We start from the raw sequence: 288,358 nt of genomic DNA, 5'->3' as shown, positions 1-288,358 counted from the left end.
CTTAATTATCAAAAATATTTCTTGGAAGTTAGAGAAGTAGGAAATAGAATGCAGGGAAAAAGATCTTTTGTGAAATGAGTCAGAGACAATTAGGGTCCTATATACACCATCACCAGTTCAGAGCACCAAAATATTTCTGCTAAATGTTTCCAAATTTGAATTTCAAGAAACCAGAAGGAGAGCATGAGTCATTGAGATGCCCTGCTCCAAAATTCCCTCATGTTTTAAGTACTACAAAATTCAGTTTGCTAAACTCAGAAGAGAACAAAAACATCTAATTTCTTACAAGCATTTTCTAGTGAGAATAGGGGGCATTGTAACTGTTCGATTCATCTGTTATATGTGTCACTTGCAACTATACCAGAGATCCCATGCATAATGAGGGCATTTCAAATTAATAATAATAATAATGATGACGATAATAATAATAATGTAAATGAAGTTTCTTTTCCAATCAGATAAGAAAGTTACAAGAGACTATTACTCCCACTCTAACAATAACATCAAAAAGCCAGATAAGCTACAAAAGTCATAGTTTTTAAACTCATTGAAGAGTTGAGGACACAATGAAACTTCAATGAACTAATGTCCAGAAAGTGCCAAGTTCTTCATAGAAGAGAAAAGAACAAAGGTGCTGAGGAAGAATGACATGGGGTGGAGTGTGGGAGGGGCATAAGTAGACATTAGATACAGATTTAAAGTGTTAGCAGTCACTTGTAAGCTGGCACTGCAGATTGGAATTAGAACTCCACCCACAGACCAAATCTGCACCTACCCGCCAATTCTTGCTCAAGTGTAAGGAGTAATACGCTAAAAGCAGTGGGGAGTGGTGTCAAAGAATGAGAGCTAAGAAACAGCCCCACTGACATGTACAAGGGCTCAACTGAGTACAAATCTCCCTATGGGGGGGAGATATTCCACAGTTCTAAAAGCTTACAGCTCAGCTTTGAAGCACAAGCAGATCTCTGGAGTCTTGGCAGTGCTCTGATCTCAAGCCTAGCAGAAGGAAAAGTCCTGATTCCATCCTCAAAACGTTTGAAGAGAGTGGGAAACAAAAATAAGCTAATGTTGAAATAAGTCAAACCCAGCTTAACTAGATCATATAGACTCGGTCCCTGCTCTAGTGGCCTTATTTAAAAGTGTCCCTTTCTAAAAGCAAATATTATTTACTTCAGTTCCTTCTTTCTTTTATACAAAATATGTGGCAAACAATGAAAGGTTATAAGACAACAAAAAAAGCAAAATATATGACCAATGGACAAGAGAGGAAATAGTGAATAGAAGTAGATCTAGAGAGAGCTCAAATGTTAGAGTTATCAAACCGGGAATTTAAAATGACCATGATTTTTTTAAAAAGTTAAAGAATACAGTTAAAATGGTGGATAAATAAGTATGAAGAAATGTTAAGTTTCAGCAAAGACATAAGAGATCTAAATAGTTATATGTCAAAATTATGGTAAAAAATGGACTTAATAGACTGGACACAGCAGAGGGCAGTATCAATATTGAAAGCAGATCAATAAAAAGCTTCCTAACAGAAACAAAGAGGAAAAAAAAAAGTAAAAATAGGAATTAAATAGGAATTAAAAAGAACAGAATATCTAAAATATGAGGGATAGTATCAAACAGTGTAATACATATGTAATTAGGCTGCCCAAAAAAGATGAAAGAATGGTGCAAACTACTCAAAGAGATAATGGCTGTTAATTTTTCAAAACTGATGAAAAAAAATCAAACTATGCATTCAAGGGACTCTGTGAATTATAAGCACGATACATACCAAAATCCAAAATAAAACTCGAGGCACATCATAATCAAATTTGTCTTTGAAAACCATAGACAAAGGGCATGTCTTAAAGCATCTAGAGAACAAGGACACCATAAAGGCAAAAAATGCCCCTGAGTTTCTCCTCTCATCTCATACTATACTTCCAGAACACTTCTGGGGACCAAATGGGGGAGGTGTTCCCCACACCAAGCAATTCTGTGACATGAGCTGGATGTCCTACAATTTCCTTCAGTTCTGACACTGTCCACCTGGGGTTATCATCAGATCTCACAGGTTAAGGTCTCAGTCCTGCAAAACTGAACCCTCACCTCCACTTCAGACATCAATCTCAAATCCAGGTAATCACCTCTGCTTTTGACCAACTGGTCATAAATTTCACATTCTCAAAACTTACTAGATTATCAGTTTATTATAAAAGGATATAACTCAGGAACAGCCAGATGGAAGAGATGTATAGGGCAAGGTATGGTGGAAAGGGTATGGAGCTTCCAAATCTCTGGGCACATCACCCTCCCAACACTGGCATGTGTTCACCAACCTGGAAATTCTCCAAACCCTTTCCTTTGGGTTTTTATGGAAGCTTCATTACCCAAGCGTAATTGATCAAATCATTGGCTGCTGGTGATTAAGTCACTCTCAAACCTCTCTCCTCTCCCTGGAGGTCAGGAGGGGAGCTGAAAGTTCCAACCCTCTAATCACATGGTTGGTTCCTCCTGGCAACAACTCCCCATCCTTAGGGGCTTTCCAAAGGTCACCTCATTAGCATAAACTCAGGAGTGGTTGAAAGAGCCTTGTTAGGAATAACAAAAGATACCTTAATCACTCGTGTTCTTATCACTTAGAAAATTCCAAGGGTTTTAGTTTTAGGAGCTCTGTGCCAGGAATGACGATGAAGACCAAATACATATTTCTTATTACAAATCGCAGTATCACAGACACAGAGTAGAATAATAATATGAATAATAGTTGACTTCTCAGCACAAACAATGGCAGCTAGAAGAAAAGGAAATAACATCTATAAGGTGCTGGGGGGAGGGGCAGTACTGTGAACTCAGAATTAGATATACAGCTAAAATATCCATCAAAATTGAAGGCAAAATAAACATATTCTCAGGCAGACAAAAGCTGACAGTAGCGCAGCAGTCCCTTTCTAGTATAAGTGTGATACCAGATAGAATTCTGAAACACAGGGGAAAATAAAGAGCATAAAAGAAAGTATGTTTGTGAAAATAAAAAGTGTTTTAAATTTATATACATATAAATGTAAAATTTATACAAATGCATATGGTATATCTTTATATTTATTTCTGAATTTATTTAAAAGAATATGGGTTGCATAAAACACAAATTAAAACAATGTATCATGGGGCTGTGGAATAAATAACAATATTAAACAAAAAGAGTACAAAGGGTAGAAGGCGGGTAAAGGAAATTTTATTGATGTAAGGTAAATGAAGCAATACAATAACACATAATGTGTGCTATAGCAAAGTGTGCCAATTTAGTGATACCTAGTGTAATGTCTAGAAAAAACATGTAAAATAATACAAAGACTTATATATAGCTAAAAATAAATGCATGAGATAAAATGGAATACTAAAAAATATACAATGTACCCAAAATAAGGCAGTAAACAGGAAACAGAAAACAAAATTAAGATGATATATTTAACTCACCAATAATTACATTAATTGTAGTGAACTACCTATAAACAGAGTATCAAGCTAGATAAAAAATTCAAAACCAAACTCTATGATGTTTAAAAGAAACACACCTTGAAAACAAAGACACAAGTAGGTTAAAAGTGAAAGGGTGGGAAAATATACGATGCTAATACTAAGCATGAGAAAGGTGAAGTGACTATATTAATGTAAATAGATTTCACGAAAAAGAGTAAGACTAAAATAGATAAATTTCATAATGGTAAAATGATCATTTCAGTAGGTACATAAAAAGTATTTGACCAAATTTTCCACATCTTCATGAAAAAACTTTCAATGAACTAAGAATGGAAGAAAACTTCCTCAAGTCAGTAAAGTGCATCTCTTTAAAAAATCTACAGTTACCATCATAATTAATGATTAAATATTGTATATTTTTCTCCTAAGTTTGGGAATAAGGCAAGGATATCCACTTTCATCACTTCTAGTAAACAATGACTGGAGTACCTAGTCAATAATTAGGCAAGAAAAAAAAATAAAAGGCACAAAGATTAGAAAACTTATTACTTGTAGATGATATGATTATGTACATAGAAAACTATATGGAATCTACAAAAATAAAATCTACTAGAACTAATAAATGAATTCAGCAAAGTTGCAGTTTACAAGGTCAATATGCAAAGATCTATTTTTTTAATGCTAGCAAAGAAAATAGATTTAATTTAATTTAGAAAATTCAATTTTAATAGCATCAATAAACATTAAATAATCTGGGAATCAATTTAATAAAAGATGTGTAAAACATCTAGGATAAAATTGCAAAGCTTTGCTAAAAGAAAGTAAAGAACACCCAAATAAATGGAAAGATATGCCATGTTTGTGCACTGTAAGACAATGTTTTTAAGATAGCAATTCTCCCCAAATTGATCTAACAATTCAACAAGATCTCATATCATGATTATAGCAGGATTTGGTTTAAAAATTGACAAGCTGATTCTAAAAATATATGTGGAAATGCAATGACTCTAAATATAGTCACAACAATCTTGGGAAAAAGATACAAATTTGGAGAACTTACACTACCTGACTTCAAGACTCACTAATGAACTGCAATAATCTAGAGAGTGTGGATGTTTTATCAGCATAAGAACAGACAAACAGATCAATGGAACAGAATAGAGAGTCGAGACATAGACCTACAAATATAGAATGAAATGATGTTCCATCAAGGTGCCAGGTCAATGGAATGAGAAAAGGAAAGTCAATAAAAAGATGAGAAACCCAGTTTTCTTAAATGGAGAGAAGGCTTGAACAGATATTTTAAAAATGAGTTAAATACATAGCCAATAAGTACATGTAAAAGCACTCCAAACCCCAACAGAATGCCATTTTACAGCTTTCACAATGGCTAAATTAAAAACAAAACAAAACAAAAAAACAACATCATTAAATGTTGTCAAATATGGGGAGAAACTGGAACTCACATTCTTTGTTAATGGGTACATAAAATGATACCATCATTTTGGGGAACTGTTTTGCACTTTTTATAATATATATATACCCTATGATCCAGAAATTTCACTCCTAAAGTATTAGCTAAGAGAAATAAAACTATATGACCACGAAAATATTTCTGTAAGAATTATGATAGCCACCTTGCTCATAAATGGCCAAAAACTGGAAACAAACCAACAGGAGAATGATTAAACAAACACTGGTGTAGTCATAATGAAATACTACTCAGAAATAAAAAATAATATACTACTGATACATATAACAACATGGATGAATCTTAAAATCATATTGGGCAAAAGAAGACAGACACAGAAGAGTACACATTGAATATGTGCATTTATAAGAAATGCCAGAAGGCAAAACTAACTATAGGTAATGACATCAGAAAATGGCTGACCAGGAAAAGGAGGATGGGACTAGAGTTGACTGGGAAAATGCATTTGGAAATTTTCTATAAGTGATGAAAATGTTCTATACTTAGAGTGGTGGTTACAGTGGTGAACCCAATTGTCAAAATAGTCGAGCCAAACAATTAAGATATGTGCATTTGATTGTACAATAATTATACAACAATAGAAAAAAGAAAAATAAATAAATAAAAAATTGTTTCTCTGGAAAGATTACTGTTATTAGTGGTAACTATAATTCTTGTAGAAGAAAGAGAAAGTAAAATGACCACTGAATAAAAGGCTTTCAATTAGAATATCCTAAAACTGTCTTTGATTGCTGTTTGCTTGCACCCCAACTGTTTTCACATTCTTATCTCCAGTACTACAATAAAATAAAAAATAGGCTCAGCAAACATGGAATTAGTGAATGTTCTATCATTCCTAGTGGCTGAAACACATTATTTATTCAATAAATACTTAGAAAGGGCATTTATCCTAAAATTAGGAAGTATCAGCCCCACACTAAAACAGTGGGGTAAAAGGTAGTTTCAGCTCTCTGAAAGTTTTAAAACCACATACTTGCCAGTATTCAAATACTTAACTTCCACTTTTTCCATTATGTCCATTTGCTTTTTCATCATATATTTTATATAATGACTCTTTGCAAAACATGCAAACATAATTCTTCTTTGAGTATCAATTTCTGTTGATTTCTTAGAAAACAAAAGGAGAAAACACACAGAGTAGCAATCCAATACATTCTTTATTGGCCCTGTCAACAGACATACAGACACTCATGCACTTGTGACTGAACAGCACTCCCTCATGGCTGGTAAATTATCCCTTCTCACCTATGGTTAATCTTTGGAAGAGTAATTTGTGAAGCAGTGAGGGAAGAAGGAAAAGCCTTTATACCCAGCTGGCAAGTGGAAAGAACTCTGCTGTCTTCACATTCAATAAATAACTTCTTGATTATTTGAAAATTATCTATATAGTACTACCCACCGGAAATCTGCTCCAACTTAATCTTATTTTCCACTTTGAACAGAAATTTAGATATCTCAGCTATTGAAACAGGAATGGCACATCTATTCCCTTCCCATGCTTACAGAAGACATCAGTATCAATCACCATGCTCTATCCTTCTGAGCCAGGTATGGCCTCAGAATCTTTCTTACCACAGCACCTGAGACAGCCACTACCATTATAGTGAGATGAAACTACTTGCCATCCTTGTTCTGAATTTCCATTAGTATGACCTTGCTTGATCCAGATTCTATAGCTATAAAATGAGGAGAGTAATATTTATGATTTAAATCAAGGAGTCAGGAGTGCAGTACTAAAACCATCATGGCATCTTCTAGCTTCAAATGAAACAGAGACCATGTGAGTTAAAATGAATTACTATTTGTTATGCTTTTTTAGTGCATTTGGTGAAATACGCTGAAAGTGCACAGTGATACATTATTATTTTCAAAAAAGTGTTTTAACTTGCCTACCTCTAGCAAACTGGAAAAAGACATGCAAGTTTCCTAAAATGATACATAAAAGTGAGATTTCAAACAGCTGTAGTCAAATCAAAACAAATATCCTTGTTTATGACATCAAAGAATTCTGTTTTTTAAATAATTACTTCTTAAGCACTATTTCTTCCTTGGAGTAGACCTAATATGTCCACCTCAAATTCACCATGTTAATGTGTATTGCTAATATAGGAAACTCAACTTTTAGAACAAAAATTCTTATTTGTGTAGCTGGCTAATCATCTTTAATCTAATTCCTTGTTATTTTGAAACCCAAATTCTTTTTTCTCCAAGGTGACCAATTTACTAGATTGTAAGAGTCCTCTGGTCTTCTCAACTAGAAACAATCCTTGTTGCACACCAGTTATTGATACCAATAACTGTTAAATAAAAATGCAGTAGTTGTGTAGATAAGGTGGAAAAGTCAAATGAGAGTGATATAGAGTCAAAGAAAGCAATAGTCAGAGAAGGGAAGAATATATCTGCCATTTATATACTTTAAAAAATTGTTGGGCTTCCCTGGTGGCGCAGTGGTTGAGAGTCCGCCTGCCGATGCAGGGGACACGGGTTCGTGCCCTGGTCCGGGAAGATCCCACATGCCGCAGAGCGGCTGGGGCCGTGAGCCATGGCCGCTGAGCCTGCGCATCTGGAGTCTGTGCTCAGAAATGGGAGAGGCCAAAACAGTGAGAGGCCCGCGTACCACAAAAAAAAAAAAAAAAAAAAAAATTATTGCATTGAACATCCAGGCAAGAGACTGAAGACATTCCCTTCTTTGGTTCTCTAAAAATATTAACAAAAGTTTTTGTCAGCTGAAAATAAACAACCAATAAGATTTTAGCTATAGAATCCAAAATTTAAGACACTGTAATATATTAAGATTAGAGAAATGAATATTTCTAGACTTCTCTTACGGCACTCACTACAAACTGAATTCTTAGCACAATTAATTCAAATCAAATATACCTTTTTTAATTTTTGATAGCCTGGTATTTTCTGCAAAATTGCTAAATTTATAACAAATACACTAAAAATCAAATTTATTTAAAATGTATGAGACTTTAAACTCTGCTAATTTTGGCAGACTAAGTCATATATTAAGAAGCTGATTTATAAAAACTATCAACAGTGAGTTGGTACCTTTTATTAAGGATTCATCAACTGACTTTAGAAGTCCTCAACCTCTCCCTTTAATTTGGGTTTTCCTGGCTCATCAACATCAGTATTCTCCTCTGGGCACAGGGACTATATTTTCTAGCCTCCCTGTAGTAAGGCTGGGTCAACGTGTCCATCTGTGACCTATTTTCTCCCAGATCCTTCAGCCCTTTCCCTTATCAGCTCTGCATTTCAGGGCACTGACCCCTGCAGCCTGACTTTCCCAGGCTTGCAGTAGTAGCTTGAAGCTGGATTTGGCAAATGAGAGGTACTGGAGGAATATCAGGGCGTAGGAGGAAGGGAAAGACGTGCATGGCTCCAGCTCCCACACGACAGTGCCACCGTGATTTCAGCTTCCCAAAAGCAACATGATGTAGAATCTGGTAACACTGCCTCCTCCAACGAGAGGGGCTAACAGTTTCCTGTTATTGCTAATCCCTGAGGTTAGTTTAGTGTCCCTTGTTTGGCTACTCAGCTTTGTTATCATCTGTGTAATTTTCTGCATTAAATTTCTTGTAACAAATTCTTTATTTTAGATCCTTAAAGTAGTTTCTTTCTATCTGATGGGGCTCTGACTGCTAACACTATGTTTCTGAGTTCTGATCAAGGTAATATGTGCAGAAATGATGAGTGACGTTTCCACTAGAACTTCTCATGTGTGATCCTCACTCCTTTTTCCTTTCCCCTACTGTATAGAAATGACTGGCAGGACTTAGAAGACATGAGTCCTCAGCCCACTGGCATACATTGTATTTTGACAAGAGCAAGGAATTAAACAATTATTAGGTCTCTGAGCTTTCAGGGTGAATCTACTGCAATATCTAGCATTTACCTTAACTAATACAGGTACCTTTTTGCTTTTCCCACACCCTGTGATTCTTGGGTCTCTATACTCACACATGGAATTATGATTTTCATATTTCCTAATATGCAAAATTAGAGTTTAATAATATTTACCAGGTAATATAATTTTTGGATTAATTCTCAGTAACTCTCTCCAGAAAAAGTTATTAAAAAGGTGAAGTTAGACTTTGGTGTATCTCATCTGTTCTTTAAGGTGAATCCTCCAAACTTTTGTGAACCGACCTCATGTTAACATAGCTATCTTATTGTCTTTTAAAATATGCTGACTTAAACAAAATAAAAAATTATGTTTTCTCATATATGGATAAGCAAAGATAGTCCAATGCTAGTAGGATGACTCAGGGGCATTAGGGATTTTTTTTTTCTTCTAATTTTGCATTCTTGTTTCTTTTGTCCTTGGATTTATTGTCAAAGATGGTTCCCCACCATATCCACACTCCAAACTCAGGGAGGTGGGAAAGCAAGAAGAATGTAAGTATAGAGAAGTGGAGGAAGTTCTTTTTATTCTAGATGCGCAAGCCAGAAATTGCATATATAACTTCTGTTTGCATCACTTGGGCAGAACCTAGTCACGTTGTCATAGCTGTAAGGGAGACTGGAAATGTGTTCAGCCAAAAACCACTGTTCCTTTGGAAAGGGGTAATGTACAGGAGGACTGGAGGGGTGAAACAGCTGCTGCTTCTACCATAGAGGCCTGAAAACCAAACTAGATCAGACTGTTAAAAGGTTCTATATAAACATCAAGAAGAAAGTGATTCCCTATAACAAATACTACATTAAGGAAGCTGACGATCTTAATGAAAGACTTTACTGAAAGAGCATACACATTTTAATATCATATTTCATTGACTTTAAAAAGCCATCAATTAAATGATTATTAGATGCACCACTATCTTATAACCACTAAGAAAATTTCCTATTAAACTATGCCACAATGCTTTCTTATTATTTAGAATTTTTATTTTATACTTATTGTATTAATTTTTCAAGTTTTATTTATATATGCATTTTAGCACATATCCACTGCTGTTTCCCATCTTTCTACGTACACAATAACTCTTTGTATTATTGCTGAATCATAATGTACTCTTCCTGATGATATTTTAAATGGCAATTAAACTCAATGTGTGTAGTACTAACAATGTGAATCATTCAATTGAAATGATGATATTATGAGCAACTGTGATCAAGTTTTCATATAAGTAGGCAATTACCACTAGATCACTGACCACTGCCTGGCCAACAATAATTATAAGGTGCATCCCAAACTTAGAAGTGTTCAAATGTTAAAAACAAAAAGTTCATCTTCAAATGAATGAAATACAGTAATTATAATACATTATATGTACTCTCCCACTGTCCCTCTTCCCACCTCCACCATGTGTGTTAGCTATGTTTCTTTCTGAGCAACACAGGTTTTGTGAAGTAGGAGCACACCATCTTCTTTTAAAAGATTAAATTTCACTTTTGTTTTATGGTGTATATTTACATAATTTTGATTTTATATATGTTGGCTATTGTTTCTGTTTTTAGATACCACCTATAAGCATAGCAAGGAAGACTGATATACAGTGATGGAACAGAAGGTGAGTAATAATACCCTTGACAACAAAAATATAAAGATGTAGTAATAGGCAATTGAGAATTGGAGAGAACATGGAAAGATGAAGGAATATATAAGGGCACTACTTCCCTAAGTTTACAGTCTCAAAATGCAAGCAGTGCTGTCTAACATTGGCAGATGATAAAGACTAAGATGGTAAATGAATCTTTAAATTTAATAAGACCTAAAAGGAAAATCACGACTAGCAGAAATATACAGATGGAGCAAAGGGAGAAGAGAAAGTGCAGACCAACTGAACTGAATTCTTCATCTTTAATGGTGGGGAATCAACAGATACAGTCTATTCTTTCTAGCAATTAGGTGAAGAAAGAGAAAAAAGGAGCTATTCATTTTCATCATATAACCTCTATCATTTTGGATTTTTTTTAAACTTTTTAATTTCAATAATTACATTTTAAAAGTTCTTTTTCTTTCTTTTTTAAGAATAACTGAAAGTTTTTAACAATTTTTGTACACAAATTTTGTACACTTTATCTGATAATTCCAATCACTGAAGTCCTTGAAGGTCTACATATTGATGTTCCTTCCACATCAAGTTGCTTATTGCCTTTTGTTTGCTATTGGTTTTATTTTCTTTGTGAGTTCATATTTTTTTAATCTAACTCTTTGGAAGGATTATCCTAAAGGCTTGAATTGGGTAAACTTCTCAGGGGCACTATTGTTCTGGAGCCTCATGAGTCCCATTTAAGGATTTTTTCTGGTCTCCTGTCTTGCAGTGAAACCCAGTCTTGGTCTCCTAGTGCCAGAAACAAGTCGATATTTATCTTAGGGGAAGATTTCCATGCATAGGTTTTAGTTTATTTTGTCCTTAGAAGTATCTCTTATTTTCTGTGATGTTAGTGATTCAAGTAGTACATTAAAAAATGTATATTTTAGCTTGAATATTGTTGTATTATTGTGGGAGAGTCCTTCATAGTTTTCAGTCAGCTGTGCTAGTAGAGGTAGAAGAACATAAAATTCTTTAATGATTTATTAGGTATCTCTTACTGTGTAACAACTTATCCCAAAACTGGGTGGCTTGAAACAACAAACACTTCTTAGCTCACAGTTTCTGTGGGTCAAGAATTCAACATGGGATCGGGATGTTAGCTGGGTGTCTCTGGCTCAGGGTCTCTCACAAGGCTGCCATCAAGGTGATGGCTGGAGCTTCAGTTATTTCAAGGCTGGGCTGGAGGATGATATGCTTCCAAGCTCACTCACTCACTGAGGCCTCTGTTGGCTGGTAGCCTAGGTCATCAGTCCCTTGCCCCATGGGCTTCTCCACAACCTGACAGCAGGCTTCCCTCAGAGCAAACCAGAGATGGAGCAAGCAAGGATGGGATGGAAGCCACAATCTCTTTGTAACCTAATCTCAGAAGTGGCATGCTATTACATAGGTCATAGTCTACTCTTTAGAAGAGAGTCATTAAATTTAGCCCACACTCAAAGGAGGGGGTTACACAAGGAATAGAAGGCAGAAGTCATTGGGGGCTATTTTATAAGCTGCCTACCACAATTACAAAAGTATATAAGTTTTAACAGAGAAATTTGGATTTATATAAATAATTTACCACTATTATTGACATATCTTTCCTTGAGTCCTTATTACTATGTTACTCGACTGAACTGCCCTCCACGAACCTCTTCTACCTATTTTATGTGTACGCCTTTAAACTACCTTTCCTGCTTACATGATATTTTCATCATGCAATTCCTCTTCCATAAAGCTTTCTTTAGCTCTTTATTTCTAACCTTTCTTCTGTTCCCCTGATCTATCCTACTTGATCAACCTTATTTCCTCTCCCCTGCTAGGAAACAATTTGTCCTTTAACTGGTTTATTCCTTGCCACTTCCTTATCTTTATTCAAGTTATTTTACATGCTTAGCTTTCCCTGTTTCTAGCCTCCTAACAAATAGTCTCATAATCCTTCAAGATATGGTTTGTTCCATCTCTTCTATCTACGCCTTCTCTTCTTCCAAGCCCATAGAGTGACATTTTATTACCTATATCAGTCATTTGACAGTTAAGCACATACTATTTTGTGGCAGCTCTTATCTGAATATTGCTTTCAACTCCCACTGATATTTAATGTAAATATAATATTTCTTCAGCTAGATTATTAGTACCTCAAAAGCAGGAATTGGTTTTACAGAATACTTACACCAGCCAAAGTGTACCTAGCATATAGATGTCAATCAAAAAACCATCTGAAACATTAACTTATACAGAAATAAATGAAAACTTTCACCTTTAAATCTACTTTTAACCTACAGCCATCTGAAGTCTAACCTACCCAATGTATTAATGAATCTTTTTTTGTATTCCAACAAAATAAAACTTTTTTCGGGTACTCAAATGTATGAAAAATTGGTATCCCAACAAAAAACATCAATTAAAATCAGAAATGAATAAGAATCAGTGATGACTGACTTTCAAAGTTTACATGGAATTATAAAGAAGTTTTAGGAAAATCAAATTTAATGATCAACCTTTACAATCTTAGTTTTCAAAACTGTGAGTGCCTAATTTTCTAAGTGCAGACACCCCTAAAGATGTGAGGGGGAAAATGAGTGGGCTAGTCATAAAAGACATGGAACATGAGTAGGAAAATAACCATAGCAGGGTCCTAAATGATTAAATAACCTTAAAAATGAAAAACAAAATTTAATCCTATTTCCACTCATGAAACAAAAATCCGGTTAAAATGTTGGTAGTCAAGTCCTCTTTGTGGCATAGTAAGACAGCATCACAGCCTCACTGAGGCCTGGGCAGCGAGCGGATGTTTTCCCTATTACCTTGCTGTAGGATGACCTAATGCAAGGCAATAGACAAGAAAATGATAGGTTAGCCATACTCCAACTTGAAAGATGACTTTTGAAGAGATCTTCACTCTAAGTCCAGAAAACTTTCAATCTTATTTCTGTTACAAATTATGCTTGAACAAGTCACAGCAGGACACCCAGGCTCTCAAGTGCTTTAAGAAAACAGAGGAACAGCACAATGAGGAAAACTAAAATTTTCTCTTTCTAAACACAATTTAGTTTTGAAAAAAAGGAAAACCTTACTAGGTTACAATGTGTTAAGTGAGGTGTCCAAGGGCAGAGAATGGCTCATGGCAAGGCTAAGAATAAAACATGGGTTTTACACCCTAGAAAACATTTTTTTTAAATAAAAATAAAAAACCTATGTGTAATTGAAAAAGTTTTCTTACAAATTTGTGTTTCACAGAAAAGTTCCTCTTCTCTCTCTGCCTCTGTCTCTCTCTTACTCTCCCTCTTTCAATTTGAGGTCAGCACTTGCTAAAATGTTATTACTCTTGGGATATAGAGGCCTTAAATATAGAGAGCAGAAAGGAGAAATGAAAGAGGGGAGAATTAAATGAAGTTAACATTTATAATTTTTGCTATAGTTGGACTATACTAATAAGCATTTATTTTTAAAATAAATTGTCATGTAGTACAAAGAGCATAAGTTCTAGATCAAACAATCTGAGTTCAAATGACTGTACTGCCCTATGAGACCTGAGTCTCACTTAGTTTGAGCTTCAGGGTCCTTATCTGTAATTTAGGTTACTGCCCAGCCCAAGAGAGATAATTGTGTGTAAAAATCCTTTGTAAACTCTAAAGCTTACATAAATATTAAGTCATGTTTGGCTCCCAAGATTTTACATTTTTGCTCCTAATGCATGAAAGGATAGAAGCTAGCTCTAGGCAAAACTGTCAGATAGACCACATTTGATTTCATGGCTCCTCCATTTTCCATGTTTCACCCTCTTCATTATTTCTCACCCATGTCTGCTGCTAACGGTGGAAATACAATTGCCTCTCCCCTTCTATTACTTTCTTCCTTTTCCACACTCAACCAAGATTAGAAGAAGGTCCATACCTGTATGTACACACACACACACACACACACACACACATATACACACATATACATATATGTGAATATATGTGTATATATATATCCCTGTAGTATAGCCATAGAGGGAGGAAGTCTTATGGAAGAAGTAAGATCTTCCTCCCTACTGGTAGCAGTTTACCAGTGGGCTCCCCAAAACAGTGTCCCCTTTGCATATTCCAGAAAATTTGCTGCTATGATGCAGATAGTGGACCATGTGAAACAGAAGACATATCCCAGTAAAAAAGGAGTTTGGGGAAAAATTAAAACTTTTTGCAGCCCTACTCATGGAATAAGATATCAATCACTGGCACATGCCTTTCATTTACTTTCTATTTTGTTTTTAGAAACAGCTTAAAGATAATTTCTGGGCACATGGCTATATTTGTAGGGCTCTAACTGACCTTAATGAAGTTCAACACTAGAACCACTAAGGTATTTATGAAATAAGGTTACTCAATATGAACAGTATCCTTTTTTTTTTTTTTTTTTTTGCGGTACGTGGGCCTCTCACTGTTGTGGCCTCTCCCGTTGCGGAGCATAGGCTCCGGACGCGCAGGCTCAGCAGCCACGGCTCACGGGCCCAGCCGCTCCGCGGCATGTGGGATCTTCCCAGACCAGGGCACGAACCCGTGTCCTCTGCATCGGCAGGCGGACCCTCAACCACTGCGCCACCAGGGAAGACCAACAGTATCCATTTTTAAAGATGGAACTCCAGGTGGTATTAAATAGCAATTTGAATTAAAATATACTTCAGCCAGATTTACATTTATAGGCTGAATGAGTGCCAAGGTATATTTTCACTTTTTTGTCTGGGAGACATTTTAAATGTATGAAAAGTGCTGCAATATGCAGAAAAACTAAGTGAAACAATAAAAAGCAGCCCACCATAATCCGAGTGACTTGTTCTGGTGATGTAAGCAACTGTAGAGTCTCTAGTATTTTTCTGATTACCATTTTAAAATGCATTTTAATAAGAATAATTACAGGGGTTTCCCTGGTGGCGCAGCGGTTGAGAGTTCGCCTGCCGATGCAGGGGACACGGGTTTGTGTCCCGGTCCGGGAAGATCCCACATGCCACGGAGTGGCTAAGCCTGTGAGCCATGGCCGCTGAGCCTGCGCGTCCAGAGCCTGTGCTCAGCAACAGGAGAGGCCACAACAGTGAGAGGCCCACGTACCGCAAAAAAAAAAAAAAAAAAAAAGAATAATTACATACTCCAAGGTAGACTTCTATACTATTATTGTTCCAAGAAATTTGATAGCATTATGTATATAGACTTTAGAGGATCCAGGGGTTTCTCCCCATCTCATATGTATTATTTCCAAAACCACTTGATTCTAACCTGGAATATGCATAATTTTGACATCAGTGAAAACTGCTTCAGAGGTTGATTGCTATTAATTTCATACATTTTAATACTGTCAGTGTGTTATTCATGTACCATATGTAACGCTATTTTTGCCCAACTGTATATTTATGCTAATAAGTAAAGTTCATCAATGATAAGAGACTTTACAAATGACATAGGAACTATTAACATTTTTTTGCTGACTTCAACAATTATTACCTAGCAATTTTAAAATCAATTTCCTATTGCTTGTAATATGTGCCCCTTAGTTAGGAAACTGCTACATCTATATCCTCCTAAAATATGTTTATGTACAAAAAATTCTTATTGACATTATGGCAATTTTCATTTTCATGTAATATTCCATCATTTTTCTACAATAATGTAGTATTTCAACATGGCTGAGACAATTTGTAATTAACTTACTTCTAGTTTTACCACTTTCATAAGAAAGTCTTGGCAAGCACCTGTCTTTGCAAATCAAAATTCCTATGTGGGCCTTTTATTTGAAGATGTAAAGTTCTTCTCCATGTCCTTCAATCCTTATCTCTTCACTTGAAGATGGGAAGTTCCTCATCTCATTGTTCCTCAGTTCTGCTGCTCTGGCCAGGAGCCTTTTGCCATTCGGCACACTGCCTGGCACACCCCAGCCTTAAATAAATTTCACTGCCTGCTTTCTCAGCCTCTACATCAATGCTTCTGAGCTCTGATGGAGAAAATCACACAGTGGCTCAGATCGATTCCAATTTATGGCCTCCACATTCACTGGGCACTCACAACTGCCTGGCAAACCCTCTGTGTTACTGTAGTCACCCTCTCTCCCAACCTCAAATTAGCAATTTCAAACATCCGCCCCCCTCCTCAAACCTTCTACCTCATCTCCTGATTTGTCATTCTCATCACAGGACTCTTCTTCCCATCCAGAGCCTTTAGATCCTCCCTACTGCTGAACTCTCCCTCTCCCAAGCCTGGCTGGCCCCATGTGTGTCCTGTACCCTAGATGTCTGGCTTCCTCAGAGAACTTTGCCCTCACACTCAGGGCCTCTCCCTCCTGCTTTTGCAGCATCCCTCTTCTGCTTATGGCCTCCTTCCCACTAGCCTTGACCTTCCCAAGTGTTACCTGCATTAAAATAAACGTTCCTGGGCTTCCCTGGTGGCGCAGTGGTTAGGAGTTCGCCTGCCGATACAGGGGACACGGGTTCGTGCCCCAGTCCGGGAAGATCCCACATGCCACGGAGCGGCTGGGCCCGTGAGCCATGGCCACTAAGCCTGCGCGTCGGGAGCCTGTGCTCCGCAACGGGAGAGGCCACGACAGTGAGAGGCCCGTGTATCACAAGATAAATAAATAAATTAATTAAATAAATAGATAGATAGATAGATAGATAAATAAATAAATGAATAAACGTTCTTGATCTCTCCTATACTAGTTACTCCATTTACTCTCCTCCCATTCATTGCCCAATTCCTAACATCTCACCCCATCCCCAAGCTACCAAAACTGCCCCTGCCAAGCCGCCAATGATCTCTTCTCACTGATCCAATATATGCTTTTTAATCCTACTCTGATTTGATCTTTGCAGTCTCTGTGATACTTTTTATTTTTCTTTCCTAAAATTCTTCCTTTGTGCATCTTCTATGATACTACACTCTGGATTTTCCTTGTCCAGTATTCAATGCTCTTTCTAGCTCTCCAGTAGAGATGTTCTGCCTATCCTTTTCAGGCAGGTTATCAAGGCTCCACCCTCAGCCTGCTTCTTTTGTTATGTTAAATACAGTCCTTTGATGATTTAATCTACTTCTGTAGACTAACTTACCGCTTATAGGCTGATAACTTCCAGAATTATAGCCCAGCTTTCTTTGCTGAAACTCAGACCCATATATATAACTACTCATTAGATATTTCCACTGAGACGTGCAATAGAGTCCTAAAATTCATATGTTCAAAGCATAACTGGTCAGGGACAGGTTGTCTGTTGCAAATCCGTCTACCCTCTCCTGGTTCTCTGTGAATTTCTCTGGCTTAGTAAATGGCACCTCAAACTCCCAGTTTCTTAAGCCAGAAACATATGTAAGTATGCACGTATAAATTGAGTTTTATATATATATATATATATGTATATATCTACACACAGACATACACACACATGTGTATACATTTTTTATGATATCATTTCACTTTAAACATAAAATCCATGCAATTCTTCCTTCTCCATATACCTTGATTCTGTCAGTTTCTCTCTAAGCCCACTGCTGCTTGCCTAATTCACACCATCATCATGCCCGGGTTAGTGCTGGTGGGAAGGAAGCCGTAAGCAGAAGAGGGATGCTACAAAAGCAGGAGGGAGAGGGCCTGAGTGTGAGGGCAAGTTCTCTGAGGAGGCCAGACGTCTGGGGTCCAGGACCCAGGTGGGGCCAGCCAGGCTTGGGAGGAGGAACAACTCAGCAATAAAGATCTAAATGTTGTCTCTCTCTGAATGAGAGGAGAGGTCTTGTGTTGAGAAGGACAAATCAGGAGATGAGGTAGGAGGTGTGAGGAGAGGGAGGATGTTTGAAATTGCCAATTTGGGACTGGGAGAGAGGGCACCTAAGGAAATCCTCTGTAGACTACCGTTATAGCTTCCAACTCGTCTCTCTGCCTCCCGTGTGGTCCTTCCTACATACCGCACACTGCAGCCAGACTGTTTAAAACACAGACCTCCTTTTTAAATACTTCAATCCCTTTCCATAATCCTCAGGGATTTCTAACCTGAGCATGACATGAAGACCATCACAGCCTTGGGACTCCCCAGGACATCCAGAGGTTAAGACTCTGTGCTTCCACTGCAGGGGGCACTGGTTTGATCCCTGGTTGGGAAACTAAGATGCCACGTGGCGGGTCAAAAAAAAAAAAAAAAATTCAAAATCACTGTCTTGTCCCTCCTCAGCCCTGCACCTCATCCCTTGTCACTGCCAGTTCCTTCACCCACCATCCCAATCCAACTGAATTCTTTGAAATGCCCCACAAGAGTAATGTTCTCTTTCCTCTCAAGCCTTAGCACATGTCTGTACCTCTGTCTAGAATGCCTGGATCTCCCTACTCAGCCTGCCCTCTTCCTCTGTGTAGTTCCTCTTCCTGTTTCCCCAGTCTTTCTTCGGAGGTTATCACCTGCAGAAAACCCTTCTGCTACACTCCCTGCCATAGGTTAGGTGCCCTCAGAGTGGTTCCTCAGTACCCTGTGCTTTAGCCCTTTATTGGCATGCATACTGCATCATGATTTTCTCTTATTTTTTATCCAACTAGCATCACAGCAAGGCCAGAGTAAGTATTATGTAAACAGTTTTGAATGCATGAAAAATTAAGTCACCCTATAGCAGGTATTTGTTGTACAAGTGTTTATACCTTATCCATGATTAATTTCCCAAACAAATATGGAAGAGAAGGCACAATTTGTGTTTTCCTTAGCTGAATAAGTACATTCATTTTAAAACAGAAAGTTGAAACATGATAATCTCTCAGCAGGCGGGAGAGACAGAGTATATATTATATGAAACCTGGATGTGGTTTAAGACTGCTGAACTCAGGCAGGTCAGAAGCTGGACCTCTCTTATTTGCCATCAGTAATAAGGCCTATCAACCAGTGAATTGATGGCAGAAATGTCAGCAGTCACAATAGCTAATGTGTGGCTCATATTATCTTAGCTCATAGGCTCTAGCTACTAAATATACAATAGGTTAATAAAAGAGAGCAGTACAATAATCTTCCACATGACCATCATTTTTCACAAGCAGCTGAAGATTAAGAAAATACAGCACAGCCCACTAGTTAAATGTTACACTTACTTAACACGTACTAAAATTTTCAACTCTTCTAAGTTTTCTTTCTCCATCTTAATATACAAGCTACAAAGGTATTCAACTCAATTCCTAAGCCAGACACAATTTTAGTATTTTCTGCTTTAAGTAAAAAGTCTAATAGCTTTTCTTTCATCCTCTCTTCTTCTGGTAACAGACTTTTCCTATCTATCACTCCATGTAGAGTCTTTAGGTCTATTCAGGGATTAGCCTGGCAACTTCTTATGTCAGTACTAAAATGTCACACAGTTGTTTTTTTAAATTTTATTATAGAAGTGGTATTACAACCTGGGCAAAAAAGAAAAGAAATAATGACACCTTCCCCATCCCATGCTGCATAGGTATCAAACAACTACCTGGCTTCTGTCTTTACAAACTAATGTTCTATTTTTTGCTGTAACGCCCTACTTGTCCAGTCTAACTTGTTGAGACAGGATAAGTTGTTATTTACTGTTATGCAGAGTTGCCAGTCAGAATACAGGACACAAAGTTAAATTTGAATTTCAGATAAACAATGAATAATTTTAAATGTAATATCCCATGCAATATTTCTATTATACTAAAAATTATTCATTAATCAATGAAATTAAATTTTAACTGGACATCCTCTAATTTTATTTGCTAAATCTAGAGAGCCTAGCTGTGAGGGCTGAAGCCAGGAAGAGATCATTTCAAAAATCACTTTCTATTTCCTAGCCAGCCACATCCCACCCACCCTTCCCACCATCTCATCTCCTTACCTGAAAAGCCTCACCATAAAAGTTACCAACTCAGAGGTGCAACAGGAAAGGGCTTAGCTATTCAGGTCCAGATCCAAGCCCGACCTCCTCATTTTCCATTGAGGAAACAGGGGTTCAGAGTTCAGTGGCTTGAACAAGGACACACAGTAATGGGCTAGTGGAGCTGGAAGGGGTCCCATTTTTCTGTTGTTATTGTTGTTGTTATTAGTTAAAAGCCTTGCATTCTAAAGGTCTTAGACTGTGGGGGGGGGGGAAGCAGAGTCATTTTCTTCAGAATGCCACTAACAAAGATAGATAAACTTGGTTGGGTGGGAGATGGTTATGTCCTCTCTTAGAAAGCAGAAAGGTCACATAAATATCCTCTTAATTGAATTGCATGCAGTATAATGCTCAGCAAACCAGTGGTTAAACCAGGAATAAGAATATGTATATGGAGGTGTAGCAAGAGGACACAGAAAAGAGTTAGCACTAGAGGTGTCTACATGTCCAAGGAGGCAGAAAAGCCCCTGGGGACCCTGATGGTTTCTCCTCAGGACTGTACAAGAGCCTTTATAAACTAGTGATGGGCTTGAGTGGCACAACTGATACTTATCAATGTAAAGGCACATCAGAAAACAATCAACATAAAATGATACATGTACATCTGAACATACTCAACTTACTTATGCTTAGAGACAACTGCCTTTGTGGGTCCAAGTCTGGGCCTGGTCTTCTCATGAACTTTCACTCTACGCCCCCACAGATAAAACATCCATCTATATGGCATCTCTTGTGTGTTCTTGAGGTGTACTATAATTTTAATACTGTAAACTCTCAGACATATGATTCTCAAGATCATACCCAGGCTCCTGAAGGACGCAGCCGTCAAAGAAATCAACGGAAATAACACTCCGAGCAGAGAAAGGCCTCATAATACGTGAAGCTCAGAGCCTGTCTGCTGTCTGTCTTGAAAGTGAGCTAAGTGGGAATTTAGCATATGCTTTGGAACAAGAAGGAATAACAGGTTTACATTGTGCTGATGGCTGGAGTGATGTGCTACAGTCAGGCACAAGGGAAAGGCAGTGTACATGATCAGAGGGATCCAGTGACTATGTAAACCACACAGAAAAACTGGCTTGGAACTAGCCAACCAAGCAAAAAGAAGACCTTGTCTACTAATAAATGCAATTCATAAAACTTAAAGAAGACAGAGAGAAATGGATCAGGTGCAAAAGCCATAGAGACATCTAGGACTGAAAAAACTCAGATTGTGCCTGTAAAGACAGATATAGACAGGGTACTGGAGCCAGCCCTGGCCAGCCTCTGGGGGCCAATTGTGTACTTCTCTTCCCAGTGCCTCATGTTGGTAGTTTGAAAGTGGCCATGGTAGGAATATTTATATATGGAAATTGACAAATGCTACTAATCAGTGTTTGTTTGTTTGTTTTGCTTTCCTGAGAGCCAGTTTACATGCACAGCACTGCCCACTATCTAAAACCCAGTAGAAGAAACATGACAGGAATGGTATAGCACCAACAAGCCCAGGATGCCTTCAAAGAAGATGGCCTGGGGCCAAAGGATGTGTTCATTGAGGCAGAAGAGGCAGGCCCAGAAATAGAATTGGAAAGAAAAGTCTGGTATAATTTCCCCAGATTTAAAAGTCCTACCTATTTGAATCTAATTCAGAATAGAAATTTAAGCAATTTATCTCAAATTACGTTGAGGTAGAGAAAAGAGAACATGTAAATTTTACATAATATTTAGAAATCAATGCTCTGTAAATATGCACATTTTTATTTTTATTTTGTTTGCTTCCTGAATTTTCTTTAAAAAAAATTTCAAATCCTGTGTTTGCTGTCCAATAAGGAGTACTGTTTCTAAACCTTAGTCTTAATAATCCCAAATGATGTTGCTGGAGCCAGGGCAGGGAGTGGGACAGAGATACCAAAATGGCAAGAAGTATGTAAAGTTAAACTTTGCCCACTTCCAAACAGAAACTAATAGCTATTTGACCAAGCAGAGCTATACCTGGAATTTGCAAAGCTGCCTCCAGAGGGTCCAGAGGGCCCACACACACCAGTAAAATCCCCAAATATATGAACAGGGATTCAGTTGGCATCCTCAGGGGTAGCACCTGAATTTGCTCAACAATATCAAAATTGCCCATTAATTTGCTTTTCCTGTAACTTCAAGACAAGGACAAACCTCAGACAATCTGTGTTTGTATGGGCAAGCAGATCATCACTTTTACACTTAAGCAGGAGATAATTGCTAAGCCTATTCCAAAGAACAGAAAAGAAGCACATTTCTTATATTTTCTGTACCAAAAGTTTTGCCAATCTTGATACAGAATTTTAAAAACAACTCTGATTATGAAATTACCCAGTATGTGCAAGAGACAGCATTCATCTCTTTTGCTCTGATGAGAAATTATTTTACTTACTACTGCAAATATAATTGTCAGTTTATAAAGAATATGTAAAATAATGACTAGGGATACTATCAAAACTAAGTACAAGTATATGGTATACTGTGTGTGTGTGTATGTTGGGTTTTCTACTTTGAGCTCATGTAAAAACCTTCTTGATGTTTCTTTTTAAAAACTCATACTTAAAAAATCATTATTCAAGAAAATCTTCATTAAAAAAATATATATATGTATTTACTGTTTTAGAGCAGGAAAATTATCATAGTAATCAATCAATTCGAAGCCTAGATGCTACAAATGAGGAAACTCCGCTAGTTTGTTAATGGAAGAGCTCAAGTCCAATCTTCTGGCTCTGAAACCAGTGTTCTTTCTATGACTATGATACACTGCTTCCCTGAAAAGGAATAACTTAATAACTACTGACTGAGGGGTATAAAATATTAAAGTATGCGGTGTATTTAACCATTCAGGTGGAGTGAGGGCAAAGCAGGTTAACCAAAAGCAAAATATTATGAAGCCTGGATAATCCTACCTTCAGCAACCCAAGAGAGCCTCAGCTGGTGGCTTCAGTTAGGGCCATCTGCAATCTCAAATCCTTCCTCCTAACTTCGTGGTGAATGACTTTGACCAAGTAACCACAATGGGTAATTGCAAGACAAGAAGGCCTCTAAAATGGCTTCTACTGTAAAATGCTCATTGCTAAGTGCATGGTCACTTTCTTATCCACATGAGTACTTTCCTATGTGCTGGCTTGCCAGGTAACTGCTGTTACAGAATCTGCATTGCAATTGCCTGGTATTTGTAAGAAATGTCCAACTCTCTTTTGACACATGAAAAGTCTTTATATACACCCACAGAGAGTGCTTTGACTGTATTTCTGCAGGAACAAAGTTGCTTTACATTTATGTTTTTGGGAACAATGAATGGCACTGATGCATCAAATTTTTGTATCAATTGTTTTGACAGCTAAAAGCAAAGTTCAGAATGAGGTTTCTAGTCCCCCATCACTTATTCTATTTCTAGTTTACACTGACCTATGCTTGAAAAGCACTTGTTATTACAAAAATTAAATAAATATTGAGAAATTGCTGATGATGCAGGTGTGGATCAGTAGAATTCCAAGGGATGGCATTCAAGTGATAATGGATGTGGATGGTGCCCCCTCTGGGGTTGTGCTAGGTACAACCTGCATGGCCATGCAGAGTGGCATCATCTCCGTGGGGGCTCATTTTCCTGTAATTATGAGTATAAGAGGTGATCTCATGTGTTTCACACTCTTCAGCAACTACTACCTCCTCAGCCCAGTAATGCAAACTCCCCCCCCACCGAGTCTCAAATTCACAGATACCATACCCAATAGAACCTCAACTACTTGATCTGCGATGACAAAGGGAAAACTTTCAGCTTCAAACTATCAGAGGTAGAGGATCTAAGCGGGAATGTACAGGTTCAAATGCCCATCCAGCAACCTGAGCAAGACACCTATGGACTCAACCTCACTCTCTTCAGCGGTAAAGTGACAGTAGTGAAACTCGACTTTCCTCACTTTCTTACTGCAATGAGGTAATGAAATTGAAATCATCCATCACAATCCTGTCATCTACAGGAAGGGGCAGGGGATTCAACAGATATTAAAGAACCCTGAAGGAATTCCTATGATAGTCCTGAGATTTAGGCCAATCGTTGATTTAAGGACCACAATTCATTCAGTTAACCTAAGGGACTCAAGCACAACAGCTGCTTAATCATGGAGAAACCGACGCCAAAACTTGAGGAGACTGGGGAAAAAATGTATAAATAAATCGTAATAAGAAAAATATAAATTAATAATAAACATGTGTAATCAACCTCACCTGCAATCAAAGGAGTACAAATGTAAACATCAAGGAGAAAACATTTCTCACTTATCAAATTAACAAATCTTAAAAAATATTGGGGAAGTTGAAACAAGATACTGCTCCACACCACTAGCAAGACTATACATTGGCATCATTTTTTAGTAAAGCAATATGACATCAGGATACTAAGCTATTAAAAAGTTAGTGCTCTTAACAAAAAGAATAAAATACCTAGGAATAAACCTACCTAGGGAGACAAAAGACCTGTATGCAGGAAACTATAAGACACTGATGAAAGAAATTAAAGACGATACCAACAGATGGAGAGATATACCATGTTCTTGGACTGGAAGAATCAACATTGTGAAAATGACTATACTACCCAAGGCAATCTACAGATTCAATGCAATCCCTATCAAATTACCAATGGCATTTTTTACGGAACTAGAACAAATCATCTTAAAATTTGTATGGAAACAAAAAAGACCCCAAATAGCCAAAGCAGTCCTGAGGGAAAAAAACGGAGCTGGAGGAATCAGACTCCCTGACTTCAGACTATACTACAAAGCTACAGTAATCAAGACACTATTGTACTGGCACAAAAACAGAAACATAGATCAATGGAACAAGATAGAAAGCCCAGAGATAAACCCACACACCGATGGTCAACTAATCTATGACAAAGGAGGCAAAGATATACAATGGAGAAAAGACAGTCTCTTCAATAAGTGGTGCTGGGAAAACTGGACAGCTACATGTAAAAGAATGAAATTAGAACACTCTCTAACACCAAACACAAAAATAAACTCAGAATGGATTAGAGACCTAAATATAAGACCGGACACTATAAAACTCTTAGAGGAAAACATAGGAATAACACTCTTTGACATAAATCACAGCAAGATCTATTTTGATCCACCTCCTAGAGTAATGGAAATAGAAATAAACAAATGGGACCTAATGAAACTTCAAAGCTTTTGCACAACAAAGGAAACCATACACAAGATGAAAAGACAACCCTCAGAATGGGAGAAAATATTTGCAAACGAATCAACGGACAAAGGATTAATCTCCAAAATATATAAACAGCTCATGCAGCTCAATATTAAAGAAACAAACAGCCCAATCCAAAAAAGGGCAGAAGACCTAAATAGACATTTCTCCAAAGAAGACATACAGATGGTCAAGAAGCACATGAAAAGCTGCTCAACATCACTAATTATTACAGAAATGCACATCAAAACTACAATGAGGTATCATCTCACACCAGTTAGAATGGGCATCATCAGAAAATCTACAAACAACAAAGGCTGAAGAGGGTGTGGAGAAAAGGGAACCCTCTTGCACTGTTGGTGGGAATGTAAATTGAAACAGCCACTATGGAGAACAGTATGGAGGTTCCTTAAAGAACTAAAAATAGAATTACCATATGATTTAGCAATCCCACTACTGGGCATATACCCAGAGAAAACCATAATTCAAAAAGACGCATGCACCCCAATGTTCATTGCAGCACTGTTTACAATAGCCAGGTCATGGAAGCAACCTAAATGCCCATCGACAGATGAATGGATAAAGAAGAGGTGGTACATATATAAAATGGAATATTACTCAGCCATAAAAAGGAATGAAATTGAGTCATTTGTTGAGACGTGGATGGATATAGAGACTGTCATACAGAGTGAAGTAAGTCAGAAAGAGAAAAATATCGTATATAACGCATGTATGTGGAACCTAGAAAAATAGTACAGATGAACCGGTTTGCAGGGCAGAAGTTGAGCCACAGATGTAGAGAACAAGCGTATGGACACCAAGGGGTGAAAGCTGCGGGGCGGTGGGGATGGTGGTGTGATGAATTGGGCCATTGGGATTGACATGTATACACTGATGTGTATAAAATTGATGACTAATAAGAACCTACTGTATAAAAAATAAATAAAATTAAATTAAAAAAAAAAAAAGTTAGTGCTCTTTGTCTTAGGAATTCCATTTTTATGAATAATCCTAAAGAAATAACCCAGAGATTTACATTAAACAATATGCAAGAGAATATATATGCTTGGGAGAAATTGCCCTCCCCCGCCAAAAACAAAACCCTGTACTTCCAATAAAATCATGGTACATCCATCCAATAGACTATAAGGCAAAAACTATTTTTTAAAAGGAGAATGTTAAATGACATGCAAAATGACTCTATGCCGTGTCAAGTAAGGAAGGCAGGATATAGACTTGCAATATGTGTAGTTAGTATATGGAGTGTACTTTGTAAAAAATAACTATAATCAATGGCAGTATTGAACAGGAAAACAATGACTGGACTATTTTTTAAAAGTTCAAAAATCGGCAAAACTAAACTATGGTGTTAGAACTGAAGACAGTCATTACCTTTGGGGAATAGAAAAGGGATAGTGATTAGGAGGGTCTTCTGGGGTGCTAAGAATGTCTTATTTCTTTTACTTGGGTGGCAGTTATCCTGGTGGGTTCACTTTGTGATAATTCATTGAACACACTTGCAGTTGACTCATTTTTCTGTACGTGTGCCATACTTCAATACAACTGATACATATAGTATTTGTTAAAGTATAAAGAAAAGCAAGGGAATGTTTGTCATACAATTCATAACATTGCTGAGGAGAAAGATGCAATCCTTATGTATTGATAATATTCTACTTCCTGAAATGTGTGGAAGGTATATGGCTGATCTTTTAATTTTTTTTACTTTTTAATGTATACAACAGAACTTTAACTCCTACGTACGTATACTTTAGAGTACAAAAAAAAGTTTTAAAGTATTTTTCTTTAAAAGAGAAAAGATATACAAAATCTTATAAAGTGTATTTACGTATACCCTACCTGTGCACTTATGTGTGTGTGAAAAAGGCAGAGAAGAAGCATGATCTAATTGTTTATCTATCTGTTCATGGTAAAGAGATTGCAAAGATATACACTAGAATGGTCTCAGTGTTTCTCTTAAGACTACAGGTTATTTTTATTTTATGTACATCTTTTTGTATGTTCCGAAGTATTTTTAACAATCATATTACTTTTAGAATCTGAAAGGAAAAATACAAACTCTTTCTACAATTGAAAAAAAGATCAGGTGCCACGCAGGTATCACGCAGGTGTCACGGGCAGGGAGGGTTTGTGGGTGGGGCCGCGTGCACAGAGGGGGGCCGCGTGCAGAGGGGCGGGGCCTCGCGAATGTGATGTTTCAAACCTGGGCTTCCACGAGCACACAGACCAGCGTGGCCTCGGACTGGGACGTTTGGACTCGGACGTGGCTAGATGCGGCAGCTGGGAGGAATCCGGAGCTTCACTCCGCCCCCGCTGGCCTGAGGCACAACTGCGTAGGTAGGAGGCCATTCAAGTCTGGTCGGTTAAAACTTTTCAATTCCCCTGGCCGGGTGAGAAGGAAGGGGGCCTTCAGGAAGAAGCTCGAGGAAGCTGGAGAAAGTAGGACCTCCTTTCTTCCTTACCACTCGAGGAACGTTGCCTATTGATAACCCTAATAAGTAGCCAAGAAATCATTTCCTGCAGGCAGTTAGAAGACAGGGAGCTCCAAAGTGGCTCCCTGTCCCCTATACGCGGCATCCCCTATCACATTTGATGAGAAAGGAAAGGCCAAGATCCTATTTGGTTCCCGAGTAACAGACTTTTACTTTTTATTTTGTTTTGTCCTAACTTGTATTCCTTCATAAAGTGTATAATATGAGGATATTTACCTCTGGTCAAGCGAAAGATGATCACTATTTCAGAGTCCAGATTTTATTACCACCTGTTTTCTCCCTAACTCATGATATTACTGTGTCTGTAACTCATCACTGAGGAACTGAAGTCGTCCTGTGTCACTGAGTATGGTTTTAGGCAGAGAGACAATCTGACACAATTTTCTCCCCGACAATTGTCAGAGAGACAGTCTCTAAGACACAGACCATTTCTTCATTTGTGTACTCTAACATCATACCTGGCATAAAATGTGTGCTCCGAGATGTTCGATGCATACATCTGACTGAATGAATGACTGAATGAATGGTTGAATGAATGATTATCTTTAAAAGGAATCTGCCATTCAAAGGTGGCTCGGCATGAGCAATGAAAAATTGTATCAAGCTTGTTTAAAGTTTGCTTTGCACATTACTTGTCTATAAAATATTTATAGGTATCAGTAAGAATCTCTGTTTTTGGAACACCAACAGAATATTTACCACTTTTAGTAAGCCACTAGTTTTAAATAAATGCATAAAAACTTATTTGTAATGGTAAATATTTTTGTTTAATCCCCTATGATTACAATGAATGTGCTAATAATGTTATTATACACACCAAAGGGCTGTGGGTCTTTCAGATGTCACCAGTAAGACCTTGGGTGCCATACAGGTGCTCTCTTTTACATATTGTGGGCCAGATGGACTGTTTTCCTCCAAATGAGAAAATAAATTAGGACCCAATTATAACATTTTACAGGTTTTTCCCCCCCTTAATGTGAGACAAGAGCTCAAGGATTTTTGTAAAGGGAAAGGTAAATAAAGGTAGAAGAGAAAAAGAGTGCACTGGAAGCAAGAGATAGGCCAGAATCCTTCTAACCACCTAACTCTGCACACAGCATGTAGTTTTTCTTCATTGTCCTGATCTGAATAAGGAGTGAAATATTGATTCTGATATGGGAGAAAGGGATACGACTGGAGGCAAGACTGTGTTGTGTAGTATTTCAAAGAGGTTTTTAATTTTTAAGTCTCTTTTTCAAGTGCATAGAAACAATGTAAACTGGTGAGTTGTCATGGTGTGTAACACAAGTACATAATCAAGATAGAACTGAGATTTCTTTTATTCCCAAAGTGAAATTTTCACTGAAGTACCTTTTCAACCCTGTTATTATAACCAAATAGCTAAAACCTCCAATCTGGCCATTTTCAAAGATCTTTCCAAAGAGAAATAATTTTAAAGGCCATTCAAGAAAAATAACCTCCATTTTTTTTTCTTTGTCAGAGTTTGGAATGGAAAATAACTACTTGTAACAGTATCTGCCCTAAACTCATAAAGCTGTTCATCTTCTGAGCACTGAAACCAGTAAGCTGGAAATTAATTACAGCTTAAAAGAAAACAACAAATGGACATGAATAATAATCACGATATACAAGACCTTAAAATGGTCTCTAGGCATAAACCCACAGTTCATTCCTTACAGCAGGAGAATTTTTTCTAATTAAGAAACACAATGACTAAAGCCACATCTCGCCACATAGCATTTGACTGCAATTTCTTTTTTTTTTCCTTTTATGTGACATATCAGTTGAAAATAGATGAATAGGTACCCAAACAATGGAAGGCTATGATAACAAAAGCCATACAAACACCATATGCTTATGGGTGTTTAAATCCTTTTATATCAGGGAGCCTGGATTATTGTCTCTCAACTAGTGTAAAATATATTGAGTCATCTTCCTGGAAAGTAACATTCAAGTTGTAACATTCTGCACCCATGAAAAGCCTTGTTGAATTTTTTTCAGGCTGTTAATAAAATATTACAGCAGTCTAGTTTAAAGACAGCTGAAGTAGAGACTATAACTTATCACAGCTCTGGCTAAATTTCAAAATACACATGATGAATGAGCATGAGTGAGGGGTCCAATAGAGCATTTTCCTGTCTAATTTTTTAAAATTGCTGAGCAATAATAACAATACTAAAAATGATGACAATAGTATAACAGCATTTTTCAAGCACTTACTATTACCAGGCAACCTTCTTCTATTACTCTTGTCAAAACTATGAGGCAGATATCATTAACTCATTTTGTAAATGAGGAAACTGAGAACACAATGGCCATTACTGATATCAACATCATTCCAGATTCTCCATACGATGGGAAAAATAAGTGTGATAGCAAAGATTCAGCTTTACCTCTACACTTTAGAAAGCCTTAAGGGGTAAATTTATTTACATACCATATGATGTGGTATACATCTGTATACACCTAGGTATGTCTATTATAAAATGTTGAGGATTCATGTATTTGAACCACTAATATTTCACAAATTTTAGGCAACTTTGAAAGGTAACTGAGCTGATTTTACACAGGATAAGCATTAGAATGTGTCCCTTTAACCTTAATTAGTAGAAGCTGAAGCTGAAGTCACATTGCAGTCTAGAATTGCATGACAAGTGGAAAACTGATATGGTTTTAAGTAGATCATTTAAAAAGAAATGTTTCAGGAAGACTAGTGTTATTATCACTGGCTAGAAATAGAAATTACCAATAGAAATCAGAGCTCTTGGCAATTTCTTTTCATAAATGAATTGGTTGTTCTAGCTAACTATTTACTTAAATAAATGATTTATTAAACTGTAATAGATACATGATAAAACAGTAATTAATTGCTTAAAATTATTATTAATAGATAAATAAAATTTATTAAAGTAAATAATACAATTTATTTTCTTAAGATTTACTTAAGTTGCATGTGTGCCTTTCAAGGGTAAGCATTAATATATGGAATCAAAATTAAGACAGTAGGATTAAATTCCCTTTAACAAAGGAAGAGACCTGTATATAACTGTTTAATCTGTTGTTTTTAAAATGTTCTTGAAAATATAGACTTGAAAATATTGGTCTTGCTTTTCTTCAGGCACCTTTAGTTGTTACTTATTAGGATGATAGTTCCACATGTTAGTTTAAAAGCTATTGGCACTCAACCTGGGTGGTGTTTCTCCACTAGAATAACTTTCCTTAGGAAATTCCAATTCTGGGCGTTCATCTGATTTCACATGCATGAATGCTTCAATGCTCTCCTACCAGTTATCACTTAAGTTCCTATTAGCCAGCATAACTCAAGCAGAAGAATTCAATGCTGTCTTTGAAGATCACCTAACTTATAGTTTGAAAAGACATTGTATTGTCATCCCTCCTTCCAAAAAAAGTGTGCATTTGTTAGAAATCAGCTCAGATTTGTTAAGTTTGAAGGAAGGTATAAAGAGCAAAACTATGACATAGTAACCACTTCACACCTCTGTTCAACAGACATCCGGAAACCTAGGTTGAAGCACAAAAAAAAAAGGAATGCAATAGTCCCATGGCCTCCACAATCAGCTCTCAGCATATATTCCCAAACGTAACTTATCTGTTCTACTTTAGGCAGGTGTGTGTATGTGTGTGTGTGTGTGTGTGTGTGTGTTGAAAGCCCATGGGATCCTACTCAGATGATGAAGATAATGGAGGAAAAACACGCAGAAGGCATCTCAATGTCCTTAGGTACTGGAAGCAAGGCTTAATTAAAGACTCAAAAGTTCAGACCTCACTTAATTCCCTCATCTTTTATATTCACTAATTTAGTTCACAGTGAAGAGAACACCGTGTTAAATATGAGAGCCATTACCAGACTGATGGGCAAGACTTGATATACGTTAAAAATCACAACATTTATTAATGTAAACATTTCAACCTGACTGCGTACAGAATCCCTTCAGATATTGCCCATACATTCATGGGTCAATTCCATGAATACAGAAAAGGAAGTATAATCTGCAGTTCACAGAGACTCCGTCTTCTCATGCAGTTGCCATTTCATCCCATTTTCCTCCCAGAGATTCTGCCTTCCATGGGCCTTCATGTTATTCTGTCTGTTGTCACAGAATTTGTTCAACCAGTACCCACACTACACTGGTCATCTGGCTTTGGTCTTATCTTCCAGTAGTAGGTGACTACCTCTGTTTTCCACTTATCTCTCCCTCTCCCTAGTTCTCAATATTTTTCCTTCTTCCAGATCTTTCATATCTACAATATGCTGTCAAGAATAATGGGACAGAGTTAGGTTATGGGTGGGGAGGGAGATGTAGTTTAAAAATGTCCCTCCAGGATCCTGACTCTTCTCTTCCTCCAGCCTTGAGAACACTGCTTCACTTTGGGACATTCATACCAGGAGATGTTACCCTATGCTGGTATAGATGTTTTAAAGTGAGGGCAGAGGGAAAATGATTCCATTAATTTTAGTAGCAGAATTCATTGAGTGAGCTCTTGAGGCCTCATTTCTTTTAAAGTTGGAAAGTGGGGATGCAGAAAGGGGCTATTTCTACATACCAATCAGAGATAACTCAGTAATGATTTAAAATAGCCTCTTTGGGTAAATATCTTCCTCCTCCCCAAGACGCAGGATAGAGGAAGCTTACTCACCTTCATGGCAACCGAAATGGGAAGAGGCCTTGTGTCAATGCCTTCTCTAGTCCTCCCTGGCCTCTATTGATACATGCTTCTTTCCACCTTTTCCCCAGGACTGAGTGTTGCCTGAAGTACAGCACAGTTGATACTGAGTTCATTGATCTGGTCATCAGGTCATCATATTTACCAGTGAACATATCAAACAGTTGCAGGGAGATTGGGTCATAAAAAAGCAAGCCTGGAGGGATTTTTTTTCCCTTACCATAACTAAACTTTAAAAAATTATGATAATGATAGCAAGCAAATCATTCATGCCCAGTGCAGTTTGTTCAGGCTCTGAAGGGCCTTCAGAAACACAGGCAGAGAATCTCTTTTACTCTACCTACCCTACACACAAGCTAATAATTCCCAAGCCACTCACATGAACTGCATTTCATTTGTTTTGTGTGGTTTTGCCCTCCTGGAGAGTTCTGTAGAAAAACACCTTCTGATTTACTGTCAGATTCTTTCCCTGCCTTATTACTTGTATTCTCAAACAGTGCAGAGATTGTAGGTGAGGGAGGAAAGGGCATGTGTTTGGGAAAGTCTTACCTCTATTGCCTTGAACATATTAGAGATATTTTAAATTCCTAGCTAACTCTTATACCTTAATCACCTATACATGTGTTTCCATTGTCTACTTTTTCTTTTGATTTTTGATTATGTTTTCTTGGGGTGTTTGAGGCATATTTAGTAATTTTGGGTTTTTTTTTTTTGCTGTGTTGGGTCTTCATCGCTGCACAGGGGCTTTCTCCAGTTGCAGCGAGCGGGGGCTACTCTTCATTGCCTTGCGCATGCTTCTCATTGCAGTGGCTTCTCTTGTTGCAGAGCACGAGCTCAAGGCACGTGGGCTTCAGTAGTTGCAGCACGCGGGCTCAGCAGTTGTGGCACGTGGGCCCTAGAGCACAGGCTCAGTAGTCTTGGAGCATGGGCTTAGCTGCTCCACGGCATGTGGGATCTTCCTGGACCAGGGATCGAACCTGTGTCCCCTGCATTGGCAGGCGAATTCTCAACCACTGCGCCACCAGGGAAGTCCAGTAATTTTTTATTAAATGTTGACTATTTTGTATAGGAGATTGTAGAAGATCCAAATGATGTATCCTGCTCTATAATGGATTCATCATTCCCTTCACTAGGCAGACAACACAGTAATTCATCTTAATTTAATCGGGGACTGTTGCATGTTGAGACTGGGTTGCAGGCCTGGAAATGGTCTATCTCTAGTTCACTCTGGTTCTCAAGAGTTTTCAGCTGTAAGTCTCATGTTTCTTTGAGGCCATTTCTCCTGCAGGCCTCACAAGACTGCCAAAACTTTGCATTGCTTTGCAGAGGCTTTCTACTTAGGTCTTTAGCATCCTGCCCCATGTAGCCCCCCAAGTTAGCCTTTTCTCTGGATAGTAAACATCTCTGTGCTTGAAGTTCCCCAGATATCTACCCCAAACCATACTGGTTTCACCCAGTACCTTAAGTAAAATGCTGAGATTCTCAGCCCCCTCCCCATACCAAATTGGCAAACATTGCCCTGATACAAAATGGTAAAAGTCAGCTCATATCCATGAAGAAGTTATACCCTATCCATTTTTCATTGCCTCCTAGTACACTCAAACTGATTACCTGGTATTTAATCCTGCTTTTCTACTTGGTCTCAACAGAAATTCTGGTCTGCTACAAACTACTCTACCCCGATAAGCAGAAGCTAACATGTAACTGAATAGTTTGAATGATATATTTTGGCAGGTTCAAATTATTGAAATAGTAATTTTGAAATATGACTTTTTAAAAAGTTTGATACACATCAAAACTATTTTTTTCCCCAAGAAGTTCTTTGATTTCATGGTTCTCTTTTTCTGAGATCAGTGGGGAAATATTAGTGGATGATTAATATACAACCAGTTTTCAAATATTATTCAACTCTGTAAACCTGTAAGTCTTCATTAAATGTAATTGAAACATGATTGAAAAAATAAAAAATGTATTTCTAAACTATTTTGATATCTTCTCTAGCTTAATTCCAAAATTAATTTCTCTCATAGACAAATGTATTGACTTGTCTATGAGAGAAATTATTTATACTAGAAGAAGTATAATTAATTATACTAGAAAAAGAGTCAAAAGAAATCTTCAAATAATAGTACTAAAAACTATACAAGAAATTAAATTATTATTTTTCTTTACTTATTTTATTTTTCATGGGGGAAGAAGGGGCAGTGTAGTGTGGATGAGAGGAGAGGCCCAGGGGACTCTCTTTGCCCCTTTACCCCCTTTTTATATCCCAAAGGAAAGTAGAGGGAAGCTGCCTCTGCCTTGAAAAGAGGCTATGTGCTTCAAACCTGGGGACATGGGTAAGAGAGGATCTGTGCTTTGGGCAACCTGAGCCAGAAGCAGAGGGGTATTGGGGAGGATACATGATGCTTATTGCTTTGTATGTTTCACTGGGAAGGAGGGCACCACCAACAGTAGCTCACAGATTTGTAAACTGAGCCAACTGGCTTCAAGAGGGGAGCAATGAAGTCAAATTAAATATGAGTCATTTGTGCAAAAATAACAAACAAATATATATAAGATCTAAATAGTTCCATTTGAAAGAATTTCATAATTATCTTTAGTAAAATATCAAACTAAAACTCTTGCAAAGAATCAGGTAAACCCTACTTTTGGCTCAGATATTTATGATGTGAAATGGCTTGGCATGCATAGGAAGGTAGATAAATAGTTCATATTCTAATTCTTCTCTCTCTCCCTCTTTTTCTCTTCTCTGCCAGTTTCCATGGTAAGTGCATATAACACTGTACCATTAATCTGCAGGCAAATCATACAAAAATACCTTATCCTAGTTTCTCAAGTGTTACAACCTAAGTGTCCATCATCCGATGAATGGATAAAGAAGATGTGGCACATATATACAATGGAATATTACTCAGCCATAAAAAGAAACGAAACTGAGCTATCTGTAATGAGGTGGATAGACCTAGAGTCTGTCATACAGAGTGAAGTAAGTCAGAAAGAGAAAGACAAATACCGTATGCTAACACATATATATAGAATTTAAGAAAAAAACTGTCATGAAAAACCTAGGGGTAAAACAGGAATAAAGACACAGACCTACTTGAGAATGGACTTGAGGATATGGGGAGGGGGAAGAGTAAGCTGTGACGGGGTGAGAGAGAGGCATGGACATATATACACTACCAAACGTAAGGTAGATAGCTGGTGGGAAGCAGCTGCATAGCACAGGGAGATCAGCTCGGTGCTTTGTGACTAACTGGAGGGGTGGGATAGGGAGGGTGGGAGGGAGGGAGACGCAAGAGGGAAGGGATATGGGAACAGATGTATATGTATAGCTGATTCACTTTGTTATAAAGCAGAAACTAATACACCATTGTAAAGCAATTATACTCCAATAAAGTTAAACAAATAATAATAAAGTAAAAAAAAAAAGCCTTTTATTCTTCAGCCTCTAAAGGAGAAGACAGTATAGGGTAAGTTAAAAGGCACTGTAAATATACTAGAAAATATTAAAATGAGAATAGTGATAATTCTGTTATACAATATGTTTGGAGATTAGGGGATTTCTATGTTCACTCTCTACCTGTCTCCACCCCACTCCAAAAAAGAGTTTACAGAGATTTATAATGATCTTAGGTGAAAATAAATATCCAGTTCAGCCTCAGGGGAAAATAATTTAGAAGCAGTCTCATATTCATGCCTCAGGTTCTATTTGTGAGGTAAGAGTGGCAAATATTAATTATTCATGCATTACCCATGGTGCACCCATTTTATGGATCATGCACTGTGTGACTGGTTATATATGATAACAGTGAAAATAGATTAGCTATCCCTGTTTGTCTGGATATTCTCATTTTACCAATTGCTCTCCAGGACACAAAATTCCCAGAGAATAAATATCCTGAGATTCAATTTTTATGTAAATATTAGCCGCCAACTTTTGAAATTTAAGAAGAAAAATGATGTATGTGTGCACCTGCGAATGTAAACAAAGCTTCACAATGTAAAGCAAAGCATCATTAAATGTTATTAGTATGCTTTATATATGAATATTATGTTTATAATTTGTTCATGATATAGTATATATACTATATGTAACACCATAATAGCTACCCTTTGTAGAGAACTTATTATATGCCAGATAATGCATTAGTTCCTAACAAATGTTGCTTTGTTAATCCTTCAGTCATCCCTATGAGGAATGAATTGGATGAAAAAACCAAGATCCATCAAAGTAAAATAACTTACTGAAAGTTTCTTCAGCAAAGAAGAAACAGTTAGGATTTGAGCTTATATCTCCTCAACTCTAAAACACAGGTCCTGTCTACTATGCCATTTCAATTCTTGAGCTTGGAGCACCCTCCCAGGCAAGTCAGATAGCAGTCTGAGCTCTTACTCCCAAGCTCCTATGAAGCACAATCCATTTTATTCACCTTTATAATCCCCCAGGAAAGAGCCTAGTATTTTCCCCTAGTAGGAACTCAACAAGTGTTGACCAAATGGATGAATGAATGTCTAACAACAGTCCATCCTTATAAACTTCTTTTTTGGGAAGCTAAGCATATAGACCTTGAAGTATTTCTTTAGCATCAGATAAAGGAAGCATCTACCTACCTATCAGACTGCTTCATCAGTGCCAGCCCAGGTACCAGTTTTACCACAGCAACATGAAATATATAAATGTATTGGCTCAGTGTCAGCATGGTCACCCAACTACCTATATCAGACTCCAATGGAGCAGACTGACCATGGACATACTTAGAGCACCAGTAAAGTAGCATTACCAAGAGAATAATTCTCTAGGAAAACCTAGCATTTAATAACTGTATTGTGTTACATAAGTGAAATCTCATTGATCTTAAGAAATGTGCACTGAAGTAATAAAGGGTAATGAGACATGATACGTGCAACCTAACTCACAAATAACTCTGAAAAAAATAAATAATATAAATATATATATGTGTATGTGTCTCTGTATACCTGTCTACACTACACTACACACACACACACATACACATTACAATTATAAATATGGGCAAAATGTTTAAAATTGGTAAATCGGGTAAAGGGCAATTGAGAGTTCTTGATATTATTCTTACAACTTATCTATAAATTTAAAATTAGTTCCAAAAAGTTAATTAGTTCATTTTATTTCTTTTTTTTAATATCTTTATTGAGTACAACTGCTTTACAGTATTGTGTTACTTTCTGCTGTATAACAAAGTGAATCAGCTATATGTATACATATATCCCCATATCCCCTCCCTTTTGCATCTCCCTCCCACCCTCCCCATCCCACCCCTCTAGGTGTCACAAAGCACTGAGCTGATTTCCCTGTGCTATGCGGCTGCTTCCCACTAGCTATCTATTTTACATTTGCTAGTGTATATATGCCAATGCTACTCTCTCACTTCATCCCAGCTTAGCCTTCCCCCTCCCCGTGTCCTCAAGTCCAATCTCTACGTCTGCATCTTTATTCCTATCCTGCCACTAGGTTCCTCAGAACCTTTTTTTTTATTCTATATATATGTTTTAGCATACAGTATTTGTTTTCCTCTTTCTGACTTACTTCACTCTGTATGACAGACTCTAGGTCCATCCACCTCACTACAAACAACTCAATTTTGTTTCCTTTTATGGCTGAGTAATATTCCATTGTATATATGTGCCACATCTTCTTTATCCATTCATCTGTCAGTGGACACTTCCATGTCCTGGCTACTGTAAATAGTGCTGCAATGAACATTGTGGTACATGACTCTTTTTGAATTATGGTTTTCTCAGGGTATATGCCCAGTAGTGGGACTGCTGGGTCATATGGTAGTTCTATTTTTAGTTTTTTAAGAAACCTCCATACTGTTCTCCATAGTGGCTGTATCAATTTACATTCACACCAACAGTGCAAGAAGGCTCCCTTTCTGCACACCCTCTCCAGCATTTATTGTTTGTAGATTTTTTGATGATGGCCATTCTGACCAGTGTAAAGTGATACCTCACTGTGGTTTGCATTTGCATTTCTCTAATGATTAGTGATGTTGAGCATCCTTTCATGTGCTTCTTGGCCATCTATGTGTCTTCTTTGGAGAAATGTCTATTTAGGTCTTCTGCCCATTTTTGCATTGGGTTGTTTGTTTTTTTGATATTGAGTTGCATGAGCTGCTTGAATGTTTTGCAGATTAATACTTTGTCAGTTGCTTCATTTGCAAATATTTTCTCCCATTCTGAGGGTTTTTTCATCATGTTCATGGTTTCCTTTGCTGTGCAAAAGCTTTTAAGTTGCATTAGGTCCCATTTGTTTATTTTTGTTTTTATTTCCATTTCTCTAGGAGGAGGGTCCAAAAGGATCTTGCTGTGATTTATGTCATAGAGTGTTCTGCCTATGTTTTCCTCTAAGAGTTTGATAGTGTCTGGCCTTACATTTAGGTCTTTAATCCATTTTGAGTTTATTTTTGTGTATGGTGTTAGGAAGTGTTCTAATCTTATTCTTTTACATGTAGCTCTCTAGTTTTCCCAGCACCACTTATTGAAGAGGCTGTCTTTTCTCCATTGTATATCCTTGCCTCCTTTATCAAAGACAAGGTAGCCATAGGTGTGTGGGTTTACCTCTGGGCTTTCTATCCTGTTCCATTGATCTCTATTTGTTTTTGTGCCAGTACCATACTGATGATTACTGTAGCTTTGTAGTATAGTGTGAAGTCTGGGAGCCTGATTCCTCCAGCTCCGTTTTTGTTTCTCAAGATTGCTTTGGCTGTTCAGGGGTCTCTTGTGTTTCCATACAAATTGGGAAAGTTTTTATTCTAGTTCTGTGAAAACTGCCATTGGTAGTTTGATAGGGATTGCACTGAATGTGTAGATTGCTTTGGGTAGTATAGTCATTTTCACAATGTTGATTCTTCCAATCCAAGAACATGGTATATCTCTCCATCTGTTGGTATCATCTTTAACTTCTTTCATCAGTGTCTTATAGTTTTCTGCATAGAGGTCTTCTGTCTCCTTAGGTAGGTTGATTCCTAGGGATTTTATTCTTTTTGTTACAGTGGTAAATGGGAGTGTTTCCTTAATTTCTCTTTCAGATTTTTCATCATTAGTGTATAGGAATGCAAGAGATTCCTGTACATTAATTTTGTATCCTGCTACTTTACCAAATTCATTGATTAGCTCTAGTAGTTTTCTGGTAGCATCTTTAGGATTCTCTATGTATAGTATCATGTCATCTGCAAACAGAGACAGTTTTACTTCTTTTCCGATTTGGATTCCTTTTATTTCTTTTTCTTCTCTTACTGCCATGGCTAAAACTTCCAAAACTATGTTGAATAACAGTGGTGAGAGTGGGCAACCATGTGTTGTTCCCAGTCTTAGAGGAAATAGTTTCAGTGTTTCACCATCGAGAACGATGTTAGCTGTGGGTTTGTCATATATGGCCTTTATTATGCTGAGGTAAGTTCCCTCTATGCCTACTTTCTGGAGAGCTTTTATCATAAATGGGTGTTGAATTTTGTTGAAAGTTTTTCCTGCATCTATTGAGGTTATCCTATGGTTTTTATCCTTCAATTTGTTAATATGGTATATCACATGATTTATTTGCATATATTGAAGAATCCTTGCATTCCTGGGATAAACCCCACTTGCTCATGGTGTATGATACTTTTAATGTACTGTTGGATTCTGTTTGCTAGTATTCTGTTGAGGATTTTTGCATCTATGTTCATCAGTGATACTGGCCTGTAGTTTTCTTTTTTGTGGCATCTTTGTCTAGTGTATTTGTCTGGTATTGGTACCAGGGTGATGATGGCCTTGCAGAATGAGTTTGGGAGTGTTCCTCCCTCTGCTATATGTTGCAAGAGTGGGAGAAGGATAGGTGTTACCTCTTCTCTAAATGTTTGATAGAGTTCACTTGTGAAGCCATCTGGTCCTGGGCTTTTGTTTGTTGGAAGATTTTTTTTTTTTTTTTGTGGTACGCGGGCCTCTCACTGTTGTGGCCTCTCCCGTTGCGGAGCACAGGCTCCGGATGCACAGGCTCAGCGGCCACGGCTCACGGGCCCAGACACTCTGCGGCATGTGGGATCCTCCCGGACCGGGGCACGAACCTGTGTCCCCTGCATCGGCAGGCAGACTCTCAACCACTGCGCCACCGGGGAAGCCCCTGTTGGAAGATTTTTAATCATAGTTTCAATTTCAGTGCTTGTGATTGGTCTGTTTATATTTTCTGTTTCTTCCTGGTTCAGTCTTGGAAGGTTGTACTTTTCTAGGAATTTGTCCATTTCTTCCAGGTTGTTCATTTTATTGGCATATAGTTGTTTGTAGTAATCTCTCATGATCCTTTGTATTTCTACAGTGTCAGTTGTTACTTCTCCTTTTTCATTTCTAATTGTATTGAGTCTTCTTTTTTTCTTGTTGAGTCTGGCTAATGGTTCATTAATTCTGTTTAGCTTCACAAAGAACCAACTTTTTGTTTTACTGATATTTGCTATTGTTTCCTTCATTTCTTTTTCATTTTTTTTTGATCTGATCTTTATGATTTCTTTCCATCTCTTCTTTCTTCTTTCTCCAATTGCTTTAGATGTACGGTTAGGTTGTTTATTTGAGATGTTTCTTATGTCTTGAGGTAGGATTGTATTGCTATAAATTCCCTCTTAGAATGCTTTTGCTGCATCCCATAGGTTTTGGGTCTTCATTTCTTCACTGTCATTTGTTTCTAGATACTTTTTGTTTTCCTCCTTGATTTCTTCAGTGATCTCTTGGTAATTTAGTAGCATATTGTTTAGCCTCCATGGGTTTGTATTTTTTACAGTTTTCTTTCCTGTAATTGATATCTAGTCTCACAGCATTGTGGGTGGAAAAGATACTTGATATGATTTCAATTTTCTTAAATTTGCCAAGCCTTGATTTGTGAGCCAAGATATGATCTATCCTGGAGAATGTTCCATGAGCACTTGAGAAGAAAGTGTATTCTGTTGTTTTTGGATGGACTGTCCAATAAATATCAATCAAGTCCATCTTGTTATATGTGTCATTTAAAACTTGTGTTTCCTTATTTATTTTCATTTTGGATGATCTGTCCATTAGTGAAAGTGGGGTGTTAAAGTGGGGTGTCCCCTATTATTACTGTATTACTGTCGGTTTTCCCTTTTATGGCTCTTAGCATTTGCCTTATGTATTGAGGTACTCCTATGTTGGGTGCATAAATATTTACAACTGTTATATCTTCTTCTTGGATTAACCCCTGTGATCATTATGTAGTGTCCTTCTTTGTCTCTTGTCTTTATTTTAAAGTCTACTTTGTCTGATATGAGTATTGCTACTCCAGCTTTCTTTTGATTTCCATTTGCATGGAATATCTTTTTCCAGTCCCTCACTTTTAGTCTGTATGTGTCCCTAGGTCTGAAGTGGGTCTCATAGACAGCATATATACAGGTCTTGTTTTTGTATCCATTCAGCCAGTCTGTGTCTTTTGGTTAGAGCATTTAATCCATTTACATTTACGGTAATTATCAATATGTATGTTCCTATTACCATTTTCTTAATTGTTTTGGGTTTGTTTTTGTAGGTCTTTTCCTTCTCTTGTGTTTCCTGCCTAGAGAAGTTCCTTTTGCATTTGTTGTAAAGCTGGTTTGGTGGTGCTGAATTCTCTTAACTTTTGCTAGTCTGTAAAGGTTTCAATTTCACCACTGAATGTGAATGAGATCCTTGCTGGGTAGAGTAATCTTGGTTGTAGGTTTTTCCCTTTCATCACTTTATATATGTCCTGCCACTCCCTTCTGGTTGCAGAGTTTCTGCTGAGAGATCAGCTGTTAACCTTATGGGGATTCCCTTGTATGTTATTTGTTGCTTTTCCCTTGCTGCTTTTAATATTTTTTCTTTGTATTTAATTTTTGATTGTTTGATTAATATGTGTCTTGGCATGTTTCTCCTTGGATTTATCCTATATGGGACTGTCTGTGCTTCCTGGACTTGACTATTTCCTTTCCCATGTTAGGGAAGTTTGCAACTATAAGCTCTTTAAATATTTTCTCAGTCCCTTTGTTTTTCTCTTCTTCTTCTGGGACGCCTATAATTTGAATGTTGGTGCATTTAATGTTGTCCCAGAGGTCTCTGAGAGTGTCCTCAATTCCTTTCATTCTTTTTTCTTTATTCTGCTCTGTGGCAGTTATTTCCACTAATTTATCTTCCAGGTCACTTATCCATTCTTCTGCCTCAGTTATTCTCCTATTGATCCCTTCTAGAGCATTTTTAATTTTATTTATTGTGTTGTTCATCATTGTTTCTTTGCTATTTAGTTCTTCTAGGTCCTTGTTCAATGTTTCTTGTATTTTCTCCATTCTATTTCCACGATTTTGGATCATCTTTAGTATCATTACTCTGAATTCTTCTTCAGGTGGATTGCCTATTTCTCCTCATTTATTTGGTCTGGTGCATTTTTACCTTGCCCCTTCATCTGCTGCATATTTCTCTGTCTTCTTATTTTGTTTAACTTACTGTGTTTGGGGTCTCCTTTCTGCAGGCTGCAGGTTTGTAGCTCCTATTGGTTTTGGTGTCTGCCCCCAGTGGGTGAGGGTGGTTCAGTGGGTTGTGTAGGCTTCCTGGTGGAGGGGACTGGTGCCTGTGTTCTGGTGGGTGAGACTGGATCTTGTCCTTCTGGTGGGCATGGCCACATCCGGTGGTGCATTTTGGGGTGTCTGTGAACTTAATATGACTTTAGGCAGCCTCTCTGCTAATGGGTGGGGTTGTGTTCCTGTCTTGTTATTTGTTTGGCATGGGGCATCCAGCACTGGAGCTTGCTGGCTCCAGTGGGTTTGTGGAGCTGTGTCTTAGTTTTGAGATGGAGATCTTTGGGAGACCTCTCGCTGATTGATATTATATGGGGCTGGGAGGTCTCTGGTTGCCCAATGTCCTGGACTCTGCTCTCCCACCTCAGAAGCTCTGGCCTGACACCTGGCTGGAGCACCAAGACCACAGCAGCCACATGGCTGGAAGGAAAGGAAGAAAAAAAAACTGAAAAAAACCCACAATGAACAAGTAGAACCCCAATCCAAATCGTGAAAGCAAAACTAAACAGACAAATCACACAAATAAACATACACACACGGTCATGAAAAGAGAACAAACTAACAACAACAACAAAAAATACGAACTGTCAGCACCCTCGGACAAATGGTAAAAGCAAACCTAAACAGACAAAATCACACAAAGAAACATACACATACACATTCACAAAAAGAAAAAAAAAATCTTTTTAAATATTAAAAAAAATAAAATTAAAAAGAAGAGAGCAACCAAACCAATAAATCCACCAATGATAACAAGCACTAAAAACTAAGATAAATGTAAAAACCAGAAGCAAATTAGATGCAGAAAGCAAACCCTAAGTGTACAGTTGCTCCCAATGTCCACCACCTCAATTTTGGGAACATTCGTTGTCTATTCAGGTATTCCACAGACTCAGCGTTCATTAAGTTGATTGTGGAGAGTTAATCTGCTGCTCCTGAGGATGCGTGAAGAAGTTTCCCTTTCTCTTCTTTGTTTACACAGCTCCTGGGGTTCAGCTTTGGTTTTGGCTTTGCCAAAACCTAAAGGCTCTTCCCTGCCCAGACAGGAGGGTGTTAAACCAGCAGCTGATTAGGGTTCTCTTGCTCAGGCCGGGGAGAGGGAGGGAGAGGTAAAGCAGTCATAATTCGAATGCAGGACGAGCCTGCAGTAGCAGAGGCTGGCATGACATTGCTAAAGCCTGAGGTGTGCTGTGTGTTCCCCCGGGGGAGTTGTTCCGGGATCACGGGAGCCTGGCAGTGGTGGGCTGCACAGGCTCCCTGGAGGGGAGGTGTGGATAGTGACCTGTGCTTGCACACAGGCATCTTGGTGTCAGCAGCGGCAGCATGAGCGTTTCATGCCCATCTCTGGGGTCTGTGCTGATCGCCCATCTCTGGAGCTCGTTTAGGCGGTGCTCTGAATCCCCTCTCCTCACGTGCCCTGAAACAATGGTCTTTTGCCTCTTAGGCAGGTCCAGACCTTTTCCCAGACTCCCTCCTGGCTAGCTGTGGTGCACTAGCCCCCTTCAGGCTGTCTCCACACAGCCAACCCCAGTCCTCTCCCTGGGATCTGAACTCCTTAGCCCAAGCCTCAGCTTCCAGCTCCCACCCACCCCAGGGGGTGGGGGCGAGCAGACAAGGCTCTCAGGCTGGTGAGTGCTGGTCGGCACTGATGCCTCTGTGAGGGAATCTCTCCACTTTGCCCTTTGCCCCTATTGCTGTGTTAGTGCGTGGAAACTTTTCCTCCTTCACAGCTCCCTCCCAGAGATGCAGGTACTGTCCCTATTCTTTTGTCTCTGTTTTTTCTTTTTTCTTTTGCCCTACCCAGGTACATGGAGAGTTTCTTGCCTTTTGGGAAGTCTACGGCCTTCTGCCAGTGTTCAGTAGGTGATCTGTAGGAGTTATTCCACATGTAGATGTGTTTCTGATGTATTTGTGGGGAGGAAGGTGATGTCCACGTCTTACTCCTACACCATCTTGAAGGTCTCAATTGGTTCATTTTAAAGATACATTTCCTACCTCTGGGTAGATATAACTTTAAAACATGTTTGAGAACAGTTAATAATTTAAAGGGTAAATTAAAGGATAAGAAATCTTTGTGGTTACTGTTCGTTAATTGTGTGACTTTCTGCAAACAAAGCACTAAACTGTTCAATATATGTTTCTTCATTTGGAAACTGCAACTGCGATAACCATTTACCTTGTGTATTATGAGAGAAGCAGTGGAGTGAGGTAGAAAGAACTCTGAGAGTTGCAAGATGTGGTTGAAAGCACTGATTCGCTGTGTGACCATGAGCAAGTCATTTCACCTGCATGAGACTCCATTTCTTTATCAGCAAAATAAGGATATTAGATGAGAGTGTATTGGGAAGGCTGTCCATCTCTATCCTTCTACAATTCTGAATTATAGTTTAAGAAATAAAATGTTAAAGTCTAAGAAGTAAGAGCCATATCAACAGAATTAAAGAGATGGCCAAAGTTGGGGGAAAAATTTTTTTTTCTTTATACATCTGTACAGTCTCAGCCTCTTAAGTAAATAGAAACTTGGATTACTTTTATAGAAGGACAGAGCAGTGTTTGCAAAGAAACAGAACTTTCTCTCAGGATGCCAATGAATTTTGCAGGCTGATTGCATTTGTGTTTCAAGAAGAAATGTAGCCAAAGGTCTCTGAAGTACATTGAAACATGACTTGCCCTACCCTCCTATTCCTCCCACACCAAATGAGTTATTGTTTTTACAATGAAATTAGATTAAGGATTTTCGAGAAGTACAGTTGTGTCCTCATGGACCACACTTGTAAAGATAGCAAGTTGTATCATTATGACTTCCCCAAAAAGCTCTGATTTTTCTGATGCTTTTGGCTCTGAATGAGCCACACTTTATGTCAACAAAGAATCAGGGAAATTATTTATTTCTCAACAAAGACTAAAGTAAAAGAGACCAGGATAGGCACATTATAAATATTGTTGAATGAGAGTAGCAAACAATAAAAATAGGAAAAACAAAACAAAACAAAACAAAAGATAGAATAAGGATGCCACAGTGTCTGGAGAAGCATTCCATACTGAAGTCAGTTTGTAAAAAGCTAGCTTATATTTAGGTGACTCCCAACTAAACTGTCTAAGTTTCTGTAATATGGTACAGCAGGAAAAAAGAGGTAATTTTGAATTTTTCAATAAATGTACAATAAAATAAGATACAGTCATCTGTTTGTCCAGTTAAAAAATATTAACTGTGTGCTTACTCTGTGTCTAGTACATTCTGAATATATAGCAGTGAATTAGCATACAAGGTGCATTCTCTCAGGGAGCTTATATTCTGTTGGAAAAAAGGTATATATGAATGAAATATATATATATATATATATATATATATATCTACACACACACACACACACACACATATACATATGGGTAAATATATCTGTGATAAGTGGTATGGTGAGATTTAAAATAGATATATGACTGAAGGTGGTTACTTTAATTCATTAGAGAAGGTTTCTTTAGGAATAGACATTTAAGTTATGATCTGAGTAACATGAAAAACAGTGAAGAGAACACTCTAGACCAACTAGTGCAAAGGCTCCAAGGTGGGAATGAACTTGTTAAATTAGCAGAACAGAATAAAAGCCAGGTGGCTGGAACACAGTAGACAAGGGAGGAAATACATGATGAATTTTCAGAGGGTGTAGGGGTATAAGGGATTTGTATTCTATTCTAGGTGTTGTGGGCAGCCATTTAAAGGTCTAAGCAAGAACATGGTGGGATCTGATTTTCATTTAAAAGGATGACTTGGGCTGCTGTGTGTGAGAAAACAATTGCAATAGTCTAGGCAGGAGATCATGGGGCCTAGAGGGTATCATCATGAATATAGAAAGAGGTGGACCTTTGAAAGAAAGAGTCAGTAGGACCTCAGGATGGATTGGAGTTAAGTAAAGGAAAGGAATCAAAGAAAACTTGTAAAATTCTGTCCTGGCCAATGGATGTGGGGGCATGTACTGGAATGGGGAACACTAGGAAATGGGCAACTTAAGATGAGGTGAGATTTAAGAAACCTGTTTTGGGCTTGTTAGTTTTAAGATGCATATTAGACAATCCAAGTAGAGATGTCACATAAACAGTGGGGTACACAATTTTGAATTTCTGGGAGTATTACATATTACATAAATTATCTTTTTTGATTCTCACATGATTCTCCTGTATCCAATCATTCCCGTTTCCAGAGGAGGAAAATAACATTTAGAGAGGTTGAATAACTTCTCCTAGAGCATACAGTTCATAATTAACAAATCTAGAATTCAAACCTTTCTTGCATCTCCAAACTGGATGTTCTTTCCACAATGTAATACCACAGTGAAGGCACCTTTCTAATGCTCTCTCTGATGCAACACAGCAATTGTTCACAGTGTACCAGGTACAAAGAAGCACAGTTGCTTTGATGCCATTATTGCCATTTGGTGACTTGGTGATCAGCAAATGGTTTGGCAATTTCAAGTTTGAAATACCTGGAATCCACTCAGTGCGTAAGTGTAATGTCTACATTATTTTTTTTCTGAACTTAATGACTTCTGGAATACAACAGGACCATCCTTACACTTGCAACTAAATATCTTATGAAAAACAATTAAATTCTAATGCATTTCTCAACAAATATGGTTCATATACTTGTTAACCATAAATCACCAGTTCATTTTGTTACCATTTTAAAAGGAATCCTACCCAATAAAATAGCAGTAGAATTGAATACCTAGTTACTAGACTTTTAAAAATGTTTTCTAAGGTAGGGAAAGTATAAATCCCAATGAATGATGGTGAAATGCAGAAGAATTTATTATCCTATGGTCCAAAAGCTATGGAATTTGACATCGAATGTCCCAAGTTCAAGTCTTAAGTCTGGTAGATTCTCTTGGTGATCCCTCAAGTTGTTTAACCTCTTGCTTTCCTCATTAGTAAAATAAGGGTAATAATATTTATGCAAAAGAGTTGCTGTGAGAAACAAGTGGAATAGTCCAGTGAGATAACTTTGTACACTGGGAGTACCTGTTGGCTGCTATTATTATTCATATAACACTATACAGTATGTTTTATTTTGTATTTCTTAATAAGCGTCATGAGCCCAATTCACTCTCCCTTCTGATAATGGTGAACTATTCCTTATGGTTACCTGGATAAAAGAGAAGAAAAATCGCCTGTATAGGGATGCCTCTCATTCTTCCTCCTCTCAAAAGCAAATCTCTTAAACTCCATCAGTCCCATGTTCCCACAGAAGTATGTTCATTATTGCTACCATACTACTCACATCAACCATGCACTCATATCAATAACAAATGTGTATTGAGGACCTCCTATGTTCCAGGCTCTGAAGGAACATCAGTATAGAAAAAAGATTGTGATACATTTCTGCCCCGCCAGCAGTTCAGTCTTGTAAGAGAATGTCTCCTCTGAATAAAGTTATTTATCTGTACATCCCTCTCCCCATACTACACCTTTACTCCCAGCTATGAGCTCTAGAATGCCAAGAACGCTGTCTTGGTCATCCTTAGCTTCCTTTATAACACATAGCACAGTACATTTCTCTTGGTAGGTGTCCAATAAATAATTATTGGATCAAAAAAAATCTTGCATAGTGTGTTTTTTAAAATATCAAGGTGTACTAGTGGACTAACAAGCAAGATGCTTTTCCTTATAATGTCTCTCTGGTTACATTTAACAGCAAGTTAAAATTAGATCTTTTTTTTTTTAAGAAACAAAACCATAGCAACTGTGATGTTGAATGTTTCAAAGAGCAAATTTTTAAGGATTCTCTTTTACTGGATTGCCCATGTTTGAGCTGCCTATTTCAATCAAAATGCTAATAAATAATTTGTTTTACTAACAGCCATGTAAACCACTGATTGTATCTATGAAGCAATAGAATCTCCCACATAAAACAGAATGCTTAATGAAATGCTTGTAGAAAAAAATAAATGTGTTGAAAATCCACTGAATAAATTTTTAACGGTTACCCCCTGGAAATGATTGAACATTAACCTCTCCTTGTTTCTAGTACTTGTATTTATTATAAAACTTTCAAGATTGTTCTGTTTCATATCAATATTTGCTGGAGATCTTTTCTTAAGGCATGCCTCTATGAGGAAATCAATCTTACAGTCTTCTAAATGAAAGAATGGGCATTTTTATAGAATGTTATCAGTGAATACTTCTTTGACATACATAATGATTGTCTAATAGTTTTCTCTAAATGTATTTTTATTGAAGTAGTGATTAAAGTGTAACTCAGTGCCTCAGGAACACTGACTAATGTCATGTTAATCAACTTGACAACTAAAAAAAAAAAAAAAAAAAAAAGGAAGGGTTGATAGTTTAAATCTAGTGGTAGATGATTCACTTGAACTATCAAAGAAGAAAATGTACTTTACCCAGGACCAAATTTAAAACAAAACCAAACAAAATCTAGCGAAACACCTCTCACAAAGTTACAAAACCATACCTTTAAAAAAAATCCAATTTTGTTTCTCTTAAAATGTTTAAGTTAGCCTTTGATTCACAGCATCCATATTGATCAACATCTATTGAATGTCTACTCTATGCAAAGCACTGAACTAATGTCAAGATAAATAAAGCACATTTCTACTTTTAGGGAGCTTAGTGGAAGAAATAAGTCATTCATGCATAATTGAAATGTAGAAAATAGGACTATGAATGCCGTCAGTATACTGAGGAGGGAGGGGCGGATAACTTCTGGCTAGGTTTGGACAGGTAGAATGAGGTGAGAACAGGAAGAGGGCAAATTCTTAGCAGACAGACTGAAAATAAGTATCCTTCTGGAAGTAACAAGAAGTTCCCCTTGACTTCAGAGCAGTTTACAGAAGGTGTGCTAAGTAAGTCTGGAAACACACATTGGGCTAGCTGGTGAAAGGCCTTAAATTCCAAATTATTTAAACGGAGTTGTATATTTTTTTTAAAAAGCGGTAAGTGAGCAGTTTCATAACTCTGCTGTAGACATGCAACAATTTTTATAAAGAACAGGCTCTAAATCTGAAGCTGAAGTCACCCTGTTTGGAACAACACTGAAAAATATTGGTTGGGTTTGGCCATGCTTTTTCAGCCTGTACATTTACACCACTTTTTTTTGGACATTAGGATATTTATTCTGGGTTTTTGTGGGGACCTGAATTCTGTGTTTCTTGGACAAATCTGGAATACTTGCCCTTCCAGATGTTTGAAAATGTTACAAATGTTTTTCCTCTGATTGCTCTATATATACAGTGTAAACTTTTTCCCCCTCTATTATTGTTTCTTGTAAAAAAAACTGCACTGAAGAACAAAATTATGATTTCTATAGAGAGGTTTAAGGACTAATGAAGAAATACCCAGAAACCTGTTTCTTAAAAACAATAAAACTTTCTGTCTTGCAAAGTAAAAAGGTGCAAAGTTGGGATGGGGGTGCAGACAACTGACAGGAAGATTGGACTAGGGGAACTTGAAGGAAAAGAGGCAGAGGGAGGGAGGGAGGGAGGTGGAGGGGAAGAGGGAGAGAGAGAGAGAATAAAAAAACAATTACCTTCTACAAGAAGTGGTTGTAAAGATAAGTTTATGTGTTCAAGAGATATGAAATAAATATGAAAGAGAGAGGTAATGCTGCTATAGAAGTTAAAACTGTTACTAACTACAACCAACTACAGATATTCTGACACATTTTAGCTACTGCTGCTTGAAGTAGGGAGAGAGTTTAGAAAAGATACGTGGGAGATACTATGAAAATTTTGAAATAGCTCACCGACATTTCCTGTTTGTATTTTCGAAGCTGATTGTAAGAACAGATATGAATCAGAGATCCTTAAAATCAGATATTTTGAGCTTTAAACAAGTCTCAAGTGCTTCACATCTCTTTTGCAATACAGATAGTATTTGACAAAGAGGGGAACACGAATATAATTTCTATAGTATTCATAAGTATCAAGCTTTATTTGGAACTTAGCCACACTGCAGTACATAAATTTACTAAAAATTTCACATGATGCTTAAAAGAATCATACAATGCATGTGGGGCATTGGAGTTGTGCTACTTCCATTTCTGCATCTCTGCTACTGAAACTTATCAGTATAAATGTATATCTCAAGTGTCCATCCACTGGAGATCTTAATTCAAGGACTGAAGCTAGCTTTTGTCAAACTAAACCATATGCAGCATAAAAGGGCAAACATAAGATAGAGTTATGGTAGACAGTTTTTTCCTCACCACCCTGAGTAGGCACACTAGTGGTCCAAAAGATATATTGGATGCCAGCAATGAATCCAAGAGAGGAAAAGATAACAGGACCTTTCCTGAAGTAAAGCTGTAGTAATGGGTCTCATGATGACCAGTCATGGCTATCTCCTTCAATATTGAGCATAACACAGACTGGCAAAATTTTTAATCTTTAAGGTGTCTTCCCCCCCATAGACACAAAACTCTAATACATCATTATAAATCACTGGGGAAATATTTTTCTAGTATTCAACTTTTGCGAATTAACATCCAAGACAGCTGTTATTCAAATTATTTGGAATGCGATCTTTCATATGAGATAATTTGGATCATCATAGTAGATGTTTCGATACGTCCACGTTTGACCTAAACCTTTTTCTGATGACACAAGTACAGTGGTGGGGAGGAGGAAAGTGCCTCAAAAGTTAGAGTCATACATACAGTTTTGTATCTTCCTGTACTTTCCTTAAGAATTACTGTTTCAAAGTTCAGGGTCTTTTTTTTTTTTTTTTTAGATGCTGGGGGTAGGAGTTTATTAATTAATTTCTTTATCTTTGCTGTGGTGGGTCTTCGTTTCTGTGCGAGGACTTTCTCTAGTTGTGGCAAGCGGGGGTCACTCTTCATCGCGGTGCGCGGGCCTCTCACTATCGCGGCCTCTCTTGTTGCAGAGCACAAGCTCCAGACGCGCAGGCTCAGTAGTTGTGGCTCACGGGCCTAGTTACTCCGCGGCATGTGGGAATCTCCCAGACCAGGGCTCGAACCCGTGTCCCCTGCATCAGCAGGCAGATTCTCAACCACTGCGCCACCAGGGAAGCCCCCAGGGTCTTTTTAAGGTTTTCTGGGGCAAACCAGTCTTTCAAGCAAACAAATGAAAATAATCAACAACATTAACAAAATCATAAGATTTGACAAGCTAGTCAAGACTTTATCTTGAGTCAGGCACTGTCCCTGTAGTAGATGAAAAGAAGCAAGAATGTTAGCTTTTATCTCATTATTATCTTATTGTAATACTCAGCCTTTCTTTCTTGCATTTTCTCTTTTCTTTGTGTTCTGATGTGAGTTTCCTATTAGCTATCCTAAAGAACAGCATGCTTTAGAGGAAGTACCCCAGACTAGGAGTTAGTGAGTAGAAGTCCCAGGGAGGAAATAGCAATCCAGGTTCTGCTAATGACCAACAGTGTGACTTTGACAAGCAAATTACCCTCTTTATTCCTTAGTTTCTTTGAAAAATGTGGTCCTTACTCCTATTTATCCTACAGAGTTGTTTCCAGGACAGGATATGATAGGTGAAAGAGTCTTAGAAATAGGAACCAAACTGACTACGTCATTATTAGGTCTTAACACATTTTATATTTTGAAACTAATCTAGAAGCAGAAACCTTTGAGTCAAAAGACTGTTAGTTATATTTTTTGAACATAAGTGATTTAGGAAAACGCCTCATCTTCATATAATACAATATTGATACCATTGCTAAAAAATATGAATAGAGTAGACTGAAGATGAATATGTGACTCCATATTTAATGAGAAGGTGAAGGCCACGTTCTTCTGCTTTCAAGTCCGTTCTGCATAATAGTTACCTTTAAAGCTGTTTAAACTTGAGATTCCCATTCCTAATAGAAGAAACAGATTGAGGAAACATTGTGCTCAAAACATTTCTGGAAGCCTTTCAGAGAGGAAGCAGCTGTGGTTTCTTTAGACTCGCAAGTCTATTATGCAGGTTAACAGTATATTTTATAATGAGTTCTAGACCACCTGCCTTCCTGAGGAAATTAATATTGAGATAGATTTTTTTTTTTGGTCCTTTTTTGTCCTCAGTGGCTATGCATAAGCTCTTCCTATTCAATGAGTTTGGGCACCCCATAAAAATGTTCATTCAGCGTTGTTCAGCTATAGATGGTTATTTTTTAAAGACATTGTCTAAATGTGTTTTCAACAAATTCTTGGTGAATTCTGAGACTGAAACATATACTTCTCTAGTAAAACAGTCAGCAGATGATGTACATACAGTTTTACTTTAAAGTCACAAATACCTATAATGAATTAAACAGTGTTTTCAGTGAATTTGACTATAGTCTGACTAAATTAAAGCCACTGGAATTTCAAAATTTTGTTGTAATTGTCGTCTTCTCACCCCTACAGGTGTTTCAGGGGAAAATCAATGGATTCAGGAAGCAGTAGGAGTTTGGAGAATACAGTAAATAGGGTCTATCCTGATCAACTTGTTCCAAAGATAAACACAAGCAACAAAATGTCCACCTTAGCAAACCCACCCAGCATCCTGGAAATGCCACAAGAGATTAAGGAAAGCTGTGGAGATAAACAGGTAGAAATCACAGCTAAGAAAATAAAAATAGCAAACAGCATCAAAGAAAAACAAAGCAATGATTTAGAGAAAGTGGCCTTTAAACGGAAGGCAGAAGGTGAAGAAAACCCAGCTGGAAAGAAAGAGGCAAAGGTAATAGAACTTGACAGCCCATTGATCACCATGCCTCTGCCTCGCATCCCCTTAAAGAATATCATGGATGTGGAGGTGAAGTTGGTCTACGTTGATGAAGAGGATGTGAGCTATGAGTTTGTAGAGTCCTACAAGTCCACTGGGAATCGGCCAACATGCCAAGCTGCTGAAATAGTAGTAGACCATTTCCGTGTACCTAATTTCAGCTTTCTGCCTCGGATTGACAAATGGCTTCAGGTAGCCTTAAAGGGTGCCAGCTCTTGCTACAGAAAAAAGAAATACGCCGTGGCAGCAGGACAGTTCAGAACAGCATTGGAGGTATGGGAATAAAAAAAAACGTAGATTGGTGATGGGAAGCTGTGAAAGGGAAAGTTGTGATTACATTGAGCAGCTCTGATTATACTGTAATGAACAGTGATCATGGGGTGAAAATATTGAATGATATCAAGACTATGCAGTTCTCAGTTTACATAAATAAGATGTGCCTGTAAATTAATATGCTTGTGTGCACTTGACATACAGAAATCACCCCAAAAGCACATCTCATGCATTTTCTCTAACAAACTCTGCAGTGGGTAACATATTAAAATGCAGTTGGTTTTGTAATTTAGATGTATACCTATAAAAACCATAAAGTTTTAGTACAGTGGTGATGGGTAGAGTATAGATTCTCTAGAAATAGGCAGTTAATGAATATACAAATTGTCCCCTTTTGATATGTAGTCTTCATGATTAAACATAACCATCTTACTTTTTAGCATGAGCTGATAATTTATGTATAATACTGATTAAAAACAAAAAAACACCATTTTACCTTACCATCAAACTTCACTTCCCTTCCCATTCTACTGAGCTTTACGAATAATTATTTTTCTCTCTGCAAGCAGGTAAGTTGGTCAATATCTTGGCATAAAGAAATAGCCCATGGGCTAAAATAAATGTGAGAATCACCAATAAAACACAAAAAAGGTCATGGGAAAAACTGCACCATCTCATGACCCACTGAACTTATAAAAGGACCAAAGTGTGTAACTAGAACTCCCATTGGCTTGGCAACATTCGTGACTGCATATTTAATTAACTACAAAAAAAATTTCAAGGCATTTTATATATGCCTGGTGGCCACTGGAGATTTAAAAAATGAGTTAACACAAGGTGCCTCCCTCTAACAATTGGTGAGGGAGAGAAAGCAGTAAACAGTTAAATAGAGATGGCATAAAGGAGTGACTGATCCACCATGGAACCTGGGGCATGGGCAGGAGTGTGAGATGTTTGTGATGGATATTTAAAAAGTATTATTTACACTGTTACTCGCAGGTTAAAAATGACCACATCTACAATGAATTATTAATGGACAATACTAGACAATGGTGCCCCTAAATATTTTAAAAGAAATTCTAGGCACAAAAAAAGGAAGCCCAAAGAGACATGAAGTGGTGAGACAGTGCACAAACAGATGCATCTATAAATATTTCTGTCCTTATAAAGGGCCATTTACACAAAGGCAAACAGTGATGCACTATGTAAACTTCTGAACTATGTAAAAAGTGCCCCCAAATTAAGTTATCCACAAACCACTGAGAACCCTCTGCTGTTCTTTGAGCTAATGACCAGAAGCCACTGACTGGGAAAAGGAAGCTAAGTAAAGACTCTAGGAAGAACCGTGGGCACTTCTGCTAGGACTATTTTCAGCTGAAATTTGGTGGTGGTGGGGGGGTATGCAGGGCTAAAGGTGTAATTTTATAGATAAAGGAAAAAAATCATTTTGGCAATGGGGAGAAAAAGGCATAAAATAAGAAAGAACATAAAATTCAAGGTAAGCCTATGTAGAAGTAAAAGATATTTTCAGTAACTGGAAGAAAATATCCGCTTTTCCCATAAAACCCAGTGTTCAAAATTGTAAAATTTGAATCAGGTTTTAATGACCCCAAGATGTGCAACTGTACTGGAAAATGCTTGTGTTCTGACTCTGCTGTGCACATACTCTCTCTCTCCCATTCCCTCTCCCTCTCTCCCTCTCTCTCTCCCTCTCTCTCTCTCTCTCTCTCTCTCTGTCTCCCTGCCTCCTCCCCCTCCCTCAAGGGTTTTTAGGAAAGTGTTGGATGCTGACACTAACTACTGGTAATTAACAAAAGTAATTATTTTGAGACCAAAACTTAGCTTAGACATCTGGCCTAGCTTTTGTCTAATTACCTTGGGAGTTAACTTTTGAAATCTTACCTAGAATGTCTCTTAATAAACCAAAGTCACTGGGAATAGAAAAGATTTTTAACCTCTTTAGCTCTTTCCTCTCCTGAATTTAACTTCTCTTGAATTTAACTTCTTCAATACTACGTGTTCTCAGGTATTACTTAAAGCATCTCTTGCTTTTCCTTAGGTCTTAACATGACTGAGTAAGATAGGATGGATGACAGAGACCAAGGCATAATGATAAGGATCACACCTGAAAGACAAATGCATCAATGAATATTTCAGTGTGTAAAGTTAGGATTAGATTTGGCTGCAAGTGACAGAAACCCAAAATACCTGTGTCTAAAGCGAGAGAAGTCTTTGTTTGTTTGTTTGTTTTCATATAAATGTTAGGTAGTCAAGCACCGGTATGGTATGATCATCAGGTACCAGATTCTATTTTGTTCCTCAAGATGTGACTGTGACCTCTTAATCCAAAATGCCAGCTCCTGTTGGTGTCATCACGCCCACCTTCTAACCAGCCATAAGAGGGCAAAAGGAAGGAGTCACCCTGCGTCCTTCCGAGCACACTTGATGGGAAGTTGCACACACCATTTCCATTTCTCTTTTTTTCATTGACCCGAATTTGGTCATGTGACTGTACAAAGCTACAAGGGAGGCTGAAAAATACGGTCTTTATTCCCGATGGCCCTAACATTCATGGTCACTAATATTCTAGCTGTACTTTCATGGAGAAAGGAATAATTATTAATAAAGTAAAGACCTATAGGAAAACTTAAAGGTCTGGGAATGTGCTAATCGTATTTTTCTTATTCCTATTACTGAAGAAGAAGGGGAGAATGGGTATGGCTATTGAAGGATAACTAGCAACTCTCCCATGGAGTGATTATTACATGGGAGGCATTGTGAGGCATATAAAATCTTGGCAGCTGAGTGGTACAGAGTCAACTGTAGAAATATACAGGAGACTGGTTGTGGTTAAAGGTAAGACCGCAAAAAAAAGAAACAGAAAGTAAAAACTGGGGAAAGGGCCTAGAAATTTGTGAATATTTATTAACAGACACAATTTCCAACTTATCTAATCAACGCATTAGAATGTTCTGCTTATACATTAGTTTCCCTGTGCTCTTGACAAAGTATTAACTCCTTTTGTTTTTATAACATGGTCACAAACTAGACAGGTAAATTTCTGATTTTATAAATGAAAAAGATAAAAATGATATGCAGTGATTCAGAAGATAACAGTTTAGCTTCCAAAAAGCAGTCAACTTTAATCTTTTAGGATTTTAGAACACAGGAGGCATTTACTTAAATGTGCTTGATGAAATAATTTATTTTTCTGTGCTTCCTTTTTACTATATAAAGTTGAACCAGTTAAGTAGGTTAGATTAATCCTTAGCTCTGTGACTAACTCATCAATCTTTGTTAAAATCAGTCATCAGACTTCCCTGGTGGCGCAGTGGTTAAGAATCCGCCTGCCAGTGCAGGGGACACGGGTTCGAGCCCTGGTCCAGGAAGATCCCACATGCCGTAGAGCAAGTAAGCCCGTGTGCCACAACTACTGAGTCTGCGCTCTAGAACCCACAAGCCACAACTACTGAGCCTGCGTGCCACAACTACTGAAGGCCGCATGCCTAGAGCCCATGCTCTGCAATAAGAGAAGCCCACGCACCACAACGAAGAGTAGCCCCCGCTCGCCGCAACTAGAGAAAGCCTGCGTGCAGCAATGAAGACCCAACGCAGCCAAAATAAATTAATTAATTTTTTAAAAAATCAGTCATCACTTGCTCTTATGTTTGAAATCACAGCGGAAATCATACCAGATGGGCAAAAGGTACAAATGCAAGATAAAAACCATAAATTCATATTAAATCACAGTTCTATGCCTAGGTGCTATTACCTATAATTTTTAAAGAATAACTATATAAATTCAAATAGTAGGGATTAAAATTAAAATAGTAGGGATTCTATAAAAAATAAATAAATACATATAAGACATTGGCCTCATGGGCCAATGAGGCATATTAGGCAATACACACTATTTCCAATAAATTGCTTGGCTGTCAACAAAAAGTAAGAAGAGATTAATTAATAAACTTTCTAGCTGTACTTTCATGGGGAAAAGAATAATTATTAATAAAGTAAAGACCTATAGGAAAACTTAAAGTCTGGGAATGTACTAATGGTATTTTTCTTGTCATTTATAAGTTAGCAAAGGTTCTAATAATTTTGTGGCATGCAACCTAAACCATACCGTAATTTCAGCCTTATTTATAGGATCTTAGTAATTGAGAGGATTCCACCTTTTGAATTAGAACAGATCTATACCCACCCTTTAAGATTCACAGCTTCAAACAATCCCACTGAACCAGCCAAAGAAGACAGACCACAACTTATCCCTCACCAAATGGAACTTTCAATTATTCCAATTTCATCATGTAGGAACCCCTTGAGGGTTCCACCTTGAGGTGCTAATATTTTTCTTTTTAAATATCTTGGCACTCCAGTCACTGACCTGTGAAGTTAGAGTAATAACTCACATTTATGGAGCTCTTCCTATGTGTCAGGTACTGTATTTTACATTCTAGGAATATTTACGTTCAATATTCCATTTCACTTTCACAATAAAAATGTGAGATGGGACTACTATTCTTCTGTTGCTAATGAGAAAACTAAGGGATAGATAGGTTAAGTAACTTGCTCAAAGATCAACAGCTAGCAGTGGTAGTAACAGGAGTAGTGGAACCAAGGTAATCTGGTTCAGAGCTCACCACCTTAACCACTATGCCTTTGCTATCTAAGTGAGAGTTTGTTGGAATTACAGAAATTTGGACTGTGCCAGACCTGCAGAATCAGGATCTGCGTTTTAACAGATCCCAAATGATCCTGGTACATACAGGAGTTTGAGGAGCATTTCACTGTGTGAGATGCTGACACTGGACAAATTTGCCCTCCAATTAAACTGTGCAGTTTGGTCCCCAATGGAAAATGCTCTCTGCCCCTTGCTAATTTCATAGGAAAGAACTTCCTTTTAAGCAATTTTTTCATAACAATTGTTCAGAATTGGGGGATTTCAAGAACCGTAAAACTCTTGTTAAAAGTTGGAGGGGGAAGGGCTTCCCTCGTGGCGCAGTGGTTGAGAGTCCGCCTGCCGATGCAGGGGACATGGGTTCGTGCCCCGGTCCAGGAAGATCCCACATGCCGCGGAGCGGCTGGGCCCGTGAGCCATGGCCACTGAGCTTGCGCGTCCAGAGCCTGTGCTCCGCAACGGGAGGGGCCACGACAGTGAGAGGCCCGCATACCGCAAAAAAAAAAAAAAAAAAAAGTTGGAGTGGGGAGAGGATTGACCTTGTATTTGTATTGTACAAGAACATTACAAAAATTACCATCTATTATCATCATTATTTAATTAAAATATGGAGCAGTTGAACACCAAAAAGATAGAAAATAGAAAGGGCATACTCTCAAAAAAGGGCATACTCTCAGAATGAAGGATATTTTTTAAATAGATTATAATTCAACTTTATGAAAAGTTGACTAAATTGTCTTTTTTTTTTCATTGCCCCTTGGATCAGTAAAGTATTGGTCTGAGAACCAGCTTTTGGGAATCACTGTTCTAGAACACATTCCCTTTATGGTAAACATTAGGTATCCAGGACCACTGAACCCGCACCAGGGCCTTCTTCTGCGATTACTTCCAGTGTAATGGAATTTGGTATGAGGCAGGTCCATTTTGGAGCCCATCCAAGGGGGTTTATTTAATGAAGTAGCAAAGATATCTCATTATAGGGCAGCCTCACCTATAATTGCTCTGCTGAGAATAATTCTGTAGCAAATCTCTAGGGCATGAAAATGTGGACATCCCAGAAAGCTTAATTTAAATGGATTCTAACATAGATAGTTCCTAGTCCAACATAATCAGGAAATCAAGAGTTCACCAAATTTGCTGAATGCCTGAGCTGTCTTTTTACACATCTGTGGATTTGCATAGAGATTCAGTATGCATTTCTTAAACTCCTGCTGGGGTCCAGGCCCATTTATTTAGATAATCATCATAACAACCCTCGAAGACAGATATTATCATTCCCATTTCACAGATAAAAAACAAAAACAAACAAAAAACTGATGCTCTAAGAAGTTAAAAAAACTTAAAGTGCCCCAGCTAGTTTGTGGCAGGGCTGAGGTCAAATTCAGGTGCCCTGATTTCACATCTGGAATTCTTTACACTATTGCTTTTCATACTTTAATGTATATAAAAGTTGTATAGGAGTATTGTTAAAAATGCATGGGGTCTGTGGTAGAGCATCCAGATGCCTCATTTCAGATAAGCTCCCAAATGATGTCCATGCCGCTGGTCCAGGGACCACTCTGAATAGCAGAGATGTATGCCACACCACTGGTAGGTTTGCAAACACCTGCCATTGCCCATCTGGCGAATTAGCAGCAAGCACTTCGATGTATCTAGCCCACATAACCCTAGGTGTCCACAAGGATCCAGAGCTCTGATGGACAGAGCACTGAATTTGGAGTCAGATTATCTGTATTGGATACTGCTTCTGGTACCTAACTGCTGTATGACTTTGAGCAACTTTCTGAACCTCTTAGAACACTGTTAAGCAGGAATGGTAAGAACTAATGGCCATACACAAGGTGCTTTCACAAAGGACTGCTTGTTGGGAAACATGATGGACTCTAAATCCATGTTCAAGTTGTCATTGTGTTTCTCAAGTTCCTCATTTCCCTGTACAGTATGTATTTAACTTAAAACTTTAGCACCCCAAAGGATTTTGACCAATTCAGTAGTTTATCATCACTTTAATCCATATCCCTTTTTCCTTTAATTAACATTAAAAATGTATAGTATTCTTTTAATGACATGAAATTCAGTCAAAGCAAGGACCAAAATAATTGTTTTTTACTCTATTCCCCCTTTCAGAAGCAGTGAACTAAATCAAACACTATTTTGAATTCTTAACTGCTTCTCACACACAAAAAAAATACGAGCTTTCACTTAAATGCACAAATTGTTATGCTAGAAGTAGTTCATTTTCTTCTTAGTTGTCACATAAATTGACTCGAACTCTGTATGGTCAGAATTAAACACTTCAGTTTTTATCTTGATTGTTGCCCTCTTTGTTCCATCCAGGGGCACCATAGCTAAGTATTTAATGATAAAAAATATTTTTTAAATGCTGGCAAATTTACATAGCAGGAAAATACAAATCAAATGCTCCTCTCAATCTCAAAAGCAAAAGAACAAAATTAGATATAGCCCTATAATTAAGCACTAATTAAATAAAACTAATCTGTAGAAGAGCAGGATTTGTCACTATAAGAAAAAAGTATGTTAATACCACTAACATCACTGGCTGTTTCAGCCTGACATAGTGCTAGATGCAGGGAATGACACCAATATAAATAAAACTTAGCCCCTGCCCTCAAGAAGTTTTCCCATTGTGGTAGAGTGTGGAGGGAAGAGGTGAGTAGGAGAATTTTTCAATAAATAAGACTATAGTATAATTTGTATCACATTTACAAATGAAAGAAGGATCACATTTCATATAAAAATAATATAAATCTTGTAGATTCTTTTTTTTGTGCTTTTTTGTTTTGTTTTAACATCTTTATTGGAGTATAATTGCTTTACAATGGTGTGTCAGTTTCTGCTTTATAACAAAGTGAATCAGTTATACATATACATATGTCCCCATATCCCCTCCCTCTTGCATCTCCCCCCCCCCACAATCCCACCCCTCTAGGTGGTCACAAAGCACCGACCTGATCTCCCTGTGCTATGTGGCTGCTTCCCACTAGCTATCTATTTTACATTTGGTAGTGTATATATGTCCATGCCACTCTCTCACTTTGTCCTAGCTTACCATTCCCCCTCCCCATATCCTCAAGTCCATTCTCTAGTAGGTCTGCATCTTTATTCCTGTCTTGCCCCTGGGCTCTTCATGACCTTTTTTTTTTTTTTTTTTTTTTAGATTCCATGTATATGGGTTAGCATACGGTATTTGTTTTTCTCTTTCTGACTTACTTCACTCTGTATGACACACTCTAGGTCCATCCACCTCACAACAAATAACTCAATTTCATTTCTTTTTTTTTTTTTTTTTTAAGTTTATTTATTTATTTTTTTAATTAGTTTCTGCTTTATAACAAAGTGAATCAGTCATACATATACATCTGTTCCCACATCCCTTCCCTCATGCATCTCCCTCCCTCCCACCCTCCCCATCCCACCCCTCCAGGCGGTCACAAAGCACCGAGCTGATCTCCCTGTGCTCTGCGGCTGCTTCCCACTATCTATCTACCTTACGTTTGGTAGTGTATACACGTCCATGCCTCTCTTTCGCCTTGTCACAGCCCACCCTTCCCCCTCCCCATATCCTCAAGTCCATTCTCAAGTAGGTCTGCGTCTTCATTCCCGTTTTGCCCCTAGGTTCTTCATGACATTTTTTTTTTAAATTCCGTATATATGTGTTAGCATACGGTATTTGTCTTTCTCTTTCTGACTAACTTCACTCTGTATGACAGACTCTAGGTCTATCCACCTCATTACAAATAGCTCAGTTTCGTTTCTTTTTATGGCTGAGTAATATTCCATTGTATATATGTGCCACATCTTCTTTATCCATTCATCCGATGATGGACACTTAGGTTGTTTCCAGCTCCGGGCTATTGTGAATAGAGCTGCAATGAACATTTTGGTACATGTCTCTTTTTGAATTATGGTTTTCTCAGGGTACATGCCCAGTAGTGGGATTGCTGGGTCATATGGTAGTTCTATTTGTAGTTTTTTAAGGAACCTCCATACCGTTCTCCATAGTGGCTGTACCAATTCACATTCCCACCAGCAGTGCAAGAGTGTTCCCTTTTCTCCACACCCTCTCCAGCATTTATTGTTTGTAGATTTTTTAATGATGGCCATTCTGACCGGTGTAAGATGATATCTCATTGTAGTTCTGGTTTGTATTTCTCTAATGATTAATGATGTTGAGGATTCTTTCATGTATCTGTAGGCAATCTGTATATCTTCTTTGGAGAAATGTCTACTTAGGTCTTTAGATTCTTGCCATAATTACAATCACCTAGGGGAGCTATTAAACATACACACACACACACTCACACACACACACACGGGTGCCCAAACCCACCCTCAGAAAGTTTTATACAATTGTCTGAGGTTCAGACAATGACCATGCTTGGGGTTCTGGTATTTTTAAGTTCCCAGAGCAGCTAAGAACAGTTGAGAACTGCTCACACAGAAGATCCTTCTCCTTTAAAATTACCTACAATAGATGTTAACCCATGTGTGCTTTTTTGAAGGGAATTAAGAGAAGTAATATCTAAACATCCTAAAGCTATTACACAGCATCAAGAAAAATGTGAATGTCACTGTCGTGAAAATGTACTCTTTGGAAATTTACATTTAAAACAATCTTCTCATATTCACTTAAAAAGCAAATTAACTCAATGACTTCTTTTCTATTAACACTAATAAATAGGTTGATGCTAAACACCAGTCAGTGGTTAGTTAGCATGTGTCTCTAAATTCATTCCATTAGTGATGACCTCACAGAAAATGAATTACTAATCTATAGGAAGCCAAGCAAGATCTTTTCAGTAAGCAGGATCATTTTCATAGTTTACGGGTCATCGTTAGGGGTTGGATTCAAATGACAGTTAAACTTAGGGTATTTTTAAATGCAGTTAACTCTGTTTACATTGTTGTAAATCAAAACTCAACCAACTCACTCACTGAAGTCTTACACAACCCTAAACTGTAATTCAATTTGATGATTCCATGTGGAGGTTCACACACATTAAAAAAAAAGATGACTCGTATCCAAATATTGGATAACGTTGCCCAACATTTCTTCCACTATCCAACTTTCTAAATTTCTTGCAAGGCTTCCAAAGCCAGATAAAGTTTAAAACAACAATCCTCTCTCTCTTTCCCCTACCCCTTTCCAGCTTTCATACACAACACAGGGTGATGTTTAAACAGACTCTGCATGTAATGAGCAGATGAGGTCCACTTAAATTTGTTCACAGGAATGTACAATAGAGTAAGGTGTGGTTACTTTTTTGATTCAGATGATCTAGAAGAAAGTTAGGAGAAAACTCTTATTTAATCATCTAGTTTAACACTTCGGTTGCCTCATATGACATTCACTAAAATAGAGAAGACTTTCTTTCCACCTGAGAGATGATTCTGTTTCTATCAGAGAACAGGATGTAGATAGGCAGGGTGTAATAAAAAAGGGGAACCAAATTTTCATTACACTGTCTCAGTATGGTTGCATTATTTTGAATGAATTGGTATGAGTACTGAGAACAATGGATTCATATATACCTGAAGGCTGCCACCAAAATATATTTTATATCCAGAAATAACTTCTGGAGTACTTGCTTTGGTATATGATGATGATTCAAATTATGCTGCTAATCTATGAGCAATTAATCATTGATTTTGTGGGATACGTTTTGCTAAGAAATCAACCACAGATTTTTTTTATTATTTTTTTTTTGCGGTACGCTGGCCTCTCACTGTTGTGGCCTCTCCCGTTGTGGAACACAGACTCCAGACATGCAGGCTCAGCGGCCATGGCTCACAGGCCCAGCCGCTCTGCGGCATGTGGGATCCTCCCGGACCGGGGCACGAACTCGTGTCCCCTGCATCGGCAGGCGGACTCTCAACCACTGCACCACCAGGGAAGCCCCACAAATTATTAAGTGACAACTTTCTCACTACTTTCTGTCAACTTGTTGGGTCATGTTGAGGTAAGATCACATTGTACGACAGGGATTTGGTTCTCAGGGAACTTAGATTCAAGCTTTAGAGAGAAGTTCTATAACTGTAAGGAAATTAGAAATCTATCAAGTGCTCAGTGATGTGCAATGGCCGTGTAGAACAAAGCTTCAGGATAGGAATGTTTGATGGAGTTTGTGATACACATTTATGAGCATGAACTCGGTGGCAGGCACTTTATCTATACTAACACCTCTAATTCTCACAGTAACCCAGTGAGTTGGGAACTATTATTATTATTAAAGATAAAAAGATAAAAATGCATAAAGTACTCACAGAAATGCTGAGAGGATTTGCGGTGAATTTAAAGCTTTGAATGAACCTCAAAAATAAATAAATGGGGGCTTCCCTGGTGGTGCAGTGGTTGAGAGTCCACCTGCTGATGCAAGGGACACGGGTTCGTGCCCCGGTCCGGGAGGATCCCACATGCCACAGAGCGGCTGGGCCCATGAGTCATGGCCACTGAGCCTGTGCGTCCGGAGCCTGTGCTCTGCAACAGGAGAAGCCACAACAGTGAGAGGCCCGCGTACCGCAAAAAATATAAATAAATAAATAAATAAATAAATAAAAACTGAATGGAAAAGCAGGTGGGTAGAGGGGACAGAAAATGAGTGTGATATTGGAGATAAACGTTGCTAACAGGATGGAAAACTTGAGGAAAGATGCATGAAACCTAATAAGGACAGCAAAGAGATGGGCGGGCCAGAGGAAGGCGTTATTGTGAAATAAAGGTGGAGAGATAGAACAAGATGCTGGATGGTCTTAAAAACCAGGCAGAGGAAATCGGAATTGGTATTTAAGGCAATAAGTGGGTTCTTGGATAGGGAAGTAATGATGTGAAAAAAAAAAAGAAGGATTGCTTGAGAATCAGTGAAAAAAATATTGAATAGTTACTACTTTATCAACACTATGCTAGTTACTACTACAGGAGCTACAAGGAATAAGATTTCAATCTTATAGCTCTTTATCCTTTCTTCCGTTACATCTATAATAATATAACTATACTGTTCTTATAGCAGACATTTTATTTGCTATGATCCAAGTGTTGATTTTGGGAGAAAACAGCCAGGGGGATGAAGGTGTGAAGGAACTAGAAAGAGAAAACTCCAGGGTAAAATAGGAATGCATAGAATGTTCCTATGGAAGAAAGTGCAGGGCAGAATAGGGAGAAATAAACCTAGAAGAGCTAGCAGTTTGCCAGGGGGCCATGCATACCTTGTCAAGATCTTGGACATTATTCAGTAAATAACAAGAGGTCTCCCAAAAGCACTACTGTGGGGAATGATGGTGCCAATTACATATTCATTTATTTTTGCTATATCACTCTAGTGTATGTAGAGAACAAAACCAGTGCTCAGTCTCTGGGTTATATCTTACTACTGGGTTATGAAATCAGTTTAATGGATTGTGACCAGCATTATGTTTAACTTATATCAATAGAATAGAAATACAATAGAAAATATCAGAGTTCATGAAATACTGGAAAGTTTTACTCTGTGAAAATTTTGATCCTGTTATATACCCAGGTATATCTATATCTATCCATAAATAGAAATGTACCTAGGAAGAGGAGAAATAAATTAATTGTGCTGTCTATCTAGCTCTGTGTGTGTTTGTGTGTGTGTGTGTTTGTCCCTGTTGTGATGTAAAATGTATTTCTTATCATGGATCTTGGTCAAAAATATTTGAAAGCCACTGGTTTAGAGGCAGATTGAAGAGGGAAAAGACTAGAGGCCATCAGCAGGTTATACCATGACAATCTTGATGAGAAAAGTAAAGGGCAGAACCAGATAAGCAATAGTAAGTATAAAGAGGAGAAACCAAAATAAGGGAGGGAAGAAAGGAAGGGAGGAAAGGAGGGAGGGAGGAATTAAAGAGGGAGGGAGGGAGAAAGGAAAATGTTCACACCTTAGTGGCAGTTGAGAAACAAAGAAGCATTTTCTAAGTATCAAAGTGCCACCAACTCAGGAACCTGAGGTGAGGAAGATGAATGCAATTTTGGATGTATTTTGTGTGAAGGCTGGTGACAAGCTCAGTTGGTGCAGCACATTTGTTGCCTAGAGACAGGTAGGTAGGAAGCACAGAGGAAAGTTTATGACCAAAGATAGACATTTGGAGGAATCATCCATACCTGATGCCACCTGAAGTGTAACAAGAAAGAGAGATGAGGAAAGAATCCTGGAAAACGTGAATAGCTAAGAAAAGATTACCTCTCAGATTAAGAAATAATGAGACAAAAATTAATTAAGAGAGACCTCTAAGAAGTTACTCCTCATGGACTGGAGGCTTTAGGAAAATATCTAGTTACAGAGTTTCTAAAGGTAGCATTTAGAGTGAAAAATAATCTTTGGCCGTCAAAGGTCTATGAAGAGAACAATTTTAATGGATATCACTGCAACTCAACCAGAAAGCAAGAATAGGAGTGGACATGAGCTTAGCAAGCCCGGAGATGAAGTATCTTGGATCTGAAAAGTTAGACTAACCTTGTTCATATGTACCGTATTTAGAACGTGGACTAAAATTAAGCAAGCATAATTTATACCCTGAAATTTCACACAGTGACATGATTAGTCTTTGTACTCATTATATGGTTGAGCATTTGATACAATCTCAGTAATCTCTGTTAAAAGAATAAACCATCATCTGAAACTAATGCCTGATTTCATTGCTTGTAATCAAGGGTGTGCTTCTAAGACACAGCCTTTCTCAATAGAGATAACTGCCAGAAGCAATGGTGAGATTTGGAAAGGGAAGAAGTAGGCACAGTGTCTAAAACATTTACCTCGAATGGAAGATGAGAAATGGAACAGTATTTCAAAGGGAATATAGAGTGAAGGGCTGATTTTTACTTTTTTTTAAGGATATGGACACTGGTCATGATTATATTGAAAGAGCCCTTACAGACAGAGAGAGTAAGGGTAATGAAAAGATGATTGAAGGTGTGAGATCCTCCAAGGAAATGTGAAAGGATGGGGGTCTGGAAACAGATGGAAAGGTTAGGTTTGAACACATGGAAACCTGTTCCCCTGTGATAGGAAGGAAGAGTTTTTATGAGTTGAGGGTAAGTTGAGAGAATTTTTTTATTTTTTAATTGAGTCAGAAGCAGTTGAGGAATTTGAGAAAGACTGGACAGATAGCAGAGAAAAATTAGACAAAGGCTAAATAGGATTAAGGCAGAGGACAGGGATCCCTAAGAAGAGGGGCCATGAATCTACAGTGAGAACGAACTGCAAAGTTATGTGATTTTCTACATTGTGTCTCTGAGCATCCAAAAGTTTTCATTGACTCAGACTTGAGGTTTTGATGAAATGGATGAGAGGGCAGAGCTACTGTGAAGAGGGCAGAGCTACTGTGACTAATGATGAGAGAATGATTACCATGGTGGACTCTAGGTCTGGGCTGGGTAAGAAAGGACAGAACAGAGGGTATGTAGTGGCCCAGGGTCTGACAGTTAAAGAAAAGGCATTTGAGGAGAAGAGAGGGAAAGAGCTGAAAGGCTAGAAGATTTGGTCAAGGAGTAGTACTAGAGTATAAGATTTGAGAGGTTATAAGTTTCATGAGATTGGGCTGCTAAATTAGAAGAGTTCAGAAATTAAAAAAAAAAAAAAAAAAAAAAAAAAAAACCAAGAGGCCAGGATATTAGATGAGTCATCCACAGCTGGATACTGGATATCTGAAGTCACTCAGGATGATGTTGTGACAAAGAGCAAAGAGGAACCATAATCCAGGTGTCAACTCTTAGTAAATGTGGGGAAATAATGAGGAGTTTGTTAGGTGACAGTTAGGGTAGGATAGCCAGATGACACGGTGTTCTGTGATACTGTGCTAAGGAACAGGAAGGACAAAAACCTCCATGTGACAGAGGCTTTAGAGGACAAGGGCTCCTTGGAGGGTCCAGCTTAAATTGAAGAACATGGAAAGAACTTCTTGATAAAGGGTATGCGGTGATTTGTTTACAGTGGGAGGGACCATGACCCTGAGAGTAGATCGGAAAGGAAGGAAGGACAGATTTCAGAGAGAAGCCACAGAGCACAACTGGAATGAGACTTTGGGAATGTCTCGTTCAAAGAGGGGTTGAAACATGCTTGGAGCAGCAAGTATGAATTATCCCTCCCCTCCATTCTGACTGGTCAGTGGTCTAGCCCAGGTGAAGGTAAGTATGTATCCACTTGTGCTCAGTCATAGAAAGCTCAGCAAACCTTAGTCTGAAAGAAGAGAAGAGGAAAGAGGGTTTTCATACCCAGCAAAGTATAAGGATAATTTTCTTCTTTTTGTTACTCATACCTCTCCCATGTCCTTTTTTCCTATGTACAGCACTAATCAAAAAACAGTAAGCATTATTAGAATTACTACAATGATAGATTGCTTTCATAATACATCTTTGAAGTTAATTAGCAAGGTTGTTTTTATATCTTGGCATGTTCATTTATATGTATTGGATTTTTCTCGTTTTTTGATATTTGGAATATTACTGAATAATAGTTTATGACTAGTTTAGGAGGAAACATATCAATACATATAGTGAGAAGCACACCTTTTTAATAAAAGAGTTACCTTAATTTACCTGAGTGCTTAAAAAATTAATTTAAAATATTGATAAGTAAGAATTCTCAGTGGCTTTATTAACATACTGTGTGTTTGTGTGTGTGTGCACTCTGTGCTTTTAGTATACTCTATTTGGGATGTTTCCTAGAGCACTGGCTTTGAGATAGGGTCATAATTATTTGCTGGCATGTAGGATTTAAACACAACAAATAAATTATTTTGAATACCAAGCATAATGGTGAAAAATGAAAACTAATGAAACAGTCAATATTCACACTTTCTGATGCCTTCCTAAGGTGTGAATGTTGAAAGCTGGTAACCTCACACCGGTTGTTTCTTCTGTTTTTATTTTAATCATTTTTTTAACTTTAAAACTTCACTCAGCAATGGACCAAAAAAAAAAAAAATACCAGAAGTAGTTTAAAACAGCTCAGCCCTGATACAAATCTCAAATTAGGAATGAAGGAGATGTCCTACCATTTGTATGGGTTATGGGAGCAGCAATCAAGTATCCACTTAAGCAAAAGAAGTAAGTAAAATATTATGATCTCTAGCACCAGAGACACATGTCATCGTAGAGTATGGGAAGCCACTGCTGGCACCAGGGGACTGGCTCAGCATTTCTGGCTCCCACAAGAGAGTTGTCCTCACAGATACTTTAAAATTGAGTTATTGTATATTTCTCTCCACTTTATCGGCATGAACACTGAGGGTGCATTCTAAAACAGTCCCTACTGCTAAGTAATGGAATTAGGCAGAATTCTTGTCAGAGGAGGTGTCCAGAGAACAGGATCTCACATGTGGTGACGTCCATTTATGGCATCATACAGTTGCTGCCACTGCCACTAGTTAATTTAGGCTAAGGAGGAATATGAAAAAATGAAAATGAACGCCAAAAGGCTTAGCCGAAGCTGGAGAGAGGTATAGGTGGCTGTGATAGGTTTCCGACCTCCACTTAAGTGCATCCTGATGACAGTAACATGCACAGTGCAATTTCAGGTCAATCATCAGCTCACCCCTACACAGCGTGACTATCACAAGTGGGAGGTGTGCCACTCACTGTGTTTGGATTATATATTTTAACTTTCTCACTTATTTTTTGAATAGGTAATATATTCGCATAGTTCAAAATTCAAGAGGTATAAAATAGTATGCAGTGAAAAGTCCCCTTTCTAGCCCTATCCTCCAGCCACCCAATTTCCAAATGGGTAACCACTGTTTATCTTTTAATTTAATAAATACAAGCAATATGGTAGTACATGATATTCTTTCTGCAACTTGATTTTACTTAGAAGTCTTAGAGGCTGTTTTATATCAGCATATATTTCCTCCTCTTTATCATTGCATAATATTCTATTATATGGAAGATATCTATTCCCCATTGATGAACATTTGGATTGTTTCCAGTGTTTTGCTCTTAGAAATAGTGCTGCAATTAATAACCTTGTACGCATGTCATTTTGCACATATGAAGGCATGTCTGCAGGACACATTTCTTAAATTAGAATCCAAGAGTTCGCACATTTGAAATTTTAATAAATATTGCCAAGTTATTTATTCTCCCATCAGCTGTGTATGAGAAGACCTATTTTTCTTTATTCTCACCAAACCAGTGTGTTATCAAATTTTTTAATCTTTTCCAAAACAATAGATTTTTAAAAATCAGTAGAAGATAAATTTCCATTTCTTTTACTGTGTATGAGTTGAGAATCTTTTCCTATGTTTAAGTATCATTTGCATTTGCTTTTCTGTGTATTTCTACTTCTATGCTATAAACCCCAAATTTCTAATGGGTTGTTGGCATTTGTCTAGGAGTGCAATGGTTTTCAATTCAAAACAAGTTTGAAAAGTACCTTTGGGGCAAATGAGTTTCCCCCTATACAATTCTGGTAATTTTTTGCAGAGTAGGAGAAAACGACTTCCCTTTCATTTGTGTTAGGTTATAAACTTGCATTAGAACTCAGTTACCATCCTTTAGGAGTGCCCGTGCTGAACTGATTGGCCATTTCTTACAGAGTGAGGTAAATGTCTCTAAAATGAAGTGCATGCTCATATTTTCAAGAAATGGGATAGTAGTTAAGCAATAACATTTAGAAAAAATATTCTTAGTCTATAAAAGAAAGCTCTTTATTAGTAGCAAGGTTCTTGTATAAAAGCATAATTTCTCTTATTTAGAGACTGTAAAATCTTTGGCACTTTAGGAATTGTGTATTATTTGAGGTTGTAACATTTTAGATTTTGATGTCATTTCTAATGCATAAGTCTAGCATTGTTCTCTCCTAGAAAATCCTTAGAGGAAAAATAAACATGGTAGAGGTTAACAGCTACCTAAATGTAGATTTCACTTGGAATATTCATCTAATAATGTGTTTTATAGGTAGCATATGGTAATGCAGTCATATTAATTCTGGATGAATTTTTCTGTATTAAATTTTGTTGAAAGTGTTACATTTTAATTACTGTCTGGTATAAACCATTGATTTCAGATAGAAAAATAATGTGACTCCTCCTATTACATATTTACTCTAGAACAAGAAACAAAAAGACTGTCAATAATGGCTAAGTCAATAATGATACCCAACTTGGAATTCCCTCTGACTGGCGGGAGTGATTTGATGGAAAGGCTGTTTTTATTCCATGACATCAGTGCTGAACTTTGAGTAGCAACTGCCTCCAGAATTACTGTTCTTAAAAAAATACCTGAAATCCATAGATGGATTACAGATACTTAGGTAGATTTAAAAATTCTCTTTATTCATTCTCCATCTCTAAGATACAAAGGAGAGAAAAAACACTTCCCAGCCAAAAAAAAAAAAAAAAAAACAGTAGTTTTCTATTGTCCTGAAATTGCTTCCATTCAAATACAGGTATAGTCTTAGCTCTGATTTGCTCTGTTGTTTGTGTGCTTAAGTCAGCATTTATTAAGTGGTCAGTGTGTGCCAGCTATTTACTGACTACACCTCTTTCAGTTCTCACAACCACCCAAGGAAGTAGGATTATCATTAGCCCCATTTTGCAGATAAGGAAACTAAGGCTCTGGGAAGTCAAAGAACTTGCTTAAGATCACCCTACCTGTAAGCAGTAGAGTTAGAGTCTGAACTTAGGCCTATGTGATTCCAAACATATAGTAACTATAACCACTACATAATGCTGCCTACTTAGTAGTGGAAGCCACTTTTCAAATAAAATCCTAAATAGAACGATGAGTGATATTCAAAATATTTTATAATCAACATAGCCAAATCACAGCATAATCATAAAAAGGGCACACACTAATGAACAGATGCCTACAACGAACAGCTGAATATGAGCTCAATAAATTTAGACAAAGTGGAAATGTTCTGAGGCGGCTATGGAGGGCCTATGACTCACCTCTGTGGCCTGCCCATCACAGGACGAAGCTCATTCCATGCTCACTTCCCCTTTCAACTCCCACCTCACAGAAACTGGGGTTTGGTAATAATGAAAAAAAAAAAAAAACCTCTCATGAAGCCACATACTGTATTTATTAAAACATGAGCCAACAGAAAAGCTTATATTCCTTTTACTTGTACTCTTTGTAACTAGAGATTAATCCCTTTAAAAAATCTTTTGACTAGACCTAAGTCTAATATTTCTAGTATAATTTCATAGGGAAACCTGTCCTTGTATATTTCAGCTTGGAAATACATATACCTGCTAGGAAATACATGTCTCTCCTTTATGGTCATTTACTGAATGTTCACAACTGTATACTTACAATTCCCCTTTAGCTCAAGATTACTTTCCTTTTTAAAATGTTATGTAGAGAGTATAATGTCCAAGAGGGGATGTGGCTTTTAAACATTTGATTCATTCATTTAAACAGTTACCAGGTAAACTGTACAGTGGGAAACTGGATGTTATTCTTACTGTGAGAAAATCAGACAAGTATTAGAGGGAAGAGTGTAAGACAAGCCTAGTAATCATGAACATTCATGTATTGGAGCCTCAATACATCAGTGATTGAGCCAGTTAGTACCTTAGTTTCTTTTCAGAAAGCACATGTGCTGGCTTACTACACAAAGAAACATAGCTAAAATAAAAGCAAAGGAACACAAGTCAAAAAGGGAATCAAATAGGGAGGGGCAGAGGAAGTAGGATGGGAAACAGGAAACAAAGTAAATCAGAACACCTATTCTGTGCTTACTAGGAGCCAAGGTGAAAAGGGAAAAGGAATTCATTTAGCTAGCTCACATTTACTAATTTTAAGTAATACTAACCCATAGGAAGAGACAGTCTTTTTATTACTACTGAGTTCTAAAAGAAATTTGTTATGTAGGAATCTTTATGAGGAGTATCAATATCTTTTGAGATCATTGATTTGGAAGTATAATTTTAGGAACAAGCAAAAGCAATGGCTCTGTTTTTGTCTCAAAATGCATAACTTCTGAAGGTTTTTACCTTGTGGCATTTGCATGCTTAATATAATCTTAATACTTAGAGTATCATCATATACATATTAACCTCTGGGAAATTTTTATTTTGGATTGCAATGTCAGTCAACAATTTTTTTTTTTTTTTTTTTTTGCTGCACGCGGGCCTCTCACTGTTGTGGCCTCTCCCGTTGCGGAGCACAGGCTCCGGACATGCAGGCTCAGCGGCCATGGCTCACGGGCCTAGCTGCTCCATGGCATGCGGGATCCCCCCGGACCGGGGCACGAACCCGCGTCCCTAGCATTGGCAGGCGGACTCCCAACCACTGCGCCACCAGGGAAGCCCAACAAATTTTTATTATGTGCCTGTTCTAGGTACATTAGGCTCTGGGAATGCAGTCCAAAACAGTCATATTCTCTCCCTTCATGAGGATTCTTGTTCAGAAATAAAAAAGCAATGAAGAAAAATGTGGTGTGTGTTCCAGTGAAGGAAGAATGAGATGCTATGGCATCTGACAGCATCTAAAGCTGTGGTTCCCAGATTTTTTATTTCATGAATGAGTAAAATGTTTTTAAAATGGGGGTCAATATAGGTTGCCAATATTTTATTAGCCAAGAAAAGTCATTTAAAATAGAAAAAAAAAAAGCACTGCGGTGGACCCTTTCACAACATGGTCTTGAACTGTGCAGGTCCACTTGTATGTGAATGTTTTTCACTAAATGAGTACTTCAGTACTGCGAAGTCCATGGGTGGTTGAATCCGCAGACGTGGAACTGAGGATATGGACAGCTGACTGCAAAGTTATATGCGGATTTTTGACTGCGCAGGAGTTGGAGCCTCTGTTGTTCAAGAGTCAACGGTACTGCCTTCTAATAACATCATTTCATTGAAAGGACATTCTAAATTACAAACACAGGGGAGAACATAGTCTTACAATGAAGGGCAGCTTGCCAGGGATGCGGGCCCAGGCGGCCACAGGAAGCCAAGGATACAGCATTACATTTAGTCTTCATGTCTCCATAGGCTCCTCTTGGCTGTGACAGTTTCTCATACTTTCCTCATTTTTCATGACCTCGACAACATTGAGGAGTACTGCCCTATTCTAAAGCCTCAGAGTCTTCTGCTTCAGTTGGCAGAAAAGGAAAGAGACAGTGGACGAGCCACTTTAGCTTCACAGAAACCCCAGCTTAGAGGAGTTGTCCATCCATTTTATTTCTGGTATGGAGCGATGGAGATGACCTCTAGCATGCAGTGCTAAGGCAACATTTCCAATCTGAATATTCCGTTGGTCAGGCTGCTGCAGGCAGCCCGGCTTTAGGAAGACCATCCATGTGGCTGACAGTCTTGGTGCTCCAGCTAGGTGTCAGGCCAGAGCCTCTGAGGTGGGAGAGCCAAGTTCAGGACACTGGTCCACCAGAGACCTCCCAGCTCCACGATATATCACATGGCGAAGGCTCTCGCAGAGATCGCCATCTCAATGCTAAGACCCAGCTCCACTCAACGACCAGCAAGCTACAGGGCTGCACATCCTATGCCAAACAACTAGCAAGACAGGAACACAACCCCACCCATTAGCAGAGAGCCTGCCTAAAATCATAATAAAGTCACAGACACTCCAAAACACACCACCAGACATGGCCCTGCCCACCACAGAGACAAGATCCACCCTCATCCACCAGAACACAGGCACTAGTCCCCTCCACCAGGAAGCCTACACAACCCACTGAACCAACTTTAGCCACTGGGGACAGATACCAAAACAACGGGAACTACGAACCTGCAGCCTGTGAAAAAGAGACCCCCAAACACAGTAAGTTAAGCAAAATGAGAAGACAAAGAAACATACAACAGATGAAGGAGCAAGGTAAAAACCCACCAGCCCTAACAAATGAAGAGGAAGTAGGCAGTCTACCTGAAAAAGATTTCAGAATAATGATAGTAAAGATGATCCAAAATCTTGGGAATAGAATGGAGAAAATAAAAGAAACGTTTAACAAGGACCTAGAAGAACTAAAGAGCAAACAAATAATCATAAACAACACAATAAATGAAATTAAACATTTTCTTGAGGGGATCAATAGCAGAATAACTGAGGCAGAAGAACGGATAAGTGACCTGGAAGATAAAATCGTGGAAATAACTACTGCAGAGGAGAATAAAGAAAAAAGAATGAAAAGAATTCAGGACAGTCTCAGACACCTCTGGGACAACATTAAACACACCAACATTTGAATTATAGGGGTCCCAGAAGAAGAAGAGAAAAAGAAAGGGACTGAGAAAATATTTGAAGAGATTATAGTTGAAAACGTCCCTAATATGGGAAAGGAAATAGTCAATCAAGTCCAGGAAGAACAGAGAGTTCCATATAGGAAAAATCCAAGGAGAAACACACCAACACATATATTAATCAAATGATCAAAAATTAAATACAAAGAAGAAATATTAAGAGCAGCAAGGGAAAAGCAATAAATAACATACAAGGGAATCCCCATAAGGTTAACAGTTGATCTTTCAGCAGAAACTCTGCAAGCCAGCAGAGAGTGGCAGGACATATTGAAGTGATGAAAGAGAAAAACCTACAACAAAGATTGCTCTACCCAGGAAGGATCTCATTCTGATTCGATGGAGAAGTCAAAGCTTTACAGACAAGCAAAAGCTAAGAGAATTCAGCACCACCAAACCAGCTTTACAACAAATGCTAAAGGAACTTCTCTAGGCAGGAAACACAAGAGAAGAAAAAGAGCTACAATAACAAAACCAAAACAATTAAGAAAATGGTAATAGGAACACACATATCGATAACTACCTTAAATGTAAATGGATTAAATGCTCCAACAAAAAGACATAGACTGGCTGAATGGATACAAAAACAAGACCCATATATATGCTGTCTATAAGAGACCCACTTCAGACCTAGGGACACATACAGACTGAAAGTGACAGGATGGAAAAAGATATTCCATGCACATGGAAATCAAAACAAAGCTGGAATAGCAATTCTCATATCACAGAAAATAGATTTTACAATAAAGACTATTACAACAGACAAAGAAGGACACTACACAAAGATCACGGATCAATCCAAGAAGAAGATACAACAATTGTAAATATTTATGCACCCAACATAGGAATACCTAATACATAAGGCAAATGCTAATAGCCATAAAAGGGGAAATTGACAGTAACACAATCATAGTAGGGGACTTTAACACCCCACTTTCAGCAAAGGACAGATCTTCCAAAATGAAAATAAATAAGGAAACACAAGCTTTAAATGATAGACTTGGACTTACAAGTCCAAGTCCAACAAGATGGACTTAACTGATATTTATAGGACACTCCATCCAAAAACAGCAGATTACACTTTCTTCTTAAGTGCTCATGGAACATTTTCCAGGATAGACCATATCTTGGGTCACAAATCAAGCTTGGTAAATTTAAGAATATTGAAATTGTATCAAGTATCTTTTCCGACCACAACACTATAAGACTAGATATCAATTACAGGAAAAAATCTTAAAAAATACAAACACATGGAGGCTAAAGTATACACTATTAAATAACCAAGAGATCACTGAAGAAATCAAAGAGGAAATCAAAACATACCTAGAAACAAATGGCAATGAAAACACGATGACCCAAAACCTATGGGCTGCAGCAAAAGCAGTTCTAAGAGGAAGCAATAGACTCCTACCTCAAGAAACAAGAAACAGCTCAGAAAAACAACCTAACCTTACACCTAAAACAATTAGAGAAAGAAGAACCAAAAAACCCCAAAGTTAGCAGAAGGAAATGAATCATAAAGATCAGATCAGAAGTAAATGAAAAAGAAATGAAGGAAATGGTAGTTAAGATCAATAAAACTAAAAGCTGGTTCTATGAGAAGATAAACAAAATTGATAAGCCACTAGCCAGATTCATCAAGGAAAAAAGGGAGAAGACCCAAATCAACATAATTAGAAATGAAAAAGGAGAAGTAACAACTGACACTGCAAAAATACAAAGGACCATGAGAGATTACTACAAGTAACTAGATACGAAGAAAATGGACAACCATGAGGAAATGGACAAATTCTTAGAAGAGCACAAGCTCCTGATACTGAACCAGGAAGAAATAGAAAATATAAACAGACAAATTTTAAAATTGGTGATTACATATTTAAAAATCTTCCAACAAACAAAAGCCCGGGACCAGATGGCTTCACAGGTGAATTCTATCAAACATTTAGAGAAAACCTAACACCTATCCTTCTCAAACGCTTGCAAAATATAACAGAAGGAGGAACACTCCCAAACTCATTCTACGAGGCCACCATCACTGATACCAAAACCAGAAAAAGATGTCACAATAAAATAAAACTATAGACCAATATCACTGAAGAACATAGATGCAAAATTCCTCAACAAAATTCTAGCAAACAGAATCCAACAGCACAGTAAAGGAATCATACATCATGATCAAGTGAGGTTTATCCCAGGAATGCAAGGATTCTTCACAATACACAAATCAATCAATGTGATAAACCATATTAAAAAATTGAAGAATAAAAATTCAACACCCATTTATGATAAAAACTCTCCAGAAAGTAGGCATAGAGGAAAATTATCTCAAAATAATAAAGGCCATATGTGACAAACCCACAGCCAACAACATTCTCAATGGTGAAAAATTGAAACCATTTTCACCAAGATCAGGAACAAAACGAGGTTGCCCACTCTCACCACAATTATTCAACATAGTTTTGAAAGTTTTAGCCACAGCAATCAGAGAAGAAAAAGAAATAAAAGGCATCCAAGTCGGAAAAGAAGAAGTAAAACCGTCACTGTTTGCACATGACATGATACTATACATAGAGAATCCCAAAGATGCTACCAGAAAACTACTAGAGCTAATCAATGAATTTGGGAAAGTAGCAGCATACAAAATTAATGCACAGAAATCTCTTGCATTCCTATACACTAATGATGAAAAATCTGAAAGAGAAATTAAGCAAACATTCCCATTTACCACTGCAACAAAAAGAATAAAATTACATAGGAATAAACCTACCTAACAAGACAAAAGACCTGTATGCAGAAAACTATAAGACACTGATGAAAGAAATTAAAGATGATACCAACAGATGGAGAGATATACCATGTTCTTGGATTGGAAGAATCAACATTGTGAAAATGACTATACTACCCAAAGCAATCTACACATTCAGTGCAATCCCTATCAAACTACCAATGGCATGTTTCATAGAACTAGAACAAAAACAAACAGATGGAGAGATATACCATGTTCTTGGATTGGAAGAATCAACATTGTGAAAATGACTGTACTACCCAAAGCAATCTACACATTCAGTGCAATCCCTATCAAACTACCAATGGCATGTTTCATAGAACTAGAACAAAAAATTTCACAATTTGTAAGGAAACACAAAAGACCCTGAATAGCCAAAGCAATCTTGGGAAAGAAAAACGGAGCTGGAGGTATCAGGCTCCTTGACTTCAGACTATAGTACAAAGCTACAGTCATAAAGACAGTATGGTATTGACACAAAAACAGAAATACAGATCAATGGAACAGGATAGAAAGCCCAGAGATAAACCCACACACCTGTGGTCACCTTATCTTTGATAAAGGAGGCAGAATATACAATGGAGAAAAGACAGCCTCTTCAATAAGTGGTGCTGGGAAAACTGGACAGCTACATGGAAAAGAATAAGATTAGAACACTTCCTAACACCATACACAAAAATAAGCTCAAAATGGATTAAAGACCTAAATGTAAGGCCAGACACTATCAAACTCTTAGAGGAAAACATAGGCAGAACACTCTATGACATAAATCACAGCAAGATCCTCTTTGACCCACCTCCTAGAGAAATGGAAATAAAAACAAAAGTAGAGTCTTTTGCAAGGAGCCCGCGAGGGGGGTTGGCGCGCGCTAAACGGGAGAAGCACTGGTTTGAGAAAAGCATGGGTCGCAAGTACACATTGGGACCCTGCCATTAATGGAGGGGAAAAGCGGGGAGACGCCAGCAGATTCCATCCTGTAAGCTGGTAGGAAGCCTGAAGGCTTGATGGGATTCCAGTGTGATAGGAGGCAAGGACATGCTTCAGGACCCCGGAGGAAGATGGCGGAAGAGTAAGACGCGGAGATCACCTTCCTCCCCACAGATACATCAGAAATTCATCTACACGTGGAACAACTCCTACAGAACACCTACTGAACGCTGACAGAAGACCTCAGACCCCCCAAAAGGCAAGAAGCTCCCCACATACCTGGGTAGGGCAAAAGAAAAAAAGAATAAACAGAGACAATAGGATAGGGACGGGACCTGCACCAGTGGGAGGGAGCCGTGAAGGGGGGAAGGTTTCTACACACTACAAGCCCCTTCGCGGGCGGAGACTGCAGGTGGCGGAGGGGGAAAGCTTCGGAGTAGCGGAGGAGAGCACAGCAACAGGGGTGCGGAGGGCAAAGCGGAGAGATTCTGGCACAGAGGACCGGTGCCCTCAGGCACACACCAGCCCGAGAGGCTTGTCTGCTCGGCCGCCGTGGCGGGCGGGGCTGGGAGCTGAGGCTCGGGTATCGGCTTTCAGTCGGAGCGCAGGGAGAGGACTGGGGCTGGCGGCAGGAAGAGAGCCTGAAGGAGTTAGTGCACCACGGCTAGCCCGGAGGGAGTCCGGGGAAAGGGTCTGGAGCTGCTGAAGAGGCAAGAGACTTTTTTCCCTTTTGTTTCCTGGTGCGCGAGGAGAGGGCATTAAGAGGGCTGCTTGGGGAAGCGCCGGTGACAGGCACGAGCCGCGGGTAAGGCACGGACCTCGGAGACGGGCGTGGGCCGCCGCCGCCGCCGCCGCCCGCCCGCCGCGGCCCGCCGCCGCCGCCGCCGCCGCCGCCGCCGCGGGGCCTGTGTGCGAGCGCGGGTCACTGTCCGCCCCGCCTTCCGGGGGGCCTGTGCACCCCGCCACTGCTGGGGTCCCCGAGACCCGGGGACGGCTTTCCCGGGAAAGCGCACGGAGCGCCACGGGCTGCTGCAACGTCACGCCGGCCTCTGCCGCCGCAGGCCCGCCCCACACTGCGCGCCCCTCCCTCCCCTCTGCCTGAGTGAGCCAGAGCCCCCGAATCAGCGGCTCCTTTAAACCCGTCCTGTCTGAGCGAAGAACGGACGCCCTCCGGCGACCTACGCGCAGAGGCGGGGCCAGGTCCAAGGCTGAGACCCGGGAGCTGTGAGAGCAGAGGCAGGGAAATCTCTCTGTGCAGCCTCGGAGGCAGCGGATTAAAGCTCCACGGTCCACTTGATGTGCCCTGCGTCTGTGGAGTGCATGAATGGACAGCGAATCATCCCAAATTGAGGAAGTGGACTTTGAGGACAAGATTTAAGACTTTCCCCCCTTTTCCTCTTTTTACAACGAATTATTCCAAATTAAGGAGGTGGACTTAGAGAGCAAGATTTCAGACTTCTCGCCCTTTTCCTCTTTTTACAACGAATTATGCCAAATTGAGGAGGTGGACTTGGAGAGCAAGATTTTTGATTTTTCCCCCTGCTCTCTTTTTGTGAATGTGTATGTGTAATCTTCTGTGTAAGATTCTCTCTGTATAGCTTTGCTTCCACCATATGTCTCAGGGTTCTATCGGTCCGTTTTTTTTTTTTTTTTCAATAATTACTTTCTAATTTTAATAACGCTACTATATTTCATACTTTATTCTATTTTACTTTACCTGCTCTTTCTTTTTTTCCTACTCTCCCTTCCTCCCTCCCTCCCTCCGCTCCTCCTTTCCTTCTTTCTTTTTCTTTCCTCCCTCCCACCCTTCTTCTTTCCACTTTCTTTTTCTTTCCTTCCTCCCTCCCTCCTGTCTTTCTTCCTTTCCTTTCTCCCTCCCTCCCTCCTTTCTTTCCTTCTTTCTTTCCATCCTTCCTCCCTCCCTCCCTCCCTCCTTTCTTTCTTCCTTCCTTTCTTCCTTCCTTTCTTCCCTTCTTCCTTTCTTTCCCTCTCTCTTTCTTTCTTCTACTAATTCTGTCTTTCTACTTTTTCTCCCTGTTACTCTGAGCCGGGTGGATGAAAGGCTCTTGGTGCTGCAGCCAGGAGCCAGTGCTGTGCCTCTGAAGTGGGAGAGCCAACTTCAGGACACGGGTCCACAACAGACCTCCCAGCTCCACATAATATCAAGCAGCAAAAATCTCCCAGAGATCTCCATCCCAACACCAGCACCCAGCTTCAGTCAACGACCAGCAAGCTACAGTGCAGGTCACCCTATGCCAAGCAACTAGCAAGGCAGGAACACAACCCCACCCATTAGCAGAGAGGCTACCTAAAAACATAATAAGGCCATAGGCACCCCAAAACACACCACCAGACGTGGACCTGTCCACCAGAAAGACAAGATCGAGCCTCAACCACCAGAGCACAGGAATTAGTCCCCCCCACCAGGAAGCCTACACAACCTACTGAAACAACCTTAGCCACTGGGGTCAGACACCAAAAACAACGGGAACTACGAATCTGCAGCCGGCAAAAAGGAGACCCCAAACACAGTAACATAAGCAAAATGAGAAGGCAGAAAAACACACAGCAGGTGAAGGAGCAAGATAAACACCTACCAGACCTAACAAATGAAGAGGTAATAGGCAGTCTACCTGAAAAAGAATTCAGAATAATGATAGTAAAGCTGATCCAAGATTCTATTTCCATGATCCATAATCTTGGAAATAGAATAGACAACATGCAAGAAACAGTTAACAAGGACCTAGAAGAACTAAAGATGAATCAAGCATCGATTAAAAACACAATAAATGAAATGAAAAATACTCTAGATGGGATCAATAGCAGAATAACTGAGGCAGAAGAACGGATAAGTGAGGTGGAAGATAAAATAGTGGAAATAACTGATGCAGAGCAAAATAAAGAAAAAAGAATGAAAAGAACAGAGGAGAGTCTCAGAGATCTCTGGGACAACATTAAACGCACCAACATTCGAATTATAGGGGTTCCAGAAGAAGAAGAGAAAAAGAAAGGGACTGAGAAAATATTTGAAGAGATTATAGTTGAAAACTTCCCTAATTTGGGAAAGGAAATAGTTAATCAAGTCCAGGAGGCACAGAGAGTCCCATACAGAATAAATCCAAGGAGAAATACACCAAGACACATATTAATCAAACTGTCAAAAATTAAACACAAAGAAATCATATTAAAAGCAGCAAGGCAAAAACAACAAATAACACACAAGGGAATCCCCATAAGGTTAACAGCTGATCTCTCAGCAGAAACCCTACAAGCCAGAAGGGAGTGGCAGGACATAATTAAAGTGATGAAGGAGAGAAACCTGCAACCTAGATTACTCTACCCAGCAAGGATCTCATTCAGATTTGATGGAGAAATTAAAACCTTTACAGACAAGCAAAAGCTGAGAGAGTTCAGCACCACCAAACCAGCTTTACAACAAATGCTAAAGGAACTTCTCTAGGCAAGAAACACAACAGAAGGAATATACCTACAATAACGAACCCAAAGCAATTAAGGAAATGGGAATAGGAACATACATATCAATAATTACCTTAAATGTAAATGGACTAAATGCTCCCACCAAAAGACACAGAGTGGCTGAATGGATACAAAAACAAGACCCATATATATGCTGTCTACAAGAGACCCACTTCAGACCTAGAGACACATACAGATTGAAAGTAAAGGGATGGAAAAAGATATTCCATGCAAATGGAAATCAAAAGAAAGCTGGAGTAGCAATTCTTATATCAGACAAAATAGACTTTAAAATAAAGACTATTAGAAGAGACAAGGAAGGACACTACATAACGATAAAGGGATCGATCCAAGAAGAAGATATAACAATTGTAAATATTTATGCACCCAACATAGGAGCACCTCAATACATAAGGCAAATACTAACAGCCATAAAAGGGGAAATCGACAGTAACACACTCATAGTAGGGGACTTTAACACCCCACTTTCACCAATGGACAGATCATCCAAAATGAAAATAAATAAGGAAACACAAGCTTTAAATGATACATTAAACGAGATGGACTTAGTTGATATTTATAGGACATTCCATCCAAAAACAACAGAATACACATTTTTCTCAAGTGCTCATGGAACATTCTCCAGGATAGATCATATCTTGGGTCACAAATCAAGCCTCGGTAATTTTAAGAAAATTGAAATTGTATCAAGTATCTTCTCCGACCACAATGCTATGAGACTAGACATCAATTACAGGAAAAGATGTGTAAAAAATACAAACACATGGAGGCTAAACAATACACTACTCAATAACGAAGTGATCACTGAAGAAATCAAAGAGGAAATTAAAAAATACCTAGAAACAAATGACAATGGAGACACGACGACCCAAAACCTATGGGACGCAGCAAAAGCAGTTCTAAGGGGGAAGTTTATAGCAATACAATCCCACCTTAAGAAACAGGAAGCATTTCGAGTAAACAACCTGACCCTGCACCTAAAGCAATTAGAGAAAGAAGAACAAAAATACCCCAAAGCTAGCAGAAGGAAAGAAATCATAAAGATCAGATCAGAAATAAATGAAAAAGAAATGAAGGAAACGATAGCAAAGATCAACCAAACTAAAAGCTGGTTCTTTGAGAAGATAAACAAAATTGACAAACCATTAGCCAGACTCATCAAGAAAAAAAGGGAGAAGACTCAAATCAATAGAATTAGAAATGAAAAAGGAGAAGTAACAACTGACACTGCAGAAATACAAAAGATTATGAGAGATTACTATAAGCAACTCTATTCCAATAAAATGGACAACCTGGAAGAAATGGACACATTCTTAGAAATGCACAACCTGCCAAGACTGACTCAGGAAGAAATAGAAAATATGAATAGACCAATCACAAGCACTGAAATTGAAACTGTGATTAAAAATCTTCCATCAAACAAAAGCCCAGGACCAGATGGCTTCACAGGTGAATTCTATCAAACATTTAGAGAAGAGCTAACACCTATCCTTCTCAAACTCTTCCAAAATATAGCAGAGGGAGGAACACTCCCAAACTCATTCTACGAGGCCGACATCACCTTGATACCAAAACCAGGCAAGGATGTCACAAAGAAAGAAAACTACAGGCCAATATCACTGATGAACATAGATACAAAAATCCTCAACAAAATACTAGCAAACAGAATCCAAGAGCACATTAAAAGGATCATACACCATGATCAAGTGGGGTTTATCCCAGGAATGCAAGGATTCTTCAATATACGCAAATCAATCAATGTAATACACCATATTAACAAGTTGAAGGAGAAAAACCATATGATCATCTCAATAGATGCAGAGAAAGCTTTCGACAAAATTCAACACCCATTTATGATAAAAACCCTGCAGAAAGTAGGTATAGAGGGATCTTTCCTCAACATAATAAAGGCCATATATGACAAACCCACAGCCAACATTGTCCTCAATGGTGAAAAACTGAAACCATTTCCACTAAGATCAGGAACAAGACAAGGCTGCCCACTCTCACCACTCTTATTCAACATAGTTTTGGAAGTTTTAGCCACAGCAATCAGAGAAGAAAAGGAAATAAAAGGAATCCAAATTGGAAAAGAAGAAGTAAAGCTGTCACTGTTTGCAGATGACATGATACTATACATAGAGAATCCTAAAGATGCTACCGAAAAACTACTAGAGCTAATCAATGAATTTGGTAAAGTAGCAGGATATAAAATTAATGTACAGAAATCTCTGGCATTCCTATACACTAATGATGAAAAATCTGAAAATGAAATCAAGAAAACACTCCCATTTACCATCGCAACAAAAAGAATAAACTATCTAGGAATAAACCTACCTAAGGAGACAAAAGACCTGTATGCAGAAAACTATAAGACACTGATGAAAGAAATTAAAGATGATACAAATAGATGGAGAGATATACCATGCTCCTGGATTGGAAGAATCAATATTGTGAAAATGACTCTACTACCGAAAGCAATCTACAGATTCAATGCAATCCCTATCAAACTACCAATGGCATTTTTCACAGAATTAGAACAAAAAATTTCAAAATTTGTTTGGAAAAACAAAAGGCCCCGAATAGCTAAAGCAATCTTGAGAACGAAAAACGGAGCTGGAGGAATCAGGCTCCCTGACTTCAGACTATACTACAAAGCTACAGTAATTAAGACAGTCTGGTACTGGCATAAAAACAGAAAGATAGATCAGTGGATCAGGATAGAAAGCCCAGAGATAAACCCACGCACATATGGCCAACTTATCTTTGATAAAGGAGGCAGGAATGTACAGTGGAGAAAGGACAGCCTCTTCAATAAGTGGTGCTGGGAAAACTGGACAGGGACATGTAAAAGTTTGAGATTAGATCATTCCCTAGCACCATACACAAAAATAAGCTCAAAATGGATTAAAGACTTAAATGTAAGGCCAGAAACTATCAAACTCTTAGAGGAAAACATAGGTAGAACACTCTATGACATAAATCACAGCAAGATCCTTTTGGACCCACCTCCTAGAGAAATGGAAATAAAAACAAAGATAAACAAATGGGACCTAATGAAACTTCAAAGCTTTTGCACAGCAAAGGAAACCATAAAGAAGACCAAAAGACAACCCTCAGAATGGGAGAAAATATTTGCAAATGAAGCAACTGACAAAGGATTAATCTCCAAAATTTATAAACAGCTCATGCAGCTCAATAGCAAAAAAACAGACAACCCAATCCAAAAATGGGCAGAAGACTTAAATAGGCATTTCTCCAAAGAAGATATACAGACTGCCAACAAACACATGAAAGAATGCTCAACATCATTAATCATTAGAGAAATGCAAATCAAAACTACAATGAGATATCATCTCACACCAGTCAGAATGGCCATCATCAAGGAATCTAGAAACAATAAATGCTGGAGAGGGTGTGGAGAAAAGGGAACACTCTTGCACTGCTGGTGGGAATGTGAATTGGTACAGCCACTATGGAGAACGGTATGGAGGTTCCTTAAAAAACTACAAATAGAACTACCATATGACCCAGCAATCCCACTACTGGGCATATACCCTGAGAAAACCATAATTCAAAAAGAGACATGTACCAAAATGTTCATTGCAGCTCTATTCACAATAGCCCGGAGCTGGAAACAACCTAAGTGTCCATCATCGGATGAATGGATAAAGAAGATGTGGCACATATATACAATGGAATATTACTCAGCCATAAAAAGAAACGAAACTGAGCTATTTGTAATGAGGTGGATAGACCTAGAGTCTGTCATACAGAGTGAAGTTAGTCAGAAAGAGAAAGACAAATACCGTATGCTAACAGATATATACGGAATTTAAAAAAAAATGTCATGAAGAACCTAGGGGCAAAACGAGAATAAAGACACAGACCTACTTGAGAATGGACTTGAGGATATGGGGAGGGGGAAGGGTAAGCTGTGACAAAGCGAAAGAGAGGCATGGACATATATACACTACCAAACGTAAGGTAGATAGATAGTGGGAAGCAGCCGCAGAGCACAGGGAGATCAGCTCGGTGCTTTGTGACCGCCTGGAGGGGTGGGATGGGGAGGGTGGGAGGGAGGGAGGGAGATGCATGAGGGAAGGGATGTGGGAACAGATGTATATGTATGACTGATTCACTTTGTTATAAAGCAGAAACTAATTAAAAAAAAAAAAAAGAAATCTAGAAACAATAAATGCTGGAGAGGGTGTGGAGAAAAGGGAACACTCTTGCACTGCTGGTGGGAATGTGAATTGGTACAGCCACTATGGAGAACGGTATGGAGGTTCCTTAAAAAACTACAAATAGAACTACCATATGACCCAGCAATCCCACTACTGGGCATATACCCTGAGAAAACCATAATTCAAAAAGAGACATGTACCAAAATGTTCATTGCAGCTCTATTCACAATAGCCCGGAGCTGGAAACAACCTAAGTGTCCATCATCGGATGAATGGATAAAGAAGATGTGGCACATATATACAATGGAATATTACTCAGCCATAAAAAGAAACGAAACTGAGCTATTTGTAATGAGGTGGATAGACCTAGAGTCTGTCATACAGAGTGAAGTTAGTCAGAAAGAGAAAGACAAATACCGTATGCTAACACATATATACGGAATTTAAAAAAAAAATGTCATGAAGAACCTAGGGGCAAAACGGGAATGAAGACGCAGACCTACTTGAGAATGGACTTGAGGATATGGGGAGGGGGAAGGGTGGGCTGTGACAAGGCGAAAGAGAGGCATGGACGTGTATACACTACCAAACGTAAGGTAGATAGATAGTGGGAAGCAGCCGCAGAGCACAGGGAGATCAGCTCGGTGCTTTGTGACCGCCTGGAGGGGTGGGATGGGGAGGGTGGGAGGGAGGGAGATGCATGAGGGAAGGGATGTGGGAACAGATGTATATGTATGACTGATTCACTTTGTTATAAAGCAGAAACTAATTAAAAAATAAATAAATAAAATTAAAAAAAAAAAAAAAAAAAAAAAAAAAAAAGTAAACAAATGGGACCTAATTAAACTTCAAAGCTTTTGCACAGCAAAGGAATCCATAAGATGAAAAGACAATGCCTCAAATGGGAGAAAATATTTGCAAATGAAGCAACTGACAAAGGATTAATCTCCAAAATTCACAAGCAGCTCATGCAGCTCAATATCAAAAAAACAAACAATCCAATCCAAAAATGGGCAGGAGACCTAAACAGACCTTTCTCCAAAGAAGATATACAGATTGCCAACAAACACATGAAAGGATGCTCAGTATCACTAATCATTAGAGAAATGCATATCAAAACTACAATGAGGTATCACTTCACACCAGTCAGAATGGCCATCATGAAAAAATCTATAAACAATAAATGCTGGAGAGGGTGTGGAGAAAAGGGAGCCCTCTTGCACTGATGGTGGGAATGTAAATGGATACAGCCACTATGGAGAACAGTATGGAGGTTCCTTAGAAAACTAAAAATGGAACTACCATACAACCCAGCAGTCTCACTCCTGGACATATACCCTGAGAAAACCATAATTCAAAAAGAGTCATGTATACAATGTTCACTGCAGCTCTATTTACAATAGCCAGGACATGGAAGCAACCTAAGTGTCCATCGACAGATGAACAGATAAATAAGATGTGGCACATATATACAATGGAATATTACTCAAACATAAAAAGAAACGAAATTGAGTTATTTGTAGTGAGGTGGATGGATCTAGAGTCAGTCATACAGAGTGAAGTAAGTCAGAAAGAGAAAAACAAATACTGTATGCTAACACATATATATGGAATCTTAAAAAAAATGGTTCTGAAGAACCTAGGGGCAGGACAGGAATAAAGACTCAGACATAGAGAATGGACTTGAGGATGCAGGGAGGGGGAAGGGTAAGCTGGGATGAAGTGAGAGAGTGGCATGGACATATATACACTACGAAATGTAAAATAGATAGCTAGTGGGAAACAGCCACATAGCACAGGGAGATCAGCTCCATGCTCTGTGACCACCTAGAGCGTGGGATAGGGAGGGTGGGAGGGAGACGCAAGAGGGAGGAGATATGGGGATATATGTATATGTATAGCTGATTCACTTTGTTATACAGCAGAAACTAACACAACATTGTAAAGCAATTATACTCCATAAAGATGTTTAAAAAAATGAATAATTAAGGGCAGACTTTCACCAAAAATAGGAAATAGACAAAGAGAATTTTCAATCTCACCTTGAGGTATATATAATGTTTTAGCTGCAGAAAAATCAAAACAAAACACGATTTTAATTGTAATTTGTAGAAAGTGCTACAAGAAGCATAGTGCTTTGAAAGGAAGTATCAGGAGTAGCCACTTCAGAAAAGGAGAACGAGGAGCTCTCCTTAGAAAAGGTAGAACATTTCAACTGAGGCCCAAAGGATGAGCATAAGCCAGGCAGGCAAGGAGGAAAAAAACCAAAACATTCCCTGTCAGGAAGGTTTAACACTCTCCCCTCCTTATTTGTGTTTTGTGGTTGCCCTAAAACAGTTCCACCAGCTTAAACACAATTTATTACCTTCATCTCACTGATGAAATGAGACTCACTGACTAAAATTAAGGCCCTGGCAAGAGGACTGCATCTTTCTGGAGGCTCGACAGGAGAGTCCGTTCCCTTGCCTTTTCCCAATTCTAGAGGAGGTTGCCTGCAGTCCTTGGCTCGTGGCCCCTTCCTCCATATCTACAGTGTAGTATCTTCAAATCCCTGCTGACTCTGGCATTGACTCTTCCGCCTCTCTCTTCCACATTCAGAGAACCCTTGCGATTACACTGAGCCCACCCAAATAATCCAGGATGATCTCTGTATCTTGAAGGCAGCCAATTAGCAACCTTCATTCCATCTGTAACCTTAGTTCCTCCTCTCCTTGTTGCATGACATATTCACAGGTTCCAAGGGGTAGGATGTAAACGTCTTTGGGAAGCCTGTGTTCTGCCTACCACACCCTCTGACTCATGGAGAACACAGTATATGCTAAATTGCTTCCTTCTCAACTGCTGGCTTGTGAAGAACTGTGGAGTATGAGATATTACTTTGCTTGCAAGCTAATAGGATGGCTTGCCAGAGTTTGTGGATGGCAGTAGAAGGCATGAGACTCCTGGGTCACAGACAAAGGACTTTATTATTTGTGGCAGAGCAAGCAGCATGAGCATCATCACATTTGCCTCGGCTCCCTTTATCTCCAAGTCCCACAGGAGTGATACAGATGAGGCCTGATGGATACCTACACCCACTATGGACTGTGTTATAGGAGAAGAACCTCAGTTTAGGGAAGCCGGATCATTTATAATGGGCAGTAAGCATGCCTTCCCTTTTTTTCAGAGGGAAACACTACCTCTTTTTTCCAAGGCTGTTCAATATACAAATATCCTTAAGAAGATGATCCAGAACAAAGAGTGTTTACTGCCTCGTTTGCAAGATGTATGAAAAAACTAGAGAACCTGGGAAAATTGTCCACAAATATCCCTACACTGCATCTGCTTTTAATAACCTGGTCTGCAGCTTCTGAAATGCAGGGACTAGTTCTTTGAAAAACATTTTAAAATCAATACATTTTAAGTGAAAAGGTTTTCTCTTTTCAAATATAATTTTTTCAACTTTTTACTTGTTCAAGTCAACCTTTATTTATACATTTGCATTGAAATATTTTTCTAGTGCCTAATACGTTCCTTGTTATCCTTGCCTTATCGTCAGATAATTCTGTATGAAAACATGTTGACTTTTTGGCTAGTTTAATAAACAAATGACTAATGCAAAAAGACAGCTTGACTTCAGTTCATAATGAGGAAATAAATATTAGCAAATTTACTAATGAGGGCCCTGATACAAACAGGTAATTATGAAGAAAACCAGGTGCCAATATGACCTTAATGTGAAATGTCATTCTATGACAAGAGTGACTTGAGAGGGGGCCTTTACTAAGAAGTGGAAGACAAACAGATTCATTCATTTCTACATATTAAATCCAAACCCATTCTGAGAGCAAAAGATGGCTGCAAAGTTAGAGACCCAGTTAAATAAACAAATGATTGTATTTGATGTTAGAAGTATCAACATTCATGAATTTGCTAATGTGTCTATTCCCTCTTTTTCTGGCATTCTTTTAAGTTAAAACTACTGATTAGATAGGTTTCTAGTTTTAAGGGCAAAGAAGGTTACAAGGAAAATCTTGAAGTATCTAATGATAAAAATGAGCTGGATCAGAAGAAAAAGGAAATGAAATACATTTTATCCTATATGTGCAGAAATGATGGTAGTAGATGCATATCAATAAGACATACTCTTTGAGCAAATTTTTCTTCGAAGTGGTAATACATAAGGCAAGTTGTCAGTGTCCTCCTGTCTAGTTGTCCTGAGACCAACACTGTGATATCAGACCAAGGGAAAGATGGCAGCCTTTTTTCCTAAAAGAGAGTTGCTGAGAAGCCACTAGATTATATTTGTATATTATATATTATATATATATTATATTATATATTTATATTATATTTATACTCTACATATATACATATTTATACTCTACATATGTAGTGATTACAATCTTGCCACTCACATTTTATCCTATTAATGGTTCTGAAAAACTGAAATAAATCACCATCCCTACTTTTACCATATCCTTGAGCTTCACTAGTTCATTGCTCTCAGGTTAAAGTCAGCAATTTGTGTACTATACCGACAAAAGAAACACTTACAAATTGCCAAGGAGCACGACAAACGGCAGCAGCTTTCCTTGACAGGTAAAACGCTGTAGCAATTCAGTGGAAGGCATTTAGGAACCACAGTCAGAAAACCTGCATTGGAAATCTGGCTCCTCCCCATCAGACCTCTGTGAGCTCTAAGCCTCAGTTTCCTCATTTGCAAAGAAAGGATGAAAGTGTGACGCCCTGTCTCTGATCTCAGGGTGACATGATGTGGCGTTTGTGGAAGCACCTTAACTCATAAGGGTAAGACTTTTTTTTTTCAATCTGGATTTCATTCTCTTTGTTTTATTTTTGTTTTGGAATTTTCATTGAGGGAGTTCAGCAGCACCTGTTAACAACAGGATTTTTAGTAAACAGTACATTTGAAAAATCAGTAAATAGTACATTTGAAACTATTTAGTAAATAGTTCATTTGAAAAATAGTACATTGAAAAATAGTACATTAGTAAATAGTACATTTGAAAAACAGTACATTTGTAAATTTTTTAATCATTTGAAAAATCACTAAATAGTACATTTGAAAAATAGTATATTTAGTAAATAGTACTATTTACTAAAAATCATTTTCAAATAGTACATTTGAAAAATGTACTAAAAATAGTATATTTTTAGTAAATAGTACATTTAAATCAGTGATTATAATCCACAATTTATGACCTGCTCAAGTCAGAAATCTCCAAGCAGGTCTCACAATCGCACCCACGCCTTAGGGCCTGCTGTGCGGAAAGGGCTGCATGTACTGAGTACAGGAGGAGCAATTTACCGGCATCTTCCCATTCTCTCCTGCCTGGAGTCCCAATCTCTTCCCTGGCGCTCATCAGTGACCCATCGGTGCCTTTCTCACTCCCGACTGCAACACGGCTTACCATGCTATACGCCTGACGGTGACAGTTCCTCATCCTCACATTTCACGTCCTGACACAAACTGCCACCACCATTTCTAAAGGTCCCCTCAAGTCACAGAGACTTTCACAGATACCTCATTTCCTGCAGAAACTAATGGGCCCTATCCTTGTCTCCCCTACGGCTGTCATTGATACAGGCAATCATGCTCTCCGTCTCCTCAGCTGTTAACTCCACGTCCTCCTCTCCCTCCCAGTTCCTTCCTGAAGCTTCCTTTCAGGTACTGATTTCTTCAGCCATCCACAGATAAGAACATTTCAATAGCTAAGCCAAGACAAATTTGCAGCGGCCATCAGATGCTGCCTCCTGCCTCTAAAGGAGAAGAGAATGCTCCGTACAAGATGGGTGTTTTCACAGCCTCTGTCAGTGTTTCCTCTAACTTTTAGTCACAACCTGAAGTGAATTATTACTTTGAAAGCAAGTTCGTCCCTTATATCCAAACCAATTCTCTACCAAGGTAGTTTGAGTCTTATTTCTCCTCTTTGGTCTCCTCTGGAGCACTTGTCTATGATTTGGGCATGAGATAGGGGGAATCTCAAAGTTCAAAAGTCTTCTGGTCCAATTACATATCTACTTTTAAAAATACCATCACCGCCAGTGGGTTGTGCAGGCTGAAGGGAATTTGCTTCATCGCAGGCGATCTGTCCATCCTTGAACAGCTCTGACCAGGAGAAGTGTTTAACTGAGTTCACTGAAATCTGACTTCCTGAGTGTTACATCCTCTGGCTATACTTTCTCCCATCAGGACATCACAGTAGCTTCCATGGTCACTCGCCTGTCTAGTACTATTCATCACTGCTTCTCCAGCATCTAACATAGGCTCCCAAAGCATAGCAGGCTCTTAAGAAACATTTGTTGAATGAATGAATGTTTGTGGCCCTTTCTACAGGACTGCAATTTGTATCTAAGACATTCATGAAATATAATCTTGGTCTTCTTCAGGCTAGAAGTCCTTAGTTTTCAAAAGGAAAAGTTTCAAATTCAAGTTACATTTCCTCTCCTCTGGGCTTTCTCCAGTGTGTCGAAATTTATCTCAGTAAATTATATAAAAATAAAAAATATAAATTACATAAAAAGATAAATTATAGTAAAGATATAAATTACATTTAAATATACATTTTGTGTATATGACTGTATATAATCATGTGTGTGTGAGTATAAAATTCAGTTAATCTACTTTTCTAAATAAAGTTATGTCAATGTATAGAGCATGAGTAAACAAAAACTAATTAAAAGCACTCTCTTAACTGAGAAAAAATATACTTTGGCACTCAAAATCTACTCACACCTAAGTGGTTTTATTTAGTATTATTAAAGTTTTTGTTTTATACAGAGGCTTTGTTATAATAACATTAAACTATTTTTAAAAGAGAAATTTGAACCACAATTCTACCACCCTGCTGCAGCTGTTATCATTCTTCTGTTTCCCCCCATCTTGTTCATATATAAAAATAACTTTGTTATTGTAAATATATGGTATACATTTTGCATTGTACTTTTTTCACTTAAAATTATATTGCACATATTTTTCATATTATCATTAATCTTTATTTTAATTTCATCAGCTTATAGTACTTCATCCATTTGATATACTATAACCATTTCCCAATTAGTCCTGATTTAAAATGTTTCCAGTTTTCTTTCTTATAGAAAATGCTGTTAGGAATATTGCATACATATAGATTTTCTTCCTAAATATCTTGTCAAATTTAAAAATATTCCCTTCTCTCTATTATCATTTGAAAGGATTTTTCAGTTTCTATGCATATGAGTTTTGGTTATATGTATACTATTTATTTCCAGTTTTATATCAATGTAGTTAAAAGCTAAAGCCTGTAAAATTTTCACTTTTAATTTAAATTATTCATTAAGCCCTAAAACATTATAATGTTTATAAATTTCACAGATACACTTTAAAAGACATAGCATAGCCCCTTTTAAAAATGATTAGCATTTTTTTCATTCTAAGAATATTTATAAATACCTAATTGATGCCAGGCACCAGGCTAGGAAACTGTGATGCAAGAATGAACAAGACAGACCCCTGCCCTTATGGAGTTTAAGGTCTAGCAAGAAACAAAGAAGTGAGAATAAACTGTGATAAGTGTTATGATAGGACGGTTCAAGGCGCTACTACTCTTAGACCCAGGCAAAAAGGGCCCTTGGCCTCGGCCCCAGGTTTCAGAGAACCCCACTCTGGCCCTTCCCCAGCCATGCCCCTTCTCACCAGGCAAAGATACAGCAGGCTTCTGTGGGGCATTCTGGATATGCCCATCTGGAGCCCACAACAACCACTAAACCTCCTGTGAATAGCAGAGATGCCAGAATTCCCTGCTCAAAAGGTCCAAACCCACTCCTAGGGCCAGAGCAGACTTCTCTAGAGCCACCTGCTGAATGTGGAGCCTGTGCTTATGTGTCTACCAGTGAACGCGTAAAACACAATGCTTGGGGAAGGTTGTGAACAGGGACTGAATGTGTGGTCTGGGTTGCCCACACACAGGCAGAAGAAGCCCCTGGCAGCTCTGGTCGGAGGCAGGAATGGGAAGGGAAAGAGGAGTGGCCACAGAATGAGGACAAGGGGCTAGGCCACTCCTCCCCAAAGTCATGTTCCAGCACAGAGCTCTGAAGATTCTGAAAATTCTAATTTGAACCCTGTTTTCCAGGTGGTTTTGAGGATATATTTGTCAAGGTAGGAGGATGGAACATATTTCATTTAATGTTTTTTAGCCTGATTGATAGTTTTAAAATATTTAGACATATGGGACGTAAGCCTTCATTTGTATTCTTGCCCCAGGCCTTAACAAATGTTGGGGCAGGCTTGGTACAAGGTACCACGGGGATGCCTAACAGGAGGATCTAACCTTCGATGGGGGTGTCATAGAAGGCCTCTCAGAGTAAACCATGGTTCAGGGGCCTAGGCTCAGCCACATGATATTCCACTTATGTAACCACTACATTTATAGGCTAAAGCTGGAAAAGTCATATGCTCATCTTAATAAATGCCAAAACTGTATTCGATGGAATGCAAGAGACAGTCATGTTCAAATTAACACTTAAAACCCTAGAATAACAACATAGGTAGCATAATAAATGCTTTATCTATATGAAATTAAACACTGACATCACATATAAATGTTAAGTACCAACAGTGTTCCCTTTAAATTTAACCAAAGACAAGATTTCAACTATCACTCAATTCTTTCACATGGATGTTAAATCTCTAGCTCATTCATTTGGGCAGATGTTAATTTCTTTTCCCTTTTCCAATGGTTTAATGAACAGTTCTAAGTGAGAAGAACTGTGCTGTATCATTTACCCCACCACATTTTTAAAGTCCTTTACCTTTTTCTGGTTTGTCGTTGTTGCTAGTCTATATACCCTCTTGAAGGCACGGGTTCCATAAAATTACTACCTGCTTGTTAAAATATACTTTTATTTATTTCAAATTTTCCTCTTTCAAGATTCAGTGGAAGCCTCTATTTTCCTCCTTATGATTTTGTATTTGTTTGGTCAGCCATTGCCTGGAGCTGGTGTTTAGACCAGGAAGCGACTCATTATTCTCCCAAATGGTTCCTGTGTCTCAGCTATTAACCCGTATCAGCTGGAGGCAATGGCATTCCCTCTACCCTCCAGTCTTAACACACAGCCAGGAACTTGGCACAGGAAAAGTGTGGTGGTGGAAGTTCTGGCCTGGCTGGCTACAAGGAGCAAGCGGTTAATTGAACAGAAACAAGTCATATGGCATGTTTAATTTGAGTAAGAATACAGGTCTCTTTTAAAGTTGTTTGCCTGGTCACTGCCAGGCATCTGTTAGCTACTGTGTTTACAGATTCATTCTCTCTGTCTTTCTCTTTCCTGATGTCTCTTTCTCTTGTATTTCTAAACTATAAATTCCCAGATAAGATTTTGATTTTTGATACTTGATAAAGGATTGTTGTTCTTAAACAGTGACTAAAGGAAAGACAAGACATCTTCACGAAGCAGCAGTTTGGGTGTTCCTTTCTGGCTCCTTCTCAAATTTTACAATAGAACACGTGAGAACTGGGATGCTGCCTATTCTCAAAGTGTATTTTCAGAGAAATTATCTCACTCCGAGCTTGTATGAGATACAATTCTCTTCTCCCCTACAATTTAGGACCCATGATAATTTTCTGGACATCAAGCATGTTTATGCAAAACTCTTCTACTTTAACGAGAAGACAGGACTTGAAGATATATGCTTTTGATCATCCCTGCAGGACCATTTTATAAGTTCGTAAATCAGGGAATCCACTCAGGATTTGTCTAGCGACGCCCTGTTTGCTTAAATTCAAAATCTTGGCAAGATCAGAAATTGCCTAAAACTGATTCTCCCATTATTCATCAAGTATAGTTTTGACAACAAAAGTGATCTCCAAGATACTGCTTCCACAAAATAACAAAATTCTTCATGGTGGCGTCCCCATATGTCTCCACTGGGCCTCACTTCCCACCATCCTCATCCTCCTTTCTTCTCCATTCCCATTAACCCCTACAGCCCCGGGTCTCAGTAAGAACCATCAAATGACAAGTGAAGGGCACTGAAGTGGCTTCACCTAGCATTTTGGAGTCTCAACATGAAAAGCCCATTCTTGGTTTCTCCTCCTTGAAGGAGAGGGCTCCATTCACCTCTGCAGTGCGCTTGCCTGCTTTCTGACTCTCCAGCCTTTGCCTAGGCTTTAACTAACTACTTGATCCTCTGAGGAATTTCTTTTCTGACGCCTCCCCTCTGCAGGGTGCTTCAGTGGATTCTGGTAAAAGGAGCCCTGGCCTGAGCCTAAGGGAATCTCTTACCTTAGGGCACTGCCAAAATACAAGGCTTGTGTCCTGTCCCCTCCCAGACTTCTGTTCTAGAAAATCAAGTTGCATACAACCCCACACACCTAATGAATAATGAAAAGAACATTAAAATCACAAATAATTCCATAACTCAACAATGATAAACACTGTTGATATTTTAGGGTATGGTATGGCATGGTATGGTGTGGTGTGGTATGGTATAGAATATGTAATACATGAGACATAATTATACTAAACAATTATTCATTGTGTATATAAAATTCAGTTTTAACTAGGTGTCATGTATTTTTATTTGCTAAATCTGGAAACGCTATTACAGCTCTAATCCCAACAGGCTTGTTTTCCTTCACGTATATCCTGACCAATAATTTCACATTTTCACTAAAATAGTGTTTCAGGAGTAATTTTGCCCAGGACATTGATAACATTTGCTACTCATGCACTGGGTGGAAAAATTGTTTCCTTTATTGGTTAGTAGTATGTTAATGAAGAAAAGGAGAGAGATTTTAGTTTACACTTTTATGTTACTGATTGGGAGTTATAGCTTCAACATGTACTAACTACTTGATCTCTGTATACACCAATTATTTCTGTTGATTCTGAATACTAAGTGATGAAAGAAGACTTTTATTTAAAAGTAAATAAATGATAAAGTTGCCAGACAAATATCATACAAAGAAGAAATAAATTCATGTGGAAAACATATAATAACATCATTGCTTTTTCTTCCCTAATGTATTTTTAAAAATGTGAGAAACACAATTTTTGTAACCTTCTACAAAGGTAAAAAAAATGTTATTTTATCAATGACGGGGTTTCATTTTAGGGACGGAGCTTAGAGATTATTTTATTAATTTAAAATTTGGGGGCTTATTTTAAATGGGAAGTTCATCATGGTTATGTTTTTTTTCTTTTTTACGTTCACCATAATATTATCAATAATGCACTCCTTGAACCTAGAAGTGATTTCAAGTCATAATGAGGACTGCATACAAGATATTTGTGACTTGTCAAGCTCACCAGAAATACAGAGAATTGCACCTGAACTTCTGCCCTATGTATATCAACTCACTGTCGATCTTTTGACAGTATTATATTTCAGACAGTAACTTTATAAATTTGGACACCTAGAGAAATTCTTCAACAAACTAAAACATTTTCAGGCTGACATTAACGATAGACATTTTTAGGTATCACATGTAGTCCAGAAATGCAAAATGGGTTTGTGCTGCAAACTTTTCCAAGTTCTTGTAATTAGTGTGACCATAGTAGATGGAAAATAATGGCAAGATTTCCTTCTTCTCATCTGCAGACCTGTTTCCTTCTATTCATCATCACCAAAGGCTAGCGTGAAAGATAGCCTAAAGGTTGGGCATTGGAGAGTCTGCAGATGCTCAATGGGTATTTTTGGAAAGTGATGTGGCATCAGGGCTCACCAGGACCCTGAAGGAAGATCTGCAATACTAATTCGGGGAAAAGCAGTTCTCATTCATTTGGCTTGTTCTGATATCATTTCTTGGCAGTAAAAAGAGACTAAGGTAATGTGCAAATCTGACAATTGGGAAGTCGATGAGCTAAAGTAGTACTTGATATCATCTCTCCCTTCTGGTCATCTGGCGTCTGTGCTATTTTGAATATTATTTTCAGTGTTGAAATGATTTTACATGGTCAGAATCACTCAGGTACGGTCCACAGTAAATATGATGTGGCAACAATGAAAATCAGAATCAATGCATGTTTCTAGTTGGTTCAGCCTTCAAATATATCTAACCAACTGGTGTGTTTTTATACAAAGAACTCCCCATCCTAAAGATATGTTGCTTTTAACTGTTTTTTTTTTTCCCCTCAATACATTTGTCCTTTTAACTTTGCCATGACTGATAAGGGGCAGATTCCTATAGAAAGATATACACATTTCCTGTCTGAGACCCAGCACTATAGTACCAGCACTGTAGTAGCCAGCATTTAAATAGTACTAGATTATTTTTAAATGCAGTAGTTTAACTATATGTAAAATAAATAACTAATAAGAACCTACTGTATAGCACAGGGAATTCTATTCAATACTCTGTAATGACCTATATGGGAATAGAATCTAAAAAAAGAGTAGATACATGTTTATGTAAAACTAACTCACTTTGCTGTACACCTGAAACTAACACAACATTGTAAATCAACTAGACTCCAATAATAATTTAAATAAATAAATAAAATGCAGTAGTTAAGAGAACACCCTCTGGGCTCTCAGTTATGTGAATTTGAATCCAAGCTTAGTTGTTTACTATGGCTTTGTGACCTTGAGGAAGTTATTTAAACTGCCTACACCTGAATTCATCTATCAAGTGAAAATAATATTGTATCTATCTTATAAGGTAATACAAGTAAAGGGCTTAGCAGAATTCATGGCATATAAAATAAATTTCATTTATTACTATAAGAATATTATTAACAAATATAAGTTACATTATAATATAAGTCACTACAGAAGTGTTATAATTATCACATTTCCTCATGAATTTTCTCCCCTCACAAATGACTAGCTAAAATATTGAGGTAAAAATATACTTTCTCCTTCATACATTTTTCTCCTAGGGGTTCCTGCTATTAGCTAGCATATAGACACAGACAGGAGATGGGAAGTGTTGTCTTTGTGTTAAACCTATATTTCCCAAACAAGGTTAATGGTTAATGGTTCCCCAAGGTTAAAGGTTCCCCACTTCCTATTTGTCTGGGTGAATCTTTCCCTTCCTCTCAGAAATGGAAAACATTTTCACAGAGCCTTTAGGAGACTCTGATGCAAGGGTATTATTGGTGAGAAAGTAATCGTTCCCTTCTTGTGCACTTGGACTGAGAGCCATCAAAGTAAGTTATCACCTGTTCTCACATCCCTTGAAATCCTGATAACTTCTCTAGCAAAAGTACTCTTTTCTGTAATGTCTCACCACCTGCTCTGGGAAACAGCATGCCTGCTTTTACGCTGAAACTTCAGTGGTTGTGCTTTAAATAAAGTTTTATCCTTGTATGGAGGAATGACTTGAGTGTACTATAAAAACTTTTCTCTGCATAGATCCATAAATATTGCTTTAAAGTCCCTTTCAGGAATTCAGATCCTCTTATCATTGCTTTTATGCCTCTTTTTCCCCTAAAATATTTAAACTTGGAGACGATACTATTTTTCCTAAACTCTCACCCTTTCTACCTTTTTTCAACTGAAGTCATGAGAGAGAGATGAAGTCTAATTTGTAACATGAACTATATACTTTGGAATCAGCAAACAAACCTTGTGAACAAAACATTTCAGAAAGAAACATACGAAGACAGGGGAAACACACTGAATTTGAAATGAGAATTATTTTTAGTTTCTTCCTCGGCTATTTATGAACCCTGTGACCTTGGGAAGGTTACTAGATTTCTCTGAATCTCAGTTTTATAACCCACAAAATGGGACTCAGTGGCTGCCTGACCTGCTTCTTAGAGCTTCGGTGAAGAGATAATGTATACAAGGGTTATATAAATTCGAAATCCCCATGCAAATATTTTTAGTAGTACAGGATTAACTGTTCAGCTGCTCTCCAGAAACCCCCTTGAAAAGTTCTGAAGAGTTGCTGCCCTCATAACTGGGGATCATGCACTGCCCTGCCATGTTCGCTACTGCCAGAACATCATACACCACATAATCTTTCTTTTGACATTCGAATATATTGATAAGAGAGGGATTATGCAAAAACATACTGACATTTTACCTGAAAGATAAGTGAATAATTTTCCTTTATCCTATTTTTAAGAGCAAACTCTTAAAAAGTCACAATACTGATTAGTATAATCCCCTCATCTACATAATATAATATATTCTTCAAACTTTTTACTATCCCTGACTGGCTATAAAATCTCAGCTATTTTAAATGATTTTTTTTCAGATTTATAACATTCTATAAAAATTTTAGGTACAAAAAAATATTTTCTCCTGAGCTAAAACTGGCCTAGCCTCATGGGTATTTTTTTAAAAGCTTTATTCTCCATAGCCTAACATCAAGGTGTTAGTTTAAACATGTATTCTGAGAAGGAAAATATCCATTGGTATTGCTAATTTAAGAAAAAAAACAAACTTTATACTAACCAGAATTTTACACCTGATATAACAGTACGGATTAAATGACCCCAGAGCTCCATTCTTTCTGGGCCTAAAAAAAAAAAATCTCTTGACATCCACAAACATTAATTTCTAGTATGCTTTAAATATGCACATAAACGTCTCTGAATGTTTAAAAAGAGAATTTTAAAAGACAGTGAGACATACCTGGATTTGACTAACTTAATAGTAACATGAGTAACATATACATTGAAATAGAGTATACCAGCTCACACCAATAATATAACTACATTGCCTTCTGATCAGATGTGCTAACCCTGCTTCTTCCTCTCCTCAAATTCTTTTTAGAAACATTTATCTCAAAATTGAGGTATTAACCAGATGCCAGCCCCACTTGAACTAAGAAGTAAGGAAGATGGAAGTTGCCTTAGGATAGCATTTCCCAAAATGAATTTCACAAAATTGTAGGCCCTCAAGATGTTCTTTTTAAAAAAATGAGTTTGCTGCAGGAAGGGAATTCTATGGACAAATAAGTTTGTAAAATATTGTATGCCATATCTTCCTCTTAGATATTTGCATGTCTTAGTATACATACATTAGCATGTTAAGTAGTTTTAATAGCTCTAAACTACTAAAACTACTTAACATATCACCTGCTTATTTGATCTGAGAAACGTTTTTGATCTAATAACTCCTTAACTTTCTGTGGAACATACAACCTGTGGTACTGAAAGAAAAGGAAAAAACGAGTGGTAGTAGAGACCCAGACTTTTATCTTGTATCATAAACCATGGGGCACACCTTCACATGAGGGTGAATGGATGAGGAATTTGAAAAAATAATTTAGAATTTAGAGAAGGAAATCTATTTCTCTCCTTGTAGTAGATTAAACTATTGGCTCCAATTCTTCTCTCCCACCCCCACCCAGTCATAGCATTATTCATCCACATCCCACCACAGTCTCAGCCCTTGACATGGGGCTTGGCCATGTGACTTGTTTTGGCCAATGGGATGGGAGTGGACCTGAAATGATTGAGGCTTTAAATGTGCTTGTCCAGTTGTCTTATTCTATTCTACTCCTGCCTTTTCCGTGAGAAGATCATGTCTCAGATAGCTGCTGTTATAAGCCCTAGTTAACCTAGAGTTAACTACCACCTTAGAGCCGAGCCTAGCTGAATACAGCCTAGATTGGCCAACCTTAGCCAACTTGCAGATGTGTGGACAAAAAATAATTGCATATTGTTGTATGCCAGTGAGTTTAGGGGCAGTTTGTTCTACAGTGTTTTCATGGCAATTGCTGAATTATATACTGCTCCATAGGAGTTTGCTCCAAAATAATTAATACTGCTATAAATGTCCATAATAGCTAAAAGAGAACACAGTAATGAAATCAAGTGATGTAACATAGGGCACTGAATTTGTGGATCATTGTTTTATTAATTCCCTTTATTCTTAAATTCTTGAAAATGATGTCCTGTCAAAAGCATAAAATTTTTTGATATCTTATTTCTCTTAGTACGGTTATCCCAACAGTTTTAAAGAAAATATACCCTCCCAGACAGCTCAGCTTTCCCCACATAAACAAAATGAAGTAATGAAAAACATTTAATTGACATGAATATAAATTTTAAAAGAAATACATCTGCAGTTTAATATATTAAAACCAAGGATTCCACAGAAACCCCAACTATTATCAAATGTCCTCAAAATATTAATTTTAGTTTTACTGCTATTCAGCAAAGGGGATGAAGAAGTACATCAAAAACTCTCCTGCCTAAGGAACTAGTCATTCTGACATGACAAACTTTGGCCCAGCAGGCTCCTCACTGCTACCAGCGAGGCCTTCATCCCTGGACCCCAGGCAAAGACCCTGTGTTCTTGAAAAGAACTGTGCTCTTTTTCTCCCCAGAGCACCTCCATTCTCTCTTCTTTTTTTCATTTTTGTGCATCGTCTCTCATCCTTCTTCTCTCCATTTCTACACATTCTAGACTCCTCTGCTTCTAGTCATCCCTCTGTCTATAAAATGGGTGATTGTAGGAATTAAGTGATTCTTGTATGTAAAAGTGCCTTACCTGGTTGCTCAACAAATATTGATCTCTCTCTCTCTTTTCCTGACTATCCTACCTATCCTACCAATTCCTTAATGGTAGTCCAGCGAGCTACAGATAGATAGATAGATAAATACATACATACATACATACACACACAGATATCTGTATCTCACTAGACTACTATATAATCTGTCTCACTGCATACACAAATATGAAAGAAGTAGTCATAAATAATTACTGCATGTATGAATATGAAAGAAGTAGTCATAAATAAGAAACCAGCATGAACGATAACTGTTGGGATTCACATTTGTCCTTCTAGGATTTGACTGTGACTCACATTAACGGCCAGCTGAGGAACACACTCTCTAAAAAAAACAGGATCTAGGTGAGACAGCAGATCTGGATTTGAATCATAGCTTTAGAACTTACTGTCTGGGGCTTCCCTGGTGGCGCAGTGGTTGAGAGTCCGCCTGCCGATGCAGGGGACACGGGTTCATGCCCCGGTCCGGGAAGATCCCACATGCCGCGAAGCGGGTGGGCCCGTGAGCCATGGCCGCTGAGCCTGAGCATCCGGAGCCTGTACTCTGCAACGGGAGAGGCCACAACGTGAGAGGCCCGTGTACCGCAAAAAAAAAAAAAAGAACTTACTGTCTGATAAGTTAGTACCCTCTCTTCAACCCAATTTCCTCACCTGAAAATGGGGAGTAATAATATTTAATAGGATACCATCTATAAAAGATAATATTTAATGGAATACTATATATGAAGAGCTTAGCACAATGCCAAACACACAGCCAGCACTCAATTAATGCTAGCTATTATAATTATTGTACAAGAGCTGAGTTTGTAAGTGATAGTATATTTACTTTATAATATAAATACCTTGAAACAAGCACACTATTAACATTATCCTCATTTTAAAATCACTACCTTTATGAGCTGAAATGCAGAGACAAGAAGGAAGGAAGATTTATTGTATTAATTCATCTCACTCCCACCATGTTTCTAATCTGCTTTACACATCAGATAGCTAGAGTTTAGGGGTATCCCTGAAAAAAAAAAAACTGAAGGTTAATGTGTATCATTTACATGCTTCAGAGCATAAGCAAATTACTGGCTGGTGAGATCAAGGTGAAACACAGTGGAATGAACTCACTATGGCCACGCCTCTATTTTAAGGCTACCTGTAAGGAAAAAAAAAAAAGATTGAAGCATAGCTCTTTTAACAAATAGGAGTAGAAGTGATTAATTACTTTTTACTGCCATTCAACAGTGTGTCACCCAGGGAGCAACCTCATTTCTCCAATTCCGCTATAAATTTAATAGCGGTCACATCTTGGCCTACTTGGCTGAAAAGCATTGCTCCTGAAACCCTGATGGCACTTTTAAGTCCGCTGATGTGTGAACATAATTCTCTGTGTCTCTTAGCTCCACATACTCTGTTTCTCCCAGGGAGACACTTTAGTAGATCTATGTGGCACCATGTGGAAAGTTACAAGGGATAAGCTCTCTGATTCTTTCCTCTTTCATGTAACAAGATGAGAGAAAATGTAAAACCAATGGGTGTTATTCTATGGTGGAGATATTCTTTCCACTCTGTTAAGGGAGTATAAAAAGATATTTATTAAAATTGAAAACTATTAGTTATGAGACCATTGCAGTCTGAACATTTAGTTTGGTATCTAAAAAGGGATTGTAAAGATCCCATTGAAAAATTTGCAGGATAGGATGGTGGTTAGCCATTGTGCCTAAAGCCCAACCCTCTATTTGCAGTAACCCACAGGAAGAAGTTTCTAAAAAGTAGGATGATCGCAAAGTCCTGCCAGACACCAGGTAGAATTTCCAAAAAACAAACCCTCAAGGAAGAACAGATGATGAAAAGTAGATTATCACCTATATCTACTGCATGCCCAACTCAGAGACTCATGTTCAAGGACTCATTTCTGGGGCTCTAAGTGCTATTTCATCCCCTAATTCCAGTATTAGTACTCTCTTTTTGTATCTATGCATAAATGTTAATCCTTTCAACATTTAGGAAATGGAAATGGACAAGCAATGGTTTATTTCACCTTGAGATATGAAGTTAATGAGAAGAAGAGGTGGTGAAAGAAAGAGCAGTGAACTCTGGAGGTTGAACTTTCTTTGGTTTTTGGTTTTTTCTCCTTACAATTGTTCCAGCAAAGAAAGTTCTATATGTAAGTTCTAACAGTACAGAGGTGAGCTGCAAGGAGAACCGAGAAGAAGCTACCAACCCAGTCTCTAGTAAACATTTGGCATGGACCAGGCTCCTGTGCAGTCGGACCTTAAGAAAGATTCTACATCGTGAAAAAAAGAAAAAAAAGGAAGCATTAAACTCAGGTGGAATACTGAAGTCATGTTTTCCAAGAGAAAACCACTGGAAGTTTTCATGAGCAGTTCTACTGAATGTCCAACAGAGGTGTTAGGTACTAAGATTTAAAAAAAAAAAAAAAGAAAATTCGGGAACAGAATAATTTAGGACAATGAGCCTGATATGGAGGAAAGAGGACTTTCCATTTTAAAAAAATCAGTTTTAGCCCCTGTTAACTGGGAAAATCACTAGACTTCTCTTAGCACAAGATTTTTTTTAATTATATAAGTTTCAGGAGGTTATCATTATAATTCAACATCTGTATACTACAAAGTGGTCAACAGCACAAGTCTATTTACCATCCATCACCATGCAGTTGACTTTCTTTACCCACAGGTTTTAATACCTGTCAAATGGGAAGATTTGTTTTATCTACTTTGTGGAGATACTAAACAGTTAGATGTAATTATATACATGAAAATGTCTTAGAAATTTTAAAAATTCATGAGTAATGGAGTCTTTAATATCTTTCCTGTTTTACAGATTGTCCTCTGTACTTCTGATTTGATACTATCACTTATTGATTCTTATTGCTTCTAGTTTAAAATTATGCTGCAATTTAATTTTTGATTTCTTTATAATTTATTTTCTTCAATTTCCTAATCTCACTGTTTCAAAATAACAAATGTATACTACCTTTACAAATTATCTTTTCTATTTTGATTCAAGGGAACATTTTCAGAATTCAGTGCTAGGATGGGGAAAGAAATGCAGAACATGCCAAAACACCAGGCATCCATGACTGATCTCATAGAAATTAACAAGAAAAAGAGTAAGAGTATAAAAGACAAATGGTAAAGGATCTGAGCAGATAATCCATAAATAATGAAATATAAATGACTAACAAATATGCAAAAAAAGGTCTAGTCTTACAAGCTACTAAGAAAAGCAGGTGGTAACATTTTAAAGAATAATAAGAAGCCCACACTTTCTTAAAGAGTTACTGGCAAGAAAGATGGAAGTAAAAGCCATGAATTCTTTTCCTGAGTAAAGCACACAAGCACAAAACACACTTCTATATAAGAAAAACTGAAATAAAAGCCCAGGACCAGATGGCTTCACAGGTGAATTCTATCAAACATTTAGAGAAGAGCTAACACCTCTCCTTCGCAAGCTCTTCTAAAATATAGCAGAGGGAGGAACACTCTCAAACTCATTCTACAAGGCCACCATCACACTGATAGCAATACCAGACAAAGATGTCACAAAAAAACTACAGGCCAGTTTCACTGATGAACACAGATGCAAAATCCTCCACAACATACTAGCAAACAGAATCCAACAGCACATTAAAAGGAACATACACCATGATCAAGTGGGGTTTATCCCAGGAATGCAAGGATTCTTCAATACACGCAAATCAATCAATGTGATACACCATATTAACAAACTGAAGAAGAAAAACCACATGATCATCTCAATAGATGCAGAAAAAAAGCTTTTGACAAAATTCAACACCCATTTATGATAAAAACCCTCCAGAAAGTAGGCACAGAGGGAACTTACCTCAACATAATAAAGGCCATATATAACAAACCCACAGCCAACATCGTTCTCAATGGTGAAACACTGAAACCATTTCCTCTAAGATCAGGAACAAGACAAGGTTGTCCACTCTCACCACTATTATTCAACATAGTATTGGAAGTTTTAGCCACAGCAACCAGAGAAGAAAAAGAAATAAAAGGAATCCAAATCGGAAAAGTAGAAGTAAAACTGTCACTGTTTGCAGATGACATGATACTTTAAATAAAGAATCCTAAAGATGTTACCAGAAAACTATGAGAGCTAATCAATGAATTTGGTAAAATAGTAGGATACAAAAATTAAGCACAGAAATCTCTTGCATTCCTACATACTAATGATGAAAAATCTGAAAGAGAAATTAAGGAAACACTCCCATTTACCATTGCAACAAAAAGAATAAAATATCTAGGAATAACCCTACCTAAGGAGACAAAAGACCTGTATGCAGAAAACTATAAGACACTGATGAAAGAAATTAAAGATGATACAAACAGATGGAGAGATATACCATGTCCTTGGATTGAAAGAATCAACACTGTGAAAATGACTATACTACCCAAAGCAATCTACAGATTTAAAACAATCCCTATCAAACTACCACTGGCATTTTTCACAGAACTAGAACAAAAAATTTCCCAATTTGTATGGAAACACAAAAGACCCCAAATAGCCAAAGCAATCTTGGGAATGAAAAATGGAGCTGGAGGAATCAGGCTCCCGGACTTCACACTATACTACAAAGCTACAGTAATCAAGACAGTATGGTACTGGCAGAAAAACAGAAATATAGATCAGTGGAACAGGATAGAAAGCACAGAAATAAACCCACACACATATGTTCATCTTATCTTTGATAAAGGAGGCAAGAATATACAATGGAGAAAAGACAGCCTCTTCAATAAGTGGTGCTGGGAAAACTGGACAACTACAAGTAAAAGAATGAAATTAGAACACTCTGTAACACCATACACAAAGATAAACACAAAATGGATTAAGGACCTAAATGTAAGGCCAGACACTATAAAACTTGTAGAGGAAAACATAGGCAGAACACTCTATGACATAAATCACAGCAAGATCCTTTTTGACCCACCTCCTAGAGAAATGGAAATAAAAACAAAAATAAACAAATGGGACCTAATGAAACTTCAAAGCTTTGGCACAGCAAAGGAAAACATAAACAAGACGAAACGACAACCCTCAAAATGGAAGAAAATATTTGCAAACGAAGCAACTGACAATGGATTAATGTCCATAATTTACAAGCAGCTCATACAGCTCAATATCGAAAAAACAAACAACCCAATGCAAAAATGGGCAGAAGATATAAATAGACATTTCTCCAAAGAAGATATACAGATTGCCAACAAACACATGAAAGGATGCTTAACATCACTGATCATTAGAGAAAAGCAAATCAAAACTACAATGAGGTATCACCTCACACCAGTCAGAATGGCCATCATCAAAAAATCTACAAACAATAAATGCTGGAGAGGGTGTGGAGAAAAGGAGACCCTCTTGCACTGTTGGTGGGAATGTAAATGGATACAGCCACTATGAAGAACAGTATGGAGGTTCCTTAAAAAACTAAAAATAGAACTACCATTCGACCCAGCAATCCCACTACTGGGCCTATACCCTGAGAAAACCATAATTCAAAAAGAGTCATGTACCACAGTGTTCACTGCAGCTCTATTTACAATAGACAGGACACGGAAGCAACCTAAGTGTCCATCGACAGATGAACAGATAAAGAAGATATTGCACATATATATAATGGAATATTACTGAGCCATAAAAAGAAATGAAATTGAATTACTTGTAGTGAGGTGGATGGATCTAGAGTCAGTCATACAGAGTGAAGGAAGTCAGAAAGAGAAAAACAAATACTGTATGCTAACACATATATATCGAATCTAAAAAAAAAAAAAATGGGGCCTCCCTGGTGGCGCAGTGGTTGAGAGTCCGCCTGCCGATGCAGGGGATACGGGTTCGTGCCCCGGTCTGGGAGGATCCCATATGCCGCGGAGCGGCTGGGCCCGTGAGCCATGGCCGCTGGGCCTGCGCGTCCGGAGCCTGTGCTCCGCAACGGGAGAGGCCACAGCAGTGAGAGGCCCACATACCGCAAAAAAAAAAAAAAAAAAAAAAAAAAAAAAAATGGTTCTGAAGAACCTAGGGGCAGGACAGGAATAAAGACACAGACATAGAGAATGGACTTGAGGACACAGGGAGGGGGAAGTGTAAGCTGGGATGAAGTGAGAGAGTGGCATGGATATATATACACTACAAAATGTGAAATAGATAGCTAGTGGGAAGCAGCCACATAGCACAGGGAGATCCACTCATTGCTTTGTGAACACCTAGAGGGGTGGGATAGGGAGGGTGGGAGGAAGACCCAAGAGGGAGGGGATATGGGGATATATGTATACATATAGGTGATTCACTTGGTTTTACAGCAGAAAGTAACACAACATTGTAAAGCAATTATACTCCAATAAAGATGTTAAAAAAAAGAAAAACTAAAATAAATGAATTAAGTATTAACTAAAGATACTAGTTTTAAAAAAAAATTACAGAGAAACAAAGCAAAAACCCAAAAACCCTTAGGAAAGAAGGGGGGGAAAATAACAAAGCCAACATAAAAACCAAAATCAATGAATTAGGAAGCAGAATAGGAGAATTAATAAATTAATCTAAGAGTGTGTTGCTTTTAAAAAAACAAAATAATCAGAACCCTGCTATTCTAATTAAGAAACAAAGAGAGAAAACAAGACTATACAGTACCAAGAGTGAAAAGGGGAATGACACCACTGGTACAACAGGCATTTAAAATGTTCTAAAAATATAATGTTCTTCACTGTAATGACAGATTTTAGAGTCTGAATGAAACTGGTAATTTTCTAGGAAAATATAAATTAACAAAATTGATACAAAACACTGAAAACCTACACAGTACAATAATCAAATAAGAAAACAAAAGAGGTGAAATGAGCTGGGCTGAAACTTTTTTTAACTATTTATTTCCAAGTGTTCCAGAGTATTGAAAAGACGGGGATCTTTCCAATTTATTTTATATAGCTAGCATAAGCCTGACACCAAAACGTGATGAACATAACTCAAAATAAATTATATATTTGGGAAAAAATCTAATTATATATTTACTAATTGAAAATAAATCAATATGAATTAGAACAGCCCAATTTTAAAATGAATAAAATTCATGAACAGTATACACATACACATGGCCAATAAACATGTGCGGTTGATTTAGTAATCAAATTAAGGTGAGGTGCCTTTGTTACTCATCTGATTAGCAAAGAATAAATAGATTAAAAGATTGCTAATACCTAGTGTGCGTGAGGATATAGAAAAACAAGAACTTAAATACCTTGTTGGTAAAAGTGTAAAACTTTTCTGGAGACCACTTTCATGATGTATATTTTCTAAAATACGTTTTTTGGGTTCTAATATATATGCCTGACTCGTCAATTCAGATATATAAGAGTACATTATAGGGCTTCCCTGGTGGCGCAGTGGTTGAGAGTCCGCCTGCCGATGCAGGGGACACGGGTTCGTGCCCCTATCCCGGAAGATCCCACATGCCGCGGAGCGGCTGGGCCCGCGAGCCATGGCCGCGGAGCCTGTGTGTCCGGAGCCTGTGCTCCGCAACGGGAGAGGCCACAGCAGTGAGAGGCCCGCGTACAGCAAAAAAAAAAAAAAAAAAAAAAAAAAAAGAGTACATTATAACAGATAGAATATGAAAATTTAGAAATGAATCAAATGTGTGGGCAAAGATGTATATACAAGGCTGTTCAATGTACCTTATTTATGACATTAAGAACTTTCAGTGTCTCTGGAGAAATTTCTCACTAGGAAAAACAGTAAATGGGGATCTGGTAAAATTATGCAGCCATTTAAAAAATGGTATAAATCTATATTTATTAATGTCCAAGATACAGTCAAAGAAAGAAACATAATAGTATGGATAATGAATAATATCATTTTCGTAAATGGAAGGATAGATAGATGACAGAGACATGACAGATAGATAGACAGAGAACTAGCTAAGATAGATATATCCACACCAACATCTAATATCTAACACAGTGGTCATTTTTTAATAATAGAATTGTGAATTTTGTTCTCTTTATAATTTCTTAATTATCTAAATTTCTAACAGTTTAGTACAGTTCTTTTCATTATCTGTGTTAAAGAACCAATTCTCTTTGGTGTTGGTTTTGTCCCAATCTGTTGTGGAATGATACTTTATTAAACAGAGTAAAAATAAATTACTAGAAAACAATGAAGTAAAAATATGACATAAAAATACAAAAGCTAGGGCTTCCCTGGTGGCACAGTGGTTGAGAGTCCGCCCGCCGATGCAGGGGACACGGGTTCGTGCCCTGGTCCAGGAAGATCCCACATGCTGTGGAGCAGCTGGGCCCGTGAGCCATGGCCGCTGAGCCTGCGCGTCAGGAGCCTGTGCTCCACAATGGGAGAGGCCACAACAGTGAGAGGCCCGTGTACCACAAAAAAAATAATAATAATACAAAAGCTAATTTTTATTATAATTCAACAAATATAATATTTCTCTATCAAACTACTATGAAAGTTTCTAAATGCTTACTCTGTTTCTGTGCTTATCTCATCATGGATCAGTAGCTCATGAACTGACACTGTAGCACTGGTGTAGTGATTAAACACGCAGACTCTAGGGCCAGACATCTAGGTATGAATCCAAATTACTGTGTAGCCTGAGATGATTACATAACTCTCTGAACTTCAGTTTTCTCATCTGTAAAATGAGTAATGAGTGCTATGCACTGAATGCTTGTCCCCCCCAAATTCATATGTTGAAACTTAATCGTATATGTGATGGTATTTGGAGGTGGGGCCCTTGGGAGGTGATTAGGTTTTGAAGGTGGAGCCCTCATGAAGAGAATTTGTTCCCTTATAAAAGAGACCCAACTGAGCTCTCTGGTCCTCTTTCTGTCATGGGAGGTTACCATGAGAAGTTGACAGTCTGCAACCTGAAAGAGCGCCCTCACCAGAAGTGGACCACACTGCACCCTGATCTTGGACTTCCATGTCTCCAAAACTGTGAGAAGTAAATGTTTATTTTTTAAGCCACCCAGTCTATGGTATTTTGTTATAGCAACCTGAACTGACTAAGACAATGGGCATGAAAACAGTGATTATCAAATGATGTAATAGATGGAGCGCTCTTAGAACACTGCTTGTAACATAATAAGCACTATTTAAATGTTTGCAATTATCATCATTATAAAAAGAAGAAGAGTTAATAGTAGAGTTAATATTAGGAAATAAAGCCAATAATTTAGTAGACAATCTTGAGACACTCTCCCAGAATGCAGTGGTGAAACGAATCAGAAAGCCTAATAGACATGAAGAACAGAGATGGAAATGCAACTTAATTACTTTCTTAGGAAAGAAAACATGGCAGTTGGGATGGGAACAATAATCAAAGATGTAAGTGAAGAAAGCTTCTCTAAGTTAAAACAAAAAACAAAAAACCTGGGTATGGAAACACAAAGACCTTACCTCTTTCCAGGCAAAACAGATGAAAATAGAACACATCTGGATTCATGGTAGCAGTAATTTTGAATTACAAGAAGATAGAAAAATATATCACATGCTTGGGGAAGACAAAGAAATTTCAACACAGGAAGTTCTTTTAAATTATGTCTAGTTTAATCCAAAAAAGTATTATTTTTTTCCTCCTCTGCATGCTAAATATGAGAACATAAATGGAGAACTATGTATTTACGGAGAAACGGTTACGTCTCAAGAAACATACACTCAGCCACATTCCTTTATATGTATAAAGTCAGCAAAAATACATTCTCAGTTATGCATGAGCTCAGAGAAGTTACCATACACATAACCCCTCTTTGGAAAATTACTTGGAAGTGGGGCTTGCAAACTGAAAGATGTTTAAGAAAAAATAAATAATGAAGTCATAATACAAAAGGACCTGCCACCTTCTCCCTGTGAATATCACTAAGTACAACCCTCATCTCATGGCAAATGTCCTTAAATAAGAGACCACAATAATGACAATGTGGAGAAACTGATGCATTCTTTCACAATGGCTGCCAAATAAAACTTCAGAGCAAACTTCATTATGAATTATTACCCTTCATTATAAAAATCAATCTATAATTTGACAAGAAAAAAACCAAGAAAATTATTTCCCTCAGCTATGATTAACCTTCTCATCCCAAATCTCAGTTAAACATGATAATAATTGTGCTAAAACAAAAGGAGGGGGATAAAATGAAAGACACTTAAACCTTAACATGATTATTTTTTAATTAAACTTTACTTTGAGATAACTGTAGATTCTTATGTGGTTGTAGGAAATAATGCAGAGAGATCCCATTTACTCGTTTTGCAGTTTTCTCCCACTGGTAAGCTCTTGCAAGACTAGTACTATCACCAAAATATTAAGATTCAGGCATTCCACCAATCTTAAAATTTCTCCAACTTTACTTGTACTCGTGTGTGTGTGTGTGTGTGTGTGTGTGTGTGTCTTTACTTCTGTGTATCTACCCACCAAAGTCAAAATACCTTACAGTTTACAGTTCTAACACTACAAGGATTCCTTCCTGTTGTCCTTTTATAACCACAACACCCATTCCATCCCTAACCCCGCACAATCATTAACCTGTTCTCTATTCCTATAATTTTGTCATGCAATCATACAGTATATAACCTTTAGGGATGGGTTTTTTTCACTCAGCATAATTCCCTAGAGATTCATTTAAGTTGTTGCATAATCACTCACTCATTCCTTCTTATAGATGAACAATACAGTACAGCTGTACCACCATTTTTTTAATCATTCACCATTGAAGGACATCTAGATTGCTTCCAATTTGGGGCTATTATGAATTAACTTGCTATAAACATTCACGTATGGATTTCTGTGTGAACATAAGTCTTCATTTCTCTGGGATAAGTGCCTAACATGCACGTGTTGAGTTGTACAGTAGTTGCATGTTTAGTTTTTTAAGCACCTGCCATATTGTTTTCTCCACTGGCTGTACCATTTTATTTTCCTGTCAGCATTGTGTGAGTGATCCAACTCCTCACCATTCTCAGATTTTGGTGTTGTCACTATTTTGTATTTTAACCATTCTAATAGGTATGTGGTGATACCTCATTGTAGTTTTTTGTTTTTTTTTTCGGTACGCGGGCCTCTCACTGTTGTGGCCTCTCCCGTTGCAGAGCACAGGCTCTGGACGCACAGACTCAGTGGCCATGGCTCACGGGCCCAGCCGCTCCGTGGCATGTGGGATCTTCCCAGACCGGGGCACGAACCCGTATCCCCTGCATCGGCAGGCGGACTCTCAACCACTGCGCCACCAGCGAAGTCCTCATTATAGATTTTTTTTTTTTTAAGTTTTAAGTAATTTAGACGTTGGGGGTAGGAGTTTATCAATTAATTAATTTATTTTTGCTGTGTTGGGTCTTCGTTTCTGTGCGAGGGCCTTCTCTAGTTGCGGCAAGCGGGGCCACTCTTCATCGCAGTGCACGGGCCTCTTACTATCGCGGCCTCTCTTGTTGCGGAGCACAGGCTCCAGACGCGCAGGCTCAGTAGTTGTGGCTCACGGGCCCCGTTGCTCCGCGGCATGTGGGAACCTCCCAGCCCAGGGCTCGAACCCGTGTCCCCTGCATCAGCAGGCAGACTCTCAACCACTGCGCCACCAGGGAAGCCCCCTCATTGTAGTTTTAATTTACATTTCTCTGATGACTAATGATGTCAAACAATAAACATGTCGAACATCTTTTTATGAGCTTATTTGCCATCTGCATGTCCTCTTCAGTGAAAAATCTGTTCATGTCCTTGCCCACTTTCAAATTGGAGTCTTTTTTTTTTTCTTAACTGTTGAGTTTTGATTCCATTATGGTAGCAAATATACTCTGAATGATTTCAGTATTTTTCAATTTGTTGACGTGTACTTTATTGCCCATGATATGCTCTATATCAGTGACTTTTCCATGGGTGCTTGAGAAAAATATGTGTTCTGTTGTTGTTAGGTGGAGTATTTTACATATATGTCAATTACCATTGGTTGATTGTGTTGCTCAGATCTTTATGATCTTTGCTGATTTTCTTTCTGGTATTTCTATCATTTGCTGAGAGTGGGATATTGAAATATCCAACTATAATTATAACATGAGTATATCTTAATACCTTTTAGATTTTAATTGAAAACATAAAAAGAAACAGAGCATATGAAAAAGAAATGCAAAGATTATATATGATACATAATTTATTATAAAAACATGAAAAGGATGTTAGGAAATACGTAAAAATTAATGGCAATTATACATGGTGATAGGGTTATGGGTAACTTACTCTCCATCTTTAGATTTTTTTGTAATTTCCAAAGCAATATAAAAAGCTTAAAAATTTCTGATTGGATGAATGATATATACTCTTATTTGTAGCTAACTGATAACTCAAATAATGCCACATTGTTCAAGATTTATTGTTCTCTCCTAGACTTTCAGGAATCACTCAAAATTATGTCTCAGGAATATGGTGGGCAAACACTCACCATACAATATTCTAATAAGGGAGAATCTATTAGCAATATCAATCTTATTAATGATGATACTAATTAAAGAAAAATGTGTGGCTGTATTTTTAAGAATGGGACCCATAATGCAATATTTAACCTTGGTTATTTCTGCTATTATTGGGCTTTATATTAGTTTTATCTGTTTTTAAACAAAACTTGAAATTCCTTTTTGCCACAATTTCTGAAAATAGGTTTGATATTTATTTCTTAAAAGAACTTTGAGATACCTTAGAAAAAGGTTTTATAACTCTGAAGTATTGCCATCCTCTTTTCAGAAAACTATCAAATATATTTTGTAAAATATATTTTTTTTATTAAAATTTGATCTGTGATTCTAATTTACTACTGAAATTTCATTTTAATCTACCTTCTCATGAAAACAACAATACACATACGAGTCTTCACTGCACTTTCCCTTAAATATTATGCTTTTAACTTGTCCATGCTTCATTCAAAAATATTTTAGGCTTCTTTTCAAAACAAAAAAACTAACACATAATTTTTGTTTCTTAATTCAAAGTCTTCTCACTGATATACTATATCAGGTAGTTTAAAAGGTTTTATTGCCTTATCTCCATGAGTTATTTCACCAAAAAGGTAAACTGTATAGCTTTAGACAAATATAATTTGAACTAAGTCACCCTTCCTACATTCAAACAAATACATCTCACGTTAAAGTTCTTCATCTTCTAGAGAATTAACTTCTCAGTCTCTACAAATGTCTGCATGAAAATTTTAAAATTCAGCAAAATATCTGGAATGTTCTTTATAATCCTGACACCAGTACTTTGTCTATATTTACTATAATTCTACCTTTAACTTCAACATATTTATAACAATTTGCAAAGCTTATTTCAAAGATGCCCCACTTTGGCAAACAAATAAAGCAACCTTTGATAAAATCAGAAAGTACTCTATCTTAGAGTACTTGACTGATAAACCAAGATCACCACAAATACACATAAGCCTACCCAGCAGGCTGCCTGTTCTCCCATTTTAATGTGAACTGAAAAATTATCCCTGTCTTTCCTTGCTTTCTTATAGTTTGGCTTCATAAAGTATACTCTTTAGTGTGTTAAGATTGATCATTTTATTCCTTTTCTGGCCTTGAATCTCACAGAAGTAGAGAATATTGAAGACATTAGATCAGGCATTTATTCTTCACTTTATCTCAATGTTCATAGACGAAGTCTTTAATATTATTAAATCTGAAGGTCAGCTTCCTCTTACCACGTAGGATCTGAGTGTCCTTGTAGACACTACTCCCTGAATGGCCCACATATTCATCCCACAAAAAGTGTGCCTGAGAAAGGAGACATGCCTGCTCCACCGCAACAGAGAGGGACACAGAGGAGGAAGGGGCAAAGGACACACACACTGTGGGGCTTGTTTGTTTCTCTTTTGTTTCTTTAAGATTTTATGTGAAAAATCCATGAGATGTGAGCATTTAAGACTTGAAAAAAATGCTGATTTAATTTAGAGGATAAAATTAATCAAGAGGTTCTAGAATTTTAATATGATGATATGCTGGCAAATAAAACTACGTAATTTCTACTCATTTTGTTTTCTACTGATTTGGGCTTTATAAAGAGCTATGTCATCCAAAAACCTTTTTATTTTCCCCCTGAAAAACTGTTGCTTTAGGTATCTCTGGGTCCTACAGGATCAGATTGGCCCTACAGGATCAGAGGAGAGGTGCGGTCTCAAGCTGTCATGTTCAAACTATAACACTTTCTCTTAAATGACATTTTAAGGTCTGTTTCCAACTATGTTGACATTCGTGAGGTCAGACTCTCAGGAATAGTTACTAAATCAGTGTTAAATGCTTTGTCTCTTTTATTATCAATTTTATCAGGTAATCTTTATAAAGCAACCAGACAACATTGACTGAGGTCATTTCCTTTGTATCTTCCACAAGAGTCTTTGCTTTTTTTTCCCTCCAAATAATTGAGAACTGTACTCTGAGGATCCTCATAAGAACATGAATAGAATTTGACTCTTTTCTAAGGATAATTTGAGGGGAAAAACTTTTGCATTTGATTGTGAGCATATAGTTGTTCAGGAAAAGGAATAATAGATTACATATCTAAAGAGTTCTTATAATTAGTAAGAAAAAGATTATGGAAATAGGAAAGGAATAGAAAACAGGAATTTACATGGAATTAAAAATAGCCAAAATTTATTTAAAAGACCTATCTAATGCAAATTAAAATGTAAGGGCAGTAATTTTTGTCTGACAATTACTAGTAATTACTCAATAACTATATATTGACTGAATGTATGTATTATAGTAACAAATTTCTCCCATCAAATTGGAAAAGACTTTTAAAAATGATATGAATTCTCAGACTTGACAGGATATCCAGGCAAAAGATAGTAGCACCAGGTAACTACCAATTCAAACTAGGGATGTTAAGCATCTAGATTCACCTTCAGCTCATAGTTGTTGGATAAAATTAAGAAGAGAAATACATTTTTGAACAGAATGTAGTCATTCTCAACCCATTTGCACTTTAAAAAATAATTGACAACAATGTTAATGTAAATGAGGTTGCAAGGCAACCTCAACTTACTCTATAAAAGAAAAATTAGGGGACTTCCCTGGTGGCATAGTGGTTAAGAATTCACCTGCCAATACAGGGGACACAGGTTCGAGCCCTGGTCAGGTAAGATCCCACATGCCCCGGAGCTACCAAGCCCATGCGCAACAGCTACTAAGCCTGTGCTCTAGAGCCCGCGAGCCACAACAGCTGACTGAGCTGGTGTGCTGCAATTACTGAAGCCCGCACGCCTAGAGCCCGTGCTCTGCAACAAAAGAAGCCAACACAATGAGAAGCCCACGCGCCACAGCTAGAGAAAGCCCGTGCGCAGCAACGAAGAACCAACGCAACCAAGAAAATTTAAAAACAGAAAAATTAGTTTAAATAATATCATTTAAATAAAAAGGATTTAGAATACAAGAAATTTTACACTAAGGTATATATAAATAGATATTAACTCCAAATATTACTATCCCTGGTAAGAAAAGCATAGAGGATATAGAAAAGAGCAAAGAAGCAGATTATCTGAATAAGGTCACTAAACAGAGGTGGAGCTTCTCCTCCCCCATCAGCCTTGATTCTAAGACACAGTAGAAAACTCTGAGGGGAAAAATAAAAGTGCCGATCTATCCTTGTCATATTATTGACACTTCTTAATGTTTGGGCTTCTCCTCCCAAAATTAATTATTTTCTTCTTCTACAGTTTATCTGTGGTGCCCAGAAACCACTGACTTCCTGGAATTTTTACTAAGAATTCCACATTCCTGCCATGTTTTTCAGATACTGTGGCCTCCGCCAATAAATTCTAATAAATTTTCACTTCTTTTCTTTCAATAACATCCTAGAGAATATGATTCAGACTCAAATTAATCACTGATCATGTTAATGGCTCCTAGGAGTTTACTTCCGATACCTCTTATTATATTAAATCAACTTGATAGTGTGCTAGATCATTGCTCAGCTGGGTTTTCATAAAAGCACTGATATTTAATATGATTTATATCTGGTTTTCTGCTAATATCTTTGTTTATTGTGTGCTTTATTTTTAAAAGACATTCTTAGCTAATGGCACCCCTTTAAAATATATCATACTTTAAAAATATTTTACAGGAAGCATTTTACAGTAAAATATGTTACTTATATTACAGTCACTTAACAGTGAACAGGAACAATTTATTTAATTTACAATCAAAATGTTAATATTTGACTTGTAGTTTGGAAAAAGTACATGTACATATATATGTCTTGCTTGTTTAAAAGATCAATTATATGTCAAGATTATTAGAAAATTTAAAGCACTGTATTTTTTTTTTAAAGCTTTGCAGCAAAGGAGCAGCTCTGGGAAAACCATTTGAAGCATCTGCTGAAGATGTAGCAAGTGTAACAAGTTTCATTGAGACAAAGCTTGTTACATGCTATCTACGGATGAGGAAACCTGACCTTGCCCTGAATCATGCACACAGGTAAAATGAAGTGTTAATAACTACAAGTAAGTACTATCCATGCAAGCAGAGGGTATTATGTGAGCTTGTATGATTAACTTAGATTCCATTTAAATTTAAAGACAAAACAAAAAACATTTCTCTACTACTCGATTTATGTTAAACTAGGCAATCATAGAGATCACAAAGCGCATCTCAAAACCTAATGGAAGAAAGAGCCATAAATAATTATCCATAAAGCCAGACAAAATAAAAAGGCAGATAACTGTAGTAGCAAATTACAGCAGGAAGAAAGGAGGGAACAAATAAGGTTAAGTAAGGGATGAGAAAGATGAGAAGGGTTTCCAAAATTGCCCAAAATACAGAGAATGGTAGAAGGAAATTCCAACTGTGAAACATGAGTAAAGACTCGAAAGCTTATTGCTTACTTGGAGATAGCATAGCTGATTCAAAGGATGCTATGCAGGGGTGAGTGTGACAGCTGTCCAAAGGTGTAAAACACTTTTTAATCTATGTCCTTAAAGATTTCTTTTATACATTTCTATCCCTCTTCAGAACTCTGTATTAGGTTGTGGCTTCCTAGAATCCTCAGGATTACCCAGCCCTATCTTTGTTTTCTATAAAAATGTCCTGTTTCCTAAAGGCCTTGCTCTTATCATGGGTAATATTCACTTTAATCTACAGCAAAGATAAAGTGATTATGTTATGTCTTTCAAATAACTCTTTTCTTAGAATTATGATGCCTCTTCCCCTCCCTGCCCGGCTTAGAGTGATTGACCTAAATATTTAGTCTTGTTCATTTTCTGATATCACACATCCTGTACTTCTTTTGGATATAAATAATAAAACTAATATCAATGTGAAAACATAATGCCTGCCCTGTTAATAACCACGAGGAAACACAATTATCAATTATATTAATACTCATTACGTGAGCAGGAGATCTGCCAACATGCTAAAAATCATTTACAACTCTACATCCACAATGATGTAAAAGTTCCACCAAAGATTCTTCATGGCTCTAAGGAGACCTCAAGCTTGTAGGCTTAAGCTTGACATCAAGGACAACAAAACCACTTTTAAATTCATAAGATAACCTGCTTGAAAGAAATTTTCTTGCTTTAAGTAAACTGCAGAACCTAAACACAGATTCTCTTTGACAACAAAGAAAATTAGACTCTATAGTTTCTGGAAACACCTTATGCAACCATCATTTTCAAACCCAATATCAGGACATATGGTTATGTCAAAGAATTTCATTCCATTTCAATTTGAAAGGAAAAAGCCACTTGGGTGACTTGTGAGCTCAATGGAAAAAATATTTAAAATTGGGAATAGCCCAGAAAATCTATAGGCATACATAAACAATACTGAATTGAGATGCACTTGAAAGTAATTATTTATCACCTTCTCCACGGTTTTCACTACACATAAAAAGTGCCACCAAAATGGCCGGCACACTAAGGAAACTATCTCCTGGATATTAGAATGGTTTGATGGATTTTCAAGTCATTTTTAATAATGAAAGGATTCTAAATGGTATGGTCATGTCAATATTTAATTCAGTGTTATAAAAATAAGTAATGAACATTAATCAAAATTATACTGTAAGAAACAAGGATGCAAGGATTAGTTTCAAATAGATACACTATTTAGGCTTAGAAACTTTGATTTTAAAATTAAGCATGCTCTTTCAAGGCCTTGAAAATTACTGAAGAGAGGATATATAATGATGAATAGTAAACTAATCTTCCTCATTATGCTAGGATTAACTTTTGTATCCTTTTTATTCTATTGTAAAATAACTTTTGCTTCTTTTTCTAAGTTGAACATTAAGAAATGGAAATCAATAGAGGTTAAACAGTCAATTCATACAATTAATAATGCACCAACTGAAATAAATCATTTTGCTACCCAGCAAAATGTCATATTGAAGAACTGCAGAAGACAGTGCATACGATTCTAGTATTTAAATGTTTTTAAAGATCTCAGATTTTAAAGTAGAGCCTGAAACATAAATATATTTCTCAAAATAAATAAATTAATCAGGATACTCAGTCTATAAATAGCCTACAACCATTATACACCATTATACATTCAGTTATACACTGAATGCAGAATCTTGCTTTTGTATTATTACCACATTGTGATGTTTGATACTAATCATGGATCAAAATTAAAATATTCCCTTTTTGCATTTATTTTCATTTGCTGAAGCATCCTTTCTTTAATTTTATGTAAATGTGAGGTCTACTGCATATCTTTAGGAGATTTGTTAACACAAAAATTAGGTTGAAAACCATCACACAGTTTTGCTTCTGATAAAAAGTAACTTCATATTGTTCTGTCATGTAGAAGACTAAAAGAACCATAACTTTATGGTTTTAGGTTCAACAAAGATACATTTTGAAATTAATTAGGCAAGTGTTGACAGTTAAAATATGATAATAAGTAATACAAAGGCTTTAGAAACAACTGTTAACAAGTTTTTCTTTTCTTTAATAATATATCCAAAGTGGCAAATATGGATATCATTTTTTTTTTACTTCCAGCAAAAGTGATGCCTAGACTCATCAGTCAAACATATCAACTCTGCTCACTTCATCAAACTAGTATTATTGTTTATCAGTGGTGTCTTGAACATTCCTAAGACTGATTTCTAATTACTGCTATCTTATCAAGAATAGAAATCCTGCTATAACTCTTTTCCTATCATATAATTATATGTTTATTTGTATAATTGTAAAGATTCTAATGATGCACATCAACTTTTTTGCATATTTCCCACCTTTATATTGCTGTTGTTTGCTTGTTTTTGCTGCAGAAATTTGATGCCACAAGGTGGCAGGCAAGATGAAGTCTAAAATAGCAAATATGTGGAAATGAGCCTCTTTTCAAAATTGTAATGGTGTCATCTACATTCACTCATTCATTCAACAAATATGGTGAATGCTCACCAAGAGCTTGTGCTAGGCAGTGGGGGTGGCAGTTGTAAACAGGAAATATGTGGTGTTTATGCACATTAGAAGAGGTAGCAAAGTTTAAAAAACAAATACTAATAAATATGAGAAAAAAGAGAGTGTATAAATGCAATGAAGGTAATAACATAATTTCAAGTTGCAGAGGCAGCATTGTATGTTAAATCAGAGCATGGAGTCTGAATCTGACTGCTCAGGGTTTCATTCTGACTCCCCCACTCACCAGTTAGCCTGAGTTTAATTCTCTATAAAATTGGGTTATAATAATACTACCTACTTCACAAATACTATATCACAAGGTTTTGTGAAAATTAAACATAAACCCATAGATTCTTTACTCCACCCATGATAGAGTTACTGGTACTGGGACTGCCTTCTTGATATAAGTATAAAACTGGACAAAATATATGAGACGACTCTGTTTAGGCACTGGAAAATGGTCATAGCAGGACTTTGATCCTTGAGAGAAGGACAGTATACATGGTGAGCCCCACAATTTTCTTAGCTTTTTGCTGGGGTTGTTTTCCTGCCCTTACTCAGGGAGTTGGAGATCACATTAAATGTTAAACTGAAATCTCAATGGGCTGAGGAAGCAGAGATTAGAATACGAGGCTGCCCAAAAAGCTGTAATTTACAGGGCAGGTGACCAAAGGAGAAATAGCTTTGTGAGTGGGTTGGGGTTAGAAGACTGCATGAGGATTTGCTGCAGGTTCTTGGTCAATATAAGAAGTGACACGTCATGTAGCAGACACTGCCTGCTATGGGACTAAGTGCTAAGTGAAAATACCAGAGGACCTGTAGTGATGGGAGATACTGAAGTACCAGTGTGAAGAGACCTCACTGAGTACCTAAGGCATTCAGCTCAAACCCCAGAAAGACCCATGCTTTAAGAGTTAGTACCATGATCCCCAGAATGGACCACTCCTTAGGATTAAACTCAAAGGCAAAACAGACCTGCTTTAATAGAGACTAAAACCATGCATGACAAGAACAAGAGTATTTTCCATTTAATTGCCTGATAGGAAAAATATTCAACAACTTTGCAGGGATGATGTCATAATCTCAATTTCTTACAAAGTTTCATCCAAAATGTCTAGCATAAAACTAAAAATTTCTGTACATTCAAAGAAATAGGGAGATGAGACTCATATTTAAGAAAATAAATAGTCCGTACAATCAGACCCCAAGATGACCCAGATGTTAGAATTGGTAGAAAAAGATTTTAAAGAAGCTACAAAAAATAGATCCAGGGGCTTCCCTGGTGGCGCAGTGGTTGAGAGTCCGCCTGCCGATGCAGGGGACATGGGTTCGTGCCCCAGTCCGGGAAGATCCCACATGCCGTGGGGCGGCTGGGCCTGTGAGCCATGGCCGCTGAGCCTGCGCGTCTGGAGCCTGTGCTCCGCAACGGGAGAGGCCACAGCAGTGAGAGGCCTGCATACCGCAAAAAAAAAAAAAAAAAAAAAAATAGATCCAAGGATCTTGAGGCAAAGATGATCATAATAAGTGAAGAGATGAGAATCTCAACAGAAAAATAGAAACTATAGAAAAAAACCAAATGGAGATTTTAGCATGGATTAATGAAATATCTGAAATAAAAATATACTGATTGACCTTGACATCAGATTGAAGACTTAATACTAAAGAAAGGATTAGTGAACATGAAGACAAATCAGTAGAAGTTACTCCATATGAACACAGAGGAACAAAAGATATTTTTAAAAATTAACCAATGCTTCAGTGACCTATCCTCAGAGACAGTAACAAGCAATCTAGCATACATGTAACTGTCCCAAAGGGAAAAGAAAGAGAGAAAAGGGCATAAAAGTAATTAGTAGAAATTTTCCAAATTTGTTTTTTAAAAAGTAAAATCTAGTTAGCCCCAACTAAAATAAATACAAAGAGAACCACATCTAGAAACAGCATAAGCAAACTTTTGAAAACTCAAGACAGAAAATATTAAAGGCAGATAAAAGAAAACAACATGTTACACACAGGGACAATGATACAAATAACAGGTGACTTTTAATCAGAAATAATGGAGACCAAAATACAATGGAACAGGAAGTTTAAAGTGCTGAAAGAAAAATGATGTCAAACAAGAATTCAACAACAGCAAAAAAATTCTTCAAAATGAGAGTGAGATATAAATACATTTTTAAATAACTAAAGTTAAAAATTAATCTTGAGCAGATCTGCACTTTGAGAAATGATAAATAAGATATTTCAAGCTGAAGTAAATGACAGTAGAGTAAAATTTGGATCTACAAAAGGGAATGAAGAGCATCAGAAATGGTAAATAAGTGAGTAAACATAAAACACTATATTTCTTCTCAAAATTTATTTAAGGATGAATGACTATTTAAGGAAAAAATAGTGTTCTATCATATTATCTAAGGTAAAAATAATAAATAATAAGATTACATAGTTTGATGTGCAATATTTGACTACAATATCACAAAAACCTGTGGGAGGAGGCATAAATGGAATTTTATTACTAAAGTTTTTACATGAGGTAGTACAATATTAACTCTAAGTAGCCTGTGTTAAATTAAAAATGCATGTTATAATCCCTAGAGTAATTATTAAAAGTATTACGAGTATAGCTAGAAAGCCAATTATGGACTTAAAATTATATACTAAAGAATATTTAATTAACTGAAGTCAAGAAAGGAGGAAGAGAAGAACAAATAATGGATGGGACACTGGAAGATAATAGCAAGACAACAGGTTTGAACAAAATCATTAATAATTACATTAAACATACTACACTAATTGACTAAACAATCCAATTATAAGGCAGATGTCATCAGTCTGGATTAAATCACAAGATTCAACTATGTTCTACAAAAAGACACAGTTTGAAAGTAAAAGGAAGGAAAATGATATACCATACAGTAAACATGAAAATCTGTTATTCTGTCAGGCTTGGCTATGTTACTAACAGACAAAGTAGGTCTCAAGAAAAAGAGTATTACCAAGGATAAAAATAAGGCTAAACAAAATTTTGAAAATTTGAAATCTGACAGAGCTTTTTCTCTGACTATAATGCAATTAAATTAGAAATCATTAAGATATCTAGAAAAACCCCTCCAAATACTTGGAAATTAAACAATACACATCTAAATAACCCATCAGTCAAAATATAAGAAAATAAAATAACAAAGGCATGGATTTGAATTTCTGCTTCATCACTTACTAGCTTTGACTTTCACAAGTAACTTAACTTCACTTTGCCTCAGTTTTCTCATCTTTAAATCTAAGTAAACTGGTTAAAATCACTCCTAAATCTTAAAATATATCAGATTTGTATTTTGTTTCAATCCCACCTCAATAACAAATGCAGATTATTTTCAATGGTAATAACAGCAATAAACTCTATATGTGCATAGAGGACACTATTATTTTTAAAATAGCCATTAGATGTGAAAAGATGTTCAACATCCCTACTTATTGGAGAAATGCAAGTCAAAACTACAGTGATATACCACTTACACCAGTCACAATGGCCAACATTAAAAAGTCTACAAATAACAAATGCTGGAGAGGGTGCAGAGAAAAGGGATCCCTCCTACATTCCCATTAGTGGTAATGGGAATGTGCTGCAGTCACTATGGAAAACAATATGGAGGTTCCTCAGAAAACTAAAAATAGAATCACCATATGATGCAACAATCCCCCTCCTAGGCATATATCTGGACAAAACTATAATTCAAAAAAATACATGCAACCCTATGTTCATAGCAGCATTATTCACAATAGCCAAGACATGGAAACAACCTAAATGTCCATCAACAAACGAATGAATAAAGAAGATGTGGTACATATATGCAGTGGAATCCTACTCAGCCATAAAAAAAAGAACAAAATAATGCCATTTGCAGCAACATGGATGCAACTAGAGATTATCATACTAAGTGAAGTAAGTCAGAAAGAGAAAGACAAATACCATATGATATCACTTATATGTGGAAGCTAAAATATGACACAAATGAACTTATCTACAAAACAGAAACAGACTCACAGACATAGAGAACAGACTTGTGGTTGCCAAGGGGAAGGCGAGGTGGGGGAAGGATCAACTGGGAGTTTGGGGTTAGTAGATACAAACTATTACATATAGAATGGATAAACAACAAGGTCTTACTGTATAGCACAGGGAACTATATCCAATAGCCTGGGATAAAGAATAACAGAAAAGAATATTAAAAAAAGAGTGTATATATGTGTATAACTGAATCACTTTGCTATACAGCAGAAATTAACACAACATTGTAAATCAACTATACTTCAATAAAAAATAAGATAAAATAAAATACCCTTTTTGAACCCAAGATATATTCAATAAAGTAGACAATTTGGAATATTCTATGAAAATACAAGTTTGGGGGGCATCATTATTTATAACTTTGAGGATAATTAAAATGCTCAGAGGTGATATAAGCTTAAAGCATTATAGATATTCATGAGTTTTAGAATAAACTGGTTCATAATAGAAGTAACAGAAATTTTAAAAATTTCTTGCAGATCTCATGAAATGAGATATTTTAAATACAACATGCTCCTCTTTACCACAACTGAATGTTCCAAGTTTGGCCAGGAGTGACATCAGAGATATGGCAGAACAGGAGGTTCCCAGCTTGTATCATCCCCTGGCAACAATAACTTGGCAGCCATTCATAGTCAAAAAGTGTCTTTGTGGTAGCTTTGGAATCCAGGTAGGACACTGTGAAACCTCAGGGGGGCCCACGACCAAGGAAGTCTGTTTTAATAAAGCAGGCCCAAACCAAGGGGGATGGCACCCCTATAGTGTCCCTAGCAAGACTCAGAAACTGTTCTGACCCCTGTGGATTTGGCTATAGCCCCATTTGACCTTGGTCCTGCCACCAGCACAAGATGCCAAGGAACCTAGGAGAAGTCATGCCTGCCTATGCCTCAGTAATAAACCCACAGCTTTGGACACTGAAGTAACTCATGATCTGACTCCATCCCCTTTCAGCCACCTTCCATAAGCAGTCCTACCGGCCCAGGGACCTGGCTGGAGACATACTTATTTGCATCCCCAGAGATCCTGAAATGTCCCTGTGACATAGCTCTAGCCCCTCCCCACTGCAGTCAGGGAACAGTTCTACCCACCTAGGGATCTGGTGGGAGACATGACCATCCATGCCTTCTGAGCTATGACTTCAGATCTCATTTCCAGTTGTGTACCCTGAAGCAATCTTGGGCCTCCGTTCCAGCTCCTATCAACCATAGTCCAGAGCCAGCCGGTCTGTCCAGGGACCCACCCAGTGGCCAGTAGAAGCCCTCCCAAGGACTCAAAGAGAGGCATATTTCCACATACCTGATAACAGGACCACTGTCTGCAGACCCAACCGCAGACCCTGAAGTGGAACCTTGTCCCAGCACCAGCCCTACTATTCAAGGTTCTAGAGGCAGTTCTGTCCATCCAGGGACCAAATAGGATCCACACCAGCCCAAGTCCCTGGTAACAGGCTCACCAAACACAGAGCCCAATGTGAACACAGCAACAGCCAAGTAACCTAGCTCTAATCCATCTCAGCTGTAATTCTGTAATTCTGCAGGTAATCCCATCAGCCTGGGAAACCAACAGAAGCCAACACTGGAGCACCTAAATATTTAAGGTAAATATTAACAGACTGAAGGAATAAATAGACAGCAATATAATAATAGTAGGGAACTTCAATACCCCACTCTCAATAATGGATAGATTACCCAGACAGAAAATCAATAAGGAAAAAACAGACTTGAATAACACTATAGACTAAATTGATATAATTAACATATACAGAACATTCCATCCAACAGCACAAGAATACACATTTTTTCCAAGCACACACAGAACATTCTCCAGGATAGATCATATGTTGGCCCACAAAGCAAGTCTTAACAAATTAATGAAGATTGAAATCCTATAAAGTATCCCTTGCCAAACACAATGATATAAAACTAGGAATAATAATAGGAGGAATATTGAAAAATTCAGAAATATATGTAAATTAAACAACATACTCTGGAAAATCAAAAAAAAGAAATCAGAAAATATCTTCAGACAAACAAAAATAAAAACACAACATACCAAAAACTTATGTAATGCAGCAAAAGCAGTTCTAAGAGGGAAATTTATAGCAGTAAACAACTACATTAAGACAAAAGGAAGATGTCAAATAAGCAACGTAACTTTACACCTCAAGGAACTTGAAAAAGAAGAACAAACTAAGCCCAAATTTAGCAGAAGGAAGGAAAGAATAAAGATTAGAGCAAAATGAATGAAAAAGAGACTAGAAAAACAATGTAAAAAATCAACAAAACTAGAAGATGTTTTGAAAAGATAAATAAAATTGACAAAATTTTAGCTAGACTAACCAAAAAAAGAGAGAGGACTCAAAATTATAAATGAACGAGAAGACATTACAGCTTATATCTCAGAAATACAAAGGATCATAGGAGACTACTATGAAATATTATACACCAACAAATTGGATAGCCTATACCTATAAGACATGGACAAATTCCTAGAAACATACAACCTGCCATGAAAAACATCATGAAGAAATAGAAAATCTGAACAGACGAATAATAAGTATGCATTTTGAAGCAGCAATAAAAAGCCCCCCAACAAAGAAAAGACTAGGACCAGATGGCTTCACTAGTGAATTATACCAAACATTTAATTAACACCAGTCCTTCTCAAACTCTTTCAAAAATAGAAGAGGAGGAAATACTTCCAAACTAATTTTACAAGGCCAGCATTACTCTAATTAATACCAAAGACAAATAAGGACACTACAAGAAAGGAAAATTACAGGTCAATATCCTTAATGAACATAGATGCAAAATTCCTGAAGAAAATACTAGCAAAACAAATTCAACTGCACATTGAAAGGATCACACATAATAATCAAGTGAGATTTATTCTTGGGATGCAAGGTTCCCAGGACATACACAAATAAACAAACATGATATATCACCTTAAGAAAATAAAAGATAAAAATTATATGATCATCTGAATAGATGCAGGAAAAAAGCATTTGACAAAATTTAACATTCTTTCATGATAAAAACTCTCAACAAATTAGGTATAAAAGGAATGTACCTCAACATAATAAAGACAACATATGACCATCATACTCAACAGTAAAAAGCTGCAAGTTCTTCCTCTAAGATCAGGAACAAGATAAGGATTCTGACTCTTGCCATTTTTAATTCAACATAGTACTGGAAGTCCTATACAGAGCAATTAGGCAAGAAAAAGAAATAAAAGCCATGTAAATAAGAAAAGAAGAAGCAAAACTGTCTCTATTTTCAGATGATATGATCTTATAAATAAAAAGCCTTAAAGCCTCCACAAAGAAACTGTTAGAACTAATAAGGAATTCAGCAAAGTTGCAGGATACAAAATTAATATACAAAAATTATTTGCATTTCTATACACAACAGTGACTATCCAAAAAAGAAATTAAGAAAACAATCTTATTTACAGTAGCATCAAAAATAATAAATAATACTTAGGAATAAATTTAATTAAGGAGATGAAATACCGGTACACTGAAAACTGTAAGACATTGATGAAAGATGGAAGAAGACACAAATAAATAGAAAGGTATCCTGTATTCATGGACTGGAAGAATAAATATTGTTAAAATTCCATACCACCCAAAGAAATCTATAGATTTAGTGTAGATTTATACACTAAATATAAAAAAGTTCAATGGCATTTTTCAAAGAAGTAGAAAAAAATCAGTCAAAATTCATGTGGAACCACAAAAAAACTGAATAGCCAAAGCAATCTTGAGAAAGAACAGAGCTGAAGGCATCAACTTCCTGACTTCAAACTATACTACAAAGCTATCAAACCATAATGGTACTGGTATATAAACAGGCACACAGACCAATGGAAAAGAATAAAGAGCCCAGAAGTAAATCCACATGTATATGGTCAATGAGTCTAAGACAAGGATGTCAAGAATACAAAATGGGAAAAGGATAGTCTATTTAATAAATGACATTGAAAAAACTGGATATCCACATACAGAAAAATGAAATTAGACCCTTATATTATACCATACACAAAAATCAACTCAAAATGGATTAAAGGCTTAAATTAAGACCTGAAACTATAAAACTCCTAGAAGAAATCATAGGGGAAAATCTCTTTGACATTGATCTTGGCAGTGATGTTTTGGATATGACACCAAAAGCACAGGCAACAAAAGCAAAAATAAACAAGTGGGGCTACGTCAAACTAAAAACTTATGCACAGCAAAGAAAATAACAGAATGAAAAGGCAACCTATGAAATAAAAGAAAATATTTGCAAACCATATATTAGGGGTTGCAAACCATGGCAAGGAGCTAGATATCCAAAATATAGAGGGAAGAGATATGGGGATATATGTATATGTATAGCTGATTCACTTTGTTATAAAGCAGAAACTAACACACCATTGTAAAGCAATTATATTCCAATAAAGATGTTAAAAAATTTAAAATATATATATATATATAAGGAACTCTTACAATTCAATAGCAAAAAAAAAAAATTCCTGATTTTAAAAATGGGCAAAAGATTGGAACAGACATTTTTCCAAAGAAGACATTAAAATGGCCAACAGATATATGAGCATCACTAATCATCAGAGAAATGCATATCAAAACAATGAATTACCACCTCAGACCTGTTACAATGGCTATTATCAAAAAGGCAAGATAACAAGTATTAGTAACGATGCGGAAAAAGTGAACCCTTGTGCACTGCTGATGGGAATGTAAACTGCTATAGCCAAAATGGAAAACAATATGGAGGCTCCTCAAAAAATGTTAAAGGAACTACAATATGATCCAGCAATCCCACTGCTGGACATATAGCCAAAGAAACAAAGTCAGTATCTTGAAAAAACATCTGCACACCCGTGTTCACTACAACATTATTCACAATACCCAAGATGTAAAACAATCTGTCTGTTGACAGACGAATGGATAAAGAAAATGTGAAATAGATACATACACACGCAATATTATTCAGCCATAAAAAAGTAGCGAATCTTGTAATTTGTGACAATATGAATGAACCTGGAGGACATTAAACTAAGTAAAATAAGCCAGACACAGAAAGACAAACACTGTATGATCTCACTTATATGTGGAATCTAAAAAGTCTAACACAGAGAACCAGAGGGTAAAATATTTGTTGCTAGGGCCTGAAGGTGGGAAAAATGTGGAGATATTCGTCAAAGGGCATAAACTTTCAGCACGGTGACTATAGTTAATAATACTATATTGTATACTTGAAATTTGATAAAAAGATGCTGAGAGTTCTCACCACACTGGGGGGGGAAAAAGGTAACTATGTGAGATGTGAGGTGATAGGTGTGTTAAGTGATTGTAGTAGTCATCTCACAATGTATACGTGTATCAAACTATTACATTTTACACCTTGAATACATACAGTTTTTGGCAAGAATGCCTCAATATAACTTAGGGGAAAATTAAAATTAAAATAGCTAAGCTGAAAGAAAAAAAAGTGGCCATTAAATTCAACAAGTCAACAGCATTCGATGAAACAAAACAATTCTCACCATCTTAGGTGAACTTAAAACCACAATACTAATAGTAAAACAAAAGAGGACATTGCTGGAGCCAGTTTCTTGATATGAAAAAAAATGTTTAGGCTACTAAGTATCAGTGTTGATACTGCTTATAGGAGGATAATAATAGGAAACACAAAAGAAAAAGATGTGATCTTACCTGAAATATACAAAACCCTGGGTACCTCACAGTGCTTTGCTTTGAGAAAACATATGGGTGACTATTTTGATGACATTGCCATTCATAAAAAGACATTACATTATCCATGCTGTTTTTCTAAACTCTTAAGGAAAGGGCTTCAGTTTAAATATCCCTGCTCTTCCTAGTCCTATCCTCTGTGATCCCTAAATTACAGGTTGTTTCTTTCAGTTGAATGAAATAAGCATAGTCTGTATGTGTTTGTGTGCCCATGTATGCTTGTATGTTTGCATGAGCTTGCAAGTGTGGAGAAAACAAGGGGAAATCATGGCATGCCATTTTAAGGATATCTGGTTGGACTTTTAGCAAGTAGGCACTTTGCCTCTTTGAGAAGTTAGGCATATTAAAATACTGTGTGAATCATTAGTACATTTATGTCTCTTTCTATTTTACCCCCATAAAAATATATTTACCTATGCAATAAAAAGATGCTTTCACTGAAGATTGTATTAAACACTCCAAGTTTTCCTTTCAGCCCTAAAAAGGAATATAAAACATGCCTGTGTCTTTTGGTTGGAGCATTTAATCCATTTACATTTAAGGTAATTATCGATATGTATGTTCCTATTACCATTTTCTTAATTGTCTTGGGTTTATTATTGTACATCTTTTCCTTCTCTTGTTTTTACTGCCTAGAGACGTTCCTTTAGCATTTGTTGTAAACCTTGTTTGGTGGTGCTCAATTCTCTTAGCTTTTGCTTGTCTGTAAAGGTTTTAATTTCTCTGTCAAATCTGAATGAGGTCCTTGCTGGGCAGAGTAATCTTGGTTGTAGGTTTTTCTCCTTCATCACTTTAAATATGTCCTGCCACTCCCTTCTGGCTTGCAGAGTTTCTGCTGAATGATCAGCTGTTAACCTTATGGGGATTCCCTTATGTGTTACTTGTTGTTCTTCCCTTGCTGCTTTTCATATTTGTTCTTTGTATTTAATTTTTGATAGTTTGATTAATATGTGTCTTGGTGTGTTTCTCCTTGGATTTATCCTGTATGGGACTCTCTGTGCTTCCTGGACTTGATTAACTATTTCCTTACCCATATTAAGGAAGTTTTCAACTACAATCTCTTCAAATATTTTCTAAGTCCCTTTCTTTTTCTCTTCTTCTTCTGGGACCCCTATAATTCGAATGTTGGTGCATTTAATATTGTCCCAGAGGTCTCTGAGACTGTCCTCAATTCTTTTCATTCTTTTTTCTTTATTCTGCTCTGCAGTAGTTATTTCCACTATTTTATCTTCCAGGTCACTTATCCGTTCTTCTGCCTCAGTTATTCTGCTATTGATCCCCTCAAGAAAATGTTTAATGTCATTTATTGTGTTGTTTATGATTGTTTGTTTGCTCTTTAATTCTTCTATGTCCTTGTTAAATGTTTCTTGTATTTTCTCCATTCTATTCCCAAGATTTTGGATCATCTTTACTATCATCATTCTGAAATCTTTTTCAGGTAGACTGCCTACTTCCTCTTCATTTGTTAGGGCTGGTGGGTTTTTACCTTGCTCCTTCATCTGCTGTATGTTTCTTTGTCTTCTCATTTTGCTTAACTTACTGTGTTTGGGGGTCTCTTTTTCACAGGCTGCAGGTTCGTAGTTCCCGTTGTTTTTGGTGTGTGCCCCCAGTGGCTAAGGTTGGTTCAGTGGGTTGTGTAGGCTTCCTGGTGGAGGGGACTGGTGCCTGTGTTCTGGCAGATGAGGCAAGATCTTGTTTTTCTGGTGGGCAGGTCCACAACTGGTGGTGTGTTTTGGGGTGTCTGTGACCTTATTATGATTTTAGGCAGCCTCTCTGCTAATGGGTGGGGTTGTGTTTCTGTCTTGCTAGTTGTTTGGCATAGGGTGTCCAGCACTGTAGCTTGCTGGTCGTTGAGTGGAGCTGGGTCTTGGCATTGAGATGGAGATCTCTGGGAGATTTTCGCCATTTGATATTACATGGAACTGGGAGGTCCCTGGTGGACCAGTGTCCTGAACTTGGCTCTCCCACCTTAGAGGCACAGCCCTGACGCCTGGCTGGAGCACCAAGAGGCTGTCATCCACACGGCTCAGAAGAAAAGGGAGGGAGGAAGAAAGGAAGGAAGGGAGGGAGGGAGGGAGGAAGGAAAGAAGGAAGGAAGGAAGGAAGGAAGGGATAAAATAAAATAAACGTTGTTAAAATAAAAAACAAAATAATTATTAAGGAAAAATTTTTAAGTAATTAAAAAGAAAGAAAGAAGAGAACCAAACCAGAAAACAAATACACGAATGACAACAAGCACTTAAAGTTATCCTAAAAAAAAAAAAAAAAAAAAAAAAAAAAACGGACAGACAGAACCCTAGGACCAATGGTAAAAGCAAAGCTATACAGACAAAAATCACACACAGAAGCATATGCATACACACTCACAGAAAAAGAAAAAGGGGGGGAAATATATATATCTTTGCTCCCAAAGTCCACCTCCTCAATTTGGGGTGATTCTTGCTCTATTCAGGTATTCCACATGCTTGTCTCTGGGGTCCCCGCTGATAGCCACGGCTCATGCCCGTCTCTGGAGCTCCTTTAAGCAGCGCTCTTAATCCCCTCTCCTCGCGCACCAGGAAACAAAGAGGGAAGAAAAAGTCTCTTGCCTCTTCGGCAGTTCAGACCTTTTTCCACATTCCCTCCCAGCTAGCTGTGGCGCACTAGCCCCCTGCAGGCTGTGTTCACACCGCCAACCCCAGTCCTCTCCCCGGAATCCGACTGAAGCCGAGCCTCAGCTCCCAGCCCACGCCCACCCCGGCGGGCGAGCAGACAAGCCTCTCGGGCTGGTGAGTGCCAGTCAGCACCAATCCTCTGTGCGGGAATCTCTCTGCTTTGCCCTCCGCACCCCTGTTGCTGTGCTCTCCTCCGGGGCTCCGAAGCTTCCCCACTCCGCCACCCGCAGTCTCAGCCCGCGAAGGGGCTTCCTAGTGTGTGGAAACCTTTCCTCCTTCACAGCTCCCTCCCACTGGTGCAGGTCCCGTCCCTATACTTTTGTCTCTGTTTTTTCTTTTTTCTTTTGCCCTACCCAGGTACGTGGGGAGTTTCTTGCCTTTGGGGAGGTCTGAGGTCTTCTGCCAGCGTTCAGTAGGTGTTCTGTAGGAGTTGTCCCACGTGTAGATGTATTTCTGATGTATTTGTGGGGAGGAAGGTGATTTCCACGTCTTACTCTTCTGCCATCTTGAAGCTCCTCCTGTTTGTGCAAATCTTAACTTTAAAGTCACCATTGTGTTTTATTTTCAAACACATCACGTGACTAACCTAAAATTTTACAGGATTCTAGAATTCACAAACTTTTTTTCATGAGCACATTTGCTCTAGTTAACAGTGTTCATCAACAAAGTGAAAACTATTTTGATAGTCCTCATGTGGTTGTTTTTAGCCTCCTAATTTGTTGCCTTTATGTGCAAAATGATTTCCACACAAGTCGTTAAAAAATGGACTAGTTTAAGACCAATACTAAAAGGGAGGAATTCTAGGGAAATACAAGCTCCTGGTGAATATTAGATCTCCAAAAAATGTTAGAAATAATTAACTTTGAGGGAAAATGGAGGACTATCCACATTTCCAAATTCAACCAACACCATTTTAAGGGATTAAAGCTTATCCCTACTGATTCTGCTTCCCATAGACTAAAATGTAAAATTGACATTTGGGTCTTATTCTCAAAGCAACTTCCTTCAATGTTTTCTCACACTCTCAGTCCTAAAGGTCTTTCTGGGGATCCTTGGTTGGGGAAGTCACAAAATAGGCCATTACACATAGGGCTACAAGTAGCAAGACAGAAACCTGGAACAGGCCAGTTTCTGTTGGAGAAGGTGAAAAACATAGCCTAGATGCCTACCCCTACTCATTTCACAGCTCTTGCCAGCCTGTGTTTGATATTTAAAATTTTCTCTTTACTTCTTTGGATTCCAGATAGAAATCTCGTGTTGGGTGAGCCTGACTTGCTCTCACTCTCACAGTTTACCTTAAAAGAGCTGACTACCTTACAAATAAAAGTACAACTCTCCTATCCATCTTACTTTTCACAACTGACAAATGTGTATTTCATGGATATGGATATTTTCATGGATATTCCATTAATATTTTATATCATTGACAACAGAGTACTAGCCTCAACAAGCATTTTGCAGATTCTGAGATTGTACTGTTACTGCTGTATTTACCCAAACCCTTTCCATTTCCTCTTTTGTTGCTATAGCAAGAATTCCTCATGTTCATCCTGTGACCTTTCCTGATTTTTCATAGAAGTCTGAAGAGCAGACATATGTTAAGTTACAACTGTTAAAGAAGAGATGACTCTTTAGTGGCATTGCCTATGCTCTGCTCACAGGTCAGAGCTGTGACATATACATTTCTTAAGAATCTTATTCACTGGAGGAAATGCAGAACATGTGTCTTTCCTAGGTCACCTGAGGCAAAATAATTTGGTAATTAGATATACATGGTCTTATGATATTAACAATTATTAAGCTTTTAATAGGAAAGATGACTTTCCCACAGAAGACAGTTAATTTCACAGCAGTATTTGGGATTTTTTAGTGTTTCACAATAAGAGATTAGAAGAAAGAAATCTAATAATATAACTTTACTATGTATTTAACTTCATTCTTTTTGATTTTTTAGACTCTTATTTCCCATAAACTTTCCTTATAGAACCTGTTCAATACATAAAGGCTTTGAGAAAGCAGTTTTTGGTTTTTGCTGAAAGAAAATGAGAATAACATTGATACATCACATATACAGACCCCAAAAAAGAAGGGGGAAAGGTATTTGGTTTTAAGACAGAGGGCAAAAGGATAGTGTGATACAATGCAAATTATTAAACAAGTATGTCCCATCTGCCTCTTCATCTTCTTTCTTGTAGTTAAAGCCTTCACGCAAATTTTACTTATACAGTGGTCCTGAAACTGGTCTTCTGACCCCATTATATTTTTAAACACTATTGAGGATCCCAGAGATTTTTTTTGCTTTATGTAGGTTATATTTAGAAAGGCTTATCATATTAAAAAATAAAATTTTAATTATAAACTTAAAAATATATAGTTACTAATTTAATAACAATAAACCCATTATATGCTAACATAAAATGCCTACTTTTTAAAAAATAAGTATATTTTTAAATGCTCACAGGAGTAGCATTGTTCTACATTTTTGCACATCTCTTTAATATATGGCATCATAAAAGAAAACTGGGTTCTCAGATCTGATTCTGCATTCAATCTGTTGCAGTATGGTTGAACTATATGAAGAAATCCAGTCTGACACAAGATGTATTGTTAGAAAAGGAAAGAGAATGTTAATAGACTTTTCAGATAATCCTGAATATTCTTCTTTGATACTATACCAAGACTTGACAAGCAGTAGTTTCTTAAAAATTAATTGCAATGAGGATTCTGAAATCATATCGATCAATTTGTACTCTGCTTCATTAAAAGCCATTGGTCTTCCTTACACTTTGAATGGGTTGTTTACCCATGCATGAGTTAGTAACATCATACATTGGTTATGTGGGAAATAATGCATCACTTGCAGATTTCTATTATGCAATAGTAAATTTCAAAAAATCCCACATGTTAATATCACCAGTATCATCAGAAAAGTCTTTAAGCATTGGGTGGCTGTCAAGCTCACAGTGACAGATATAAGTTTTCCGAAATTCTAATTTTTGCTTGAAAGCTCAAAATTTTAGCACTGGCAGTAAATACTGTCAGTTGTGTTCCTTTAAGTGACAGGCACACTCATTTCATTTTCAAGAAATGTCTGCCAAATTCCAAGTCTGATAATCATAGTTTGCTAGTTGTTCTTCCAAGTAAAACATGATGTTCCATGGAAACAGCATCTAGGTCAACTCACAGATGCAAACAATGGCATGAGTGCACAAGTGCTTTTCCTCAAGGCAGCCATCATAGCTTGTTATGCTGGACAGAAGGGTTTTCTGCATATGTCCCATCTCATCACACCAAATATTAAAAAGACACATACTCAAGGGTTGAGATATGTAATTTTGGGGGCGGCAAGTGTATACAACGGTGAAGAATACACTCAATTTCTACTACAACCGTTTGCTATCACTGATATGATTCCTGCAAAAGAGCCAGCAGTTTTACCCACCATGGCTTTTGCAACATCAGTGCAAATATCAACACAGTGAAAAAGGAAAATGATATCTTAACATTATTATAAAAATAATAATAATATTGTAACACCCCCCTTGGCAATCTGAAGACTGCACTTTGAGAACCACTATACCAGTTTATAGCACACATACTTAGGATCCTCCCAGCCTTTGTATCACTCATCTTTCTTCAGAATAGTTGCAATGACTGTCTTCTTTAAAAGTGTTTCTAAATGAGGTATTACTTCACACCAGTCAGAATGGCCATCATCAAAAAATCTACAAACAATAAATGCTGGAGAGGGTGTGGAGAAAAGGAGACCCTCTTGCACTGTTGGTGGGAATGTAAATTGATACAGCCACTATGGAGAATAGTATGGAGGTTCCTTAAAAACCTAAAAATTGAACTATCATGTGACCCAGCAATCCCACTACTGGGCATAAACCCTGAGAAAACCATAATTCAAAAAGAGTCATGTACCACAATGTTCATTGCAGCACTATTTACAATAGCCAGGACATGGAACCAACCTAAATGCCCATCGACAGATGAATGGATAAAGAAGATGTGGCACATATATACAATGGAATATTACTCAGCCATAAAAAGAAACAAAATTGAGTTACTTGTAGTGAGGTGGATGGACCTAGAGTCTGTCATACACAGTGAAGCAAGTCGGAAAGAGAAAAACAAATACTGTATGCTAACACATATATATGTGGAATAAAAAAAACAGTGGTTCTGAGGTACCTAGGGGCAGGACAGGAATAAAGATACAGACGTGGAGAATGGACTTGAGGACACGGGGAGGGGGAAGGGTAAAGTGGGACGAAGTGAGAGAGTGGCATGGAAATACATACACTACCAAATGTAAAATAGATCGCTAGTTGGAAGCAGCCACATAGCACAGGGAGATCAGCTCAGTGCTTTGCGACCACCTAGAGAGGTGGGATAATCACGGTGGGAGGGGAGACACAGGAGGGAGAAGATATGGGGATATAGGTATATGTATAGCTGATTCACTTTGTTATACAGCAGAAACTAACACAAAATTGTAAAGCAATTATACGCCAATAAAGATGTTAAAAAAAAGTTTCTATCATGTGCTTGCTTAGTAATCCCTAAAGCCTTAGTAATTTCTTCCATAAAATTAAAAATCTTTTAACGAATGAACAAATCCTTAATAGGATTCTGCCTTCCCCTGAGTAAATTTATTACTTTAGCTAAGCAAATTTACATGGTACTTTTTATTACAGTTTACCATACTCTATCACCAAGTCATTTGGGGGCCACTCTTCCAATTTGGATTTTCTACCTCTCTTCCCTAGATGTGATCACTTCAAAGTGCAGCTCAAGACTCACTTCGTCCTGACGTCTTTCCAAAGTTTGCAGTTTCCTGTCATTTTAGATCCTCTACACAAACCTTCTGGTTTTTTTCCATTGCTTTCATGTGCCCACAACTGTTTCAAGTTTCACTTTATTTACTGTTGGTTATGTGTGTATTTCTATAATTGTTCACAATTGGATTAAGACTTCTTTTGGAGGCTAGTTGCTTAGAACCTAACATAGCTTTTTAAACAAACAAACAAACAAATATATGCTGTTGTATTATATTCACAGAAATGGCAGCACTTTTAAAGATATCTGGAAAATGTATTCTTTCAAAAGTAATGTGAGATGACACCTTTTTTGGCACAGGTCACAACAGGTTGAGACACAGTACTTCCAGCCAAAGAGAACTGGATATCAAGACAGGAGATTTAGTCACCTTTGTCAACAAAGAGTTAATAAACATATTAGAAAACCTCTTTGAATTTCAAAGAGAAACCATTAACATTCTCATTTACAGTATTAGTAATTAGTAGACTTCCCTAACTGGAGTCACTTTGAGTGGTGACTCCACTTATTTGGTCTATAAATAAACATTGTATCCAAAATCGAGAGCCTTTCCCATAATCAAAGTCCATATCCAATTCAAATTCGGCTTTCACTTTGTAAACTATAATACAGTATATAAACTAAGGGTTTGGCTGGAATGGTCACCCTATACATAAATGCAATGCTCGTTGTGGTACATTTCCACTAATTTTGTTAATTCAACAAAGGAAAATCACAGGCAATTGTCACAAGTCCAAATGTTTCATCAAGCATGAGTCCCATTAATATTTATCCTTTGGTATAGGAGCAAAAGGGGGTTTTATCGTAGGTAAAATACTGTTCCTGGAAGACATTTATTAGTCTCCAGATCAAAAACTCATGATGTCAATATGAACAATTTTAATACTTAATACATGAATAGTTTTGATTGTGCTATCAAAAATCCCTCTAATTCTCATATTTTAAAAGAATTAAGCATCCCATTTCATTATCCAGTAAAACGATATAGTAGAATTCACTATAATTTATTTCAGTTCATTTTAAAGATTCTTGAATAATTGCTGGCTGAAGACAGCATGAAAAATAATAGAATGCAGGCAGACATTTATTTCCATACAATGGGTCTACTCAAAATATTAGTTTAAGTATGTATTTACCCTTCTGGCTCTTTTCTTTAGAACCTGTACAGTGTCTGGCACATGGTTTACTCTCAATAATTGTTGCTGAATGAATCATAAGTAATTTCTGGTAGGTTAGAACAGAGGGGAATTTAGTAATTGTACTTTTCAAAGCAATCATTCTAAAATGCAGCCCACCCAAGTAACACAGAGAATAGAAAAAAACACGTGCTATTTGTCATGCTGTTCTTGAACCACCGCCACCACTACTCCAACTCAATATTACACAGACAGATGAACAGGGCTTTACATCTACAACGTTGGTTTCTGAATCTTGATAGCTTTTCTACAAGAGAGTTGATAGCTGGTATTTGGCTCATGAACCCTACAGAAAAGATAATAGGGCCAACACCGTATTCTTTTTTAAGAGAAAACATCAAGAACAAAAACTGAAAATGTCAAAAGATAGGTTCATATATTGTATTACTTAAAGACCGTTTTGTTGGGAGAACTGACCAAGTGATTTACTAACAGCTTTTACTGGACAGTCTTTGGCTTACAATGTAGATGAAAAATAAATGGGAATCCGTTTCATGTTTACTTTATCTAGGCATTTGACAGATGGAGGAAAAAATGGAAAGACACAATTACAGTCTACAAAAATGTGGGGTTTTTTTCAGGTTTTCAAATTATGAAAACTAATTTTGTAGTGGGAATTTTTTTCAAAGGGTCTAGTTATCTATATCTCTACATTGTTTTATTACATAAACTGCCTTTCATTCCTCATCACATCTGCATACAGGTAGGGATTATGAAATTGTGTAAAGCTGACATTCAAATGGCATATAGGTGCAAAAGTCAGTGGAGAGAAGACCTGAGTATATTCAGGTCAAAACACATGTAGATCTCCCAGCGAATCTTAGATAAGATTGGGTTCTCTGGTGGCTCCTGAGGAAGACTGTGTTCAGTCACTCAGTAACATTGCTTTATTCCACAAACATTCATTGAATGCCCATTATGTGTCACGAATTTGCTAGCAGTCTCCAATACAGAGTAAATAACAGAGTGAAAAAACTAAAAGAAATAGAGAGAAAAAGGAATGGTCTCCATTGGCCAAAAAAGGCGTATCATTGCACACTTCTAAAGATCCAATAGGGTGCCGTATTTTTGATGATTATTTGATATGGTAGCTGATGATGTTCATGTTGATGAAGAATATGGAAGACTAAAATGAATATGGAAAAATATGGAAGCCCTAAAAGCTCCTTCTAAAGGTTCCTATTTCTTGGTATTGATGACCCATTAAATCTGTTATTTTATTCCCTTAATCTTCACTCTAGTTTTCTAAACAAGGAAATCTCATTCTCAAATTCTAAAGTAAAATATACTTAAACATTGATCCTAGTCATTATTTAATGTGTATTCACTATTAGCTTTATATAGAGGACATACAATATAACATCTCCCTTCTAACTATATATTTTTCAGAACTGTGACAATATAGCAATTTTTTAAGATATTTATCCTACTGACTCTTGGTCATGTCAAGAAATTAGGTATTTGTTGCTCACTTGAGTAATTCCATAATTCAATATTTTCCACATATAATTAATTGTAATTTGGGGGATAAAACATCAGGGATGATATTCAAGTTACTCCCCTATTTGGCTTCTTCTTTAAATTTGTTTTCTTCTGCTGTGCCATGTACGTTCTGGGATCTCTAGAAATAGTTGAGAATGATTTCTTGTTGTTGTTTCCCTAAAGAGTTAAGTTTGCTTTCATACTTTGGCAAAAACATGCTTTGCCACTAATTTGGCAGAGCTATATGCATTATTTGACAACAATCTACTGTAATTTTCTTATTTCAAAAACCAATGCCTTTAATTCTAATTTTATGCTCTAATACTTCATAAAATAGTTCCATTTCTCCCATGTAAATTAAATTGGGTCATTTCATTGTTCTGTCTTGCTTGTCAATGTAAGATATTTAAAGAGAGTACATGGACTTCTCGATTCTTCTCAATTCGTTAAGGACTGTTATACTTTATTTTGGCTTTTAATTCTAATTATCAATCTTTTGTAGTGAAGCAAGTGACCAAATAAAACACAACCACTAAGATTTCATTGAATCCTTGTGTAGTGACAGCACTATTGCTTAAGTTTCCTTTACATTCCTATTCCTATCACCCACCCAGGAATTCTGGTTACTAGATTGAGATTTGGTACTATACCAACAGTCCATGTGGAAAGAAGTTCTAAGAAGCAACCACATGGAACAATTGTTGATCTTTCTGTAAATCTGTTACTTAGGACACAGATTGTTACATTATAGGACATCTTTGGATAAGGTGATCTTTCCGGTTGTGCTACAAAAAATATTTGAAGTGAGCAACTAGCTTATTTAAAACAAACTCTATGCCCTTCTTTCCATTAGCTACCAGCAAACCTAGAAGAAAACATGTAGGCCATGTCAACCAAACTCTTAGAATGTTGTGACACATCTTTTATGTACTAACGTCATCTAGGTGTCAGCTTAACTTCCCTACATTTAATCTTGCTTTCCTCATTCAGTTATTTTTTTGTTTTATTTTTAATTGTGATGAAACACATGTAATGTAAAATTTACCATCTTATCCATTCTTTAAATGCACATTTATTTTGACTTAACTTCATAAATATTCTATAAGCTGCCTTAAAATCTACCTAAAGCAGAACATAAATAGATAATAAAATAATCACTCATTCTTCAATATTAGATATTCTGAGATTTTTCTACGATACTTTTATTTTTTGGACCTTGTTATGAACTCTTTTTTATTTGTTAATGGTATGAATGTAACAAACACTGCTTGCCTATCTGAACAAAAATTATCTATGTAGGGAGACAATTCTCCTTGGGTTGTAAACAAGGCATTGACTGGCCTTTGCTCTGAACTATCGTTTCAAATAGGACTGTGTGATAAACAACCTTGGAAGAAAAGGCAAGTTTGCTTATAGGCTTGAAAGATGAAGATAGTGTCTCCCTCTAGACCTATAAACAGGCATGCTTATAAAAATCCATTATAAAACATCTGTATTCTCTAAGTTCAGGATTCCTCTCCTATAATGCAACGTACTGAAATATGAAGGCTGCACCTGGACTTCTCTGCATTGCTATCTGGGAATTTCAGCTCAAGGAACCAGTACAACAAAAGACTGATACATTGGCTACTGCTGTTGATATGAGTAAGAAACTGTCCTTTGTCTCTAGCCTTGGAGGTTCAGGTCTTCTACAAGTACCCATGAAACTATGTCATGTTAACTTGTGAGCCTGAAAGTGGGGGGAAACTCAGACCCTTCACAGTGATCAACAATGTATTCTAAGAGATTTTTTGTGAATATCCTTGAAAGTCATTTAGCCTAATCTCCCACTCAGTCAAGAATTTCTTCTACACATCCTGACAGATGGCATTCTAAATATCATTTCAATGATTCCAGTAAACGGAAACTCTTCTCAAAGTCTATTGCATCACTGGTTATTAAGTCCCTCCTTATCTTGAACTGAACCATCTGTAACTCTATAATACTGGGTTTGGCCAGATCTCATCTGTTTTTACATAGAATAATTATTCTATTTTCCACATGGCAGGCCTTTGTATCTGAAAGTACTTACTTAGTCTCCACTAATCTTACTTTACTCTCTAAACATATCAATTTCATTCTATATTCTTCACACACTATGTTCTCTAGATCCACTGGACACTCTAGACACAACCCAAAATGGTGGTGATTCCCACAGATGTGTCTATATAGCTAAAGCAGAATTCAGTGGAAATATCATTTATCATTTGTACAGAATGCCTTTTATTTATTTAACATAAATTTTATGTACAGTTTTTATAGCTCTATCATATTGTCCTATCATGTTTAGCTTGTGATTAGTTAAAATATTCAGATTTTTTCCACATGGCCACACTCAAGCCATGATTATATTTGTAAAACTGATTTTTAGAATCCATAACATAAGATTTTTAACCTGCCCATATCATTTTGAATTTTCCTTCTGTTATCAGTGATATTATTCTTTGTAAGGTAAAATTTATGCCATCTAAAAAATTTATAGGCATCCTTTCAATCTCTTAATCTTAGTCACTAATGGAAATATTATCCACAAAAAGGGCTAAGGACAAGCCATTAAACTTTCATAATAATCTAGACTCTACTTCAATAGTACTGATCAGTTGTTCAACAAGTTATAATCTATTGAATGATGCCATTATCCAGCATAAATATCACCATCTTATTCCACAATGATATCATGCTTTGGGGAAATAAAAATGTTTCATATCCCTGGCATTCTCTAGGTCTACCAACTATTTCTAAAAGAATATGTCAGCATTTCACTAATATATTAAGAAGACTATCATTCAGGAGAATGAGTCACTGCTAGTTTACTTTGCTAATGACTAAGCAAGGTAAAGGAAACTGAACTTAGGCATCTTGGCCTAAATAAGAAATTGCTTCCCTGATCCCTGATCTCATAAAAAGGCTAAAGCCTTAAGCCCCTGAAGTAGTGATAACTAAAGTTCTCACTCACAGATTTCAGGCTTCTGATTGAGATGTAGAAGCAAAACACATCTGTCTCTGGGGCAACGGGTATGAAATTCTCCTGCCTCCATTGCCGCTTTTGGATGTGGTTGGGAAAAGTCTATAATTTTATTGTAGTGATGGTTATAAACTTGTCAAAATGCATCAAACTGTACACTTTAAAAAAGGTGAATACTACTATATGTAGATTATACCTCAATAAAATTGACTTAAATAAAAGTACATTAAAATAAGAAGTTAATTTTCTAAAAATTAGAGAATAAATGTAAAGATGTAAAAAAAGAACATGAAATCAATATTGCCTTTAAAAACAAACTGAATTTTGAAATGGTAATAATCACCATTAAAACTTAGGTCTAGAAAGATCTCCCAAGGAACTTGAGTGAAGTAAAGGTATCTATCTTAATCCTTGACTTTAACATTCTGTTTATCAATTTAATGTTTTTTTTGAATCAGTAATTAATCCAAGTCATCCCTACAAAAAGAAAAGGACAAAGGCCACAATCATGTTGATAGATCCAGAGGATATATGAAAAAAAATTAAGCATTTATTTCTGATAATTGGAAAATAATACTTTTTCTCAAATTAATTCATAATCATAATTATCAGTGAAGTACTAAAGCATCCCTAGATCACCTCACTTATTTAATTCCTTTTAAAAAAATTTTAGCCTATGGAGTAAGAGAAGGAAAAAAAATGTAAATATTGAAAAGCAGTACCAAACTTCATTATTTGCAGATGATGTGAATAAAACTAAATTACTGCAATATTAAAAAACAGAGATACAAAACTAAGTAATTTTAAAATACATATCTAAATGCTAGCAATAAGAAGTTAGGAAGTATAATAGAAAAAATCCCATTCTTATCAGACATACGTGTGGTGCTTCTCAAACTTTACTGTGCATACAAATCACCTGAGGGTCTTGTTAAAATGCAGATTCAGTAGGTTTAGGGATCAAGACTTTACATTTCTAGTGAGCTCCCAGGTGTGTGCGTGCACGCTCACACACACACACGAATATTATCAGGTATAATTCCCATTGATAATTTTTAAACTTTAGAATTAATAAGAAATTTATAAAACCTCTATTTTATTTAACATCTTTATTGGAGTATAATTGCTTTACAATGGCATGTTGGTTTCTGCTTTATAACAAAGTGAATCAGTTATACATATACATATGTTCCCATATCTCTTCCCTCTTGCATCTCCCTCCCTCCCACCCTCCCTATCCCACCGCTCTAGGTGGTCACAAACCACCTAGCTGATCTCCCCGTGCTATGCGACTACTTCCCACTAGCTATCTATTTTACATAAAATCTCTATTTTAAAAAAGGTAAAGGAAGGTTAAAATATTACTGGAAGACATAAAAGAATATTTGAATGAAAGAATGTCAGGTTCCTGGACTGGAAGACAATAGTATAAAAATGTGTGTTCTTCCTAAAGTTGCTTAATGCCTTTAACACCAATGAAAACCACTAAATGTGGGGGGGTTTGCAACTTTAAAAAATTTTTTATAAATAAAAAATTATAAAGTTCATCAAAGAATAAATATGCCATATTAGATCAATATTTTCACCAAGAGATCATTAGGTAGTTCCAGAGATTAATGACAAGAATTAAAGAGCAGAAGCAAGAAGAACTACAATCCTGCAGCCTGTGGAATGAAAACCACATTCACAGAAAGATAGACAAAATGAAAAGGCAGAGAGCTATCTACCACATGAAGGAAAAAGATAAAACCCCAGAAAAATAACTAAATGAAATGGAGCTAGGCAACCTTCCAGGAAAAGAATGCAGAATAATGATAGTGAAGATGATCCAGGACCTTGGAAACATAATGGAGGCAAAGATCAAGGAGATGCAAGAAAGGTTTAACGAAGACCGAGAAGAATTAAAGAACAAACACCAAGAAGAATTAAATAACAAACAGAGATGAACAATACAATAAATGAAATGAAAAATACACTAGAAGGAATCAATAGCAGAATAACTGAGGCAGAAGAACGGAGAAGTGTGCTGAAAGACAGAATGGGGGAATTCACTGCCATGGAACAGAATAAAGAAAAAAGAATGAAAAGAAATGAAGACAGCCTAAGAGACCTCTGGGACAACATTAAACACACCAACATTCCCATTATAGAGGTCCCAGCAGGAGAAGAGAGAAAGGACCTGAGAAAATATTTCAAGAGATTATAGTCAGAAACTTCCTTAACATGGGAAAGGAAATAACCACACAAGTCCAGGAAGCGGAGAGAGTCCCAGGTGGAATAAACCCAAGGAGAAACACATCGAGACACATAGTAATCAAACTGACAAAAATTACAAAGAAAAAATATTGAAAGCAGCAAGGAAAAAACAACAAATAACATACAAGGGAACTCCCATAAGGTTAACAGCTGATTTCTCAGCAGAAACTCTACAAGCCAGAAGGGAGTGGCATGATATATTTAAAGTGATGAAAGTGAAGAACCTACAACCAACATTACTCTACGGGCAAGGATCTCATTCAGATCCTTTGGAAAATCAAAACTTTACAGACAAGCAAAAGCTAAGAGAATTCAGCACCAACAAACCAGCTCTACAACAAATGCTACAGAAACTTCTCTAAGTGGGAAACACAAGAGAAGAAAAGGACCTACAAAAAAAAAAAAAACCCAAAACAATTATGAAAATAGTAACAGGAACATACATATTAATGATTACCTTAATTGTAAATGTATTAAATGCTCCAACCAAAAGACACAGGCTCGCTGAATGGGTACAAAAACAAGACCAATATATATGCTGTCTACAAGAGACCCATTTCAGACCTAGGGACACATAACAGACTGAAAGTGAGGGGATGGAAAAAGATATTCCATTCAAATGGAAATCAAAAGAAAGCTGGAGTAGCCATACTCATATCAGATAAAAGAAACTTTAAAATAAAGACAATTACAAGAGACAAAGAAGGACACCACATAATTATCAAGGGATCAAACCAAGAAGAAGATATAACAATTATAAATATATATGCACCTAACATAGGAGCACCTCAATACATAAGGCAAATGCTAACACCTATAAAGACGGAATCGACAGTAACACAATAATAGTGGGGGGGGGGGCTTCCCTGGTGGCGCAGTGGTTGAGAGTCCTCCTGCCGATGCAGGGGACACAGGTTCGTGCCCCAGTCTGGGAAGATCCCACATGCTGCGGAGCGCCTGGGCCCGTGAGCCATGGCCGCTGAGCCTGCACATCCGGGGCCTGTGCTCCACAACGGGAGAGGCCACAACAGTGAGAGGCCCGCATACCACAAAAATATAATAATAATGATAATAGTGGGGGACTTTAACACCTCACTTACACCAATGGACAGATCATCCAGACAGAAAATTAATAATGCAGAGTGTCATACAGGAAACAATAGCTTTAAATGACACAACAGACCAGATAGATTTAATTGATATTTATAGGACATTCCACCCAAAAACAACAGATTACACTTTGTTCTCAAGTGCACAAAAAACATTCTCCAGAATAGATCACATCTTGGGTCTCAAATCAAGCCTCGGTAAATATAAGAAAACTGAAAGCATATCAAGCATCTTTTACAACCACAACGCTATGAGATTAGAAATCAATTATAGGGGAAAAAAGTGTAAAAAACACATACACATGGAGGCTAAACAATACCTTACTAAATAACCAAGAGATCAATGACAAAATCAAAGAGGATATCAAAAAATACCAGAGACAAATGACAGTGAAAATACGACAATCCAAAACCCATAGGATGCAGCAAAAGCAGTTCTAAGAGGGAAGTTTATAGCAACACAATCCTACCTCAAGAAACAAGAAAAATCTCAAATAAACAATCTAACCTTACACCTGAAGGAACTAGAAAAAGAAGAACAAACAAAACCCAAAGTTAGTAGAAGAAAAGAAATCATAAAGGTCAGAGCAGAGATAAATGAAATAGAAACAAAGAAAACAATAGTAAAGATGAATAAAACTAAAACCTGGTTCTTTGAGAAGATAAACAAAATTGATCAACCTTTTTAGCCAGACTCATCAAGAAAAAGAGGGAGAGGACCCAAACAGTAAAATTAGAAATTAAAAAGGAGAAGTTACAAAGGACACCACAGAAATACAAAGCATCTTAAGAAACTACTACAAGCAATTCTATGCCAATAAAATGGACAAGCTGGAAGAAATGGACAAATTCTTAGAAAGGTATAACCTTCCAAGACTGAACCAGGAAGAAATAGAAAATACGAATAGACCAATCACAAGTAATGAAATTGAAACTGTGATTAAAAATCTCCCAACAGGGCTTCCCTGGTGGCGCAGTGGTTGAGAGTCCGCCTGCCGATGCAGGGGACATGGGTTCGCGCCCAGGTTCGGGAAGATCCCACATGCCGCGGAGCGGCTGGGCCCGTGAGCCATGGCCGCTGAGCCTGCGCATCCGGAGCCTGTGCTCCACAACGGGAGAAGCCACAGAAGTGAGAGGCCCACGTACCGGAAAAAAAAAAAAAAAAAAAAGGTATGTCATTTTAGAAAGCATTGAATAAAACAATAAAAGGATAAAAACTAGGCTTTACAATCAGCACTAGCATTTTCATGCCAAATATATAACTGCGCATATTATAAGCACACAGTGAATGCTGCAATAATTATAAGGGAGCCAAAAGTAATAAACTGCCAAATATAATATCTCATCTCAAATTTCTAAACTTTCTTTTATAGGTAGACTTCCATCTGTCAGGGTAGACTGGGTCCTGGTCTTTTTGGTCCCTCTTCTGAAGCTGTGATTTATGTGGCTTAGTATAGGGTGGTGTTATGGTTTAAGAGAGCCTAGTCTAGTTTAGCAATAGTGATTTCTAAACTCATGTCCTCTAATGTATTTCTTCAGCACCAAAGAAAGGATTTGTAATTACAAGCAATTTTTTAAAAATCTATTCTTTTTAAAAATTACACTGAAACAGTGTTTATCTCATCAACCCTCACTACCCACAAAAATCTCCTCCTCCACCAAGGCCACTTTGATCATTCCTCCTCTCCCTCCTCCCTCTATTGTATTAAACCCTTCTCTCACACTCCTCCTGCCCACCACACCCCATCCTTTTCTTCAGCCTAATCCGTTTTTATCAAAACACATCCGGCAAAGCGAGATTCTTTGGAGAATAGCATAGCAAAACCAAAATACCACATCATGGGCAAAGAGATGTCAAAGACAAGAAATGGTCATTCAGTAAGGATTTTGTCTCATCACATTTGCAGACATTTGCTAAAAATGCATAAGTGAATAAAGATTACAAAGTAAAAGGAAAGATTAACTACAATGTGGAAGAAAAAGTTCTGGTCAGAGTCGGAAGACCCAGGCCCCTAGACAGAGCACTGTTCTTTTCACTCTGATCTAATTTTACAAGATTACTTTTACACGGATAAAATACACAAACATGCTGTATAAACGTACTTTTTCCTGAATTAATATAAAGTATTAGTAGTAGATATTAATAGCTCAGTATGGATGTGGGATAAACTTATGTAATAGACTTTAAATTTCCAATATTTTAATCAGAAATCAACAAAGCAAATGGTCTGTGTTCTTGGGAGATTAACGTATTCATTTGTACAAACTACTAAGCATAGAATGCAGTGAAACTTTACTAACTCAGGCTCCGCTAATTCAGAAATCATAGAGAAGGAGTAAGGTAAAATATGAATTGCTGTAGCTAGAGATAGGAAACATAATAATAAATTGAAGCAACATTGCAACTAACTAGTTTATGATTTTAGAGAGGTCCCTTAGCCTCTCTGGATGCTGTTCATTTGTGTTTAAAGTGAGCTGAATTATTCAGTCAATCCATCTCATCGTCATATAATTCTATGATTCTATGTACATCAGATAGATGCCTCTTTTTTTACTTTATTCTTTCTATAAGCAATGGTTCTGGGAATGGAATTATTCTTGTCTGCATTTTTTTTAGTCTGGAGTTCATGAATAGCCTTAAGGGGTCACATGAATTACCTAAATTTGGGCAACCTTGTTTATGTGCATTTTTCTGGACAGAGATCCATAGCTTTCATCCGATTCTCAAAAAGCTCTGTGAACCTCCCCAAAAGATTAAGAACCACTTACTTCAATAATGAACTAATTCCAAGTGACTCTCAGCAACTTGTAAAAACAGGCTCACAAAAAGATTGCTTAATAATCCTGTGTTGGTTCTGTAACATTTGTATCTTACATCAATAACACAACACTCTATTATGATATAAGCTACACCTTAAACTTTAACTAATGGCTGTTTCCTCATTCAGTGATGAATCATGGTCTATATCTGTCTAGTTCACCTCATTATATCAAATGCCTTGAACAGTGCCTGGTTCTCAGTGAAGCAAGGAAGAGGAATGGCTGCCAGTTTATCTCTGGAGGAAGAGGGCAGCTATGGAGTGATCATCATCTCATCTGAGCTGGAACTGAGACTGCAGAACTCTGAGATAATGAAAAAATCAGCAAGGATAGATAATCTTATCCAAAAGTCAAGCCTTGTAATTTCAATAAAAGAAAATGGAAACCCAAAGTGAACAAGGGTCTTACCAAAAGTGGCAAGTTCAGGACCAGATTCCTTAGCCAATGGTACAGGGCTCCTTCCATTCCACCACATTGTCTAGCTGGGGGAAGACACAGAACCCAATGTGGAGTGCAAATAAACATGTCACTCAAATTCCAGTTCCTTTCTTTTAACTGAAATTCAGCAGCTAACAATCTCCTCCTTCATTATAGGTAGACATACTATAAATATGTCTACCTGTGATCTGTGCCTGATTTATTAATATATAACAAATAAAATAACACCACGTCTTACATGTAATATAAGTTGGATCCAAATTTGTTGCCATTGTTATATCTATAAAAGTTAGCCTGTGTTATAAATAAAATTGCTTTTATCATGCAAACTTAATTTTTCAATAATGCTTGTTTATTTGTCTTAACTGACAGTTACAGGAAGACAAATGATCCATTTACTAGTATCTTTTAAAATATATAGTATGTAAAACTGAATGAATGTTATTTCATTCCTATACACTTCTGGTAACTGACTTTTTTTTTTTAAAGATCAACCAAAATAATGTATTATAGTGTCAGTTTTAACACATTTTCATTACAGCTATAAAAATTTAGAAAAACAATTATATGCAATAAAGAAAAATCTAGAAATCAGCTTAATAACATTTGCATTTCTTTTATGTTTTCAGGAGCATTGTTTTAAACCCAGCCTATTTCCGAAATCATCTTCGTCAGGCAGCAGTGTTTAGATGTCTGGAGAGATATTCAGAAGCTGCCCGGTATGTTTGTTATAACTTTTGTGAAGACTTATTTCGAGTTAAACTAATTTTATTCTCAGCTTCTGGTAATAGCGTAATAGAACTTTCCATTTCTCACATGGAATATGATTTTACCAGAATTATTGTCTTATAAATGTCAAACCAACAATTATTGACTATCTTTTTCTTTAATTAAAGCCACTCTGTGTTCATAGCTCTTAGTAAAATTCAAACTTTCCAGCCATGAGGTCACTGATAATGATGGGAAAACTTCCAGGGAAGATTAGAAATGAGCTTGACCTCTTGCTCTCAAGTCCATTCCTGATCCTGGTTGTAAGGACACAATTTTGTGGCTATCTCTTTCTTGAGTTCTGGAAATAAAATCCAACCCACACAAAAAGGATACCAGCTGCCCATTTCTAGAGAAGACGGCATCAGTTATAACACCAAAGGTTGTTAGAGGTGTCCTAAAGTGTTGTCTCTTGGACCCACAATATGTTTCATAAAAACCTGGTGAAGAAGCCTCTGATATTCTCATCCCCAGAACCTAGACTTAGGCAAAGAATTGCAAGATTTGTGCAACAGCCTCAATGCTACACTCAGAATTCCTTTGCACCTGTGACAACCAATGCTTTTTATTCCTGAGTCAAGATCACCATATCAGACTCCCCTTCTCTTTCATAAATTCTCTCAAAGAATTTTCTTCATCTCTCAATGTATAGGTACATATTGTTTCTTACCCATCCACTTTACCACCCCAGGAATTTGTCAAGGATGTGTGAGTGGTTTCTATACATACTCCAACCATAACTCCTAGGGAGAAAGCCACAGTAATAGGAATGGGGAGCCTAGGTTGCTGGTGGCTACTATCTCTAGAACATTTGCAAATAACACTTTCTTGGAAAATGAAGTTTAAGAAATTTAAATAGATAAGAGAATGATTCCATAAAATTGATACTATGAGTTTGACATGAATTCCATTTTATAAGATGGTCTTAGGAATTACTTGAACTCAATTAAACGATGGATATGGAAGGCAAAATTAATCTCAACTACTCTCACTTTGCAGTCAACCAACCAATATGACACAATATCTATTTACCTGTGTGTTAGTGTCCACTTTTAAAAATTAGAATACGTCTCTATCAATCTCATTTTTACATTCTATTTTTCCTTATACTCTTTTCCTGAATGTTTTATCTTACATTACCCACAAACGACTTCTTCCTACTGTTTTTTTTTTTTTTTAAGTCCTACTTTTCATTTTGTCTACTGAGTTGTCCCTGTGGCTTATTCTCTTCCCACACACACTATGCAAATGAGAGGGAATTTAAGCGATGATAGTAAGCTTCCTTCTGTCCCATGCTTTGTAAAGGTCACAAGCTACAAATGAAGCTAATAAGCTCAGCATAAACAGATACAGTTATCTGTAAAATAGTTTTCTTTAAGAGGTGGTTCACTAATGTGTCTTCTGACTCTAATCAAAAGATAACAGGAGAAAGCTAGATGCAACTTCAGAACTAGATTGTAACTAGTTAAAACTGCTAGTAGTGTGCTGGGTTAGCTTGTACAGACTCTAGAGAGCCCACTGTTAAATATTCAGGAATATTGGGAGAGCCAGTTGTTACCTGTAGGAGAAATTAGCATTGCTGGGAGAATTTACACTATGAAAACTGGCAAATGCTACAAGCCCAGGATTTTGGAGTTTGGGGGAGAGCCAGATACCAGTAGATCATTGACTGTAACTTAATTGTATCAGCCTAACTGCTTGAGTTAAAGTGGTGATAAAAATTCTTTATGGTTCCTAAAATAAATGAATAAACAATGAGAACTTGAAAATTAGGAATTTGTCAGTACTTATCATGTAATATTGGTACTAAATATCCATTTACCTTGACATGTATATCCCTGAAGTGCAATAAGTGTATCTGTGTAATATCATTTGATGAGTAACTTGACAATAATCCTTGAGAAAATTCCTGATAATTGTTGGCTATACTGGTGTGGACTTTCCAACAGAGAAGCAGATACAAGTGTTTTCCATCTTGGTTTCCTTGGCAATTATAATCCTTAATACAGAGTATTAGTCATCCTCTTTTCCCCTCAAGGGAAAGAATACTATGAACCAGGAACACGAATATCTTAGTGTCTCTTAGCTATTTGATTTCTAGTGTAAAACACTAAACACAAATCAATGTGTTAAGCATTCATATTTATCAATCAATTGCTTGGATACTTAGGTAGTTTGGTTCAGGTCTCTTACAAGCACATTATATTAAAACTAATTGAAAAAGCCCACATATCAAGGTTATTTCCTCTAAGAAGCCAATCAGTCATGTTTCTGAGATTGAGAAGCACCTACCAAAGAATGCCATTACCATGTAACTTAGGAAGTCTTAAAACCATGATTCCCAGGGAAGTAGATCATCTTCCATCTGGTCCAAGACAGTGCATTTACAACCAGTCTCTGGAAACTGGGTTATCTAAAATTTTCTGAGCCTAACCAGCTCTACCCAGGAAGGAATTCGTAGAGAACAGTCCAGAAAACATTTCCAGGACAGCTTCACAAAATCCCAGATTCTCAACCAGAGAGGCTATAGGAAATGTGATTGAATAGAGGATATCAGTCAATGGGCGTATTGACTGATTACGACAGGTATTACGACAATGGGCAGGTCCTTTTATTTTATTGGTCAATATCTTTTCAGAAACATCATACCAGAAGAAAGAGCCTGAATATATAAATGGTAGGAAGCTGAATAAAAATAAGGAGATTTAATTTTGATATAAGCTCTGCAGGGATGCTGATCACCCTTGAGAAGACACTTGGCACCAGTTAAATTGATGAAATCACATTTTCATACCATAAATCTCAATTGAGAGTACTGTAACCCCCCCAAGAAACAGCCAACCTTTGAGGCCTTACCTGAAATCGCCAGTAGCCTAGCTCTTTAACATTGTTCTGTTTCCGTGCCTATAAAAGTGTACGTGTTGAAATAAAATGTTCTTGCTCAAATCTGTCCCTCCTCCAATACACACACACACACACACACACACACACACACATTTGGCCTACTTTCATAAGAAAGATGATAAGCCAAGAAACAATATGCAGAGATGTAAAAAAGCATACAAACAAAAGTCAAGACTATCTTATGAAGGAACTAATAACTTGATAATACGAACAGCACAATGTCTTTCATCTCTGTATGCTCACTGACTAGCACAGGCCTTGGCACAAACCAAGTTTGGGGTTTACAAATTAAACTAGCTAGTTTCTGAGTTTGTGATTACTAACCATTTAGCTGCATCAGTAAGGAGATATTACATGAATTTCTTGGTACAACCCTGGTTGAAAAATAAATATAAGAGTGTGCACATAGTAGTAAAGTCATGTGATAGGGTCATGCCTACTACAGTGAAGATTCATGAGGCAAAAAACAGATGACATTGCACTGAATCTTTATTTAAGACCAGTCTGTGTAAGAGGAAGCAAACAGAAGGTAACACTAAGTGAAAAAACACAACAAAGCCTCTTTATCCATCACTAAGGAAGAATTAGTTGTGTGTTTCTACATACGTGAACTAGACCAGGAGACACTAGAACAGGAATAACACATTCAAATGCTTACAAAGCCCACGCATATGGTGTGTGAATTATAAGACAAAAGGGTGTTGTATGAACTACAGAAGACTGGAGCTCACTAACTAGAGTGACTGTACAATTTCTCTCTCAGACTGAACACTGTGAGAGTGAAAGTGGGCACATTTAAGAATTATACTAGGAAAACAGGCATAAACCAGGACTATCATTAGCACACTGGCCATATGGTCACCCTACCCCTGGCCCTTCTGAAGGGAGTAGCCTTATATTCAAGTCCAGCTAATGTTGCTGTATAGAAATATAGGTTCAGTGTTGCAGATTTTTCAAGAAATAGTATAATAATTCAGAGCTTTCCAAGAAATTTCTTGACTTTTAAATGTTGGCAATTACTTCAAGTTTTTCAAACACAGTGTCATCATAAGAAAGCTGAAGTAGTCCCATTCATGAAAATGTAATTCTCTGAAGAATCAATTGGCCAGGTGACCAATTTGCAGAATTCACCAAATTTCAAGTTTACTAGAACCTTATTTTAAGAAATAATCTTACTGACAAATTAATATGAATACATTTTCTTATGTACATATTCCTCATGAATATATTCAGCAAATCTTGTTAATTTTTGAAAATTTTCAGTTTTTAAAATCTAAGGTTATGGAATGATTTATTCTCATAAATATGTTCTTCTTGTGTGTATGATTATTACTCTACTATTCTTGAATATTCTATGACTATTTTCTTCTTATTAACATAATCAAAATTTTAATTTGGAATTTTAACAATTTATACTAATTTCCTTCTCATATTTTAAAAGCCATTTTTTTTGTTTTTAACATTTCATCATTTTTAAGATCCATTCCCCAATTTTTGGAGAGTAAGCAAATTTGCCTGTGTGATCAAATGTATTTTTAACTGTTTATAGCATTTACAACAACTTGTATTTAATGAGGAGATTTTAATAGCATTCTATTTTATCTCCTGAAGCTAGAAAAAGCCAAGATAGGGAAAATGAACAGCGAGCAACACAGCACAAACTGGGCTGTGGATCCCACAGAGGGGAGACTGAAGAACAGAGAGAAACCATAGGCCGCAGAACCCTGGAGCCCTGGCTCCTTCGAATCCATCTGTAGGATTAACACAAATTTTTTAAAGAGTTAAAATAAGCTGTCTTAGTAGATAAGCATATTTATAAATTTAACAAATGGGTCATTTGACAAACTCATCATCTGATGAATTGGTCAGGAGCCCACAGAAGGCTGTGGGCCACATCATCAGATTTGAAGCTGGGAAGTCAAGTCCTCTCTCCAGCTCTAAAGGAATACTGGAGTTTAATTCCTCAACAGTAAAGGCTGAGCTTCCTCCTACCAGCATGAGGATTCCTTCCCACATCAAAGTTTGTGCAAGGGCAGTTGGGGGAAGATTTTAGTCTAAAAACAGCAGTCCACTGTTAGAAAAAGGTGTTACCTTACAGAGTTCAACAGCTTTAGTTTACTATCTACAACAAATCTGGTCTGCTCCATATTTTGAAATAATATTATTTAGTGCCGTGTAATGTATGTAATATTGTGAGAAATAGAGTAAATAATACAATATGTAGTATAAAATTTTTTTAATCTTTGCCCTGCTTAAAGTACTGCACTAAATGACACACTGGATTTCGGAGCTATTGTATATTACATGTGCTTTTCAGGATTAAAAAAACAAATTGGTGAGAGGCCACCGAGTTGCATCTGTCTGCTTGTTAATACACTAAGAATTTTCTCCCTCACAGCTATTTCTCAGCTTTGCCTCTCTCACTCTTGACCCCTGACAGTGCCTTTCAGTTCACTCCTATTTTATCATTTTGGCTACCTGCTATTCCCATCCTCCTTGCCTTTTTTCTTCTTTCATGATGCTTACCTTTTCTGAAAAAAATAAAAGTCCCTTCTTTGTGAGTATCCCCTTGCTTCTGGTCATTAATAAGCCATTCTCCAAGCATCTCATTCATTCTGTAAGACTTTGACTTCCCTTGGTAATTGCCATTGTTTTAACTGATTAGTGGTTACATTTGTTTTTGCTTTATCTTATTTTTGATACACTGAGACAAATTAAAATATTTGAATTTTCAAGAAATCTGCTCTATGGATGAATGTACAATGAAAATCTCAAACAATAAATTCCTTAAAACACAGATTCTTTTAGAAATGAATTGTCAGCTATAGCTAAGGTGTGACACATTAGAGTATCAATGTTTGAGAATTACTTTAAACACTTAAGGTCGGGGCTCTGCATGGGTATCAGGATATTCTAGGGATGTTTCTTTGCCAGGTAGTATGTTACTGTTAAGCCAAATCAAAACACGATATTTCAAGATGCATGAATTCATAGCTACCCTCACTGACAAGCCAAACAGTAGAGGTTAGTAGAGGTGGGAGTAGGTAAGTTTCCTGAGACCCAGCAGGGGATTGGGGGATTTGATTTTGTTCTTGTTTTCTTATGTAAGTTGGTCCTACTGGAAATGGAAAATAATGTATATATAAATCACAATCTGCCAAAAGAAAAGGGTGACCCCAAAATAAACTGAAGTATTTGTTCAGAAATCTGGTAACATAAAGCAGTGGTGTTGCTGTAGATAAGCAGTCACTCAGGGGTGGTAGTACAGTAGCAACAAGGAAGAAACTGTCAGCTTTTTTGGTGTCATGGAACTCTATGATTTTAAATGAGATCATTAGCTATCTTGCAAGGGAGGAGAATATACTGACAGGCAGACTCAAGCCAAGTGATTCTGAAGAGATGATAGTAGCATTGGGAGCTTATTTTAACAGTTCTGATTCAACTGGAAGTGTAAAATCCATCCATTCACCATGCAAGATGCTAAAAATACATCACAGGGTTTTTTGGTTAAAGTTAAGTTCTCATTTATGCCCACAAATAGATTAAATGAAGACTATAGGCTAATTTTTATTCTTAAATTGGCCATCTGCCTGAAGGGCTTTCTTTCTTTTTACTGGAGGCAGTTCACCACTGCGAGAACAGCTTAGGTGTGGTCTGGCATTAGTCAGTCATATGTAACATACAGTTAGTCATGATCATTCCACCACTAAATCGACTTTCCTTTTCCCTACATATGACAAAGCTGCATGAACCCTAAGCACTGTGAAAATGTTGCTTCCTTATGTATAATTTCTAAAACTGACATTAATAAAGAGCTATTTAGTCATTTCACATGACTTAGGTTAAATATAAGACTACAGCACACCCAATTTTTATATGTGTAAGGTGTAGTGTTTGTGATTTCAAGGAAAAAAGTGAACACGAAAATATACTACAGCTTCAAGATTCTAGCCATCTATTAGGTATTAAGGATTTAACATTGCAGATATATAAATGTCTAATTTTACAATAAAACGCTAAATGTAAGGCTATAATGATATCAGATGGCTTAAAAAGTAATTCTGTTGCCTTAAGAAAAGCTTTGGACATGATCCAAGTTATAAGTAAATTACTGCAAGGACACATAATCTTACATAAATATAGAAAAAGATTTTATGTCAGGCTGTTAACAACAACATCTGAAAATCCATCAGAGAAAAATAAACATTGATTTTGTGAATTCTCCATCTTGCTGATGTTTATCATGGTATTTTTGTCCCTTTTCTCTTTTGAATGGTATGCTATGCATTTGCATTACCTTTAAACATTTCTAAAATAATTTAGAAATGCACAATTCTTGGACTGTGTGCACTGTCTGCAAATATTGATCTAGAAAACATGTAGCAGAGTACAGAGAAAGATTTCTCTTTTTTGCTATAGATCCAACCTTGCATCTTTTAAAAAGTGGGTGAAGCAATGAAGATAATGTAAGAGAGAATGCAGAAAAGCCCTAGAGTGTCACGTTTAAAATATGAAGAAATAAAGATCTCTTCCCTCCCTTCTTCCCTTCAATCAGACATCCACCTGATTCCATATTTTCTACAATAACAGACGGTAGAAAACCAATTAAACATTCAAAAGTTTAATCCAAAGGAGCTACAGTTTAACTCAGAGTTCTGTGCTGTTTTCTAATATCTAAGTGCTGCCAAGTGAATCAGAGTATAGTCTGTAAATGTTAAAATTATGATAAATGGATCAAAAGCTCCATGTTTTTAAACTGTAAATTGGAGATAATAATAGCATCTGTGTCACAGAGGTTATTATGAGGATAAATGAGACAATTTATATTGTGCACTTAGCACAGTACTTGGCACATCATAAACTCTCAATAAAAAATGAGCTATTATCATTGTTTCTCTTGTTGTTAACAATTAGAGCTCTTTGAAGATAGCTGAAGCTACCTCAAGAGACAATGAGTTTCTCAACACTGTAACCAGAATTTGTTGAGCAGTCCTTTAGCTGAAGTACTGCACTATGAGAGATGAGCTTGCACCCCAAGACTAGTTGATCCCATCTCACTCTGAGTCAGCATAGCTGTGTTTTTGGAAAGACCACTGTTAACATAGGGGTTGAAGGACAAGATTCTCGCTGCTTTAAGGAGTTAAAAGAGGCAAGATTGTGACTTTAAAAAATTTTTGTGTATGAATGTATTATGAATTTTAGCATCCTGTTTCAGTCTGAGTGATATTCCAATTATTCTTTAAGGGAGTTACAATGTGGAGGTCTCTGGGGTTGGCAGGTGGAACTTTAAATCACACAGAGAAAGAGAAGTGTTCAGTCACCTGGTTTTTATGCCAATTCTCCCGTTTTTCCTTTCCTCATTTCTGTCAAAAATAGCAATACCTTGACAAAAGATTTAGGCTGGAAATAACTAACACTGCCAGAAACTGAAATTCTTCACCCTTCTTTTTAATACCCACATTGGTCCATCACGCTATTTTGCACATAAATTAATTTTGATGCCACTAATTGTGAAAATTGATTATAAGTCAAAAGTTCTGATTTTATATCTGTCTGCTAAAGAGGAATCATCTACACTAGAGAATTACAGTCAAGGCAGAAAGAACTGTGTTCTACTCCCAGGGCTACAAATGACTGGCTATGTGTGACCACGGGCAAGTTAATTAAGTAAGCTCTTTGAGTTTCAATTTCCTCAACCATAAAATGAAGACAATAATACTATCTTACAAAGTAAGCATAAGGATTAAATAAAATAATGAATATAAAACACTAAACTCAGTGCCTGGCACATAATAAGTCCTCAATTAATTATTGCTGTTGCTACTGTTGTTACAAACTTTGAAGAATGAGGTTTAAAATCCTAATACATTCACTCTGAATTAATTCTATTGAGTGAAACTTTGGTATAAACATTATACTACTCAACTACTACCCCAGTTTATCTCCATTTTAGCAGCTGTCATCTATGACCTCCTGCTCTTTGCCAAACTTTATGTCAGATGCTTGTCTTGCATCATCTTTGTTCCTCACAGCTCTCCAAAGAAATTATATTCTGCATTTTTTAGGTGAGAAAACTTAAGCTACAGTTTGAATGACTTGTCAGAGATCACACCACTGATAAGTAGCAAATCTGAAATTCGAGCTTAATCTTATCATCAAATGCCTATTCCTGCACACACACAAAAAAACACACTTGGCATTCTCAGACTTTTTCATATTTGCCATTTGGGTAAGTTTGAAATGGCACTGCCTTATTGTGATACACATTTTCTTTTTTATTATCATTCCTAATGAGCCTGTGCATTTTTAATATTTATTGGTTAATCATGTTTCCTCTTCAGTGATATGTTCATTTGTGTATTTATCTTTTGCTCATTTCTTATTGAATTGTCTTTTTATCATTAAATTTAGGAAGCTTTATATATTCTGTATACTAATAACTTTTGGTAATATGTGTTGCAAGTAATTTTTTCCAACTTATGGCTTGTATAATCATACTCTTCATGATATTTTTGATAAAAAATAAGCCTGAAGATTTAGTTTTAATGTAGTCAAATGTATCAAATTCCTTTATGATTTGCACCATTTGAGTTTTAAGAAATATCCCTCTATTCCAAGCTCATCAAGATAGCCTCCTGTATTGTCTTCAAAAATTTTTAAGTGTTCTCTTTGCCTTTAAAGTTTTGACCCAATGCTAATTGATTTTTATGTATGGTGTGAGGTAGGAATCTATTATCATGTTTTTCCCTCAATGGACATTCAATTATCTTGACATTATCTTACTAAATCCTTTCACTATTGATCTTCAACGTTGATTCTGTCTAGATCAGTTTTACACATATGAATATGCTGATTTCTGGTCTGCATTCTACTGATTCACCTATTTGTCTGTTGCACTGCCAAGACTACACTATCCTACATAGAATGGTTTTATAATATATCTTGATACCTAGTAAAGCAAACCACCCCAACTGATTCTTTTTCAAGAATGTTTTATCTATTATTGGCCTTTTACTCTTCCACCAAAATGGTAGAAAGAGTGAATCTGAATTCCAAACCAGGATAGGGTAACTTCTGGTTAGGAATTCCCAAGGAAGACTTTCTTACTTTTTTTTGTGCTCCACCAGGATTCAAGGTCAAGACTGGCATGCAGTTCCACTATTTTGCTCTGTAAGAGTTTCTCTTAACTCTTTCATGGAAAATGTTATCTCTTAAAGAAACCATTATGCAGATGGTCTTCTATTCAATCTTCACTATGCTTGGACCTCAGGCTATGTCTCCTTTCCCCTATGCACATGTCTTCTTAAAAGACAGCTACTAGACCTGTAAATATTAACCACAAGCAAACCAGCTGTCCCAAAATAGGAGAGACAGAAAAAGAGAATCCTAAGTTACTGGAAGAGAAATCTCTGAGCAGAAACCTCCATGAAAACCAGTGCTAGGACAGGAAAACCTGAACTGTAACTGACAAATTTCTGGAGGCTCAATGTTGAAAACTTTGAGAGGTTAAAAATTTCAGGGTGTGTAGGGGGCTCCAGTCATAGGGAGACCCCTACACTTTTGTGAGTTTTATCTCCAGGTGCTCTACCAGGTCCTCACAGTGAATATGGGAGGAAAATTCCACCATGCTTCCAGCAGAAGGAAGGGAAAAGAAACCATTTTGAAATATGCCAGAGCATTCTGTTCTCTTTAGCAAGTCCTGCCTTCAAGTGAACCTACTTTACCAGAGCCTGACACACCTGGAGGAAGAGAAATACCCAGCTCCAGCTCATTCTAGCCTTCCAAATGAGGAAAGAGGAATACCCAACTCCAGTCCTTTTTTGCCATTGCGTCACACCTAAATGGGGTTACAAACTGGGAAGCACTGGTGAAGTTCACAGTCCAGGAGCACAGGTTCACCTAATGTAAATCATAGACTGAGACCTAATCATAGAACTTCAGAATGCTTCCCCTCCCCCAACACCTCACCACTACATACCAAAAGCCTATTTACTGCAGTTCGTTCTACCTAAGGAACTACCCATACTTCATGTCCCCCTTGTAACAGAAATTTATAATGCATACTAAAAAGCTAAAAGACAGAGTTTGAAGAAACTGAACAAGCATCAGAACCAGAAATGATATGTAGCAGGAATGTTGGAATTATCACAATGGGAACTTTTAAAAATACATAATTAATATACTAAGGGCTTTAAAAAAACAAAACATGTAAGAACAGATGGATAATGTAAGCAGAGAAATGAAAATTCTAAGAAAGAAACAGAAATACTAGAGATCAAAAACAATGCAACAGAAATGAAGAACCTCTTTGATGGGCTCATTAGTAGAGTGCATATGGCTGAATAAAGAATCTCTGAGCTTTGAGGCTATGACAATAAGAATTTCCAAAATAGTACACTGAAAAGCAAAAAGAAAAGGGAATGAAAAAAAAAACAGAATACCTAAGAACTGTGGGAAAACTATAAAAAGTATAACATATATGTAATGGAAATACAAGAAGGAGAAGAAAGGAACAGAAGCAACATTTGAAGCAAAGACTGAGAATTTCCAAATATTATTGTTAGACACCAAAACACAGATCAAGGAGCTTAGAGAACACCAAGCAGGACAAATGCCAAAAACCTACACCTTGGCATATCATTTTCAAATCACAGAAATTCAAAGATAAAGAAAAAATTCTGAAAAGAAGCCACAAGAAAAAAAACTTACAAATAAAGAAGCAAAGATAAGAATTACATCTGACTACTCCTCAGAAACCATGCAAGCAAGAAGGAAGTAGATGAAATATTTAAAGTGTTGAGAGAAAAAAAAACACCAACCTAGAATTCTGTATTTTGCAAAAGTATCCTTCAAAAGTGAAAGAGAGGGGCTTCCCTGGTGGCACAGTGGTTGGGAGTCTGCCTGCCGATGTGGGGGACACGGGTTCGTGCACCGGTCTGGGAGGATCCCGCATGCCGTGGAGCAGCTGGGCCCATGAGCCATGGCCAATGAGCCTGCGCTTCCGGAGCCTGTGCTCTGCGGTAGGAGAGGCCACGACGGTGAAAGGCCCACATACCGCAAAAAAAAAAAAAAAAAAAGTGAAGGAGAAATAAAACTTTCGCAGACAAACAAAAATTTAGATAATCTGTTGCCAGTAGATCTGCTTTGCAAGAAATGTTAAAAAAAAAAAAAGTTCTTCAAAGAGAAGGAAAATGATATGATATAGGTCAGAAACTCAGGTCTATAATACATAAATAAAGGGACAGCATGAGAGAATGAATAAGTGAAGGCAAACTAAAAACATTTAATTTTTTTTACTCTCAAATGAGCTAACTGATAAGCTTATTGAAAATAATAATAGCAACAATATATTCAGTTATGAATGCTTGTGTCTATGTATATAGGCACCTATGCATGCTTACAGATTAGCAAAATGAATGACAACAATGATACAAGGGATGGGAGGGATGAATTAGGAATATTTTGTTATTTTAAGGTATTTACACTATCTGTGGAATGGTATAGTGTACTAGCATATTTGAAAGTGTACTTGGATTAGTTGTAAATATATATTGGAAATTCTAGGGCAACCACTGATGAAAGTAAAAAAAAAAGTATAATTGATATGCTAAAAATGGAAGAAAAAACTGAATCATATAATATGCTCAACCAAGAAGAGAAAAGGCAGAAAAATTGTGGAAGACAAAAATAGGAAAAATGGCAATATAAAACAGTAACAAATATGGTAGATATTAATCCAACTCATTAATAGTCATTTTAAATGTTAACGCTCTAAATATACCAATAAAAGACAGAGATTGTCAGAGTGGATAAAAAATAATACCTAACTATATCCTGTCTACAAGAAACTCAATTTAAATATAAAGACATATACAGATTAAAAGTAAAGGGATAGAGATATACCATGCTAACACCAATCAAAAGAAAGTGGGAGTATCTGTATGAATTTAAATAGAGCAGACTTCAGACCAAGGAAAGTTTTCAGGGATAAAGAGGAACATTACATAATGGTAAATGGATCAATACTTCAAGAATATATGACAATCCTTAACGTGTATGTACCTAACAACATAGGATCAAAATATATGGGACAAAAACTAGAGAAATGCAAAGAGAAATAGATGAACCCACCATTATAGTTGGAGATTTTAAGACCCCTTCATCAGAAATGAAGAGATCCAACAGGCAGAAAATCAGTAAAGACACAGTTGAACTCAACACCACCATCAATCAACTGGACAAAATTGACATCTATAGACTACCTCATCCAACAACAGCATATTATACAGCTTCCTCATTCTCACAGGAAACATTCACCAAAATAGACCACTTTTAGGCCATTAAATACACCTTAACAAATTTGAAAGAACAGAAATCATACAATGTCTGCTCTCAGACCACAGTGGAATTAAACTAGAAAAGAAAAACAGAAACATAGCTGGAAAGTCCTCCAAATACTAGGAGGTTAAACACACTTCTGAAAGACACATGAGTCAAATAAGAAATCTTAAGAGAAATTTTTAAATATTTCCAACTAAAAGAAAATGAAAATACAACTTATCAAAGCATGTATGTGCAGCAAAAGCAGTATTTAGAGTGAAATTTTTAGTCTTGAACACATATATGAAAAGAAGATGGGCTTCCCTGGTGGCACAGTGGTTGAGTCCTCCTGCAAATGCAGGGGACACGGGTTCATGCCCCGGTCCGGGAAGATCCCACATGCCGCGGAGCTGCTAGGCCCGTGAGCCATGGCCTCTGAGCCTGCGCTCCGCAATGGGAGAGGCCACAACAGTGAGAGGCCCACGTACCACAAAAAAAAAAAAAAAAAAAAAAGAAAGGAAAGAATGAGAAAATATCAAAGACTGGAGGACACTAAGGAAACACAACTTAAATGTATTGTGGCATCCTTGATTGGATCCTAGAACAGAAAAAGAGCACGAAGGAAAAAAACTGGTGAAATTTGGAAAAGTCTGTAGTTCAGTTAATAGCAATGTGCCAGTATTAATTTCCTGGTTTTATTCATTGTAATATGGTTATGTAAGTTGTTAAAATTAGAGAAAGCTAGGGGACACTGGGTGGAAGAATATATGTTAACTCTCTGTTCTATTTTTGCAATCTCTCTGTAAATTTTAAATTCTTTCAAAATAAAAAAAAAATTTAAAAACACCTGTTTGTTACGTTTGTTTTCAGTCTGTGTTGTTTAAGAGTATCAGCTGTTCTGAGTAGGGTTTCTCTGATCATCTTATCCACCATAGTCCCAAATTTGAAAGCCAAGACTTAACATTTTAAAGACATATTTATCATCTTTCTCTCCCAGCCTATTTTGGGATATCCTTTGCCTGCTATAATTTAAGAACATGTTCTTTTTCTACATTTTATATCTCCTACAGATCCATCTTAATTTTAGCTTCTGAAGCTTATTCTGCTATTCTTTTATACTTTTCTTTAACTACCTGAATCACAAAATCAGGTGCTAATAACTTCATGAGAATTGGGGTTAGACAATCCGGATCAGCAAGCCAGTATTATCACTTAGAATTGCGTTGGCTTCAGCAAGACCCTTAGCCCCTATGAATGAGGATAATAATAATGCTAGTATCTGGACTCAAGTCTCTAAAAGCTGTTATGAGAACCAACTTTCTCTTTTCCCCCAGGTTCCCTGACATCACAGTCTCTAAATTTTTTCCCATTTCTCTAACTTTTCCTTCCCAATCTCTTACTCCTAAACCCACTGCTTAAAAATCAGTATTTTCAAAGGTTCTATCCCCTTGACTCTTTTTTAAAATTGTGCATTTTCTTTTCCTTGGCCAGTCAATCGCCTCTCCTGGCTTCAACTAATCAATATACTAATGACTCCAAAATTCATGCCTACATTCTCATATCTTGCTCCCAGCTTCCATATTTATATATTCAAGCACCTTCTGGTTATCCCCATTTGGCTGTATTATAAGCATCTCAATCAAAACATGCTCTAAAACTGAACACTTTATTGCTCTCAAAAACTTAACTCTCCAGTATCTTTATTGTTGAACATAAGGGACTGATTAATTAAATAGTGAAAATACCCACAGAATACAATGCAACCATTTTAATTAATGGACAGATAATATTTACTAATGTGGCGAAGATATTCTCAACATATCATTCATTTTTAAAAGCAGGTTAAAAAACAATGTGTGTAGTATGCTTTATTTAAAGAACAAATTTGGACACATCTCTCTCCAGACTAATTACTTCAAATGGTTCTCCATAATCTACAAAATAAACCCTGGCAAAAAATTAACAGTCTCGTAATTAAGACCCTGTTTATCTCTCTAGACCCCTTTACACACATACAAACACACACACACGCACACACTTTTCAATACTAACATAGTACCCAAGCACAGCATGCTGTTTCATGCTTGTGTGAATTTTCATATTCTATCTCAGAAAAGCTTTTCCCTCTTTGGTCACCTCTGAAGCCCTTCTTGGGGCCCACACCCCTGGGAAGGTTTCCTTGTCTCCATTTTCTCCAAATAGGATCAATTATTCTTTTTTCTGTACTATTTCTGTGCCTTCTTTTTACAGCTACTAGTGCATAGTTTATGTCATAACTATTTCCTTAAATGTCAATTTATCTTAAAAGACCACGGGTTTCTTGAAGACGGAGAACTGACCAATTCACCTTTCGTACCTTCACTACCCATCTTCACGACTCAATCACATTAGTCACAGTATAAATATTCGTGGAACTGAAATTAGAATGCATATGAAAGCACATATCACAAATAGAATGATCTGAAATGAAAAATGGTATTATTGCTATTTAAATTCATGCTGTAACAACTGACATTTTAATCAGCATTACAAAGAACAAATTCTTCCAGAGGGCGCTTCTTACCTAGATTAACAAAATCTAGAATCTAATAGTAAAGTAGGTAAGATCCCCTTAGACCAGATGTCTACATATAAAAATACAGAATAAAAGAGAGGCACCATCTTCCAAAACTTTATAAAAGCCAACAAAAAAATTTACTGGGAATAATTTGACCTAGACTCTGTAATGAAAACTTTATGGTTTTTATCTACATCTTACATGACTTGAGTTTCCCCAAGCCTTATCAACTCATGAACACAAATCAAACCATAATAATGGCAGCAACTCAATATACTGGCTTATATCCCCACCTGCATAATATAAGACTTTACTTCTCCCCCAACTTACTTGGGATTCTTACAAACTGATTCACATGCTCTCCAGAAAAAGGATACAGTTGAATAACATGATATGAAGAGGTTAGCATTTAATGTCGTTATCTTCTTAGATACCCCCCCAAAAAAAGAGGTAAAGTCAAATATCCTTCAAAGTCTATTGTCCACTATCATCATGTACGTGGTTTTGCGTATACAACACATATACGAATATGCTCACAAAATATGTAATGTTTATTGTTATGTTCAGTATATAATTCCAAAGAGATAATATATTCAGAAACCATCACTCAAGGATATCTCTGCTTGGAGTACTTCAGCAAATTAATGAAGATTCTCTTTGTTGGCCCTTCTTTTTCATCCTCATCATTCCATCTTCCATAGATGACTTTATCAGTCCATGTAACTCTTCCTTAGCCCTCATTTATCTAAGGTTTTCCTGTAAGGCTTGGAGGACTGCCCACTTGCCAGGCAGATGTTTGATCTCTTTGCCATTGATGAGGGAAACTGTTACATCTTTCTCACATTTTAAAAATAGGTTTCAAACTTGCAATGATTATTGCTGATTTGACTGACTCCATTCCCTGCCTGTGGGCTTAAGCTTATTGAATAAAATGGTGAGCTCACACTGGGCTCTATTTAAATCTTCATCTTTCCTTTTATCTTTTGACCAATATTTTGGAATCCAACTAGGTTAAATGCATGCATAATGTGACCTTGCTATTACTGGGGTTTCATATCAGTCTTGAGTCTCTGGGTTCCTCACCAAGGAACTGGGAACAAGTTCCAACCCCAGGGGCTAAAGGAACTCTCTATCTGCTAGCATAATGTGGATACTTCCTTAGGGATCCCATAACATTCTTTTCCTAGGTTTGTTGTGTTCTAAGTGTAATTGCTCAAAAGAATATCTTTGAGTCATGGGTCTCTAACAATTTACTTCTGTGAAAGATTTTACTTTCCTCAAATAAATTCTGTAAAATCCTGGCCATGGCACTAGGTTCCTAAATCCCTGCCTCTCCTGCACGAATGATTGCATGCATTCAATCAGGGATGCAAGCTCTAACCCTTTGATGGGAAGAGTCCTTTCCTGAAACAGGAAGAGCTGAAATGGATCCCATCTGTACAGGGCCTTGAGACCTCTTGTGTCTCACCTTTTGATCATCCCCAGGTCAGTAGTAGCAGCTCAGAAGTTCATTAACAGGCTTATTATTAAATCTCTTCTACCCAGAATCAAGTGGATTACATGAGTGCAATACAAAGCAGGGTCTCCACTACACTCACTGTGAATATTAGATGCTTATAATTCACACTGAACCACCCTGGCCCTCACTCCTCCCTGCCAACACACCTAGAGCCCCATACCTTCCTTCAATGAATACACTTATTCTCTTAAGGTTTTCATGAAATTTAGAATTTTAAGATGTTCTTGCTACAGTCTACTCTTCTGTGAACTGGTATGATTTGGTTCTCCATGCCCACAGAACTGTTTCCTTCTTTCCTCAAAAACAACTCACATGAAAAAAATACTTGCCAGCTGTTATTGCCTTCTGAAATTATTTATTTTTAAATTTATAAATATGCTACCATTACTTAACGCCTATGGGCACATTTGCAAAAGCAAAAACACAATTTAAAAAATAAGGCAAACTGTGGTTTGGAATAAAAAAAAGAGAGCGTTGTCTCTGCCTATATTAAACCCCCTTCAAGCAAACATCTAAATAAACAGATGGACAGTGTACTGTGCCCCCAGAGAAATGTAAATGCTTCAAATCAATACCATGAACAAGTTCAGGGGTGCAAAAGCTTCTCCTGAAAATGAAAGGGTGATCATCTTGTAAACTTAACATCTGCCATGCTAGAAGCTAACATCTCCCTTCTAAGGTCTTCCATGCATTCTATCCCAAAAGCTCAATAATATAAATACTACTTTAAATGACACATAATAAGTGCTCAATAAACAAATAGTTGTTTGCTTTTAACGTGCAGACCACTTTAATTCCCCACTCTTTTGCTTTCCTTATGCTGTTCGTCATACCTGGAATCTCTCTTTTTTTAAATTTTCCTTCAACCTTGCTGTGTTCTCTTTTTATCTAAGGAACAGTCAATAGAAATTTTACTTTATGTTAATGTAGTTGTTTGTGTGTGTTGAATAATCTACGAAGTAGTGAAAATACATCAATGTTTATTAGCCAGCCTTTCTGATTCCAATCTATAAATTAAAAACTACAAAATGAGCATTTGGAAAGCACCATTTCAGCACAAATCAAGGCTTCTATGGATTACATCTCCTGAAAAATTCTATAAGAAAGTCATACAGCAAGCTGTCTGAGGATAAATACAGGTATCTCTAAGAAAATATATATCCAATAGAAAAAATGCACATGTATATGCATTTTTTCCATAGACTCCTGAGTCAGGGAAAAAGTTAAATCAAATTATAAGAATCTATTGCAGAACATTACTAAGTGAAAGAAGCCAATCTGAAAAGGTTACATACTGTAAGATTCCAAGTATATGACATTCTGGAGAAAGCAAAGCTATGGAGACAGTAAAAGTTCAGTGGCTGCCAGTGGTGGGGGTGAGGGAAGGGATGAACAGGTGGAGCACAAAGGATTTTTAGGGCAGGGAAAATACTCTGTATGATGCTGTAATGATGGAAACGTGTCATTATACATCTGTCCAAACCCATAAAATGTACAATAAGAGTGAACCCTAAGGTAAACTATGGGTTTGGGGTGATTATAATGTATCAGTGTAAGTTCGTCAATTGAGACAAATGTACCAGTCTAGTGGGGAATGTTAATAATGGGGCAGAGGGTATATGGGAAATCTCTGTATCTTCCTCTCAACTTTACTGTGAATCTAAAACTGCTCTAAAAAATAAAGTCTTAAAAAAAAAAAAAAGAATCTATTGCAGACTACTATATAATCAGCTGTGCCTGGAAGAAGGCATAGAACAAGCAGAAAATGAGATTCTTGTCCTTGAATAGCTTACAATTCTACTGGAGAAAAGGTAAACAATTCTCTCTACAGAGTTTTAAATAGGTTCATTGAACCATGGAGGGTGGCCTGCCACAATGCATTCATGCTGTAAAACATTTCCCCTGAGATAACAGGAGATCACATCATTTATCATCTAAATTAGGAAAATTTTGAGAGTGAAAGAGGCCCTATTAATTACCCTAGGACAACAGGCATAGACTAGGACTGTCTTGGGAAAACCCAGGTGTATGTTCACCTTAAGCATGGAGTCAAAAACGTAGGCATGGGCTTCCCTGGTGGCGCAGTGGTTAAGAGTCCGCCTGCCGATGCAGGGGACACGGGTTCAGTCCGGGAAGATCCCACATGCTGCGGAGCGGCTGGGCCTGTGAGCCATGGCCGCTGGGCCTGCGCATATGGAGCCTGTGCTCCACAACGGGAGAGGCCACAACAGTGAGAGACCCACGTACCGCCAAAAAAAAAAAAAAAAAAAAAAACGTAGGCATCACAGTGCTGACCACTCTATCCTGAGGATTCCTCCCAAGCAAACATACTGCTCTCAAGATGTTTATCCATCAAGGCAGTCTAAAGTGTAGAGGAAGATGAAGGACAGGGGACCTAGAAGCAGTGGAGATCACTTTGTTTTTCTATTCTTTTCCTTTTTTTTTTTTAATTGGGGTATAGTTGCTTTACAACGGTGTGTTAGTTTCTGCTGTATAGCGAAGTCAATCAGCTATATGTATACATATATCCCCTCTTTTATGGATTTCCTTCCTGTTTAGGTCACCACAGAGCATTGAGTAGAGTTCCCTGTGCTATACAGTAGGTTCTCATCAGTTGTCTATTTTATACATAGTAGTGTATATATGTCAATCCCAATTTCCCAATTCATCCCACCTCCCTCTTCCCCCTTGGTGTCCATACATTTGTTCTCTACATCTGTGTCTCTATTTCTGCTGTGCAAATAGGTTCATCTGTACCATTTTTCTAGAGTCCATATATAGGCGTTAATATACGATATTTGTTTTTCTCTTTCTGACTTACTTCGCTCTATATGACAGTCTCTAGGTCCATCCACATCTCTGCAAAGGACACAATTTCATTCCTTTTTATGGCTGAGTAATATTCCATTGTATATATGTACCACACATTCTTTATCCATTCCTCTGTCGATGGACATTTAGGTTGCTTCCATGTCCTGGCTATTGTAAATTGTGCTGCAATGACCATTAGGGTGCATGTATCTTTTTGAATTCTGATTTTCTCAGGGTATATGCACAGGAGTCAGATTGCTGTCATGCAGCTCAATATCAAACAAACAAGCAACCCAATCAAAAAAATGGGAGGAAGACCTAAATAGACATTTCTCCAAAGAAGACATACATGGCCAACAAACACATGAAAAGATGCTCAACATCACTAATTATTAGAGAAATGCAAATCAAAACTACAATGAGGTATCACCTCACACTGGTCAGAATGGCCATCATCAAAAAATCTACAAACAGTAGGGCTTCCCTGGTGGTGCAGTGGTTGAGAGTCCGCCTGCCGATGCAGGAGACACGGGTTCATGCCCCGGTCTGGGAAGATCCCACATGCCGCGGAGCGGCTGGGCCCGTGAGCCATGGCCGCTGAGCCTGCGTGTCCGGAGCCTGTGCTCCACAACGGGAGAGGCCACAACAGTGAGAGGCCCGCGTACCGCAAAAAAAAAAAAAAAAAAAAAAAAAAAATCTACAAACAGTAAATGCTGGAGAAGGTATGGCAAAAAGGGAACCCTCCTACACAGTTGGTGGGAATGTAAATTGATACGGCCACTATGGAGAACAGTATGGAGGTTCCTTAAAAATCTATTCTCTTCCTTCTACTGACTGTTTCTCTTTTAAATATCCTAGTTCTTATATATCTCTCATTGCTAGTCATGCACTTTTTGGCCTGGGTGACCTCAACTGTCTGTAAAAGTTGACTGCCCAGCCTGGTCCATACACAAAGAGGATCAAAGAGGATCAGAATCACCAAGACCTGCTCTTTCACCAGGAGGCACATCCAGCTCATTTTCTCTTAGAAGTGGGCTGGATGAGACCATCACACTTTATTTATAATGGGTGAGAGCACTGCACCCACAGTGCCTTTCACAAACCGAGTGGTCAATAGCTTTTGTTTGAATGAATGAGTAGATAAATGAGGTGATAGCTATGCCTAGAGACAGGAGAATAGAGCTTTTCTACCCTCCTCTACCTGCACAGAAATATCCAAAGGAGCAAGCAAATATCCTAGCATGTGTGCCATAGTTTGCTTCCCCAATGCACATTTTTTTCCTGAAGGAATAGATCTCAAAATATTTAATGTAATTCAGCGGAAAATTTGGTTTCACATGTAGAATCCCATTTTAACTTCAACAGCACATATGTGCCTCCCTTCATTTAACAAAATCATTAGCAAATAGTTACTGACCACCTAATATGTGCCAGTCACTGTTCTAGATGCTTGGGGATATGGCAGTGAGCAAATTTTCAAAAGTCTCTGTCCTTATGGATATTTCAACTCATTCACTTGATAATCGTGTAGCCAGTCTCTAGTGAATTCATAATGACGAATGAGATGTGATCTCTGCCCTCCTCAAAACTGTACTATATCAGAGATGCCTTTAAAGAATATCAATAGCTAATTCACAAGGGATAGTTAAAGGGCTCTAAGAAAAGCAGAGTGTTATGACAGGGTGGAAGACAAGAATAAAGAACATTTAAATGCAGTAACGGTTAAAGTAGGCTGCACGAAGAAAGTGACACTCTCATTACACTCTCACAAAACTATACTACCTATATTAGTTATAAGGTTCTGTAAGGTTTTCAAGTGCAAGAAATATGGGGCTTCCCTGGTGGCGCAGTAGTTGGGAGTCCGCCTGCCGATGCAGGGGACGCGGGTTCGTGCCCCGGTCCGGGAAGATCCCACATGCCTAGGAGCGGCTGGGTCCGTGAGCCATGGCCGCTGAGCCTGCGCGTCCAGAGCCTGTGCTCTGCAACGGGAGAGGCCATGGCAGTGAGAGGCCCGCGTACCGCAAAAAAAAAAAAAAAAGAAATAATTTTACTGATAATGAGAAAATCAATACACTTTTGAAGCAGTCTCAATAAGCCAGTTTGGATATAAGCTCCTCAATGAAGCAATGTGTATTTCATTTTCCTAAATACTAGTGTTAGTGTCTGGGCAGAATAATAATTTGCAAATTGAGTGCTTCCCAAGTATCAGGCACTGCTCAATGTGCATTACATATAATGGCGCATTTAAACCTTCTGACAATCCTATGAAGTTGGCAACTGTTATTATCTGCAAGGTAATATGAGGAAACTGAGGCACAAGGAGATTAAGTCACTTGTCCAAAGTTATACAGAGAACAAACGGCAGAGCTGAGATTCAAACAAAGGCAGTCCTGCTCCCACATCTGAGTTCTCAATCCCTGCACTGGATTGCCTCTCCCTTAATCTGATGAAAATAATTTCTTCGAAGTTATCAATGAAGATAATGCCTTCATCTTCAGAAAAGACACAAATGTACAAGACCATTTAATACTGCAACCAAAAGAAGTGACTAATGTGTCATTTTTTGGTACCTTAAGTCATTGAGGGAAACATTTTGGGGACAGGAGATTTTTTGATGCCTCACAAATTATCTACTTATTTTGAGATGTACCGCTGCCTTGAAAAAATTATATGCTTGAATGAAGGAAGGTATTGAGAAAGGCAGAAACTGAATCCTATAGTACTGACCCGAAGCCAGGGGAAGGTGGTTTTCATCGTGGGGGATCTTTGGTGGCCAAAATATAAACAGAATACAGTGGAAGGAAAGAAAAGAGATGCCAGAACAGAGGCATGAACTATTTAAAGGGGTCTAGAAAAGTGCAGAAAGCAAATCTGAACACATCATAATTTTGCCTAATATGCTCGCTGAATACATATCACGCATAAAAATCAGCAAATGCTTTTATGTTACTTGTATAACCTTCTGTTATCTTGGAAGAGTGCGCCAGTCTTCCACCAGTGAGCTGTTAACACTTGGAGAACAGATTCTTTATTGTATCTTGGTGAGGTTTTCACAAATAGGTTTTGTTTTTAGCAGTGGTGTTTTGTTAAGGTGGTTCTTCTATTTGGATTAAATTGAGAATGCTACACATAAAATTGTTTTTAAAGATCCATTCTCCTTGGGTCACAAGTGTCCTGTGTAACAATTTTGACCATAAACAGATGTTCCCCAGGTATAAGCTACCTCTCTCCCAGCTCTACATTCAACTCATTCTGACCTTTCACACCATTCCTATCCTTTCAGTACAGAAACCAAGCTTGCCTGAGTTGGGAGCATCGGATTCAACTTGCGACCCTCACCATCACCACATTCACCCTCTGGTTGACAACACTAATGTTAACAACAATGGTATCAACCTAAAATGTGTAGGTTTCATTTCATAGATTTCAAACCGTTTTACAAATATTATTACTTTTACACGCACACACACACCCCCTTCCAGAATATAGGTATTATTAAAAATCATCTTCATTCTAGAAATGGACCATAGAATGTTAGGAGGAAGACTTGGATTAAGTGACTTGTCCAAGGTCAAGCATGTTCTAAAAGAGTAAGAGGCATGACCCCATGACATGGGTTCAGCCTTCACATAGGACCACACACGCAACGTTCCCCCTTTCCTTTTCTCCCTCACTATTTGGTGCTTAGGTTATTACACCTGAGGGAACCTTTTCTAAGACGAACACACTCTTCCACCACTGGGCAGATTTCTTCTGGCTTGTCTTTTTTGTTTCATTTTGGAGACAAAAATTTATCCTGCTCAAGATCGGTAAGGAAAAATGCTCTTGATAATGTAGTCTCGACTAAGAAATGTTATGAAGTAAAAGACAACCTTAAAAAATTGAAAACCTGTTCCATCAACCTTTTTTTTTTTAATTAAATTTATTTATTTATTTATTTATTTTTGGCTGCGTTGGGTCTTTGTTGCTGCGCGCGGGCTTTCTCTAGTTGCTGCGAGCGGGGGCTGCTCTTCATTGTGGTGTGCGGGCTTCTCGTCGCAGTGGCTTCTCTTGTTGTGGAGCATGGGCTCTAGGCATGGGGGCTTCAATAGTTGTGGCTCACGGGCCCTAGAGCACAGGCTCAGTAGTTGTGGCGCACAGGCTTAGTTGCTCCACGGCATGTGGGATCTTCCCAGACCAGGGCTCAAACCCGTGTCCCCTGCATTGGCAGGCGTATTCTTAACCACTGTGCCACCAGGGAAGTCAACAATTTGGCAAGAAATTAGCATTAAGGAACTCCAACAAAGTCTTGTAAAAGATGCACAAGAAAAGAATGGCATTATGGAAATAGTACATTACCAGAGTTAAGAGGCCAAATTTTGATGACATATCTGTTTCAATTCTGACCCTTTCACTGCTTTTTTGGAAAACTAGTCTCCTCAATTTGAGGAACCTCAGTTTCCTCATTTCACAGCTTGGTTCTAAGAATTAAATGAGATGTAAAAGCAATTACTGTATACATGGTAAGCACTCAAGAAATATTGGTTGCTGTTACAAATAACGATACTATTACTGTTGTTGCGTGTGGTGGTTATCGACTGAGAATCTAGAGACAGGCAATATTTGAAATTCCAGGCTAGTAGGCAGACAGTGAACTTCAAGAAAAACTCTCATCCATTACTGGACAATCTTGCAGGAGCAAGCATGGCTAGAACTCCATAATAACCACATCTGGAATGATAATCAAGGTAGGAACATATTAGTTAGATTTGGTCCGCAAAAGGTAGAGACTTGGTCTTGGGGACAACTTTCAAAGAATTAAGCAATTAGGGCTTCCCTGGTGGCGCAATGGTTGAGAGTCCGCCTGCCGATGCAGGGAAATGGGTTCGTGAAAGATCCCACATGCCGCAGAGCGGCTGGGCCCGTGCGCCATGGCCGCTGAGCCTGCGCGTCCAGAGCCTGTGAGAGAATTGGCTTATGCATTTATGGGGGCTGAGGAGTCCTATGATCTGTAGCTGGCAAGCTGAAGACTCAGGAGAGCCAGGGCTACAGTTGTAGTCTGAGTTTAAAGGCCTAAGAACCCAGAGAGCCAATGATGTACATTCCAACCCAAGTGTGAGTCCAAAGGCAGAAGACCTGTCTCAGCTTGAAGACAATCAGAAAGTGAATTCTCCTTTACTCAGCCTTTTTTGTTCTATTCAGGCCTTCCACAAGTTGGATGAACCACCACCACTCTGGGGAGAGCAATCTGCTTTACTCAGTCTACAGATTTAAATATTAATCTCACCCCCAAACACCCTCACAGAAGCGCCTAGAATAATATTTAATCAAATATCTGGGCACACCATAGCCCAGTCAAGTTGATACTTAAAATTAACCCCACAAGCACCTACTATTTACCAGGTACTGTAAGAGGCACTAGAATGGTAGTTTCCTGTGGTTTAGTCTAGAGCTGCTTCCAGTGTTGATGGAGATGTTGTGTCATTCAACATAGTAGCCACTAGCCACATGTGGCTATTGAGCACTTGAAATGTACCTGTGTACCTGAGAAACTGAATTTTTAATTTTAACTCATTTAGATATAAATAGCCACATATGGCTTAGTGGCTACCATATCAGATAATACAGGTCTAGGGAAAGAGGGTAATAAACAAGTAAACCAACAAGTAATTACACAATGTGAGACTTATGCAGGAAAAGGATAAGGCTCTGGCTGAGGTAGGGCAGAACTTATTTAGATAAAATGGTCAGAGTAGGCCTCACTGAAGACGTTATCAATGTTTAAGCTAAAGCCTAAAGGCCTAACTCTTGAGAAGGAGCAGCCAGATGAATAACTGAGGAAACAGAGTCCAGGCAGGAGGAACCACATGCACAAATGTCCCAAGGTAGGAAACTTCATATTTGCTTTGAGCAACTGAATAAGCCACACTTGACTGGAGGGTGATGGAAAATGTGTTGAAGAGGAAAACAAGAACAGCCTATTACAAGAGTGGGAGGCCACCATAGGAGCTTGGATTTTATTGACGTAATTTACAGTTACATTTTTTAAAGATCATTGTGGCTGACTGCTGCGTGGAAAATATATGAGCCTGCAAAAAGATGCATCGTGTGTGTGTGTGTGTGTGTGTGTGTTTGCTTGAGTGAATTTGCTAGTTCGGCTCTCCTCCCAAACAGAATATAATCTTTTTAATACGAGTGTGTGTTTGTATTCAAAAGGAATATGCACTTTGCCTCAATGTTAATTTTATGTGAAAGTAATGGTATGTATATACATACACTCTTCAGCTATTTTAAGTACAAAAAGAAGGAAACAACCCGTTAAATATGTTGAAAATAAAGAAGAATTCTGGAGTTAAAACTATCCAATAGATACATTTCTAAGAAGTACCTATACCAGTTACATAAATGAAATAGCTGCATACAAACTCCATAAGATTGTCCTTGGACTCGAGAGAGGTCAATTTCTGGTTGTAGAAGAAAGAAAAGGAGGAGGAATTTGAAACAAGTTGAAAAGACAACCATGAAACTGACTAATGTCAAGCAAAGAGGACCCACAGAGAAAGATTAAAGCAATTGGAGTTAATTAATTAACCTAGGGAAGAGAAGATTAATAAATTATTGTGAGGATATGTAAAACTGCTATTCAGAGGATAAAGTCTACTTGGGGTTGCAAGTATCACTGGATAGAAAGCTGAAGCCTTCAGACTAAAACTGCAGAAGATGCTGTTTATGGCTGTGAAACTCTGGAATCAGTGAGGAAAGCAGAGTAATATCCTTCCATGGAGGTCTTTAAAACAAATAGAGGGCTTCCCTGGTGGCGCAGTGGTTGGGAGTCCGCCTGACAATGCAGGGGACGCGGGTTCGTGCCCCAGTCTGGGAAGATCCCACGTGCCGCGGAGCGGCTGGGCCCGTGAGCCATGGCCGCTGAGCCTGCGCATCTGGAGCCTGTGCTCCGCAAAGGGAGAGGCCACAACAGTGAGAGGCCTGCGTACAGCAAAAAAAAAAAAAAAAAAAAAAAAAAAAAAAAACAAATAGATTCTCATCATCAGTCTCATTTGAAAGGTTTAAGTGTGATACTGCCCAAAGGCAAGGTGCTGAACGGAATGACTTTTCAAGGTCCCAGCCAGTCAGCCCAGTGAGACCACGCAGCTGATGGTGTGCTATGATTTTCTTTTGTTTACCCATATCTTACTGTTTTACACCACCATGTGGCCACACTGAGTAGAAATGCTATAAATTTTGAATCTGAACATAGGCCTTGAGAAATGTCAATAATTTTCATACTTTTAGAATTGCACAGTCTGTTTAGACATATTCAATGTGTAAAGTCACCTGGCATGAATATCTTTATATTGTACATAGTGATCCTTTTTCAGTATTAATTCAGAAAACAACACTGATACTTATCGTATAAATAATAACATGTCAAATTATTTTATTGTGTATTTGCTATTTAATAGAAATAGGATTGGATTCACAATAAGCTGAGTTCATGACATAAAAATCTTTTATTTTAGATGCATATATATTTGAAAGCCAGATTCTGACCCTTTTACATTTAACAGATGTATTAAGTAAATGTGACTTCAGAAAAAATGTTTTTAAATGAATTCAAATACAGTATCAAAAGAATGGTAGGGCTTCCCTGGTGGCGCAGTGGTTGAGAGTCCGCCTGCCGATGCAGGGGACACAGGTTCGTGCCCCGGTCCGGGAAGATCCCACATGCCGTGGAGAGGCTGGGCCCGTGAGCCATGGCCGCTGAGCCTGCGCGTCCAGAGCCTGTGCTCCGCAACGGGAGAGGCCACAACAGTGAGAGGCCCGCGTAATGCAAAAAAAAAAAAAAAAGAATGGTAGATTTGCTTGCAGAAAAACAATAATTGTTGACACATTTCTAAAGACATCATGTTAAAAATAATCTTAGGGCTTCCCTGGTGGCGCAGTGGTTAAGAATCCGCCTGCCAGTGCAGGGGACATGGGTTTGACCCCTGGTCCGGGAACATCCCACATGCCATGGAGCAACTAAGCCCGTGCTCCACAACTACTGAGCCTGCGCTCTAGAGCCCACGAGCCACAACTACTGAGCCCACATGCCACAACTACTGAAGCCCACACACCTGGAGCCCGTGCTCCACAACAAGAGAAGCCACCGCAATGAGAAGCCCACGCACCACAACGAAGAGTAGCCCCCGCTTACCGCAACCTGAGAAAAGCCCACACACAGCAACAAAGACCCAACACAGCCAAAAACAATACATAAATAAAATAAAATAATTTTTTAAAAAATAATAATAAACTTAAATCTAACACATTAAGACACTGTGCTTCCTGGTACTTTTCCTCTTTAATTTATGTAATAAATACATCAGCATCCATTAGCATTTATTAAGCTCTCATATGAGCTGAATGTTGCATTGCATTCTACATTGGACAAATTAAATTGACAAAGCCCAGTCTGTCCCTCCATTCCCATGTCACCTCTAGTGCAAAAGCTTTCTGTTAAATACAGACAGTGAGGTAGACCTAGGGCCAGACTGCTTGTGTTACAATCTAACTCTGTAGGCCTCAGGGTTTTTGTAATGAGAATTAAATGTTTTTAGTTTAAATAAATAAGTTAAATAATGCTTCATCATTTAATCAACAAATATTTACTGAGTGACGACTATACTATATAGTGCCAGGCACTATCCTAGGCACTGCAGAGAGAGCAGTGAATCAAACAGACAAAAACCTCTGCCCTCTGGGAGCTTCCATTCCAGTAAAGAGACAGGTAGTAAATATTTTAGGCTTTGTGGGCTATAAGGTCTCTGCCATAATTATTCAACTCTACTACTGCGGCACCAAAGCAGCCATAGGCAAAATGTAAACAACGCACAAGTGAATGAGCATTGCTATGTTGCATTAAAACTTAATTAACAAACCCAAGTGACAGACTAGGTTTGGCCCACAGGCCATGGCTTGCTGACCCCCATAGTAGAGGAAGACAACAATAAACACCACCAAGATGAAAAATAATAAAATAAACACTATGTGGAATGGCGATAAGTACTGTGGAAAAAGCAAAAACAAGCAAGAGTATGGATGGTATTGGAGTGTGTCAGGGTAATCCTTACTGAGAAAATAACACCTGATAAAGACCTGAAGGAGATGAGCAAGAGAGTCAGGGGGTGTCTAGGGAAAGAACATTCTAGACAGGGACTGTCAGGTGCAAAATCCCAGAGGCAATAAAGTACCTCTTCTTTTTGAGGAAAGCAGGTGGACAGTCTGGAGCAAGTAGGAAATAAGATCAGAGAAGTAATATGTGACCAGATGGCATGAGGCTCAACTGCCATTTTAAAGACTGGTTTTCACTCTGAGTGAGACAGAAGACTTTGCAGTTTTAAGCACAGCAGTGACCTACTCTGGTGCACTAATTTTAATGGGATTGTTCTGCCTGCTGTGTTGAGAATAGACGGAGGGAGAAGCAGGGAGTCCAGTTTGGAGTCTGTTGCCATAATCCCGGTAAGACATGATGGACCAGATGGTAATGCTGGAGGTGGTGAGAAGAGGCAGGATTCTGAAATAGGTCAAAGATAACCTGACCAGAATTTTATCTTGGATTGGATGGGAAATGTGAGAGAAAGAGGGGAATCAATGATGACTCCAAAATTTTTTGCCTGAGAAACTGGATAGATGGAGAAGACTACTAGAGCTTGGGGAAGAGGAAAAAAGGAAGATCAGGGTCTCAGGTATGGAAATAAGTTTGAAATACCTATTAGGTATCCAAGTAGAGAGTTGAAAAGGCAGCTTTTGTAAGAGTCTGCAGATCCAAGAAGAGGATTAAACTCAGGGTATAAATGTGCGAGTTGTCAACCAAAGGATGGTGTCTAAAACCATGAAACTGGTGAGATCACCAAGTGATTAAGTACAGAAAGAAAGAGAATGGGTCCAAGCATTGGGCCCTGGGGAGCTCCAAGTTTAGGAGTCCAGAGAGATGAGGAGACAACAGCAAAGGGGACTGAAAAGAGCAACCAGTAAGATCGTAGGGAAATCATAAAGAGCAGAGCTGTGGAAGCCCAGTGGGAAGTAGGTACTGGAAGAGAGAACAATCGCATCAGTTACACCTGAGAGTATGTGTAAAATGAAGACTGAGAATTGAGCCACTGTGTTTACGAGTGTGGAGACCATTAGTAGCACTGACAAGAGCAGTTTCAGTTGAAGTGGGAGGAATAAGTTGTTGGAGTGAGTTTTTTTGAGGGGAGTTTTTGTTCTTTCGTTTGATTGGGTTTTCTTTAAGAGAAAGAATTAAGTTAACTGGAAGGGAAGGGAATCAAGAGAGGTTTGGGGGCTATCTTGTTTTGTTTTAAGATGGTAGAAAGAACAGCATTTTTGTGTGTTAGTAGAAAAGCCCCAGGAAAAAAAGGAGAAATTTAAAGAGAGAGCAAGAGGGAAAGAGAGAAAGAGAAAGAGAATTGCTGGAGCAGTTTCCATGGGTGGGCAAGACAGGATGCGATCTGGTGCAGAACTGTGGGTGGGCTGGATTCACATTCTGCATGTAAAGGGCTTATCATGGTACTCACTCAGCACTTAGTAAATCTCAAAACCCACAGATATTAAACTACTAGAGTCTGCCATACAGAGTGAAGTAAGTCAGAAAGAGAAAAACAAATACCATATGCTAACACATATATATGGAATCTAAAAAAAAAAAAAAATGGTTCTGAAGAACCTAGGGGCAGGACAGGAATAAAGATGCAGACATTGGGGAGGAGGAAGGGTAAGTTGGGATGAAGTGAGAAAGTGGCATGGACATATATACACTACCAAATGTAAAATAGATAGCTAGTGGGAAGCAGCCACATAGCACAGGGAGATCAGCTCGGTGCTTTGTGACCACCTAGAGGGGTGGGATAGGAGGGTGGGAGGGAGACACAAGAGGGAGGAGATATGGAGATATATGTATATGTATAGCTGATTCACTTTGTTATAAAGCAGAAACTAACACAGCATTGTAAAGCAATTATACTCCAATAAAGATGTTAAAAAAAAAAAAGAGGGTTGGCTAATGTGATCTTACAGTTCCAGTGCAGCTACAACATTCAGTAGATTAATGAAAGTAAGCTGAATAGAATAAAGATGATGACAGGAGGACATTTAGAAGCAACAGTGAATCATACTGACTAGCGTCTAGGATATTGGTCTCAAGGTAAACAAAGATACCTGAAGAAAAGTAGGAAGAGTGATAGGTTACTGTTTCCTTTTGACTCATGAGGTGAGTTAGCCAAAACCAGGATCCCACAGGTACTTGACTCCTTGTAGATACGCTGGGTTAATTAATTAATTATCTTTGCCCTTTAAAAATTCAGCATGATGAAAAACCGCTACTCTTGCCTCACAAATATTGCATGGTATACGTAATGTTATTTCCATGCCCTTTTCCTGTTCTTCCACTGATTTTTACACAGATACATAAATGCTAAGCTGTAGGACAGAACCATGGTAGGGAACCAGACAAAGGAACGTGGTTGGTAAAAGTATAACTGCCATTTCCACTGGGAATAAAATGGGGTTGGAGCAACTACAACCTGAATTGTGTTCCTAATATGAACACAGCTCTGTGCCAGGTACTGGAAGAAATACAGTATACTTATGAAAAGTATCCCAGCAAACATGCAGCTCTATGAAACCATATTTTGTTATTTAACACAGGTATCTTTTTATGATTATAATAATTGTGCTTCACTGAGGGCAGGTAGCAAATTTCAATGAATCTTAATTCCTCACTTATTTCAATATAAATTTGGAGATGTGTTCCTTTGGATAAAGACTTGAGCCCCCAGGTGGCATAAAATCATACTTCAGAAAGTAGCAGTTTGGTGGACGTCCCTGATGGTGCAGTGATTAAGAACCCATCTGCCGATGCAGGGGACACAGGTTCAATCCCTGGTCCAGGAAGATCCCACATGCCGCGGAGCAACTAAGCCCGTGTGCCACAACTACTGAGCCTGCGCTCTAGAGCCTGCGAGCCACAGCTACCGAAGGCCACACGCCTAGAGCCCATGCTCCGCAACAAGAGGAGCCACCGCAATGAGAAGCCCGCGCACCGCAACGAGAAGAGTAGCCCTTGCTCCCCGCAACTAGAGAAAGCCGCAACGAAGACCCAATGCAGCCAAAAAATAAATAAATATATTTTTTTAAATCATGCAAATAAATAAAATTTAAAGAAAAAGAAAGCAATTTGACAACACATTATAATAGAAAAAGCAACTTTTGGAAAACATTAATAAAAATGCTAAAACTCCTAATTTTACAGTGGTGAACTCAAAACCAACTCACCAAAAGCTTTACAAATGCAGGAAAGCCCTAGAAGCCCACTGTCGTGACCTACCTTCTCTTCTCTCACAATTGTTCCAATCCAAGTATGGCAATAACTAATATAATAGAAACGATCGACTCAGATTTTGCTTAACTCAAGATACTGTGTCTATGATCCAGGATTATCTTTAACAGTTTTTGCATGTTTCAAAATTGTAAAGTTTCTCTTCTGAACTCTGCTCAGTAATTTTAGTACAATATGTATGTTGTCCCTGAAATATTTGAGGCCTGTGACCAGAATGTATAGAAGCTGGCGTCTGACTATTGATTGACAATTTACTTCAATGCTTGCCACCTGTTGCTCAACCTAATAATCTGTTTATCTTAGAGTTAGGCAAACCATGCCAAATCTGACCCAGCACATGTGTTTAGTAAATAAAGTTTTAATAGAACACAATCGCCCTTATTTTTAACTTATTGTCTACAGCTGCTTCTGAAAGGCAAAGGTGAGTAGTCATGGCCCACAAAGCCTGAAATATTTACTATCTGGCCCTTTATAGAAAGAGGTTGCTCACCCCTGGTTTAACTAATAGCTGGTGTCCTCATTAAGCAATGTTTGCTTGAGCCATATTTACATATCCAATGCTGAGGGAAGGAGGAATCAGAGTGCAGAATCAAGTTATCACATCAGAGGACCCAGCTTGTATGAATACAGTGTGAGCTGTCCTTGGCAGTGAGACTTCACATTCTTCCTTGATTTCTTACAAATCCAATTTATAAAACAGATTTCTATTAGGCGACAGGCATCTACATGTCAAGTAGACTTCCTTTTTAGGTTGTCAGGGGAAGAAAATTTTTACAAGTGTTTCAATCAAAATGCAAATATTTGAAATTTACTTTGCCCCTCTCTAGTCTGATTTTTATAACTTGTTTTCTACCCCGTACATGTTCATGCAATATGAAAACCTCCTAGCTCCCTTTATCTTATCATTAAACTAGGGCTTTGAAAAATATAAAAGGATTTCTGAAAGATAAGTTATTCTTAAATTATTGCCAGTTATTTTGAAATGTCAATGGATAGCTTCTTTCCAATACCACATGTGTAAAAAGAGAAACGCTGAGCTGCGTAATCCTTCAAATGGTGGTATTTTTTCCCATTGTTAACCTTTAGAGTCCTAATTTTTGTCTGTCCTGAGCGAAAATCTAAACATTCTAATTCTTCAGTGGAGTACCATAGTAAATTTATAGCTGCTCTGCCTTAGACAACATATATATTTAGGGAAGGAAAATTTCTAATTCAATTTACAATTATGTCAGGAAACAACACGTATCTGCAGGCAAAGATAAGAAAAACATTCAGGGTAAACAGTGATACGTCTGCTTAAATAAATAAACTTTTGGTACTAGTGATTAGGTACGCAGGATTATTATATGTCTAATTGGCCAACGTGACAATTTGGAATTACTTCCAGTCACATTTAATTGGATTTGGAATCTCTGGAGAAAAGAGAAGCCTAGCAGAGAAACAGCCATAAAAGTAAACTGTTTTTCCAAAGGGTGCTAAGCAATGAAATAATATCCATTGCACAATAGTTTTTAATATGCCCTCAGCTTAATAAAACTAATGCAGTGGTTGTACACACTAGATTCCAAAACTAATTCAATTAAACACAAAGGCTGGGGGAGGGGAGTGTTTGTTAAATTGGAAAATTTTTATTTTCAATTTTAAGGAGACTACTTTAATCAGAGGTGAATAATCTTCAAAGTCTGAGATATGCTTTAGTACCAGTATAATAGTTAGCTATATATGCTATGCTAGGTTTAAAGGTGTTCTAGAGTCTATAAAATATATGTTACTCTATAAATGCTTTGAAGCTTAATAAGAGGTAACCAAAACAAAGCATTCTGTCATAGTCTTTAAATATTCTTTTTTTTTTTTTTTTTTTTTTGGCGGTACGCGGGCCTCTCACTGCTGTGGCCTCTCCTGTTGCGGAGCACAGGCTCCGGACGCGCAGGCTCAGCGGCCATGGCTCACGGGCCCAGCTGCTCCGCGGCATGTGGGATCTTCCCAGACCGGGTCACGAACCCGTGTCCCCTGCATCAGCAGGTGGACTCTCAACCACTGCGCCACCAGGGAAGCCCTAAATATTCTTATACTGTACAAACAGAAAAGCAATGTAGAAGACAAATGGTGTGTTGCTTCTCTTACAGTTTTAGTTTTGGTACCAAAAAAAAAGACCTACTTTCTACATTCTAAAATGTGCCTTATGCTTTGCTTAATATTAGTCTAGTCAAATTTATACATTACAAAATCTTCTTCTTCAGTATTTATATATACAGCCTGTTATAGTTTTCCTTCTGTCCTATAAATTTGTTTTTTTTAAAAATCTGTCCTTGTTCTTAGGAGTGCCATGATTGCTGACTACATGTTCTGGCTCTGTGGAGGAAGTGAACAGTCTATAAGCAAGCTCATCAAACTATACTGGCAGGTAAAAATTGATGTCCCAACTAGGGAGGAGGAGCCCATTTCATTTTTAGAACCAACGTGAAGGATTGGTGCTTAAAAGACTGCTGAAAAAGGTAGCTCTGGGCATATCAATCAGAAGGACACTACTCAGTAGTAATGTATTTATAATGAAGTAGATTTCTGAGACTAATTTTAAGGGCACAATTCAAGGTTGTTAACCCTTGGTCCATACTTCAGTTTTACAACCCAATATAAATTTTAGACATCCCAGGAACTACTTTCCCAGGCGTGCTACTATAATGACATGATCCTTTAAAAAATGAACACTGTATTTTCACAGATTCTTCTTAATCTATGACCTGTAAAAGCAGATGCTAGAAGTACTACCAATTACATAATAAAGGAAAATACAAAGATCCATTGTATTTGTATTTGTGGGGTAACGTAGTATTTGAAACACTTAACCAGTAATAAACTGCAGATCATCTTTTTTTATTTGTTATTCAAAATGGCAGCAAGAAGTCATACCAAAGGTCAATTAGATGTCAAGATGAGAGTCAGAATTTCTTAGAATTATAAAAATTTAGAATTTACTAGTTCAGTCTCCTTCGCAACATACAAATCTGTTCTTATCCTATCCTCTCCCCACAAATTGTCAATGACTTTCTGATGAAATATATTCAAAGTGAAGAGCTCACTTATCCCCAAAAAACAACATCTAATTTGCTAATTATTAAACTGTTTTCCTCATTAAAATAGATTTCTACTCCCTTAAAACTTCCATCAAGTAGTTCCCAGTGAGGCCACATGGACCCAATGGAAACCCCCTTCCAAACGAAATATTTTCAAATATTTGAAAATCCAGTACAGAAGCCAACTCCCTCCTCCAAATCTTCTCATCTCCAAACTGTGTGTGGCCTTCTTTTTCTTTGTATTTCAAGATGGTTTAATGTAATTGAACATGAACCTCTTCAACCAACTAGAATAAGATCTGCTAAAACACTAATATGAAAGTGAGAAATCATTGTCAACAGTCTTCTGATACTTCCTGATTTTTCCCACATTTTCACTATTGTGTCTTGGCCCCTAGTTTTCTGTTTCTATATCACATGTTGTCTTTAGTAAACAATAAAGTATTAGGTTTATCATATAAAATTCTCATTAATTTATATGGTTCTGTCTAAATATTTGGAGCTCAATTTACCTAAAAATAAAGATTTAAATTAGTCCTAATATACTTGACACCTGTAAATTGACCTTAAAGTAGATAAAATTATTATTATTTCAAAAAATTATTCATTTGCTAATAAGTGCAAGACTTTCCTAGGGGAGTCTGGAACATGCAAAATAGTAGTAGTTGCTTATGTATGTAAGTAAATAGTTGTAAAAAAAATTGTTAGATATGAAAAATAAGCAAATAATATCTACTACATAGATATAGTAAAAAGAAAAGGGCTTTTTATTAAAGTATTTCAGAGGCTTTTGAAGAAAGGTGGGAGAGGAGTTGAATCTTGAGGGTTAGATGATATTCAGCAGGCCTGGCAACTACTAGTTCGCAAACGAATGTTTGTTTCAATTTATTCATTCATTAAACAAACATATATTGAGTACCTACTGTTTTATCTAATTGAACTAGGAAAAAATAGATTCAATGTTGGTGCAACCTAAGATAGGTTAAGAGCTTGAAATTTTTGTAAATAAATTTTTGTCTGTTTTCTTTAGCTTTCAAAGAGCTTTAATATCTCTATTTTATTTACCTAAAATAAAATAAAATTTTTTACTAAAAATAATCTCCACTTACAAATACGTGCACGTTTGCTACACAAAAAAGGAATAAAAAGAATACTATTATTTTACTATTCTGCATTAATAAAAGATAACAAAAACCTATTTGCCCTTGTATTCTCTTTTTCTCCTTTAATTTGAAGCAACGTGGTATATTGAAAAACGGTCCTCGTCTGGAAGTCAGATCTGACTCAGTCCAAGTTCTAAGACCAACATCTAACCTAAAACAGGCTAGTCTCTAGAGGTGCTTCAAGTAGAAAATAAGAGGTAACTAGCATAAGACATTTGAGAAGGTCTATTCTTAAAGCCCATCTTAGCTCTAAAACCTCAGGTTTTCAGGTATATCCAAATATGATGTCATACACCTACTGAATGGGAGAAAATATTTGCAAATAATATGACTAATAAGGGGTTAATATCCAAAACGCATAAACAGCTCATACAACTCAACATCAAAAAAACAACCAAACTGATTAAAAAATGGGCAGAAGACCTGAATAGACATTTTTCCAAAGAGGACATGCAGATGGCAAACAGGCACCTGAAAAGATGCTCAACATTGCTAACTATCAGGGAAATGCAAATCAAAACCACAATGAGATATAACCTCGAACCTGTCAGAACAGCCATCATCAAAAAGACCACAAATAGCAAATGTTGGCAAGGATGTGGAGAAAAGAGAACCCTCATACACTGTTGGTGGGAATGTAAATTGGCGAAGCTACTATGGAAAACAGTATGGAGGTTTCTCAAAAACCTAAAAATAGAATTACCAGGGCTTCCCTGGTGGTGCAGTGGTTGAGAGTCCACCTGCCGATGCAGGGGACACGGGTTCGTGCCCCGGTCCGGGAAGATCCCACATGCCGCGGAGCGGCTGGGCCCGTGAGCCATGGCCACTGAGCCTGCACGTCTGGAGCCTGTGCTCCGCAACGGGAGAGGCCACAGCAGTGAGAGGCCCGCATACCGCAAAAAAAAAAAAAAAAATAGAATTACCATATGACCCAGGAATCCCACTCCTGAGTATATATCTGAAAAAAATAAAAACACTAATTTGAAAAGATACATGCACCCCAATGTTCATAGAAGCATTATTCACAATTGCCAAGATATGGAAGCAGACTAAGTGTCCATCAACAGATGAATGGATAAAGAAGATGTGGTATATATATATATATATATATATATACACACACACACACACACACATATATGTATATATACATATGTGGTGTATACACACACACAAAAAAAATGGAATACTACTCAGCCATAAAGAAGAATGAAATTTTGCCATTTGTGACATGGATGGACTTGGAGGGCATTATGCTAAGTGAAATAAGCCAGACAGAGAAAGACAAGTATTTTATGATGTCACTTATATGTGGAATCTTAAAAATACAATAAACTGGTGAAGATAACAAAAAAGAAGCAGACTCAGTGATTACCAGTGGGGAGAGGGAAGAGGGGAGGAGAAATATAGGAGTAGAAGATTAAAAGATACAAACTATTATGTATAAAATAAGCTACAAGGATATATTGTACAACACAGGGAATATAGCCAATATTTTATAATAACTATAAATGGAGTACAAGCTTTAAAATTTTTGAATCACTATATCATGCAACTGTAATTTATATAATATTGTACATCAACTATACTTCAATAAAAAAACAAATATGATGTCACAAATTTAAGGAAATTTGTAACATAATTACAAATGTAATTATGTTATGGAAAAAAGTAACATGATTACAAAACACATCCTGCAGATAACTTCCATAAACAAAACCCCTCTAACCTGCCTCAACATCAGCACACCACACCAGTATCTCAATAGTTATATACTTCCTTCTGCTAGCCACCCTCTCCCCAATCTTAATTCAAATGCATACATCTTCCCCCAAACCTTGCTCTGTTCTAAGTCAAAAGGGGTTTTTGGAACAGTGCCAGAGAGTATGCAGTCCATGCCAACTTTAAAGACAGGGCTGTCCCACTACCCAAACCACCATGGCAATTACACTGTTGAATGTAAGAATGCCCCACACATCACAGACTAGAAATTATGTCTGCATGCACATTTGTAGAGATACATTAAGGCTGAAGAGATAGGGGCTATTTTCCCTACTTTGGTAAGTGGAGAAGTTACTATATATCTGCCTTTCAACCACATAAAATCCCTACCACCCTGGTCAGTTATTCTCTTAGAGATGTTAAACAGGAAATGGAAAATTTCAGAATGTAAAAATTTAAGAACAAATCTACACCTACTTTCACAGATCATTGACTTACAATCTCTTAGATGCAGAAGAACAGACCTTTGCTTTGGTGAGCTCAAGAACACCTTTTAATTGCATTAGGAATACTTTTCATGTCAGCAACTCAGCAAGGAAAAAAGGCATAAAGCTCTACACTATATGACAGCTCATACTGGGATATATCACTTTCATTAAAAGTGTTTGCGCCCGTTATTCTATAATAGTATCACCTCTTCAGAGCTAGAGAGAGTTGGAAATTCCTTCTCACACCGTACCTGCATTCATACTTCTACAACCTGATACTCATCTTCTGTTACCAGCCAGCCTCCTCTTCTCAAACACCCCCAGACCTCATCACAATTCTGAACTAATTAGCAAAATGGGAAGTCCCTAGTCAGGCTGGGAATTAGCCATTTTGAAGCAACGACTCTTGTGTATTTATATATTGTTCCTAAAGTAATAAAATTATACCAAGAACTTTAAACTCTAGTCTACCTCCCAAGCCCTCTGACCCTTAGATCCAAGGATAGATTTAATAGCATCAGGGGCTGAGCTAGATTTAATAGCATCAGGAAATGTAAAAACAAACAAGGCTTCCTCTTCCACTCCTGTTTCCCTCTCCTGTTTTCTCGCCTTCGTTTTCAGCCATGCTCTCAGACACGTGAGTTATCTGGTGTGCAGCTTTATCTCCTGCAATGTGAGGAACAGAGCCAACTCTGGTCTGCATCACTCAGCAAAGTGGAGTGAGAAAAGGCGATAACAGCTACTTTTGTTTCAGAACTCCCATGAAACGAGTATAGAGGAACCCCACTAAACAGGGGCAAGCTGCCTGATCAGTTCATTCCCTACCTTGACTGCTCATTTTAAATTTTCTTTCTTTCTCTCTTTTTCTTTCTTTCTTTCTTTCTATCTTCTTTCTTTCTTTCTTTCTTCCTTCCTTCCTTCCTTCCTTTCCTTCTTTCCCTCACTCTCTCTCTCTCTCTCTCTTTCTTTCTTTCGAGTCATAAACCCCTCTGAGAATCTGATTCAACTGATAAGCATCCACTTAAAAACATACTCATAAACACATAAACAGAAAAAAATGTGCTTATTATTTAGCTCATTGCACTGGAAATTGATCTACACATAGTTAACAAAACAGCATTGACAAGGAATTATGGCTTTCTCACACTTGTGAGAAGGTTGTACACTTTTTCTGGAATAAGAAACTGAAATAACATATTTGACATTGCATCAATGTCAATGTTTCATTTAATGGCAATAAGAGGTAAAATTCTGATTCACAAAGTCTGATAGCAAATGGAGTCAGAGCTCCTGTAGCTCACAATATCTCACATGGGGCATGTGTCAAGAAATACCTAAATTCATATTACATCATTTCCTTTGTCCTCAAGTCAATGAGATTATCGTTGTTAACTTCATATTATCAAGGCTATCTATGTCAGCAATCTGTTTCCATTCTAAAGTCATCTGGACAAAAAATGACCTTCATAAGACATAAGTCATTTGCAGAGTATCTGTAGATTTTTGTCTCTAGAAACTCTCCAGACTTTATCAGTCTCACCTCCAATATTAGAAAATTCAGATTTCTGTCTGACTCCACCAACCTCATTCAGAATAGCAGATCGACCAAAAAAAGTCATCGTTCTTCAGCAGTATCTCTAATAGTAAATTCAGCATTTTGATCAAAAGATGTGCCTCATTTATGTAACTAAGATATGAGCTGTTTTAAAGCTAGTCCTGGAATGAACTTCTCACATCCAATTTGTTCTAAGAAGGGGTTTCTTTTCTCTTAAAAAAAAGTTAAAAGGTTTAACCAAACCAAATATCTCCTAAATCTCTTCTCTGGATTGCCAACACACTTCTCTAACAGGAAAGAATCTCATGGTGTGCTCTTATATCTTGACAAAGATTTACTGAAAAGGCAATGATTTGAGTTCTTGGCTCTGAGGAAGTTGAAGACTTTCACAGCAGTAGAAGAACCTCTTCGGGGATTGTTGGAAGGGCTGTTGACACCAACACGGGCCCATGTAAAAAGCCTGACATGTGGAGCATCTTTCCCTAGTGAAGCAGCAGAGGCTGAGGAAGTGCCAACTTCTCGGGTCCTCCATCTGTGCAGAGAATACCAAGACTTCCCATCCAATTCAAGATGTACTTGGCATTGAAATGTGCACCATCTTAAAGATATCAATGGCCTAAATGGTTTCCAAGGTGGGCTCACCAAAAAGAAATCTTTTTTGGTGTAATTAGTCTACTTTCAAGGGACAAAATCAGCAGCTGGCTGCCCTGAGAGACAAAAGATTTTCCCCAGGCACATGCTTGAGGAAGATGGTGCACAGTTTGTGGTCCCCTACAGCCCTTCCATGGCTTTCAGGGGTTCACAGACCATAGGATAAGGCACTTGCACTACTCCTCCTCTTTCCAACAGCCCTTTTTCACTTTGGTAATGGGCCTAACAGGAGACATTTACTGCTTCCAGCACTCAAAGCAAAAAATAGCACCCAGAATGTTAGTGTCATATAGTGCCTCCTCAGACTGCACTGTAGACATTCAAGCTTGAAACCTTTCCAATCCAGTGTCTCCAGACTCCTCTTAAGTTAGTGGATAGCCTTCTTCTTTACTTTCAAATTGTATTTGTCATTCATACTCATTCAGCACATATTTATCAAGTACTTATTAGTGACCATGTGTTAAGCACTGTGCTATGTGTTGGATATACAGCAGTGAAAGAAAGAGACATCACCCTGTCTTCAAAAGCACATATTCTAGTGCAAATTACTTACCAAGAAAAACAACTGGGACTTAAAGTAGACATCACTTCTTAATCTGTTTTTCTTCCACAATACCGTCAAAGTACCAAAAACCATCATGGTTTGACATGAAACTCAAACCAATAAAATTGAGAATATTTTGGTATAGTTGTTTTGTTTGCAATTTAAAAATTCAGAGCTTTTGTTAATTCAACAACTATTTGTGTGTGTGTGTGTGTGTGTGTGTGTTTTAAGTTCAGAATTGCAGACAACCTTTGTGCTTTAGTTGAGTTTGGGATTCATAGGAATATTTGGAGAAGGTTACAGTTTTCCAAGAGTCTTTTGTCTCATTGGTTTCTGTGCTCACAGGTGTCTTCATGCAAATTCTAAGGTCTTAGCTATTAGCTTCTTCTTTCAAAAGTGGTGATCAAGGTAGCAGCAAGCTAAAGGATTTCTCTGCACTAACCAGAGAATGATGTAGGCTACCTTAACACTGAACAGAAGTTGACCTCTTAGACTTAACTTTACCCTCCAGTTCTTTGTTTTTCTTCTTGATATTGCAAAATCATCCCAATATTAGTCATTTACCTGGTAAAAAGTTATGATATCTTAACCTTAGAATAAAAATAAAATCTTTAATGTGAAATTACAGGCAAAGTAAGGTCAAGGAACCACAAAATTTTTATTATCTTTAACAAAACACCTACATATTCTGGAGAAGAAAAAATGTGTTCTCTCTAAAGATTTCTTCTTGTGAAATTTTTTTCCACAGAAGGAACAAAATAGAAATAACATATGAGCATTTCTCTTAAATGGCCTGTACTTACAGTTTATTTATTTATTTATTTATTTAGCCTGTCAGACAGAGAGTTTATAAAATATTTGGACAAGGCATGTCTGAGTACAATCTAGGGCTTATAGTATTTGTTTTTTTGTTGTTGTTGTTGTTGTTTTATATATATATATTTTGATAAATATATTCAATAAAGCCTTTATTGAATTTGTTACAATATTCCTTCTGTTTTATGTTTTGGTATTTTTGGCCACAAGCCATGTGGGATCTTAGCTCCCCGACCAGGGATCAAACCAGCACCCCCAGCACTGGAAGGTAAAGCCTTAACCATTGGACCACCAGGGAAGTCCCTAGGGCTTACAGTATTTGGATTAGATATAATTTGAGAAACACCAAAGCTACTAACCTAAAAATATTTTCCCTATCAATTGCCATATATTATGCTTAAATTCCCACCATTTGGCATTAAGTCTCTAGTCATCCCCAAGTAATATGAAAAAGAAATTTTATCTAGAAGTGCTTAACTCATTAATGGGTGACCCCTAGACACAGATGTGGGAATTAGTTTGAGACTTTCCTCATTTCTTTGGAAACATGAAAACAGGATGAAGGAACAAGATGCGGAAGGAAAGGTAAGCTCTGATGAGGAAAGGTGACAACGTTCTGGAATATAGGAAATGTAGACTGAGCAGAGAGATCTTATGGAAGCAATGGATATCTGTGCTTCACTCTGTGAAGGAAAGGAAGCAAAAGGAAACAGGCAATATATAGCAGTAGAATGAGGTCAAACCTCAGATTCACAAGATATAACTTCTAGTTCCAATGCTAGGATTCAATTTTGGGTAAATCACTTCATTTCTGTATTAGTCAGCTACTGATACAATAATGCTATATAACAAATCACTCTAAAACTCAGTGACTTATAATAATCATCAGGTTAACTTGGGTTTGACTGATCTAGGCTGGCCTTGGCTGGGCGTGGTTAGGCTTAGCTCTAATCTGCAAAGAGGCCCAAGTGTGATCCACATGTCTCTCATCCTCCTTAGACCAATGGCTACCTGATGTCTGTTCTTCTTATGGCAAAATGCAGGATTCTAAGAGAGAAAGCAAAACCACAGAAGCACATTTCAAGCCTCTGCTCATACCATGCTTGAAACATTCCATTAGCCAAAGAAAAGCATGTGGTCAAGCCCAAGGACGTAGATTCTTCTGCTTACTGCAAAGCCGTGACAAAGCTATTGATATGATATTGTTATAGGGAGGGGGGAAATTGAGACCAGCAATGCAATCTACCACAACTGCTCTAGACTTTAGTTTCTGCTGCTATATGATGAGGAAGCTGGCTTAGGTAAATGGTTCTCAAACACTGGTCCAGCTGCATCAGAGGCACTTGGGAAAACATTTGAAGCATTAGATCCTTAGAGTTGGGTGAGGTCCTGAAAATCATATTTGCCTACTGACCCCCTAATAGGTGATTCTGCTGCATAATCATGTGCTAGATGGTCTCTAAGACCATTTATAATTTTTTTAAGTTAATAACCAACTTAGCCTACCATAGAGTTTATGTAGGGCTTCCCTAGGTGCAAAGGTAGAGTGGCAGATGACCTGCACAGGTGATGCTGCCTACCTGACAATGTAACTGATATAATCCATAAGCCCCAGATTCTTCCCTCCCTCAGTCTTTCCACTATATATAGATGCCTCCAGTAAATGAGGCAAACTGTGCTTCCCATTTTTAAAGATCAACAACTGCTCTCCCCCTCTCACCATGATGTCAGTCAGGTTTTCTTGCCCACCTCCCATCCTGAAAGTAGACTCCTTGGCTGCATCAGGATCCTTTCCCACATTCAGTGTTACATCTGGACAATGGGCACTGCAATATTTTTTAGTCACTTGCCTACAAAGAGATTTGTCCATTAAGCTAGGCAATATTAAAATTCTCATTTTATGAATTCTCCTACTTTTTAGTTAGAAGACAGGCTAAAGAGGAAGTGTCCAAATTGAGATGAGAGGTAAAAGAAAGCTTTTTTCCTAGGTCTTAGATAAATGTAGAAACGAATTTCTCATCTAATTATTCATTCCTGTTTATATATTCTTTAATGATATGTTTCTATGGTTACCAGCGTTGTTAAATGCTGCCTGTGTTTCATTTTGCTTTGATGCTATTTGAGGTAGTATGCCAGTAAAAGAGGTTCACTTTTAAATGAAAGATGTAATTGAGGCATGTATTTGATCCAAGGTTGAGTGTTCCCGTGAAGGAGATAGTGACCGTGACATTACTTTCTGTTTGTATAGTTTTGCATAGTTTTTCTGTTGATGTTCTGTGAGTGTCCCAGGGACTAGGAAGGAAGAAATGAAGTAAGGAAAGAAAGGAAGGAGGAAGACAGGGAGGGAGGGATGGAGGAAGGAGCCTCAACCATACACATATTAAATTCATGCATACATATCAGTACTATATATTTGATGGCATTGATTTGACCAGACTGTCAAGTAGGTAAGGTTGCTTTATACCTGCCCCATCCCTCCCTTCTCCCCACACTGTCCCTCCTCCTCAGTCCCACATGTACATGTGAAGAGGAAAAGCCTTCTTTGAAAACTGAGTCAAACACTCAATTACTTAACCTCAGTGTGAATTCTAGTCAAAGTGCCACCTTTTCAGAGGTTGTCTGCCTTTAAAACCCTAATTCTCACTGAGAAATAAACGGCTTTGTCTCCTGCTAAAACAAGTCAGGCATCCTGATCATACAAGAATGTGGAGACAGGGGCTTCCCTGGTGGCGCAGTGGTTGAGAGTCCGCCTGCCGATGCAGGGGACACGGGTTCGTGCCCCGGTCCAGGAAGATCCCACGTGCCATGGGGGGGCTGGGCCAGTGAGCCATGGCCGCTGAGCCTGTGCGTCCGGAGCCTGTGCTCCGCAACGGGAGAGGCCACAATAGTGAGAGGCCCGCGTACCGCAAAAAAAAAAAGAATGTGTAGTGTAGAGAGAGCCTCAGAATGTGCCCTGCAGGGGGCAGCACACTTCACTTGTACATCAGCCCTATCTATCTGCAAGTTGATAATTCAAGCTCCTTCAAAGAGTGACATCTACCAAGCAAGAAAATTAATCCTCAGCCACTCCCGAAGAAATATTTACTTAGTACTCTTCTTCAGAAATGTGTATGTGTGTGTGTGTGTGTGTGTGTGTGTGTGTGTATCTTTTTCATGGTGCTGGTTTGCTTTTGCAGTAATATCCATAGGTGATTAAACAGAGTCAGCTTTTCCTTTTCTTTTTTTCCCTCCTAAAAAGTTTTTTGGGTGTCTGACAGTTCTTACGGGAGAAAAAAAAAGTAACTTCTAAATTTCTTTTCATTTTCCTTCATTTGAGAATGATGTGGGTTTCAGAGATCTAAGGAAATTTGGGCCTTCTTTTACCTGAACAAATTTAGGTATAACTATTTGAGTCCCAGAAGTCCTGTGGCTATTCTGCTCGGCTGCCATGAGGTTATTTTGTTTATTGATACATAGAGGCTGTGCCTTCCAGTTCAAATTTGTGAACATGTTGACTCCTTCTTTGTTTTTGTTTGCATCCAAAAATCAAAAATTGTTATGAGCAAAACCAAATTTAGAGGGGTTTATGGTTATCTTTCATATTTCCCACAGATACTTATGGGTTATTGATTTACAAGCTTGCTGATAAATTGAGGTCACATTTTTTTTAGCAGTTGGAGATGTGGAATAACTATTCCATGAAATTATGAAATTTTTTAAGCTGTGTTCACCCAGGTATAAGATAATCTGTAAGCTCAAAGCTTTTAACGTTTTTTTTATATTCAGCCATCTTTTTGATGGTATTGCACACCAATTAAAAATAAATTCTCCTCTTTTCTTGAAGTCATATGATTGTATTTTCCTCACGGATTTTTTTTCTAATAGATGTTTATTGGAGTATAATTGCTTCACAATACTGTGTTAGTTTCTGTGGTACAACAAAGTGAACCAGCCAAATGCATACATATATCCCCATATGCCCTCCCTCTTGAGCTTCCCTCCCATCCTCCCTATCCCACCCCTCTAGGTGGTCACAAAGCACCGAGCTGATCTCCCTGTGCTATGCGGCTGCTTCCCACCAGCTATCTACCTTACGTTTGGTAGTGCGTATATGTCGATGCTACTCTCACTTCACCCCAGCTTCCCCCTTCCCCACCGTGTCCTCAAGTCCATTCCCTATATCTACGTCTTTATTCCTGCCCTTCCACTAGGTTCATCAGTACTTTTTTTTTTTTTTTAGATTCCATATATATGTGTTAGCATACGGTATTTGTCTTTCTCTTTCTGACTAACTTCACTCTGTATGACAGTCTCTAGGTCCATCCACCTCACTACAAATAACTCAATTTTGTTTCTTTTTATGGCTGAGTAATATTCCATTGTATATATATGCCACATCTTCTTTATCCACTCATCTGTTGATGGACATTTAGGTTGCTTCCACATCCTGGCTATTGTAAATAGTGCTGCAATGAACACTGGGGTACATGTCTCTTTTTGAATTATGGTTTTCTCAGGGTATAGGCCCAGTAGTGGGATCGCTGGGTCATATGGTAGTTCTATTTCTAGTTTTTTAAGGAACCTCCATACTGTTCTCCACAGTGGTTGTATCAATTTACATTCCCACCAACAGTGCAGGAGGGTTCCTTTTTCACCACACCCTTTCCAGCATTTATTGTTTCTAGATTTTTTGATAATGGCCATTCTGACCGGTGTGAGGTGATTCTCACTGAGGTTTTCTCATCTGTAACGTGAGATAATAATGCTTGTTTTCCAGTGTTGCCTTAACAAATAAACAGAATTTATTTACAGCACTTAGCCAATGTCCAGTGAACACACTTAATTAATAAATGAGTTTTCCAGATTTATCAATGAATTAAACAAAATCTACATAGGTAGAGTGCAAGAGCAGGTTGCTCTCTGGTGACGAGTCAGTTCATACAACCTATGTCTTGTCTTCAAATTAAACATCCTAGGATTCTTTCAACTTCTCTACAATATACACTTTTTTCAAGGGCATCCTTGACTTTTCCACTCAAAGTTGTCTTGCATAGCAGTCCAAGAGATAAAACAAATTCTTGGTAGAAAAAGCAGTACAAGTCTGGGAACCCAGTTCTTGTCCCAATCTTACCATGCTGTGGGTGCCAGCCATCCATATCCTAAGACCACCAGTCAAGAAATACAATCAGGGACTTCCCTGGTGGTCCAGTGGTAAAGAATCCACCTTCCAATGCAGGTGACGTGGGTTCCATCCCTGGTCAGGGAACTAGGTTCCCACATGCCACAGGGCAGCTAAGCCTGCGCGCCATAACTACTGACCTCGCGCACCTCAATGAGAGAGCCCGCATGCTGCAAACTACAGAGCCCATGTGCCCTGGAGCCTGCACGCCACAACTAGAGAAGAGACAACCCGCACGCCACAACTAGAGAGAACCCCATGCGCCACAAGGAAAGATCCCACATACCTCAACGAAGATCCTGCGTGCAGAAGTTAAGACCCGATGCAGCCAAAAAAAATTTTTTTTAATAAATAAATAAGTAAAATATAAAAGAAAAAGAAATACAATCAGAAAACAACATACATACAGTTAGCAAAGGGAATACCTACTTTCAGATAACTAAACAAAGTATAGAGATGAAACACGCAACAACCACAAAAAAAGGGTCCTAACCTGTGTTGGCATTTACCACTGAACACGGGCTAAAGCTTGTTAGTAATACCCAGTTGTGCTTATGAAATAATTACTAGTAGTACAGCTATGTATTCCTGTGATACCTTTTGGTGATTCATTTTAAGTCATCAAGAATAAAAGCTCTGTGGCATCCTAAAGAGTCTGGAGGCTGTTGAAACTCACACTTGTAGCTCTGAGTTTCTATCAGCTAGTGTTTCCCCAATGTGCAAGCAGAAAATTATTCAGGGTCTTTAGAACAAGAATATATTTTATATTCTATTTCCAAATTATATGTGCTTTGCCATTAAATAAGTTAGACCAACCCAAGCACATTATTAACTTCCCCCATCAAGAAGCCTTTCGTTTAATTTTTGTAAATGTTTCTCTTTGAGAGAGGCATGCTAATTGATACATATCCTAAATCTTATGAGCGGCTGGTGGACAAAACAGTCTCATTATGGCCAGTAGGAGTGAAGGATGAATATTCTCTTTTGTGTTAGGATTATTGTTGTGAAGAGGATCTTGACCTGGTTTAGTTTTGATGTGGTCCATTTGTTTCTTTGTTAGCATTAGAGTCAAATTCTCCTTGTCTCTGAAGACAGGAATTAGACAGTCATGAAAAAAGAAAATGGAAACTAATACTTGATCTTATACTTCTAGGAAACAATCTAATTACAAAGATGAAAATTCTTTCAGTGTAAGAGAAAGCATTGGTTCAACGACTTGTATTCTTGTCTTGCTTCCATCTCTAATTTTGTGGCCTCAAGTGAGTCACCAGAACTACCAAGCCTCAGTTTCCTTGATTATAAAGTTAAGTGATTTTAAAATAATATCTTAGGTCCCTTCTATCTCTTTAGTTCCATGCTGAAGGGGCATGGAAATAAAATCCTCCTACAAAATCTAAATGATTAAAAATTAATACAGGGTAAATTTTGGGCATTAAATGCTGAAGTTATTCAGCTAATGGAAGCCTCATATATAATCAAAACCTTAGCCCTAACCCGATTGGCGAGTGAACAGTGGAGTACATACACACACACACACACATACACACACACACACAGTATGTGGTATATATATATGTTTTAAAATTCTATAATACTCTATACACTGCAAAACTAAGGTAAATTAAATACTTTAGAATTTAAAATGGTATTTATTGTGACTGTTTTAAACAGGACAGGTTGCAAAGTACAGAATTCAAAACAGCTATATAAAAATTTGCTTACCTTCATACAAGTAACCTGTCCATAGAATATTTGGTAATTTTCAGAAAATGCAAATAAAATTTTAAATACCTTGATTTACACTGCATGACAATATTTATAACTTTCATATCACTGGGCTAATAAATGCAATGGAAAAGCTGCCAAATATTCCTTTATATTAGAAAAATATGGAACTTACAGTGAAGGTTGTTTAATAAAAGAACTCTCATAAATCCAAGGAAATATTTCAGCATTAAAATGTTGATTATCAAGGCAGGGACAAACAATCAATTATTACATATTTTATTCCGACATATCACTATATTAATAAAATTATCATAAAAATGTCAATCCAGGCTATTTCATAAATGATACTATGAAGAGGTTTATAGGTAAGTCTCAAAGTAAGACACTCTGCTCCTTAGGAAAATCTGCTCTTCAGGTTAAATCTAAATTTCAAGAAAATTGAAATCTTTCTAATTAAATCCATATATATTCAAAGGGATTAAGTTTGAAAAATATTGCTCAAAAATTTTATTTTTCCATTTTCTAGAAAATTCTAGGTATCATTCAAATTTTCATCATTATTAATATAATAACAAAGAGCCATATTAACCACTAAGGGCTAAAGGTTCCCATTCAATCATTTATAGCTTTCAAGTATAGCACTGCTTCCTTTGAATCTAATAATGTCAATTCTGAAGATAAAACAATACAATCATATTTGTCCACTAGGAATACTTACTTAGATGGACTTCTGGAGGATTAAAGGGTAGGGTATATAAAAGCATTTATCACACTGTTATATGGAAAGTTATTTTATCTTAAAGTAGCTTTTCTTTCTTTACTTTTTTTTATAACACATAAGGCTTAGTAGAAAAAAAATGGATTATGAGAGATTCCAATTTTCCTTTATTATTGTATATTAGGGTAGACTAACTACTACAACAAACAACTCCAAAATTTCAGTAACTTAAAACAATAAACGTTGATTTCTCACTCACAGTATAGTCCAATGTGGGTGTTCCTGGTTGGTTCTCCTCCAGTCAGCAACAGGAGAACCCATCCTCCTTCCATCCTGTAGCTCAATCTTCCTCCATATCCTGGGAGTCTTCCTCTCCAGGCAGCTGATAAGGAAAGAAAATAGAAGAGGTTTCTATTCTAGGCAGGGTTTTATGGGCTAAGCCTGGAAAGAGTATCATTCCTGCCTACAAACTGGCCTTCACTCAGCCACATGGCCACACCTAACTGCAAGGGAAACTGCCTAACCACGTGTACAGGATATATATGTGTGAGTGTGTGTGTGTGTGTGTGTGTGTGTGTATATATATATATATACATATATATATATATATATACACACACACACACACTCATATATATATATTATAAAATTGTTCTAAAATTCTGTAGCACTCGCATATACTGCAAAACTAAATTAAATACTTCAGAATTTAAAATTATATTTATTATGACTGTTTTTAAACAGGAGGGTAAAGCCCAGAAGGTAAAAAGATAAGTTTCCAAAGGGAAAGTGAAATATAATATTTGAGACCCTAATTCTAAATTCCATAAAATTAAAAAGCTGTTAATCCTTAGAAAAGTCACTTAATGCCTCTCCAAGTCACTTAAGTCATCTGCAATTCAGTGAATTGAGCTGGAAAATTCCCAAGGTTGCTTCCAGATCTAATCTTGTAAGTAAAGCAATTTACTGCAATTATGGTCAACCCAGATACTGAGAGCATTAAAGGAATAATTTGATAATAATATATAATAATTTTATCACTTTTTCTAATTAGTGATAACAGGAATTCTACTTACTGATTCACCATCATTGGACACATTGTTAAAAGTTACAATTTATCCAAATCCTCCAGCAAAAAGGGGAAAAATTTCATGATCCTGTCATCCTGGAAATGTTTGAGGTTTATGGTTCCTGCAAGATTTATCCTGAGAACTTTGGGTGCTCTTAAAAATTCACCAGGAAGAATCAACCCCCTTGGTTTAGAAGGAGACAAATTTTGTTTCTTTTCTTTTTTGCTAGTCACCTTTTCCCTCTACTTTGCTTTTCCTTTACTCTTAATGGAGTAGCTCTCTCCCCAGTCTCTCCCAGTCTTTCCTGGTTTACAATTATCCTACGCAAGTTGATTTCTGAGGTAGCAAAGGGCTCTTTTTTGCTTAGCTGAAGTATAAGGAGAAATTATTATGTTACTGTTTGTAGAGGAAATGAGCTGCCCACAGACACTCTTGGTTTATGTAACTATAAGCTTTAAAACTTGCTAACATGAGGATAACAATAGAGAGTTAGTAGGACTTGCAAATGTAAACACCTAATTTCAAAGCTCTTTTTTGTGTAGCAGCAAAGAAAGCATAATTAATAGCAATGTACACTTAACAACAGGACACCTGGACTGATTGCTTTCCCCATTCTCTGCACATGTGCAACATTGATTGACACCGGAGAAACTCACACATTGGGAAAGAATGACTCAGTTGCAGAAAATTTTTGTCAAGTTAAAAACTATCATTTGAAATCTGCCTTCATTTTCAGTGAAGCTTACTTTTTTACAAGCTGCAATTTCTCATCTGTTCTCTTTATTTTCAAAGATTTTCAAAAGAAAATCTTTGACTGATAGTAAAAAGTAAATTAAAATTTATATTTTAATATCTATCATTCTTACAAAATATGTTTTTAAAAATATTTAAATTTAAAATCTTCAATTTGCACCTATTAGACTGTTCATGCATCATTAAAAATCTACAAACAACAAATACTGGAGGGGGTGTGGAGGAAAGGGAACCCTCCTACACCACAAGGAAAGCTATTTGGATGTTAGTGTTATGGGCTGGATCATGTCCCCCCGCAAAATTCATATGCTGAAGTCCTAACCAGAGGCTGTAGATTGTGACTGTATTTGCACATAGGGTCTTTAAAGAGGTAATTAAGTTAAAATGAGGTCTCTAAGTGGGATTTAATCAAATATGACTGGTGTTCTTATAAGAAGAGATTAGAATACAGACACACCCAAAGGGAAACCCATGTGAAGACACAGGAGAAGGTACCTGGCCATCTACAAGCCAAGGAGAGAGGCCTAAGAAGAAATCAACCCTGCAGACACCTGGATCTCAGACTTCTACCCTCTGGAACTATGAGAAAATAAACTTCTTTTTTTTTTTTTTTCCTATTTTATTTATTTTATTTATTTTATTACAAATTTAATCAGTTATACATATACATATGTTCCCATATCCCCTCCCTTTTGCGTCTCCCTCCCACCCTCCCTATCCCACCCCTCCAGGCGGTCACAAAGCACTGAGCTGATCTCCCTGTGCTATGTGGCTGCTTCCCACTAGCTATCTACCTTACGTTTGGTAGTGTATATATGTCCATGCCGCTCTTTCGCTTTGTCACAGCTTACCCTTCCCCCTCCCCATATCCTCAAGTCCATTCTCTAGTAGGTCTGTGTCTTTATTCCTGTCTTACCACTATGTTCTTCATGACATTTTTTTTCTTAAATTCCATATATGTGTCAGCATACAGTATTTGTCTTTCTCTTTCTGACTTACTTCACTCTGTATGACAGACTCTAGGTCCATCCACCTTATTACAAATAGCTCAATTTCATTTCTTTTTATGGCTGAGTAATATTCCCTTGTATATATGTGCCACATCTTCTTTATCCATTCATCCGATGATGGACACTTAGGTTGTTTCCATCTCCGGGCTATTGTAAATAGGGCTGCTATGAACATTTTGGTACATGACTCTTTTTGAATTATGGTTTTCTCAGGGTATATGCCCAGTAGTGGGATTGCTGGGTCATATGGTAGTTCTATTTGTAGTTTTTTAAGGGACCTCCATACCGTTCTCCATAGTGGCTGTACCAATTCACATTCCCACCAGCAGTGCAAGAGGGTTCCCTTTTTTCCACACCCTCTCCAGCATTTATTGTTTCTAGATTTTTTGATGATGGCCATTCTGACTGGTGTGAGATGATATCTCATTGTAGTTTTGATTTGCATTTCTCTAATGAGTAAAGATGTTGAGCATCCTTTCATGTGTTTGTTGGCAGTCTGTATATCTTCTGTGGAGAAATGTCTATTTAGCTCTTCTGCCCATTTTTGGATTGGGTTGTTTGTTTTTTTGTTATTGAGCTGCATGAGCTGCTTATAAATTTTGGAGATTAATCCTTTGTCAGTTGCTTCATTTGCAAATATTTTCTCCCATTCTGAGGGTTGTCTTTTGGTCTTGTTTATGGTTTCCTTTGCTGTGCAAAAGCTTTGAAGTTTCATTAGGTCCCATGTGTTTAGAAAATAAACTTCTGTTATTTAAGCCACCCAGTCTGTGAAACTTTGTTAGGACAGCCCTAGCAAACTCATACAGGAACTAACAGCTTACAAAAGGCAGTAAAGTCAGATCAAGACCTTAGAACTGAGGTCTAGAACAGCTCCCTTCTTCAGCACCTCACTCCACACACAGGTACAGCTAGTTACTTTTTTGGTCTGGACAGGCCATCCCAGGATTGGTTCCAGCAGTAAATGTATTCTAGCATATTCCATGTTCCAGCAATGAACAATGAAGCACCAAGCTGGAGAAAACATTCTTCTACTCAATATAAAGGATCTTTACTTTCTTTTGGAGGACCAGAACCTGGTACCTAAACAGCTTGAGTTCTTAACCCACATCTCTGAATTCCAGACCTGCTGCCTGCATTGCCGCTGTTTGCCTTTCATAGTAGCATCCAGGCCTCAGCACCCAGACCTGCTGCACCCTCAGAATCAACTGCTGCATAATCCATGACTACTTCCATCTAAGTGCTGGCTCCGGGTTTGGCATCACAATCATATTCTTTCCCTTCTAGTTCCTCAGACCTGGAAAGGACAGCATTGTGGACATATAAGTTCTTTCCCTCAGCCATTCAGAAATTTGTCCCACACCAAATTTAAATTGTAAATTAAAACTGGAATGCCTTTGAGGACAGATGCTTCTTTAGAGGTCCTTTGACCTGAATAGTTCAGCATTTGTATTGTTTTATTTCAGTGTCTATTCAGAATTCTAATCATAGCCCATAAGAAAGAATGTGACTTTAATACTGGACTTTGCTGGTGTGCTTGAGTGTGCACTAGTTATTTTTCTTTAAATCATAGCCATATGGTAAATTTTCTGCTTTGTTATGGTTCCCTTTTATTGGTGGGCATGCAGTGGGTATTTCTTGGAAATGGCCAATTTTTATTAAAATGTTTCTAGAAGAAATTTTTTTTTAATTATAAATTAAAAAATTGATCATAGGGGCCATTTGAAGTCACTGAGGAATGAAGCAGGCAATCAACATATGAAATTCAGTTTCTCAGTTTAAAATCAACTCCTTATTGCTGCTAATATTAGTCTAAAACTTGTTTACAATATACTATACCAGTAATAATATAAATTGATGTTTGTTAAATGATTTTTCTTTGTCGGAAACTTCGAATCTATTATTTTTCCTTATTGGTTGTTGACAACTTTTAGTTGTCAGGGAAAGAATCATTCCTATAACTAAATATGGACTTTTACAATATTCTTTTATGCTATTTTCAGAAAAATGATATAACTATAGACACTTCTATTTTTTATTCAATGTTCAAGTCTTGTTAGAAAGAAAAGTTGTAGGAAAGGAATAAATTCCTTTTAAAACTTCACATAACTTTCCTTTTGGTCTGTTTCAAATAGTAATGGACCTAGTTAAAGCAGGAAGTTCAGGGTGATGGCAGGCTTTATGAAGAATGGTATCTTGCATGAACAAAGAAAATTTAAAGAAATTCTTAAATAGCTGAATCCATCTCAAGTGGCTCTTGTGATCTGGAGGGAAGGAAAGCTTTGCTAGGAGGACGTTGAGAAAGTTTTCTTCTTTTTTTTTTTTTTTTTTTTCAATTCCAAAAGGCTTTGCCATGTATTGGAGGAAGAAAAATATACAGTTTGTCTAGTTTGTCATGTTATTTATAGACAATACTTAAATCTAGATATTTTAATCAATTTTTTAAAGTAAAATTGCTCATCAGTGTCTGTTCATAAGATAATTATGTTAGACTTAAGAATTTGATTTTTAAGATCAAGTTAAAAATGACACCTCAGAAAATAGGATTTTTATTTTTATCTTAAAGCAAGCTCAGTTTAGAGGTGTCTGTTTACAAACTTTCTTCATTTAATTGGTTTTCTTAATATGAAATAGTATTTCCAGAACTAATTAAAAGTTCATTCTAATGAATATTCAAGACCAAAATATGTTATCTTTGCAGTACAGTATATAGATTTTTAAATCATCCATAAAGGTAATCATATTTTTTTATATTCTTTAAGTCATGTACTGTTATTGAGGCCAAATGGGTTGTTTGCTTTCTCTCAGGCCATGATTGAAGAAGCCATCACCAGGGCGGAATCTTTCTCAGTTATGTACACACCACTTGCAACAGAAATCAGAGCTGATAAAATAGAAAAAGTAAAAGAGGTTTTCATAAAAACTCATCCTGCATATGTGGAATATATCTACACAGGTAAGATTCAATATCTTCAAAGTATCAGCTAACAACTTATTTCCATAAAAAACAAATACAGGCATGTTTCTGATTTTTTGTTGATTATTTCAGTTTTAGGGATTTTTTTTTAATCTGATGAGTTGAAATGGAAAGTTATTTTAAGGTTTTAAGTAGAGCTAGCCCTATAGGTCTACCATAATATTCCTTGTGCCATCATATTTCTTTTTTTAAGATAAGAGGTAAAACCGAGAAACTCTAAGATAATAAAAAATGAAGAATAACCTGTAGTAAAATGTCACCTTTCCCCATATACTTCATCAGTAAACTAGGTGATTATAGTATTTTCCTGAATATGGATGTTTTTTCTCCAATCCCTGCTATTTCTACTTTCCTTCCTCCATCTATCTCACACCTCAAATGTCCCTCTTTTTTTATGTTCTTGGGCCACTGGTATCCAAGTGAGATCTGGATAGCCAGCCAACTGTACACAGAGAACACAACACTAGTGGTGTCCTTTTTTTCTCTTTTTGTCTTTGGAAGCCACTTGCTTTCATTCATTCATTCCAAATACTTTTTACTATCTACCATGTTCCAAGTGTTATTCTGAATTAAGACAAGAATTTTCTTGTACTAAATTGAGCCAATCTCTAATGGAGATGGAGATTTCCAGTTATCTAAGGTACTAAGAGTTGTCAAAAGCTTTTGTTGTTTCTGTTTTACTGTCTTTAAATCACTGAGTCAAAACAATATTAAAGAGTATTTTGTTATTTTCAAAATGAATAAATTAACAATCAGCAATGACTACCATATTAAGCAAAATCTCTAAATACACACATCTAGTATCACATCCTCCTGTTAAGGCCCCTGCATTCCTTTTGTCAGGGTTTTGGGGCCAAGTCACTGATTTATATGATTAATAATATACTCCACTAGTGATCACTTTTAAGGTACCAGGCACTCTACATTCATTATCTCTTGTTACTCCCATAACTTAAGAAGTGAGTAAGATGATTCTCATTTAGAAATGAGAAAACAGCTACCAGAGAAAACAGCTTTTCCAAAGATACACAGCAAATCAGAAAATCAGTGGCAGCAGGCCTTGGATTTGAACCCATATCCTCGCATTGAACTACACTATTTCCATCTGATAGAAGCCGAGATGTGACGGAAGCATTAAATTTAGGTCCTATGGAATCCTTATTTCTTCCACAATGCTTCAAGCTCTTCAGAAGAAATATATTTTAAAAATAAAACTAGGGATGATTAAATAGTGAATCCCTAAGGAACAATGAAAATTTAAGGCAGAGAAAGGGAGGAGAAGAAATCACATGCATGCTATAATGAACATGGATGCTGATTTACTTAGTTCCAGCATTTTACAAGGAAGTAGATTAAAATGTTTCAGAACTCACAATTTTTGCTAATTGTTATAAATCATTTATCATTTTGTTATGGATATCTTCAAGGGTTTTTCGGGGGGGGGGGCAGAGAGGGGAATCAGTACCACACAAAAGTTATGTCAATCTAGTATCATGGAAAATTAATCCAATTCAGCTATTTCCATATCTACTCTCAGATCCACTGGTAATAAAGAGAGATTCATTAAGGAGATTACCAGTTTGCCAATTTCTCTACTGGTAGAGTAAGTTTAGTTATATTTAACCTACTTCACAGAGAAGTCATGAAGATTAATTAATACTTAGGAAGCACTGTTGCCACTGAGGGTTTAAAAACAATAACATTAATGAGCCAGATTCACATCTCATGTAACTCCATCAAACCTGTTATCAAGATGAATTATGATCTGTTGGCAAGATGATTCATGCTAAAGGATCTTATACTTTGGAAGAGAAGATAATTATAAGTTACTGATGATTGTTTCTATCATTTTATAATTACTAATTGCTGGAGTGTGACAGTGCTATATGAGAACAGAGAGAAGAAAGACAGTTTCTGGAGGAGAAGGGGAGGTAGTGAAGGCAATCTCGAATTTTAGATTTCATTAGGAGTCGTTAGGTCCTTCGCTCTATAGAATGGGTACTTTGAACTAACAGGCTATTACACTGATGACATTATTTGCCTCTGTTGCAAATGATTAAAGGGTCACTCCAAAGCCATTGCTGGAATGACGGTGAAACCACTATTACTAACTATATGTGCAAGTCTTAGTGGCATCTCTTCTTCTCCCCCCAGGTAATTCCAAGGTGAGGAAGAGGGCAGGTCAAATGTGATCTTTAGCTTCTGGATATTTCTCACAGGAGGTGCAGAGTGGTGATTTGGGCAGGCATCAGTAGCCAAAGGCAGTAGCTAGAAAGTGAATTACACAAAGAGAGATAGGGCCTAGGAGGGGAGTGACCTTGTTTTGTTGGCACGTCCCAAATACCAGGATACTCCTTTTATCTGCCTTCTATTTAAGAAGCTTCTGTGTTGCCAAAAATGTATTCAGTTATTTATTTCAACAGTCATGCAGCAGGTGTGACTGGACAATCACACAGCAAATGTGTGCAAACATGAGACTTTTTTTAACCTATACATATTCATCTTTGGTCTGTCCAGAGGCAAAAATATATTCTATCCCACCCCAAAGGACTCAATCCCACCCAATCATTTCTAAAATTTAGTCTGTCTTCAGTAACTATCTAATCAAATTCACCAGCTTTTTCCCCCTTTCCACAGGACTTTCTTCTTCTCCTAGTCTGGTTTCAACTTTCACAGAGCTCGAGCCTACCCAAGGGTCCAGAGAAGCCCATGGGCATGTGAGGAAAGAGTCCTCTTGGAAGTCTTGTGCAGGCTGGCACAGCTGCTGATTATATGGCTAGTGCAACTTGAGACAGCTCTGTTGGCTTGAGCAGGACCTGATGGGCTCATTTATGTGACACATTAGGTCACCCAAGGGCACCTATATGAGTTCCCCATGCTAGCTCCTGGTGTAAATGTTTCTTTACATGTACACCAACCACCCCAACCACACAAGTTGGACCAGACTAGAACTACTTTCTAAGATTCCCTCTCCCTGCCAGAATGCAGAGTTCTAGATCTTACTCTAGAAATCCTCTCTACTCCACTGGAGCCTGGAAGTCATTTTAGTCCTCTCTCCAACTTGCTATGTCATTCTGCCATTTCTCTTCTCCTTTTCTCCATGCTTCAGAATCCCAATATCCTCAGGACAAGAGGAGGATCTACAATGGAGATGGGTGGTATATTCAGTTATTCATTTAGTCATCAAACACTTATTGTGCAGGCACTATACTAGGTAGTGCTAGAATATATCTGCTTCTAAGAAAGAATATGACTCTAGTAATTTATACTTCAGGGTGAAAATTGGACTATATTTTTCCTCTCTTCTAGAGAATACTTCACTTAAAACCTAAGCTCTAATTGTGGAATGGAAAGCTGAGTCTAATTAAAAGAATGATGGAGGAGAAAACAGATAAAGGAGCAGTTTGGGAATAGAAGTCCTTGCCACCGAAAGTGGCAAAGACTGGCTAGTTGTTTACCAAACTATTCTCTTTCCCCCTCCCATGCATGTAACTAGAATACATTTCCAGCCTCCTTTACAGTTCAGTGAGGCTTGTGACTCAGTAACAGCCAACGGAATGTGGACAGAAATAACCTGGGAGTATGACACTCCCAGGCCTGGCCCATAAATCTCTGCCATGCAGAACTCTCTTTCCCTAGCCACTGACTAAGAAAATAGGACTGCAGAACTAAAGAAGCTACAAGGCAAAAGAAGCTTGGATCCCTGAATGACCAAGTGGAAGGCAACCCACTGAATACCCACACAAACAAAAACCAAAATTCTCTTGCTTTAGAACCCTAAGATTTGGAGGCTCTTTGTTAAATCAGGTAGCTTTACTCTAACTAATATACTGCCTTACATCAGTGAAGTAGGCGGCTTCCTACTCCATCTGCAGTGTACACAATAAAATTCATGTGAACTCAGGGGAGGACGGATAAACATTCCTCCATGTGCAGTCAAATTCATCCTCAGAAACACTCGGAGTTTGTGTACATTCCCTTCTACCTCCCGTTCACTCATCCTTCCTTGGACAACTACATATAAATGTTCTCATACATATGTGTTTGTACCCACTCACGGAACATTTGAGGATAGACACAGATTCCCCATGGGAGACAGAACACAATTACGTTGTTTTCGTTGCAGCAAGAGAAATTGAGGCCGTAAATAAGAATTACAGAAATCATCTAAATAAACAATCAACAGATGAAGGTCAGAAAATCTGTACCTTGAAGATCTTGGATGAAAAGCCTACCTATCAAAGTTCTGCTGGATAAGTAGGTATTACCATTAAAACTTGGAGACTAATACATTTAGTTCTCCCAGCAGAGGCTGGCAGACAACCCTCCAACACAGAAACTCTGCCCAACTCCAGGTCACCTTCATCAAGCCTAGATAGTATTGAGTTCATTACTCCTTGGTCATGTGACAGTGTCATGAGCCCAGTAATAGCTGGCAGAGGTGGTGGTGATGAGCAGGAAGAATATTCATGATAGAGATCCCCCAGGCAGTGTATTCTTTTTAGCTAGCCCCTAATTCACAGTCATCCTGATCATGGATTTCCACATGAAAAATAGATGCAAAGGGGAAAACCTATAAAAATGAATTCATTGTGAAATGTATAGAGATCTAAGTATTTTTAATTTTTTACTGAATGGACCAACTAAATTAGTGATTTATTATGAGAAAAATCCACTTCACCCTCAGTGGCAGGCACTAGGACTATACTGCCTTTATAACTTCTACGAGACTGATAAGGGAGGGTTAAAATTCAAATCTGCCTTGTAGGACAACCAGGCTTACATATCCTCAGGAACTCACTGTGCATTCTTTGCTATTTTGGGGATGTGGTAAGACCCATCAAAATCTTAAAGCCAGGGCCTCCCTGGTGGCGCAGTGGTTGAGAGTCCGCCTGCCGATGCAGGGGATACGGGTTCGTGCCCCGGTCTGGGAGGATCCCATATGCCGCGGAGCGGCTGGGCCCGTGAGCCGTGGCCGCTGGGCCTGCGCGTCCGGAGCCTGTGCTCCGCAACGGGAGAGGCCACAACAGTGAGAGGCCCGCATACCACAAAAAGAAAAAAAAAAAAAAAAAAAAAAAAAAAAAAAAAAAATCTTAAAGCCATATTATAATAGAGCTATACTGTATTATGTTTCACAGAGGAAAAAATTACTGAATTTTTAGCAGTGTAGCTATCCATTTTTCTTATTTAAGGAAAAATCCACTTTGATTCATGCAGAGTAGTCAGGGTATATAAAACAAATAATAATTCACCAGCCCCAGAATTATGTTTTCATTTATAAAGATTTTGCTTGAGATTTTTATTCATATAATCCAATGAAATAACACAATTCTGTACAGTTCTTATTCTTGCATGATTGTATTTTAATAATAAAGTAATACAATAAGTATATCCTGTCTCCACTTGATGAAAATATCAAGATTTATTTGCTAAATAAAATAAATATTCAGTAATGGATCTGTGCTTAGTAATGTTTAATAGAAAAGTTTTCTGGATCAGATATCAATTACTTTAACACTTAGGTAGATAGAGTCATATTTTGTCTCTCCAGTGCAATTTAACTCCCAGGAGTAAATATGTATGTTCAGAAGAATAATATACTGTTTTGAAACAGACCTTTAAAAATTGCTTTTCACTGAAATTTATAACCTTGTTATTGTTCAGTCATCATTTACCAGTAAGGATAATACATTCTATGCTCTCTAAAATATAAAGTTAAAATTTCTCATTTTATTCTTTCTTCTTTAAAATGTTATAGTTTTACCATGATCAAGAGTTTCCAAGGTTAGACTATTTTCCTCTTTCTAACTCACTTTATCAAATGGAAAAGTTTATAGAATTAAAGAGCCTATATCCCCAATATCATTATGAAAGTGTTACGGCTAGGTTGGTTATAAAGATGACAAATCATCTCATATTTGTACCACAGAATTCTTTTTAGAAACAGAGAATCATTCCCAAAGAAAAGAAATTCCTCATATATGGGGCTAAAGTCTCTGTTCTTAAAATATTAAAACGTTGGTCTTCCTAATGGCAAGTGTGGTGTTCTGGCACTGTTCTATCTAATCAAAGTAAACATGTCTCAGTGAGCAGCTCACTTGTCCTTTGCAGTAGCAGGTTACAACACCATTTGCCTTTGGTCTCCCTCATCTACTGTCTCTTACCATCTATGATTGCATTCTTCCTTTTAATTGCATAACTCTCTTTTAATTTCATTTTAGCTGTAACAGGTAACAATAACCAAGGGATTGTATTATTTTGCTTTCTTCTTGTTAGTCTGTACTTCTTAATGCATCCAGTGAACCAACTTCCCAGGAGTTGGATTCATCTCTACAATCGATAACTTGTACCTTTAGTAACTGATCACAGCACAGCTGCAGTTTCACACCATGGGTGGCCACCCAGGAATCAAAGATTCCTCACCCTCCACCCTGTTATCCTTTATCTTCCCAAACCACATGTTTCCATAAGCCAGGACCATTCTAGCAAATCTCACTTCTGACTCCGATTCTGGGATTTTCTTTTCCTCACAACACTGCTGACACCAAATCTGTGGGGTTTTCCACACCACTTCTCCAGCTCTCAGCCACCAACTGCTGTTTTAACAATTCAGTTCAACTTTGGTACTCACTATCCAGGGTTAGCACAGACGTCACAGATTAAGGGCTCGATCCTATCAGACTGCCCCACCACCACTTCAGATGCCAGTCACAGGTCCCAGGCCTCCTGTACTTCTGACCAACCAGCTACAAGTTGGGGGTTTCTAATGACCCCCCAATTCAGGTTCTATAATTTTCTAGGATGACTCATTGAACTCAGGAAGTGCTTTACTTACTATTACTGGTTTATTATAAAGGATACAACTCAAGAACAGCCAAATGGAAGAGATACATAGGGCAAAATAAGGTGGGGTGTGGGTGTGTGTGTGTGTGCTCTCACTGGTTGCACGACTCTCCCAGCACCTCACTGTACTTCACTAACCCAGAAACTCTCCAAACCCCACCATCTCGGGGGTTTTATGGAGGTTTCATTATGATTGACTAAATCATTGGCCACTGGTGATTAATTCAATCTCCAGCCTGCCTCCCCTCCCCAGAGCTTGGGGAATGGGGTTGAAAGTTCCAAGTTTTCTAATTAAGCCTTGGTTTTTCTTGACACCAGCCCCCATCCTGACAGAAGCTATCTAGGGGCCTGCCAAGAGTCACCTCATTAGAACAAAAGACACTCCTACCATCCTCTATCACTTAGGAAATTCCAAGTGTTACAGAAGCTCTGTGCCAGAAACTGGGGACAAAGACCAACTATTTTTCTATGATACCACACCATCTCTCACTCATCGGAGATAATATCCTTGTGTTTTTTACTCTTGGGTGCAGACCACTATTCAGCATGGCTTTATCTGTGAGAATCCAGTACAATCTGGGTTGATTTTGTATCCTTCCAGAGAAGATTTTCTTTTGCTTTTTCCAAACCACATGGAGTACTACCAACCAGAGAGCCTCTATTTCTAGAGCTGAGATTTCCTGGGCCATCTAGGTAGTATAAATTCAAACCTTATGCCTAGACTTAAAATTCCCAGAGGGGAAAAAGAATCCTACTCCAGGCCCCAGATAAGTCAGACAAGTTTGTTAACTTCATCAATGGTTGGATTTTTCTTTTATCTCCATCATTCACTGGTACCCCAGTCTCACCTTTGTTTAAGAATGCACCATGCTATATTATAATTGACTGTTTGTCTACTGCATGCACTAAATGGTAAGCAACACCATGGCATTCATTATCTTACCATTTTATCATAATGCCTGACACATTTATATAGACTCTGGTAAGGGGAGCCTATAAATATTTTTCAGGTAAATTAGGTAATCAGTTCTTCATCTAAGCTATATATCTTATTAAGACTATTTCTAATATTTCATCATTTTGTTGCTATTATGGATTAAACCATTATTTTCATTATACTGTATATTTTATTATACCTATATATTTTGATTGACCTTTTTAAATCTTATATCTGTTTATTTGGGGGTTTGTATATTTCCTTTTTTGATCCCTTACTGAACTCTTGTCTATACTAATAGATTTTCAGTTTATCCTCTTGGATTTTCTATATAAATAACCATTTATTCTTAAGTTATGACCATTTGGTCTCTTCACTTCCAAAATTTATATCTCTCATTTTTATTTCAGGTCTTATTCCTTTGGCCTGAAATTCCAAAGCTATAGAGAATAATAGTGGTCAAAGGCAGTCATTTTGTTTCTAAGTTTAACAGGAATAAAACAGATTAAAAGGAGTTTCACCACAACCAAACTGACTACTAATAGTGAATAGTAAAGAGTAATACCTAATAATCAAGATAATCTCCTCTTTTAGATTTCCATATGTAAGCAATAACTTATCAAATACAAAACCAAAGCCTTGCTGACTTTCAAATTTTATATATTAACTACAGGAAATTACTGAGTCATTACCATAAGATCATTTGCTCATGAGCCATGATAATTCATGAGTAATAATAGTTCTTATATATGATAATCATGATAATTCTTTGTTTTTTAATTGTCTTCAACAATTGCACTTATTAAATAAAAAACTTTAGGGGCTTCCCTGGTGGCACAGTGGTTGAGAGTCTGCCTGCCAATGCAGGGGACACGGGTTCGTGCCCCGGTCCGGGAGGATCCCACATGCCGTGGAGCGGCTGGGCCCGTGAGCCATGGCCGCTGAGCCTGAGCCTCTGGAGCCTGTGCTCCACAACGGGAGAGGCCACAGCAGTGAGAAACCCATGTACCGCAAAAAAATAAAAATAAAAATAAAATAAAATACTTTAGAACTCCAAAACCAATTTCAACAGAAAACAAAAGAAAATCTTTGGTCTCAGGAAAAGAAATTGCTGTGCTTCTCTGGGATGGTAGTTTGTTGTTGTTGTTATTGTTGTTGTTTTATCTTGGGAACATTGTGAATGAGATAGTTGATCTTCTTTACTTCTAGAAAGTATACAGGAGCTTATAAAATATATTCTGTGTATTAATCTCACCTATGGCTTCATCACCGGTCTCTTACTTTTCCTCCTGATCTGTTTTCTTCAAGCACTCTTTTACACATTTTTTTATGCTGTATGTATTTATTTCAGGCAAGTCATCACACTTCCAGAGTGAGATATAAACAAATAAGTAGATTACCAGTCCAGATAGTAAGGAAAACTAAGGCTTTCAGATTATGTAAGACTTTTATTATGCAGTATTAGTTAACTACCCAAGGGTCACTTTTTGCAAAATGTAGAACTAATCGAAAGTGAAAAAAATCATAATTATGATATAGATCAAGAAAAATGATGCTAAACATTTATTTTTTTTAGTTATTTCTGAGATATACATTTTAAAGTAATAACTAGAATTATGACTTATAACGTTATACCGGAACATAAGATTTTTAGAAATTTCATGTAATGTCTGAAACATTTATATTAACATATTTCCATACAAATATAAACATTTATTTTTTATTATTATCTCATATACTTAAGTCTAGTTATTAGTAATAGCATTACAATAATGTTATAATAATAGCATCACTAAGACAGTCAATTTTGGTATCTTTGTACTAGCTGTAAAAATTAATTATTCTTAATCCTCAAACTAATATGTTTCTTAAATAAGGCAATTATTCTTCTCAGATAGTCAACTTGTAAAATTTATAATATGTCTTACATCTCAGCTATGATATTTTAAGGATTCCACAGTATTTGTAGATATACTGAACTACTAGCTAAATCCCTCTATCAGAAATCTTTGGTTTCAAGTAATAGGAATCACAGCTTAAACTGATTTCAGTATATTTAAGTTTTAAAGGGGTAGGAGGAGGCATGAAATACATTGATTTATAATATAACTACAGGGGGACTACCTTTAAGTACAGCTTGATCCAATAGTTCACTCACTGCTCTATTTTCTACAGTCAGCTTTCTTCTCAAGTTCTACCTGGTATTCCATCACCTGTACCATGCCCTCAAGCGCTAGGATCTTGAGTCATAGCAAAATTCCCAAATGTCATTACACACTTAAAATCACACTGTCCCAAGAAGCAGTGAATATCTCTTCCACCCAATTCCTGGGACTCACTCTTCCTCATTGGCCCAAATTACATTATATGCTTATACTTGAACCAAAACAGGTCAAGGTAATACCGTGGATTGATTTGCCTAAGACAAATAGGTCTCACTCTTAGAGTAGGTAGGGAAGGAGAGAATTCTCCAAGGGTAAAAAAATGAGGGAAGGTGGGAATGCATGTTAGGTATCCAACCAACCAATGTCCATTCCAATGGCTGCAGAAATACAGCCACTTAAGGGCATTAGATCAACAATATATTATTTCACTAACTGTGAATTTAATAAATATTGAAGGGAAGAGCAGTATCTTTCATGTTTGTTTGTCTCAAACTTACTTTGTTGGGGATGGAATTAAGGAACTGCCCCAGAATAAATACAATACAGCTGATTAAACATAAAACTTTGGAATCAATAAGAATTCCAAGTGAAACAAAAATAAACTATCTATAAAAATCTTGTGTAATTATTTGTTTTTCAAAACTTTATAAATGGGTTATGAGGGGCAACTTATATATACGTAGATAAGTTTTGGAGAAGTAGAGCAGAAGTCTGAAGGGAAAATTAGGAATCTTAGGAATGAAAACCAATGTTTTTCACTTGCATCTATAACTCTGAAATTATAATGACGGTCAAAGGGAAAATATAATTTACTATACAAAGATTCATTATACAAATAGATTTCTCACACATCAAATGCAAAAATCAAAATACGCTATCTATGTTTTTAAAGTGGAAACTGTTTTATTATTTATGGGGGCAATAATGATGTTAGCTGCAAAGTTGCTGCCTTTTGCTATTTTCTTGCTGATGTGAACTTGTGGATAACTTCCAATATAGAAGTACTGGCATTAAAAAGTGAACAAGATAAAATGCAGAAAATGACTGGGTGGGAAAGAAGTAATGACAAAGTGTTGGCATTATGAAGGGACTGGAGAAGCTAAACTCTGAAACTGATCACTAAGATGAAGTCATATAAAACTGACATGGTCCCATCTCACACTGAACAACTGGGACCTTTAGAAATGAGATTTTGCTCTAGCCCAAAATGTCAGAACATTTTGTTATGGACAAAGGGCAGAGAAATGACACAGACACTGGAAAATAGAGAAGGAAATGAAACAGAGAAAGGAGATGAGAGAACCCTAACAAATCTGCATATTTCTAAAAGACTTTTAAAACCTCTATGATTTTTCTTTTTTCAAAATTGCTTTGAGAAGTTTATCCACAGTCTGTTGACTGTGGTTATGATGAGGTGTCCAACAGAAAATACTGATGATGGTGGTATCTATGTTTTCTACTTTATGTCCAGAGAGCTCATATTTTATTTTACAGATATTTAACTTCATAAAAAATAAGCAGTCCCTCATATATAGAGATGAGTCCGCTGATCTACAATCAACAGTTCACATTTTTGCAGATGCTTTTCTGGTGCTGCTGACGGTTTCATTAAGCCAGCTTCTCTGTCAATCCAATCTTCTTTGTGACTAAGGGTCCATATTTCCCAGAGAACAAGCTGCAGCAAGGGCCCAACCTGAGAGTGAAACTAAGTTTTCAATCTAGGCAAAGCTGCTCTGTTCATTTGAGCATCAACTACACTGAGTTACCTAATACATACTATTTTACCTCACTCACCCTTCGTAAATTAAATAGAAACCGCTTAAAGTTTAGGTAAAATAAAAAAAACAAAGATTGTGTGATATTCTTTTCTAAGTCTAGTGACAGAGGAATAAATCCAATCTCAGAAGCTCTGAAATTTCATTAGCTTTGATTTTTTGAAGTTCTATTCTTATTTGGACGATTAAAAATTCAGGATTGAGAAAACTTTGTTTTTATATTCAACTCAAGCATTGATTGAGCACCTACTAGGTGCTTGGGGCATGAAGATACGTGAAGATGTGATCTTGAGAGGATTAAAACTTATTGGAGAGATGAGACATACCTCCATGAAACATTAGGAGATTCACTCTAGAGTGAGTGGTATGGGTGTTCTTTTTTTTTTAACATCTTTACCGGAGTATAATTGCTTTACAATGTTGTTAGTTGCTGCTGTATAACAAAGTGAATCAGCTATACATATATATATATATATATATATATATATATATATATATATATATATATATATATATATATATATATATATCTCCATATCCCCTCCCTCTTGTGTCTCCCTCCCACTCTCCCTATCCCACCCCTCTAGGTGGTCACAAAGCACCGAGCTGATCTCCCTGTGCTATGTGGCTGCTTCCCACTATCTATCTATTTTACATTTGGTAGTGTATATATGTCCATGCCACTCTCTCACTTTGTCCCAGCTTACTCTTCTCCCTCCCCGTATCCTCAAGTCCATTCTCTATGTCTGCGTCTTTATTCCTGTCCTGCCCCTAGGTTCATCAGAACCTTTTTTTTTTTTCAGATTCCATATATCTGTGTTAGCATACGGTATTTGTTTTTCTCCTTCTGACTTACTTCACCCTGTATGACAGACTCTAGGTCCATCCACCTCACTACAAATAACTCAATTTCGTTTCTTATTATGGCTGAATAATATTCCACTGTATATATGTGCCACATCTTCTTTATCCATTCATCTATCGATGGACACTTAGGTTGCTTCCATGTCCTGGCTATTGTAAATAGTGCTGCAATGAACATTCTGGTACATGACTCTTTTGGGGGATTTTTTGTTTTTCATTTTTGGCTGCGTTGGGTCTTCGTTGCTGTGTGCAGGCTTTCTCTAGTTGTGGTCAGCGGGGACTACTCTTTGTTGCTGTGCGTGGGCTTCTCACTGCGGTGGCTTCTCTTGCTGCGGAGCATGGGCTCTAGGCGCACAGGCTTCAGTAGTCGTGGCTCTCAGGCTCTAGAGCACAGGCTCAGTAGTTGTGGCACACGGGCTTAGTTGCTCCGTGGCATGTGGGATCTTCCTGGACCAGGGCTCAAACTCGTGTCCCCTGCATTGGCAGGTGGATTCTTAACCACTGTGCCACCAGGGAAGCCCCACATGACTCTTTTTGAGTTATGGTTTTCTCAGGGTATATGCCCAGTAGCAGGATTGCTGGGTCATATGGTAGTTCTATTTTTAGTTTGGGTGTTCTTTAGGAGTTTGGGTCAGGGGAGTACTGAAATACTCAGGTAGCCCTTTATGGACTAGGTGGGACTTAAATTAGGCACATCTGGAAGTACAGTAATCGACTGAATAAAAGAAATATTGAGAGATTAGGTAGATGTTTCTGGGTGGAAAAGCACAAAGAAAAATTCAGAGGCAGGATGAGCACAGGCTAGTACAAATTAGTGAAATCAGCAGACCTGATGAGAAAGGTTTATACTGGAGAAAACATAGGAATGAAGAATAGACTGTGAAACACATCCACACAATTGAGAGCCCTGAATACCAGGAAAGAAGCACTGAAATTCCTGAGGAGTGATGTAACCATGACAAAGGTGATATTCCAGAAATATTCACTGGGCGGTGGTGTGGAGATATATTGGTGTGAAATCATACTGGTGGCAGCGAGGATTGTTGGGAAATGTTTTCTGTAATCCCGATGCTTTGTGATCAGAAATTTGACCAGGGTGGTAGCAATGATAATGCAAAGAGCAGGGTTAATGTGAGTTGTATTACAGTGGGCAGATTTAATGAGTTTTTGAGGTTCACTAAATGTCAGGGAATAAGAGGAAAGAAGAGTTAACAATGACTTCAAAATTTTAAGCCAGAATAACTGGGTGAATAATGGCCATTCTTTCAATATGCTGGTGAAAAGTAGGGACGAGAGATGTTGTGGACATTTAAAAAATCACTTTCAAGGAATATATTTGCTGTATTTGAGGTAACGTCTGTAATGGTGAGCAAATAGCAACGTCCCAGTAGGCATTTGGAAATGCTGTGTTTGAAATTGGGGAAATTTTGCCGATGAGATTATGGCTTTGGATGCCTAGTCTTTTGATTTAGAACAAGAGTCCCCAACCCCCAACCGGTACTGGTCCACAGCCTGTTAAGAACCGGGCCGCACAGAATGAGATGAGCAGTAGGGAGAGCGAGTGAAGCTTCATCTGCCGCTCCCCATTGCTCCCCATCGGTCGCATTACCGCCTGAACCATCCTCTGCTCCATCCATGGAAAAATTGTCTTCCATGAAACCGGTCTCTGGTGCCCAAAAGGTTGGGGACTGCTGGATTCGAAGTAATAGTGAATGCCACAAGAATAGAGAAATTGGACTTCCCTGGTGGCACAGTGGGCTCTGGTCCGGGAAGATCCCACATGCCGTGAAGCAACTAAGCCTGTGCGCCACAACTACTGAGTCTGTGCTCTAGAGCCCGTGAGCCACAACTACTGAGCCCGTGTGCCACAACTACTGAAGCCCACGCACCTAGAGCTCATGCTCCGCAACAAGAGAAGCCACCACAATGAGAAACCTGCGCACCGCAATGAAGTGTAGCCCCCGCTCGCCACAACTAGAGAAAGCCTGTGTGCAGCAACAAAGACCCAACTCAGCCCAAAATAATTAATTAATTAATTAATTAAAGAAACAATAGGAAAATTCCCCCGAGAGTGTTAATATGAAGAACATATCAGTGAGCCAGAGATAGCTAGGAGGTGTACTGAATGAGATGCAGGAGAAAAAGGGAGGAAGAGGAAGCAGCATGTATATGTGTAGGAGAGATGGCGAGACACAGACAGAGAAAGAGGCAGAGAGAAAGACAAAGAGAGGGAAACAGAGAGACAGAGAGAGAAAGAGAAGAGACTGTCACTGAACTCCAGGGAGGTGACTTCAGGGAGGGAGGAAGGAACATACAGAAGGTCACAGAGTATGAATGTCTTGAGTACCTGAAAGCTGGTCAGCTCCAGCCTCCTGAGGTACAATAAAAGGTTCTTGATAAAGGGCAAACATTACCCTCTTTTGCTGAGAGTTGGACATCTTTCATTTGGAGGATAAAGAATTGAAAGATCATGTTTCTACAAGAAACTTAATCTGCATAATTTATCTTTGATATTCTTTTTTAAAACATCTGCTTCCCTAATGGTACAAATTTGGAACTGCATCATACCTGCAAATTGATTTTTTAATAATAAATTTGGTCCTAGTCATCTAAATTTCATCTGCAATTGTGATAAATTGTAAAGGAATGATGCATTAAGGGATTTATTTCTCTCAAGTTTTCTTCTCACGTGACAGGAGCAAAGAAGACATTTTTAATCAATTCAACTTTCTTACCAAAGGACTATATATTCTGGTTAACTTTTACATCCCTCAGAGGCACAGGGCTTTTTGGACGTAGGTAGAGGTTTATGAGCATAAAATTGAGAACAATTAGCACTCAAATTAATGTTACATGAGATTCAACATCTGGTAAGTGTGTCGTCATTTTGGGTCATAGACCACTTGCTAGGCTAAATGTTCATACAACTGCAATTTACTCTGCATACAAATGGAATAAAAATGATACTTTAAAAATATTTTTTAACTTAACAGTATGTATGTAGGGACCTCTCTCATTTCAAAACTTTGACTAGAATTGAACAACGGATTGAACAGGATGAAACATACAGCATCAAAAGGAACAGAAAATACATTTTTGCAAGTATATTTTATAACAAATTAGCTATAGTGCTAATATTAGCTTCTCTAGTTCGTCTAACCACTGTCACTATCAATATAGGTCTCCTCTTTATCCATCAAATATTTAAGAGCAAGAAGCGGTCAACCTCTCAAAGTCTTTGTGCTATTTATATAACAGAGCCCTCAAACATCGGCTGCTTCTGGCAACAGAGGGGCATCAGAAAATGCCAGATCTCAAGATGCCTCCTGCGACTCACCACAAACACCAGCCCATGCACAGCACACCCTAAACTATTCTGAACCTCAGGACTCCGGGGCCTCCAAGAGCACCTTAACGTAGACCTTAAAGTCCTAGAGGTGTCCTACAGGGAACCCTCTCTGAGCTGGAAGCAGGTGCTGGCAGGAGGCTTCAGGGTACCTGGGATCCAGCGGCTTCTATGTCAACAAGCTACATATACTCTGGGTCTGTGGGGAAGTCAGAGGGTCCATAACGCCTACCCATACCCATTCAGGGGGCCTCTAGGCATCCAGAGTTACCCAGAAAGCCAAGGCTCTCCCCAGAGGATGGCCCCAGACTTCACCACCAGCATGGCCAGGAGCACTGGGGCCTTCTAGGTCAGGGAGCAAAACCAGATTAAAGAGCAAACCATAGTCAGGGAACACATACCTTCTCCTGCCCTCCACCTCCAGAGTATGCTAATTCCTGAAAATACTGACAATTTAGACATGCCAGCATCTTAGAGACTGCTAAAGAATAACCACAATCAAAAAAAAAAAAATGTTATGACCGTTTATCAGGAGAATGAGCTACTGTCCATTTTACTTTTACTTAAATGCCTTTTCACATGATCTGGTTATTGGCAACTTCAGTAAAACTGGTAAACTCTTGGTTGGGTGTGTCTGTATCTGCAGATTTCAAAAGTAAAGAAACTTTCTGCACTCTTGAGATGGAGATGCAGAAATCACATGTTACCTTGTTTCTAGAAATGAGCCATCCTTTTAAAAAGAGGCAAACACCAACTAAAGAAGCATCTAATACTGCAGTCTGCTTTTAAAGTGCCTAAAGGTTACGCTATTAATTCTAAGAACACTTGAGCCTTTGTTGTACTTTTCTAGATAGAGTAAGGAAGTGTTCTATCTAAAATTGTGTCTGTTAAAACCATCTACGTACTGACGTTGCCCTGCTTCTGTAACATGCTTCCCACTGATTGTCAGAGTGATGGTCACTGTCGTAGCATCGTTTTGAGAGTTAAGCCCTGTGCTTCAACGTTCAGCAGCCTGACTCTCAATTCTGGTCCCTTCATTTGCTGTGTTGGGCAAGTTTGTAATTTCTTGAAACTCCAGTTTGGTCATCCGTGAGGTGGTCATAATAATGTGTCCTGCTCTACATTGTTGTTGAATGAGAAAGATAATCCTGATCATGTGTATGGCACAGAAGAACTGTCACATAAATGTTAACCCTCAATAATATTTAGTGGTTACCAGATCCTGTCACCAAAGACTAAATCATGTTTAATATATTTTTGTTCTGTGCTTGTGTTTAAAAGATATTTTGTAATATTTTCTTTTAATTATCAGCATACATGTTAACTCTCTGTTTGACAGCCGTATGCTATTTACTTAACCAAAATGTGCCAAATAGCTTACTGCAGTGTTTTCCAAATTGTGATTTGAAAAATTGGGATTCTGTGGAGGGGTTCAAGGTGGCCATTGTGTGTGGGGTATACAGAATGGGGTACAGTGATGAGAGTGAGTGGTCAGTGATCCAGGCTTCAAATGGAACAGCTCTACCTTTACCGACTTTAAATATTGGGCTTCTCAGTAAATTTTAGTTTGAACAAAGGGTTCTGCAGCTAAAAATCAGGGCGGGGAAGTCAGAGAGGGTGGATAAAAACACTCATGGTTTACTGTGTCTATTATTTTTTAAAGAAATACTACAGATAGCAAAGACTGTATTTGAAACACTGCCATTTGAGTTCTGATTCTAGATTAAAAATTGGCATTTAAATCATAATTCAAGGATATTTGGAATTTCATCTTTTTCCCTTTCTGGCAGTGTTAAATAGGGAGGGCTCATTAAACCCTCTGTTCATCATCCTTCATTTGAGAAGTCTATTGTAATAAACCAAAGCATTATTACTCAGAATGAAAATGAATGAAGTAAATCTGGCCTCCAAGACCCCATGGCTGACATCTGTCCCTGTCCCAAAAGTAATCCAAAGTCAAGCAAGCCTAAAGCAGAGTGCAGTGGTTAGGCCCACGGTCTCTGGAGTCAGACTGCCCAGGTGTGAATCCTGCTTTGTCCACTTATATGCATGTTTCCAGACAAGTCACTTCCCATCTGTGTACCTCAACGTCCCAGTTATTTGTAAAATGAGGACAATAGCACCAATTATGTGAATGTATCATGAGGATTTAAAGAGAATGCACACAAAAGAAACATGATTACCAAAGGGGAAAGGGAAGGAAGGGAGAGATAAATTAGGAGCATGGGATTAACAGATATAAACTATTATACATAAAATAGATAAGCAACAAAGATTTACCATATAGCACAGGGAACTATTTTCAGTATCTTGTAATAACCTATGATGGAAAATAATCTGAAAATATATATATATATATATATATGTAATTGAACCACTTTTTGTACACCTGAAACACAATATTGTAAATCAACTATATGTCAATAAAAAATTTTTAACAGAATGCACACAAAATGTTTAGAACAAGGGAAGGTAGAAAATAAGTACTAAGTAAATATTAGCTCTTCTAGTCATTAAGAACAGTTTGTTTTAGAACCATTTTCTTGACACGAGTCATTTCCAAATCTAATTACAAAAGTTAGTACATTTATCATTTTAAATTTCCTTCAACTATAGGAGGGATAGCAACTAAATTAATTAGCCTTATATTTTAATTCTTACTTGGTAATTTTTCTCTTTCCTTTCATATAACGTTATTTTCTTAAACAAACTGTGAACAGAAAAATCAAATTCTCTTGAAAGGTGTCACACAGAAAAATATTAAGCCTGCAACCTGGTCCTGAATTTTGTATTATTTTGAATACGGGGAAAAGGAACCCATAACCTAGCCATATTCTATTGCTATACTTTGTGTATGTTTATATTTTAAGAAAAATATGAAGGATAACGTATGATTTTGATATATCATCTATTTGACCTTTTGATGCACATACTTTTACTTTGTATCCTTAATTTTTTCCGAGTATAATTCTTGAAATCTGGGGGGGAAATACCCTGAAAACAATAAAATGATAAATTCTTTAGCTCTTTTTCTGTCATATTTCAGACGTTCAAGGACTCCACGTGCTGCCTCAGACAGCTGACTGGTCATCTTTTCCTCCTCAACAGTATCTCTTGACTCTTGGGTTCAAAAACAAAGAGGATGGGGAGTTTTTGGAAAAAGTATCAAGTAGGAAGTTACCAACATTTACAGGTAAGTCACCTGGACTTGTTATCTTTCAATACTGTTTTAAATTAGGAATTGTGCATTATTCATTAAGCTTTATTCATCACAAGCCTAGCATATAGTAGGGCCTGGGCACCAAAATGTTTGCTGGGTCATACTTAACTCCTTCCAATCTTCTTTGTGGGTTAGTTAACAATACCTGGAATTCTGGTTGCCCCAGGGGTGCCCACCTCCCTCACTCTAACCATCTCACTGCAACCACACCACCACCCATGCCTGATCATGGAGCACTTAAAGATTACAAGCTTTTGTCATTATCCATCAGCAAACACAGAAGAAAATCATGCAACGAAACTATTGTATGAAATCAAACATATAGCCAATGACCACCTTAAATCACTTGTATTATCTGCCATTGTATTAATATCTGTTCTACTCTTTTCTTATGTAATTAAACAAGATCTCAGATCTCCTGAAGAGTATTATAGTTAAATGGTGCTCAGTAATTCTAGTTGAAACTTTCAAAAATCAAGTAAACATTCAGGTGGAGTTGAAGTCTCATACTTATGGGCTGAATTCATGACCAGGTTGAATTTATCCCTTCAGCTATACCCACATAATTAAGGATTTGTGTTTTGTCTGGCACTCTGTCCTCTGAGGCTTATCACAGCTTCGAGCTACATTCAAAGTCAGTGCAATCTGCACACCTGAATAATACCTGGGAGGAACAAGACAAGAATCAGACACATTTATGATGACATTTTTTTCACAACTCAGGAAAAGCATATTCTGCAGAGAGACATGAATTGTTATAGGCTGTCCCGTGGATCTCTCAATCAAGAAACACAACAAAAGGAATAAATGATAGTCTCTAAAGGGCAGTGTCTCCTCATAGATCTTTCACTGTTATACTTCTGGTCTTTGAGATGGGACTCGTTCCTATGCTAAAGATTTCATATCTATTAATATTGAGATATCTGTTTATAGCTTGCTAAGGAAAGCATTTTGAAATGGAAGTCTGGGGAAAAAAAGTATAAAAGTTTACTGTTACAATTTTTAGAACATAAAACTCCCTTCGGTCTGCTGACAAGAGAAGACACAGTGAGACACATGGAGACAATGGGGAAGCGAATCTTGCCAATACTGGGTTTTATTAGAAGCACCCAATCGAATGTAGGTATATAAGTCTTTTATATTTTTTCAACATATAAATATCAGACAATTCTAGAAGTATGGAAAGTTTATGGTGTAAATATTGCAAGTGTCGGAGGATTTCAGAAACTTTCACAGTAAATCTTATTTGCAAAACCAAGCAAAGTTTACCTAATAATTTTATCCCTTTTATACTTTAAAATATATTAATCATAAAGCTACACCTTCATAATTTCCAGCATTTCTCAGGCTACAGCCTTTTCTTTGTGGCTTCCTGATATCTAACTGAAGGCTGAATTGAATCTCTTGCTTCAAATCAGTAACAAAATTTTAGTGAACACAGTGCTTTCCCTATTTCATACATTTGGATTACATATAACCATTTTGTTGCCTACATAAGAATTCAGAACACTGAAAGCTAGCTCCTCCACATCAACTGATACATTGGATGCTACTCTAAACATTGGCAATTGATCTTTCTGTTGTTAACATCTTTACTGCAGTATAACTTCTTTATAATGTTGTGTTAGTTTCTGTTGTATAAAAAAGTGAACCAGCTATATGCATACATATATCACCATATCCCCTCCCTCTTGCCTCTCCCTCCCACCCTCCCTATCCCATCCCTCTAGGTGGTCACAAAGCACCAAGCTGATCTCCCTGTTGCTATGCAGCTGCTCCCCACTAGCTATCTATTTTACATTTGGTAGTGTATATAAGTCCATGCCACTCTCTCACTTCGTCTCAGCTTACCCTTCCCCCTCCCCATGTCCTCAAGTCCATTCTCTACATCTGCATCTTTATTCCTGTCCTGCCCCTAGGTTCATCAGAATCTTTTTTTTTTAGATTCCATATATATGTGTTAGGACAGGCTATTTGTTTTTCTCTTTCTGACATGCTTCCCTCTGTATGACAGACTCTAGGTCCATCCACCTCACTACAAATAACTCAATTTCATTTCTTTTTATGGCTGAGTAATATTCCATTGTATATATGTGCCACATCTTCTTTATCCATTGGTCTGTTGATGAACATTTAGGTTGCTTCCATATCCTGGCTATTGGAAATAGTGCTGCAATGAACATTGTGGTACATGACTCTTTGAGTTATCATTTCTCAGGGTATATGCCCAGTAGACGGATTGCTGGGTCATATGGTACTTCTATTTTTACTTTTTTAAGGAAGTTCCATACTGTTCTCCATGGTGGCTGTATCAATTTACATTCTCACCAGCAGTGCAAGAGGGTTCCCTTTTCTCCACACCCTCTCCAGCATTTATTGTTTGTCGATTTTTTGATGATGGCCATTCTGACTGGTGTGAGGTGATACCTCATTGTACTTTTGATTTGCATCTCTCTAATAATTAGTGATGTTGAGCATTATTTCATGTGTTTGTTGGCAATCTGTATATCTTCTTTGGAGAAATATCTATTTAGGTCTTCTGCCCATTTTTGGATTGGGCTGTTTGTTTTTTTCCCATTGAGCTGCATGAGCTGCTTGTAAATTTTGGAGATTAATCCTTTGTCAGTTGCTTCATTTGCAAATATTTTCTCCCATTCTGAGGGTTGTCTTTTGTCTTGTTTATGGTTTCCTTTGCTGTGCAAAAGCTTTGAAGTTTCATTAGGTCCCATTTGTTTATTTTTGTTTTTATTTCCATTTCTCTAGGAGGTGGGTCAAAAAGGATCTTGCTGTGATTTATGTCATAGAGTGTTCTGCCTATGTTTTCCTCTAAGAGTTTGATAGTGTCTGGCCTTACATATAGGTCTTTAATCCATTTTGAGTTTATTTCTGTGTATGGTATTAGGAAGTGTTCTAATTTCATTCTTTTCCATGTAGCTGTCCAGTTTTCCCAGCACCACTTATTGAAGAGGCTGTCTTTTCTCCATTGTATACTCCTGCCTCCTTTATCAAAGATAAGGTGACCATATGTACGTGGGTTTATCTCTGGGCTTTCTATCCTGTTCCATTGATCTATCTTTCTGTTTTTGTGCCAGTACCATACTGTCTGGATTACTGTAGCTTTGTAGTAGAGTCTGAAGTCAGAGAGCCTGATTCCTCCAGCTCCATTTTTCGTTCTCAAGATTGCTTTGGCTATTCGGGATCTTTTGTGTTTCCAAACAAATTGTGAATTTTTTTGTTCTAGTTCTATGAAAAGTGCCATTGGTAGCTTGATAGGGATTGCATTGAATCTGTAGATGGCTTTGGGTAGTATAGTCATTTTCACAATGTTGATTCTTCCAATCCAAGAACATGGTATATCTCTCCATCTGCTGGTATCATCTTTAATTTCCTTCATCAGTGTCTTATAGTATTCTGCATACAGGTCTTTTGTCTCCTTAAGTAGGTTTATTCCTAGGTATTTTATTCTTTTTCTTGTAATGGTAAATGGGAGTGTTTCCTTAATTTCTCTTTCAGATTTTTCATCATTAGTGTATAGGAATGCAAGAGATTTCTGTGCATTAATTTTGTATCCTGGTACTCTACCAAATTCATTGATTAGCTCTAGTAGTTTCCTGGTAGCATCTTTAGGATTCTCTATGTATAGTATCATGTCATCTGCAAATAGTGACAGTTTTACTTCCACTTTTCCAATTTGGATTCCTTTTATTTCTTTTTCTTCTCTGATTGCTGTGGCTGAAATTCCAAAACTATGTTGAATAATAGTGGTGAGAGTGGACAACCTTGTCTTTTTCCTGATCTTAGAGGAAATGGTTTCAGTTTTTCACCACTGTAAATGATGCTGGCTGTGGGTTTGTCATATATGGCTTTTATTATGTTGAGGTAGGTTCCCTCTATGCCTACTTTCTGGAGAGTTTTTATCACAAATGGGTGTTGAATTTTGTCAAAAGCTGTTTCTGTATCTATTGAGATGATCATATGGCTTTTCTCCTTCAGTTCATTAATATGGTTCATCACATTGATTGATTTGCATATATTGAAGAATTCTTGCATTCCTGGGATAAACCCCACTTGATCCTGGTGTATGAGCCTTTTAATGTGCTGTTGGATTCCATTTGCTAGTATTTTGTTGATGATTTTTACATCTATGTTCATCAGTGATATTGGCCTTTAGTTTTCTTTCTTTGTGACATCTTTGTTTGGTTTTGGTATCAGGGTGATGGTGGCCTTGTAGAATGAGTTTGGGAGTGTTCCTCCCTCTGATATATTTTGGAAGAGTTTGAGAAGGACAGGTATTAGCTCTTCTCTAAATGTTTGATAAAATTCTCCTGTAAAGCCACCTGGTCCTGGGCTTTTGTTTGTTGGAAGATTTTTACCACATTTTTTTTTTTTTTTTTTTTTTTGCGGTACGTGGGCCTCTCACTGTTGCGGCCTCTCCCACTGCGGAGCACAGGCTCCGGACGCGCAGGCCCAGTAGCCATGGCCCACGGGCACAGCCGCTCCGCGGCATGTGGGATCCTCCCGGACCAGGGCACGAACCCGTGTCCCCTGCATCGGCAGGCGGACTCCCAACCACTGCGCCACCAGGGAAGCCCCTGTTGGAAGATTTTTAATCACAGTCTCAAATTCAGTGCTTGTGCTTGGTCTGTTTATATTTTCTATTTCTTCCTGGTTCAGTCTCAGAAGGTTGTGCTTTTCTAAGTATCTGTCCATTTCTTCCAGGTTGTCCATTTTATTGGCATATAGCTGCTTGTAATATTCTGTCATGATCCTTTGCATTTCTGAAGTATCAGTTGTTACTTCTCCTTTTTCATTTCTAATTCTATTGATTTGAGTCTTCTCCTTTTTTTTCTTGATGAGCTCAACTAATGGTTTATCAATTTTGTTTATCTTCTCAAAGAACTAGCTTTTAGCTTTACTGATCTTTGCTATTGTCTTCTTCATTTCTTTTTCATTTACTTCTGATCTGATCTTTATGATTTCTTTCTGTCTGCTAACTTTGGGGGTTTTTTTTGTTCTTCTTTCTCCAATTGCTTTAGGTGTAAGGTTAGGTTATTTGAGATGTTTCTTGTTGCTTGAGGTAGGATTGTATTGCTATAAACACTCCATCTTAGAACTGCTTTTGCTGCATCCCATAGATTTTGGGTCGTCATGTTTTCATTGTCATTTGTTTCTTGGTATTTTAGATTTCCTCACTGATTTCTTCAGTGATCTCTTGGTTATTTAGTAGCGTATTGTTTAGCTTCCATATGTTTGTATTTTTTACAGTTTTTCCTTTAATTGATATCTACTCTCATAGTGTTGTGGTTGGAAAAGATACTTGATATGATTTCAATTTTCTTAAATTTACCAAGGCTTGATTTGTGACCCAAGATATGGTCTATCCTGGAGAATGTTCCATGGGCAGTTGAAAGTGTATTCTGTTGTTTTTGGATGGAATGTCCTATAAATATCAATTAAGTCCATCTTGTTAAATGTGTCATTTAAAGCTTGTGTTTCCTTATTTATTTTCATTTTGGATGATCTGTCCATTGGTGAAAGTGGGGTGTTAAAGTCTCCTACTATGATTGTGTTACTGTCGATTTCCCCTTTTATGGCTGTTAGCATTTGCCTTATGTATTGAGGCGCTCCTATGTTGGGTGCATAAATATTAATAATTGTTATATCTTCTTCTTGGATTGATCCCTTGATCATTATGTAGCGTCCTTATTTGTCTCTTGTAATAGTCTTTAAAGTCTATTTTGTCTGATATGAGAATTGCAATTCCAGCTTTCTTTTGATTTCCGTTTGCATGGAATATCTTTTTTTTTTTTTTTTTTTTTATGTATATTTATTTATGGCTGTGTTGGGTCTCCGTTTCTGTGTAAGGGCTTTCTCCAGTTGCGGCAAGCCGGGGCCACTCTTCATCGCGGTGCATGGTCCTCTCACTATTGCGGCCTCTCCCGTTGCGGAGCACAGGCTCTGGACGCGCAGGCTCAGTAGTTGTGGCTCACGGGCCCAGTTGCTCTGCAGCATGTGGGATCTTCCCAGACCAGGGCTCGAACCCATGTCCCCTGCATTGGCAGGCGGATTCTTAACCACTGCGCCACCAGGGAAGCCCGGAATATCTTTTTCCATCACCTCACTTTCATTCTGTATGTGTTCCTAGGTCTGAAGTGGGTCTCTTGTAGACAGCATATGTACAGGTCTTGTTTCTGTATCCATCCAGCCAGTCTATGTCTTTTGGTTGGAGCATTTAATCCATTTACATTTAAGGTAATTATTGATATGTATGTTCCTATTACCATTTTCTTAATTGTTTGGGGTTTATTTTTGTAGGTCGTTTTCTTCTCTTGTGTTTCCTGCCTAAAGAAGTTCCTTTAGCATTTGTTGTAAAGCTGGTTTGGTGAGGATGAACTCTTTTAACTTCTGCTTGTCTGTAAAGGTTTTCATTTCTCCATCGAATCTGAATGAGATCCTTGCTGGGTAGAGTAATCTTGGTTGTATGTTTTTCCCTTTCATCACTTTAAATATGTCCTGCCACTCCCTTCTGGCTTGCAGAGTTTCTGCTGAAAGATCAGCTGTTAACCTTATGGGGATTCCTTTGTATGCTATTTGTTGCTTTTCCCTTGCTGCTTTTAATATTTTTTTTGTATTTAATTTTTGAGAGTTTGATTAATATATGTCTCGGCATGTTTCTCTTTGGGTTTATCCTGTATGGGACTCTCTGTGCTTCCTGGACTTGACTATTTCCTTTCCCATGTTAGGGAAGTTTTCGACTATACTCTTCAAATATTTTCTCAGACGCTTTCTCTTTCTCTTCTTCTTTTGGGACCCCTATAATTCAAATGTTGGTGTGTTCAATGTTGTCCCAGAGGTCTCTGAGACTGTCCTCAATTCTTTTCATTCTTTTTTCTTTATTCTGCTCCCTGACAGTTACTTCCACCATTTTATCTTCCACGTCACTTATCCGTTCTTCTGCCTTAGTTATTCTGCTATTGATTCCTTCTAGAGTATCTTTAATTTCAGTTTCTGTGTTGTTCATCACTGTTTGTTTGCTCTTTAGTTCTTCTAGATACTTGTTAAATGTTTTTTGTATTTTCTCCATTGTGTTTCCGAGATTTTGGATCATCTTTACTATCATTACTCTGAATTCTTTTTCAGGTAGGTTGCCTATTGCATCTTCATTTATTTGGTCTTGTAGGTTTTTACCTTGCTCCCTCATCTGTGACATATTTTTTGTCGTTTTTTTTTTTTTTTTTTTTTTGATGGGTGGGGCTGTATTCCTGTCTTACTGGTTGTTTGGCCTGAGGCGTGCAGCACTGGAGTTTGCAGGCAGTTGGATAGAGCTGGGTCTTGGTGCTGAGATGAGGACCTCTGGGAGGCCTCACTCCAACTGATATTTCCTGGGGTCTGAGGTTCTCTGTTAGTCCAGCAATTTGGACTCAGAGCTCCCACCACAGGAGCTTGGCCCCAACCTCTGGCTTGGGAACCAAGGCCCTTCAAGCCAGTCGCTGGGGTTCCTCCCATCCCTTTAGGTGTCTGTGGTCCCCCACCAGTGCCTGGTAGGTGCCCTAATTGTATGTAGACACGAATCCTGCGTTGTCCTAGTCTGCCATCTTGACTCTTCCCTCCACCTGGCAATTGATCTTTATATACCCTTAAGGTAAATTATCTAATCCCTTTCTCTGACCCAGGGAAAATATGCCCTTTCTACTTTCAGTCTTTAAAAAAGCCCAAAATAAGGCCTGATTTATGCTGTGCTATTTTACAAAATTTAAGCTATTGTATTGAAAGTACATAAAGGGAACTCCTCATTAATGGGCTCTAAAGGCTGCAGATTTCCCCTTTTAAAATATTTTTCGAAAGGCCTTTAAGCTGGAAATTTTAAAGAATTCTTTTTTTGTCGTTTTGGTATTACATCGTTGATTTGATATTCTTACCTTACAAGGGGAACCAAGGGGGTTATCACAAACAGCTACTTAACATCTGTTCAGTAGTTTACCTGCTCAGTAACTTTATTCAGCATTTTAGAAAAGCTATAAAACCCTTAATTTATTTGCATGATTTGTAATTCTATGCATTACAAATCCAAAAGCACATTTTTACTGATTTTCCTACCATGTAGCTTCTTTCCCCTTCCTCACAGCCATGTTCCACTCAATTATCTCCCCTATACTACTACTACTAAGAAATCCATCTCTACCTTAGTCATCTTGCGCTGTCATAACAAAATAGCATAGGCTGGATGACTTAACCAACAGAAATTTATTTTCTCACAGTTCTAGAGGCTAGAAGTCTGAGATCAGGGTGCCAACATGGTCAGGTTCTGACAAACACCCTCTTCCCGGTTTGCAGTTGGCTAAAGACCCTCTTCCTGGCTTGCAGTTGGCTACTCTCTCTCTGTGTCCTAACATGGCAGAGAGCAAGCCCTCTGGTGTCAATTCTTATAAGAGCACTAATCCCAATATCAGGCCCTACTCTCACGACCTCATCCAACCCTAATTACCTCCCAAAGGCCCCATTTCCAAATACGCCACATTGGTCACTAGGGCTTCAACACAGGAATTTTGGGTGGACACATTCAGTTTATAGTGATCTCATTGGCTCTATTGCAAATTTTGAGTCTTGTTCTCCAATTCACAACCTCTTTCAGACACACACACACACACACACACACACACACACACACCCTAACCAACCACCCCATCCTAATTAGAGATACATACACACACACACACACATCATCATCACTGTCATCATCAGGCTCTTTCAAGCAGTGGAAGCCTCGCTAGCAAGAACCATCACCATATAGTATTATTTCACCTCATCTGCACATGGTTAGCCTTGCAGTGCCAGCATGCTGGATGTTGGGGAGGTAATCTGTCTGTGCCCTGGCTCTTTGGGGCGATACCCGCCACATCATCATCTGTTGCCAGCTCAGATCTCCCAGTGTGTTGTGAATGCAGGTTAGGCCAATCTAGGCATCATGCACTTTTTAAATGCTTCTAACACATTTTCTTTTCACGTTTCAAAGGGCATTCTGGCCACTTAGAAATGTGTATATGCATGTATCTCTATGTGTCCATGAAGTATGTTATAAAATCCACTTGAGTACTTAAGCATTGCATTGTCCTTATTAGCTGCGACCCTAGCTTGTGACACCTATAGAGGAAGACTTTTGTCCAAGGCTGTGCTCTGGCTGTGTAACCCTAGGATGTCACTTAACCTCTGAGCTGTTTTTTTCTCATTTATAAAATAAACTGTTATCTGCCATGCTCACCTCCCAGAGTTGTGAGACCAAAAGTATGTAATCCACATTGAAACACTTTGTAAAGTATTAAGAATTTTTAGTTTTAATTAATTGTATTGGTTTTCATTTGCTATGACAAAAGGACTGTTTTATAGACCCTTTTTTTTATAAATGCTGTATACTTTGAAATTATATACTCTTCTAAAATGAAGACTGTGCAAGTGTCCTGTGGATTTTGAATTCTTTTCCTTAGATCACTGATGCACTCAGATCTCCTCACAAAGGCAGGATTAGAGGTGTCATCTCTAGCCATGGAGTAGGTCTACTGCCCACAGTAGGGCTTGCCAGGGAACATGAATTTTCACCCCTTGCTATGAGGTGGTAGAAAGAGTTGGTGAAGGAGACAAAGACATTCCTGGTATAATGTTTCTCTCAGAAAATAATTCTCCTTACACTCTGACACCAGTTTCCTTACCTTTATAGATTCCTTTGTTAGGCACACAGCACACGGCCAGACAAGAATGATTCTGGCATTTTCAGAGTTATTGTCTAAAATATTCTCCCACCTTCCTATCTGGTGTCTTTTAATCTCACTGAACATCAACCCCATTCAACCAGTAGCTCTGCTCTAATGGTATTTTTTCTTCTCTGGATCTTTGTACTAATTATTTCACGTGCTACTGAATGCTGCTGTGCTTTTCCATTCATTAACTTTACTGGCTGCTGTCAGTTTGCACCTTATGTACTGTGCTTCCTGGGGTGTTAAAGAGTTAAAATAATAAAATCTCTTGCCAGGCATGAAGCTTCCTTCACAGGCTGACTTGCCAAAAAATGACCTAACTAACCAGGTTTTGAATACCTTGTTAATTTTACTTTTAATTTCCTCCAAGTGAAGCACAAAAATTGTTTATATATGCACATTGGAAATGAACAATAATATGTGTTTCCTACCCCTTTTCTTTGCAATTAATGTTTCTATATGTTATGTCAAACGGAAATACATTCCCAATACTTGGGCTCTGCTTTTCAGCAGTATTATGCTGTGCCACTTATTTTCCAAACATTCATCCATACCTGCTATTAAATCTAGACAATTGTCTGGCTGAAGCTTTCATTTGAACTTGCTATTTACCTAACCTTCATTGTACCTGTGTGAGGTTTTATCTTCAATCTTGGCCACTTCATTACACTCTCTCCAGCAGCTAAGGAGCTCTTTGATCACTTCTGAAGTCTCATTGAGAGGGCTACTTCCCTTTAGATTTAGCCCTTGCTAGCATTAGATGTGAGCTAATTCCTTCATTTTTCATTATTTCCTTGATTTTCTTAAAGCATTCCTGCTGGCATTTATTAATTTTTATTTCTTGTTCACTTTATCTCTCAAAAGCCCTAATCTTGTATAGGTAAAATATTAATCTTTAGTTTCCTGATGACCAAAACTGCATTTGGCTTGCGGTGGGGGGGGAGGGGGAGGACTATTAGCAGTCAACTGTATCCTTTCCCTAGTGTCCTATTCATAAGGAGCACTTCCTGTTTTGCTATGCATCCAACAATCAAGCTAACAAAGCACCACTGCCTTCCACTATTTTTATTGTCCTGATGTTTTGGAAAATTACACTGATAGATTATGTTTCCAAGCAGGCCGCAGTTGTTTCTGCACTTTGGAGTTGGGTCACTATACCACTTTCCTACAACCAGCCCCATTGTTTATTTTAAAGAAGGACAAAGAAAGTAATTTTTCTTCGGAAAGAAAACTGTTTCTCCTGCAACTTGCTTTCCTCTATTTGACAGTATCCATTGTTTAGCTACATGTTTAAACTCAGCGGGTAGGCTAGCTATTTCTTCAATTCAGAGAAGGGATCTCAAATCCACAATTTGCAGTCATTGCTCCTATAGGTTTATAGGTTTTCAGATAAATGATTAATTGGTAAGAACAAATTAGCAGGGATAAAGAGACATTAGTCAAATGGCAGAGAGAGATGTTAGGAAGAAATACAGCAAATACAATGCAACAGTGCTCAACTTTCTTTATTACCAAGATTCTAGGAAAGTGCCAAATTCTAGAGGTTGGTGTCAATCAAGATATGTGTATGACATTTCAGAAAGGACTGCCTTCTAAATTCAAGTTAAAATTTCGATGCTCTTTAGTAATGCTAGTTTCTAATAATTTTTCTCCTTAGAAGAGAATATTTTAAGAAGGAAAAGTCACATCTGCCTTCTCTAATTTCTGGGAGAAAATCTGTTTAGCACAAACTAAAATAGTCCTTGTGCAGATACTAAGCTTTAAGGTAGTAGTTTATTCTCCAACTTCTGTTTGAGATATTTGAATATTTGATATTTGAATATTTGAATTTTTGTATAGCTAAAATTCATATTTCTAGGGCCACATATCAAGAGATTGTGATTCACTGAGTAAGGTCCAGAACGCTTCCTAGTTAACCAACAAGCCTAGTAATTCTGGTGCAGGTGGTCAAAGAGGAAACCTCCACTCCCCGACCGCATAAAGGGATGCTGCTCAACCAGGCTTCCACTTCTAAGCACCAAGATTCAGAATGCCATCACCAAACTAAATCCTCCTGTGACTTCCCATTTCTCATCACCCTCCAAACATGACAGGAACCCTTAGATGCCCCCTTATGTCAGAAGTACTTTTTCCTAAACAAAAATGTGAGAATTTTATGATCAACTTTGTCTCACCTATCAAGCAGTACAATCTGTATTAAACTTTTTAGAGAAGGTAACATGACCTCTCTATGGCTGGCAGTAGCAAACACAGAGGTAGGCCACCTTAATTATAAGTGTGCCCCATTTTAAGAAAGCCCAAAATACCAGTAGATTCATGGGGGTTGGTGTTCCTTACAAGTGCACAACAGTCTATTTCAAGATGGATCATGTCAGTTGCTGGAATGGTCCTAGGACCCAGAATAAATCACTAAAATGCCACAAGGAGAGGAGCCAGAGTCCATGGCCATCCAATGAGAACTAAAGATAAAAGCAAAGCTGGAGGTTTAATGTAAGCCACTGGGCTAGACAGAAATCCACTTGCATGACATATTTCAGGATTCAACTTGCATAAGAAACCTTCCTTTGTATAAACAAGACAGTGGGCAACTCTTAACTCTTATGATGCCTTGGTGACATAGATAAAATCACCCCTGCTCAATGGACACAGCTCTGTGGGATCCCCACTGGGAGAGGGGAGCTCAGGTTCAATTTCAGTCCTTCTTTTCCCCTCATCCCAGATTCCTTAGGCAGGGCCACCTGCAAATCCTTCTCAACAGTCCTGCCAAGCGTTCCCTTTTATATATCAAGGCATTCATCTGTTTGAAGGAAGGGTACAGACAATTCTCTAAAATAATAGAACATTTATTTGCACTAGATACCGTTACTTCAGAGGAGTTAAATATGTTATTATTTAGCTGACCTGACTTCAATCCCCAGAGAGAGGTTATTTCTGTGGTTTTGTTCTAAAACATTTCCTTCTACTGGGAGACTAGGGGAGTTTTCATGCGTGCTCAGGTGTGATGGAGAAGTTGCAATATGCCAGCCTCCTCAGCCAGCTGCAGAGAGTAAAGGAGCAGTCCCAGGTGATCAATCAAGCAATGGCCGAGCTAGCAACCATTCCCTACCTACAGGACATCAGTCAACAGGAGGCGGAATTGGTAAGCATTTGTTTTTCTTTGTTTAAGGCTTTCACAAGCCCTGAGCCAATAAAAGAGTGATATGGTCTGAAAAAGAATGTGACAATAAATGCAGTCCGAGGGCAAACTCCCCAACCCTCATGAAGCATTCTAATGAAGAAACTGGAAAATGTAGAAATGTGTGTGTGTGTATGTGTTTTATTTGCCCACCCTGACTAGCTTCCTTTTTTTTTTAATAGCAAGACCTTTGTGATGTATGAAAATATGGAAGAGGGCTGATTATTCATATTTTGAGTCAGGCTTTTTTGTTTCAAGCAAAGTGAAATTTTAATACATTGTTTCTTAACTCCAAGATATGTTAATACAGGATTCTCTTCAATGGAAAAGTAAGAGGAAAAAACAGTAATTGCTGGATAGAAAACTGACCCTACAAAATCATCCACAGAATTTTCTTATTTACTTCTAATGTCACACATATGCTGGCAGTGCCAACACTCGCACGCATACGTACATTTAGTTAAGAGAGCTGTCTTGAGGGGAAAATGTAGTCAAATGGAGGGGTGTTTTTTTTTAACTGAATTTACCAGTTAACTCAGAAAACACAGAGCCTGTCAAAAACTAGTTCAAGAAATATCTTATAGAACAAATCTCCAAACAGGTGTGTATATTATAACCATAATTTATATTAGAAACAATAGCACCTCATCTGAAAAACAATTATTAATCAGTGTGCTGGCCATTCAAGGAAAGGTAAAATTCACTCCATATAAAGCTCCTAATGTGTTGCTGGGAAGGGCTCTTTGAGGCTCTAATTGAATGTAGCGAAAACTAATTATAGGCCTGAATTGAATTCACATAGCAAGGATGAGAACAACCCAAACTCATCACCTGTAATTTTCAGATAACTAAAGGAACCCTCCCTCTTTGAGCTTTTAGAATTGTTACAAATTAATCAAGAAATGAACTGCCAACATTTATAGTGTTCATCTGAACCTGTAAAAGTATATTAATAAATAGTGATATTCAAAGTAAGCATATAAAACTGAGTAGTTTTATATAATAAATAATAAAATATTTTATATAATAAATAATATTTTATATAATAAAATAATAAAACTCCACATACTAAACATTAAAACTATGAGAAAAAAAGTGTATTAGTCAAGAATTTACTAAGTCAAAACTGGCAATAATACTTTCTAAAGCTGTATGGTTATGTGCACAGAACACCTTCTAAAAGGCTGTTTATCCTACCATTCATAAGGCATTCAGGAGTGCAGTAAGTATGGAGCTTTCAAAGTGCATATTATAGCCAATTTTAGATGATTAATGCTCCTCTGAGATAAAAGAAAGCGAAGAAAATGTTAATTTAAGAAGCTGGCACAGTGTTGATCCTGTCTTCCTGAAAAGCACATTCAAGATTTAAATGAAAAATACAAGAGAGTTTTCTGCACTTAGGTCTTCTTACCACACATCTGCAGCCCCCTTTTTTCTGGAAATTCTTATATTTCTAAATATACACAAAGAGCACAAAACTAGCATTATTAACATCGCTAACTAATGTGTTAGTGCAACATTCCACTACCCGAAACCTTGGAAAACAGGATTTCATGGGATATTTTCATAATTTATATTCCTACTAGAAAAAAAGTAAACTTATAGGGATGTATATGTGCAAGCCAAATATTTAAAAATCATGTATCTTGCAAGGGTTCATCACCTTAAGTAATAGATTTTACTTTCCAGCTTCCAAGCATAGGTTAACCTAGATACAAATCCTCGAAACACCTTTTATGATGCTATATAAACAGTGACTACTCAGTAAAAGAGTTTTGAGTGACTCGACTCTCTACCCTCCTGCTTAAGCTCTGAAATATCTAAAGAACAGAAAGATTATCTAAGGGTTCATAATGTTTGACGCCATGGTGAACTGAGCTGGTATATGTTCATTTTTAGAGAACTTTCTTTTTTAGCTTTGAATATCACATGGCTTCATGTGGCCTCATTACTTTGCAGCCACATATAAAGTGTGTGTATAGGATTATGTTAAATTGGAATATGGCAGTTCGGGGCAAAGGGTGGAATGTTTTAAACTTGCCTTTGAAACGGAACCTAAAAAAGTAATCCTGGTTATTTTGAAATTTTAGAAAAGAAAAGCATAGTAAAAGAACATAAATGAGCTAGATCCTTTAAGAGGCAATAAAACAACACAATTTTAGTATGGTCCTCTGGTGAGCTTTTGCATGATGCCTAGAATTATGATACATTAGCCTCAGGAGAAAATATTAAAATGTGTTCATGTACTACATGCCATTTCCTGAGAGAATTAACTACCACCTTCATTCTTTATAACCCAAATCCGTTTTTACAAAACATCAACACTTACTACATTAAAATCTATATGTTTTCTACAAATTTTCAAGAATCTTTCCATTGTTTCAGTATTTTATATCTGCAATAATACTTGGTAATGACTGAAGCAGAGATGAGGTGGCAGTGTTCGTTGTCGGAAAGTTGAGTAATAAAATCATCAGCGTACAAATGATTTTTTAATTAGGTTTTAATCTGTGTATTTAGAGAAGTTATTTCTGTGTGAATTCCACCCTGATAATTTTTATCTTGGTGCCACAGCTGCAGTCACTAATGGCAGATGCTATGGACACCCTTGAAGGAAGAAGAAACGATAAAGAACGTGTGTGGAATACAATTCAAAAGGTAAAACTTTCAGCTGAAGGAAAAAGACATATTATTCTCAAAGGGAATGTCCATCTTGGGTCAAATCCATTTAAAAGATAAAAAGAAAAGGAAATTCCTCGGGTTGTTTTATTGGTTGTTTTCTTTTTAAAATAAATGCAGCTCTCTCCCTGGAAGTGTAGCCAAAATCAAATATGGATTTATTTCATCTGTTTCCTAAGGTCTGCTGCTTTTCTGACTGTGGTCATATGCTTTTATGGGTCTCTTATCACGCTCATTTTCATATTGTATTTTCGTTATCTGCTCCTTCATTATTGGTTATTATAGATATTTTTAAAGCCCTTTCATCAATGTTTTAGTTTGCTCCCCAACCCTTTCTCCCATAATTGTCACTTGAGGAATAATAGCTACATTTCAGGGAACTACAAATGAACTAGCACATTGACGTTTGGGGTGAAGGAGTAGCAGACGGGTTGTTAGAAATAGAACATCCCTTCATTGGTTACCCGAGTTATGCAAAACAAGCACTGAGATGCACCTGGCCCCAGCTACTCAGGAGACTTGTGTGATACCACAGGCCCCTCTGGCAATGCAGGAAGGAGTAAGTAGTGTTGGGTCTCCAGTCCAGCTAAAGGTGATAAATTCTGATCAATCTACTCCTCACTCAGTCTCCTCCAATCACGGTAAGAATCCACAAAGGGAGAACTGGTGTCAGGAGATGTGAGAAGAACAAACCAAAGAAGCCTTCAGTTTAAGAGGTAAAGTCAGCCATGAGGGATTCCAATGCATCTGCAGAAATGTGTGTCTTCTGTAATCAATTCAGAGGCCCTATGATAAATGAATAGAACAGAAATCAACTGAGCTCAGCGAATATTTGTTGGATATCTACTGTGCCTGAAAGAACACTGTATGTTAAGGATATTGTGCTGGACAAGACAAACACAGCCCCTGCCTATATGGACCTACCCATCTAGGAAAGAAGACAGTTATTAAACAGCTACTTATAAGTTTACTATTATATGTAAAAAGTGGATGTTCAGTGATCTGTGGGAACAAAGACAGGAATATAATCTGGTCTGAGAGATCAGAAAATCCATCTCTGAGAAAGTGATATTTATAAAACATTTAAAGGATAGTAGTAGTTATCCAGATGAAAAGGGAGATTTCTACACAGAGGAGTAAGTTTGTACCAAGAATGATGCTAAGAAAGCATGGCAAATTCAAAAACTGACAAAGGAACGAGGAACATATTTCAAAATGAAGTGCAAAGGCAGAAGAAGTCAAATCACAGAAGGTGTTAAAAATTACATTAAGGATTTTTTAAGGATCTGGTCCTAAAAACTATGTTTCGGGAAGTATTAATATTTATCTGATAAATATTTTTGAGACATCGCTAGGGCTGTAGTGGGAAAACAGATCGGGGCTACAGAAATTTGGGGAGGTCAGTTATAAGGAGGTGACTTGATGTACAGTGGTGAGCACAGAGATGGAGAGAAGCAGACAGATGTAAGAAATATTCAGGAAGCAAATATACAGGCCTTATTCACTGATTGCATATGGGAGTTAAGAAAAAAGAAAAGGTTAGAATGATGCCCAGACATGGGGCTTGAGCCACTAGGCGGGGAATAGGAAGAGGTTCGCTGGTGCAAAGGAAGGAAGGAAATACTTCAACGAAACAGCTTTTGGCTGAGAACATAAACTCTTTCAGAGTCCACAGAAACCACACCAGGTATTTGAAAGGGAATTTAATATACAGAATGGTTAACTGTGTATGAAATAGGTAACTGAAAAGGAAAACAATAATTCATCACCAAGGAAGCAATTAAAGGAAACAGCTACCACCCCCTAGGGCTGGGGAATCAAAGAGAAGAGGTTGCAATTACTAAAACTTAGAAACTTGGAGCAGGGACCTGGCTGGGCCAAAACTCAGATCTCCTACTAGGAGGTGCTATATTCAGCTGGTGCTAGTGTCCCTGAACTTGGAGGAGGGGTCGTGAAGGGCTGAGACTTAGACTTCTGAGGAATGGGCACTAACTCACTGGTGCTGATGGGGAGTGAAAGAAGGCAGTTTTAATGGGGGTAATCTGACAACTTTTGGAAAAGCCAAATTCCACTGCTACTACAGAAAAGAATGTATGTTTCTGGAGCAAAGAAACTTTGCTGAATAGATGCTCACAGGAACTCCAAGCTGACAGAAGTCCGCAGCAAATAACCAGGAAGCAGCAAGTCCCTCCTTTCTCCTTGGGTTTTACAGTGTCCCTCTATCGACCCCTATTGATGGAGACAAAGAGCTGGCAAAACAGAAATGGGGTTTCCAGAGTTCCAGTCCCAGCATCAAAGAGCTAATTACAGAAGGGTGGGTTTGGAGTTAAGAGACAATAGGCTAATAACTAGCCCAAAAGTGCACTGAACTTAGGGTGCCGGCAAGATATCCAAGGTGAAGTACAGGAGTCTGGAGTTCTGAATAGAAAATTGAATAGAGATAGAGTTTTCTAAGTCATTGGCAAATTGGTGGTAACTGAAATCATTTGAGTGGATGACGTGGCAGAGAAAGAGCGTATAAGAAGAAGAGAGGCTTGGGGAGCACATTTCAAATTTAGGAGGAGGCTAAGAAGGAATGGCAAGACGAACTGGAGCTAGAGGTAAACGAAATCCAATGCGCATGAGAGTCAAGCGATATAATTAAATATTTCTGCTGACTATAGAAATAATTGTTTAGCACAGGGGGTAGCAAACTACAGTTCACAGGTCAAAACCAACCAACCACTTATTTTTGTAAATAGAGTTTACTGCACACAGCCATGCCATTCACTTAAGTATCATCTATGTCACCTTGGCCAAGTTGAGTAGTTGCCACAAAGACCATATAACTCACAAAGCCTAAAATATTTACTATCTGACCCTACACAAAAAGTCTTCTGTACCCTTATACCCTGGTTTAACGCATTATCTCCCCCAGAAATATTTGCATTTGCACAGTAAATATTTATAGTTGCAAATCCAAGAGATAACAGAATAGTCCAATTATGAAATTCCAAGGACTAGCCAAACAGGTGGAAGAGTGATTGACATTCGTCTATACCTGTTCTGCATCTCGTAGACAACCACCAGTTTCACCTCACCCTACACTAGTGTTCTGATGCCCATTCATAGGAGCATTTAGCCCGCAGCTTCCCGCTTTGCCCTTATTGCGGTTATCTATTGCTGTGTTAAAAATCATCCCAGATATAGTGGTTTAGAATGACAACGTTATTTCTCACAGTTCTATGTGTTGACTAGACTTAGCCAGGTGGTTCTTGCTTCAGTGTCTCTCATGCAGTTCAATCTCGTGGCTTCTGTGCCTGGGACTGGAGGAGTCACCTGAAGGCTAAAATGGACTGGACTCCAAGATGGCTCACACACGTGGTGACAGCGGATACTCGTCAGCTGAGACGCTGACTGGAGTGCCTAAATGTGGCCTCTCCATGTGAATTAGGCTTTACACAGCACAACAGCTGGGTTCCAAGAGGAAGTATCTCGAGAGAAAGGGAAGTATTGAAAAACCACCAGTCCTCTAAAAGGCTAGGCCCAGAACTGGCATGGCAACTGCCACCATATTCTATCGGTCAAAGCAGTCACAGGCCAGCCCAGAAGCAGGGGATTGGAGAAACAGATTCCAATTCTGCAAGGAGGAGTGATATGTGCACTTGTGGAAAGAATGAAATGATAGCATCCATCTTGGAGATGAGCTTTAGCAGTAGAGCCATGGATCAGGGCCCCGGGCTGGAAAACATACTGCAAGCAAGCAGGAGTCAGGAGAATAGTCAAGTCAAGGCCTCTGAGACTGGAACACGTCACAGCCACTCAACCCAACCACTGCGTATCTAGAAAGACTTACTGGTGAGCAGCCAATCTTTCCAAATTAAAAGCCCTGGTAATGATCTTAGCTTTCTAAATGGAAGCTCCTGAGAGGTCTTTAGGAAGATGTGAATGGGAGGGAACGCGGTGCCAAGTTTTTCCCAAGGGCTTTTAATTTGGTCAGTGTGACTCTACAAAGCATGATCGTATCACTTTCAGACGGTTCCGGTAGCAAGTAAGTAATTTCCTTTTACTGCTACAGAGTTAATTTGCATGTGCAGGAAGAAAATAATAATTTTTATAAAAAGCCAATTGTACAAGCTACACCGTGTTCTGAGCCCACTAGAAGTTGAGATCAGCATCACCACCTCTGCGATCTGTTATCTGTAATAGAAACAGCTGTTGTACCTAATGAAAACACTTGAAATTTTCATCTGAAGCAGAATTATAGCAGCACCTCCTAGTTCCACGGAGTTAAAGGGTTTGTCACAATCCCTATTACCTAACACAATTTTCAGGGCTCCACTTTGTTACAGGTCTATAAAAAGACTGTCAAGATGAAGCCTGATTCATGAGTGCTGACCTCCTGTCTATATTTTGTTATCTTTGAGATTTCTCTAAGAACCCAGAAAGAGAAAGAATGAGAAAATTCTGGGCTTTTTTCCTGATTCACCAGAACTAAAATACTGTGTATTCTTTACAGAGTTTTAGGAAAGTGGCTCTTGTTTTTGTTTGGCTTTACAGAGTATTGGCTTTCCAGTAATTAATTCCAGAAAGATATATGTATGTTGGTTTAGCTGTGCAAATACAAAAATAAGCAGATTGTGTCAAAAAAAGGGTAAATTTTCTTGTGTTGGAAAGTCCCATGCCATGACAGGGCTCTTTAAATAAGAGTATCACACTTTGCTTAGTTTTAGCCTGTAACAAAAATACCTGAGAAAACACACCCTTCTGAATATCCCACAGGTCCTGTTATCACACTGCTCATTCCTGCATTCAGTGATTGGGGCAGACACTGTCCTAGATGCTGGACATACAGCAGTGAAAAAGCAGTGCCCTCATGATGTTTGCATTCTGCTAGAGAAAAGTAGGCAATAAACTACCTAAAGAAATATGGAATATAAGTAATAAATGCCATGGCTGGAGAAAGCAGGAAAGGAAAATGGAAAGTACAAGATGACTGCAACTGCAATAGAATAATCAGGGCAGGATTCACCAAGCTGATAACTGAACAAGTATCTGAAAGAAGTGCAAACCATGCAAATATCTGGTGAGAAGCATCCCAAGTAAAGGAAACAGCAAACTCAAAACCCTGAGACTGGAGGGTGCCTGGCACATACAAGGATCTGCAAGGAGGGCAAGGTGACTGGAGTAGAATGACACGAGTAATACGAGATGAAGTGAGAGAGCAGAGGAGGTAATGTTTTGTCAAACAGAAAAACAGAAAACACTCTAAGCTGCTCAGGTGAGAAGACATGGAAGGGGGCATGGGTGGAATCAGGAAGACCAGTTAGGAGGTTACTGCAATGATAGCAGAGAGTGATAACGATGGCTGGAACCCAAGGTTGCGTGGCTTGAACCTTGAACCTAGATAGTGGCAGTGGACATGAGAAGTGGTCTGATTCTGTCTTCTATCCATAAGAAGAACAAAGACTTATTTACAGGGAGGCTAGTACAGTAAAAAGCACCCTGAACTAGTGATTCAGAGACCTGGGTCTGTCACAAATTAGCTCAGAAGCCACATCCTTTCTCTAGGCCTCAGTTTTTTCATCTGTAAAATAAAGATATTGAGCTAGAAGATTCAAAATCCCCTCCCAGCTCTGAATAAATGGGTCTTTTGAAAGCCAGATCATCAAAAGAAGAGTTAATGTTTACTGAGCTCTTAATATGGGTCAACACTCTCCTATTCACTTTACATACACCAACGCACTAACCCTCACATAAGATAAAAGGTATAATTTATTAAACAGAGAAGTTAACCAGTTTTCCTAAAGTCACACAGCCAGTAAGTGGTAGAACCAGGACTTGATCTGGCCTTAGAGACTAATCTCTTTCTTGATAGAAGCCCAAGCTTTGTGCAACCTGAAAAAGCCCAACTGACCACCATTGTTTTATATATGGCTGAGCATTCAGGTGTGAAGCCACATGGGGAATTATGATGGCCTCCAATCAAAGTGGAATCTGGCCATAAACTAGCCCAGTGCGTCTGTCTTCAATTCTCAAAATAAAGTTCTTTCTATCTGAGCCAAAGAAGTCACTAAAGAATTTTCGGTTTAGTCTACCTTTGTGATCCACCCATATAGGATCCTCCTCCTCTGTACCTTAGTTTTCCATCTCTAACCAGAAAGAATACAGAGTCTCAATCTACAAAATCTTGACCATGAATTCAGCTCCCACTTGTGGGACCTTGGGCAAGTCACAGCCTACTGAGAAATACAGTGTGTTCATACCCTTACCACCTATAGAGCCTATGATTTTGGGTTACTTAGCATTGAATCCTAAGGCCCATTATGAACTAAGCCTGAAGAGAAACAGAAAAAGGAATCTTTAGAAAAAGGAGTCTTTTAAAAAAATCGTGCCAACTGTTAAGTTGGAACATTCTTATTTTTCTCACCAGAGACTCAGTTTAGAGAAACATTTAAGCAACACTGTCTACAACTCAGAAGACAAAGCTGCTGGCTCTTAATTTACAAAGTCTAAATTTCACACTGCAAAGATCAGAATTTAATCTGGTATGACATAAAATACTGTCTTATTCTGATCTGCCTCTAGATCTCTGATTTGAGACTAAATAAAGAGAAATAAAACTTTGTTACTTTACAAGTAGTGAGAGAAATACTTCAGCATCTAATCATTATCCTATGAATTTTCATGAGAAGAAATGCTACCTTACAATTTCTTCAAATATTAAAATATAACACAGTACATCATAATCTTTAATAAGTCCAATGAATGGAGTTAAGGTAGATATCTTTAAACCATCCATATGAACTTATTCAAAATGATTTAGCTTTTGGGGTTCCTTTATCTCTTGAAATCTTCACTTATAAATCATACTCATCCTCACGGTCATACAGGAATGACATTCACTGATATAGTAATTTGGTCTTTTAAGATAAAAATGGGATAGAACTGTATGTGACTTAACTCTGTTCTGTGCAAGGCTGTTGCCATAGGCAGAGCAAGAAGTGGAGAGTACAAATTCAGATATGGGCTGGGGCAGTTGGTTGAAGACGAAAGAACAAATTGGAACATTTTATTTACTTTCCACATCAGCATTCAAACCTGAGTCCTTCCAGGAGCTCCGCTGAGAGAGATTGCCCATGTGGCACTATCATTCATCAGCCAGGCATCTGGGCTGACTAATACGCGGTTGGGGGCTGCAGTTGTGTCTCTGACAGTACTGCTGTCTTTTCAAAGATTCAGCAACCGCACCACTCATTTGCAAAGCAGGTTGTCCAGCAATCAGGCTTTTCCTGTGTGTCTTGTTCTTTAAGGAGTCTCCACAGATTTATTGCAATTTGATTGTGAAGCTTCCCAGCTTCTGGTTATGGGTTTCCTCCTTAGCGTATCTCCAAATTCCTTTAGAGCATGTGCTCTGAGCACTGCTAAGCAGTTCCATCCGTGGCATGGTGCAGATCATCGTGCACAGAAACCAAAGTGGTCTTGTTGCTGACCAGGCCGAGGGGAAGGGGCAAGGAAGCAAGGCCCAAGGGGCTAAGAAGCCAGGTGCCGGGATAAATGACTGAGGTTCCGGGGATGAATGAGTCTGTGCCAGTAGGCTTCTAAGCCGGCAATCGTAGTGGAGGAGCCACCGGCCAAAGCCCTGGCAGAACCTCCTGACTGCAGTCAGAGGCTGAGCCCTGGGGCTGTCAGACCTGGAGGGAGGACCTCATCCTCACATGGACAGCAAAGCCACGTCTAGCCTGGCGAGTGGAGAAAGCCAAGAGCCTTGGTTTTGGCCATGTCCCCTGGCCACTGTGCAACACTCCAAACCGATGCTGAATTTCAATCACCATTTAAACCAAACAATATCTTTCTCCTCTGACTTAAAGGAAAAAAATATGTAGTTCATTTGTTAAACATTTTCAACAGCTGCGTTTGCTAATCACTCCCTTTCCACCTGTACTTGGCCTCTCCTCCAAAACTGGGAGTACCTCTTTTATATACTTTGTTGGCTGAAATTATTCTAAAACTTTGATGATTTGGCAGGAAATTTCTGCAGCAGAAGCATTTCTGTGCAGGAGTCAGATCTAGCATGGCCCTCATCTAGGGAGCATGAATCCAGGAACTGTGTCTTTTTACCAGGAGCTATCAAGGGGCAGACAAAACTAATCAGCCATTTATTAGGTGCTCATATACTTAATAAAATACTGTGATATCCAACAAATTATCAAACTCTGTTAGTCTGAAGTTTGCTTTTGAATGACTATCACAATAGAAACATATTATAGAAAAATTTATTTCAGGTAAATAATTAACTTAATGTGATAAAAAATTAATAATGTGATGACAAATATCATCAGTGATGACTACTGATCTCTTAGTATATGCCAAGCACTTCAAGAAGTTATCACAAGGACTTCCCTGGTGACGCAGTGGCTGAGAGTCCGCCTGCCAATGCAGGGGACACGGGTTCGAGCCCTGGTCCGGGAGGATCCCACATGCCACGTAGCAACTGAGCCTGTGCGCCACAGCTGCTGAGCCTGTGCTCTAGAGCCCACGAGCCACAACTACTGAGCCCGTGTGCCACAACTACTGAAGCCCACGCACCTAGAGCCCCGTGCTCTGCAACAGGAGGGGCCCCCACAATGAGAAGCCCGCGCACCACACCGAATAACCCCCGCTTGCCACAACTAGAGGGAGCCCGTGCGCAGCAATGAGTACCCAATGCAGCCAAAAATTAATTAATTAAAAAAAAATTTTTTTAATTATCACATTTAATGACTGCAACAATCCTATGAGAGATATGTCATTATCTCTCCTTTGAAAGACGAGGAAAAGAGCTTCATAGAATTAACAAGGAAACAAGCCTATGTTTGTTAGGGACAGTATTTGGTATTGAATCAGGTTTGTCTGGGTCAAAGTGTCTGTTCCTAGTCATTAGCTAGCACACTTATAGTAAACCACAAATGCAGCTACTAAAAGTCAATGGCACAAAGAACACTGCCTGACCCAAGCTCAGTTTCCATAAGACAACCAAAGAGACGATCTTTGAGTCTGCTTCTCAGCAGTGAGTGGGATAGGAGCATTGCAGGCATCTGTCCTTCTCTAGATCACAGCTCACAGACCCATCTGGCGACTTACCCAGACCACTTTGCAGCAGCTGCCTGACCAAATCTGAACCCTGGCACCCACTATCCCCTGGATCATGCTACTCCTACTGTCCTCCTTCACCACCTCTCCCTTTATAGACATATGTGTTTAGGGTGCTTTGACAGGTCACCATTTTCCTTCTTCCTGCAACATCAGCACCCCAAGAAAACAGCTTGGAAGTCTCGTTATTCCTGTAATATATTTACTGTTGCTCCAAGGGTCACTTTCTGGTGAGATATCTGAATAAGTATTTTGAAATGCACCAGGATCTCAATGAAAACATAATTTCAGAAGCACATATCACTGTAATCCCTCCACAGCTTACCTCACAGCACAGAGGCCTTGTGGCCAGGACTGGACAGCACACTGTTTACTCCTCCACTTCCAGGACCCCCTCCCTGCCTGTCCTACTAGGGAGCTAATAATATAGGGAGGTGACTAAAACAGAAATTGGAAATGCTCAGATGACTCCAAACCTATCAGCGTTTTTCTCTCTGTAAAGGCTTTTCAAAATGAATCTTTCACAAGTTCAGTGAAATATTCTGGGGCAAGGGAGGGGAGCATATATTTCAATTTCATTTTGAACTAAAGAGTGAGTTTGCTGTTCATTCTAAAAGTTACTTTCTCTAAATTACCTAGTATCTCTTTTACTTGGCAGCCCAGAATTTACTGCATGTGTTTTATACATTAAGTTTTGCAATCCTTTGTAATTCTAAAGAAAAACAAAATATCAGCTTACACCACTTGGTAGCTAAATGAACAATAGGACATCTTCTCATTCTATATTGAAAGTGAGATTAATACAGAGTTCAGAGCAATTGACTTGTCACTCATTCAGTCATTTATAGTGTACTCATTATACCTTTCATCTTTTGGAGAAGGGTAAAAATAAAAGTACCTTTACATGCAGCCCTAAAGGAAGGTATGGGGTCATTTATCATTTCGATTATGACTTTCTTAAAATGGTGCATGTGGAGGAGGGAACAAGACTGTAATCAAAAACACATACAAATGCCATAAGCGCCAACACGCCCATATCTCTTAGCATCATTAAAACTGGATGTGTAACACATATGTGTACTCTGCTAATATAGCTTTCTGCTGGAGAAGAGATTCTGGAGAAGAATATGAGGTGGCTGGTGAAAAGATGCATATGGACCAATGTTAGAGATCCTAACCCAGAGATAGGATAAAGTTAGGCTTCTTTCTTACTGAATTGAAAGGAATTCGAGAAGCTTTTAACTTCCCAATACCTCTTATGGAGAGGAGATCCCCTTCAGCTTCATTGATTCACTTCATCATACTGATGATGATTTTTAGAAGCAACTGGGAAAATAGATACAAGAAATAAAAGTACATCTCCCTGAGGAACAGAGGTCAGAAATCATTTTTTAAAGCCGGGATAGAGGGCTTCCACTTTCAGGAATATGGAGGAGACATGCTTTTCCCTATTCCTCACATTAAGTGAAACCTTGGACATTATGTACAAATATAAGACTCTGAAAGGTGGAATGAAAAGGGAAATGACCTAGACACATGGGGACCTGAGCAATAACATGGTGATGAGTTCATTGGATTTTTTTTAATTTATTTTTTTTGCCTCATACATTCCACACTTCTTGATGACGAAACCCGGTAACCCAGAAACACTGACATGTGCAGACAAAAAAAAAAAAAAACCAACAAAATCCAGCTCCCTCCAGCCAAAGGACAAGGAAAAAGGCAGCCTAGCAAGACAGAAAGCTCTTAGGCAATAATCATCCTACTCCAGCCAAACACCACAGAAAAAAGATGGTGATCCAACCCCAGCCATGTCAGCAAAGCCCAAGTGAGGAGTTAGACTTCTTCCCTCACTGGGCTATAATAAGGTGTCTCAACCTTCCCACCTGAAAAGGGTGGTGTCAAAGAAACTAACTGGGAGCCTAGATATTCGTCCCCACTGGGTGTGGTGTCAGAGGAGGCCTAGTAGACAGTCAGGATTTTCACCACCCACCAACAATCATGAGCCTGCCTCCTCGTTGTGATGTCAGTGGAGGTCACATGGGGAGCAGTGATGAGGTACTGCTGGAGAGGTATCAGTGGAAACCAAGTGAGGAGTTTGAATGCTCATGCCAAGCCAGAAGTAATGAGGAACCCCTCCCTCAAGTGTCAATGGAGCCTGAGTGTGGAACCTGAACTTCTATCCCCACCTGGCAGTAATGAGGCAATGTCCCTCCCACCTATTGCCATAGCAGTGTCAGAAAATCCAGCTAAAGCAGAAAGCTTAAATAAGATCCAGACTCTCATAACATTTATACCCCACGTGTCCAGATTTCAATCAAAGGTCATGCATCATACCAAGAAACAGGAAGATCTCAAACTGAATAATAAAAGACAACCAACTGATGCTAACACAAAGATGTTAGAGCTATTATAATTATCTGACAAAGATTTTAAAGCAGCCACCATAAAAATGTTCTAATGAGCAATTAGAGACATCTTAAAACAAATTTTAAAATATGACATCAGACTATACTACAAAGCTATAGTAATCAAAACGGTATGGTACTGGAACAAAAACAGACACATAGATCAATGGAACAGAAAAGAGAGCCCAGAAATAAACCCACACACTTATGATCAATTAATCTATGACAAAGGAGGCAAGAATATACAATGGGGAACAGAAAGTCTCTTCAGTAAGTGGTGCTGGGGGTCCCTGTGGCAGAGAGCAGGGTGAGAGGCCAACCATGGCCTTCTCCCCAGGCCCTCCAGGCCCCCTGGCCTTGGAGCCACAAGGTGAGCTGGGTGTCTGGGGACAGGCTGAGGGCTGTGTCCCATGGAGCCCCGGAGCCCTCACCATGGCCACCCACCAGCTGTGCTCAGGCCTTGAGGCAGCGGTGAACCCCTCCCCACATCCCCGCCTCTGCGACCTCATGGCAGCAACGTCTCCATGGGTCACAGTCCATGGAGGCTTCAGCAAGTGAAGGATATGCACACTGCCATTCAGGCTTGTCAGCTCCCCCATCTCAGCTGTCCTCTGCTTCCTGCATCTCTCCAGTCTCCTAAATAACCACCACCACTTGCCCTAGAAATGGGATCTGGGCTTGGACCCAGCTGACTTGATTTGAGCTTTAAGCTCCCAAGTCCTCCAGCCCATCAGCCACCTCTGAGAGACTGAGGTTGACACCCAAGGAGACACCCACTCCACATCCCTGGTACGATGTCTAAGGAGCTACTATCTGGATTTGGAGTCAAGACGACCCTCACCCTTGACTCACATGTTCCTCGATGTGTCTGGCACAGAGAGCCAGCCACTGTTCTAAAGATGACTTCCTTGGGCTTCCCTGGTGGCGCAGTGGTTGAGAGTCCGCCTGCCGATGCAGGGGACACGGGTTCGTGCCCCGGTCTGGGAAGATCCCACATGCCGCGGAGCGGCTGGGCCCGTGAGCCATGGCTGCTGAGCCTGAGCATCCGGAGCCTGTGCTCTGCAAGGGGAGAGGCCACAACAGTGAGAGGCCCGCCTACCGCAAAAAAAAAAAAAAAAAAAAAAAAAAAAAAAAAAAAGATGACTTCCTTTTATTAATCTTCTTTTGAGAGAAAGAGGCTAATAAGGGGAGGAACTTGCAGAGAACTCTTCTAAAGAGTCAGAAAGAAACAAGAACACAGCCAGAAAAACTCGGGACTTAATAAATAACAAGCAAAGGAAATCATCAACAAACGAAAAGAGAACCTACAGAATGGGAGAAAATATTTGCAAACAATGGAACCAACAAGGGGTTAATTTCCAAAATATACAGACAGCTCATACAGCTCAATATCAAAAAAACAAACAACCCAATCCAAAATTGGGCAGAAAATCTAAATAGACATTTCTCCAAAGAAGACATGCAGATGGCCAATAGGCACATGAAAGAATGATCAACATCACTAATTATTAGAAAATGCAAATGAAAACTGCAATGATGTACCATGTCACACCAGTCAGAATGGCCATCATCAAACAGTCTAGAAATAATAAATGCTGGAGAGGGTGTCGAGAAATGGGAACCCTCCTACACTGCTGGTGGGAACGTAAATTGGTGCAGCCACTATGGAGAACAGTATGGAGGTTCCTTAAGAAACTAAAAACAGAATTAACATATGATCCAGCAATCCTACTCCTGAGCATATATCGAGAAAACCATACTTTGAAAAGACACATGCAGCCCAAAGTTCACTGCAGCACTATTTACAATAGCCAAGACATGGTAGTGACCTAAGTGTCCACCAACAGATGAATGGATAAAGATGTGGGGGATATATATATATATATATATATATATATATATATATATATATCCACAATGCAATATTACTCAGCCATAAAAAATAATGCCACTTTCAGCAGCATAGATGGACCTAGCGATTATCATAATAAGTGAAGTAAGTCAGATGGAGAAAGTCAAATATCATATGATATCACTTATATATGGACACTAAAACAATGATACCAATGAACTTATTTACAAGACAAATAGACTCACAGACATAGAAAACAAATGTATCGTCACTAAATAGAAAGGAGAGGGGAGGGATAAATTAGGAGTTTGGGATTAAAATATACACACTACTGGGCTTCCCTGGTGGCGCAGTGGTTGACAGTCCACCTGCCAATGCAGGGGACACAGGTTCGTGCCCTGGTCCAGGAAGATCCCACATACCGCAGAGCGGCTCGGCCCGTGAGCCATGGCCGCTGAGCCTGCGCGTCCAGAGCCTGTGCTCCGCAACAGGAGAGGCCACAACAGTGAGAGGCCCGCGTACCGCAAAAAAAAAAGAATAATAAAATAAAAATAAAATAAAATGTACACACTACTATATATAAAATAGATAACCAACAAGAACCTACTATATAGCACAAGGAACTATATTCAGTATCTTGTAATAAGCTATAATGGAAAAGAATCTGAAAGTTATACATATATATGTACGACTGAATCACTTTGCTTTACATCTGAAACTAACACAACATTGTAAATCAACTATATTTCAATAAAGATTTTTAAAATAATTTTTTAAAAGTGGTGCTGGGAAAACTGGAACAGCTACATGTGAAACAATGTAATTAGAACATTTTCTCACACAATATACAAAAATAAACTCAAAATAGATTAAAGACCTAAATATAAGACTGGAAAGCACAAATCTTCTAGAAGAAAACATAAGCAGAACATTCTTTGACATAAATTGTAGCAATATTTTTTTGGATCTGTCTCCTAAGCCAAAGGAAGCAAAAGCAAAACTAAACAAATGGGACCTAATTAAACTTAAAAGCTTTTGCACAGCAAAGGAAACCATCAACAAAACAAAAAGTCAACCTACTGAATAAGTGAAACATATTTGCAAATAATATAACTGATAACAGGTTAATATCCAAAAATATATAAACAGCTCATACAACTTAATATAAAAAAAAATACCTGATTAAGAAATGGGCAGAAGACATGAATAGACATTTTCCAAAGAAGACATACAGATGGCCAACAAGCACATGGAAAGATGCTCAACATCACTAATCATCAGGGAAATGCAAATCAAAACCACAATGAGATATCACTTCACACCTGTCAGAATGTTATTTGTGTTCTTTTTGAACACAAATACGTGTTCAGTGTTGGTGAGGTGTGGAGAAAAGGGGACGCTTGTACACTGCTGGTGGGAATGTAAACTGGTGCAACCACTATGGAAAACAGTATGGAAGTTCCTCAAAAACCTAAGAGTAGAACTGCTATATGATCCAGCAATTCCATACTTCTGGGTATAGATCCCAAAAAACGAAAACACTCATTTGAAAAGATACGTGCATCCCAATGTTCATAGCAGCAATATTTACAATAGCCAAGATATGGAAGCAACCTAAGTGCCCATCAACAGATGAATGGATAAGAAAGATATGGGGTGTGTGTGTGAGTGTGTGTGTGTGTGTGTATATATACACAAACAATGGAATACCAGTCAGCCATTAAAAAGAATGAAATTTTGCCATTTACAATAACGTGGATGGACCTAGAGAGTATTATTCTTAGTGAAATGTCAGAGAAAGACAAATAGTCTGATATCATTTATATGTGGAATCTAAAACACAAAACAAATGAATATAACAAAAAAGAAACACACTCATAGAAAACATACTAGAGGGAAGTGGGGAGGGTCAGATAGAGGTAGGGGATTAAGAGGTACAAACTACTACGTATAAAATAAGCTACAATGATATATTGTACAGCACAGGGAATATAGTTAATAGTTTACACTATAAATGAAGTAAAATCCATAAAAATTTCAAATCACTATATTGTATACCTGAGACTAATATAATATTGTAAATCAACTATACCTTAATAAAAAAAATAGAGAATCTCAGCAAAGAAATAGAAGACTTAAGAAAAACCAAATAGAAATTTTAGAACTACAAAATACAATAAACAAAATAAGAAACTCAGTGGAGGGGCTCAACATCGGAATGAAGGGTAAAGAGGAAAGAATCAATGAATTGACGATAAGACAGTATAAATTATCCAATTGGAACAACAGAGAAAATAGACTGAAAAAAAATATGAAAAGATCCTCAAGGAGCTGTGAGTCTAAAACAAAAAATCTAATATTCATGTTAACAGAATCCCAGAAGGACAGGAGAAAATGGACAGGAATGAAAAAGTATCCAAAGAAATAATAGCTGAAAACTTCCATAATTTGGCAAAAGACAGAAAACTATAGATTCAAGAATTTGAGGGGCTAACCTGGTGGCGCCGTGGTTAAGAATCCGCCTGCCAATGCAGGGGACACGGGTTCAAACCCTGGTCCGGGAAGATCCCACATGCCACAGAGCAACTAAGCCCATGCACCACAACTACTGAGCCTGCGCTCTAGAGCCCGCGAGCCACAACTACTGAAGCCCGCGTGCCTAGAGCCCACGCTCTGCAACAAGAGAAGCCACCACAATGAGAAGCCCACACACTGCAACAAAGAGAAGCCCCTGCTCACCACAACTAGAGAAAGCCCGTGAGCAGCAAGGAAGACTCAACACAGCCAAAAATAAATTAATTAATTAATTTTTTTTAAAAAAAGAATTTGAGTGAATCCCAAACAGGATAAACTCAAATTCACACCAGGATGCAGCATAGTCTAACTTCTAAACCTTAAAGACAAAGAAAGATCTTGAAAGCAGCAAAAAAAAGAAATGATTCACTAACTATAGGGGAAAAACAATTTGAATGACAGTGGATTTTTCAGTAAAATATATGGGGGCCAAAAATAAGTGGCACATTTTTCAAATACTGAAAGAAAAGCAATTCAATAAAGCAAAGATAGGCTTTTCAATAAATGGTGCAAGAGTATTTGTACATCCATAGGTGAAAACAAACCAAAATACAAACAAAAAACTTGACCTAAGTCTGACACTTGATACAAAAATTGACTCAAAATGTAAAACTTTTAGGAAAAAACATAAGAGAAAATCTTTGGAATCTTAGTCTATGCAAAGCATTCTTAGACTTGACACCAAAAGTATGATCCATAAAAATCTAATTGATAAATTAGACTTCATCAAAATTGAGAACTTTTGCTCTGTGAAAGATTCTGTTTAAAAGGATGAAAAGACAAGTTACAGAATGACAGAAAATATTTGCAAACCACATGCCCAAAAAAAGACAAGTATTTCGATTTACAAAGAACTCTCAAAATTCAACAGTAAAAAATTAAAAAGTTAATTCAATTTGAAAGTGGGGAAAAGACATGAACAGACATTTCACCAAAGAGAATGTCAAATAAGCACATTAAAACATATTCAATATCATTAGCTATTAGGGAAATGCAAATTAAAACCTCAATGCGATAAATCACTCCACACCTATCAAAATGGCTAAAATAAAAATTAGTAGCAGCACTAAATGCTGGTGTGAATGCAGAGAAATTGGGTCACTCATACATTGCTGGTGGGAATGTAAAACAATACAGCCACTGAGGGAAACATTATGACAGTTTCTTTAAAAAACTAATTATGCAACTAACAAATGACTTAGCAATTATACTCCAGGGCATTTATTTATCCCAGGGAAATGAAGTCTAATGTTCACACAAAAACCTGTATACAAATGTTCATAGAAACTTAATTTATAATAGCCAAAAATTGGAAGTAATCTAGATATCCTTTAAAGAGTGAATCATTAAACTGTGGTGCATCCATACCATGGAATACTACTCAGCAATAAAAAGGAACAAACTGTTGATACACACAACAAACTGAATAAATCCCCAGAGAATCATGGAGTTATATACTATATGATTCCATTTATATAAACTTCTTAAAATGAAAAAATTACAGAAATGGACAACAGATTAGTGGTTGCCAGGGGTTAAGGAGGTGGAGCCAGGAGGAAAGTGGGTGTGGCTATAAAAGGGCAACACAAGAGATCTTGTGGTGATGGAACTGTTCTATATCTTGACTGTATCAGTGTCAATATCCTGGCTGTAATATTCTATTAAAGTTTTGCAAGATGTTACCATTGGGGCAAACTGATAAAGAATACACAGATTCTTCCTGTATTACTTCTTACTGATGTATGTGAATCTGAAATTATCTCAAAATAAAAAGTTTAAAAAATATATACTCGGGCTTCCCTGGTGGCGCAGTGGTTGAGAGTCCGCCTGCCGATGCAGGGGACACGGGTTCGTGCCCGGGTCTGGGAAGATCCCACATGCCGCGGAGCGGCTGGGCCCATGCGCCATGGCGCCTGAGCCTGCACGTCCGGAGCCTGTGCTCCGCAACGGGAGAGGCCACAACAGTGAGAGGCCCGCATACCGTAAAAAAAATAAAAAATAAATAAATAAATATATATATATATATATATATATATATATATATATATATATACACACTCAAACCTTCAAATAAATTATGCCATTAAATGTGGAAAAACAAAATTTTATTTTATTTTTTAAAATATTTATTTATTTGGCTGTGTTGGTTCTTCGTTGCAGCACATGGGATCTTTCGTTGCGGCGCTCATTGGGGGACACAGGCTCTTCACTGCAGCGTGCGGGCTTCTCTCTAGTTGTGGCGTGTGGGTTGTCTCTTCTCTAGTTGTGGCGCGGGCTCCAGGGCACGTGGTCTCTGTACTTTGCGGCACACGGGCTCTCTAGTTGAGGCTCAAGAGCTCAGTAGTTGTGGCGCGCAGGCTTAGTTGCCCCGCGGCATGTGGGATCTTAGTTCCCCCACCAGGGATCGAACCTGCATGCCCTGCGTTGGAAGGCGGATTCTTTACCACTAGAACAACAGGGAAGTCCCAAAAACTAAAATTTTAAAAAGCCATGATACATTGTTTCATGAACGAAGCGATAGCAAGGTTTCGTAATTGCACTTTAACTGTATACTAAACATAATTTCTTTAAAGTGCTATCATTATGGGAATTTTCAATTAGGACTTGGTAATACAGTTTAGCAGGAACTTTTTTGCACATTTTGTAGCATATCACAGGTAGATGACTTAGATTTCCACGTTGTACTTTTTTATGACTAAAATACCAACTAACATACAAAATTCACTAAATTTAAATGGAGAAATATGAGGCTTGTTTGTCTGTTTGAATGCTAGCCAAAAGCTAAAGGAAACTGCTATATTATGAATAGCAGAAACAACTCCGTTTCAGAAACTAAGTTTATTTTAGAAATTAATTTCAAGCCTGTTTGAAAACAATTGTCATTCTAATAAGAATTAAAATTCAAACCATTTTGGATGATAAATATTTAAAAGCATTTGGTCTGGAAACTAAACTGGAACAGAGCAAGGAAACTAATGTTATCAAATCCACTGTGGTCCACACTGCTAACCGCTGGAAAAACATCCTCGTTCTGTAACCACCACTACAGTCATAGATACATGATATTTATTCCTGAGGATCCAATTCTTATTTCATCTATCTTTTGTCTTCTTAAAAGACATCTTTAAAAGCTTTGTTTAAAAAAAAAAATCCTTTGTGCACCTAATTCCTGATGCATGAACATGTACAAACATACCTAATCTTCTCTCCTAAATCCAGACTACATGAAATCCAATAGGAAGTCCCATTTCAAGCCCAGTGTCTTCCTTCTCTGTGTAATTTACCCATGCATTTATGTTTGAGATCAACCTCCACTAATTGCCATTATTGGAAGGAAACTACACTGTTTCCCAAGGTATATACTAAGCCTGTGCAGGGGGCACCAACAAAGTAGGGAACATCAACCGACAGGAAAAGTGAAGGGTAGAAATGATCAAAGTTATGTATGAGGGGAAAATTAGAACTTAAGTGAGCTATATGGCTTAGTACAGATCTCCTCAACTTACATTGGGGTTACATTTCAATAAACCCATCATAAATTAAAAATACTGTAAGTTGAAAATTATTTAATACACCTAAACTCCTGAACATAATAGCTTAGCCTAGCCTACCTTAAATGTGCTCAGAACACTTAAATTAGCCTAGAGTTGGGCAAGATCATCTAACACAAAGCCTATTTTACAATAAGTATTGAGTAACTCATGTAATTTACGGTACTGAATACTGTACTGAAAGTGAATACTAGGATGGTTGTATGGGGACAGGATGGTAATAAGTGTATGGGTTGTTTACCCTCAGGTCACTTGGCTGACGGGGAGCTGCAGCTCACTGCGGCTGCCCAGCATCACAGGAGTATCAGACCCCATATTGCTAGCCCAGGAAAAGACCAAAATTCAAAACCCGGTCTCTACTGAATGCATATCGTTTTTGCATCATCATAAAGTCAAAAAATTATGAGTCGAACCATCATAAGTCAGGGACTGTCTATAGCTGTATTAATTTGCTAAGACTGCTGTAACAAAGTACCACAAACTGAGTGGCTTGAACAATAGAAGTTTATCAACACAGTTCTGGACGTTGATAGTCCAAATTCAAAGTGTCAGCAGGGTTGGTACCTTCTGAGGGCTGTGAGGAAGAATCAGTTCCATGCCTCTCCCCTCGTTTCTGGTGGTTTGCTGGCAATCTTTATCATACCTTGGCTGTAGGAGCATCACCTCAACCACTGCCTTCATCTTCATAAGTTAGTCTCCCTGTGTGAGTGACTGTATCCAAATATCCCATTATCCAGTCATTTTGGGTTAAGGCCCACCCTAAAGACCTCATTTTAACTTAATGGTCTCTATAAAAACCCTATCTCCAAATAAGAATACATCCCGAAATACTGGGGGTTAAGACCTCAATACAGGAATTGTGAGCACACGAAATTCAACTCATCCCAGTAGTGTTTCATTTTAAATGACTCTGGGAGGGAAAGGGCCACCCAGGTCTTCACAGTGACTCTCCTTCCCCTCACCACATCTGAATGACTCCCCTTCCAAAGCTCTATTAGGCCATGGCTGTGTGTCCCTTTCTGTTATCATCTCTCATCAGCTTTGCTTGTGTGGAGCTTCTTGTCATTTTTTTCCTTAGTTTGTCCCCATTTCTAACTCTCTATGTTCTAAAACTCAGTTTCTCCCCCAGCAATGCCCTTGGTCTCATGGCCAGCCTTTGCATGAGAAATGGAAACTGGTACTATTGCTTTCACCTCTGGCTCACATGCCTTCAATTACCAAATGAAAATAAGTTGGATAAATGTGCAAATGAAGCCACAGTCAGCCCCACAAAATGAGAGTGAGTCAGTAGCAATCCTCCTTCACAAGAAAGCTCTCAAGTGAACAGAGGGTCTCCTGACCTCAGGGCATCCCCATACTTCCCACCTACACATAAGATACAAACCAATTTTATAGTAAAAGACTATTGGAGAAAATATTCAAGTACTTTTTATCACGCCTATACTGAAAGTGACTACGAAGCGGTTTTATGTGGGAAAACATTTTAATCTGTAAAAACGTTGTGTTTTATCCTGGAATCTAGTAGAAAAATCTTAAGTTTCGATATGGTAAAAAATCATTAACTGAGAAAACGAATAATCTGATGATTGAAGAATCTGAAGCAGTTAATAGGGTAAGAAAGAAAGTGTGCTATAAACTACCTTCTAGTGTTAAGCTAATCCGTAATAGGGGTCCTTTAGTTGCAAGATAAAATATTGATACATCTGGAGAAAAAGATATAGGTCCTATAGATATGATCATTTTATAAGTAAAATATAACGAAGTACTGAGAACCCTAGTATCCATGGGTGTTTATATCAACCAATTCGATACCTTTCATTATATACAAAACTACAAAAGAAGTGGTTGGATCCCTCTCATTTCCATAGTGCTTCTCCAATGTGGTACAAGGCAAATTGCAATGTGTCCTTCTTCCACTGAGCACATTTCTGTAGAGTGAATCCAGGCCAAACTAAACATCATTAAAGTAGTACCTTAAAGTTGGAATGGATATTAAAAGCTTCTTTAATCCAACCCCTGGCTCACACATGACCCAAATAATTCATACCTGCCAAAAAAGTCATCTAATGTTTGATTTCCAATCTCTGGTGATGAGGGTCACTATACCTTACCCTAAAACCCCTTCCATTTTTTATACAGTTGTGAAAATATTAATATAATATCTACTTTTTTACTCATTTAACTACTCATTCAGCTGTTTATCACTTCAACAAATACTTATTGAGAACCTATTATGAAATCACCAGGCACTACACAATCTTTGTGGAGGACAGACATTTATGAAGAGCTTTCCACAGACATCAAGCTATTTAATCCTCACAAAAACCCTGTAAATATACTCTGATTATTAATTTGTTATTTACACTAGAGATGAGAAAATTAAAGTTCAGAATTTAAGTCACATCACCAGTGAAAGAACTGGGAATCAAACTCGCAATTCTAGATAGTACTCTTTCAAATGTATAAACTAACACAAAACAAATTCATCACCCCTTCACATAACAATGCTGATATACCTAAAGATATCACAGATTCCTGTTATGTTTTCTCTTCTCCCCAGTAAACACCTCCAGATTCTCCAACGTTTCATCATACAATTTGGAGTTAAGACCCTGGACATACCCAGAACTGAGCATGATAGCCAGATGAGACAGGACCTGACCAGAAAAGGGAAAAAACTATTGCCCCCTTTGAGACACATTTTAAATACTGTAGTCTATAATCAGATCAGTTTTAGGTAACCAGGGAATACTGTTGATTTACATTGAATTTGCAGCTAATATGTACTGTCAGAAACTCATATCTTCCCACTCCTTTCTCTGCCCCCTCTTAATTTTGTCTGTTATATAGTAGAATTTTGAGACCTAATCACAAGACTTTAAAGTATGTCAAACACCTACACTTAGCACAGTTACTAAGGCAGCAATCTCCACAGAGTGGAGGTCAAAAACACAAGGACTATTAGATAAAGTTGTTTAGCTTTTAATTTTATTTTACTTTTATAGGTATGTTTTATTTATTTGTGTTTTTTTTCTATTTACTGGGCATACACTTCCAGATTCAAGTATTAATACTACCACTAAATAATAGCAATTCAAACCTATGCAAAAACTTCACATAAATTGTTTAATTTAATCTCATTAGGGCCCTGTGAAGCAATTGACGATGAAGAAACTTGGGTTCCAAGAAATTAAATAAGTTTGCCCCAAAGTCACCAAGAATATGCTGGAGCTGGGATTCCAACCCAGATATATCTGACTTCGACCCAGCAGGCTGTCTCTCTGCCATGACCACCTTTTTGTTCTGAATAACTGAAAGCGTCATTTTTTGTTTGTCTTTCTTAGGACTGTTTAACTGCCAAAATGCTTTTCACATGGTAAACTACAAAATAGTAGGTTGTTTTTTTCTTTTCTATTAGGAGTTTTCATCATTCTGACTTTTAGCCTAGTACTAGGCTATTATTATAGGTCCATTTTTTTTAACACATTACTGATTATGGGACCTTTTTCTACCTCTTACATTTGTCTCTAATCAAACTCATCCTTTTTCCCTAAAACTGTCCATTGAATTTTATTCCTTACCTCATTAAGATACCATCAATGTCTCAAAGGAGAAACTTCATAGTCATGACTAATTCTGCTCACCTTCTAACCCCAACACAGAATTTTTCATCAAGACTATAGCTCTTACTTCCCAAATATCTCTTAAATCCTTGATGCAGGCCCCAATATATTTTTCATATCATATTGCACTGGGCCCTAATTGATCCACCTGCTTCTAGTCTCCCTGGCTGCATTCCACCCCACACAATGCACCAGATTTATCTTCCTAACCACATAGCTAAGTATTTTTCAACTTTTTATAAGCTGGCCCCAATCTATATTTCCTGCTGTGTATATCTCTACTCTTTGTTCCCCCATGCCCACATCTATGTTATGTGACCCACCCCATCAAATAGCCCATGTTCTTTCACAACCTTGCTTTTATGGATGCTGTTTCCTCTGTCTGGAATGAGTTTCTTGTCCTGGCAAAGACCCAGCTCCTATCACCTCCAATACACCTCCACATTCCTTCAGATAGAACTCACTGTTCTGACATTTTTGCTAACAGAACTTTTTGTACGTAATTCTTATATAACCATTCATGCTTTGTTACAATCATGTTTTCATTAACTGCCTCTCCTACATGAATATGAGTTCCTCATAAACAACCATCTCGATATTTCTGCTTATCACCTTAGTACAGTGCCAAATATTGTACACAGTAGATGTTTAATAAATATTTTCATGAAAGAATGAAAGTACTTCCTTTGAGATCTGAGCTGACTAGAAATTTTCCTGTAATACGTATTGGTCTGTTTAGTTACCTCCACATTTCTTCCTAATTGGTATTATTATTTTTTTTTGTACTGTTAGAATTTCAACTTTGAAATCTCCTGTACTTCTCAGGCTGCCTTCTCTTTTATGGTTTCAAAGTCATCTTTGTTCTGAACTTTTGACTCCACAGTAAGTCATGACTGACAGACTTTTGTGCATAAGAATTTAAAAATCCTCAGAAATTTGTCGATAACAATTTCCTAACTCTTTGATGAGGATTACGATTGACAACCATATGATAGGTGAGAATCTGCCCTTTTACTGAAAACTTCAGTTCCCCTCAATCATCTGGACTCCCCAAATTCTCTACAAACTCATTTGGTCTGATATCCACATCTCAGTAATGCCAAGTCAGCACTGGCACATAGACAGACAAGAAAATGTTATCTGCCCATCTTGCAGATGGGAAAATTAGACCCAGAAGGACCAAGGAGAATATCTGATATAGTTAAGCAAGTAGACCCTATACTAAAAAGAAGGTCTAATAAGGTCTCTGCTCCAAAAACTGGCTCATTTCCTTCCTTACATGCTTACATATTTCTTTGTGTTTTATTTCCCTAAGGGCTTTATAGAAATTTCTATCATTTGCAATCTGTTCTTCTTAGTTATATGAATCTATTTTCTCTTCAACCATCATTTTTCTTTCCTTGACTTAAAAAAAGAAAATAAAGAACCAGCTTTACTAAAAACATGTTGCAGCTCTCCTACACTTCAGTAAGTACAGAAGCTAAAATTGACTTACTTTACTGCATGTTCTGTCATTATAATGGTATAATCTAAGAGAATAACCTCTGGTTTGAAAATTGTAAGGGCACATCTTAAGACTGGACAAACAAATCTGATGTGAGTACAAGTCATGGAATTTTTTGGCTTGGTGTGTCCTTGGAAATTATCCAGGCTAACCCTTTCTTCACTAAAGGGTGGTGAAAACTGAAGCTCAGAAAGGCCAAGTGACTTTTCTGGTGTCACAGATCAAGATTATAAGCCAGGCCAAGAGCAGAACTCAACACTCCTGACTCTTTTCCCAGTGCCCTTTCTACTTTTGGCTGTTTCAAGTATGGAGACCACACCTTGTTATTACCTTGTCTAGACTCAAAGCTAAACAATGGTAATAGAATGATGGGATATGAAAGTGATTGATCTTTAAGAGAAAAGAAAGCTTTCTGATATGCTTCATACCAGTCATCACTTTGAGTATGGAAAAACACATTGGTTTCTGAACACACTGATGTCTTCAGCTCTATTATCAGAGAGTAGGATTGGTGAGGGTCTACCATATCCTAGTTATTGGGAATAGTGAACACCATGGACCTAGCTGCCTGCCTTATGGAGCAAACCCAGATGGGAAGATAGATATTATATAAATCATTATAAACAATTAAGTAAAAACTTACAATATGCAAAGAGATGAATCGGCTGCTGTGGGAATATGTTACTGACAGCCCCAACCTGGTCTGGGTTAAGAAGTATGTCCCTGATGCACTGATGTTGAACCTGAAATCCAGAGGATATGTAAGGGTTCCAATGGGAGTATTCCATCAGAGGGCATAGAATTAGGAAGATCAAGGGTGCAGAGAATGCTGCACGGTTGTGTTTAGAAAACTGAGAGATGTACCACAGGGCTAAGGCAAATGTAGTGACAGGAGACAGAATTAGAGACAGAAGTGTAACCAGATCACCCAGAGCTGTGTAGATCATGTTAAGGGCTTGGGAGTCCATTTAGGCATTTTAAGCAGGGGAAAATGTGACCATATATACATTTTAAAAAAATCATTCCAGTATTATTAGGAGAATGGGTTAAAAGGATAGCATGTAGACAGACCAGGCAGGAGGTGAACACCTAGGCCAGGTGAGACATGTACATAGTCTGTACTCTAGACCTCCCAGTTTAATTCAGCAGTACTCTCTATTCCAATGACATAACTTGTGTTTCTTCTTTGTCTTTTTTTAATGAAAGGCAAACCAGTTAGTCAACACTGCTCTTAATAAACCCAATCTTTAAAAAAGATAGCAGCCTTCTTTCATGTGTTTGTTGGCAATCTGTATATATTCTTTGGAGAAATGTCTATTTAGGTCTTCTGCCCATTTTTGGGTTGGGTTGTTTGTTTGTTTGATATTGAGCTGCATGAGCTGCTATTGTCTGTTGCTTCATTTCCAAATATTTTCTCCCATTCTGAGGGTTGTCTTTTGGTCTTGTTTATGGTTTCCTTTGCTGTGCAAAAGCTTTGAAGTTTTTCATTAGGTCCCATTTGTTTATTTTTGTTTTTACTTCCATTTCTCTAGGAGGTGGGTCAAAAAGGATCTTGCTGTGATTTATGTCATAGAGTGTTCTGCCTATGTTTTCCTCTAAGAGTTTGATAGTTTCTGGCCTTATATTTAGGTCTTTAATCCATTTTGAGCTTATTTTTGTGTATGGTGTTAGGGAGGTGGATAGACCTAGAGTCTGTCATACAGAGTGAAGTAAGTCAGAAAGAGAAAGACAAATACTGTATGCTAACACATATATATGGAATTTAAGGAAAAAAAAATGTCATGAAGAACCTAGGGGTAAAACGGGAATAAAGACACAGACCTACTAGAGAACGGACTTGAGGATATGGGGAGGGGGAAGGGTAAGCTGTGACAAAGCGAGAGAGAGGCATGGACATATATACACTACCAAACGTAAAATAGATAGCTAATGGGAAGCAGCTGCATAGCACAGGGAGATCAGCTAGGTGCTTTGTGAGGGGTGGGATAGGGAGGGTAGGAGGGAGGGAGACGCAAGAGGGAAGAGATATGGGAACATATGTATATGTATAGCTGATTCACTTTGTTATAAGGCAGAAACTAATACACCATTGTAAAGCAATTATACTCCAATAAAGATGTAGAAAAAAAAAAGATAGCAGCCACCTAATGGATATTTTAAAACAAGTATTTTTCTGTATCATTGAAGGAAGCTTCTTTTGTTGCATTAGGGGTGTAATTGTAACTGTGTTTGGACTAACTGCAAACATTATCACTGTAAAGAGCTTTGATTTAAACCATACATTTTCAGCACAAATAACATGAGTGAGTAATCAACTCTATTGAAGTAACAGTAAAGTGCCATCCATCGTGTTTATTTTGATTGTGCTCTGTGTTAATTTTTTACTTATGGTTTTGGTGTAAGTTGGATAGTATAAATGGATGGAATACATAGAATAATGCATTGACTTCATGACAGGATCCAAAAATATTCTGTCAAATCACTTTGATGATTGCTGCAATAATCAGATATCATAAACAATATGTACTTTTGGAAAAATTTACCTGAAGTAATTTTAGGTTTTCAAAAAGAATTGTTTTCACATAAATAAATTATCTTATTTTCTTAAGGAAACCAATGGACAGTTTTCATCACCTTGTGTGATGTAAGACCTAAATATAACATATAAATGAGTGCTACCATTTATTACTCTCTTTTTGACAATCTGAATTATCTTTTGGATATTACTCTGAATGATAAATCAAGTGACTTAAAAGTAGAGCTCAAAATTGGAAAATTGAACTTGTAAGTGCTTTTATCTTAAGTAGACGATATGTTAATATACCTTGAAGAGTAAGTGCTCTAGCTTTGAGCTAACTTTAAGACAACAGGTTCTTCAGTGAGTGATTTTAGACTAATACAATATGCAGGTCTCGGGAATCAAGGTTAAGTATGAATTGTTTTTCATCATGAAAGCCCAACTCAGCATATATGTAAACTGTTTTGCTCTGACAAATAGTATAATACATTCAACCAACTGTCACTGAATAATGATAAGTTTTCTTTGGAGAAAGACAAATAATTTATTTCTAAGAACTACTGTTTTGTATATCATTATTTAATTTTATTTCAACTTTTGATTTAAAAGAGAAATGGCTCTTGCTAAGACAATGTGGAATATTCATTTTTCTCCCAAGTTGGCCAGGGGTATACCAGTGCTAGAAACTCTGGTTTTGAGGGGAGTAGATTTTGTTTCATTATTCTTTTAGAAAATTGAATAATTTTTCACCATTTATTCCTTTTCGAAATCCCTGGTTTTACTGACCAGTAAAGACAGCAGGTCATGATAATCCCCAGTCCCATCCCCAATATATAGGACTGAGTGGTAAAGCAAATTCCTGCATGTCTGCTTCACGTTCCTAAAACAAAGGACCCTGAAATTAAAACAAAAAGGGGGCTTTTATATTTATATTTTAACTGTCTCCACCAGTTCTGTTCCAACATGGACCTGTATGTGCCATTTACTTTTAAATTCCTCACCATTTTCCTAAGTACACAAAACCTGGGGAAACAACAATGAATCTTGTTGTATCTGTTTATTTCTTCTAGGTTGGACGAATTGAAGACTTTCTATACAAATTAGAGGATAGTTTCTTAAAAACTAAAAAACAGAGAACTGCTCGAAGGCAAAAAAGAAAAATGAAGCAGCTTCAAACTGCAGCAAAGCTAGTCACTGGGGAGCAGGCGACACCACCGAGACGTTCCAGAAAAAAGGGCCAATGGCACCCCGCCAGCCTGACTGTGACAGCCCAGCAACAAAGGCCTACGCCAAAAGAATGAGGTGGTGCTCCTCTTGGCAAAGACGGTCTACACTTCGTTAATCTCAACTGGAAGCAATAAATGTTCTCAGCAAGTTTGACCTGACTCTTGCTCAAATTCGTCTTACTTAGTTAAATAGCTTATAAAACAACCATTGCTGCCTCTTTCACCTGTCTTGCTCTTTCAACGATGACTAAAGTATACCAGGTCTATCCAAGTCCACTTACAGTATATGTGCATATTCATGTGTATTCATTAAGGATTAGTCACATACCATATACAGATATGGATAATATAAATGTAGATTTTTAAAATTATAAAATGGATAATATACTTTCTCAATCCTTATAGAGACAGTCCTATGTGGTATGGCTGATATCATCAGTTATTTCACTAACATCTGTATTCTTTCCTCTGGATCCTTCATATCCCCTCCCCTTAAATGACTCAACACAAATGCATATATTTGACAAGATAATGAGTCAAGAGCCATTACTCAAGACCTCAGTTAACAACAACAAGGAGGTCTGAAGATAGAGTAAGAAGATGGGACCCATATACAGAGTAAAACAAACAAGAAAATGTAAATTCTAAAAATAATGGAAAAATAAGATCTCAGAGTACATTAATAACATGAAAAGGAAAAAAGGGAATAAAATATTTAGTGCTGAATTTTTCATTATACAGTGAGATTGTAAAGGAATCAATAATTTAGCCTTACATATATGTTAGATTTGTGTAGTCGTAATTATGCAAGATATAAATATTTTGAAACTTTGAAATAAATTACGACCTTCATTTCCCTGTGGACCATTTGCTTAATTCTTACCTTTATCAAATAGTTTCCTCTTTTACCCCACTCCACCCAGAGATCATCATCATTGCCATCATGTTCCCTCAGGTTAGTTGTTAATATAATGGTAGTCAGTTAAAGACAGGGGTGTTTAAGAAACTCCTTTTTGTTTCTAGACTCACACCAGCAAGGCATCTCAGTTCTGTTCTCATAAGTACTGGAAAATAATTTCTTTCTATGGACACTTGAGTCTGTAACCAAATGTGGGAGTCTAAGATAAATGGCTCAGCCTCCCATCCAGCCAGTTCTACTGTTATCCCTTTTGACCACTGTCCAGGAACTTCCTATTAATATATATATATATATATATATATATATATATATCTCCTTATAACATCTCTAGGAAACAAAGCTTGTTGAGCTTTGAATTTAACTTCAGTGTTAAAATTTTATTTTCCAAAAGAATTTCTATGTTCTGTAATACTTTAATTAATTTTTTAATTGGGATGGAATCTTAGCACTGCCTGTTTTCTGAAAGCCCTGTTGATATTCAGTAGCTGTTCAATTGCTTTATCTTTGTTCTTCAAAAATTAGTGTTCTCTCATTCCACAGTGCTAAAAGATTATATTTGAAAATAATATAGTTACAATTATTAGATTATGGTTTCACTGTTTGACCACTTCCCCCACATCCAATACTAAATATCCATTGGTTGTTTTTGGCTGGGGCTTGGGTAGGGAAAGGAAGGCAGTTCTAGTTGGTCTTAGGAAGGATGATATAAAATGGAAATCCAAAAAATTCAAAAGAAACTTTTTTTCAGAAAAAACTAATCAACACTCATAGCTCTTCAACAAGGTATCAAATAATTAGAATTCTTAATAGGTATAATAGCAATGTCCATAGGAATGAATTTTGCTCATTGTTTCAACATTAGTGTCAAGAGCCTTGAATAGCAATAATGCAGATGAAGGATTTGTAAAGCAATATGATATTAGTTTAAAAAAAATTAATACCAGAGAAAGCAAAGTTTACAAAGTACTTTCAGAATGTTTATTTTATATCAACTTCATAAGAATTTCTTCATGTATGCATTTTCTCCCTTTACAATTGAAGAAACCAACACCCAAAGAGGTTAATTAATGCTTGACTCTAAAGACTTGTTCTGTCCCATACTTGCTATTTGAAATGTGGTCCATGAACCAGGAGCACCAGCATCACCAGAGAAGTCATGAGGAATGCAGAATCTTAAACAACTCCCCAAACCTACTACCTCAAAGTCTGTATTTTTAACAAGCTCCCTAGGTAATTTATATATGCCCATTAAAGTTTGAGAATTGCTCTTTTACCATATTGGAAAATATTTTCCGGTCTGGTCAAAGTTAACATGACACAGGGCCTGATGATATGCTACTCTTAGGTTTTGGTCCAAAAATATTTCCTAATATGATCATTTCTGCAAAGGTTTATGCACCAAAAGAATGAAAAATTAAAAGTTCAGTAATTATAGAAAATGTGTTTTTCCTCTGCCATTTTATTCTAAGATAGATAGGATTTTATTCTGTAACATCTCAAAAACATGAAGCAAAACAAAAGGAAGACATATGGGCCGAAAAGAAGTGGTATACACTTGATGATCAGACCAATTTAAATATTATTAACTGTATAGCTAGTCCATGACCTAAATGCTTCAATCATTTCCTCCGTCTTCCCCTATCATTTCTCCTATGTCACTCCATCATTTACTGACGTATCTAGATGGGAAGCAGAGCTCTGCTGATCTCTAGAGCTAGGGGCAACTTATCTTTCAAAATATCTAAACAGATTCTTTCCAACTGGTCTACAACAGGGTGATCAATTCTGTCCATAAAATGTATTTGGGGAGACTGCCACTGGGTATTATTCTGTAAGAAATAGTTCAAGTTCAGCAGTCCCACCCCCAGAGGAGGAATCCCAAAGGAGGCCACCTATGATCACATGAAACTCCTGTGTGTTCTGATTCATGTCTTCCTTAATGTCAGGTACTTGATCATTCTCAGTCATTCCTTCATCATCCTTCAAGGCACTTTGGTATTGTTTGTATGTGTAGGGGTTCAGAATATGTCATCCTAAAATATGCTAACATTGGCATACTTATTATTTTGAATTAAAGGTATTTGAGAAACTGCCAATGCAAGAAGAACATTCTGAACTTCCTTTGTCCCCCGAAAGCAGGAAATAAATCTCCCATATGAAAGGTACCCTTTCTGTAAAAGGAGGTAAAAGACATCCTTACTGCCAGAGACAGGGAAATCAGGGCCATAAAAGGATATATTAAACAAACCTTGTTATTTCTTCACTGTTTACTAACCCCAGCCCAAACACCTCTGCCTTGGTAATTATAAACAAATTTATTGTTTCTTTGCCTAAAAGGTACAAAAGCTTCCTGCTTTGGTCACTTCTTTGAGTCTCATATCTTGGTGAGGCTCCTGCACATACATACGTAAATTAAATATGTTTTTCTCCTGCTAATCTGTCTTTTTATTACAGGTGGGTCTGAACCAATAACCTAGAAGGGTAAAAGGAAAATTATTTTTCCTCCCCTACAGATGTTTTTCTCAGCTTTTCAGTTTCAAATTTTTCAAACCTATGGAAAAGTGGCAAGAACAGTACAATATACCTGATATACCCTTAGCATAGATTTCCCCAATTATTAACATTTTGTCTCACGTGCATTTGCATTCTCTCTGCTCCTTGTCTCTCTCTCACCTTCTCCCCTTCTCTCTCTCTCTCTCTCTCTCTCTCTCTCTCTGTCATCAAGTAAAACACATTCCATAAAAAACCAAATTGCTCCTTTTAGTAGAATTACCTTATCATGAATACACTATGTTAATCCCCCATTTGCAGGTCTACATTTGTTCTCTGCATCAAATCAGACAAGTGAGCACAGCTACTTATAAACTGCTGGGGCAAGTGGCTATGGACAACACACACCACACTGTCCCTGTCTTCCTCCTCCCTGCCGGCCTTTCTGGAGCATTGCTTTAATGATCACAGCAGCATTCAGCAGGGGCAGGGTTCTTGAAGAAGGAAAAGTAAGTAACAAATGCTGTTTGTTACTTGCTGGCAAGGTACAGCCTCAGAACTAGTAATTCATACTTTTTTGTATCTTCAAGGATGGCCAATCTTTTTAAGAACAGATGTTGCAATTTTTGAAAACAGCCAAATTTTACTCAGAACCCAAATCGGTGACTAGAGTAGATGGTCAACTGAGTAATGTTACTCTGTGTCCAAGACTGTGTGCCTCTCTGAAGTAATGGCAGGCACAAAGGCAACTGCACTGAAATAAGAAGAGCTTTCCAAGTGACTTCTCTGAAGAGAACCAGGTGTACCTTGGTATCTACATGCTATTGATAGTATGTTTGTTTCTATTTGCTTCTGATGGAACAGAAAATTGGATAAATTTTAGAACCTCTCTAGAAAGCAATTTGTCAGTGTGTATCATGAGCGTTAAAGCTGTTTACAGCCTTTGCCCCAACATTTCTACTTTTAGGAAACTATACTAGAGGAATAATCAAATACATGTTATAAAAGTTTATTTCATCACAGGGTTATTTTAAATAGAAAAATAAAATGAACTCAACCAAAATTTTCCAACATAGGTAATAGACTAAATGATTAATGACAGTCTATCCAATGCTTAACCTAATCACAGGTAAAAATTTTATCATGTTAAAAGAAAAAAGTAAGATATAAAACTATATAAGCACTATTATAACTAGGTTATAAAATATATGCATATAAAAGACTGGAAGGACATACAATAAGATATTTTACATGGTTATCTTTAGTGGAGACAGTTCTGGGTGATTTTATTATCTTTTCCCTAATACTATACAATAAATATATGTTCCTTGATAATAAGAAAAAAACCTTAAAATATTATTATTTAGTATCACTCTGTAGAGAAAGACCAATTCATATCAGCTTTTCTTTGCCTGTTTACAGAAAAAAAATTATATACTCTGAAAACTTGCATCTCAGATAATTGCTGTTGCATAGACAGAGGCCAGTGGAAACATTTTATTTGCAGAATTCTTTGTGGCATAAAAATTTTTACAACTACCTCCACCAAACATCCATGGGATACACAGTCCAGAAGGTCACTGAAGTAACTATTACACAGAGCACCAATTATGGTGTTTTACCTGCCTTTAAAAGTAACAAAACTGGAACTTCCCTTGTGGCGCAGTGGTTAAGAATCCACCTGCCAATGCAGGGGACACGGATTTGATCCCTGGTCTGGGAAGATCCCACATGCAGCGGAACAACCGAGCCCGGGCGCCACAACTACTGAGACTGCGCTCTAGAGCCTGCAAGCCACAACTACTGAGCCCGCGTGCTGCAACTACTGAAGCCCACACGCCTAGAGCCTGTGCTCTGCAACAAGAGAAGCCACTGCAATGAGAAGTCCGGCACCCCAACGAAGAGTAGCCCCTGCTCGCCTCAACTAGAGAAAGCCTGTGCGCAGCAACGAAGACCCAACACAACCAAAAATAAATAAATACATTAATTAATTAATTAATAACTGATACCACATGTGAGTTGTCCCTATCTCCCTTGCTTGTGTTCCTCATAACTTTCTCCTGATTGTTTTGTTTCGTTCTTTCCCTGTACTCACAGGATATCACCCTATAAAATATGAGATGATCACAGACCAAAGTCCTTTAAAACAAAATATATTGGAGGTTAAGAGACCACTGGCAGAGCAAAGCTTTGATTTATAGTGGCTTGATTCACTGAGATGGGGTGATGGAGTCCAAGTTCAGTCAGATATTTCACAAGTTGCCTGATCCACTCAGCAGTTCCCTGGGCTCTCGGGACATGGATACAAAGGACTATTGTGCAGCCTTGACAAGCAGCAGATTGTCAAGATGTAATAGAATGTAATGACACACCTGGTGCAGGCACCTATCTTTGACAAGTCATCAAAGGGAGGGAAAATCAGAAAACAGACCCAAAGAGCATATCAAAAGTTATAAATGTAAGCATATCCAGCTTGTGCCTCAAGAAGCCAGAAACACTCAGACTGCATGAAATAGAGATTAAAATTACTCTCTATGTACATTATTTAATAAATGGTATGGGAACTTGAAAATTAAATACTGGATATGCTCTTGTTGTGATCCTTTATTGATCAAAGGCCATGTGCAGAACTAATATGCATTAATAGTCAAGACTTTAACTTTCTTGTTAAATAAGTGTTTGGGGAAGTAGAAAGGTAAATATTCATTGAGAAATGGGAAGACTAAATCCCTGATATTGATAACAAGCCAGTCTTTCTCTAAGCCTTGTTCAGTAGGTTTACAGATATGAATAGCTATGTCAGGCTATTCCCTAAAACCAGAAGGGGAAGTTGGTGTAGTACAGCTGTTAAATGTAAAGCCCTAAGAAAAGTACATCTCACAGGTACTGCTCAGTTCAAGTTAGCTGACGATGGTGGTAATCATGACATGGAAAGCAAAACGGGCTTTGATTTTGAAGACGTGGGTTTCAGTCCTAGCTGTGTTGTAATGAGGGATAATAATTTTTTCCCTACCTAATGAGGGCTCAGTAAGGAGCAAATAAGATAATGAAATATGAAATGATTTTTAAACACTGACGCAATAATGCCTTTATTGACAACTCACAATAAGCTAGGCATTGCCCTCTAGTCCTCACTACAGTGCTGAGACAGGAAATGTTATTATCTCCTTTTACAGATAAAACCTGAGGAGCAGGAGGTGAAGTACTTCCTCAGAGCTAGAAAGTATCAAAGCTCCAATTCAAACCCAGGCAGCTTTACTCCAGAGTTCAGACTTGACACTGTAGTTGAAGGCTTGTGGCAACCTTGTGTCAAGCAAGTCTATCAGTGCCATTTTTCTAACGCATTTGCTCACTTCATGTCTCTGTGTCACATTTCACTAATTCCTGAAATATTGCAAACTTTCTCGGGGCTTCCTGGTGGCGCAGTGGTTGAGAGTCCGCCTGCCGATGCAGGGGACACGGGTTCGTGCCCTGGTCCGGGAAGATCCCACATGCCGCAGAGCAGTTGGGCCCGTGAGCCATGGCCGCTGAGCCTGTGCGTCCGGAGCCTGTGCTCTGCAACGGAAGAGGCCACAGCAGTGAGAGGCCCGCGTACCGCAAAAAAAAAAAAAAAAAAAAAAAAAAAAAAAAAAACAATGGACACAGTTCAGTTTTTGGAAAACTTGGAAATATAGTTGGAACAATTTGGATATGAAAATCTACTTTTTAACTGTAAATTTTATGAAATCAAAACAAAGATCAAGTATACCCAAAGAAAAATTAGCATCCAAATTGAGAGATTCTGTAAGTGTAAAAAACACACCTGATTTCAAAGACTCAGTATTAGAAAAGAATGTAGGGAATTCCCTGGCTGTCCAGTGGTTAGGACTCCATGCTTTCACTGCCCTGGGCCCAGGTTCAATCCCTGGTCTGGAAACTAAGATCCCTCAAGCCTCGCAGCACAGCCAAAAAAGAAAAAAAAAAAAAATTGTTGTACACCTGAAACTAACACAACATGGTAAATAAACTATACCCCAATAAAAATTTTTTTAAAAAGGATCTGTACTGGGGCTTCCCTGGTGGCACAGTGGTTGAGAGTCCGCCTGCTGATGCAGGGGACACGGGTTCGTGCCCCGGTCCCGGAGGATCCCACATGCCGTGGAGCGGCTGGGCCCGTGAGCCATGGCCGCTGAGCCTGCGCGTCCAGAGCCTGTGCTCAGCAACGGGAGAGGCCACAACAGTGAGAGGCCCGCATACAGCCAAAAAAAAAGAAAAAAAAGGACCTGTACTAAAATTGAGTATTTCAGAAAAGAAATGTAACATGTCTCAATAACAAATTTTCTATTAATTACATGTTGACATGATAATATTTTGGATAAAGTGATTCAAAGAAAATGTATTATTAAAAATTCATTTCACCTGTTTCTTTTTACTTTTTTGTTTTGTTTTTTTCTACTGTAGCTACTAAAACGCTCAAAATTGTGTATATGGCTCACATTATATTTCTATTGGCCAGCACTGGCCTGAACAATAACTCAGCTGGAATGAGGAAGGGGCTTTTCCCAGCAGAAGGGGCTAAACAGGATCTTGACCTTCCTACCCTGGCTGTAAGCCCCCAAGGTTCCCAGAGGCAGAGCAAGTAGCTTTCCCAGACAACTGGCTGTGAAAGCCCTGGAGTCCAGCGGTATCCCCCCTTTCATGAGTTTGCTCTCATGTTTGCCCTATGAGAAATCAACAAGGAGGCAGGTCCTGCTCTTGGAATGTACACCCCCGGTGTGTCCAGCATAATGCCCTACAGCCAGCGCTCCTTTCTGTGGACGTCATGTATACCACATCTCGTCGAACCTTGCTTGAAGTTTCCCTAAGTCGTTCTAACTCATAGAGCTATAGAATTGGCTTGGCTCCTGACAAATGGTGACCACAAAGGGACCCACCTTGCCCAACAGGGATTCCTGGGATCCTAGGAAAAGACTGAACTTCATGCTAATAGGAAGGTAGATACTCAAAGAGCACGGAAGTGTGATCTTATTGTAAATGTGACACATGTGTACTTACCACAGGAGAAGCCAAGGACATACTGGTTACATCTGTAACCAGTGTCAGTCCCCTGAGTCACATTATCCCATAAAAATATAAGTGGCAGCAAAGTGAAATTCCTGTACTAAGACATAATACTGCATTTAACCCAGAATAAAGCTAAAGCACAATATGATTTATATATTCCAGGGACAGGGGAATCCCTATCCACAAGCAAGCATGACAAAAGTCTACCTAATGATGAGAAAATCCACCTCTCTTTAAATGCTAATTAAACATCTACTGAGAGCATCTGACTATATGACAGGAAGTGGGGTAGACATTAGGACAGTAAAGTGAAATAATATAAAAAGCATTGGCTTTCTCATGATGAGATCTGTGTCTCAGTCTCTTAATCTGTGAAAAAATGATAACAATCCTCATACGGGTATTGTGAGCCTTAAATTGATCATGTATTTTAATTGCCTAGACAGTGTGTGACACATAGTAAAGACTCTTTCAGTGCTCTCCTGCTGAGAGATAGAAGAGCGAAAAACAGTCCCTGCCATGAAAGAATTAATACTATAGCCAGAGGAGCAGCAGACCAGCACAGCACTCATCCTAAGGCTCCCATGGCAATGCTGTAGCCCAGGTGTAATTGTGCACCTCTACATGAAAGGGGGGGCCACTGATGCATGTGCCTGTGAATCCAAGACAACCAGAAAGTGGATATTCAGAGGCAAGAGGGGGCAGGAATATGACACAGAACATGTATGAAATTGAACTGATACGATCCCAGGACAAAAAGTAGGAATTGCTTCCTTGAAGATAAAATTGCTTTCAGCTTGTTTTCTTATCATTTGCCTTTCTCATAAATGTTTAGCATAGAAAAACCAATTATTTGAGGTATTTAATGAGCTGTGTTCTAAATAATCACAATTTTAAGCTAAATATGTTCATGTTTTACCAGAATTCTAGATTTCTGTAAAATAGAAACATGTCTTTCCCCTTATACTTCGCAACTAGGCATCGTTTTTTTAATTATTACAGCTCCAAATCATAAGTTTCCCCATCCCAGTCCCTTGGTTACAGATTTTTTCTCATTTTTCATGAGTTTTTATTGTTCCTGATGGGCCCCATTCTCCCAGTTCCCCCTCACTTCAATACATCTTCCACAATGAACCCACAGCAATCTTTCAGAATCCCACAAGTGTTGATCACTGCACTGCTTCTCCCACCATCCGCAGCTCCTCATTTCTATAGAAGCCAGACCACTTGGATTGCACATACTTCAAGACCCAGTCCTGCCTAAGTTCCTGCCCCACCTCTTGAGCAGCCCTACCCTGGACCACCCCATATTTCAGAGATGCTGGGCACCACACTTTGGCAATCTCCTGCCATTGTTACCTTGCTCGTACTCTTCCCTATAACCTTTCCCTTCTCATCTACCTGGATTTCAAAGCCTCAGCTCAAAATGTCGCTTATTTTTTAAAACCTTCATCCATTCACTTCTCCTGGCTCCAACCCCCGGCAAACTATCACGCTTTTCTCAACATTTACATAACACTCTGTTCACATCACTAGCATAACTCCAGTCATATCATAGTAGAATGAATTGTATACACATTATTTTTCTCAGTTACATCATGGACTTTTAAAGGAAAGGGAGATTTTTTTTATCCCTAGTTTAATGATGGGACTGGGCAAGATATCACCTTATAAACTCAGGGCAGCTAGTCAATAGCTCTTTAAAAGTGTCTAGGAGGGGCTTCCCTGGTGGTGCAGTGGTCGAGAGTCCGCCTGCCGATGCAGGGGACACGGGTTCGTGCCCCGGTCCGGGAAGGTCCCACATGGCCGCGGAGCGGCTGGGCCCGTGAGCCATGGCTGCTGAGCCTGTGCGTCCAGAGCCTGTGCTCCACAGCAGGAGAGGCCACAACAGTGAGAGGCCCGCGTACCACAAAAGTGTCTAGGAGAGTGAATTCTCCAAAAATCTTATATAGAGAAGAAAAATAGGGGTGATGAAAGAGAAGGGGGATGTTTAGCAACTGAGTTTAGAATTCAACACAACTGGTTTTTAGCCTAGTTCCTACAGATGAAGTAGCTATGCTGTGACCAAAGACAACCCACATTGTTTCTCTATCACTCACCTAATCTGCGAAATAGAAATAGAAATACTAATAGTAGATCTTACCTCTCTGGTACTGATCCAGGAACAAATAAGTTGAAAGAGTGCCTGTAAAATTCCAATTTTGAACTGAGTCCAAGGTCACTCCGTTTTTAAAAATGTATTTTTCAGAAAAGGAAAATTGGAAATTTGCTCTAAAATTTTTATTGAAAAAATATTCTCTTTTGTTGAATGATAGGAGATAAAAACATGCCACAGTTCCAACTCATCCCCCTTTGTTAATGAATTAAGCCATATCAAAATGCAATAAAAAGGGTATAAGGGGCTCCTAAGAATCATTCAAATTTTTATCACTTTCCCTCCATAAAATGAGCATTTCTGTTAAAATGATATTACATAAAAATGGGATTTTAATGTGTGAAGATTCTTTAAAATCACGAGACCACCTGGCAAAAGGGAGGTTTAAAACTATTTTTCCCTCCATAGAAATTAGAAATGAAAGAAATCAGAAATGAATTAAATTAGAAAATGCAAAATCAAAATAGCCACAAAATAAAATGTGCTCTCCAAATGTGGAAGTGTCAGGATATCCAATTCAAAGATGCCCACAGTTCAGAGTATTGGACTCTTGGTCAGCAGTGACCATGGGAATGAGAAGTTCTGCTGGAGTGGGAAGACCGCATGGGTTATGCAGGAAGGCACAACTGCAAGGGTTGTGACTAGAAAACAGGAATTGTGACATCATAGCACAGTCAAAAACGTGAATTACTTGCCAACAAGGTACCTGCCATGAGAAAGAGTCACAGTAGACAAAAAATACAATAACGTTGAAAGGATGGTCACTTCAGAGGGAAATGGGCTCCTCAAAGCATAGGAAAAGGATCCTTTTGATAAATTTGTATTAATAGGCAAGCCTCGATGTCTTTTTCAAGATACGACTATAGTGATGAATAGAAAGCACTTCAAATTGAGAAGTGTTGAGATAATAAGCATAACATTTCATACATTGTATCTGTAAATATTTGGGGGATGAGAATATTTATCTTGGTCATCCCTGGAGAGCTTCAATTTGAAAAAACAATGAAAAATGTATGTGAGAACAAAATATCCAACAAAGATTCTTCCTGGGTATAAGCTGAGCACCTTGGAGAGTGTATCACCTCTGTTGTCCCCTAGGACACAGCTAAGGAAATATCTTTTCTTACACCCAACGTCACCCAAGTGCACGAGAAGAAGAACTGGGTCTCCCAAGGGACTTCATTCACTGTTAAGCGTCTTTTATAAACAAGAAAAATCTAGCTCAAAGTATTCAGTGTATTTAAGAAATCTACACGGTCACAAATCACTATGACTATTATCCCCCATGTGGCTTTTTCACCACACTGCCAATATCAATACTAACAACATTTTACATTTGTGATGTTGTGATTCATAAGAAATATATATTTGGTCTGCATCCACATTTCCTGTCTAACAGCTCCCAAAACGCTTGGAATTTCCTAAGTGTGGAGAGTGATAAAAGTGTCTTTTGGTATATTAATGAGGTGACTTAAGGAAAGCACCAAAGGATGGGGGCTGGTTGCCAATGGAACCAACTATGTGATTAGAGGGTTGGAACTTTTAGCACCACACCCTGACTTTCTGGGAAGGGGAAGGGACTGGAGGTTGACTCAATGGCCAATGATTGTATCAATCATGCCTATGTAATAAACCTTCCATAAAAACCCAAAATGGATGTTATTTGAAGAGCTATGGGGTTGATGTACACGTGAAGGTCAGGGAGAGTGGTGAGTCTGGAGAGAGCATGGAAGCTCCACACCCTTTCCCCATACCTTGCCCTAAGCATCTCTTCCTTCTGGCTCCTCCTGAGTTACAGCCTTTGATAATAAACCCATAACCTAGTAAATTCTGTAAGCCACCCTAGCAAATTAATCAAACCCAAGGAGGGAATCTTGAGAAACTCTGATTTATAACCAGTTGGTCAGAAGTACAGGTAACAATCTCGGGCTTGTGACTGGCATCTGAAGATATGGTGGGTAGGGGGCAGTCTCATAGGACCGAACGCTTCACCTGTGGAGTCTGATTCCATCTCCAGGTACATAGTGTCAGAATTCAGTTAAACTGGAGGACACCCAGCTGGTGTCTGGAGCACGTTTGCTGCTGTGGGGAACTCTCCCCTCCCTACATGTCGAAACTGGTCTCAGAACACCACTTTAACAAATATTAAATTTTCAAATAAAAGCTGGTCGTAGTTCCCAAAGCACGATCATACACATTAGCTCCTTTGATCTTCAACACAGCCCCATGCAATAGGTAGTGCAGTTACTTGCTGGATGAGAAAACAAATTCTCGGAGAAAGAAGGTCAAACTCCTAGAAAGAGGCACACTGAAGATAAAAATCCAAGTCCTCTGGGTCCAAACCTACTGTAACTCCCACTTCCATTTTAAATTGCATAACGAACATGAGGATGGTTCAATTCTCTGAGAAAGAACAAAACTTTTGACAAGTGCTCCTAAATTTTTTCAGAGCCCCTTGGAGTAGTCAGTGTTGTGTTTTAACCCCTGGGAGTGGAAGAGACTGGTGGGCTGAACTGCGAGAGGCGTCAGCAGCAGGCTCAGGCTGCAGACGGGCAGAGGGAGCGGAGACCAGGGTGCCACGCGCCAAGCGCAGATTAAACCTCCAAATCGGAAAAAGAACAGCTGTAGCCCCTTTACATTGAGGTTTTAAAATTCTGTGCATATAAAGAACTATAAAAATCACAAGTAGGCTCTGGATCTAACAGGTGAATAGGGATTTATAATCTTTAAACTGCAAGGAGAATGGCTTACATTTGTACCATTTCCTATTTTGATTAGAAGCATTGTCCTGAGAGCAGATTCATGCTGTGTCTTTTCTGATTCATTTTGCAGTCCATCACAAGGAGAAACAGAATGATGCTGCTGCTGTACATTCTTACATTCTTTGAAAGACAATAAAAGCCTTCAGTAACTTCAGGCCTCTCTTTTTTTTTTTTTTTTTTTTTTGCTTGTTTGTCATAACTTGATTGGGCACCTGTTTTCTACTGTGGCCTGTTAGCTACCTCATTAACCTAGAAGGGTGAGATGGTCTGGACAATGAGCTTCTGGAAATTTTTAAAGGTTAATGCAAAAGCCTGCTACTCAGTGCTTTTCATAAACTAGCTGGGATATTAAATTCTGATATCTTGTTCCAGGGTCCCAGACTGTTTCATAAGAAATGGCACAAAGCAAGGCTCTTCCCGAATTGTTTTAAAATGACATTCTTCTTCTAATGCTTTCTGGCCCTATGTAGTTTATATGTCAGTAAGCCCGGCGGAAATGTCTACCCTCCCTTCCCTATAAAATTCTCCTACAACAGAATGGCCTTTACTCCTCAGGAGAGACTTTTTTTCAGCTCAGTCTGTTTTCCTTTGTATTATAGAAACTTCTATAAAATTGATAAGAACCTCTATAGCAACCAAATTCTCTATTTTTCTAGAAATTCATGAAATACAGTGCAAACATACTGAACCTCATATGCAAAGAAACAAATGCAAAAGTTTTAGAACCAGTGCATCTGGGCTCTAGCCTGGCTATTAAGTATTATGGCCTACAGTAGAGCCATCACAGTGCACACCTAGCTGTATTATCCTGCTATATGTGTGACCACCTGGAAAACTGCAGCTGCACCAATGCAAAAAACAATGAAAAAAAGAAAGACATGGATTACAATTTTTCAGATGTTACTCAAATCCCCCAGTTGGGTAAATGCAGGAAGGACACAAAAGGACATAAAAATCCAGTAATTTCTAAATTAAAAAGGAAACATTCATTTTTCTTCCCTGTGTTGATTATTTTTTTCACTCTTGATCCAGCTAGATTGCCTAGCCTTTTATAGCATAGAAAATCTATGGAGAATTAGAAACTGGTAGCATGCCCCCTGCTGACCTAACCTTGTGGAATTGTACCCCTATCCCTATCACATATATCATACTCCAACTTCATCTAGGTGGCTTTGTACACAGGTGACAGCTGGGATCTGTGGGGATTTTCCCCTGGGAGGCTGCAAAGCTTGGGGTAAATTATGTCACATGTGCCTTATCTAGGAGCTCATGAAAGCATTTCCACACAGTGCTTTATGATGGCTATGGAAGCCTCAGGAATTCCAGTTGGATATATAAACAGCCTCTTGTTTGTTATTCTAATTGTGGTCATTATATAAATGTAAATGAAATGTACACTCTGCTCTTCATTTGCATGTAAATTTGGCAAGCAGCATTTGAAAAAAAGTCTTATCACCCACTTCTTTTACCAATCACTACTCTTCTCAGACAATAAATTAACTCATTCATTCATCCATTCATCAATTCCACAAACATTGACTCTACTATGCACTAGACAGTGTGAGAGGGTAACAGGCATGGGATATACAAAAATGATAAAGAGACAGTCCCTTCCCACAAAGAGCATATGTCTAGTGCGGAGAGAAATAGATAAATTACAAGCACTGTTTGTTAAGTGGTGGAATTTGGGTACAAATAAAATTCTGTATCAGGAGACCCAAGCAGGCAGGTTTAACAGAGATACTATTTGAGTTGGATTTTGAGGAATGAGCAGGACATTTCCAAATGGAGACAGCACAAAGGACATACTCGATAGAGGAGAGAACAAAGGCATAGAAAAAAACGTGTGTCAAGAGAATGCACGGGGGACATCCCTGGTGGCGCAGTGGTTAAGAATCCGCCTGCCAACGCAGGGGACACGGGTTCCAACCCTGGTCCGGGAAGATCCCACACGCCACGGAGCAGCTAGGCCCGTGAGCCACAACTACTGAGTCCACATGCCACAACTACTGAAGCCCATGCGCCTAGAGCCCATGCTCTGCAACAAGAGAAGACACCACAATGCGGTGCCCACGCACCGCAAC

General features: G+C 37.8%; 1 protein-coding gene across 1 annotated transcript; it reads left to right on the top strand.

Annotated features, from left to right (window-relative positions):
* Window positions 1-53,641: 53,641 nt before the first annotated feature.
* SPATA16 (spermatogenesis associated 16) lies at window positions 53,642-272,980 on the top strand (the record flags this gene model as incomplete). Its single annotated transcript, XM_081235349.1, has 10 exons — window positions 53,642-54,308; window positions 120,418-120,563; window positions 153,757-153,846; window positions 188,681-188,765; window positions 209,617-209,764; window positions 228,762-228,908; window positions 229,942-230,054; window positions 241,659-241,823; window positions 244,434-244,517; window positions 272,750-272,980. Exons 1-10 carry the CDS (start codon window positions 53,694-53,696, stop codon window positions 272,978-272,980), a joined length of 1,824 nt encoding a protein of 607 aa, XP_081091475.1. The 5' UTR covers window positions 53,642-53,693.
* Window positions 272,981-288,358: the final 15,378 nt, after the last annotated feature.

Source organism: Mesoplodon bidens, assembly GCF_964165515.1.
Source record: "Mesoplodon bidens genome assembly, chromosome: 5".
Classification (NCBI taxonomy): domain Eukaryota; kingdom Metazoa; phylum Chordata; class Mammalia; order Artiodactyla; family Ziphiidae; genus Mesoplodon; species Mesoplodon bidens.
This window is presented reverse-complemented; position numbering and strand designations above follow the sequence as displayed.